At 38.6% G+C, this 288,358-nt stretch overlaps 2 protein-coding genes across 10 annotated transcripts in view; one reads left to right on the forward strand and one right to left on the reverse strand.

Moving 5' to 3' along the window:
- The first annotated feature begins 11,402 nt into the window (after positions 1-11,402).
- On the forward strand, positions 11,403-181,911 carry PHF14 (PHD finger protein 14). Of its 9 annotated transcripts, XR_011556934.1 has the most exons (21): positions 11,489-11,620; positions 12,052-12,162; positions 20,634-21,322; positions 38,534-38,678; positions 41,578-41,737; positions 50,583-50,694; positions 53,331-53,468; positions 59,466-59,606; positions 60,924-61,194; positions 66,835-66,941; positions 68,019-68,114; positions 69,893-69,996; positions 71,287-71,418; positions 74,918-75,086; positions 104,811-104,861; positions 104,971-105,092; positions 116,044-116,161; positions 121,153-121,185; positions 130,074-130,163; positions 136,952-137,058; positions 181,167-181,911. XR_011556934.1 is itself a non-coding variant. In XM_070729343.1 (20 exons), coding segments are annotated over exons 1-19 (2,802 nt in total). In that variant the 5' UTR covers positions 11,483-11,615; the 3' UTR covers positions 137,054-137,058; positions 181,167-181,911. The 9 variants fall into 9 exon arrangements, 6 of the variants coding, with proteins under 6 accessions (XP_070585445.1, XP_070585444.1, XP_070585446.1 ...); XM_070729343.1 differs by lacking the exon at positions 130,074-130,163 and having other exon boundaries at positions 11,483-11,616; XR_011556935.1 differs by lacking the exons at positions 130,074-130,163; positions 136,952-137,058 and adding an exon at positions 173,996-174,210.
- An 87,042-nt stretch (positions 181,912-268,953) lies between these two features.
- Positions 268,954-288,358, reverse strand: part of THSD7A (thrombospondin type 1 domain containing 7A) — a 367,936-nt gene continuing 348,531 nt past the window's right edge. The window contains exons 26-33 of the mRNA XM_070730018.1: positions 288,141-288,286; positions 287,176-287,350; positions 283,403-283,576; positions 281,708-281,803; positions 277,265-277,347; positions 275,867-276,074; positions 272,918-273,005; positions 268,954-270,716 (exon numbers count right to left, since the gene is read on the reverse strand). Of these exons, the coding sequence (XP_070586119.1) occupies positions 270,632-270,716; positions 272,918-273,005; positions 275,867-276,074; positions 277,265-277,347; positions 281,708-281,803; positions 283,403-283,576; positions 287,176-287,350; positions 288,141-288,286 (1,055 nt within the window). The 3' untranslated portion in view covers positions 268,954-270,631. The remainder of the gene's footprint in view (positions 270,717-272,917; positions 273,006-275,866; positions 276,075-277,264; positions 277,348-281,707; positions 281,804-283,402; positions 283,577-287,175; positions 287,351-288,140; positions 288,287-288,358) is intronic.

Raw genomic sequence — 288,358 nt, forward strand, 5'->3', positions numbered from 1 at the left:
GCCCTCTGGAACCAACTCCCCACAGAGATTAGAACAGCCCCCACCCTCCTTGTCTTTCGCAAATTACTTAAGACCCACCTTTGTCACCAGGCATGGGGGAGTTAAGTTATCCTTTCCCCCTAGGCTATTACAAGTTATGCATGGTATGTTTGTGTGTATGTTTGGTTTTTTATAAGGGTATTCTAGTTGTTTTTATTAATTGGATTGTTCATGTTGTTTTACCACTGTTGTTAGCCGCCCCGAGTCTGCGGAGAGGGGCGGCATACAATTTTTTTTTAAAAAAATGACTAAATATGTCTGTTTGCAGACTTATGACAGTTTTTTGTGAAGATCTGCTGTATCCAATTCTGTATCCAGTGAACCATTTGGCCCCATTCATTTCTATCTTTTTTTTAAAAATCTCTTTATTAATTTTTCTTATGTCATTCCCATCACATATTATTTTGAATTACAGATTATACATATTCTCAGTTAACATTCTGACAGTAAGTTTTGACCGGTTTCCTTTCATTATACAGTATACATTGTATTTTATATTTTTAAATTCTAAAATCTATTACGTTCATTAATTATACACGGTAACTGTAGGTCGTTTCAATTGTACTGTTGTTTCATATTATGTTGCTTTTATGTTCTCTTTTGAACCCATTCGTGCCATTTTTGCCATGTTCTTTTTGATTCTATTAATTTATTTCCCTTAATTGAGTTCGTGAATTCGTCCATCTCTACACATGCATATATCTTATCTATAATTAAATCTTCCGTTGGTATCTGATCACTTTTCCAGAGTTGTGCTATCGCAATTCTCGTGGCGGTGTTTATATGTGTTGTGAGGAGCATTGTTTGTTTTGAATAATGTTTTCTCCAAACTCCTAAAAGCATAGCTTCCGGTGTGAGTTCTATTTCCTCTTTCGTAATCTCTGTGAGCCAAGTATGAGTTATTGTCCAAATTTTTTGTATCAAGGGGCAGGACCACCACATATGGAAAAACGTACCTCTTTCCTTTTTACACTTCCAACACGAGTCTGATAATGTTGGGTGGATCTTTGCTAATCTCGCCGGTGGGAGGTACCATCTGTAGAATAATTTGTAATAGTTTTCCTTATATGCTGCCGAAAGGGTTATTTTGGATATTGTGGTCCATGTTCTTTCCCAGTCGGCAATATGGATGGCGTGTTGCAGATTTTTTTCCCACGCTATCATTGGTGTTTTGGTCGTATCTTTTATTCTTTCCTGTTCTAAAAGTATTTGGTATATTCTGCTTATTTGTTTGTTTTCATTTCCTATCAGAATCTTATCTAATGGGTTCATAGATTTTTGAATACCGGGTGTTTGATTGTCTTTTTTAAATCTGGATTCTATTTGGGCGTATGTCCACCAATCCATTTTATGATTTAATCTTTCCAGTTCTTGTCTAGATTTGAGTTCCCCGTTTGGGTGTAATATGTCTCTGTACTGGATGGTTTTGGCTATGTCGATCAAATTTGGGTAGATGATGGCTTCCATAGTGGAAAGCCATCTTGGAATTTTGTCGTAGTGTTTATTTTTAATTTCGTACCAGGTTTTTAGTAGTGATTTACGGATCAAGTGCCTGTCAAATATAGTTTGTTTTTGCAATTTATCTTTCCATAAATGCGCATGCCAGCCTATTTGTAAGTCATGACCTTCTAATACAAGTATTCTCTTATTTTTTAAGTTAATCCACTCTTTTATCCAAATTAGGCTTGCCGCTTTGTAGTATAATTTTAGATCCGGGAGCCCCAGGCCTCCTCTAATTCTATTATCTTGGAGATACACATATTTTATTCTTGGCCTTTTGTTTTGCCAGATGAATTTGGAGATGATTTTATTGATTTCTTTAAAAAAATTTGGTTCCAAGTTAATCGGAGCTGTCTGAAAAAGATATAAAAATTTGGGAAGAATATCCATTTTTATTACAGATATTCTGCCTAACATTGATATTTGTAGGTCTTTCCATTTCTCTAATTTTTTTTTTGGTATCTTGCAATAATTTGTCATAATTGTCTTTTTTAAGTGTAATTGTTTTGTTTGTTAATATTAATCCTAAGTACTTCATTTTTTTTGTAGTTTGGAGTTTAGTAGTTGTTAGCCGCCCCGAGTCTGCGGAGAGGGGTGGCATACAATTTTTTTTTAAAAATGACTAAATATGTCTGTTTGCAGACTTATGAAAGTTTTTTGTGAAGATCTGCTGTATCCAATTCTGTATCCAGTGAACCATTTGGCCCCATTCATTTCTATTTCTACTAGTGAGTTATATGCACACAACCCATCATCATAATCTTTGCTGCGCTATTTAGCAAAGAGATCTGGTAATATATAATTAAAGAGATAACTATTTGGGGTTACGAAGAGCTTTTATTAGTTCCAGAATTCAAAAGGCGCCACTGCTTCTTTTGTCAACTATCTTATTTTAAACTTTAGATTGCACATGAAAAGGGACCCTAAAATAACTAGCATCAAAGTATAAGTATCAGTGAGTTTCAGCTCATTTGTTCCAGCTCCACAGTAAAATGTGAAAAAATAGTTATGTGATCCGAGAAATAAAGTATTGTCATTAAAAAAAACAGTACTAACCATAATGGCATTTTTGTACCAAAGATAATAAAGACATACAGGATATTTTCTTAAAATGGAATGGATCATTCAACAATTTCTTTTTATGTTTTCAGATGTATAAGGAAAAATGACCCCAAAATTAGGTGTGCAAATAGTAATGCAAGATAGGTGAAAGATGCTGCTTCCTGGTAAGAGAAATGACTTCAGAAAGAGCAATAAAAATAAAATAGCACATTAATATGGTAACAGCATCCTGCAGAATGCAATGATGCTTCTGTTCTCTACATATAAATATTTCAAAATAAAGTTGCCTAATATGCCCTCCTCTGATATTTTTAATTCTAATTGGCTACAACCTTAACACCAAACAATAAAAAACAGTATTATCAATAAATTGCCAAAAACCCTGACAATTTGTGCAAGCAGTGCAGATAATTCCCTAATTAGAATAAAAGCTCAGTCAATTTTTTCTTTTGCAAGACCTACAAAAGAAATGAAAAGCAGTACAAAAAAAACCCCTCAACAGGGGCAGCTTAGGGTTATATAGCCGCAGTATCACATTCCTTCATGTTCCTATTGTCTTCAACAGACATGTTCAATCAAAACCTATTGGGCTTCATTTAAGTGGAATTTGTGCTGAATAGGAGAAGGGAAAGGAGAGTCTGGCTGTGTCCACATAATACATTTAACCAGATAAAGATATAATATACACTTGCACTACGTGAATTTCGTTTAGGTTTCAGATGTGTGTTACTGTGCTGTGAGAAGCTGGTCTGTTTGATTAGTTTTTATGATTCAAATATTGTAAAAAGAACTGAAACAAATTAGATCCACAAAATCTATATACTGTATTTTTTTGACGAGAGTTCCATTTCCTTTCCACAATGTTCTTTTCGAACATTGCCAAATTATCTCATTTTTCCCCTCAACAGACCTGCTAGAATTAGGTAAAGAGAACACTTCTTTGCACAAATGAATTTCTTAAATATGGCCTCCTGTAATCTTACTATCAATAAACCCATCATGCCTTGATCAATGTCCTCAAAGGAAAAAAAAAACATTAGTAGGATAAGCCTGACAAAGTTCTGATTCATGCGTAGTTAAAACTAAAAAAAAATAGAATGTCATGCAAAGTTCATTTATTGCAGTAATGCAACTTGAAAGTTATATGAGAGAGACTCATTACATGCAAGGAAAGATAGTTGAAGCCATAATTTGTCATAATTGTAATGATTATGAGGTACAACTCATGAAAATCCCAAACCCACAATCTCAGAAAATTAGAATATTACATGCAATAAATAAAACAAGGATTGTACATAGAACAATATTGGATCTCTGAAAAATATAAGCATGCATATGTACTAAGTACTTGGTTTAGGCCCCTTTTGCAGAAATTACTACCTCAATACAGTGTGGCATGGAAATTATCAGCCTATGGCACTGCTGAGGTATTATGGAAGACCAGGATGCTTCAATAGCGGCCTTCAGCTCTTCTGCATTGTTCAGTCCCATGTCTCTCATCTTTCTCTTGACAACGCCCCATAGATTCTCCATGGGGTTTAAGTCAGGCAATCAAGCACAGTAATCCCACAGTTATTGAACTAGGTATTGGTATTTTTGGCAGTGTGGGCAGGTGTCATGTCCTGCTGGAAAATGAAGTCAGCTCAAACAATCGGCATGCACCAGGGAGCCTTTAAATGTACTAGACTCCAATATGGAGTGAGCGTAGCCACCAGAATATTCCAAAGTCTCAAGGAAAGACTTCTACACGGACTTCCAGGTGTGGTACCATATTTTGACGATGTCCTTATTTCGGGGAAAACATGAACTCAGCTAAATTATAGAATTAGAGAAGTCCTAAAATGATTCCAAGAAAAAGGGCTAAAATTAAGAGCTGATAAATGTTCATGGGGAGTCCCTAGTGTTGAATTCCTCTGATTTAAAATAGACGAGAAAGGAATTCACCCCAATGAAGACAAAGTCAGGGCAATTCAAGACACCCCGGAACCCCAAAACAAAATGGAAATGCAGGCTTTCTTGGGACTATTAAATTTTTATTGTTTTTTTAAAACGGAAAGCCATGGCAGTGGAGCCCCTACATAGATTCAAAAGGGAACCAGCTGGACGTGGGCGGCTCGCATTCAGAAAAATAATTTTTGTCCTCTGATAGCATTGTTGTCCAATACAATGCAACATTGCCCCTAAGGCTAACGTGCGACACTATATAATTTCAGATGGAAAGAGGCTCTTTAGCCTTCTTTTTTAGAACATTATCATCTACAGAGAGAAATTACAGTCAAATTGACAAGGAAGCATTAACAGCAATAGCAGGGATTAAGAAATTTCACGATTACCTTTATGGGCAACCATTTGAGTTAATCACCGACCATAAGCCCCTTTTGGTCCTCTTTGCAGAAAACAAACCCACACCTACCTTTATGTCCCCAAGAATGACCCAGTGGACAATCTTCCTACAACTATACTTTAAACACCGGGGGGAGGGGAGGAAATTACCCATGTCAACACTTTGAGCCGCTGACCAGAGTTTGATGTACTTGAAGACCCAGTATGAGCAGCAGATGTCTTATTAATAGAGCTAGAAAATTTCCCAAAAGTAACAACAGAAGAAATAGCGAGGGAAAAATAAAAAGACCTAGGTTCGTCCACATCTCTCCAACACTCAGTGGCTTGCATTGGCTGCTGATCAGTTTCCAGTCACAATTCAAAGTGTTGGTAATGACCTTTAAAGCCCTACATGGCATCGGACCAGAATACCTCTGGAACCATCTTCTGCCGCACGAATCCTAGCGGCCACTGAGATCCCAGAGTTGGCCTTCTCTGGCTCCCGTTGACTAAATAATGGCGTCTGGCGGGCCCCAGAGGAAAAGCCTTCTCTGTGGCGGCCCCGGCTGTCTGGAATCAACTCCGCTCAGAGATCAGAACTTCCCCCACCCTCCTTGTCTTTTGAAAACTACTTAAGACCCACCTATACTGCCAGGCATGGGGGAATTGAGACATCTCCCCCAAGGTTTTATAGTTTTATGTATGGTATGCATATGTTGCATGGTTTTTAAATGATGGGTTTTTAGATGCTTTTTTTACATTGTCACACTGTTTTATTGTTGTTGTGAGCCGCCTCAAGTCTTCGGAGAGGGGCGGCATACAAATCTAATAAATAATAATAATAATAATAATAATAATAATAATAATAATAATAATAATTTATTCAGGAACTGCCAGTTATTTTTGGCTCCCCTTTTTCAAAATTATCCAGACATAGAAAAGTAAGTAGGCAGAGAGGATCATCTAAGAAATCATAATCTCTTCCTCTAATGGTCTATAATGATAAAACATTATAGATAGGGGAAAATGGAGATATACAACCATAATTTCCCAAATTATTCCAAGAAAGGAAATAGCTGACTACTTTGTTACAAATTTTCAGAATGTCACTTGAGTCTTAATGAATAAAAAGTGAGATGATGTTCCATTCAAGCTTCCCAAAATTTGCCTTCCATGGCAAAGATGGGGAAAGCATCACATTAAAAAAACAAATAATAGTTGTCACTACAAAGAAAATTACCTTTATTGGAAGAACAATATTAGGTCATACTCTTGGATAGCATGGCCTTCATAATGCTCCAGGCTATTTCTAAGATTCATAAAGAAGCAACTCTGCGATAAAGGCAAATGATCCATTACTCCCTCTTATTCTCCTTTGTGTAGTGTTTTAATTTATGAAAAAAATCTGTCACAATCCTCTAAGTCATGAATAACATCCGTCATAATGGTCTTATTTGAAACTAAACACAAGATAATCTGCCACATACTTGCAGACCCAGACATTTATGAATAACTGCCTCTGAGCAGTTAACAAAAAAAGTTTTTAGTACAGCTAAAGAAATTTACATATGAATGGAAGTTCCTTTTCAAATCATTCATTGGTGTGCCAAATCCATTCATCAAGGCAGCTGTATTTAATAATGTCTTTAAAAACAGGTGGCAGGTTGGCATAATCTGATACCTTTATGGTTTAGTTGATAAAGAACTTATGGCAGGCCTGGAAGTTGGACAACCTGAAAAGAATTACTAGGGTCGCAACCTTCATGATGGATTACAGCCTTAGGAATTCTCCATTCTCTGTGTTCTGCCAGTTACTGTGGAAAATATTTCCTTTTAGTTAGCAAAACATTGTTGTTCTTAGACTCATTTCCATTTAAGTGTGGAAGGATATATTAGAATATTTCTGAGGGGTGGATAATGAAATGTTTTGATGTGAGCACCGAGGCCTGTCTTTCTTCTTTGAAGCATATATAGAATATGCCTGAAAGAATCACATTGTATGATTGCATGTAATATATAGCTGTGATAAGACTTCAGAGATAGAAATTTTGATCATCCCCTGTTTGATCAGAAGAGCTTAGATTAAGGTGTAAATTATGTGATAAGGAAAAAAACAGAATAATTTGATTCTTCATCTTTGTACATGGAAGCGGAGACATCAAAAACTTCTTTTGAGCATGGATCATCATCACATGCCAGCATACAAAATGAAAAATAAGGTCCATAAATGACCTAAGTGTTATTGTGTGAAATAGTAGGTTTATATTTTACAACAAAGCAAGAATCAAAGGGGGGGGGGGGGAGGAGGTTGTTTACTTGTTTCAAAGAGGTTTATTTTCCAATACTGAAGCGGATGCAAGGGAACTCCTGCCTTACAAAATTTACTTATCTAAATAACTCACTGTTCTGTATGATGCTCCATTAAAGCCATTTTCCCAACCTGCTTTGCTTCTCTGGGACTTGCTTCTTAAGAAACATGTCCTAGAGGCTTCCAGGCTCTATTCACTGAGATGTCCCTTTTCCATTCACTGAACATCTTCTTTAATAAACATCAATTAAATTTCTTTTTTTTTTTTACCATTTTTCTATATGAAAAGTACAGTAAACATTGGAATTCTGTTGAATGTTAATGTTTTATAGATTATCTTACACAATGGTTTCTTATTCCACAAATATAGACCAAATTAAGACCTATAAAGGGGGAGCACACATTTTTGTTGTCGTTCTATATAAAAATAACAAAAATGCAACACAATACAAATGCAATGCAGTAAAATACAATAACAAAGATAATTCTCATCAATTGAGGCACAATGTTTGTTTTCACATTATAGATTTATAAATCTGTCTGAAAATTTAAAAAGACTTATACAGTACAGCAAAATATTATTTCCTTAGGTCAAATAAACATTCTGGATGACTTAAAAAGCAGCATTGTGCAGTAGATACTCCTGAATTCTGATTTGTAACTAATGCAATTTGTTAAAGCTGTGCATACTTAAAAAAATAATTTGGACAAAATGCATTAGAGTTTGTATAAGTGTAAGAGAAGGACTGGCAGAGCCAGAGAGCTGAGCCTAGAGTCTACATTACCACAAGCAGATTAAGCCCAACTCCTTCTAGAATTCAGTTAACCTAGCACCAAAATATTGTTAAGTATTAGTTGATTAGATTCTTGTGGATAACAATAAATCAGTTGAACTGGAACTTATTATATGGCCCTGCTCTTTGCACCTGACATTAGTCTAGTCAATTCATATCTCAAAACATTTCAACAGACTGCAATGAAAATACAAGAATGGCATCTGAGCCTCAGGCTGGAGTAGCGCATCTGACCCAACCACATTGGATGATGTTCTGTGCCATAAGGATGGTTTGGAAATCAAGGTGTGAACATTATTTTGGAACTAGTTTTTCTAACTCAGAAAAATATGCTTTTTATTTGAAACAGCTGGGTTTATTATGTTACTGCATTTCCATAAGAGTTTCAAATGGTTCCCAGGAAGATTCAAGTGATGTTTGAGTGGCACACTCCCACAACAGCTAAAGAGTTAAGCATGTTCAAAGCTTCTTAGGCTTTGCAAACTTTTGTTTGTCCTATGTGCCATCCATAAAGTTAAATCCTTACACAGTTGTTAAAAAAAGGAGTCAAATTTGTTTCGATAGAAACCAAGCAAGCAGCACATAAGTAAAATATATTTCTCCATGCTAGCACTTTTTTCAATAATCAGGGAAAAACTATTATTTCTTTGTTTGTTTGTTTTCACATTTCTAAGCCTCCCATTTTCTAGAAGGCATGCTTTGGTTCATAGAAACTGACACAGATTAAAAAACTAGAAATGTTGCACTAACAAACGAAGCCATTCTTTCCCAAGCAAGTGAGTTGAAGCAATTTTTTTCTCCCAATTCAATTTATATATACTGTATGTCCCTGGCTTAAAGAAACTGATGCCAGTTGTGCTATCCTGTAAACCAAAATTCTCTCAAATACACCATCTGTTAATAATGGCAAGCATAATAGCAAACAAGTGCCTGCTCAAGAGAAATCTGGGATATTAGGAGCAACTGAATCACACCAGGATTTAACCACCAGGATAAAGGCACAGCAACCTCTACATCAATTCTCATTACTCCTGAATGACTTCCAAGAAGCACACCAAGTTTCATTTCCCCATTTGCCCTGGAGGGAGGGCCTTTTTACCATTGAGAGAAAGGTTTTGTAGCTTTATACTACAATGCCCATACAGTGGAGGAAGGGGTGTGTTCAAAATGCTGCATAGAACATTAAGAGACTTCTGGAGTCCTAAAATGTTAGCAGACATCAAGCGCTACATGGCATCTTGCAACATTTGCAGAAAGGCTAGATCCCATCATCAGAAACTAGTAGGGCCCTTACAAATCCATCCCCATCCCATCTTACTCATGGCACAGTCTCTCCCAATTTTATTACTGATTTATCCTCACTTAACTACTATACTTCTATACAGTATTAGTTTTTATCAATATGGCTGACTTCATTTCATGCAATAGACTGGTCAACTTATAGTTTTCACTATAGAGGCATGGTATCTAGACTAATTTTGATAGGGGTAAATTTGCTTCCAGATTTTGAATTGCACTGTTCCAATTTTTGAATGTTCAAGTAAGCTTTTCTTCAACCCACCATAACCCAATAATGAGATGGAGGAGACTAACCAAACACCCTAACAACCTTTAAGACGTTTCTATATCTGCTGCAAAGATAACTGTTCATTATTGTTGCCCTTGGCAGAATTTCCATGCAGTAACTACATTGATTGCTTTATATGTCACAAAATCCAAAAGTTTTATCCGAGAATCCTTGATTAGATTCCTATCTACTGGCATGAACAATGAATCAGTTTAACTGCAACTTTATACATGATCTTGGCCTTTCAGGCCTAGATATTTATTTTGATATTTTGATCAAAATTTGATATTTTTTAAATAAGTTATTTCCCCCCACTAGCTTTGTATTTTTAGTAACTCTTTTAAAGTTTGTATTAATGCTTGATCTAGAGTTAGTATAATCTTGATGTTGTAAGATTCAAACAATTGCCTATTATAAAATGTTACACTATTACTCCAATTGCAATCTATAACCAGTGAAGGGCTACCAAAATTTTTACTACCACATTGTGGGCGTGGCTTATGCAGGACGCCCTGCATTTTCTTTCAACATCTTTCAGTGCAAATTGGGTGCTCTGGGGTGGAGCTCCATTTTCTCTACCCCATTGTGTCCCCCCCATCTAGGCAGCAGCCCACCCCTGTCTATAACTAATGTCCAAAGGCAGTCTATCTAGATGTTCGACAAATGAATCCCATTCTTGGTATTTTTTATAGTGGTCCAAAACTGAAATTCAAATATTAGAAAATAAATCCAATTCAAAGTATCCCTACTGCTACTTCCAAATTTATTGGCTGAAATTCCCAGTATTTCCAGGCCAACATTAGGAAATAAAATATTGAACTGCATATTTATGTATAATATTTATGTATAATTTTTGATTTTGGTCAGATTATGAAAGATTTCATGAAGCCTGAGGTTTCATAAATAATGAATAAGACATTGTTTAGTCAGTGATCTGATTTCAGTTGAATTGGAGCTTAATTTGCATTTTTTTAAATTATTTTTTAAAAGGAAAAGCCAAATGATGCTCTGTATTCTTTCTTTTAATTAATTAGCTATTGAATTCTCATGGGTGCTTTATGTTTAAAAATATAACTATTCAAACCAAATCTGATGTAATCAACTGATCATGTTGTAAGTCTACATCCTGGGACCACACCTTAGAAGAAAAAATGTAAGTAATAATAATAATAATAATAATAATAATAATAATAATATAATTATTAATTGCATTTATATGCCGCTCACTCCGAAATGGACTCTGAGTGGCTAACAAGAGTTATAAATACTGTACAATACATGTAAAAAAGAGTAAAAACATCACTAAAATCAATATTTTTATAAAAGTGAAATCAAAACAGTCAGGGTGGTAGAACTTCGTTTTGGAGGTGTATACTACAATTGAAACTTTAAACTTACATAAAATTTAATGAGAGAATGATAGATTACCATAAAATAATGTGTTGAATAATAGGATGGCTGAAAAATTAAATAGTATAAGATGCCAATACGGTAAACTAAATTTTCCTTGCCAACGTTTGTTCTCAAATCACGAGTTCTTGCACTACATGTCTTTCCTCGATTATAAGGGTGAAAAAAACTCAAATAGGCTGATACAGAAGCAGGACTGCGCACGCGGAGAAAGAAAAAGATTAGAAACAGATGGCCACACCTACATGAGACTTCTCCAGCTTCCGCGGATGCTGAATAGGAAAGCGCATTTTCACTCAAAGAGCGCATGCTACTCTGAGCCAAAGACGGGCAAAACTTCGCATTAGTCCACAGCGCCTGCGTAAATCTTCTGCACACGCGCTCAGCGAAATCACCTAGCGGAAGCGGCGGATCTCTGGCGCCTGAACGGAGTTTGGAGAGATGTGAACTGCATCCGGGGCACGATTTCGCCTATTGTCTGGGTTACGGAATTGGCTTGGGGGAATCGCGCAGCCTCCCATTCAGCCCTAGCGTGGTTGTGGTCTGAAGGGAGCGAAGCTCCCTGACGGGTACAGGCGGTTTTCTGTATGCCCGGCAGCAGCTGCTCGGATACAGTGAGTAAGTCCAGCAGCAACCCTGTAGTGACTCCTCCTCGTTCGTTTCCCCTCGCCCGAAAAAACCTCTATCCCTCTGGGGCTCTTGTACCGCAGCCTTGCCATAACCGACAGCAAAAGAGTTTGTCCGGCCGTTGATACCCGCATCTGCTTAGTATTTTCCTCCCCTATCGCGTTAACTCCGGTAGTAGATTGCGGGCATTCCTTCTCCTTGTGCCTTTCATATGGGGGCACTTTTATTGCGGTTCCCAGCCACCCCCTCTCCCCTCGCCTTAACACGCTTTCCCCAAGGGGACGCAGCCTTTTTCCCCACTGCCCATTATTTCCAGAGCATAAATTGCATTGTTTTAATGGGTCTAGGCGTTTTTTTCCCCCCATGATGATTGATCTTCTTCCCCAGAACAATTTTAAAAAATTGTCTCTTTTTTTCTGCAGTGGATCGTAGCTCGAAGAGGCGGCAGGTGAAGCCTTTGGCAGCTTCCCTGCTGGAAGCTTTAGATTATGACAGTTCAGATGACAGTGACTTTAAGGTTGGAGATGCTTCAGGTAAATAAATGCTTCTCCTTCTTGTGTTTTAAAATAGTTTTAAATTGATTTTTTTTTTAAAAAAACATGTGTCTATAACTATTCGTGTGGGGGGGAGGGAATCATGATGTCTATATAATCCATAAAACAGCTTAGAAATATGGGTTCACACAAGGCACTGACATATAACACGCTTGTTTGGTTTGGGTTTAGCAAACTATGGCAACCAAGCCCTATTACAATGTATTCAGTAAATCATAGCTGAATCCTGACTAATTTACACATTGCACTGAATCAGTACATTCAATAATGATTTGTTGAATATGGCCCTATAGGTTCATATATGCACATATTACAAGCCAAAGTGACTGAGTTTATGCAATATATTGAACCAAACCAAATAGGCCACAGTGAATGAATGCAGAATAATTACCGAGTACAAGGAGAATAACAATTGAAATAGGAAAGCAGCGTTCTGACACTATGAAAGTTTGAGAATTGAGGCAAGTCAGTAAGACATAAGATAAATACTTTTATCTGTCTTCTTTGTATATTAAAAAGTGAGGCCTAGGAATCCTATTTTTCTTGCCACCAGCCTTATTACAGTATTTTTTCTAAAACTCCACCTTTTTCTTTTTGTCTTCTCTGGTTTCTTCTGCGTTTGTGAGTAATCAGTTTCCATGATTACTCACACATTATCAGAGTATGCCTAATATGTTCAAAGCATGAGCAGTCTGGTTAATTTTCTCCTCTTAGTCATACAGCTTTCAAAATATTGGTTCCCTACTTCATTTGTATACAGGTAGTCCTTGACTTAACAACCACAATTGGCCCCAAAGTTTCTATTATAAATAAAATATTTAAGTGAATTTTACTCCATTTTATTATCTTTCTTGCCCCATTTGTTAAGTGAATCACTAGTTATTAAGTTATTAACACTAATACATTTAACTAATATTAAGTTAAATGCACCTAGTTTTACCATTAACCTTTCTTGTCAGAAGGTTACAAAAGATGATCACATAACCCTTGAGACACTGAAGTTGTCATAAATATGAATCAGTTTCCAAGCATCTGAATTTTGATCATGTGGCTATAGGGATGCTGTTTTGGTTGTAAGCATGAAAAATATAATAAGTCACTTTTTTCAGTAATGTAACTTTGAATGATCACTAAATAAAGTGTTTTAAGTCAAGGATTACATGTATAGTACAGGAAGAAAGTTAGAACTGTTATCCAACTTCTCCCTATTGCATAATACTGTAATAATGAAAATAACCTTTATCAGACATTTTCTTCCTTGAGTAATTGATGTTAACCAGTTTCTATTATATCCTCTAGAATTCCAGTAAAAGATTATATAATTTGATGTTAAACTATTTTTATTTAGAGACTTCAGAACTTTCTAGCCATTATTTTAAATGATTTTAAAAATCTTTAGTTCTTTCTTTAAAATCTTTTAAAAAAATCAAGAATGCAAGAAAAAATGCTGGCGAGAATATAGAAATGAAGCAGAGCACAAGAGTGTATCTTGGAGTAAAGGCACAGAAACTTGTTTATTGTGCATTTCAAAATGTGATACAAAGCGAATACAATGTATAGACTTCCATCTGAAAAATTACAAAGTTGAAGTTGAATTAAGCATGAGAAATGAAATTTGGAGTCCTGGTATAATACTGTACTTGTTTTGCCGTAATGCATCTTATAAGTGCAGAGTTGAATATACGCTATGAATCAGTTATGAATTATTCACTGCACTTTATGTATAAATGTATACAAAGAAATATTCCCAACCTTTTTTATAGTAATGGAACAACAAATTGCTTGAAATAATAATGTTGAACCCAATAAGCTTTTTATTGATCATTGGGCAATTATGAAATCACTATAGTATGACAAATACAGGTAGTTTAAGAGACATGGTAACTTTAGAAAATATAGTCTATTAATCAGTGAATATAAATTTGTATTAGTTCTGCGTAAAGTAGATCTTTTGCTTATGTTTTATATTAGGGGCTTATACCTTTTTTGTTTCTAAGATGAGTAGGAGACACTATGATCATGTTACATTAAATAGGTTCAATTTATTATTTCTGCTAACATGACAAACTACATGACATTATTAGTCAGCAGTTGTTGAAGTACAATGAAGGTAAGTAGGGTGAAAGAGAGTAGGGGAGTTACAGTACTGAATTAAATTTTTAGATTCCATTTATTAAGCATATTAATTTGGATGCTGTGTATTCTATTTCTCTGACATTTATAGGGATAGTTTTTTTTCATCTGATATGTAACATAACTGTAAAATGTATTAAGGTATATAACATTAAGCTAATTTAAATCTGATCAGTATCTTGGTAAATAGTGTTTTTTCATGTGGACATAAAGAAATAATTTCTAATTTCCTAATTTGAAACAGTTGGTGAATGCATTCAAAGTGATCAATTAGTACCATGAGTAATTAATATTCAAAATATAATTGAAAGTATAATTACATTTTCATTTATGAAATATTAATTTGATATTAATTTGGTTCATTTTTGTTGGGGTGAATCAAAGTTCATCTAGGCCCATGATGGCGAACATATGTCACATGTGCCACGGATGCATACAGAGCTCTCTCTGTGGGCACGAGAACTGTCTCGCAGCTCACCTCTATCACACATGCTTGTGTCTCCTGCCAGCCAGCTGATTTTTGGGTTGATGCACTTGTGCACTGGCCGATGTGAATACGAGTGGGGGGTTGTGTGCACATGAATGGGGTGGGGGTAGCAAGTGGGGCTGCAGCACGCCTCTGGGTCCTGTTTTTCATCCCAGGAGGCTGCAGGGAGACCTGATAGACCTAAAATGGAGCATGTCGGGGAATGCAGTGAAACACACACACACACACCCCATGTAGGTTTGCTGCATTTTTGGTCTCAGGCTACAGAGAAACCAGGGCTCAAAACAGGATTTGGGAGATTGCACATGCATGTGTGGGTGTGGGTGTGCTAGGAGGTCCTGTGCACATGTAAGGGGGCATGGTGTGTGGTGTGTGTGCTACACACATTGCATTATGGCATTATGCAAGCACACCTGCGACAAGAAGAAGGTTAGCCATCACTGATCTAGGCTATTACAAATCTAAGCAGTGACTGTGTACCTTATGTAAAGTTTGGTTTATGGAATCTAGATGATCATTTACATCAGATTTCTCCAAGTTGACATCCTCTGTATGTATTGTGATTGTGACTCTCAGAATTCATAGTGTTAGTAATATAATAACTGCTCTAGGAAGTCTATATCGAATGTAATCTGATTGGGCATTCTGAGAGTTATAATGACACTACTTTAGGGGATCAAAGCATTTTTATTGCCTAAAATATAAATATTATTTTAATAAACACCAGAAAAATTGGAATATTGTCTGTCTGACAGTCAGATTGTTTAGTGCATTATTAATTTCACAAAAGTCATACTAGGTAAGAAGATGGATTAGGGAACTACTTAAATAGCTATTTGTACATTTGGATATCTCTACATGATAAGCTATTGATTTTAAGGAAAATGACTTGGGAGAAATCTATCCCATCTGAATATACATTTTTACTTAAGCAAACCCATTTGAAGTTTATTATGTAATCATATCAGAATTCATACAAGATAGACAGAATCATCCTATATATCTTCACCTGTAAAACAGTGTAGCACTATAACAATTTTATATTTTAATCTATTTTTTCAGTGCAACAGTAAAAAAAATACCTATAGTAATATTGTATGACATCTTTCCTATTCAGATGTATTCTTAAGGCAAAATGTTCATGCTATTATGATAAGGTTCAGCTGGAAGTCAGAAAGGTAGAAAAGGCAGTTATATTTTCATATATTCATCAACAAATATGAAGTCTCAAATTCTTAATCCTGAAACTTGTTTCATGACTTTGTAAAAATCATTATTAATTTAATTTGACATTTTTGTGAGAAAAATTGCTAAATAATGCAACATTTAAATGTAAATTCTTGAAACATGATGAGGACCTTTCTAACCTTGTGAACGCCAAATATCTTGGATTACAGCTCCTAAAAGTCATAGTCTTAGAGATATATGAGATAACAGGTTACAGAATATTTTTTTTTAAACTTACACTTCTCTTTATTTATTTATTTTAATTGACTAATCTACATTAGGTTGATTAAATGCTGTTATTTGAGTATGCCTTTGTATTTTTTATAAAATGACTGAAATGCAGCATTTCTTTTTTCTCAAATGTAGTTTGGTTTGTCACTTTAATATGAACAAATAATGGTTATTGCAGATTGCCAGTGTTGATACATAAGAATGTTAAAACTCATTCATCATTTTCAATTCTTCAAAATTCTGAAGTTTATAATATTGCATCAGTCTTTTCTGCAGTTCATGATGTGAATCCTTGAATTACTGTATATTTACTGGCGACTTGACAGAGATTAATTACAATATCAGTATTCCAGACTTATGCAATTTTACACTGGCTTAGACAATCTAAATTAGAGATTTGCAGTGAATGAAAATTGTTTCTTATCATTTTTATATAGGAAACAGTGTACTTTATTACCTTTTTAACATTAAAAATATAATTTTGGTGCTGCTATTTGTTTAATATTTGCTATTTGCCCAGTCTCCAAAATTTACAGGCAACTTACAACCAAAAATATTTCCAAAGTTTTAAAAATGAATTTTAAAAAGTTTAAAATAGGTTATTGGCATTTTCCTTTTGAAAGAGATAGAAATACATTTTCTTTAAATTTTTGAAACTCCTTTTCCCCAGCTACAGTGATCTGAAAGAGCAATCCACTCAGTTTTCTGCATGTGTTAAGAGAACCCCTTGCAAATTCACTTTTTGATTCACTGGAGAAAGTGGTATGTGGTAGGAGAAGATAGGTGACAAGAAGCAAAATGTGTACCATTCTATACATAGCACATTTACAATTAACTATTATACTGAGAATTGGTAATTAAATTATCCTGGTGAACATATGAATATTATAGACATTACTTATCCCTGACTCACTATTAATACATGTTCCATGTTTTTAAGAGTATAAGATGCACCCTTTTCCTCCCTAAAAGCTGAAAAGTTGGGTGCTTCTTATACTCTGAATGTAGCTTTTTTTGAATATTTTTTTCAGCCTTAATTAGGTGCTAATGAACTTTCCAGCTCTTACCTTGCAGGGTCTTACATTGTTACTCCCTGCAAAGAAAGTTTCTCAAGCCCTAAGTCTTTGCAGGTTTTTTTCTTTGTTCTACTCCTCTGAATGTTTCATTCCAGCCCTAACCAGGTGGTAATGATGTTCCCAGCTCTTACTGGCTTGCAAGGGGTAAAATAATGTGCTAAAGCTGACCAGACTAAGGACGCTAGCCAGATGAATCTGGTAGGCAGATTCCCCCCCCCATTTTCCTCCCCAAAAAGTAAGGTGTGTCTTATACTCTGAAAAATACGGTAACCCCAAAAAAAATTGCATATTGTAATTACATTTCTTTTTACAGAAATATTTTGAGAGCCAATATATAAATATATTACATAAATAATAGTACTGCACTTTTCATTTAGTATACTAACATTATATGGTATAATACAGACTATAGGTTTGTAAAGTTCCTTCACATGCTCCAATTTTTTTAAAAAAAATTGCAAAGGCAAGAACATTTGGCAATAATAAAATGAGTAATAGGGACTGACTTTAGCAAAAGGAAGCAGCAGCAGCAACAGCTTACCATTAGAAAGTTGATTTTTAATCAACTTTATCAGTACTAAAATATCCTTTTAATTGTGTGCCATTACTCTGATTCTATCAACATATTGCATCACTTCTTTGGCAGCAGTACTGTATGAAAGAGATTTCCCACTAGATCCTACAATATTTTTTTTAAAAATAGGAGTTGAGTTAGGAATACAGCTCTAATATTTTCTAATCCAAACACTAACCAAGTCTGCTACCCGTTGAGACTTTTTCAACTATTGTGATACATTAAAAGTGTCTGTATAAATGCAAGCATCTGTGAGTATGCATATAGATATATATTCCCATACATTGTGTGTGTATACTTTCCATCTACATTTTAATAAGAATATTATCTTAGAAAATATATTTATACTTCTTATCGAATGTTGTAGTTTTAGCTCCTCAGTTTATACTCAGATTAAAGGAAAACAAGACATCTAATATTTCTAGTAACTTTCAAATTGCCTATCTATTTGTCCTGTCTCAATTTGCCTTTTTGGTTAATTGGTGCTTATGATGGCTTTCTCTTCCCAGCTTCTGTTCCCCAGCTTTCTCCTCTGATGCTAAGAAACCAGGGAGAAGAATCCTCTATATTGCCTTGAACCTTTGGAACATTTAGAAGCTCTTTTACTGTTTCTTAGTTAAGAATGACATGTAGCTCCATTTTTCTCCCAGATATTGCTAGCCTTTGCCATGTGGGACAAGAATTGAGTATGAGGTTTTTATTCTGTAAGGCGCCCTGAGTCCCCTGGAGAAGGGTGGCCTAGAAATTCGAATAAATAAATAAAATAAATCATACTAATAATTATTTATTTATTTATTTATTTATTACTTAGATTTGTATGCCGCCCCTCTTAATATCCCAATTAAATATGGAACACTGGTAATTATCAAAATATTTAATTGAATCTGTATTATGTTCTGCTTTGCCTACTGATTAGCTAAAATTCTTTTTTCCAAAGAACAATGGCTTTTGCATATTAGAATTAGTAAAAAATAAATAAATTAGATGTATAGGAAGTTATTCAGAAAAAAGATGGAGCATAGATGTGGACCACCTTCTTGTAGTTCCATGCTGTCTTTCAAGTGAGTGTTTCTGAAGCTGTTTAACTTTTATGCTGTCATCTCTGGCCTTTACAAAAAGCTCATTCAGATGACTCTCAATGTTGCTTTTTTGTTACATGTGTAAGAATCTTTTGAGAGCATTATAATTTTATCCATTCTATATCTACATAAAAGATATGCATTTATAGTTACATTTATAACCTTAGTATATCTTATTAATATAGTTATTATTGTTATGTTTTTCAATAAAAATATTCCTGAGTTAGCTAAGACATATAAGCAGTGGTGGGCTGCTGCCAGAATAGCTAATTGTGTGCTGCTCCGCAGCTCTAGAACGCGAGTGTGGGATTGAATGCAATTATGCTTCCTACACATGTGCAGGTAGCAAAATCGTGCACAGGAACGCACATGCGAGGAAGCAAAAAATCTTGCCAAAACTCATATGCATGGGCATCCCTTTGTGCGATTTTGCTACCTGCACAGGTGCAGGAAGCATACTTGTGCTCAATTCTGCACTCGTGTTCCAGAGTTGCGGTGCTGCGTGCAATTAGCTATTCTGGCAGCAGCCCCCCAGGGAATATAAGATGCGTTCATGAATTATGTTCTTTATATAAATTATATAGCATGATTACACAGTTGTGTCCTGTTTGTTCTAAAACAGGGTGTCAGGCCGGCAAGGGGCTAGACAGTTCCTGCAGCACTTTGCTGGACAAAATAGCATGGCTGCATGTAGCCCCTCCCAGGCCCTGTTTTGTCCAGCAAAGTGCTGCAAGAAGTTGTCCAGGCTGAAAACGTGTTCAGTGTAGCCATGCACGACCTTTCTACACTGCGTTTTGGCCTGCAAAATGCTGAAGGAGGCTGACGCGGTTGAACGGGGGGATGGGGCACATGCAGCTTCTCCCCACACCCTGTTTTGACTGCCAGAGGCACTGCAGGCCAGTCCTTTGCTATTTCCAAGCTGGCTCCGCAGGCCCAATTTGGCCCGGGGCCTTGAGTTTGACACCCCTGTTCCAAAACAACCAATTAAAGATACAAAGGCTAGAGCAGAGGCTTAAATATACCCTAATAAAACCTAATATTTTGCTTTATATGTTATTCTTTGTCTTCATCCAAAAATTTCCTGGTGGTATGGCATCTTTACAGAAAATAGAAAATAAAACACAATGTACATGTTGAATAAATTAGATGTATTTTACAATTAAATGCAGTTGCATTATATATTTTTAAAGTAAAATGACGCTGTACAAAAAGTTCGATATGATTGTTTTAATCATTTCAATAATTGTAATTGTTTTAGAAAAAATTGTGTGAAATGTTTTAATTACTTATTGTTTAAATTACTTACTCATTTAGTCAGTTAATCTAGCAGAATTAAGTGAAATACATTAGATGCTGAGCTGTACAACTAAACTATGGTTTCTAGCTCATGTTATAAAATGAGACAGAAACACAGCTTCTTACTATTCTAACAGGGGGCAAAAGCAATTTTCATAGGTTTTTTTATTATAAAAATGCTATTTCAAAGTGGGAGGGGAATTATCTAGATAAAAATAGCTGGCTAGTAAGGCAATAATATTTAATTTGACTAAGCAGATTGCCTCAATCTTTCTTTTAAAAAATCTTTTTCTTTTTGGTACATTTTATTTTGGAATTCTTTTTTTAAATTCTCATATGCTCAACAGATTCTGAAGGCAGTGGACATGGCAGTGAAGATGGATCAAAGGATAGCGGAGAAGGTTCCTGTAGTGAATCAGAAGAAAAAATCTTGGAGGAAGAGCTGGCAGAAGAAGATGAAGAAGGGAAAAAAGCAGAGGAAAAACCTAAAAATTCAGGTGGAGAAGAACTGCCAGTAACAATAAAAGGGACTATTAAAACTGAGAAAAAAGAACAGGAGGAGGAAGAAGATAGAGAAGCAGAAGAGAAGGCAAAAAGGAAAAAGGAGAAAGAAAAAGAGGGAGGGAAGCCCAGTGAAGGAGATATTGGTGTTGATGAGCACACAAATGAACCAAAAAAGTGGAATCTGAGAAGAAATCGCCCTCTTTTAGATTTCGTGTCTATGGAAGAATTAAATGATATAGATGACTATGACAGTGAAGATGACAATGATTGGCGTCCAACTGCAGGGAAAAAGAAGGGGAAAAATACATTACGAAGAGAAGGAAGTGATGGTGACAATGAGGATGATGAGGATGATGGGAGTGGAAGTGATGAGGATGACAATGAAGAGGAAGGCAATGATGATGAAGATAGCAGTGCTGCTAGTGATGGGGAATCCAAGAAGAAAAAAACCAAAGCTCTTAGCAGAAATAGTGTTGATGAGGAGGAGCTGACAAATGATAGCCTGGCTCTTTCACAAAGCAAGAGCAATGAGGTAGAATAGCCAACTTTATATAATCTGATGAAAAGTGGAACCTACTCCTGCAGTGTGATTCCTTTGAAATTATTCTTTAAAGCTTTGCAAAGTTATTGAATAGTGATTGTATTGAAAGGATCTGAGTGGTCATTAAGATACCTTTGCTTTAGCTTTATTGAAATCCCATTAGAATTTTGTATTTAGATTTTTGGTGTTTACAATATATTTATTGTATTTAGATTTTTGGTGTTTACAATATGAATTCTGGATTCAGATATAAGGGTATTTCACATTTAACTTCTAGTAAGAAAGAATTTGTTACCCTTTTGCAGCAAATGCACAAAAACCCATGAAAAGTAAGCATACACAGTTTCCTAAACAAGATGACTTGTGCTGAAAACCAGTACATTCCTTGTTATACCAGGACTTGCGTTCAATAGAAACACAAGTCTGTCTTGTGTATGTTGAAACACAAGAGTGTATCGTGTAATTTTTAAAAATCACAAACTTTCACAAGAAAAAAGAGACTTGATAGCAAGGTTACATTTATTTTCTTCAGATGGTTTGCTTTACCATCATTTTCTGGTCTTTAATGATCCTGTGTACAATTATTTTGAGTAAGGTTGTGTCAGCCTTTAAAAATGTTACGATTCATTTTTTTGACTGAATTTTTTGAGATTGGGCTTGGTTTTATTTTTTTATTAAAGAAATTCTTCATTATTGTTTCTGAAATTTTAAAATCAACCCATTTATTTAACCAAAGGATTTTAAATTAATCCCATAACTGAATATAAGTGCATATATTAATTTATAAATCCACATTATTAAGCACTAAATTATCATTTGAAAGTTTTAAACTTTAAGATAACATATAAATCTTTTCAAAATTTAAAATATAATATGTTGTTAAAACATCATGGAAACATTCTTTGCTATGTGAAAGTCCTAGCCCAATTTTTAATATCTGTTGTGTTCATAAAGAAATTAACAGAGTAGCTCTTGTTAACTTGGCTTGCAAATAATAGGACATCCCCTATTCTTATGTAGAATTGTTATTTTAGTGTATCAGTGTAGCATAAGATTTTCAATAGATTATGATTATCTGCTGATAATAAAAAAGACAGCAGGCTTATCCTCCCAGTCATGTTCATGAGATGAATAGCCAAATTAATTAAACAAGCAAGCAAGCAAACAAATAATTCTATCTAAGCAACTTTTAGAAATTACCTGCAGCTAATGAAAGCTACTAGGATCTTGCTTAGGGTAAGTGGAACTTATTTTTTCAAATATGTCACATCTGTACCAAGCACTTTTGTTTCTAGTTATGTTTGCATGCACCAGGGCATTGCTATTGTACTTTATAGCCTGACTAGAAGTGATATTAGAGATACTCGAAAAATTAGATTTTTTTTATCAGTATAGCTTTTCATAGGAGTAGGAATATGCTTTTAGGCCAGTTTCCCAGTTAAGTTGCACTATACATTTTACAGTATTAATATTCTGAATATTTTAAAGTTTTAAAGTTTTTATTAATATTATGCCTACAATATCAAAAAGCAAAAGGAGGAAAAACCATACTCAGTAATATTGACTTTGAAGTTTTTATTGCAGCAGCATCCTTGGAAACTGTTTTAAGAAACAAAAATGCATCTTCACAGTTTTACATTATTGGAAGTTATTGCAATGAAATCTTCAAAGATTTTGTGGCTGAGTATAAAAGTTTCTTTGTCTCTCTTTCCCTCCCTCCCACTTTCTTCCTCTCTCTCTCTGTCACTCACACTCACAAACTCACATACACATCCAGATTCCTTTTTTTAGACTGAAAGCTGCATCTGTGTTCTATTTTAATAAATGAAAAAAACTGAGGGTCAGAGAGATTAATTGCTCTGAATCACATTGCTAAATGCTTTGTGCAGTTTTGCTAATGGTAACCACTGCTGTAGTTTGAAATTTCTTAGTAAAATATGTATTACAATTAATATTTCAATCTGGTTTTCTGAATTCTCAGGATTGGTCATTAATTATGTATCAACTTCCTTTGCTCCTGAAAACAAAAAGAGAGAAAAAAATTGAAAAAATTAATAATTTTGATATTTTAGTCAAAAATATATTAATCTTTTATTTATATAATCTAGAGTTCCCTTACCAAAGTTTAGTACAGTAATCTTTTGTCTGGTTAGGATATGAAAAAGCATCTACCTGTCAAGGCCATGCTTTAATTAATACTAACATAACTTCTTTTGTAACATTTTATATTTTGTGACAGAAGTGTCATTTAAAGTAACTACCGTATTTTTTGCAGTATAAGATGTTTTGAAATAAGATGCATCTAGCTTTTGAGGAGGGAAACAAAAAAAATCTGTCTCTGCCTCCTAGCAATTTGCTCCTTGCAACAAATAGCAAACTCTTTCAGTTTCAGCAAAACCTCATTAGCTGAACAGCTGATTGTCAGTTGGATCAGCCTCCCAACCATCAGCTGTTTCAGACTGCAAGGATTGCCATAGCCTATTGCAACCTCTGTACACCCCATTTTTGGTCTCTGTATCCCGTTTACAGCCTCCTTATGTCCCATTTTCCACCTATTCTGAGTGGCAGAGATCAGAATAGATGGAAAATAGGTCACATAGAGGCCAAAAATGAGGTACATGAAGGTGGCAATAGGCAATGGCAATCCCTGCAGCCTGAAAAATCTGGTGGTTGGGAGGCTGATCTAACTGGCAATCAGCTGCTTGTGATAATTAGATTGTTCTGAAACTGAAACAAGCTGTTTGCTGCAAGAGGCAAATTTCTGGGAGGCAGAGGCCAAGGGGTGGAGGCCAATGGGTGGGTGGGGCTACATTCAGTGTATTAGATGCACACAAATTTTCATCCTCTTCTGGGGTTGGGGAGAGTGTGTCTTATACACTGAAAAAATGTAGTACTTTAAGTTGTCATTTAAAGTAATTTAAGCATTACTTACTCCACTATTCATATTCATATGAATCACTATTCATATTCACTGTTCATTTCTATGAAATGTCCTGATAACACTATTTATGTTATTAGGACGTTTCATAGAAATGTCCTAATGACAACCATGTTAATTTGTTAAATTTTCTGATGAGTAGAAATTTATTGGGATTCAGGTGCAGTTAATTTTCCCAGATTAGGGTCTATTTTTCTTCTGTCTTTTATGAAATTTTACCTAATTAACAATTTTCATAGTACTTTCTGCATCTATGATTATAAAAGGTTTATTAATTTTCCCTGATGTATAAAATTCGTTAAACATAGTATAAAGAAAATAGGATGTGCAAAAGATTGGATGTGAACTGTTTTATGCACAAAATATATATTTTGGATGCAGTGAGAAATGAGTTGATGAGTATTTTAAGTCTCTTAAGGTTGCAGTTGAGCAGTTCCCACTCCAAATACAGCTGTTGTGAACTTGGAATGCTTCAAAGAAGTATTCAGAGCAACATGTTTCATATTTAAACAGTTGTACAGTGCTGATAACAAGAATTATTTCATATGTGGATCATCATATTTGGACACAGAAACATAAGGCTGGAGGGGGCCTTGGAAATCTTCTAATCAAACTTCCTGTTAATTTGAATAGAATTAAATATGAATCCTAAAACAATATTGAAAAATGCATATTGCTTTTTCAAAACTTTTGAGATCTAAAATATAAATATATATTTAAAATAGACACATTAGAAAGATAATGACCTTAATTTAGCAACAAAAAAATTATATTACCATAAAAGTCACTTTAAATTCTGTGAGACTTATTTGAAAGAAGATATTTATAAAACTAGGACCCTGATTATAGTTTAATTTGCATAGTGCATATGACAAAAATGAAACAATTGTTTTAAGGGGAGAAAAACAAGTTTTCACATTTTGTAAATATATTTGCATATAACAGCAGCATTTTAGAAATTATTTTTTCTCGATGATATTACTCTAATATTTGGGCTAATGAGTAAACATAAATTAGTTCATGTACTCAGAAATATTTTACATTTAAGTTTTATAAATAAATGGAAATTCTTCATAATATTATAGTAGATCTGTTTTTTGCTATGTGCTAAATATCAGTCAATCAGAATAGAACAGGAAGGAACTTTTGAGGTCTTCTAATCCAAGCCCCTGTTCAAGCATGAGATCCTGAACCATTTCAGAAATGTGACTGTCCAGAAGGCCAAAATTATCTTTGACTTTTGTTTCAAGCTTTTGTGCATTCTAAGCCTTTGTTTTTTGATCAACTTTACAGAGTTGGACTTCTGATATCCTGCCTTAATTATGAGTCCCTGTTTTCATTTTTTGTATTTTTGTGTTTTAGTTTATTAGAGAGATTGTTGTGCAATCATGCTGGTTTCTTCTTGGACTTCTTGTTTTGTTTTTTTAATGATATTGTTTGGATTATGTGGTATAGCTTATACAGTGATCCCTCGAGTTTCGCGATCTCGATCTTCGCGAAACGCTATATCACGATTTTTTCCACCCGATGACGTCACTCTCTTCCTTCCTTTCTCATCTTTCTTTCTCTCTTTCTCTATCTTGCTTCTTCCTCTCTCACACTCTCTTCCTCCCTCTCATCTCTTTCTTTCCTTCTCTCTCTTTCTCTGTCTCTCCCCCTCTTGCTGGCGGGCGGGCGAGCGGGGGCATCAGCGAGGAGCCGGGGTTTCCCCTTTGCGTGGGCGGCGGGGAAACCCCGATCTTCGTCTGCTCGCTGCTGCTGCAGCAGCAACGAGCAGACGAAGATCGGGGTTTCCCCGCCGCCCACGCAAAGGGGAAACCCCGATTCGGCTCCTCACTGCTGCCGCGGCCGCCCAGCATCTGATCTGCTTGGTGGCAGCAGCGAGGAGCCGAATCGGGGTTTCCCCGCCGCCCACGCAAAGGGGAAAGCCCGATTCGGCTCCTCGCTGCTGCCGCCAAGCAGATCAGCTGCTGGGCGGCTGCAGCAGCAGCGAGCAGACGAAGATCCGGGTTTCCCCGCCGCCCACGCAAACTCCACCATCTGCACATGCGCGGCCATGGAAAAAGGGTGCACATGCGCAGATGGTGTTTTTACTTCCGCAACCCTACATCGCGAAAAATCGATTATCGCGAGGGGTCTTGGAACGGAACCCTCGCGATAATCGAGGGATCACTGTATTTGCCTTATATTGAATTCCAATATGACATTGTCACTCTCACCCCAGGTTTCAGAGACTTCAACTTCTCTATCACTTCAACTGTATTATTAAGTACTGTATTAAATCCAATATAACTTTTCCTCTAGTTCCTTCCTTTACCCTTTGTCAGCTAAGGGTTAGGAATCTGTTCAATCTCCCACTTGCTGCAGAGGTGTCTCCCAGTTAATATCAGGGTAGTTAAAGTGTCCCATTATTACTTTGATATGTTTCCTACAAACATTTGTTAACTGATTAGCAAAGAATTTATTTCTTCTGCATGATTGGATGGTCTATAGCAGTGTTTCCCAACTTTGGCAACTTGAAGATATTTGGACTTCAACTCCCAGAATTCCCCAGCAAATGCTGGCTGGGGAATTCTGGGAGTTGAAGTCCAAATATCTTCAAGTTGCCAAGGTTGGGAAACACTGGTCTATAGTATACACCTATACCAGTGATGGCGAACCTATGCCATGCCTGCTACAGGTGGCACACAGAACCATATCTGCTGGCATGCGAACCATTCCTCTAATTCAGCTCTAGTGCACATGTGCATGCCAGTCAGCTGATTTTTGGCTTGCATGGAAGTTCTCTGAAGTTTCTCCAGGAGGGGGAATCATTTCCCCACTCCCCATGTTGCAAATAAACCAGCCTACCAGGCTTACCCGAAGTGAGTTTTTCTTTTTTTTCTTCATTCTCTTTACTCCCTATCTCTTCATTTGATTGGTTTCTAGTCATTTTTTCCCTTGGAATTGGGTTCTAAAGATCATGAATATTGCCTACCTCACATCTCTTTTGATATGATGAGCCAGTCATTTTCCGATTACATTCTTTCTAGTTTTTGTGAGGTGCAGCCCATCCTTTTCCAATAGCCCTTCGTGTAGGTGATGCAGACTATAGACTAGGAAGCCAAAATTATGTTGAAGATACCAGTTTTAAGTCAGTTGTTCATTTCTAAAATCCTTTGCTCCTTATTGAATGTTGGCCTTTTGTTGGAGTTGAAAACACCAGTTGTTCCCCTAATTCTTTAACTTTTTTCACTAGCTATTGGTAATGTCTTGTTATTGTTTCCAGATTTATTGTTGCATGATTGGTCCCCACATGTAAGAGAACAAAGGGGTAGTAATATGTGGGGTTGGTTATTTTAGTAAGCTACTCAGTTACATCTTTGATTTTTACTAGGTACAGAGTAAACTTTGTATCTCTATAGATCAGGGGTCCCCAAACTTTTTACACAGGGGGCTAGTTCACTGTCCCTCGCACTGTTGGAGGGCCGGACTGTAAAAAAACCATATGAACAAATCCCTATGCACACTGCACATACCTTATTTTAAAGTAAAAAACAAAATGGGAACATACCATTTCGAGGGGGGGAAGAAGTCTGAAAACCATATATGTTTATGTTTTGTTTTTAATTTTTTTTTGTTAACATCTGATTGATTCTACAAGGTTTTCTTGGTTTATAGAAAAATGTATAACGAAAAAAGGAAGCACTTTGTCATAATGGTTAATAAGTGAGAAATATAATTATTGGTGTACTTTTTGAGGGAACATTAAGGAGGGAATTTAATTAAAAGAAAAGTATGTAACTGGATGACAACATTAGAAAAAAAACTTTCGCAACTTTTTTGATGATTGATATTAGTTACTAATAAAATACCACATTTTATTCATGGAAAATTAGATGGTACGCTGTATTGTTTGAATGTATGCTGAGAGAAAAATTTAAAAAAATTTACACCCTCCCCAAAAAAGTCCCTCCATTCATTTCATTCTTCCTTCCTTCCTTTTTTCCTCCATTTCTTCTTCCTTCCTTCTTGCCTTCCTTCCCTTTTCCTCCATTTCTCCTTCCTTACTTCCCTCCCTCCCTCCTTCCTTTCTCTTTTCTCTCTCTCTAGCTTTCTTTCTCTCTCCCTCACTTTTTCTCTCTCCCTCTTTTTCTCCCCCTTCCTTTCCTCCCTCCCTTCCCTCCCTCCTTCCTTCCTCTCCACTTTTCTTTCCCTCCCTCTTTTCTCCTTCTCTTTCCCTTCTCTTTCTTTTTCTCCACTTCTGTCTCTCTCTCTTTTCCCTCTTTCACCCTCCCTCTTCTCCCCCCGCGTAGGACTCACCTGACAAGCCTCCCATTCTATCCCCATTCAGAAAACGGGAGCCAGCAATTCAAAGAGGAGGAGGAGGAGGAAGAGGAGGCGTGTATGTGTGTGTGTTGTGCCCGGCTTGGCTTTCGACAGGCCTTCCTTTACCTCGGGTGAGATGAGATCGAGGGGGACTTTCTCGCCGCTATCGCTCTGGCTTCAGATACAGAGGTGCCTCAGCGAGCAGGCACAGAGACTCACCGCCTCCTCCGGGTGTAATCCTCGCCATGCAGGGTGGCGTCAGCAATAGACACAGGCAGTGGGGAAGGAGAGGGAGCTTCTGCCGGCCCCGGCACTGCCTGCCATGGATAGGCCAGTGTTGAGTCTCTTTGAAGTTTGCGGCGGAGTGCTCAGCCTCCCCCCCCAAGGCACATGGCAGGCTAGCAGTGGAACGGGGAGTGGAACCTTCGCTGGTGCAAGACTTCCCCACACTTTCCTTGCTGCTCCCTGCCCCAACTCTGATGCCCAGCTCCCCAGCTCCCCTAGCTGAACAGTGGTCAGGAGGACACATCCTGTGCTCCTGTCACTCACCTGCCGACCGGATAAATGGCCTCAGCAGGCCGCAGTTTAGGGACCGCTGCTCTAGATAGTCTGCCCCTTCTGCAGACTATAGTTTCTGTTTCCCTAAAAATTGAATCTCCTATCACCAACATTCACCTTTTTCTTGAGGAAGTCTATAATACTTTTTTCCTTTTGCAGAAATTCTGTCTTGTACTTATTTTTTAGAAACTATTGATGACTGTTCTTTTATAAGTATCTACATATTTTCTTCCAGGGGGAGGCTATAAAAGCTATTGTTAGTTATAGAGAGGCTTCATTGGAATAGACTAGGGTAGGGAGCTGTATCCTTAAACACTCAAAGAGCCACTTGGACCTGGATGGCCATGGCCAACTCGATATCACTCCCTCCCTCCCAAAACCTTTTATCCTCCCATCCCTTTTCCCCACTCCCACCTCTCTCCCACTCGCTCTCTCCCCTCTCTTTATATCTGTGTTTTTGTCTATATCTATCCCCACCTCTCTCTGTATATATCTCTCTCTCTGGTCTGAGCCACAGGTTGAGACCCCTGGACTAGGGTAGATAATAGGGGCCTTGCTCTTGGTTGTTGTTTTCTTCTAAAAGTGACATGTTTCCATCACCCTTCCTTTTTAGATTCATATATATGGTCATTTTTAATGGAATCTCTATGTTCCCTATTGTGTTCAATTGTCAGTTTTATTATTGTTTATATATAGGACCATATTTTAAAGAAGCTGCTTGCTCCCTATGTTTTATTTTGGAATACTTTTCTTGTTTGGATTGGGATTTCTCACTTTGCTCATTGGTAGAAACCAGTATTTAGGAAGCCAGAATTCCTAAAAGTATTGTTTAGGAATTATTTATTTATTTAAGCAGATGCCAGTACAATTGCTATAGATAATAGAGTAAACTATGTAAAAGTCAGTAGTGGTTACGTAACAATCACTTTCTGTAGCACAGTGCATTGAATTTCTTAACTTTAATTTTGAATCTCAGCAAAGAACATTTAATCATTAGAATTTTAATTTGATAGAATATGGCAGTTCAAAGTCTAAACTGAAAAAAATGTGAATGTTGGTTTGGGAATGGCTTTCTCATGATCTTAACAGAATCATTTCAAAGCAAATTGTCAATTCGTTGTCTATTTAGAGGACATTATTTATTGGAAACCTGTAAAGTTAATAATGGCTTTTGAAATAATAACAGATCCTAAGGGCTTCTCTCTAGCGTATTCAGCTACTTTTTCCTTAACGGAGAAAAAACAATCATAGCAAGAAATGCTCTGATAGTTAACCCACTGAAATCTACTGGCTCTCTGTGATTAATATAGGTTTTTCCATAAAAAACAAAATATTTGTAAAATCTGTAGCCACATATAGGTAAAGCTGATTATGATGTTTTCATCCTAACAGTAATTTAAAGGTTTTCTTATGAAAATCCTTAATAATTTCAATCCCAAACATTAACAGGTGATTTGGATTGAAATAGGTCTGATTAATAACAGTTTGTACTTCTGTTCAGGTATTAGCCTTTTCAGCCATTATATTCATTTGGATTTGATGGAGCTCCAGTAGTAGTGGAATGCTTATGCTCATTTCCTGTACAGTGGAACCCCGACATAAGAGCTGCTCTACTTAAGAGCAACTCGAGATAAGAGCTGGGAGGGGAGAGATATTTTTGTTCTACTTACAAGCCCAAATTCGAGATACAAGCACCAAGGAGCTGTCTCCTGAAGCCAAACGCTAACTTCCGCGTTCGGCTTCAGGAGACAGCTGCGAAGCGGCGCGCGTGTTTTAAAAGGTTGCAGCCGGCCTGGGGGGCTCGGGGGGGGGGGGGCTTGCAGCTTTCTTTCTTGCTCTTTTTCTTTCTCTCTTTTACCTTCCCTTCCTCTATTTCTTCTTTTCTTTCTCCTTCCCACCTTCTTCCCTCCCTCCCTCCCTTCACTCATTCCTCTCTTACTCTCCCCTTTCATAAGTTTCCTTGCTTCCTTCCTCTGTTCCTGTCCCTTCCCTCTTTCCTTCCTTCCTTCCCACCCTCCGTCCATTCATTCACCCATTCCTCTCTTGATCGCTTAAAGCCGGTCCCTGGTGCAAAAAGGGTTGGGGACCTCTGTCCTACAGGATTGGGTGGCAGAGAAGTTGAACATATGTAAATTTAAAAGTTTAAGAAAGTTTACAAGTTAAGTGAAAGAAACTTCATTATTCATTTATATGTACATGTACATTTCTTCATTAAAAACATGTCTTTCTGCATAATTTAGACTAACTTTGTGAGTTTTTTGAGGGCTGGAACCAATTAAAATTATTTACATTAATTCCTATGGGGAAAAGTCGTTCGAGATAAGAGCTGCTCGACTTAAGAGCCCAGGTCCGGAACGAATTAAACTCGTATCTCGAGGTACCACTGTAGTGTTGAAATCTTGATGGATTCCTTATATTTGATTAATATGACCAACAAATGACTTACTGAAAAATAGATATTTCTCATCTGTATTCATCCTCCATTCAATTATTGGGTCTTTTCATTTCTTCTGCCATTACTTTCTTGATTAGTTTGCAAATATTCTGCACCATTATATTTCTGCAATTCTTTTTTTGTTACGGTCTATTTGGATGTGTTTGTGATTTTACTTAAATTTACAATGTAAGAGTTGATAAAGATTTTAAGGAGTATTTAATTAAAAGTAATCTGACTTTTGTTTTAGTTTCTAGATAAATCAGTATTACTTCATTGTCTTTTGAAAGTAAGAAATGTCAGTATATCATAGAAGAATAATTATCCCTGATGTAATTAAATGATATGCTCTCAAAAATTTGTGAAAGAAAAAATAGGTAGAAATTCTATTATAATAGGCCACTCCTAAATAATGTAGTAAGAAGTTAACTATGGCCAGAATTGATAATAGAGTAAGAGTCACTGAAATTATGGGGTTTTCTTGGAGTAAGTTTTATGTAGAGTGACTTAGATTGCTTAAAAATTTCTAGGAATTATGTGCTTCAAATGTAAAAGCTGGGCTTGCTATAGTTTTAACATTATCATATTTTTCGGTGTATAAGATGCACTTCCCTCCCATCAAAGTGAGTGAAAATGTCTGTGCTTTCTCTAAATTCTCCCATCTCATTACTTTTGACTAATACTGCCATTTCCTTAGTGATTATCCATCTTATATTTAACATCCTATTAATATCCTCTTACACAAAATAAATGGGTGCCAAAAATTCTGCACTCCTGGGCATTCCCAAAACATATGCATAAACACTCTTTTATCTTGTCACCCATGCCAGCAAATACCTTTAACATTCTGCTGAAAGTATGCGAGTTGAATGGGTGTGTAATACCACTTATGTAATATTTTCCTTCTCATTTCCCTAACTCTTGTATTCTTAATTTTCCTTATATTCCCTACTATATTTTTCATCTCTTGAGCCCCTACTTTTATCTCATTTTGCCACCATTTAGTCAATCCTTGGATCACATCCCCATCTGACTTCACTAATATCTTATATATATTACTTGCTTGCACCTTGGTACCCTCACTTTTTTCTCTTATTATTTTCTCTAACTCTATCTCCTTCCTTAATAGTGCTTCTTTATTCTCTCTTTCATTCAGATATTTACATATTGCATTTGTTTGTAGCCATCTTCCCTTACCCAACCACCATTCTATACGATTTCTACTTGGCCTCTCATCCTTCTCATATAACTGTTCTATCTTAATTATCTCTCTTCCCTTCAACTCTCCTATAACCCTATTTAAATTTGTTTCGTTATCTCTATTTATTACATATACCAATGACAGTTTTGATTTATGTAATCCTATTTTCCCCTGCCATTTTTTCCAATTTTCCATAGTCCCTTTCATGGGACCTATTAATTTATCTAAGTCGCTCCTATTTCACCTTATAAAAATTAATTCTCTATTCTTTATCCTGTTTATCTGTTTTTCTAATTTCACCCATTTATTTTTGAATAATTGCAGCTCCATTAATCTTTCAATTTGAAATGCTTCCCTATACAACTATTTTCTTCAACCCAATAATTAAATTTTTTATCCCACTCTCTAAACCTAGATGCTAATAACCCCCCTGGCAATACCTGAAATAGGTACATCATTTTGGGAAGTATCATCATTTTTAATGCTCTTATTTTAGCCATTATCCTTAGCTTTTTTTCTTTCCAGCTCCTCATCTGTTTCAACATTTTCCTCCATATTAGTCTATAATTCACCTCCTCGACTTTTGTTGGATTTCTCAATAACCAAATTGCCAAATATTTAATTTTCTTTAATCCTAACTTCAACCCTGATTCTTTGCTAATTTCTATCTGCTCTCTCGGACCTGTATTTAAACACATAATCTCTGATTTTTCCATATTGACTGACAATCCCGATTCCTGTTTAAACTCTTACAATCAACCTTGGCATCATTAAGACTTGTGGACATCAACTCCCATCAACTCCTTTAATCACCTCCATCAGAGTATGGGTCAATATAATTGCATCATCTGCAAATAGGTTTAGTTTCATTTCTACTTCCCCTATTTTATATCCTATTCAAGTATTATCTTGTCTTATCTTGTTACCTAATGTCTCTATTGAAGATCCATGCTTGGTGTCATTTTGTATTTTTGTATTTTAATTTTGTATTTTTGTATTTTAATTCTCTGCGTTCTTTGTCCATCCACCCTTATATACGCTTCATTCCCTTTATAAATCTCTTTTATAATTCCACAAAATTTGTCCCCCATATTTAATTCCTTACATAGTTTGTATAAATAGCTATGGTTAACTTTATCAAAAGCTTTATAAACGTCTAATTTCAAAATTCCCAATTTCCTTTTAGTAACGGTAGCATGGTGCATCATATTTATTACATTTCTAATTGGTTCACTTATCTTCCTACCCTTCACAACTCCATATTGATCCTCTTCAATTATTATTGGTAAAATATTTTTGAGTCTGTTTGCAAATATCTTCATAAATATTTTATAATCTTGATTTGCCAAACTAATAGGACGGTAGGACCCAGGTTCTCTCAAATCTCGATCAATCTTCGGGATGGTAATAATCTCTGAAAGCTTCCATGTCTGCGGGATATCATAAGTTAACAATATAGTCATTCATTCATTCATTCATTCATTCATTCATTCAATTTTTATGCCGCCCTTCTCCTTAGCCTCAGGGCGGCTTACAACATGTTAGCAATAGCACTTTTTTAACAGAGCTAAGCTATTGCCCCCACAATCCGGGTCCTCATTTTACCCACCTTGGAAGGATGGAAGGCTGAGTCAACCTTGAGCCGGTGATGAGATTTGAACCGCTGACCTTCAGATCTACAAGTCAGCTTCAATGGCCTGCAGTACAGCACTCTACCTGCTGCGCCACCCCAGCTCATTATTATTAAACAATTTCCCCAAATGCGGCAACAGTTCATTCAAAATTCTCCTGTAAATCCATCTGGGCCCGGTGCTTTGGCTTGTTTTAACCCTTTAATTACTCTAACAATTTCATCTTGTGTAATTTCTGCATTGAATATTTGTTTATCTTCTTCATGTACTATTTGGTCACCCCACAAGGGAGAAACCTAGAGGTCGACCTCTGACCCCCCACTAACACCAACTGTGACCGACCGGAGAGGCAGGAGAACCACTGAAGAACAGTGCCACCCACTCCCAACCCCTCCAGCCGGTGCAGAAGGATACCATGGTCGATGGTATCGAAAGCCGCTGAGAGGTCAAGAAACACTAGGACAGATGACAAGCCCCTGTCCCGGGCCCACCAGAGATCATCCATCAACACGACCAAAGCAGTTTCCGTGCTATAGCCGGGCCTGAAGCCAGACTGCTGAGGGCCTAGATAATTGGCTTCTTCCAAGGACCACTGGAGTTGGAGCGCCACCACCTTCTCAACAACCTTCCCCATAAAGGGAAGGTTGGAGACTGGACAATAGTTATTAAGCACGGCTGAGTCCAGGGAAGGCTTCTTGAGGGGGGAACGCACAAGTGCCTCCTTATAAGGATCCGGAAAGGACCCCCTCTTCAAGGAGGTGTTGACAATCTCCTGGACCCAGCTCCGTGTCACCTCTTGGCCAGCTGAAACCAACCAAGAGGGACACGGATCCAGTAAACAGGTGGCGGAACTCACAGCTCCAATGGCCTTATCCACTTCATCAGGTGTCACCAAGTCAAACTCCTCCCAGACGGATGGACAAAGACGTTTAACCCCAGTCACCTCAACTGACTCGTTGTCAGTCGATACTGCTATACAATTGGAGTCAAGATCCGCCCGGATCCGAGCGACTTTATCAGCGAAAAACGAGTGAAATTCCTCGGCACTGCCCTGCAAGGGCTCCCCAACTTCCCTCTGATTTAGAAGGGAGCAGGTCACCCTAAAAGAGTGGCTGGGCGGGATTCCGCTAATGCAATCAAGGCGGCATGATACGCGCATCTTGCCGCCTTGAGCGCCACTTTGTAGGTCTTAATAAAAGCTCTTACAAGTGTTTGATCGGATTCAGACTTACTCTTCCTCCATCGCTTCTCTAGACGTCTCTTCTGGCGTTTCAACTCCCGGAGCTCCTCGTTGAACCATGGAGCTCTATGGGGTCTAGTGCCACAGAGAGGTTGCAGTGGCGTAATTTGGTCAAAAGCCTCCGCTGCAGCCTTGTTCCAGGCCTCAGCCAGAGACTCCGCCGAGCTGTGGATAAGTGAACCTGGTAGAACCCCAAGCACCCTCTGAAAACCCTCTGGATCCATCAGGCGTCTGGGGCGGAACAACCTAATTTGTTCGGCCTCCCTGCGGGGGAGGATTGGAGACAGGAAATCAAGCTGTAGTAGAAAATGGTCTGACCATGACAAAGGCAATGTTTCTAATCCCCTTAGTCTCAGACTCAATTGCTCCGAGTGGAATACCATGTCGGGGGGGGGGTGTCCCCTCGTGAGTCGGACCCTGAACTACTTGGGTCAGGTCCATGGTTGTGATGGTGGCCATGAACTCCTGTGCCAGTCCAGAGGACCCGCCGAGAAACGGCAAATTGAAGTCCCCCAGGACAATAAGTCTGGGGAACTCCACCGCCAGCCCAGCCACCTCCTCGTGCAGCACAGGCAGGGCTGTTGACACGCAGCTGGGATGCAGGCACGTGAGTAACAAGCCCACCTGAACCCCTAAGTCCAACTTCACAAGAAGGGACACACAACCCACAATCTCAAGGGCAACGAGTCCACGCAGGCAAAGGTTTTCCTTGGCTACAATAGCCACTCCCCCCCCTTCCCTGGGGTCGAGGCTGATGCCATACCTGAAACCCAGCTGGGCATATTTCTGAGAGAGGAACTCCTCCCTCTGGGCCCAGCCAGGTTTCGGTCACACATGCCAGATCGGCCTCCTCATCCAGGATCAAATCCCGGATGAGGAGAGCTTTGTTTACAACTGATCTGGCATTGAGTAGCAGCAGCCTGAGCCCACGGCCCAGATTACACTTGTCACGAGTACCCTGGGTTGAGCTCATGGGACCGGAACAGGGGATCGCTTTTAAGCAGCGATCCCTTCTTCCTCCAGAACGGCTAGCCCCATGACTCCCGCCATATCTACCTCTCCCCAGCAAGACCGGAATATTCTGGCCCTCTGTCACCCCAGAGATAGATATCTCCATCCCTCCTGTCTGTCTATCGCTAGGTAGGCTAAAATCTACATTCATACTGCTCTCATTATTCAAATGCATATTATCCCATCCACCCCATTCATTTGATTCATACAAATCAGTCCTCCTGCCCCAGTCATCCAACCTAAACCCTCCCCTCCATTCATTCATCTCATATGTATCATTCCCACCACTCCACCTTTCCCAGTCATCCATCATTAAAACTCACAATAAATTAATTAAAAGTTAATTAAAATTAATTTAAAATTACTATAATTACTATAATTAATATAAGTTAAAAGCTAAAATTCTAAAATTTATCCTAATTAATAGAGATATGGATAATAAAAGTAGCTCTAATTTCAACCAATCTGTCAATAGTCAATAGTCAGTAATCAATAGTCAGTTCAGCCAAGTTCATGTAAGTAACATCAGATCTAAAAGGTGTTAAAATATATACATTAATTATTAAAATTAAAATTAGAGATATTTTAAAAGTGTCAAGAATACAGGAGCTAGTCCAGTTCAGTAATCTATCAGTCAAGTAGCACCTAAGTTTAAAGGGTCTTTTCTGGAAATATCCAGGTTCAGTGGGAAATGTCTGAGTCTTGGTTTACTAGTTCTATTTCCCAGGCTCTTTTGTGCTGACCACTGCCACCCGCAGCCCTCCCGGTCTTTTCCTCTGTCTTCAGCTCCTCCATTTCTACAGAACTCCCCACTTTCCGTCGCCATCCAATACCTCTGTCGTTGTAGGAGGGAGCTTCCAATTCACGAGCCCCTCCACAATATCACGCAGTCTGCATACGGATTCCATGGGCTTTAGTAGAGTCCTCCAGGTTCATTGGCGTTTTTTCGCAGTCTTTGCCTTCCTCTCTCTGTCTCTCTCGGCCCTCTCTCACATCAGCAGCTGGTGTGAGTAGGCCCTCCACCTGATAGACTTTCCGACGCCGAGCGCTCCCACCATATAGTTCTCGGCGTCTTAGGTCTAAATTGGGGGCCAGGACTTGTGGTGGTGATGTTTCTTTCCTCTCTCGCCTCTCCCTCACTCCTCTCAATCTCTTTATTTCTTGGACACCGCACAGCATGTTATTGCATCAAAGAGCGTCCTAAATCTGTTTTTTTTGGGGGGGAGAACTGCTGTGGCGTCGATTCCTCTGATTCCTCTCTCGCCCCTCTCTCTCTCGCCCCACTCTTTCTTTCAGCAAACAGCATCCCGGATCTGCTGGGGGGGTGGAGGAGAGCTGCTGTAGCATCGATTCCTCCAATTCCTCTCTCAGCCCTCTCTTTCTCTCTCTCACTTCTCGGGGTCGGTTTTTGGCTGGATTCTTAGTCCCTCGGTCTTTTCTCGAAGGATGACTTTGCAGGAAACAGAGTCAGATTCGCAGACGCCATTCCCGCAGCTCCGCGTGTCAACTGATCAGACTCCAACGCGTCCACGGGTCAGAAATGGATCTCCCCCACTTATTTACTATATTCCCATATAACATTAAACAACAGTGAAATAAAAGGATTGAACAATAAAATTGGTCAACTACAGTATGAATATAAAGATAATTTACTGTATTTTGGGGGATGTGCAGAGGGTTTGGAAGGCCTGCAAAATGCTCCTGGAGGCTGGGAAGGACAAAACCTTTTTCCTTTATTTACCATTTTGAAATCTTGGAGCGTCTTATACACTGGTGCGTCTTATAGTCTGAAAAATACAGTAAATGCAAACACAAGTCAAGTATGAGTTTCCTTAATTCCTTTCCTAATGTAACTAAAACATTTACATTTTTTATTAATAGGACTCTCTGATTCTTGAAAAATCTCAAAATTGGAGCTCTCAGAAAATGGATCATATTATGATTTGTTGTGTTTGCCTTGGAGATAATAGTGAAGATGCTGATGAAATAATTCAGTGTGACAATTGTGGAATAACAGTACACGAAGGTAATTCTATCATGTTTTCAACTTACTTTGAGTAATGAAGCATTACTATTCTTTTTAATAGCATTGAGCGAGTTTGTTTATGACTGATTAAATAAATGTAATTAACAAAATTCATAGGTATGTATATCTTTATTAATAGTGTATGATTAAATTGATATTTCTAAAGGTTTATGGTATTATAAGATTAATATCTTGAGGTTTGAAAATAAGTGTTATTTTTTTCCAAATGACAAATGTTTCTTTAACTGATTGTTTCCTGCATTTTTATATATGAAGGACTAATCAGAATTTCATGCTTTTCCAACTGATTATTGGTCATATTGATTGGTGTGTAATACAGGTTGTCTTAGCTTAATGCCAATTTAGCAATCTTTTGATGTTTCAGTGCATCAGAATAAAATGTTTCATGATTGCTCCTTATGGTTACATCCTTCACATTATCCCCACAGCTATGAGATTACAATTCTGGCATTTGACAACCAGTTCACAATTATGGTCACAATGTTTCATGATCATATGATCACTATTTGTAACCTTCAATTCTGACTTCCAACAAGCAAAATCAATGGAGAGGTCATAAATGTGATCATAAAATTTTGTGCTTAATGACTATGTGAAATTCACTGGAACTGGTGCCAATGCCAACATAAGTTGGCATAGTCCTGTAACATTGCATATTACAACCACGTTGCTTAGTGATAGCATTGCCAGTCTCAGTTACTGTTGTTAAACACGTGTACTTGTATTCTGTATGTTTTTTTTCCACCCTAACTTTTTGAGTTTCAAATAGAAATTTAAAAATTGAGCAGGAGCCTTTCCGAAGAACAACGAGTTTTATTGAGGTTAAATGTTATTAAATAAGTATTAAGTGATGATGTAAAATGGGATGAATTCCATCAGAAAGATTGGTTGAAAAGAAACACAATCAATACTTCTGTTGAAATTAATATTTAACTATTCATACAATCAATCTCAATATTGCTTTGTCCCAAATCATAAACTATGCTTCAAATAGCTCAAATAAGATTCATTTAAGTAGATTAGGAGGGATTTCTTTAGAACCATAAATAGGCATGATAATAAAGTGGCAACCAAGCTATAGTTTAAGAGTCCTGGTTTCTCCTTTATGCAAACTATAATTAGTCCAACATTCCACCCTTTCATGTAATCCCAGCTAAATAATAATTCCTAACTTTTGGAGTTAGCAGTAGACTAAATACTGATTTATGATGCTGGTTTATTCTCCAATATTCATTTATAGGTACCATTTACTCCAACGGTTATATATTACTGTTAATAATAGAAAAATAAGCATGGAAGATGGAAAGCATGCCCTATATTAAAAGCCTCTTCCTACAATAGGCTGGGCATAGTTTCTGCAATATATGGATTCTTGTTTTGTTCATAATAGAGCTTTTTTCTTATTAGATCTCAGTGTGAAAGTGTTTGACTAGCAATATATTAATAGTGCTTTTAGAAAGTATTGCTCAGTCCTATAGAAGAAATGTAATCATTTTAAAGTGCTTTTTTATAAATGTTCTTTTGTAAAATTCCATTTTTAAAAGTGAAATTTCATAAATGTTTTTATTGCTGTCTTTACACAAAACTCCACCAAGCTAAATTGTGATATTGGAACACAGCATCTCTACCTGCATCCATTTTCCTGATCACAAAAAGTCTAAAGAAAAATATCTGGTACCTGTTACATTTTGATCTAGAGATGTAACTGATTCATTTATCTGCAATTTAATAGTTACTGTCTTTTTTTCTCTGAACCCTGAAATAAATGTTTGGCTTTATAGCCATGCACTCAAAATCCCAATTGGGCTTATTATCATGGGATGTCTTATTTTAAGGAAAGCAGGGTATATGTGTATATAAGGGGTGGAGATTCTGGATCATTTTGCTGCCGGCTCACTCAGGGTTGCACAGGGTTGCGTTCCCCATAGAAATTTTTAAAAAATGGTTCTGCGCATGCACAGAAGCAAAATCAAAGATGGTGACACCTACGGACTGGCACCAAAAGAAACGTCATCGCTGGTTTACTAACAGTCCTAAAGGATCAGTTAGAATCGTTGGGAATCCACCTCTAAGAATAGGAATAATATAATATTCCTATTCTTGTAAAACTTCTTTTGCGTTTTATTTAGGATTCTCTATTTACTGTTACATTGTTCTTAAGTGGTGCTTCTTTTAAAATATCGTTTATCCTTGTTTTAAAATATCGTTTATCCTTATTTCTTCTCTGTTGATAGGTAATTATACAACACAACCAAATATACAAGTCAACAAAAGGTTTTTTTTTCTTTTTTGGGGGGAAATCAGCATAATTATAGAAAATGTAAAAGTGTGCAGGGGTTTCTGCAGATATTACTATATATATAGTGACGACTAGTATGTATATATTAATATATATATATAGTTATGACTTAGTGACGACTAAGGAACAATTTCCTGACAGTCAGAACGGTTATCAGTGGAACAGCTTGCCTCTAGAAGTTGTGAATACCCCAACAGTGGAAGTTTTTAAGTAGATGTTAGATAACCATTTGCCTGAAGTAGTGTAGGGTTTCCTGCCTAAGCAGGGGGTTGGACTAGAAGACATCCAAGGTCCCTTCCAACTCTGTTATCTGTGTGTGTGTGTGTGTATGTGTGTGTATGTATGTATGTGTATACACACGCATATGTCAAAACATATATACATATACACACACACACACATATGTACACTGTGTGTGTGTGTGTGTGTGTGTGTGTGTGTGTGTATATATATATATACATATATATATTTATTTATTTATTATATATAAAATCAGTATAATCAGAATCCATAGTAAACATGTCCTTGACCACTTGATATTATTTTTCTTTAATATCTGTATGTTTCTGTTGTTTTCAGGTTGTTATGGCGTTGATGGTGAAAGTGATTCCATTATGAGCTCTGCTTCAGAAAACTCCACTGAACCATGGTTTTGTGATGCTTGCAAATGCGGTGTTTCTCCAAGTTGTGAACTTTGCCCCAATCAAGATGGAATCTTCAAGGAAACAGATGCTGGCAGGTTAGTTGCAATAAAATATAAGTAGTTCTCTAAAAATTAATCTTTGGGTTTTGTACTTTTATTAATACGTTGATTTGATATATGCAAACTAATGAAAAAAGGTACAAATAAGACAATAAATATAAACAAAAACAAATTTTTAAAGGTTAGTTTATTTGAGTACATAAATATTGATTCATCTTTTCATTGCATTAGTATTTTGCCAGTTCATTGGGACTGGCAGAATATTAATACTATTAGAGTAAATAGATTCCAGTCCAGAATTGCAAATATTTTTAAATGAGGAATACTAGGTTTTTTTGCTGTGCTTCACGCCTGGTAAATCTATAGGTGTTCAAATACTTGAATTGTTGTTGTTCTACTAATTCAAAAGCAGATTGAAATCTTTAAATCATATTACTGTTCTCAAAACCAAACAAATGTGCATATTAAGCCAAAAGCAATTGAGTTACAACCAGCCCTATAAAGTTTTTTTCCCTTAATTCTTGCACTATACTATTAAATTTTGGTATAAAACATTCAAAATTATAAATAAGGCAAGACAACTATTCACTATTATGCCTAATTTGGAAAATGCTATTAACTTTTTTATTTCTAATATTTAAGCTACAGCTTAGAAAATGCCCAGATTCTTTTAGCAGGTCTTCAGAACCAAGGGCTTCCCCAAATAACATTTATTTATTTATTTATTTATTTACTTACTTACTTACTTACTTACTTACTTACTTACTAACTTACTAATTAATTAATTAATTAATTAATTAATTATATCGACAGAATCCCTCTGGTCCACTAATTTTGTCACTTTGTCAAAGAATGGTGCTTTTTTTGATAGTCTGGACTGTTTTTTCCCTTTGTGTAAAGACATATGCAAAAAATGAGTTAAGTAGCTCTGCTTTCTCCCTGTTGCTTGTCACCTTCTTGCCACTTTCTCCTTGCAATGGACTTTGTTTCTTTATTTTTTTTTCTTGTTAACATGTTGGAATACAGTTTTCTTTGTTACTTTTTACTTTTATCGCAAGCATTTTTTCATTGTGAACCTTAGCTTTCCCCACTTCATCTTTACAGACTCGGACTATTTGCTGGTATTCTGTCTTAGTTATTTCCCCCTCTTTCCACTTTTTATACTTGTTCTTTTTGTCTTTCAATTTGTCAGAGTGTTCTTTTTGCAGCCATACTGGTTTCTTTTGAGACCTATTATTTTTCTTCTTCACTGGTATTGTGCTAGACTGGGCTTTTATAATCTCACTTTTCAAAAATTTCCCAAGCTTCTTGAGTTGCTTTCCCTTTCTCATCCATGGAATCCTTCTCAAATTCTCTCTAAGTTTATTGAAATTAACTTTCTTAAAGTCCAAGACTCTAGTTTGACTTTATTCTACTTGTGTTTGCATTATGGGGAATTCCAATATTGCATGATCACTTGCTCTCAAGATTTCTGTAGCTTCAACACCTTCTATTATTTCATCTCTGTTAGTGAAAATTAAGTCCAAAATGGCTGATCCCCTTGTTGGATCTTCCACTTGGTTCAGAGTTTGTTTCCCAGTTGATATCAATCTAATTAAAATACCCCTTTACTATTGTGATGTGCTTCCTACATATCTTAGTTACCTGACTAACAAAAAGTTCATCTACTTTCTCTATTTGATTGAGTACCCTACAGTATAAACCTATGGCAATATCATTTTGCTCCACTCTTTAATATTGACCCAAATGTATTCAAGATAATTTCCATTATTGTTGTCCTCTATTTCTGTAGAGATGTAGTTATTTCTTATATATAGTGCAACTCCACCTCCTCTTTTATTGGGTCTATTTCTTTTAAATAATTGAAATCCCTGCAGCTATATATTCCATTTGTCAGTTTCATCCCACCAAGTTTCCGTAATGGCGACTATATCATATCTTTCCTCATTTACTTGAATTTCTAATTTATTCTGTTTATTCCTCATATTCTGTCCATTGGTGTATAGATATTTGAGTCCATTTTGATTGACACTATGTTTATTGACTACATAACCTGTGTTGTCCCTGACTACTCCTATTTTCTTTCTTTCTTTCTTTCTTTTTCTTTTGTCTTTTCTTTTTTTTTACAGATGTTTCATTAGCAAAGTAGATAACACCAATGCTAGAAGGGAGAGGGCTTTATTCTGTTTATATACTACTGCTAGCCTTGTCAATGTTGCTGGGCGTGGTCTTGGTAAAACATTTAAATTTATTATTTTATCTCAATGAACACTTTACCTTAATGCAGCATGGAAAAATATTTTAACATTGGATACCTTGAAGGGTATTTTTGAACAATGAACACAGAGGTTAATTTTAAGATTGTCTGCCATTGTAGACAGACTATCTTAAAAAGGGGAAGTGGATCTATCTTTACCAGTCAAAACTGAGACTTATCTAAAAGTGGGTTTAAAAATTACAAGCAGTGTGAATGACATGTTTAGGACATTATTTGAAGGCAGATTAAAATTATTAAAATTAAAAGGAAAACATTTAAAATGGGTTTATTTTATCAAGGTTAGAATATAGTAATACCTCGTCTTACGAACCTAATTGGTTCCCGGGGGAGGTTCGTAAGGCGAAAAGTTCGTAAATGAATTAATCTGTGCAGGGGGGAAAAAAACCCGCCAAAAAACGCTGCCGCCCGGCTGTCACCTTTTCAAACAGCCGGGGGGCTTCTCAGCGGTCTCCCGAACGCCGAACCTGGAAGTTCGGGTTTGGCGTTTGGGTTCAGGAGGATGCTGAGAAGCCCCCCGGCTGTTTCAAAAGGTGACAGCCGGGCGGTGGGGCTTCTTGGCGGCCTCCCAAACGCCGAACTCGGAAGTTCGGGTTTGGTGTTCGGGTTCAGGAGGACACAGAGAAGCCCCCCGGCTGTTTCAAAAGGTGACAGCTGGGCGGCGGGGCTTCTTGGCGGCCTCCCGAACCTGAACTTTTCCCAAATATCTGGGTTCGGCGTTCGGGAGGCCGCCGAGAAGCCCCGCTGCCTGGCTGTCACCTTTTGAAACAGCCGGGGGGCTTCTCAGCGGGCTCCCGAATGCCGAACCCAGAAGTTTGGGTTTGGCGTTCGCGTTCAGGAGGACGCTGAGAAGCCCCCCGGCTGTTTCAAAAAGCGACAGCCGGGCGGCGGGGCTTCACGGCGGCGACGGGTTCGTAAGACCGAAAACGTTTGTAAGAAGAGGCAAAAAATTTTTGAACCCCGGGTTCGCATTTCGGGTTGTTCGTATGTCGAGGGGTTCGTATCATGAGGTACCACTGTATGTTGTTATATCTAGTAACCTTTAGTGGGACTTTTGTGGATCAGGCCTGAGTGACAAGATTTTGAAAATCAATTTTTGATAAGAAGTGAAATAAGAGATGAAGAAACAAATAGTTATATTTTAAGAGAAGGTGATAAATTGTTCAGATTGTTTTTATTTGTGACAAAGGAGTCACTTCTTTAAATATTTTTTTCTTTGCTATACTATTATTTTTTCTTTAACTTTTCTTTCTATACTATTTTTTTTACCTTAACTTTCTACTTTGTTCGTTTTATTTTTTGTAGTTTGTATTTTTATCCATTCAACTATAATGTTTGATAAAAGCATTGTTAAAAATCTCTCCGCAAAAGTTGGGGTCTTAGAAAAAGTTGGGGAATCAAATCGATGCTCGGTATCAAATCAGTCTTTCACAGTTTTTATCCTTAAAATAAATAAAAATACTACTTCAGTATTAAAAGCCACTGAATAAACTATAGATTGCCATCCATCTATTCAAGGTACAAGAACATTTGGCTGGACTGGGCATTAACAACTTGCCAAATACCATTTTGTTGCTTTCAGTCTTAATCAGTTTTATTACTTCTGCAACAAAGAAACCCTCTGAAACTCAGCTACATTTTCTAACAATGAAATAACACATAGTTCCATTTCTCCATTTGAATTCAGAGACACCTAAATATATTGAATCAAGAGTCTCCAAAATACAAAGTAATTCATAAATTTACTATGATGTTGTTTTAAAGTGACCTTTTTGGTCACTTTTTAATATTTAATTTGATGAACCGCAATTGAAAATGGTTAACACTGGAACCAGTCTCTAGGCTACAATTTCAATGATAGGGTTGAAAAGCTAATTTTACAATTTTGACATATGGAGCTTTAATTATCAAATTTTTTTGGAGTAGCACAGAGCTAGCATTTTAGGAATGCTAAGACATAGATCTGGTTGTCTGCATTGTAGGTCTGTGGAGAAAAGCTATGTTGACACAAAATCCCCCAAATGTTAAACAAGGAAACAAGTTGCAATAAATGATGTAAACATCTAGAATATTAGAAGAGCAGATACAAATTAAGATCTTGTTGCTTATCAATTTATAATCCAGGCAGAGGTACCACAAGTAAAATACCTTTTTTGTATGCTAGTACAGAAGAAAATCAACTCCCCTATATGTAAAACATATTAATTTATAAATTAAACACGGTTTTTTTAAAGTGGCCTTAATTCGATTGTAGAAAGAATTTTCAGTTGAGTGAATAAATGGAAAGGTTATGCTGGATTGATGCCCCATAATAAAGGTTTGGCTTGATTTGATTGGATATGAGCGGGATGTGAGATTGAAATTCTTTCCTTTGGGTATATAAATGAAGGTTTCAGCATGGGGGCAAGGAAAAATAATATTTTCTTTTTAAAAAATAATCTGTCAACAGCCATTAAGTAGTGATGAAACGTGTAGGTTCTGATCTGGAGCAGTGGAGAAGATCTCAGGAAGATGGGAAAAAAGAAATCTCTTCCCCCCCACACACACTATTGATCATTGAATAGTTTATAAAAGCATGCTCTTCAAGGTTGAAAAGGGTGCCTACAACAGGCAGTGCTATTACATAATGGGGAGTCAAGGTTGCTCACTTAAAATGTACTTCAGCCTATGACCTCAAAGGGTGATTGTACAATAAATTATACAGGTTTTCTGATTTAAACTTGTCTGATTATTAAACTATTTGTTTTACAATTCTCTTTTTAATATGAAATGATATTCCATTAAATAGTTAATATTAAACACATATCTTTTTAAATGTATTTCTTAATTTTATGAATTAAGGATGGACTCTTCTGTTTTGCTATAACCAAAATAAGACTACAGTGATCCCTCGATTTTCGCGATCTCGATCTTCGCGAAACGCTATATCGCGATTTTTCCCACCCGATGACTTCACTCTCTTCCTTTCTCATCTTTCTTTCTCTCTCTCTTTCTCTATCTTGCTTCTTCCTCTCTCACACTCTCTTCCTCCCTCTCTCATCTCTTTCTTTCCTTCTCTCTCTTTCTCTATCTCTCCCCCTCTTGCTCTCAAGCGGCGGGCGGCGGGCGAGCGGCGGGTGGGCAGCAGCGAGGAGCCGAAGATCGGGGTTTCCCCTTTGCGTGGGCGGTGGGGAAGACCCAGGGAAGGTTTCTTCGGCCGCCCAGCAGCTGATCTGCTCGGCAGCGCCGCAGCAGCCAGGAGCCGAAGATCGGGGTTTCCCCTTTGCGTGGGCGGCGGGGAAACCCCGATCTTCGTCTCCTCGCTGCTGCGGCGCTGCCGAGCAGATCAGCTGCTGGGCGGCCGAAGAAACCTTCCCTGGGTCTTCCCCGCCGCCCACGCAAAGGGGAAAGCCAGATCTTCGTCTCCTCGCTGCTGCGGCGCTGCCGAGCAGATCAGCTGCTGGGCGGCCGAAGAAACCTTCCCTGGGTCTTCCCCGCCGCCCACGCAAAGGGGAAACCCCGATCTTCATCTCCTCGCTGCTGCGGCGCTGCCGAGCAGATCAGCTGCTGGGCGGCCGAAGAAACCTTCCCTGGGTCTTCCCCGCCGCCCACGCAAACTCCACCATCTGCGCATGCGCGGCCATGGAAAAAAGGGTGCGCATGCGCAGATGGTGTTTTTACTTCCGCACCACTATATCGCGAAAAATCGAGTATCGCGAGGGGTCTTGGAACGTAACCCTCGCGATACTCGAGGGATCACTGTATTGCTTTTATTTTGTTTGTTTGTTTCTTTTTTCTTTCCAATCACCAACATATGTCATCTTTGCTCTGAGCAAAATATATGGGGAAGTAACATGAAAGATTCTTCTTCTTTGATTACCCAATTTGTCTTAATTACAAGGTTCTCAAACATGTGCAGCTAAATAAATGAGCAGGAAAACATTTAGGCAATACCATTAAAAGCAGCTGAAGCTGCCTCAGCTGTGAACTTGACTGACTTCTGTGTATTTTAATAAAGATTCGGGATGGAGTTCACACATAGGTGGTTGAGGAAATGAGACACTTGTGTGCCAATCATTCTGAAATGGCAGTTTAAATCTGTAATACTACAGTACTTGTGTGACATGTACTAAAACATTTTGAGAAGGTCACTATGAAGCAAGCAGCCAGCTGTTGGGTTTATCATAGATAAACTCCTACAAAGTGCAGCAGCATTTAATACACCAGTGGAGCATGAAAAAACTGTGCAAATTAAATTGAGAAGCAGCTGTGGTTGAAGATGTGTATCTTTATATTGAACTCCTCAGGGTGCAATGGTGAGGTTGCATTAAAACATTCTATCAAAAATCTCCAGCCCAAACCTTTGCCTTTTAAACTAAAATAATTGAAGATAATGCAAAGATGGCCTTTTATTTCCCTTTATTTTCCTACCACTGGTTTTCTTTGTAATACTTAAGTGGGAATTTTAAAAAATTGAAAACTCCTCAAAAAATATCTATTTAGTGAATTAACATTTTGTTTTTGCACGAATGTTTTCTGTAAATCATTGCTCTATATATCCACGTTTTCTCCTTTATTTCCTTTTTTTATAGAAAACATATTAAAATGGCAAGTTGCCACATGGCAAAAATAGTTACCGATATAAGAAATTTTGCACAGGTTAAAATTATTTTCAATTCTGCTTGACACAGAATTTAAAAAGTCATTTAAAATATACATAAAAATATACATAGAGTCTTCGGAGTCTTCGGAGAGGGGCGGCATACAAATCCAAATAATAATAATAATAATAATAATAATAATAATAATAATAATAATAATAATAATAATAATATAATTGCTTCGTGATTTTACAATATGTATCTATTTTTTAGATGCTGCTAACAAATCACACTTATTAGACACAAAGGATAATCTTCTTGATAGGTTGCAGTCCTTGGGCATATGTATACAAGAAAAAGCAAAACAATGCAGATGAAGCCTCTGGGATTCTACAGACATTAGAACAAGCCTACATTTCTGCTGATCATGTAGTGTACATAGTTGAGAAAAGAATAAATTCTAACTTGCCAAACAGCCAAGCTCCAGTGAATTTATTTTTAAGATTGCATCAAAAATATTTATTTTCAAGCTTGAAGAGCCCAATCAAATATGATACAGCAAAAAGGTTAGAAGATTGTGATATAAATTTCAGTAACTTAATTGTGTCCTTTTGCTTTTAATGTTTATCTGAAGTCATAAGGTCTCCTATTTAGTAGTGGCTTCTAAGCAGAAAGAACCCAGTCAGAACTATTGTATTTTGACAATTGCCAGTACAGATTATCACAATAAAATCTTCATAGGGCTGTTCTCAAAAGCAATTTGGAAGTTGCAACTTAGGGAGATGTTAAAGAAGATTTCAGTATTTGAGGGACAGCCTTTTCTAATATATACTTGCCCTAGCACGGTCGGAATCATGGCTCTGGAGCCACATACAGCTCTTTGGGCTCTCTGCCGTGGCTCTCTTCCCCGTAACAAGTTGCTCAGCCCCTCATCCCTCTTATTTCTTTTTGGGACTCCAGCCCAAAGGCTGCCTTACAAGCAAATGTGGCACGAAGGCAGGTACAGGGTTGCTTCGTTCCTGCACTCTCCTCCGCTCTGACTGGCCGTGGCTGAGCCAGGAGCGTATGCATGCGTGGGGAGACTTCAAACGAGGGCCAAAGCTCAGGAAAGGCATGTGTGGGATGGCCGGCCAGTCTCTTAAGGAGGGTATCAGGAAGTGAAGGTTACAGCCTTTCAAGAGGAGAGGAACGGCATACAAATTTAATAAATAAATAATAATAATAATAATAATAATAATAATAATTATTATTATTATTATTATTATTATTATTATTATGTCAATACAACACAGCAAACGAGATCACTATGCTGGATTTCATATTTCATCATCAGTTGGACACTTCCCAAGCACCTAGGACTGCGTGATGTATTATTATTATTATTATTATTATTATTATTATTATTATTATTATTATTATTATCCTTTGCATCTCAGCAATGTAATCCGTGCATATTAAAGAAATGGAATATAGGGCCTTCTTAGCCAGAATGATTCATTGATGAAATATTTTCTTTTAGAGATTCAACAGCAATGCCATTGAAATGAAACCATTATTTACACCGATTATACTAAATTATGGTTTATTTTGCTTATTAGATTATTAATGTAATTCTATATTTCTTTTATGCTAAATTCTGGTTTTGTAGGATGAGAGAAATATTTTATTTAATAAATAGAAATTCAGTGAATTTTTATCTACACATATTCCAATTATCTATATAGAAGCTTGCAATATAGGATATTTTCAAAGGCATGTGTAAAATATAACTTTTTATTTTAACCTAAGAAATTAAAGAAGTATCTAAAATGCTTCAACTTCATTAACTGTAATTTAAAACATATTCTTGTGCTAATACTCCAGATTTATAGAAGATACAATAATCAATGCAATATTTATTTTCTGTCTTTTATTGTTAAGAGGTAAAGAAACTGATATTTCAATATATAGTACAATTGTCTCATTCCTTTAACTATTTTTTAGTTGAAAACAAATGTAATATGTGCAGTATCATTTCTTGTTATAGATGGGTCCATATTGTTTGTGCACTATATGTTCCCGGAGTGGCTTTTGGAGATATTGATAAATTGCGACCAGTAACACTTACAGAAATGAACTATTCCAAATATGGGGCAAAGGTAACATCAAAGGAGATATATTTTACTAACATGTAGACTGCTATTATATACCGTATATACTCGAGTATAAGCCGACCCGAGTATAAGCCGAGGCACCAATTTTTGCCACAAAAACTGGGAAAACGTATTGACCCGAGTATAAGCCGAGGTTAGAAAATGCAGTGGCTACTGGTAACTTATAAAAATGGAAAACAATAAAATTACATTAATTGAGACATGTTTTAGAATATTTATTTTAAAGAAAACCAGTAAACTAGCTCTGTAAATTTAAAAGAGGGTAAACAAATTAACAATATTAACAATAAATTAAAAAGTAAAAAAAGTAGCTCGATCAGGAAGCTAAAACCTAAGAGTTAAAATCCTTCAAAACTGGATTCCTTCTCATCATTAATTGGATTTACATTATTGTTCTGTTTTTATATATGCTGTGAGCCACCCTGAGTCCTTGGAGAGGGATTGCATACAAATCCAATTAAATAAACAAACAAACAAACAAACAAACAAACAAACAAACAAATAAATAAGTGTATCCAAAGAAGAGCTTCAGCATTAGCTGCTGTGAGGTTATCAGCATAGAAAACCAAATAGATAGATAGATAGATAGATAGATAGATAGATAGATAGATAGATAGATAGATAGAAATAGATAGATAGATAGATAGATAGATAGATAGATAGATAGATATAGATAGAAAGATAGATAGACAGACAGACAGATAGAAAAATAGATAGATAGATAGATAGATAGAAATAGATACAGATAGATAGATAGATAGATAGATAGAAAGAAAAATAGTTAGATAGAAAAATAGATAGATAGAAATAGATACAGATAGATGATAGATAGATAGATATAGATAGAAAGATAGACAGACAGATAGAAAAATAGATAGATAGATAGATAGATAGATAGATAGAAAAATAGTTAGATAGAAAAATAGATAGATAGAAATAGATACAGATAGATGATAGATAGATAGATAGATAGATAGATATAGATAGATAGATAGATAGATAGATAGATAGAAAGAAAGAAATAGATACAGATAGATAGATAGATAGATAGATAGAAAGAAAAATAGATAGATAGAAAAATAGATAGATAGAAAGATAGACAGATAGAAAAAGAATTCCTGTCTAGCTCTGCCTCATAACACATTATTAGATCCTATCCAAGCAAGGACAGCAACTACCACAAAATACCATTTTTTAAACAGTTTAAATCCTTTCAAAGGAGGGGGAGGAGAATCTGACAGCAGGGGGCCTTTTTAATCCGACTCACCATTGCAAATGGCTGCCTTCTTTGCTTGAGCTAGGGAGAGGAACTACGGCGTGCAAGAGGGGACAAAAGCTGGTGCCTCCTCGCTCTGGCTCAAGCAATGGCGCCCTCGTGTGGTGACTTTGTCAATGACCCGAGTATAAGCCGAGGCTGTGTTTTTCAGCCCATTTTTGGGGCTAAAAAACTCGGCTTATACTCGAGTATATACGGTACTTATTTTGTTTGTTTCTATTCAGTTTTCAAAATATATTGTAGATCAATATAATTGAGGATGAGGATGAGGAATATAAACCATATTTATTTATGGACAAAAGAAACAATTTAATCATTATTCATTGTTATTATGATCTCATATATTATTATATAGAATAGAGCAGAGCAGTGGGACTTTGGAGGTCTTTTAATCCATCCTCCTCAAGTAGGAGAACCTACTATTTTAGATAAGTAGCTGTCTTGTCTCTTCTTAAAGACTTCCAGTGATTACATGCCCATGATTTCTGAAGGCAAACAATGAGGGTAGAAAGTTTTCCTCAATTCACTCTCTTTGGTTAGTTTCCAACCATTGTTTTTTGTCTTGGCCTCTGGTGCTTTATAGAATAATGAGTCATTCCGTGTGAAATGGACCAATTCTAAAGATCATCCCCACCTTACCATCTCAGATTTTGATGAAATTTGGCACATAGTTTCTTTATGATATAAAACTATGCTGTGCAAAATTTTAGTTCAAAAGATTAAAAATTGGGAGTTCTAGGAGACCTCAAATAAAGTTTGCAAAATGCTGAGTCGGCAAAAATGACATTTTGGGCCAACTTCTAGAAGCTACAGCTTCTAGAAGTTGGCCCAAAATGTCATTTTTGCCGATTCAGCATTTTGCAAACTTTATTTGGTTGGAGATATTTGGAGAACCTGCACACCTTGTAAGGCTTTATAAACTGGCAAAAACCCCTGCACCTAGGCCTCTTACTTTTTCTATGGGTCATGCTCAAACTTTGCAAAAAACCCCTGAAAAATGAATTTACAGCAATCTTCAGACTGCTGTAGTTACAAAACTACTTGGCCTTTCAGGTTTGTTTTGGGTAGGTGTACTAAGTACACAGCTGCAATGAGGACTTCCAATTTGCAGCACTTTCCTTCAAGTTGTTGAAAAAATATAAGAGTTCAAAGTTGGTACTTAACGGGTTTTTGCCAAATTTTGGCTATCTTTGATGCCCTGTTTGATCCTGTGGGATAGCTTCAATCCTCTTCAATTTAGCACCATTAGAAAGAGTAGATTCTATTCTTTAAGAATATATTATTTTCATTTTGGTGTCTCTTTCTAGCATTTATTCCATTGCTTTCTCTCACTAATCTGTGCCAGGAATGTAGCTTCTGTGAAGATCCTCGTTTTGCAAGAACTGGTGTTTGCATTAGCTGTGATGCTGGAATGTGTAGAGCTTATTTCCATGTGACTTGTGCTCAGAAAGAAGGCCTATTATCAGAAGCGGCAGCAGAGGAGGTAAGTAAGTTTGAGTATTCTAATAATTAAGTCTGAAGTGGAATTTGTTACCATTAAAAATCCAGATGAACATATTCAAATATCATACATACATGTTTTAATATGCTGAAGCCCTCCTTAGATTTAAGTGCAAATAGTTTTGATGAAAAAATATACTTTACTAAAGTTAATTGGGTTTTAGTCTTACATCATGATACAGGCATTTGTCTGCCTTCCTCTTTTCCTTCTGTTTTCTTTAGAGAGATGATTGTCTTTGATAGAAAGAATTTCTCCTGCAATTGTTTTATACTAAAAACAACTGTAAATAGGTTGATTATGACTTTCAGCTCTATTACGGTTGAATGCTTCTCTAATCAAATAACGAAGTGTTCAGCTTCCTTATGCCATCTATCATTTTTTTCTCTGATTTTTTGTCAGATTATAATCTCTTGGTTGTTGTTATATCTATTTAAAACTAAAAAACTGCTTTTGGTTGCAAAATACTTATTAACAATTGTGTTATCTGTGTACTGACAGAAATCAACTATGCTTGTTTATGGGTACATAAACTCCATAATTCTTTAAGCTTATAATTTTTCAAAAGTTGAAAAAATTTTCAATTTGATTTGCCTTCATTAAAAAAATGAACATGAGTTGTGAATGAAGGGAAATATATGCGTTTAGAATAATGTTGCAGGATCCAATCTTAATCAATCACCGGGATCAGAGGTTTATTTTTCCAAGCCTTCTGATTCATCCTGTAGTCCATTCTCAGGGAACTTCTCACTCTCCAGAATGTTGGGATATTCTGAGCTGTGCTGTGGATTTAGTTTCACAGCCAGTAAGATGATTGGTCGAGCAGGAACTAAAATAACCAAAAGACAAAAAAAAGGATTGAAGCCTGGTGGCCAGATTGAAGCCCCTTGTCGGTCAACAGGAGTCCTAATTTACCAGGTACTTAATGTTCTGTCTTGCACGGCAGCCGGCCAGTAATTAGACCCAAATTAAAACTCAGACACAAATGTTTTGAAATGAACAAGAGTCTATTTACAATGGCATTTGTTGAACTGCACAAACAAAGATTGTCTTTAAACTGTCTTTAAACAATGTCTTTAAACTGCTAATCCAGGCATGAGGCCAAATTGATAAGAGAAATTCTCAAACAATTTCAACTCGAGCCAAAGACTACTTACAAGAATATTAACCCTATAAATGTCCAATACTGCAGCAAGATTTGTCAGGCAAAAACAACTCTTCACATGCTCTTCTCCTTCAGAGGCACGAACATTGGCTTTTTGAAAAAAGAGCACCTTCCAACTCCTCCCCCTTATATACTTCTGGGAGTGCAGACTATGCACAGCTGTGCTCATTTCCTCTTTCTGAGCTCCGTAACTGCTCTTGATTTCCCCACATCCTTCTTACCCGTACATTCAGGATCGGATTCCTTATCTCCTCTTCCTCCTCCTCAGACTCTGGCAAATCCCCAGTTGGGGCCTGCAAATGCCCAGTTGGAGGTTCTATAGCCTCTGCAGATTCCTCACACCTAGTTTCTCCCTCCACTTCCTCCTCACTGTCCAACTCCTCCGATAGCCACACAGGCCAACTGTTTCCAGATGGCCCCAGTTCATCAGGCTCTGAGGACCTGACTGCGAGACAACCACAACACTTAGGAGCTGACGGCATGGCAGCAGAAGGAAAAAACAATCAATGATTTAATAGCTAGCTATCAACAGCCTGATTAATAATTAAAAGCCACATGCAATCAGGCACCACATAAAAACTATGCATAAACAGCCCAGTGCACACATTCTACATCCTGGAACATGAGTTGTTTGTACTATGATTAGTGTTAGGCAAACTGAACTTGCATAGTTTGGGTCCGTGCAGAACTTTGCGGTGTTTGGCATACCGAACCCAAACCCAGACATTTTAAAAAGTCTGTGTTCAGGTTCGGCGTTTGCTCGAACACTGTGGTGGGCGGGAGGGAGATGCGGGGAGGGCTCTGAGGCTCAAGCCGCCAATTCCGCTAGGGGGGCAGGAGGGGCGACTCCAGACCCGGAGTCTGACCTCCCCCCCAGTGCTTCACCTCATGCTGGGCCAGAGGAGTGGGGAGGCAGGTTCTGCTGGCTGGCTATTCAGGATCCCGGCCAGTAGCTTCAAGTGAGCGGTGGGTGGGAGGGTGAGGCGGGGAGGGCTCTGATTCAGAATATTTTAAGAGCGATTTAGTCAGCTGCTGCTGCGACAGCCTCAGGACTGCAGGACCCGGTGCTGGGCAGCTATGCTGCTTACGGGAGGAGGGCGAAAGATGGAACCAAGCTGTGGGCAACACGAGCTTCAGCAAATGAATCCAGAAGATCAGCTCGCAGAAGACAGTGAAGATCGAGCTGGACAAAAGTGTAAGTATCTGAAATCTGTGGGGAGCTCCTGGATTTGGGATTAGCCCTCAAAGCTGCCACCACCAGCCACAGATAACCTCAGCGGTGGTGGCTTTGAGGGCTAATCCCAAATCCACGGTAAAAGAAGTCAAAAGCGAACCAATCACAGGGAATGAATTGGGCGCCCCCAGCTCGATCTCCACCTTCTTCTACGAGCTGGATCAAGCTAGAGGCGCCCCATTCATTCCCCGAGATCGGTTCACTTTTGTCTTCTTTTACCGTAGCCACCACCGCTGAGGTTATCTGGGGCTGGCGGTGGAGGCTTTGAGTTCTAATCCCAAATCCAGGAGCTCCCCACAGATTTCAGACACTTACATTTTTGTCCAGCTCGATCTTCACCAGCTGGGTTAAATCTCTCGCCCTCCAACTGCGCTGGGCAGTTATGCTGCTTATGGGAAGGTCAAAAAGTATAAGTGTCTGAAATCAGCAGGGAGCTCCTGGATTTGGAATTAACCCTCAAAGTCGCCACTGCCAGCCCCAGCTAACCTCAGTGGTGGTGGCTACAGTAAAAGAAGACAAAAGTGAACCGATCACGGGGAATAAATGAGGCGCCCCCAGCTCGATCTCCACCTTCTTCTGCAAGCTGGATTGAGCTGGATGCGCCCTATTCATTCCCTGTGATCGGTTCGCTTTTGCCTTCTTTTACGATAGCCACCACCGCTGAGGTTATCTGGGGCTGGCGGTGGTGGCTTTGAGGACTAATCCCAAATCCAGGATCTCCCCACAGATTTCAGACACCAGCTCGATCTGGACAAAAGCTCGATCTGACTCAGAGCCCTCCCCACCTCCTCTTCCCGCCCACTGCCAGCTTGAAGCTGCTGGCCGGGATCCTGAATAGCCGGCCGGCAGAACCTGCTTCCTGAACCCTCTTGCCCAACGGGAGGCAGGTTCTGTGGGAGGTGTGTGTCAGGCTCCATCAAGCGGACGATGGCCGGAAATGAGAGAGAACAAGGGGCAGGGATTTTCGGCGGCTCCTGGCCATCGTCCGTTTGATCGAGCCTGACACACACACCTCCAGCGCTTCACCTCCTGCCGGGCCAGAGGTGTTATGGTTTGGGTTTGGTGAACCTACCTGAACTCCGCCGTCAAATTCGTCTGAACCCGCCGGGCCCGAACTCCAATGGATTCGCCCAACACTAACTTTATTATTATTATTATTATTATTATTATTATTATTATTATTATTATTATTATTTATTAGACTTGTATACCGCTCATCTCCGGAGACCCGGGGCAGCTCACAACAACAATATAAACAATATAAGTGAGCCAGGGTGGCACAGCAGGTAGAGTGCTGTACTGCAGGCCACTGAAGCTGACTGTAGATCTGTAGGTCAGCAGTTCAAATCTCATCATGGCTCAAGGTTGACTCAGCCTTCCATCTTTCCGAGGTGGGTAAAATGAGGACCCGGATTGTGGGGGCAATATGCTAGCTCTGTTAAAAAGTGCTATTGCTAACATGAGTCTATGGAGAAGGGCGGCATAAAAATCAATCAATCAAACAAACAAACAAACAAATACAAATCTAATAATTAAAGCTACAACTAAAAACCCATCACCTTAAAAAACAATCAATATATCGCAATCATACACACACATAACTTTTAATGGTCAGAAATGGGGGGGGAATGTACTACAGTGGTACCTCGAGATACGAGTTTAATTCGTTCCGGACCTGGGCTCTTAAGTCGAGCAGCTCTTATCTCGAACGACTTTTCCCCATAGGAATTAATGTAAATAATTTTAATTGGTTCCAGCCCTCAAAAAACTCACAAAGTTAGTCTAAATTATGCAGAAAGACATGTTTTTAATGAAGAAATGTACATGTACATATAAATGAATAATGAAGTTTCTTTCACTTAACTTGTAAACTTTCTTAAACTTTTAAATTTACATATGTTCAACTTCTCTGCCACCCAATCCTGTAGGACAGAGGTCCCCAACCCTTTTTGCACCAGGGACCGGCTTTAAGCGATCAAGAGAGGAATGGGTGAATGAATGGACGGAGGGTGGGAAGGAAGGAAGGAAAGAGGGAAGGGACAGGAACAGAGGAAGGAAGCAAAGAAACTTATGAAAGGGGAGAGTAAGAGAGGAATGAGTGAAGGGAGGGAGGGAGGGAAGAAGGTGGGAAGGAGAAAGAAAAGAAGAAATAGAGGAAGGGAAGGTAAAAGAGAGAAAGAAAAAGAGCAAGAAAGAAAGAAAGAAAGAAAGAAAGAAAGAAAGAAAGGGGGAAGGGACAGGAACAGAGGAAGGAAGCAAGGAAACTTATGAAAGGGGAGAGTAAGAGAGGAATGAGTGAAGGGAGGGAGGGAGGGAAGAAGGTGGGAAGGAGAAAGAAAAGAAGAAATAGAGGAAGGGAAGGTAAAAGAGAGAAAGAAAAAGAGCAAGAAAGAAAGCTGCAAGCACCCCCCCGAGCCCCCCAGGCCGGCTGCAACTTTTTAAAACACGTGCGCCGCTTCGCAGCTGTCTCCTGAAGCCGAACGCGGAAGTTAGCGTTTGGCTTCAGGAGACAGCTCCTTGGCGCTTGTATCTCGAATTTGGGCTTGTAAGTAGAACAAAAATATCTCTCCCCTCCCAGCTCTTATCTCGAGTTGCTCTTAAGTAGAGCAGCTCTTATGTCGGGGTTCCACTGTAGTTGCCCCATGCCTGGCGACATAGATAGCTCTTAAAGCTCTTGTATAAGGCGAGGATGGTGGGGGCAGTTCGAATCTCTGGAGGGAGCTAATTCCAGAGGGCCGGGGCCTCCACAAAGAAGACTCTTCCCCCAGGCCCCACCAGACGACATTGTTTGGTCGACGGGACCTGGAGAAGGCCAACTCTGTGGGACCTGATCGGCCGCTGGAATTTATACAGCAGAAGGCAGTCCCATAATGTTATTTTCTGGATTGTGATGCCCTGCACTCAATCTAATTTCCCACTTTCTCCATACCGAGCTACCCTTGAAGAGTGTTCAGAAGCTAACATTGGTACAGAATGCAGCAATGTGGATAGTTTTGGATGCCTCTAGAATAGCACAGGTAACAGTCTGCGATCTATTCCCAGATGCAGTTCAAGATGTTGATTACCTTTAAAGCTCTTATAGAATGAGTTCAGGGTATATGCAGAATACTAATTTTTCCACAAGGGAATCAGCCTGACCTAATTGTGCCAGCAGAAAGAACTTACTGTGGATGCTCTCAGCCAAGGAATTCCAGAATTTCGTGACAGAAATATGTGCAGAATGCCTAGACAGAAATCCAGGCATTTCTGCCATGACTCCCCTCCTTTCGAAAATTTTGCCACAGAAAGTAAGATCTGTCCCTCTCTTTTAGCCTTCAGGAAAAAGTCTTAAATCTGGGTAGGCCAACTGGCTTGGTGTCCCGATGGAAAAGCTGTCCCCTCCAAACTCAGGTTTATTAGTCTGTTTTAATATTATAATTTATAATGTTAGAATTTTTAATGTGTTGTCATATTTATAATTGTTTTGATATTTGTATATTGTTTGGATATAATATATTTTCTCTTATTGTAAGCCATTCAGAGTCACTTTAAACCATAATATGAAGAGGAAATAAAATTGATAGAAAATATTATTTGTTTGTAGGATATTGCAGATCCTTTCTTTGCTTATTGTAAACAACATGCTGACAGAATGGATAGAAAATGGAAGCGTAAGAATTATTTGGCATTACAATCCTACTGTAAAATGTCTTTGCAAGAAAAACAACTTTCACCTGAAGCTCAGGTATTATTATAATTTGTTTGTATTTGATACAAGCTTCTGAATAAGAATGGTACAGCAACATTAAATGTAGCAAGCACCAATTCTCAAATACTTTGTTTACCTGTTTGCATATAGTGTAATATTTTTGTTGACTTAAATTTACATCTTGTTGCTCAGTTATTTCATTGTCCATGAATCAACATTTTTATTCTATTGAAGTTGAGATAATGGAGACCATGATATGGTCAAATTAATGAAATCATAGCATTTAAGATTATGTTTAAAAGATGAAATAGCAAAGAAATCCCAATAAATGACTTTCCCTTTTGCAGAAATTGATAAAAATAAGAATTACAATTTAGATAAATAACTGATTTACATTGTCATATGTGCTCTAATTTTGCATACATGCTGATAATATCTAACTTGGTTATGATTGGTGAGGGACACATCTCGTCATTATACAGGCAATTCTTGACTTATGATTTGTTAAGTCGCCTTGAAGTTACAACATTGAAAAATGTACCTTATGATTTGCATTTTTGCCTGCCATAGTTTCTCTATGGTCACATGATCAAAATTAAGGTCTTTGGCAATTGACTTATCTTATGTACTTAGTTGAAGCATTTCAATGTCATATGATCAATATTTGTGACCTTCCCATTTGTCTTCTCACAAAGTCAGTGGGGTAGACAGCAGGAAAGGTCGCAAGTTACAATGATGTGATATCTTGCTTAATAATAAACTACTTAACAACAAATTGATAAAAATTATGGTCTTAAGTCAAAGACTATATGTAATGATTAGCTTGATTACCCTAATCAATGCATGGCCACAAGATTTAATTATGCTGTCAATTTGGATGCAATAAAAATAACGTAGAGATTAGAAGATTTGTCCATGGCAACTGATTCTAATGATTGTATTTTATTTTCATAATCAAAAGCAATATTTCCCTGAAAGGTAGTTGCTGAGTAAAACATATAGAGGAAAATCAATACTTTCATGTTCTTCTGGGGAATTTCCTTTATGGATCAAATTGACCAGCAGAGCTTTCTTGCGTGCTATGAATTGGAAAATTCAAAATTGCTTTAGAAGAAAAGCAAATTATGAAGAAAATAGATTCCATAATCAGACTTTTTAAGTTTCTGGATTGCCCCATGGGATAACATGCTCTTGAATAATGCAGGATCACTCTATACAGAGTAGAGTCCATTATAATTCATATAGCATGTAATTAAGTGCAATTTGTCATAAATGTATAATTTTTAAAATTAGATGAAGTTTCTTTTTTTTCACTTGATTTTATATGCTTCAATGTTTGATTTTGTGACATAGGCTCGAATTAATGCCAGACTTCAGCAGTACCGTGCTAAAGCAGAATTAGCACGCACCACAAGACCACAAGCATGGGTTCCAAGAGAAAAACTGCCACGGCCACTCACTAGCAGTGCTTCAGCAATACGTAAGCTCATGCGCAAAGCTGAATTAATGGGCATTAGTACAGACATCTTTCCTGTTGATACTTCAGATACCAGTTCCAGTGTGGATGGAAGACGAAAGCATAAACAACCAGCATTGACTGCTGATTTTGTGAATTATTATCTTGGTAAGTCTGAAATACTCAAATTCAATTTTTGAAGCTACATTTCGCTTCAAATAATTCTTGGTTAGAGATAAAGCAGATTGCAATGGCAGGACTGATAAGTGATGTCTTGTGTTGCAATTCACTTGGTTTAATTTTGTTTTCAGAAAGTTTTAGATTTCTATATGACTCCTGTCTCTCTGAAGCAACTCTGAAAAAAACTTTGATTGGAATAAATATCTTTTCCCTTCACTTTCTCCTTCCTAATATTTTTCAAATTGAATTTTCTTTTCTTTGTGATTAGAAGGACTGAGATCTTTCAAAGTTTATCTCCCCTTCCCCCTCCCTCCCCTCTAGTGCAGTTATTAGTTAGGAACAGTTTTTATCATTCTAGAACCGTGATGTCAAACCTATGGCACATGTGTCATAGGTGGAGAGTGGAGCTATGTCACTGGGAATGTTAGGAGGCGGCCATGGAACTTCCTGACGTGCATGCTCAGTGACCAGAATGCACTGTAGCAGGTTTGCAAAGCAAATCCTTGCTGTTTCTTCCCTCTCGTCACCGGCTTAATTGTAAGTGAGCTGGTGTGGAGAGTGGGTGGAGAAATTCTCGTTGTCTCCCATCTCCACCGCTTCAGTCCCTCACTGCCCTATCTGCATGTGCTGCCTGGCCCTGGAGCCAAAGAGCCAGCGGGGGTGCCAGGCACTTTCTTCTCTCTTTGCTGAGAAGAATAGTAGAGAAAGGAAAAAAAGAAGGGAGACAGAGATAAGAAAGGAATAAATAAAAGTAAAGGAGGAAAGGAAAGAAGGGGAGGAGGGGAAAGAAGAAGAAAGAAAAGGAAAGAGAAGGAAGGGAAAGGAAAGGAGGCCACCAATGCATCAATTAATATATTTCCATAAATTATACTTTTCTATAATTTCATTCAATATTTCGAAGCTCAATTAATTTTCAGGCACTTAGCATTTACTATTATTAACTTTCATCAATCTTCTACATTTCCAAGTATATTATAAATTCATAATGCAAACTCATAAAATCATACAGTACATATCATAAACCCCTTATTTATCATATGTATCTTCCATTCACCTATGTAATTCTATATACAGTGGTCCCTCGATTTTCGCGGATTCGAACTTTGCGAAACAGCTATACCACGGTTTTTCAAAAATATTAATTAAAAAATACTTTGCGGGTTTTTTCCCTATACCACGGTTTTTCCCGCCCGATGATGTCATACGTCATCGCCAAACTTTCGTCCACCTTTAATAAATATTTTTTTTAATAAACTTTAATAAATAAACATGGTGAGTAATAATCTAAATGGTTGCTAAGGGAATGAGAAATTGCAGTTTAGGGGTTTAAAGTGTTAAGGGAAGGCTTGTGATACTGCTCATAGCCAAAAATAGTGTATTTACTTCCGCATCTCTACTTCGTGGAAATTCGACTTTCGCGGTCAGTCTTGAAACGCATCCCCCGCGAAAATCGAGGGAACACTGTAGTTCTAAAATTCTAATCCAATTTTTTAAATTAATACATCCTAATATTAAACAACACCTAAATATATCTTTAACCAATATTCCATAGTCAATCCATATTTAATAATCAATCACCCCTCCTCAAATTTCTACCACTGTTCTCATTTCTGGGTACCCCTCCTGTCCCTCCCCCTTTTCTGTCTCATTTGTTTCTCATTTCTCCCTCTTCCTCCCTTTTTCTCCCATTCTCACTTCTACTCTCTTTTTCCATCCCTGCCTCGTCCCCCATCCTCTCTCTCTCTCTTTCTGTGTGTGTGTGTGTATGTATGTGTGAACTCTTAAACCATTTCCAAAAAATAGGTGAGGGCGGGTTTTTTTTCTCTGTTATTATTTGGGTGCTTTTTACCATATCAAGAGTCACTTCTCTCTCTGTTTCTCTTTCCTATCATTCTCTGCTTCAATCATTTTCTCATTTCTCTTTTTTTCTCCCCTTTTTTCTATCATTTCTCTCTCTCTCTCGTTCTCTCTTTCTCTTTCTTCCTTTCTTCTCTGCAGAGGCCGTCAAAGGTTTTTCTTATTTTGAATGTTCCTGGCAGAGGAATGGGGAGTGCACACGCATGTGCGCCCGACATTCAAAATAACCTTCGCCGACCTCTGCTCTGAGCGCTTTGGGAACGCCTGCCCCACCTCTCCTGCAGCCCCTTCGCTGACAGCCCGGGACGAAAGCACTCTCAGCAAAGGGACTGCGAGAGGGGCGGGGTGGGCGTTCCCAAAGCGTTCGGAGAAAGCCCACTCGCAGTTCCTTTGCTAGCGGCCGGATGAGGAGGATGAGAAGCCACAGCCGCCGCTGCAGCCACCACTGCAGGAGGAGTCATGCCCCAAGGCGGGAGGTGGAGGAGGAGAAAGCCGGATAGAAGGGGGGGCGGGGGGCAGCGGCGAGAAGCCAGGAGTGGCGAAGGCAGCCGCGGCCAACATTCAAAATAACCTTCGCCGGCCTCCACACTTTCGTCACTCCCCACCCCCAATTCCAACGCCCGGCTCCTTGCACGGCCTTGGAAAAGGGTGTGCGGGGGGTTGTTTTGGGGCCACGCACCTTAGAGGGAACATTGGTGGTGGTGGCCGATTTAAAAAGCTTTGACATGAAACTTCTTCCCCTGTGCCTCCTTTGTCCCTGGGTGCCTGCAAACAGGCTGCCTCCCTTTCCTCAGCTAGTTTTCGCATCCCCTCTCCTGACAGATTTAGTAGATAAATTATAGCCCGTGTGGACTACACTTAATCAAATCTGAGAGTCGATGGATTAAAGTAGAGAAACAGCTTTCAAACGAAGTTACTTTTATTAAGAAAAATAAGAAAATATACCTAATGCCTTTCAGAGGCAATTTCTATGCATGCTACATCTTTGAAGACAAAAGAAGGAAGATGGATTCTTCTGGAGAAGAAAGGAAATGATGCATGTATGACAGGCAGGATTTTTACATGGGTGGAGCTAACTAACATACACAGTGTTAACTATCTAATTACTGAATGTCTCTGAATGTCTCTAGGGCTGGCAATACACAGCGTGACACCCAAATGTTGTAACTATTTCTCGTAAATCTCCAACCCTCATACCTCCAAACAGTAGTTAAGTGTCTGGTGTGCCTGCATCTCCCTCTCAGAGATTCACCAAAAATAGAAGGGGGGGGGGGGAAGAAGAGGAGGAGAAAGGAAGAAGAAGGGGAGGAAGAATATGGCAACTACTGCATGGCTGCCTGCACCAGAGCCCTATGCTCCCAACCGTTACCAACAGGCAACAGGTTGTAAATTATGCAGACAGAAATTCTTGCCTATTGCCAGGTCACGGTGCTTTCTTTCTATTGAAGTCTGGGAGGCCACTCCCCTCCTTCCCCTTCCCCTTAAAGGTATGAGGGTTGGAGAAAGGAAAGGGGAGGAGAAGAAAGAAGTAAATCAAAGAAAAAGAAAGGAAGAAAAGGAAAGAAAAGAAGGAAAGGAAATAGGAGAGGAAAGAGGGAAAGAAGAAGAAATAGAAGGAAAGGAAAGGAAGAGAGATTTGTAGAGACTTTTGTCTTAATCTGTCATATAACAAACTCCTCCAATTATCTTCTGATATACTGAAAACTCCAGTATCAACAGATAGATCTGGTAACAATGCAACCATATTGTGTGCCAATTTCCTTCAGTCTTCGTTACTTAAAAATAATGGAATTAGAGTCCATCTTAATTGGATGACACTAAACAAAATTGCTCTATTTCTATAAATCTTAAGAATTTAAATGGCTGGGAAAATTCAGACCCACTCCCAGAGCCCCTTGGGATCAACCAGGACACCTGCAAGCCCTCCCCTGCCTCCTCAGGAGTTGAAACATGGGGGTGGAGGTGTTACTTTTGAAGGAAATACAAGGGTGGGTGATAGCTGGTTTATGTCCCACAATAAAGATTTGGTCCAGAACCAATCCCAACATGAAGGTCTTGTACTCCTTATCTTTGCATTTTTACCATATAAGGTTTAATTTCTGATGATGTAAAATAGCTCATAACTCACCTTGCTAGACTTGTCTAAAAGCAAGATACTATTCTCATCGTTTGTCTGGGGTACCATTTAATCCAGAAACTGACATCTGGAAATAAAAGGCTGATAAAAATGCAGGAGTACAAGGAACAAATAAAAACCTTCCATGTTGGTATTAGTTCTGTACCAGATCTTACTTGTGGGATATAGACCAGCTCTGAGACCCCCTATCTCCTTCAAAAGCATCCCTACCCCACATGTTTCAATGGCAGGTGGCAGGGAAGGGCTGCAGGTGTCTGGTTGATCCAAAGGGGTATGGGAGTGGATGTGAATTTTCCCAGGCAAAACATCCTACAGCCCTCTTCATCCCCTCTTCTGTGATATTGCTTTCTTCCACTTGCTGGTGGTCAGCAAATTCAAAAAATGAGCCAAGGTTAGACAAATTATCAATGGGCATACAACAGCAAAAATCACATTAATAAAAAGCATACCAAATGCAAAGTTTTACATTTCAATAAAATGTTGTTTAATTGAAAGCACTGTTCTTGTGTGGTTTTTTCCAAGAGAAAAAAACATTAATCACGGTGGTTTTTTTAAAGCTATGAAAGTGGGCTTCAGGAGGTCCTAGTTTAGTTTAGATCCATGATTTTAAGTTTCTCAAAATATCTTCACTAAAAATGAAGTGAAAATAGTATGTTAAGGTTTATTTTTTCAATAAAGGATAGAAAAGTTTATCCCTTAAAGAAGGATTTTGATGCCATTGACTATTGAATAAAATTGACTACCCTTCTGAAATGACTCCATGGATTGACGTCATCGGGCAGGAAAAACCGTGGCATAGGAAAAAAAACCCGCGAAGTATTTTTTAATTGATATTTTTGAAAAACCGTGGTATAGACTTTTCGCGAAGTTAGTAGTTTTTGTTAGAAAGAATACAGTTTGGATTGTTCCTTTTCTATAACCATCAACTTCGATTGATGCATTTATTGATTGCAAAATATAGGTTGCCTTTGTTTAAGTTCTACACATTCAGCGATCATTCATATTCACAATGGCACTGAAGGAGGGACAGTTGTGACTAGTCCTTGTACTTAAGAGTCATTTCAGTTTTCCACAGTCACATGATCATAATTCTGATCTTCCCTATGCAGTGCAAAAAGCACTGAAAAATAATAATAATTTTAAAAAAGGTGCTGCCCACAGACCGGGAAAGACAGCACCAGAGCTGTTACGTGCAAATTACAAAATCAGCAGGCTACTACTGGACTACCACACCAGGGTGCCCCAGTAGGAACCCACCGGGTATGGTTATTGCCATAATGTAGAAATTTCTACTCATGGAAAGTACGGTATATAGAATATATATTATCACTTTGCTGTCAGATCAAGTTCACTGGAATTTTATTTTGAATACTTCAGTATATTAATATAAGAGTAAGATTGTCATTGAATTGTCTTATGCTTTACTAAATAAAAACTGCATATAAGCATAGTTATTTATTTATTTATTTATTTATGGGATTTGTATGCTGTCCCTCTCTGAGGACTCGGTGTGGCATACAAATATTCTTTTGCTTTGATTTAAGTATACAGTATGAGAAATTCAATTATTTGATTCTAACTACAGTCTCTTATTTCATATGAACATACAAAAGTAATGCTGACTTTTATTTTAGAGAGGAATATGCGCATGATCCAAATTCAGGAGAATATGGCAGAACAGAAGACAATAAAAGATAAGCTGGAGAATGAACAAGAAAAACTTCATGTAGAATACAACAAGGTAAGAAATATTCTTAAAGCAATGTCAAATTTATATAAGGTTAATTCTTTAAGAAATTAATTCTTAAAACATAGCAGAAATTAAATTCAGTATTTTGACCCATCAATGTATCCTCCTCCTCATACATAAAAATCTGAAGTTAAGCTCAGTTTTTCAATGGTCTTCATTCACAACTCAGTTACTTATCGAAAAGCATTTCTCATATATTGGATTCTTTTACTTATCTTTCATTATTTCAATGACTACAGCTGAGATTGGTCATTGGGATAGGCACTATCAAAGAACACAAGGTAATTGTAGGGGCATTTTTGTTCCTTATTTGTAACTACTGGACTACAGTAGAGTCCTAGACCCGTAGACTCAGTACTATCTGTCAAACTCTTTGTTGGCAGTAGCTACCTATGCTTAGTGAATAATACTGACTCAACAGTTTATGGGACTTATATTTGCATTATAATCTCGAAGCCTCTGCTACAGTGCTGAAAGCATGTAACATAAAATTTAAATAAATAATTGTTTAAATATAAGATTGTTTAAATATATGTTCATATACAAAATTTAGCCATAATAGATAAGATTTAGTGTTTACTCTGGCTTTTATGTTTGAATATGTTTCTATTTGTTAGAATTGTCTAAAAATAGGAAATAGTCAGGAGTGGAAAATGTTGCTTCAAGTTAAACCTAAAGAACTTAATGTGATTTTATATTTTCTTACTTCAAGTGTGCAGATTTGTTGCACTGAAGTTTTCATTCCCAGTATAGAAATACTTACCATAGTTTTTTTTACAGATGGAAATAACAGAGTGGAACTGTTTTGAGGTTTCTTACTGCCATTATAATTTTATTGTCAGATAAAATTATTTATGTTCTTTTTTTACTAAGCAGATGGATTCCTGTGTTTTCTTTCTGGAGTTATGAATGGTTGATTAACTTTACTGCTTTCACTTGCATTGACATAAAAGAACAATTTTATTATTTAAATATTTATGTAGAAAAGGTATTGTAAGTAAAGAATGCCTCCTCCTGGAGAAGAGATGCTAAATAATTTCTGCATTTTTTGTGTGACTTTATTTTCAGTTATGTGAATCTTTAGAAGACCTTCAGAATATGAATTCAAAGCTCCGAAATGAAGGGCAAGGAATGTGGGCTCTCCTAGGAAGAATTATTGGACAGGTTGGTCTCCACTCTTTCCCCCCTTTTTACTGTTTTTTAGATCACGCGATTCATAAGAATACGTTTTTCTGGTGGGTTTTTTTTACTGTCACTTTTGGTGGGTGAAAAGATACATTTGGTAAAGTCCTGGCCTTTCTCCTGGAGGTAATGATTTCTGATTGAAATATATCTCAGGCTCCACAAGGTACTTACTAGGAACCTGTACTTTAATTTTGTTTTTGTTTTAGCTATCTTGTTTGCAAAATTCTTTCATTTGCTATAACTGATTGACCTGTCATTTGTGATGAAGTTAAACTTGAAGCATGAGTTAATCTAACTGCTCTTGCTGTCTTTTGTTTTTGTTTTTGATTCAGCAATTGAAGCTTCCAGACAAGCAGTTTTTGTTGGAGTAGATTGTTTTCTAGAGCTGCTTTTTGTGAATATATTGCACCAACAATATTTTTAAATTATATATATATAAAGATTCCTTTTCTTTTTAAGGAAACAGTATTCTAAAGCACAAGTGGGTTTTTATAGTAGCAATAGCTGATTATCTCACTTCATCATATCTATGCTAACTTTTGATGTAACACATTTTTAACTAGGGGGTTTCAGTATTTAATGTTATTGTATATTTAGCAAAATTTAAAGAGACAAAAAACTTCTTCCCAGTTATCTATCTATTCTCCTTCTCATTTCCACATTTTTATTTCTAAATGTTAGAATTTATACTTCAATATAATTGGCTACATTTTACAAATACTAATTTCTGTGGCTTACTATTTAGTATTTTTCATCTTAGCATTCATAAAATTAAAATTATTGAATCAATTAACAGGTCTTAAGAAAATAGATAAAAATACAATTGTGTAATTTTCAACATGAAAATATCTTGGTCATATTATAAATATATAATGTTATATTTTTTTATAAAATAGATGAGTTAAAAAATAGACTACTGTCCAGGAATATTATAGGTAGTATAATATTAGGTATTATAGATATTATAAATGGCCTAAGGATTTAACACTGTTCACTTAAATGCTTATATTAATCTGCTAAACTGGCTGGTGTATTTACTCTAATATGGCTTACTGGAAATCTATTACCATAAGCATAAGTTTTTGCCACTTTAAAAATAAAATAAAAATTATAAATCTGTTTCCTAGTGCAATTATTTAATAATGATAATAAAAAGTAGTAGCTTCATTTGCATAGCTTGCATGACACCTTTTTCCAGTTGGTTGAACAGATGCAGCCCCTCAGGGCCCCTGAGAAATGACTTTGATAGATGGTTGCTGTCTGTGAAGCTAGCATGCTGCAGATTAGTAGAAACCCGAAGAGAATCTCTGCTGCTTTGTGGAGAGTTTTGTCCAATAAGATAATTTTTCTAATTAACCTATGGAGCACCATAGTAGCAGAGATGCTGAGGAAAATAAACTGCTTTAGTATTCTTTTGTGAAGTATAGTAGATTTTTCTTTTTCCTTTTTCCTTTTAACCTTCTAAACTAGCTTGTCCTTGCCTATTCCTTTTAAAGCTTTCTCTGCTAAAGAGGGGAAAAGTTAAAAAGGCAGAACTTTAATGTCTGGCTTCTTTTTTCTATTGCATTGAGAAATATGTGAATTCAGTTTCAATTCTCAGAAGAACTTTGGAGATGGAAAATAAAACCTAGTCACATTTGTGACTTGACAGTTTTTCAGACATCTTTTCCAGTCAAACCCACTGACAGGGAAATACAAGGATACGTTCATTAAATATTTGTCTTACCAATATTCCTATATTTCCTCAAACCCCACAGAAACTAAATATACCAGCAATTTTGCGAGCACCCAAGGAGAGAAAACCCAGTAAAAAGGAAGGTGGAACTCATAAGACTACAACCCTTCCAGCAGTACTATATAGGCAAGTAGCAGCAATACTCTCTTGTGCTCATTAGAAGAGCAAACTGCATAACTGAAAAATCATAAATTTGAGGTTGAAAAAAGAAAATCTTTTCTATTCTCTCTCCCCTTCACTTCCTTCCTAACAACTTGGGACTTAGTAAATAAAAGAATTACAAATATTAGTGCCTTGGGTTAATAATTCTTCTCAGGCTGATAATGGCCAATATTGCTTTTAACAAATTTCAATTTCAGTCAACTGAATATATTTTTTCTTCCATTGCTTTCCATTTCTAGATGCTACAATTTGCTATTTAACTTGACTGTTTCTTTTTGTATTTTTATTTATAGTTAAAGCTTGGCTACAAACTACTGATTGACTCCACTTTGAAAGCAAATGTATTTTATACCTGAATTATTCAAATTCATTTTTATTAAAATTTTCAGAACAAACTGTCATAGAAAAGACTGAACAGAATTGGTATGGACTTTTATATCTAATCTTTTTATATTATATATATAATTGACCTAGATATTTATGGTTACACACATATAAAGTTCATTTTATTATCTCGTTCCCTAATTTGTATTTAAGTAGCACTCCTTAGGGAAGCTAAAGACTAAAGATGAGAAATGGAAGAAAACAATCTTTTTGTATTGTTACTAAGAAAATGATGAAAAAACCACTATGAATTAAGCTTTACATAAATATCTTATTTTATATGTATATATTTTAACTATACAAGAATAGATGTTGAACACTTACAAACAAGTATTAAGAATATAAAACATGTTTCATAGATTCCTGTCCACAAACTGGGGTCTGTCAGTAGTTTGCTTGATATTTTCAGAAAGTAGTCACCATCTGCTTCTGGCTGTTTTCAACATTTTATAATAAAATGATTTAACTACTAAATCTCTAAATAGTTAATTTTTATGGCTAATAGCTATTAATATAGTTATCCTCCTAAATTATGTATTTATTAATGTACTCGCTCATTGACTTATTTTCTTAGAAATGTGTCTTAGTGAATCTATATTGATTCACTTATTTCCTGGCAATATGACTAAAATTAAAAGCAGTCCAAAGTTAGCTTGGATTTGAAATTAGTCTTATATTTTTAAAATTTCAAGAATTTCAAGATAGTAAATAACCTTTAAAATGCCCTGGTAAATAAGAATATTTTAATTATCTGCTTAAGATCTTCTGCTTATGCATAAGGATCTCTGGATTCTACCCCATATTAATTTTGAGACAGCTTAGCAAAGTATTTGCATTTTCTCAAATGAAACCTTTTCCTGCATTTCCAAGTTGTGGGATTTGCAAGAAGAACCATGATCAGCACCTCCTTTTGCTGTGTGATACTTGTAAACTCCATTATCACCTTGGATGTCTGGACCCTCCACTTTCAAGGATGCCAAGGAAGACTAAAAACAGTTACTGGTAAGAATATTATAAATATATCCTCCTATTTCCTTTGGGATTAAGAAATAAGATCATGCACCTACTATATAGGAGTCTGAAGGTTTTTCATGCAAGTTTTTAATTTAGGAGAGTTTTTCAAATGTTCTTATATGCTTTTTGTTCCCATAGCGGTGCTGATGCTTGAAATTTTGCAAAACAAGTCCCTTCTTTTATAAACTTTATTGTGGCTTAGGAGGGTTTAAAAAAAAAATATGATGACCTAATGTAAAAAAGTCACTGATTTCTTTTCATAGAAGTTAATTTTTAAATGATGAGGTTTATTGTAGTTTACATATACAAAAAATAAAAAGTGATACTAATTAAAAATATGATAAAAACAATAGAAAAGTAGAATGTAAAAAGTAAAAAAAGAACAGAAAAAATAAATAAAAGTTGTAAAGATATTTAAAGAAATTATTTTTCTTTCATCAAATCAAGTACAAACAACTTAAATAACTTATTTACTTCCATGTAAAGACAAGATCATCTCATATCTCATTTCCTATTTATAAACATATATACAATATGTATGAATCCTCGATAAGGATGTGTTACCTGAGGATTGGCCCCTATTGCCCTATAAAAAGTTGCCATTACTAACTTTTACTACAGAGGGAAATATTAAATATATAAAGATTTTGTAATAAATCTACTTACGTTTTGAAGCATAAAGACTAGCATATCAAATGCAGCTTTCAATGCAGAGAGCTGAGCAAAAACAGAGTTATTTTATAGGCGATAATGATAACTTTCATTCTAAATATTTAATAATGTATATTTTTCAGCAACGGCTTTCATTAGTGTTGCTTTTACCTGTCACTGAAAAACTATAGGAAAGATCAAAATAACAAACAAATAAATAAAACTATGTCTAATCTTAGTATTCAATCAGCTAACTGGAATTTTGAGGTCCTTAGTTGTAATTTTTAAAAGCATTTTTAAAATTCACATACATTTAATGGTATTTTGATTTCTATTGATCTGGCTTTTATTCTAATGTTCTGGCTAATCTATTTCCAGAAGAAATCTTGGCTCAACGCGGCATCTTGCTGTATTTTAGCAGAAGGCAGTGTTTGAAGGGTAGGTCTGCGTTGCAGTTTCCTGATATTATGGAAAAGTCAAGCAGGCCATTCAGTGATGTGGTATTGTCATCACATGTGGCAGGGATGTTTATATAGGTCTGACTATCCCCCCCCTCCTGCCCCCCTCCCCTGTGAAGATTTTGTGGATGGAGATAGTGACAGAAAATCTTTTGGAAATAAACCCTGAAAAATAGGCTGAAATAATGAAGTAGAGAGTTGCATAAAGTTCCAGATGTGGCATCCATTTTAAAGTTATTCATCTTCCAATGCAGAGGTTATAACCACTGATTTGAAGATCATACTCATTTAGACTAACTCCATTAATTGTACTATTTTTTACTGTGATTGAATTTTTAAGACTCCACCATATATTAGTTTATTGAGAGATAGGTGGATAGTGACATAAAATTAGTAGTAAATGATAAATAAATAATTACTTGATGGATATATTGAATTATTCTTAATATATTATAGAATTGAATGTATACATATGTATGCCATCTAGAATTTTTCTTTAATGTTTTGGTTCAGGCATAATGAATATTAAAGTCAACTTTCAGTGACCAGATTAGATTGAATAATAATTCACTGATTTTATTCTGTCTTTTAGTCATACTGAAAAAAATATATTTTAAAAGCCATACTAGCAAGAAGAAATAAACTAGTATCCTATTGGTAAAAAGTCAAAGTTGTGGAAGGCTTTTATTTCCAAAATCTATGTAGTTGCTACAATTTCATGCTTCAACTACATTTGTGATCACAAGCTTGGCTTTCACTTTTAATTTAACTAAGGTATATTCAGTGTGATGGGATTATAACAGAGAAATTGAGACTTATTGATTGCATCTGTTTCATCTTTAAATGTGTCTTTGTCAATCCTTTTCAAAATCAAAAGAAATAGTATAGAAAGTTATGTTAAAGTTTTCATTAGAATTGTGAAGTTCCATAAAACACTATCCCTGCTACTTACAATGCTGTTTCTATTTCATATTATTTTATGTATTCTTGGAAGGTCATATTTCTATGAGAAAGAAGAAAGAAAACCATAAATTCTTATTTATTTTATTTTTATTGCTGGAATTGTATTAACAGTGTACAATAATAATATTTATTGGATAATAATACTACTTCTATTGGAAAGGCGCATTTATTATCTGTTGTAAAACATTCACTTTGGAAAGATAATGGTTTTCTAATGGATTTTTTTCTAGAATATTTTTGCAGCTCAAAGAATTATGGAGCTTATGCATGGGAAGGATATAGCCAACAACTCATATATGTTTGGACTTCAAGTGGCAAAATTTTTCAGCCTACATTCTATTTCCAGTCAGGTCTTGATATTAAAATCCACCAGTCCATGTTCGGAATCTAGGTTACTTTACTTGTTCAAAAACTGAACTTAGTTAAATTTGTCTAAGAATTTGCATGGGCTATTGCTAAGGAATGCTAATGAAATAGGTTAGACTGGGAAGTTGAAAAACAACTTGAAAGAAGAGTAGTACTAGTACTTTAGTATTGCTGCCAAGAAAACTGCATTAATATGTTCATGAAACCACCAAAATTGAATTTAACTTGAAAAATTTTACCTTATCATAATCCTTAAGATATTTGATGTGAAGTTGTTGTTACAAAAGTAATGACTATTGGTTGCATTTGTGTCTCTGTTTTAGGTTTGTCTGTCCTGGGCTTTTAAAACACTTGATATAGAAAAGAAAATTACAGGCATGCTATTGGAATTACGATTTTTTTATCCTAAGATTCTGCATTTGAAAAAAAATTAAATAGTATGTTAAAATAAAGTTTCCATCTAAACAAAGACTTTTTCTATGGGCAGCCATCTTAATGTCAGAACCTATTAGCTTTGTAGCTATACTTGCACTATAACAGAAATGCATTCCAATTAATAACATCCAAATAATTTAAGTTATGTAAGTACACAAGAAATGTCTATGTTAACTTTCTATTAATTGCTATCTCTCAGCTTTCTTTCAGGAGATTCTAGATTTATAGTAAACCTCCTTTCCTCCTTTTCAAAAATGTGTGTTTTACATTTGGGATTCTTGCCATCTTTAATTTGAAGTGATTAATTGACACCTTAAAGACACCTAAAGTGATTCAGCTTAGGAGATATTATTTGTAAGAACCTTTAGTACTGAAAAAAGAGATCATAATAAAGAAAACCTGATGGGGATGAAACATTTGGCCCATGTGTTTTTGTTCATGTGGACTAAAATCTGTACATGGGAAAAACAAATCACTGTTCCCTTTCTGTCTGTATGAGGGTTCTTTTGTTTTCTAAACATAATCTTCTTAAGCAACTTTTCCCCCCAGCCTGTATGCTTTTGCTTTGTAAGCTGCTGAATTCAGTTGAATTTTTATATATGTTGTCTTTTCAGGCAATGTTCAGAATGCGATCAAGCAGGTAGCAGTGACATGGAAGCAGATATTGCCATGGAAACTTTACCTGATGGAACTAAGCGATCAAGGAGGCAGATTAAGGAGCCAGTAAAATTTGTTCCACAGGATGTACCCCCAGAACCAAAGAAGATTCCTGTTAGAAATACGGTAAATTATAGCCTAGAAAAGAATACACATATATAAGCCGTTTTGTTTTAATGCAAAACTTTTAAGTGCCAAGTATCTCACTGTGATAAATCATAACTGCTTAAAAATAATAACTTATTCTAGATTTATAAAATACGAAACATTTTGGGATCAAAAACTGGTTTAACCATGAGAAGTAGAATAAATTTTGATTTTTTTCCTTACATTTATTTCAAATTATTATATATTCTGTGTATTGTTTTGTTTTTTGAACTTATAAACATATTGGAATTTAAAACATTAAGTAGACAAAAATGATCCCTATGAATTTATGCAGTAGAGTAACAAATGATCTTATTTTATGTTTGAATACGTCACTTTCACTTTTCATGTGAAGATAGGTTTTGATGTGAAGTGCTGTAGAACAAAAATTTCTTATTGTGCATTTCTCATTGTGCTTTCTGAAATGTCATATATTCGAACTATGCCATGTGAATACCGTACCTACAATTCAAATATAGTGAATAGTCCCTTTTGCTGACAGAATATTTCTGGGTTTTTCACTTAGATGTGTCATTAGTTGTTATATACCGTATTTTCCGGCGTATAAGACGACTTTAACCCCTGAAAATCTTTTCCAAAGTGGGGGGTTGTCTTATACCCGGATATAGGACAGTGGCGCCGATATTTGCGATGGCTGGGAGGGGCGAGAACACCGCCTCCCAGCTGGGCGAGCCTGAGCGGAGCGCAGGCTCGCCCACACGCTGCCTTTGGCAGCACAAGCGTGCCTGTCCGGCTGGGGAAGAATCGCCCCGGCTGGACGTCAGTTTCAGCTGGGGGGGGGGGGCGAGAACACCGCCTCCCAGCTGGGCAAGCCTGAGCGGAGAGCAGGCTCGCCCACACGCGACATGTCTAGCCGCCGCCGTCTGTGCCTCGGTTCCGTAGCTCCGCCTCACAGCTGATCATCCTGCTGCCGCTGCTGAGAGAAAAAGAGAGGGGGAGAGGGGGGGAGAGAAAGAGATAGCAAGAGAGGGAGAGAGAGGGGGGGATAGCAACAGAGGGAGACAGAGAAGGAGAGAGGGAGAGGGGGGGCAGAAAGAGAAAGAAAGAGATAGCAAGAGAGGGAGAGAGAGAAAGAGAGATGGAGAGAGGGGGAGAGAAAGAGATAGCAAGAGAGGGAGAGGGGGGGAGAGAAAGAGATAGCAAGAGAGGGAGACAGGGGTTTAGCAAGAGAGGGACAGAGAGAAAGAGAGGGGGGATAGCAACAGAGGGAGAGAGAGAAAGAGAGAGGGAGAGAGGGGGGAAAGAAAGAGAGAAAGAGATAGCAAGAGAGGGAGAGAGAGAAAGAGAGAGGGGGGATAGCAACAGAGGGAGAGAGAGAGAAAGAGAGAGGGAGAGAGAGGGGAAAGAAAGAGAGAAAGAGATAGCAAGAGAGGGAGAGAGAAAGAGAGGGAGAGGGGGGAGAGAAAGAGATAGCAAGAGAGGGAGACGGGGTTAGCAAGAGAGGGACAGAGAGAAAGAGAGGGGGGATAGTAACAGAGGGAGGGAGAGAAAGAGAGAGGGAGAGAGGGGGGAAAGAAAGAGAGAAAGAGAGAGAAAGAGAGAGGGAGAGAAAGAGATGGCAAGAGAGGGAGAGAAAGAGATGGCAAGAGAGGGAGAGAGAGAGAGAGAGAGGGGAGACAGAAAGAGAGAGAAAGAGATGGTAAGAGAAGGAGAGAGAGGGGGAGAGAAAGCAAAAAAAAAGAGAGAGAAAGAGAGATAGCAAGAGAGAAAGAGAGGGAGAGAGAGGGGCAGAGAGAAAGACTTTGATCATTTCCCCAGGTATTTTTGTACCTACTTGACCAACATTATTAGTGGTTGCAAAATTGAATGTATGAACTTGTTCATTTTAATAAAAAAGAGCCAGGGAAATGATTGAATGTTAAACTGGATGCATTTATCTCTGCCTGTTTGTATTTGTTCTTATGTTTAACCATTGAAAATGTACTTTTCCTCCAAAAAGAATCATCTTTCCATATTTCTTAGGCAACATTTTAAAATAACTTTAAAAGCTGAGGTCATATTATTCACCCTGCTCTGTATCATAGCACACTGCACAGTACTGAAAATTGGCAGGGTCACTAATTAAACCCGACAAGTTAAAATCTGTTTAAGTGACATTGCAAGAGGATAAAGACAGAAAGTGCGGAAAGAGGAAAAAATGGATGGGCTGTTTGGATTGCCATATCATGATATCACATACAGATTCTCATTCCATAATAGATTCTCACATAGGTGTCAGCATGCTGCATGTTAGACTGAAAGATACCTACAGAATAGATGGTAGGAGAAAGAAAAATAGCCAGGTTCACCTTTTTGTGTTGACAAATTATGATGAGTTATAATAATAAACTTAATTGTGGTGAGGAGAAATATGAGATGCAGACAAGACAGATAGACAGAGACATATGGAGAGATAGACAGAAGAGTGCTCCCACTTGGCTCTCTCTCTCTAAATAATTCATTCATAATTTTAACAATAAGATCTTCATCATTAGTAATTAAAATATTGTGTTATCATGTTCAGAAATGATTTTTTTCTCAATGCAAGTACATCATAGACCTAGACTCAGTTTTTGACAGTCAGAAGAGGGGTAGTCTTATACGGCGAGTATATCTCAAATTCTATATTTTAACTGGAAAAGTTAGGGGATCGTCTTATACACCCAGTCGTCTTATACGCCGGAAAATACGGTACCTTTGCTAGTGAGTGAAATCATGTCAGAATGATTCAGTGAATGTGTTTACGAGATGGTTCTTCCTCATCTATTTACTAATATGAATATATTTTCCTTGACCTATGTAATTTGTGGCGCTAACAGTTGTCTTTCTTTATCAATGATGCTGAATTGCTTGATACTACACTATTACTACAGATAAACAACATTTAGTGATTGTTATTTTTCTTATTTTAAATAAACTTTAAATGAAATATAATATATAATAAAATATACTAATATAGAAGGAATTTTATATTAATCCAGTAATTTTGTTTCATAGCAACATATTTTATATGCTGTAACCTATTTTTAATGAGGTCTTGCCTTATTTGCTTGTCAAAATTAGACAATAAACTCAAGTCACTTAAATCCCTCATTCTAGAATATTTCTATGGTTTGCTGTCTTGACAAGATTAACTTTCTTTGTATAGTCTGTGGCCTGCTATGGGTGATTAAGTGCTGTTTTATACAAAATGTTCTCTGTACAGTACTATTTTATATTGCTTTCATTAATGTATAGTAACCTTCTGTGTTATAGTTTAAAATAGGGAATATTGTTCAAGAAATAAGCACGTTGTATTCTATTTTTAACTCCTTTTTAAAAAGCCAAATAATTAATTTTATCCAGGTTTAATAATTATTATCCCAAATACAGTTACTGCACAGAGATATGGTTCAATTGCAGTTTTTCTATAATTATTGCACTCTGATTTTGCCAAAATGTGGAATATGTATACCTTATTTGAGTCCATACAGTATTATAACATACAGTATTTTTCAGAGTATAAGACATACCTTTTTAGCCCCCAAAAGAGTGTCAAAAACTTTTTACAAAGACTTAATCTATAGCAGTAATGGCGAACCTTTTTTGGTTTGCGTGCCAAAAAGGGGAGTGGGGGGTGTTAGCATGAGTGAGATGCGCACACCCCTTCCCTCCCCAATGCATACACACGCCCCCCCATGCTGCTCCCCAGGCATGCGCACAAGCCATTATGAAACCTGATATGTGAAAAAAACTGCCCAATGGACAAACCAGAAGTTTGTGAAAATGCAGTTCTGGTTTGCTGTTGTGCTATTTTTTGCACAGGGTAGGAACAGGCAGGAGCTGCTGGGTAAAGAGCAGACAGAATCAAGGGAATCATCTTCCACAATAGCAGAAGAGCTGGAGTTGGAGTTTTTCTTTGGCAGCCAAAGCCACTCTTTCTGCAACAGCCAAAGGAATCGGCAGTTTCTGTGAAAACAGTGCTAAGCTAGGTAAAGCTTGTCGGAGCCAACAGGGCAGCTTCACACTTTCTTGTCCTTAGCTTCTCTGCATTCAACGGCAGTCCCTTTGTGGAATCCCTTCAGAATGGGGAGGGGGGGAGGTTGGAGACCGAATAAAAGATTTGGAACAGGACAGGCGGACCACAAAAGTGTGAATCTGCCTTCTTGGCTCCGACGAGCTTTGCCTTGCTTAGTGTTGCTCTTGCAGAAGCTGCTGATTGCAACCCGGGGAGCATTCTTTACTTGGTAGCTCCTTCTTATCCCAATTATCAACAAAGCCAATCCTGCAGAGGGTGTGTGTGGGATGGGGAGAGGGGAACCAAAGATATTTTCAAAGATTACCCTTCTATATGTGGCTTCTATATGGGAGTGGAAAAATAATGTTTCATTTGAAATCACAGTATAGAAAACAAATAATTTGTTTCTTATCTTAGAAATTTTATTTCCCACTTCAGTACTAGGTCTTTTCGCTGTAGAAGTAAATGTGAATAGAAATAAGTCTCTGAAAGAGAGATGGCTATGTTTCCTTTACTCGGTACCTACCACCCTTCGCTTTAGAATGCATTCCTGCTCTTTCTGAGCCATCCAGACTCAGCTCCGGGACCTTCATGGGCTGGGAAGCGTCAGGGTGAAAACCTATGGAGCTGTGCCGGCCTCCTGGATGGTGGGGGCCGTGGGTGGAGGGAGAAAATGCCACTACCTAGAGAGCCAATGGATGGGTATGCCTTCTGGTCGCCCAGCACCGGCTAGAGCACTTTCTTCCTTCTCCTGCTGCCGAGAAGAAAGAGAAAGAAGATTGGACTGCTTCCTGAAGCCAGCAGCTCCGCAGCAAGCCGCTTTGCTTCTTTCCAATTTTCTTTTTCTCTCCCTCTCCCCCACCCATGGCCCCCAACATCCCATAGACCGGTGCAGCTCCATAGGTTCTTGCCGTGATGTTTTCCAGCCTCGAAGTCCCAGAGCTGACCCGGGAAGATGCAGAAAGAGTTGCTTCCTGCCTCCGGGAGAGAAGCAAAGGGGTGGTGAGAGCTGAGCGAAGGTGGCAGAGCCAAAGAGGCTTCCTCTTGCTCTCCTGGCAAGGAGCTGGTCTTTCTGCAGTGGGCACTGTTTTGGCCAGGAAAGAAAGAGTAAGTGAGAGGTGGCTACGTGCAGCCCACCTTCACCCCCCGCCCATGAGATTGGGTCATTCCTCTTGGCTGCCTGTGCCAGCGTTTTAAAACGTGCTCCTGACTGTACAGGGTCTGTGAGCTGCTCTTTCTGCAGCAGCCAATGGAGGGAGGGACGCCGAGGTGACAGGCACAGCTGAAGAGATAGTGGTAGAGCGAAGGAGGTAGCGGTGACAGAGCTCTTGTATCCAGGAAGCCCATTCTAAAATAAAGCATGTAGCTTTTTCTTTTATAATGGGCTTCTCTGGACACAACACCAAGGAATGCGACAGAACTACCGTGTTTCCCCGATAGTAAGGCAGTGTCTTACTATCTTTTTACCCCCAAAAGCCCCACTGTGTCTTACTTTGGGGGTATGTCTAACATCTCCCCGCGCGCCTTCGCCTTCCAAGCTCCCCCGCGCGCATTGCTTCCAAGCTCCCCGCGCGCCTTCGCATTCTCCCCGCGCGCCTTCGCCTTCCAAGCTCCCCGGGCGCATTGCTTCCAAGCTCCCCGCGCGCCTTCGCTCGCCTTCGCTCGACACCCGCCTCTTCCCCTGCCGAAGCTCAGCTGCAAGCGGCCAGCGAGGCCGATCGGATCCGAGGCGAGCGGCCGGAGCTGCGCCCTCCTTCGCCCGCCTCCTTTCCGCTCGCCTCGGAGCCGAGCGGCCTCGCTGGCCGCTTGCAGCTGAGCCTCGGCAGGGGAAGAGGCGGTCGCGCCGTGGCGAGCGAAGGCGAGGGGCGCGCAGGGAGCTGCCGGAAAGGAGGGCGCAGCTCCCTGCGCGCCCCTCGCCTTCGCTCGCCGCGGCGCGACCGCCTCTTCCCCTGCCGAGGCTCAGCTGCAAGCGGCCAGCGAGGCCGCTCGGCTCCGAGGCGAGCGGAAAGGAGGCGGGCGAAGGAGGGCGCAGCTCCGGCCGCTCGCCTCGGATCCGATCGGCCTCGCTGGCCGCTTGCAGCTGAGCTTCGGCAGGGGAAGAGGCGGTGGCGAGCGAAGGCGAGCGAAGGCGCGCGGGGAGCTTGGAAGCAATGCGCGCGGGGAGCTTGGAAGGCGAAGGTGCGCGGGGAGAATGCGAAGGCGCGCGGGGAGCTTGGAAGCAATGCGCGCGGGGAGCTTGGAAGGCGAAGGCGCGCGGGGAGAATGCGAAGGCGCGCGGGGAGCTTGGAAGGCGAGCGAAGCTGCAAGCGGCCTCGCTGGCCGATGGCAGCTGAGCTTCGGCAGGGGAAGAGGCGGTGGAAGAGGCCGCGGCGAGCGAAGGCGAGGGGCGCGCGGGGAGCTTGGAAGCAATGTCATCGCCCCCCCCCCGCAATACCGTTTATACCGTGTTTCCCCGAAAGTAAGACATATGTCTTACTTTCGGGGTATGGCTTATATAAGCCGACCCCCCTGAAACCCCCCATATGTCTTACAATCAGGGGGGTCTTACTATCGGGGAAACACGGTAAGTGCTAGAGAAATTGCCTGTCTTGTGGCCTGCAGAGCCTCCACCCAGTCTCCGCCCCGTCCCACCTGACTTGTCATCCAGTAAAGCTTGCTGCACATCCGCAGCTTCTCTAGCAGCTTAGGAAAGAAGAGAACTGATGACAGAAGCTATCTCTGTTCCCTAGGCTGCTAGGGGTTGGGGACAAAGATAGCTCCTGCCATTTGTTGGCCAATTCTTTTGCCTCTGGGGCTTCAGGGAACCTTCCCTGAAGCATCCAGAGTACAAAAACCAGGATAACAGCAAACTGGAAGTGCGTTTTTCCAAACTTCCGGTTTGTCCGTTGGGGAAAATTTTTTTGTGTGTCCAGGGTTTCACAGAAGCTTCCCTGAAGCATCTAGAGGGAGAAACGGCCTTTCCCAATGGCCGAAAATCAGTGTGCTGGAGCTGACAGGGCAACGCTTCGTGTTGCATGTCACCTGTGGCATGCGTGCCATAGGTTCACCATAATGGATATAGAGGTTGTATGACCCATGTGTTGCTTTATTACTACTTTGTTCATTTTGATATATACCTGTTATATAAAACATGTTATAAATCATGATGAGATATACAGATACATTAAAATTAGCTACATTCACATATTATTTATGCTTGGCTGCTTTTAACCATGGGCTACTAAGCCAAGAACAAGCCAAAACCAGTTATACAGTTTATTTTCTTTTAATTTTAACTGAGTCTAGTTCTTTCTGTGGTCTCTCATCAGAGATCTGACATAATATATAAAACATAAAAACACAAGTATAAACCAAATAACTCTGCTTCTCATTTGTTCAAAAACTAGGGCATAAGCACAATCAGGGCATCAACAAGAAATCATGGTTTCAAACTCTTGTATTATTCTATCCTATTTGCAGACCATATAAAATTGCAAACAAACACAATGTTTTATGAATTTATCATATCCATCTCTCTTTCAGAGACTTATTTCTATTTACATTTACTTCTATAGCAAAAACAACCTTCTCCCTCACCTAGTATTGGAGAGGAAATAAAATTTCTAAGATAAGAAACAAATTATTTTTTTTCTACTGTGATTTCAAATGGAACATTATTTTTCACTCCCACATAGAAGCAACTACAGATACAACACAGATAAGGCAGAGAAAAGATATGCAAAATATTGCTGCAGAGATTTAAAAACATAGGTGTGGTTTGTAGTTTGTCTGTATAAATGCTTTTGTATTGATAGCATGGCAGGAGATATGTATTTGGAGAACTAAATCCAAGATTAGTTCTTCAGATTTGTAGCTGCTTCTTGGTTTTGCGTTTATAATGTCTTACATATATTTTAGAAAAGTGAATAATGTGGATGAGTACCTGTACTATAACATTCAGTAATCCAACTCAAAATATTGAGATCCAAGTTATCCTTCTCATCCTTTCTTCTGAGACCCTGTGCTTGCAATAAAAAACAATATTAAACAAATTTATATATAATTTAAACGTACAGAGTTGGTCTGCAATGAATCACTTATTTACATCATTGCTAAATAATGTTTTTGAATTATTTACTACTTTTAACAATAATTGCTTATGTCTGGAGAATCTGCCTACATTGGTTTTGTATGTTTTATTAGATACTATATTTCATTTAAAGTTTATTTAAAATAGGAAAAAAGTACAACCATTAAATGTTTATCTGTAATTATAGTAAAGCTCAATGACAGATATAATCACAGATTCAGAAAAAAATTAAAATTTGAAATAATTTTTACAGAATTGGTTATTGACTAATTTACGTGCTGATGAAGGTTGTGGTCGGAGACAATATATTTTAATTTACTTTCAAGTCATTTTAATTTACTTTCAGGTCATTTTTTCAAAAAAATACTTTGTCCTCTTATATCTTATATTTAGGTACTAATTCTAAATACGGGATATTTCTACCTCCTCTGTGGTTAGACTTAGTTTGTCAAAGCTGTTCCAATCAATCACGCCCCTGTTGCTATGCTTAACAGCTTTTTCACTTAATTGCTTATTGAGGACAGTGGTGCTTCAGGTTTCTCCTTTAGAAATTGAGCTGTGACTGGAAACTATAACACCTGTGCAATTTTACATTTCTTTAAACTACATTACAGTCTACAGACTATGAACTGTAAGTTTTGGAGTTTTATTTAAAGGAAAAGTGATGGCTCTTGCCCTCCTCAGACAGCTGTCAATGCTGCGAGTCTTTGAAAGCCGTGACTTGGATTCAAGACTTTAAACATTATTATTATTATTTATTAGATTTGTATGCTGCCCCTCTCCGAAGACAGCTTGCAGTTTGAAGTACTGATTAACATTGCTTCATTAATATCACAGCTTTCTTTATCGCTTTGGGCAGCCTGTTTGTCATTGCGAATTGCTCTATTGCTTCAGATTGACTACTTAAAAGCTTTTCAATAACTGGAAGGATTTGGCCATTTGATTGATAGCTGTTTGAAATATTGTAGGCTGGAATTCAAACCTCTATTGAAATTGGCATTTGCGGTGGCCATTTTAAAATTGCCATTAAAGGTGTTCCATAGATTTGAAGTTTTCCATTCTGGCCGAAAGGGTCCTGCTAGATTCTGGGACTAATATTCCTCCCTGTAAAATATGTGAACACTGGTGTGCTTAAGTGAGTGATTGTTTCCTCCTATACAAGTTAAAGCTACTACAGCTGCCAATTTACATAAAGGATTAATAGAGCTATTACACCCCAAAATTGGCAACTTGCCGTACCCCACCAGGGCATGGCAATTGAGTACAGGCTCTGCCAAGTTCCTGGACAGGACAAGGTGAAATAGAAATAGAAGGGCCATGCCCCATCAGAGCACGGCTACAAGGTCAGTAGCATATAAAATTATATTTACATGCTTCTGATAGGAGCATGGCAACAATTATTGGCAAAGCCATGCTCCAAAAGGGCAAGACAAGACAACAATTGGCCATACTCCAACAAAGTATGGCCAAACTAATCCAACACATAATAAGGCCATGCCCCACAAGGCATGGCATTTATCTGTCAGGATATTAATGTCCTAATTATTATAGATAGTTCATCTATCAGGATAGTGACAGTCACTAAGTGAATACTTTGACCAATTAAATCTCATCCTTAATTAATTTCTGCTGCAACTGACCCTACAGTGTGTCAGTGGTCATGGAATTCAGGGATACTACATCACTCTCCTTGGACCACCGTAAGGATTGCAAAGGCCGGCATAGATGAGATGAGCAAGAATGCCCCTTAAATCATCAAAAGGGGAGACTTCTTTAGCTAAGGCTGCAAAGGTACTGAGTGCTGACAAGCAATGCTATCACAAGGCGCTAAGCAAAACATTTGATAAGTCAGTCACCAGGGACCAGGCCCAAACAACAGCATCATTGGTACTGCAAGACCGAGCACTAGTACAGATGCCTGGTCCACCATGTGGCATCAATTCTGTCCTGGATTCTATTGGGTGTGATTATGATTGCCACTACAGGGCTCATAGGCAAAATTGTTATCTCTGAGGTTACTATTATTACTATTACTATTATCAGCAGGACAAATCGCATTACACAGCTAGAAACCACCTTCACCCCAATGGCTGTGGCTCTTAGAACCATGGAAAACTCTAGATCATTGATGGCAAACCTTTTTTGGCTCAGGTACATGCGTGAACAGTTCGTGAATATGTGACCACACCCATAATGCAATGCTGTCCCCAGTGCATGGACACAACCCCACAGAAGCTCTGGACATACAGCTGTTTTTTGCTCTTCCCAGAGTTCAGGAAAGTTTCCTGAAGCCTGGGAATGGTGAAAAATAGGTCAACCGGATGTTTGGAAATGAACTTCCGATTGGGCCATTGGGCTGTTTTTTGCCGTTTTTTGCCATCCCCAGGGCTCAGAGCAATAAAAATATTGACTTATTTTTATAGTTGAATTTGACTTGGTAATGCCTGGTGAAGTGGACAAGGCCATGGGAGCTGTGAGTTCCTCTACCTGCTTACTGGACCTGTGTCCCTCCTGGCTGATTTCATCAAGTAGAGAAGTGACATGTGGTTGCATTCAGGTGTTGATTAATGCTTTCTTGACCAAGGGGTTCTTTCTTCAATCACTAAAAGAAGCAGTTGTGCGATCCTTCCTCAAGAAACCGTCCCTGGTTCCAGCCATGTTGAAAAACTTTAGACCAGTCCCAATTTACCCTTCTTGGATAAGGTTGTAGAGAAGGTGGTGGCACTTCAACTCCGGTAGTCCTTGGATTATCTTGACCCTTTGTTTTCTTGAGGGGTTGGGAGTGGGGAGCACCATTCTACGGTGCTTCTCATCCTATGGTGCTTCTCTAGTCATTCTCAGTCAGTGTTAGTGGAGGGACAGAAGTCCACCCCTAGGCCCCTACTTTGTGGGGTGTCCCAGGGGTCTCTCCTCTCCCCTCTACTTTTTAACATTTATGCTGCCCAATCCCGAAGGATCCAGGACGGCTTACAATAATATAAAAAAGTAGTTTTTTTTTTTTTTTTAGTATGTATGTATGTATGTATGTATGTATGTATGTATGTATGTATGTATTTATTATACCGCCCTACTCCTTAGACTCCAGGTGGCTTACAACATTTTAGCAATAGCATTTTTTAACAGAGCCAGCATATTGCCCCCACAATCCGGGTCCTCATTTTATCCCACCTTGGAAGAATGGAAGGCTGAGTCAACCTTGAGCCAGTGATGAGATTTGAACTGCTGACCTTCAGATCTACAGTCAGCTTCAGTGGCTGCAGTACTGCACTCTACCTCCTGCGCCACCCCGGCTCAAGTTAATAATAAAAAGAAGTCAAGTACAAATTAAAACAATAACCACAGTTAAAACCTACTACTCAGCAATCCAATCAAAACATACATATCATTCAATACAATTTGGCCATGAAAGATATACAATTCATGGCTCCCAGGCCTGCTGGCAAAGCCAGGTCTTCATAGCTTTTCGGAAGGCCAGCAGAGTGGTAACGATACGGACATCAGGAGGGGGGGGGAGTTGGTTCCACAGATCCAGGTGGCCACAGAGAAGGCCCTCCTCCGCGGCCCCGCCAGTCTACATTGCATAGTTGACGGGACCCAAAGAAGGCCAACCCTGTGCGATCTGATTGGTCTCTAGGAGGTATATGGCAGGAGACGGTCCTGTAAATAGTCTGGCCGTAAGCCATATAGGTCTTTATAGATAATGACCAACACCTTGAATTGTGACCGGAGACCAATCGGTAGCCAGTGCAGCTCATGGAGCATAGGTGTATTGAGGTACACCCATAACAGTTTGCATGGCAGCATTCGAGGGTAATTGTGGAGGCCATCCAAATTGTGGACCTTATCTGAGGGGATCAAAGTCCCCCTCCTCAGAATGATGGGTGGACAATGAATTGGCATTGTTATCAGTCAGATTGGACATGTGCTTATTCCATTCAGACAGTGATTCTAAGATTGGATCTGGCATTTTTGCCGAATCCCATTAATATGCTGGAGACATGTCTTACAGATTTATATAAAACAAATAGTGGTATTTCAAAAGTCTGAGTCACTCTTTTTTTGTTTCATCCGTCTTTGATGGGATATAAAGTTATGCTTTCAACTGTGTGGTGCTGAATTCAATCTACAATAACCAAACTCTATGCACTTCAATCAAGGCAGGCTCCTAACAAAGTCATGGCACATTGAACGTGAAGTGCTGCAACTTCTGCGGTATGGGCGACACAAGTGTCCATTGAAGAAGTTTGTCACACTGCAATATGGTCATTGCCATTTCCATTTGTGCAACACTATGAACTAGATGTGTATGCTTCTCCCGAAGCATCCTTTCTTAAGAGAGTGCTGCAACAACAGGTGATTCAGGACTAAAACCTCAGCTCCAGTCTACGTAAAATTGTCATCCGCCCAGTTGGACAGCCAACTTTGTTATGTACCATGCCTGGATGCTAACTTCACCATGAGGGAGAAGGGGCGTTGGTCTTACCCGATATGCCTCTTCTCTGAGATATGGATATAGCTTCCAGCCCACCCATTACAGTCAAAGTAGACTCTGGGATTCAATCAGGAGGAACATGTTTAGATTAAGGATATGTAGCACAATGGAGTCTGTCACTTTGCATATTCCTTTCAAGCTGTCAAGCATAGCAATAGGGGTATGACCTGAACAACTTTGACAGACTCAGTCCAATCAGAGAGCAGACGGAAATATTCCATGCCTGGATGCTATATCCACATCTGGGAGAAAAGGTGTATCATGTAAGATCAATGCCCCCTTTTCCACCCAATGGAAAGAGCAATAAGAACTTTTTTCCTTTGAATTTGAGCCACCTGTCAGTTCTTTTAAGAATGTGTATAAATCAGAAACTTTTCTACCTTGAAGTATCCCATTCTTACCTCTTTCAATCCACAAAATGGCCATTTTTAGTGCCTATTTGATAGCTGAAGTGAGCTGTTTCTAAACTGATAATAAAATAGAAAGAACCTTCTGAACAGCTTTTCCAAGTTACAGTAGAATGAGATGTTTCTGGGCCAGAGTGCTTTGACCTTGAAATGTGTTCCAGACTTCCAGTTCAAATATTGAGATGATATTAAAGCAGCTATCCATATTGCATTAAACTGGGGAGTTTCAGGTATATAGTTGTATATCTATCGTTCTCTAGCTTTATCTTATTATGCAGTATAGAGTAACAGTATAAATACACTAGGGACCCCAGGTTCAACTTTTGATTCTGTCACTGAGCATGCTCAAAGACAACCTGACTTATCTTACTAGGCTATTTTTGTAGCAAAATTGGGGATTGAAATCCAATAAATAAATCTTTTTATTTTCATTCCTCTCATGACTTGTGATCAAATGGCTATTTTGGGAGCTTAATTTTAATTATAATGGGAATAGTATAAATCTTCAGTTGCATTAGACCTAATGTTTATATACCGGATATAAACATCCTTGGGATATCTTCCCAAGGGTAGTAGCAGATGAAATACCATCTACAGATGGTTAAGGTTTTCATGATATTTGAATTAATTACATCTGGCTTTAATTAAAAATAAATATAGAAGTACCAGGTGCTGAAACTATGGCTCTTTGGATAAAATGTAAATAGTAGGAAACATTCAGGCAAATGTCTTTTAGCAAGATAAGTCATTTCCATTTGAATGCAATCAGTGATATAAATTAGAAGTAAATAGGTACAGCTATTGCATATGTGTGTTATACAGAAAATATAACAAAACTTGACAAATACTTAATAGAGCTATTGATGTGCATGTGTCAGAAATAATTTGTACTGTACTTTCTATTGCATGTATTTTGGAGTATATTCTTTAAAGCATTTGTCCACTTCTGCATGACATGCCTGCATTAAAAATTATCTGGTGTGGTCATATTCCTGTGCAATGTGAAACAAACAAAAAGTTAAAAAGTTATGATATTTATGTAGTTACTTATCAAGCACATTTAAATTATATTAAAGTAATCAAATATACTGTATTTTTCAGAGTATAAGATGCACCGAAATATAAGACGCACCTTAGTTTTTGGGGAGGAAAATAGGGAAAAGAATCTGCTTACCAGGTATTCATCTGGCTAGCATCCTTAGTCTGGTCAGCTTCAGCACATTATTTTATCCCCTGATTAAGGACTTAAAAAACTTTATTCTGGGAGAATAACAATGAAAGAGCTTGCAAGCCAGTAAGAGCTGGGAACATCATTAGCACCTGGAACGAAACAGTCTGAGCAAGTAAAGCAATGGAAAAAACCCTGCAAAGACTTAGGGCTTGAAAAACATTCTTCTTTGCAGAGAGTAACAATGAAAGAGCTTGCAAGTGGGTAAGAGCTGGGAACATTGTTAGCACCTGCTTAGGGCTGGAAAGAAACTTATTCAGAGCAAAAGTTAGAGTAATAAAACAAAACCTTGCAAAGACTTAGAGCTTGGAAAACATTCTTCACAGAGAAACAATGAAAGAGCTTGGGTACATTAATAGCACCTGGTTAGAGCTAGAAAGAAACATTTGGAGCAAATAGAAAATGAAAAAAAAATCAAAGACAGGGTTTAGAATACATTCTTGGCAGAGAGTAACAATGAAAGAGCTTGCAAGCTGCTAAGAACTGGGAACATCGTTAGCCCCTGATTAGGGCTGGAAAGAAACTTACTCAGAGCAAGTTAGAGTAATGAAACAAACCCTGCAAAGACATAGGGCTTGGAAAACATTCTTCACAGAGAGAAACAATGAAAGATCCTGCAATTATGAGGATGTGTCTTATACACCGAAACTGAATTTAAACGGTATTTACAATCCCAAAGGCATCTCACAACTTTTGAGCACTCCTAATGTTTAGAAATTGAAAGTTGAAAAATTTAGCATGCCCTACAAGTATGCATTCCAAAGTATTGCTTCAAATCATTTTTAAATATTGCAGTCTTGATATTTCACTGGATTATAAAACTTTTTCAGTTGTTTTAAAATGTTGCATTGTAAGACACAGTTTTTAAATAGTTGCAGACTGAGGCTATATTCAAGCTTCTCTGTGCAGTTTGATCACTTTCTCTTACAAAATATCTTCCTTGAAGTAATTGCACATCTCTATTTAAATACTTTAGGTAAAAAAATAAAAATTTTACCTGGAAAGAAGAAAGGATTGGTTGATTCTACTAGATTTCTTAGTATATTATACAATACTTTTCCAGATACGTTATAACCAGTCTTTTTTCTGTTCAAAGGAAGATTTTATAAAGTGATTGTTGGGGACTGTTATTGTACGATATTCATTTTTTTCAGTCATGGTTTTTAAATATTTCTTCATGATATTACTGGGAGAAATTATTCAAAGTTGAAAATATAATAGCCTAATGTTATATTTCAAATAATAAATCTTAGGTATTTTGTAATACATTAAGCATAAAATTATAATTCTTAAAAAGTAACAATATAAAGTCTGAGTAAAATATGTTTTATTCATGTGTAACTTGTATTAGTGCATCTTTATATTTGAAAAGGTTTTAGAATGTGATCAATAGTTTGAATATATTACATGTATACCCCACTTCTATGTAGGTTCTAACATAACAATAAACAACAAATCAAATTATAGCAAAAAACCAACACAAAAACAGTTAGTCCTCAGTTGGAATCTGCAGTACAGTCCTTAAGCAACTCAGTCGCTAATTGGAAATCATATGACCGCAACTATGCTTTTCTCTTCTGCGTTGCCCCATCCTTTAGAATGTTGACCCTGGTTCTGGGGTAGCAGACTCCAAAGGGCTGCCTGTAACTAACAAGGCTCAAACTTTTGGCTTTTGTTAGGTTCCTAATGATTTTTCTTCAGCTTTCTTTCCCCCTAGTCCTTCACCTTTTTGAATACCCACTCAGGCACTGGGATATTTTGAAAATAGGAATATAGTGTTTGTAGTAACATTCTTTGGAGAGGAATGAATTGCAAGAGAATAACAGGCACATAATGGGAAATATAAATCAAAAGGATTTTTTTTATCACCATCATAAGTTCAGATGGCTGCTAAATAAGGCCCGGAGAGGGTCAGTATACAAATCCAATGAATTAATGAATTAATGAATGAATTAATGAATGAGGCAATTGGTAAGTGAAGTCTATCTGTAATACCACAACATTTTGAAAACAATTATAATTACACAGTTTTATATTAACTGAATTATCTTACTTCATTAAAATACAAATATTTAATTTAAAAATACCCATTTGATTATAATTTTTTAGATTCACTAGAATTAATAGTAATGTTATATAATGATAATAATAATAATAATAATAATAAATATTGTGGGATTTCATAATGCAAACTGATAAAATATTGGTCCATAATATATGGTATTGAAAAGAAGAAAATGTAGGTAATTAATATGACAATACCAAGGGATAGTCAAATAGAAGAGAGAGAATTGAGAAGGTCACAAAGTATGAAGATATGAAAATCCGTTTCGAAAGGTTATGGCATAAATTTGCCAGCGCAATCCCAGTGGTTATTGGTAGACAGCACTTAGAAAATGTATACATTGACAACATTTCCATCTGTCAGTTACTTGGATCTTTACATGTATTGTGCTGATAGATTATGACATTCTAGATTCTTGGGAAGAACTCAGTATGTATGAAGACCTTCACATGCTAAAGAACTAGCAATTGTGATTTCACATTTTTCTCTATACGCATACAGTTGTGCTATCAATAGATTCCGGGCCAGTTTAAATCATACAATCTGGTTAATATTCAACTGTTCACAAGTTATCTTTTAGAAAATTCCAATATATTCTCCAGTATAATAATCCAGGAATAGGTTGCTACAGTCTGATCTACTCAGTCACTGTTTCTAGATTTTTCAGCCACTCCTCCATTCCTCTCTTTGCATGTCCCAGTTTCTGACTCAATCAGATCTGAAACAGTCATCTTTGTAAGTCCATCTCTTGCAAACTATTCGTAGACAAATGAACTCCTGGATTCAGGTTTATCCCTTTCGATTCATCCACTCCTAGTTTTATCTTAATGAAAATAATAATTTTTTAAAAGCCGCAAAAGTCCTTCAGACATTTTTCGGCAGCAGTTGGCTTGCCACAAACAGGTCTCACCGATTCCAGCATTTGGGACTGTCAGTATCCATTTCAACATTCTTCTAGGATCCAATACTGAAGTCTCTGTGGCCAAAGCGGCCATTCTTTTAGCTGCTTGATTGCTTTGAGCCTTGGTGGCCATTTTGGAAGCCTCCGAAAGTCCGAAGTTTTTCTCAGCATGCAGCCCTATTTGTCTCAGGCTAGCTGGCGACTCCACTGGTACTCCTTTACTGTTTCACGGTGTGCCTGATGGACATTTAGGTTTTTTTACCCCAGGCTACTCCTTCTCGGTTTGGAGTCGGGTGCATGGAAGCATTACACAAGGCATCGTTTTACTTAGTGACAGTTGCTTTTCTTCTGGCACCTCCTTCCATCGGAGGTTCATATTTACACAACCAGCGAAGTAGCTTGTTCAGGATTCTTTGAGAGTCCCTCTGAAGCGCCTTTTTACCTTGGCCCTATGTCTTGTGTCAAGGTTGCGGCAGGCATTTTGAGAGCCTCAAATGGCCATTTTGTATGCATCTTAATGTATCACCCTTTTACCTCTGCCAGCCTTCGGAGGCCTACTCCACCAGAGTCTTATGTAGTCATTCTCAGCTCTCCATCTCTCCATTTCTCTGGCCTCTTACATGTCCTTCCCCTTACGCATGTGTGTTTCAAACACCTGGACATGCACATGTGACCCCCCTGGTTTCCCCACACTCCATGCACGTGTGACCCTCGCATAAGTGTGTGACCCAGTATGTGCCGCACCTCCCCCATGCATGCACACATGACACTGCACATGTGCTGTCCTCCGTATATGTGTCTCCTGCGTGCGCCCCATCCACTACACATGCACAGCAGAGACCCAAAATCTAGCTGGCCAGTGGGAAGCGTGCACTTATGTGTAGTGGAGGTTGACTTCCTACAGAGATGACTCTGCCTGCCACCTGTGGCATGTGTACCATAGGTTAACCATCACAGTTGTAGTACATAGAAAGTAGGCAATTTGCTGAGTCGATGACGTCAAATCCAATAAAGTTATATTTTTAAAATAGTTTGGGATCACTCTTTTAATATGATTCTAAGAGTCATAATATGCTCATTGTAGTTAACTTTTTCTTCCTAAGTATTTCAACTTTAATTTGCAATTCCCAATATATTTCATTAATCTAGACTTAATTAATCCTGAAATGCAGCAATAGACCCAAAATACGAATTGTAGAATAATCAACAAAGTTCCTGCTATGGTAATACCAGTTGCTGCCTTTATTATTCTTTATGTTATAAAAGAGAAATATAAATAAAGAGTAATAACAAAGATAGAATAAATAAGAACCATAGAGATTGATAGTGTATTTTTTATTTAAAAATAGTTAGATTTGTATCTAGCTAGGTAGCATTCAGAGATTCCTATCTTCATTTTCTCCTCTTTGACTCTATCCCTGCAAAGTAAAGAGAATTGAATTAGAATAATTGTCCAATATTATGTAATAGGTTTCCATGGCTGAGTCCTAAATCTTTGCAGTCCAGATTCAATACCTTAACTATATCAGCACACAAAAAGATTGTAGATTTTTTTTAAAAAATACCCTGAAACATATTATTTATAGTATTTTTTATTTCTTAAAAAATATAAATGAAAATATAATTTAAGTTTCCAATTAAAGGAATTATTGTGTTTCAGGTAGACCTCCTGGTGGCTGCATGTTGTTGTTGAGCCTTCTCATATTATCCTCTTCCATTTTTAGAGCTAGTGCACTTGGAAATAGATAGCTTTGATCATATTAATTTTATATAGAAAGCATTTTACTGCTTGAGAGCACATTTATAGCTCATATGTTTTAACTGATTTGGAATATGTACTGAACAGTGGTTAATGATTTGGATCATATTAATATTAGAAACCCCCTAATGGATAATGATGTGCAAATAAGTTTCAGAAAGGCTAGCTAAGCCAGCCTAATCAAAACACTTGTAACTGAAATGACAAAAGCTTTGAATAGGAGAATATTCCTAAATTATCATAATGAACATCCAATGTTGTTGTATTGCCTTTATAATATATATTAGAGTAAACACATTTATTGCAACATTATAACATTATAAAATTATAAAAGAGCTCCAACTCTTGAAACTTTCAAGAGGAAATTGAACTTCCATTTCCATTTCCAATGGTGTAGGAACTCCTGCTTGAGTGGGGAGTTAGACTAGATGACTTACATGATCCCTTCCAACTCTGTTACTCTATATTATTTATTCATGCTTTTTAAAATGAAAATATTTACCCATATAATTTTGTTTACAATTACTATATAACACTTATCTAAAAAAGAAAAGATCTAAATGTGACATTACTTAATCTATAGACTTAAATGATGCTGTGGTTCACTGAGCCTTTTTTTGTTTTATTTAGTTTCTTTTCCTGGAATACCTAATTGTAAATGTAAAGTACCTAATTAGATGGTAGCATCAGCTGGCAGTATAGAAAGAGTTGCCATTTCTGGTGTGACAATAATTCCATCTGCTTTATGATATTAGCCAATGGAAACATATGGTACTGCCCTTTGAAGAAGATTTTCACAATGGAGTATTTGAGTCTATAATTTGTTTTTCATGCCTGCTTGTTTCATAGAAACAAACAAAAAATGCAATATTTCCATATGTCTGTAAATGTTGTTATATCATTAGTACTTTAGCTTCAGGACTGTCTGCCAGTAGCTGTTGGCACCAGTATGTTCAGACATTTCATCTCATATTAATTTAGCACTTTATAATTTGACAAAAGGGGATGATTTAATTGCCCTACTGTACTGAACAATTGAAATTCCCCAAGTCCATTGCCTCTTTTTGCACTTAATTCTAATCACATTTTCAAGGGTCAAGTCAACAACCAATTTCCCCTTTGTGTATTTCAGTGTTAGTTAGAATATGAATTATATTCAACAAAGAGCAGTTAATAATTTCTTTTTTCAAATATTTGAAACATCTCATAAGCAAATTATATGTGAAACAACACACTATTTTGATACAACTCCAAAGATATATCGTATTTTTGTAGTATAAGACGCACCTTAGGTTTTGGGGAGGAAAATAGGGAAAAGAATCTGCTTATCAGGTATTCATCTGGCTAGCATCCTTAGCCAGCACATTATTTTATCCCCTGGTTAAGGGCTTAAAAAAAACTTTATTCTGAGAGAGTAACAATGAAAGAGTTTGCAAATCACTAAGAGCTGGGAATATCATTAGCACCTGGAAAGAAACAGTCGAAGCAAGTAGAGCAATGGAAAAAACCCTGCAAAGACTTAGGGGTTGGAAAATATTCTTCACAGAGAGTAACAGTGAAAGAGCTTGCAAGCCGGTAAGAGCTGGGAACATTGTTAGCACCTGGAAAAAAACATTGGGAGAAAGTAAAGCAATGGGGGAAAAAACCCTATAAAGACAGGGTTTGGAAAACATTCCTCACAGAGAGTAACAATGAAAGAGCTTGCAAGCGGGTAAGAGCTGGGAACATCATTAGCACCTGGTTAGGGCTGGGAAGAAACTTATTCAGAGCAAGTTAGAGCAGTTAATAAAATTTTGCAAAGACTTAGGGCTTGGCAAACATTTTTCGCAGAGAGAAACAATGAAACCCTGTTAGTTAAGAGCTGGGAAGATCGTTAGCAGTTAGGGCTGGGAGGGGGGGACTACACTCAAAATATAAGACGCACCCAAAATATCAGCCTCTTTTAGGGAGGAAAAAGGTGTGTCTTATAGAGTGAAAAATGCGGTGTACAGTGGTACCTCTTCTTATGAACGCCTCTAATAAACTTTTCGAGACACAAACCCGGTGTTTAAGATTTTTTTGCCTCTTCTTCCGAACTATTTTCACCTTATGAACGCAAGCCACCGCCGCTTCGATGCCCTGCCTCCGGACTTCCGTTGCCAGCCGAAGCACCCATTCTTGTGTTGCTGGGATTGCCCTGAGGCTCTCCTCACTGAGATTCCCTTAATTTTTGCTGGCGTGAAGTGGGGTTTCCCTGCAAGGGGAGGCTCAGGGGAATTCCAGCAATGCAAGACTTCGGACTTCTGTTGCCAGCCGAAGCGCCCGTTCTTGCGTTGCTGGGATTTCCCTGAGCCTCCCCTCGCTGGAATTCAAAGCAGCGCCGGCAAAAATGAAGGGAATCCCAGTGAGGGGAGCCTCAGGGGAATCCCAGCAATGCAAGAACGGGCGCTTCGGCTGGCAATGGAAGTCCAGAGGCGGGGATTCCCAGCGGTGCAAAGCAAAAGGGGTGACTTTTGGGATGGGGTTGCATGTATTATTTGCTTTTACATTGATTCCTATGAGGAAAATTGCTTCTTCTTACAAACTTTTCTACTTATGAATCTGGTCACAGAACGAATTAAGTTCGTAAGAAGAGGTACCACTGTACTTTCTTTAGAAATACTATAGTTTGTATGTTTGTATATATACTTACATACATGCATATATACAAACATACTTTTCCATATATAATGTGTTTGAATTATTTTTTCTTAAATAGAGAAGGTAAAATTCACTTGCTAATACATTTTATTAAAACAAAGTAGCTCTATACAAGCATTTCATCTACTTACAATTATAGTTCTATACAAGCGCCAGTAAAGTGTGATTGTGATTATTGTTTTGAAAGAGGATCATTGTAGTATTAGTTTGGAGGGTCTGTGTATATTAAACTGAATATTTTGGCTGTGCTTTTAAAAAATCATTATTACATGTTGATGGAAATTGAATTCTTGATTAGAATGTATGTATATAGATTGCCACCAACTGGCCTTTTCAGTGCTTGCATTTTTTTTTGTATTGTATTAGGAAAAATTGTGGGATCACTGTTGAAAAATCTGGCATATATCTCTTGTTGGACAGCTGCTGTTGAGGGAAGTCCTACAGTATGCTGTTTATTTTTAAAGACATGGTTTTTGTGCCCTTTGTTCATAAGGGCAGGAATATTCTGAAAAATGATTGACGTCATTAGGAAGAATTGTATTTGATGCATAAAGTGTGTTTCTTGAGTATTCATCAATACAACCACTCTATATGCAAGTTGGTATCCTAGAGCTGATAATGTCTAAATATGTTTATTATTGTCTAAGGTTTATTATTAGAAATCCAAATATGGCACAGGATAATGTCCATGGGTGGGTTCTACTTCCCTACCTGTTTGCATTGTGTCAGAAGTGCACGTTTTCCACATGCACACTTTGCTTGTGTGCATGCCCCTATCGCATAGTGCAAATGACCTCTCTGCGTGTGTATCACTGATAATTATCACTGATAATTTCCCAAACAACTCTTGGACTATTATAATGAAATATAAATATAAGAAACACTTCAGAAGGATTTTGCACTGTGTGATCAACTCAGTTTAAAATACAGTGGAACCCCGACATAAGAGCTGCTCTACTTAAGAGCAACTCGAGATAAGAGCTGGGAGGGGAGAGATATTTTTGTTCTACTTACAAGCCCAAATTCGAGATACAAGCGCCAAGGAGCTGTCTCCTGAAGCCAAACGCTAACTTCCGCGTTCGGCTTCAGGAGACAGCTGCGAAGCGGCGCGCGTGTTTTAAAAGGTTGCAGCCGGCCTGGGGGGCTTGGGGGGGGGCTTGCAGCTTTCTTTCTTGCTCTTTTCTTTCTCTTTTTTACCTTCCCTTCCTCTATTTCTTCTTTTCTTTCTCCTTCCCACCTTCTTCCCTCCCTCCCTCCCTTCACTCATTCCTCTCTTACTCTTCCCTTTCATAAGTTTCCTTGCTTCCTTCCTCTGTTCCTGTCCCTTCCCCCTTTCTTTCTTTCTTTCTTTCTTTCTTTCTTGCTCTTTTTCTTTCTCTCTTTTACCTTCCCTTCCTCTATTTCTTCTTTTCTTTCTCCTTCCCACCTTCTTCCCTCCCTCCCTCCCTTCACTCATTCCTCTCTTACTCTCCCCTTTCATAAGTTTCCTTGCTTCCTTCCTCTGTTCCTGTCCCTTCCCTCTTTCCTTCCTTCCTTCCCACCCTCCGTCCATTCATTCACCCATTCCTCTCTTGATCGCTTAAAGCCGGTCCCTGGTGCAAAAAGGGTTGGGGACCTCTGTCCTACAGGATTGGGTGGCAGAGAAGTTGAACATATGTAAATTTAAAAGTTTAAGAAAGTTTACAAATTAAGTGAAAGAAACTTCATTATTCATTTATATGTACATGTACATTTCTTCATTAAAAACATGTCTTTCTGCATAATTTAGACTAACTTTGTGAGTTTTTTGAGGGCTGGAACCAATTAAAATTATTTACATTAATTCCTATGGGGAAAAGTCATTCGAGATAAGAGCTGCTCGACTTAAGAGCCCAGGTCCGGAACGAATTAAACTCGTATCTCGAGGTACCACTGTATAGAGATAAAAAACTTACTAGCAATGCTTTGGCCCATGTGATTTCTAAATTATGATCCTGATTGATGACATTCGGGGAGGCTCTCAGGATTTCCAATTTGCACTTTTTAAAGTGTGGAAGCAGCTCTTTTGCCTTAATAGGTACATTTATAGTGTTTTTACAAAAGAACTAAAATCAGAGTGAGAAATAACAAGGACTTTTAGTTTCAACTTTGTGTGAAGAATTGGTCATTATCAGTATCAAGAGCTGCAGTGGCACAGTGATTAGAATGCAGTACTGCAGGTTACTTTTTTTGACTGCCGACTGCCTGCAATTTGGCAGTTCAGATCACATGAGGTTCAAGGTTGACTTAACCTTCCAACCTTCCAAGGTTGGTAAAATGAGGACCCAAATTTGGGGAGCGATATGCTGATTCTGTAAACTGCTTGGAGAGGACTATAAAGCACTATATATACTTTAAGTCTAAATGCTATTGCTAAGTTTTATTGCTATCAGAGAAAAAAAAATTACATTATTAGAATGAGATAAGAAAATGATACCTTCACAAAAATGCCTTTGCTTTGATACAAGTTGTGTTATATATTTCAGAGGAACCAATTCAGTGTACATTGTTGACAGTGGTATTCCTTCCATGGGCTTCAGTTGAGAAACATGGGGGTGGAGTTCTGATTATCCTCTGAAATCTGTGCTGGTCTTGTTGGATTGCAGAACGAAACCAGACAGTTAGAGAGGTTCTGATGAAGACTCAATGATGCCTCCATAGAACTATATCAGCAGCTCCTTAGGCAGTTTGAGCTTCCTGAGTTGGCGCAGAAAGAATATTCCTTGTGCTTTTTTAATGACATTTTTGATGTTAGGTAACCATTTTATATCTTGAGATATGATATAACCTAGAAATTTGAAGACCTGTACTGTTGATACTGTGTTGTCTAGTATTGTGAGAGGTGATAGGATGGTAGGGTTTCTCCTAAAGTCTATCACCATTTCTACGGTTTTGAGTGTGTTCAGTCCTAGATTGTTCCAGTTGCACCACAAGACTAATTGTTCAACCTGCCGTCTGTATGCAATTTCATCGTTATCTCGAATGACACCAATCACTGTTGTATCGTCTGCAGACTTCAGTAGTTTCTTCAGTAATTTCAATAATTTTTCAGTAATTTCAGTTTCAAACTTCAGTTAACATGGAATTGCTTTGCTGACCTATCTGCTTCTCCTTGCCAGCTTTTTACCTAAAGTCTCAGACAAAAGGTATTCCTTCCAATGAACGAAGTATTGCAATCTGCCTCTAAACACCCTAGAGTCTAGTATTCTTTTCTCTTCATAATGGGTTTCCCCTTGCACTACTATAGGCTTTAAAGCGGGACAGGTCTGTGGTCTTAGCCTTGACCTGAATGCTGGTTTCAGCAAGCTGAAATGAAAGACAGACCTGGCGAGGAGGGCGTTCGCCTGGTCCACCAGTTGCGGCCCTATTTGGACAGGGAGTCATTGCTCACAGTCACTCATGCCCTCATCACCTCAAGATTCAATTACTGCAACGCTCTCTACATGGGGCTACCTTTGAAAAGTGTTCTTCAGATCATGCAGAACGCGGCCGCGAGAGCCATCGTGGGGCTTCCCAGATTTGCCCACGTTTCTACAACACTCCGTGGCCTGCATTGGCTGCCGATCAGTTTCCGGTCACAATTCAAAGTGTTGGTTATGACCTTTAAAGCCCTACGTGGCATTGGACCAGAGTACCTCTGGAACTGCCTGCTACTGCACGAATCCCAGCAACCGATAAGGTCCCACAGAGTCGGCCTTCTTCTGGTCCCGTCAACTAAACAATGTCGTCTGGCGGGCCCCAGGGAAAGAGCCTTCTCTGTGGCGGCCCTGACCCTCTGGAATCAACTGCCCCCACCCTCCTTGTCTTTCGTAAACTACTCAAGACCCACCTATACTGCCAGGCATGGGGGATTTGAGACATCTTTCCCCCCGGCTCTTTATATTTTATGTTTGGTATGTATGTATTAATATGATAGGGTTTTATATATTTCTTTTTAATATTAGATTTGTTTCACTATAATATTGTTTTTATCATTGTTGTGAGCCGGCCCGAGTCTTTGGAGAGGGGCGGCAGACAAATCTAATTAATAATAATAATAATAATTATTATTATTATTATTATTACTATTATTATTATTATTATTATTATTATTATTATTATTATTATTATAAAATCCTTGGCACTACTCTGCAAGGGCTCCCCAACTCCCCTCTGATTAAGAAGGGAGCGGGTCACCCTAAACAGAGCGGCCGGGTGAGATTCCGCTGATGCAATCAAAGCGGCATGATATGCACATCTTGCCGCCTTGAGTGCCACTTTGTAAGTCTTTTTTTAAAAAAAATAATTTTTATTAATTTACAAAGAAAATTATATACAAAGGGAGAAAGATACATCTTGATTAACAACATTATGATAACATATACCTGCGGTTATGCAATGGTTACTCCATTCAATTATTTTGATAAACCAATCCATATCATGACCTATTGTGGTTAACGTAGTACATCTCTATAGTTCGTTATCTTTTGAGTCTTTTGAATCTTCCTCCCAACCCCTTCCCCCCACTGAACTATAATAGTTCTAAAAGGTCTAGATTATTTGTTTGGGTTTTTTGATAAGGGGGCATGTCCACCATAAATGAAAAAATGTTCCGATTTTGCTATTGCACCTCCAACAGTTTGGTTTTATGGTAGGGTAGATCTTGGCCAGTCTCGTTGGTGATAGATGCCATCTATAAAACATTTTTTGTAGGTTTTCTTTATACGGAACTGATTTAGTAATTTTCAGGTTTTTCCACATTTGTTCCCATTGTTCAATGTAAATGCAATGCCCTATGTTTTTGGCCCAGATAATCATATTTTCTTTTACTAATTCAGTTTCCATAGTGTACCCCATTATATAATTATACATGGTTATAAATTTTTTCGGATATCCTAATAGTATTTTATCGATTATACTTTCTTTTTCTTGGATCCCTTCTTTCGTAAACTACTCAAGACCCACCTATACTGCCAGGCATGGGGGATTTGAGACATCTTTCCCCCCGGCTCTTTATATTTTATGTTTGGTATGTATGTGTTGTCTGGTTTTAATATGATAGGGTTTTATATATTTCTTTTTAATATTAGATTTGTTTCACTATAATATTGTTTTTATCATTGTTGTGAGCCGGCCCGAGTCTTTGGAGAGGGGCGGCAGACAAATCTAATTAATAATAATAATTATTATTATTATTATTACTATTATTATTATTATTATTATTATTATTATTATTATTATTATAATAAAATCCTTGGCACTACTCTGCAAGGGCTCCCCAACTCCCCTCTGATTAAGAAGGGAGCGGGTCACCCTAAACAGAGCGGCCGGGTGAGATTCCGCTGATGCAATCAAAGCGGCATGATATGCACATCTTGCCCCCTTGAGTGCCACTTTGTAAGTCTTAATATGAGCTCTTACAAGTGTTTGATCAGATTCGGACTTATTCTTCCTCCATCGCTTCTCTAGACGTCTCTTCTGGCGTTTCAACTCCCAGAGCTTGCCACATCTCTGTTGCTTCTTCTCTGGGATCTTGTGTCTTCTTGCCTCATTCATATTTAACCTCAATATTTAATCTATCTCTGTCACTTCTTCCTACTTTTGAATCTTCAAAAAACATTTCCTTGGTTCTTTCCTCATTTCATGAGACTATTTCTGAATGCCTCTTTTATATTTTGGTCTCTTGAAGTAATAAAAGATATCTAAAGTATAATTTATTTTTTCTGTTTCATAAGTTTTTATTATCTGCCCTTTTTATCTTTTTGCATCATTTGTTGTTTTTCCCATTTGTTGTTTATCTTTTCATTTTTCGTTGGTTTTCTTCTCTATTTCGTAGAGTTCCTGTTCTTTATTCAGCATCATTAGTTCACAGCTCTCTCACAATTGTATCTCTAATCAGTTGTTTGATCTCCCCATGGCTTCTTATCATCTCTTCCTGCATGTTTTGGGAGATCAATGATATTCATTTTAATAATAAATTTCTCTTTATTGTGACATTTTGCCATTTAATAATTTTAAACTCTAGTTTACATTAAAACTTTAGCTAGTAGTTTTTCAGAATCCAAATTTCTTAATTGTCTATCGTACCAAGAATAAAAAAACCCAAACAATGTCTATATTCCAGCAGTTCATAAATCACTCTGTTAAATAGTCCACTAGCCATCTCTTCTTAGCTTCAAAGCCAGTCTGTTTCATGTTCACACACTGTCCACCAGATTTGTAAACTTGTAATTCTCAAGTTATCTAGCAAATACAGGTTCTCAAGGACTGTCTCCAAACCACAAGTTTAATAAGTTACAGATATCTTCAGCTTCTCTTTTTATGAAGGAGATCTTCACTTATCACTTGCTCGTGTTTGTAATATCTTCCCTGACCAAATCATTTTGGGGGCGATAACGAACCGGATAATCTCATTATGCCAGCCCATTTCTAGTTTGACAAATTCTGTCACTATGGTGGCTGGGGCTCCACCTATCAAAGTCCCATCGACCTGTTCAAAGCCAATGGGGCACACTAGGGGTCTTGTTTTTATATCTAGCTGTTCAACTATGGGGAGGCTGACATCTCCATTAGACATCTGGAGCAGCTAGTGTCTATGACTCCCCTTGGGCTCCCGTTTCTGGCACCACTATCTGGGTCTTGATAGTGAAAGGGCAAATGACTATGCTTATCATCAGGTCGTCACCACCACTACTTCCTTCAGAGAAAATTGAGATTTACTCATTGCCTGGAGTTCCCTCGACTTCATTGGGAAGGAGGGGAATCTCAATAGCCTGCCTGGCAATTTTTCCGTTCTCTGGGGTTTTCTTTGCCAGTGTTGTGGCTGGTATCCGGGCTTGGGAAACTGGAGCCAGGCATTGTGAAGCCCTGTGGCAATGCCCTCCACACTGGTAGCATTTAATAGTTCTAAAGAGTGAAGGCAGCGGCATCTTAGGTGTTTTTATTGTGGCTTAGTGGCCCAGAGGTCTTCTTGTAGGCTTTTTGGTAGCTTGCTTCCTATGGGGATTGATTTCTAAATCCCCCCCCCCCCCTGGCTTTATTCTTTCATCTTCACTGAGTCTTCACTCTGCCCAGTTTTGGGTCAACATTTGGGGCTCAGGACACCGGACACTACCCTGGAATTCAAAGGAGCTGGTTATGAAATTTCAAAGCGATTCGGGTTAAATATCGACCCCCAACGAATGAAAACTCCAAAGCTTAAGTTTACTCAAAGTTCCACTTTATTAGAGATATCATATTGGCATATCAGGGAAAACCCGAATCTGAAAGCTTCTGGTTTTTCACACCCAAAAGAAAATTCCAAGTCCTTGCCCCAACACCCACATGTCCATCACAACGTCCAATTAATGTGCCTTCCCAACTAGGGATGCCTCCCAACAACATCCCTCCAAGTGCAGGACAGAGTGACCTTGACTCTCAGAGAAAGGAATGTTATTTTGACTATATTTCTCCATTCACACAATCTCTCTCTCCATCAGTTTCCCACAGCACTAAATGTAGGAGGCCTAAGATCCAAGGTCCAAGATAGTTTCCATATTGATTGTCTATTTGCATATTATGTAGATGTTGTTTACATCTGTGTGTCTATTGATGAATGATTTGTCACAGTGCCAAGTCCACCAAGGATCATCATTTCAACCTGAGTTACAAACATTCTCCTTTGTCAGTTTCTCATTTATGTGAGATGTATACTTGTATCAGATGCCGGGATACTAACATAAAAAAATGGGTTTTCTTTAAGGCATTATACATGCTGGTGTTCTTGTATCAGGTTACTAGAGGCATGGGTGATATTTCTTTTTCTTTGTTCCCCACTTCTAGTTTAAGCTAACTCCTTTTACCACATGGTCAATTTTAGACCCAAATAATCTATTCCATAGACTTTGTGTAGCTACCTGTGTTTTATTTTCCTCCCTATTTTTCTGGAGGTAATCTGAATCCTCAATGGATCCTCATTACTATTGAATGGGAGGGGTTCATTAAAGGCTTTAAAGCAAATACTTTTTTAATACGGAACCTACAAAAATAAGTTACATATTCAAAGAAAAACTTTAGATTTGTTTCAGCTGGAAAAACATTACCGTAATTTTATATTTTATTTATTTTTAGAGAACTAGAGGACGAAAACGAAGCTATCTTCCAGAAGAAGAAAAACCTGAGGTTGGAATCTTGTAATTGTATTCATTTTTATTGACTAGATGAAAATGTCAAGAAGTAATGTTTCTAAAACCTTTCTTTTGTTTTGATTTGTTGTTTCTCCTTCTAATAGGAACGGATTCCAAGAGAAAGAAGACAAAGACAATCTGTAGTACAAAAGAAGCCAAAGTCTGAAGACTTAAGAACAGAATGTGCTACATGTAAGGGAACTGGAGACAATGAAAATCTAGTCAGGTAGGGCTAATGTTATAATCTTTTCCAAAGGAAATTAAAGTTCCATCTTCATCACTTTCTCATCAAGGTTGTAATGAATGAAATCTTATAAGTACTGAATAAGGCCAGCTGATTTAAGGGAAATACATACTTCAGAAACAATTATATCTACTAATCAACTTTTCTCTGTGGATTTAAATGTAATGTATCTCTATGTTTATCTGTCAATTTCATATATAGAATTAATACTCTGTCAAGATGAATTGCTTTGTCTTTTAAAAAGACATAACAAATAAAAATACAGTCACTTCAGATAGAAGGCTTGTTTTTTTATTTTCTGTCACAAGGTTATACGTAAAGTTAGTTTTTACTTGTGTAAAATTTATATTGATGTCCACAACTGAAGTATTTTTTATTTCAAGGCTAGAAAACAGAAGTCTCTTAGTTCTAGTCCTACTTTTGCTGTGAAAAAGTTGGCTGGATTCTTTTGTCATAGGTTTGTTGTTGTGGGGAAAATTGGAAGAGAAAGGGATTAGGTATGTTAGACAGATAAGTAAATAAAAATTCATCCAATTTCTTCAACCCCCAGTTTTATAGAAATGTAAAAACTATTTGCATTAATCTATAAATAGATTTCATGATTCAGATTTCAAATTAAAAATATGTTGATCAACTAATGATTTATAGTTGATACTTCTTAATTCCAACTTTAGTTACATAATTTATTGTCAGCTTCAAAAATGGAAAGAATTAGGTCATGGCTTAGTTGAGAATCAAAATAAATTAAACTCAATTTTTAACTTCATTTGATGTACAATGTTTTAAAAACCCTAGGGTGAGATCATTATATAAATAAATAGTCTTAATTTAATCCAGACTTTTAAAATAAAACATTTAATAATATTCTAGCTACTGGTAAATGAATTTTATATATGTATGTATGTGTGAATGTGTGAAAACTAAAGCTACTGAGGTCTAACAAAAAAAGTGTGAGGAGAATAAAGAGCAAATTAATTCCTGAGCTACACAAAGCCAAATAGCATTATAGAATTGTTGTCTGTGATAATTCAGTATTTCAAATAATTCAGAATGACATTTTGTGATATTTTTAGCACCTCACATCTACCTCAATATAATGAATGTTTAATTTCATTGTTTGGATCATACTCATGTTGAATATTGATGGTTTGGGGGGAGAAACTAGGAAAAACGAAACATTATATTCGGAGGCAAAATTTCTCATACATACCTGAGTATTTGTTGAAAACAAAATATATTCTGAATTTCATTTTCTTTTGAGCCCTTTAGAAAGTGACACAAGGTCCAACTAAATGGAGTTTAGAAGCTGATATAATGAGTGTCCTTTTGCACTGTGCTTGTTGTGGAATAATTTACTGTAGTTGCCTTGATAATAGTAATGTGGTTCTAGAAAAAGAAGAAAACTCCATTCTTGTTTTCTGCAGTGTCTGCAAGATTCTTAGTATGGTTTACTAGAAAATAGCATTTTTACAAACCTGTAAGCTTTGATAACTCTAAATTGTCTTCAACGTGTTACTATTTTTCTATACACATTTTAGATATTATAGCTGCCTGTCAATGTTTTATATTGCATCTTGTTTTATATTGATAAGTTTGATACAACGTATAAATTTAGCTGTTTGACTTTTTATTTGAGAGAAAGCTCTTTACTCCAGGTTATTTAAAATGTATGCATGGTTTTATTTTATTTGTGGATAATTTCATTCACATATTTTAATTTCCAGCGCCCTTTGAATATCATTGCTTAGTAAAGGCAAAAGAAAAAGACTAGAATAGAATAGAATAGAACAGAACAGAATAGAATTGTATTGGTCAAGTGTGATTGGACACACAAGGAATTTGTCTTGGTGCATATGCTCTCAGTGGACATAAAAGAAAATCTACATTTGTCAAGAAAAGATAAGTTTGTCAAGACAACAACACTTAATGATAGTCTGGGTACAATAAGCAATCAAAACATTAGGAACCAGTCTATATAAATTGCACGGATACAAGCAATGAAGTTACAAGTCATACAATCATTTGTGGGAGGAGATGGGTGATGGTAGCGATGAGAAAATTGATAGTAGTACAGACTTAGTAAATAGTTTGACAGTGTCCAGGGAATTATTTGTTTATCAGAGTGATGGTGTTTGGGGGGGAAATGTTCTTATGAGTTGACCTCGTATGCAATGCTCTATCGGGTAGTTTTGAGGACAGGAGTTGAAACAATTTAGGTTCAGGGATCTGTAAATATTTTCACAGCCCTCTTTTTCATTTGTGCAGTATACAAATCCTCAATGAAAGGCAGGTTGGTAGCAATTGCTTTTTCTGCAGTTCCAATTATTTATTTATTTATTTATTTATTCATTCATTCATTCATTCATTCAATTTTTATGCCGCCCTTCTCCTTAGACTCAGGGCGGCTTACAACATGTTAGCAATAGCACTTCTTAACAGAGCCAGCATATTGCCCCCACAATCTGGGTCCTCATTTTGCCCACCTTGGAAGGATGGAAGGCTGAGTCAACCTTGAGCCAGTGATGAGATTTGAACCGCTGACCTTCAGAACTACAGTCAGCTTCAGTGGCCTACAATTATCCTCTGATAGTTACAGTGTTGCAGATAAAACACTCAGTAATTCCTCTGCAGAACTGTATCAGCAGCTCCTTGAGCAGAAAGAACATTCTTTATTGTGCTTTTTTAATGATGTTTTTGATGTTAGGTGTCCATTTTAGATCTTGCGTTATGGTTGAACTTAGAAATTTGAAGGTCTCTACTGTTAATACTTTTGTTAAAGAAATGCTGCTAGTTTTTTTTAGGAGTCATGGGAACAGCTTCCCTCCATTTTTGAAAAGTGACTAGAAATATTATAAAATAATCTCCTGTTTCAGGGGAAGGGTTTAATGCTCCCTATTTTTCGGAGTATAAGATACACCGGAATATAAGATGCATCTAAATTTTGGGTGAGGAAAACAAGAAAACAAGAATTCTATCTCTGCCTACCAGCATCAGGATTAGCGGGATCCTAACTTCCACTGGGATTCTGCTAACAAGCAGCACAGTTCTTTTTATCTGTTATAACAATAAAAATGAATTTTGCTTTCTAAGATTACAGAAATGTGAAGTGAATAAGAAACTATAAGTAGTCATATATGATTGTATAATCTTCTGTAGATTTTTGTATCTACATGTTTTTGTATTATTAATAAAACATATTTGTAGCAGATATTCCTTGATTTTTCAGAATCCACTTTTGTTGCATAAGGTAAATCTCAGATTTCTGCTATGGAAGTGGTCAGTTTACTTGTATAAGATGACTAAATTTCTCAAGAAAATCTTCCTCAGGTAATACTTAAAAAACTTAGAAGACTAAGGAGATTTCTTTAAGCACATATTCTTGAAATCTTTAATCAGACTTTCTGTTTTATTATGCATATGTTGACCCCCCCCCCCCAAAATAGGATGGAATTTAACTGAAATGGGTGGGGTGGGGTATGATTTTCATGGGAGCAGAAGATAGACTTGACTCCACTCCCAAATGTCCCATTCTTCTTACCTATAGCCGTAGGCATTGAAAGCCGGGCTTTCTCACAGCAAGGATCGATAAAGAGGCAGCATATCAGTCCTCCTGGACCTGCCATTTTGTAAACATGCTACCGGGCTTCCCAACCTTTGCTGCCTCGGTCGGAGCCTGATTCCGCAGCCCAGAAAACTGCGTTGAGAGCCTTTTAAACAAAAATGTTTTCAGGTGCAAGATCCCTCTCCCTGATTGCAAAAAAAGATGTCTGAAACGCAAGGATCTTAAAGAAAGAGATACCAGGTAGTAGATTCTTCTCCATTTTTAACACTTAGAGCCATGCCCTGTGTCCCACTTCTTTTGCTTGATTATTTTATTTTGCTATGCTTATTAACTTAAAAAAAAAACCCAGGAATTTTCCTCTTTAGAAGAAAAAACTTTATTTTGAGTTTATGACTGCTACAATTCAGAAATTAAATGATAATAATTTCTTTTTGCAAATAGATATTTGCAAATAAACGAACAAAATAACATTATTTGCATGTTTTAACTTAAAAAATATTTTAGGGATATTTTAATCTTCATACGTGAGGAAAGAACATGACATTTGAATCATGTTAATAGTTAGGACAAATTATATTTTTATTAGTTGTATGGGTCCATTTATTTATTATGTGTCCATTTAGTATAATTACACCTTTAATTAGAAATAAGTCATCATGTAAGAATGAATTATTTTGCTTATCATAAAAACTAACAAATGTAATTAAAATTATATACTATTTAAACATCCATAATAGGAAATAAATAATAAATTATAGCAGCTAAAAATCAATATAGTAGGTAATAGAAAGAGGCAGATTTAACTGTCATCTTGATATGGTCAACCTTAGTTTGTATGATTTAAAACAGAGAGGGTATGGTGTTCAGTTTAAATATAACTTAAACAAAATGTAATAGATGAATTCTTAGGGTAAAGCATACAAGGATTGAATTTTAAAAATGAAATCTCCAAGTACTACTATTTGCCATGATTTATAAAATGTTGTATAATTTTAATACTAAACTATAGTATAATAGTAATACACAATTATGACTATTTCAACTAGAACTGCTCCTCTTGTGAAGCATTTATTTTTGATGTCTTGTCCCAAATTTATAAATATTTTTTTCTCCAGAGCTGGAAAGCATAGTAGGCAATTTCTTTAATTTCCACTGAAAGTTTTGTCTGCAATGAAGCTGCTAAAGGAATATATAATGGAAGCAATGAATTGACGTTGCAAGACTGTGTAGTAAGTGACTTTTACCACTGCACATAAACAGAGCAGTTATTCTAAATCATAGCATCAGTTTCACTCAGATAACCACTAAAATCACTACACTGTGGTCCGCTGGAAATGCCATCATCCTTCATCTGCCACATTAAGCCTGCAGATAGTAACAGCGGTTGAGTCTATATTGTGGTGGAAAGGAATGAGCCCTGAACCAAGCGAAAAGATGTTCGGAAGAACAGTAACCTTTTCTATGATGTGTGCTTTTTCCATTACATTTTTGACAGAAAATGATGCCAAATGATTTAATGGTGACATTTTGTTTGCTGACTTTCCTTATTCCTTATTTTTTTAAAAATAAACATAACTTGCCTAGAGGGGGAATGAGTGACCAGACATTTTGAATCTGCCTACAGAATTTCTAATTCATATAATCATTTAATTACCCTTCAATTGTTTTAGGGGTTTGTTTTTTAATTGTCTTATCATATTTTTAAAAGGCATCATTTTTTTTCTGTTATGGCATTTTTTAATAAAAAAACAACCTACAGAATAATGTGATAGATAAGAAACATTTAAAAAAAATAATCTAGTTGTAGATACCATGGCTACATTACTCTGTAATAATGATATAAATTCAGTTTGTGATACAAATTACTCTAGCATGGCTAATTATGAGAGTACACATATTATCCTAATCATTAATTCTCTGCAGAAAATATTTCTAAATATTTATGCATGAGAAAGTGAGCAAGATAAATCTGTGTTTTGTAAAATATAAAAGTATGTACGCATATTTTCAAAATCTTGTAAATATATACGGTAGAAAAGAAATAAAGCCAAGGCATAACTTATCATTATTAAAGGTCTCATACTACTATAACACATAGTTTTTCTTTCAGAACTAATAGCACATTCCCAGTTTAGTTTGCATAATAGAAGCTTTATTTGAGAGGCTGAGTAGTGTTTGATGATTAGATATTCACCTTCATCCAGCTAAAAAATGCCAGGGAAAAGTTGGGAAGAGTATTATTGTACCTCATTTTATTCATGACCTTACATATGGTTTCTCATACTTTGGGGTTTTGAATGTCTAATGAGCACCAATCTGTATTTATGCAAACTTCCTATTTTTAAAAAAATTAGAATACTATTGTCTCTTTGCCACCAATTAAATAAATACAACAAATAGCAGCAGTAAATCACTTTTTTGCTTCTAAAAATATATTTTGCTTCTAAAAAATATATATATTTTTCTCCAGAGCTGGAAAGCATAGTAGGCAATTTCTTTAATTTCCACTGAAAGTTTTGTCTGCAATGAAGCTGCTAAAGGAATATATAATGGAAGCAATGAATTGACGTTGCAAATCTTTTGAAAATCTTTCCCCACTGTAGCTCTATTTCTTCTTTAGGGGAAGAAAAGCCTTGTCAGCAAAATGATTTCTGTCACAGCCATTTTTTAAAGCATGCTATAGAGGAGTGATGGCAACCCTATGGCACACGTGCCACAGGTGGCGGGCTGAGCCATAGCTTTGTTCTATGTCAGCTCCAGCATGCATGAGAGTGCTGGCCAGCTGATTTTTGGGCTTCTTTTTGGCTGTTTTCGCTCTCCACAGCCTTCAGAAAAGTCTCCTGAATCCTGGGGACAGCGAAAAACATCCCTATGGTCAAACAGAAGTCCGGAGATTTCAGTGAGGTCTATGCGCATACACAGCGAGGGGTTATGCACATGCGCAAGGGTGGGCATTGCAATATGGGTATAGGCACATGCATGCTATCTTGCGCACACATACTCTTTTGGCACCCAAGCCAAAACAGGTTCACCATCACTGCTAAATGTGCTTGACTGCAATACAGTAAGTCTTTGTTCATCCTTCTTTGAGAACACAAGATATTGTCTTTATCCTGTGCTGTGTTTGAACTTAAAGCTAACTTCCATCTAATGGGTAATAGAATAAAAGTCTACAGTAAGGATTGAGATAAAGGACTCTCTTGAATACTTTATTATTCAGACTATGGAAGACTTATGTTGAGCATTGCTTCCAATTGAACTTTCAATGATTCCTGGAGAAGGACATAATTCAAGGAGTTGTATCCGCATACAACTGTTTTTTTGTGGAGGTCTTCTGTCTTGCACAAATTCTGTAGGTCAATAAAGCAAAATATCTTCCTTCTATTCTTATAAACTATAAACTAAATATAGAAATATACAAAAATGCTTGCTCAGAACATAAAGCTATGATTAGATTAAATATGATTCCATGTATCTCCTTTCTTCCTGTCTAGGTTTAATTTTAATATATGTATAATATATATATTGATATATGAAAGGAATTAGGTTAATGTAAACTTAAATTTATGTAACAGAAATAGAATTTATTAACACATTCCATATATATCTATGTGAAACTTGGAGTGAAATCATTCTTAGCTTCAAATATTTTGCAAAAGCAGTCCATTGTGTACTAAAGTTTAAAAAATAAGTCTCAATTTGAACCCAAGAGACTATTAATGAAAGTAGTCACTGGATGTGCTAATTCTATCTGGGGAGGAGGGGGGAGGGAAATCTATTGGCTCAGATGGGCCATAGGTCAAAACTGGAATATGACCGTTTCTTGTAAGAACTAGCCAAAAACCTCTTAATTCAATGGATTTTTACTCAGAATTATGATATTCTAAGATAAATCCATTTACCTAATTAAACAGAACATTGATTCTTCATAATATGGTCTGCACAACAAGGCTGATTCTATGTTTTTATTTAATTGCTCTCTAGCTTAGTTTTAAAATGCCTCCGAGTATTCCTAATTTGCCTGGTTGCTTCATTATTTGAAGTTTTATTCCTTTTCCCCTCCAGTGATAAGTGAAACTCTGAATTAATTCTACCCCATGACCTTTTCCATTTTTTTTGCCCAATTACAGTGATACCTCGTCTTACAAACGCCTCATCATACAAACTTTTCGAGATACAAACCCGGGGTTTAAGATTTTTTTGCCTCTTCTTACAAACTATTTTCACCTTACAAACCCACCAGTGCCACTGGGATGCCCCGCCTCCGGACTTCCATTGCCAGTGAAGCACCCACTTTTGCGCTGCTAGGATTCCTCTGAGGCTCCCCTCCATGGGAAACCCCACCTCTGGAATTCCATGTTTTTGTGATGCTGCAGGGGGATCCCAGCAGGGGAGTCCCAGCAGCACAAAAACGGGTGCTTTGCTGGCAATGGAAGTCCAGAGGTGGGGTTTCCCAGCAAGGGGAGTCTCAGTGAAATTGCAGCATCGCAAAAACACAGAGGTCTGGAGTTGGGGTTTTGAGGACTTCGGTGTTTTTTGCAATGCTGCGATTTCACTGATGCTCCCTTCACTGGGAAACCCCACCTCCAGACTTCCGTTGCCAGTGAAGCACTCATTTTTGCGATGCTGGGATTCCCCTGCTGGGATTCCCCTGCAGCATCACAAAAACACAGAAGTCCGGAGGTGGGGTTTCCCATGGAGGGGAGCCTCAGGAGAATCCTAGCAGCGCAAAAATGGGCGCTTCGGCTGGCAAAAGGGGTAAATTTTGGGCTTGCACGCATTAATTGCTTTTCCATTGATTCCTATGGGAAACATTGTTTCGTCTTACAAACTTTTCACCTTAAGAACCTCGTCCCGGAACCAATTAAGTTTGTAAGACAAGGTATCACTGTATATTACTTTTTCATTGTTTGACTTCCTTTGAACTAAAACAGCACTACAGAAAAGTTATGTATAAATATTCTGTTTATATAAAAGAGGAAATCAATGTGGTTCAAAATTTAATTACACATTTGGTACATAATTAACAAAATAAGGTATTGGTTTCAATAAATATTTCATTACTGTACAATATTTTTGGATAAAATAATCACAAACATATAACATATAACCTTATTCTACTTTATTATAAAGCTATATTGACAGAATCTTGCAAATCTGAAAGTACAGCTCTTCTCATGTCTCATTTACAAAATAAGAAAGGAAGGAAGATCTCTCTTAATTAATCATTCCCTTAGGAGCATCTTTTCACCCAGTCTTCCCATATACCATTGTACCCAGTGCTAAAAAGCATATCCAAAGGTTTCTAATAGTTGTAAAGTTAATAAGCAATTTCTGAAAGTACAGAAATCTTAAATATAGATGATTAAATGCTATTTGTCACAGTCAAATCAAGGGGTTCAATACTATATATACACATATATCTTATTTTAAAAAATCAAAAAGTACATACATACACACAGATATATGTGTATATATAGTATTGAAACCCTTGATTTGACTGTGACAAATAGCATTTAATGGTATAATTGGCCTGGCATGGAAAATAAAACATTCTAATTTTTCATTCAAAAAGCAATATTGTTTAACATTAATATTTCTCATCTTAAATATAGATGAATTTATCTTCTGTTTTTAGTGACAAGATAGGAAGGGTTTAAATCTTTTGGCCCAGTTTTTAGAAATTGCTGCATCATGTGATAGCAAGTTGCTAACCTAGCTCCACATAGGATCAAAAATACTAAACCATTTATGAGACTGATAAATACTTGATTATTCTTCACTATGTAAGTCAACATGTAGCAGTAAATTTGTGTATTAGTTTGTTAAAATGTTCATTTAATATACCATATTAATGGCTAAAATTTTAATGGGATCAGAAGAGAAAAAATAAGGAATCCATTAAAGAAATTCTTCATCTAAAGTTCTGTTCCCCGGAATCTGACCACTATTAGTTGCAATTCTTCTTATACATTATGCATACATTTCTCAGCAATACAGAGTTTGCAGACAAACAAATGTAGTTTATGGATTAATTCTTCAATAATAAATTCAGCCTAATATTGGTTGTTTCTTATTATATTTAAAATAGGAATTGGACAAATTACTTACAAAAAATTACAATACATGTAGGTGATATATAATAATAATTTAATAATTTATTAGATTTGTATGCCGCCCCTCTCCACAGACTTGGGGCGGCTCACAACAGCAATAGTAACAATATAACAATGTAACAAATCTAATATTTAAAAAACATCTAAAAAACCCGTCATTAAAACCATACAACACAAGCATACCATACATAAAACTATATAAGCCTGGGGGAGATATCTCAATTCCCCCATACCTGGTGACACAGGTGGGTCTTAAGCAATTTACGGAAGACAAGGAGGGTAGGGGCAGTTCTAATCTCTGGGGGGAGTTGATTCCAGAGGGCCGGGGCCACCACAGAGAAGGCTCTTTCCTTGGGGTCCGCCAGACAACATTGTTTAGTCGACGGGACCCGGAAAAGGCCAACTCTGTGGGACCATATCAGCCGTTGGGATTTGTGCGGCAGAAGGCGGTTCCGGAGGTATGCACTTGTTATGAAACTGATTTTTAATGTTTCACAAATATATGTTAATGAAGCAGAAAAAAATTCATATGATGAGCAAGCATGATGCTGTCATAATCCTCTATCAAAATATCTCCAAAACTATTTTATACCATGTAAAAAATTGTTACTTATTGAAAATATATTATTTATGCAGAATTCTGTGTGCATTCATTTTCATTCACTGAAGAGATGTTTATACAGATTTTGATATTATGAAACCTGCATATTTCTTTGTTTTAATTTGTTTATTCAAGCTTTAAATGGAATATAAATGGAATATAAAATTGCATGAGCAGAAACATCCGTGCATGACTGGATTTTTACATTTTCTCCTTTTTCCTTGCATTTCCTCTGAGTTCAATGTACCGTACAGAATGGGTATTGCAGGTATAAAGGGTGTATAAGGAGAGGTATGAATCACTCCCATTCCCAGGTTCCTGAACAAATAAAGCTCTATTAAAAGGGGAGTTCTATTGAAACCTGCTCTTTATTTGTACAACGTAGTTGAGAAATTAACAAAAATTGTTATTGTAATTCTACTTAGTTGAACATTCTCTGATAAGTTAACTATCATTTTAGAAGGCACCAGGGGTGCTAGTGTCCATATGAAGCTTCATCATTGTTTGGATTTATTGTCAACATATAATAGTATGTAATTATATATATATTACATTCTAAGATTTCTTCAGATTTTATTATTTATTTCTGTTGATTCTCTATTTTTATCTAAATTTTACATTCAGCATGAAATAAGCATTTCGTTTCTAATGCAGATGTGATGAATGCAGATTATGCTATCATTTTGGTTGCTTGGATCCTCCCTTGAAAAAATCTCCAAAGCAAACTGGCTATGGATGGATTTGTCAAGAATGTGATTCTTCTTCATCTAAAGTAAGTTAATGAGTCTTAGGAAAATGCGATTGATTAAAATCTTAACATATTTTTCAAGATTTTGAAAAGTATTTTACAAAAACCACATTCAGTTCCTACTAAAACAGTGAAAATCAAAATTCATGATGCTGTATTGTATAATTATACAGTAATTATTTTTGGCAAAGCATTCAATGATATTTATAATTTTTCAAGTCATTATGTTGTGTTCTTAGTAATGTCGAATGGTCTATATGTCTTAAGAGTTTAATGGTGAATGTCAAGGAGTGGGTTCTAACTTATCTCACTGCTGGTTCTTTTCCTCCAGCGCCCCATGGCCCCACATGCGCATGCACAGTACCAATTTTTTTAAAAGCCAAAAACGAGATGGCAATGCATGCACAGTGCCAGAAACCCGGCTTCTGCACATGCTCAAAAGAAAAGGAAAAATGAATTTTTTTAAAAAAAGAAAAAGAACCAGCACCGGTGGGTCGCTATCAGTTTGGCTGAACCAGTCCAAATCGAGAGGAACCCACCTCTGTGAATTGACAATTTATTAAATCATACTATATTGCTAAATTGTTTACTGTAAAAAGCTTATATTCTGTGTGTGTTGGTTTAATAGATGCATGTAAAATGAAATTGGAAATATAATAGAAAATATATAAAAATAGAGTGCATTATTGCTGACTGCTTAATTCTTTTAATAGATGCATTTTGATAGATTCAGTCTGTGTATAATTTATATGAATTTTGAAATAGACTATTTTAAGCTGTGAAACAAAACAAGATTATAATTTTCCTTTTCAAATGGAACAGTGTGTTATGTTATTAGTCAATTTTTTTGATAAATATATAATTTTGGCATAGGAATCCTTATAACAATTCACTGGTTTTGAACATGTATATTTGCAGAAGGTCAAAAAGATCAAGATGGCATCTGCAGTCACAAATCTCCAACACTTTTTTTATATAAGAGGGATATAGCTTCAAAAAGCATCAGGATGACTCTTTTGACCTATTCTTTGACAAATACCCAGATTCTGGACTTTGAAAAACATTTAAATGATCTGGTTTCTGAGTGAATTAAAATGACTACAGTATTAATCTAGGCAACATTTCAAACTAAAACTCCTTGGAAATAAATAACTGAAAGCAGCATGAATAGGAATAATTTATTAATAATATTTTCTTGCAGCAATGATAACTTTCAAAGCAGAGCTTTGATACCTAGCAATCTTACCTCTTGTTTGTGATAATCTTAGTTAATTTTTATCTGTTTCAGCTTGGGAAAACTTAATGGCATTTGAATGAGCAAATAATATTAGAAATAAATGCTTTATAAATATTTCTTGTTAATAATAGTTTGTCATAAAGCAGTATCTTATCAGTTTTAAAATAATTGTTCTGTTTTGTAATATAATCCATTTTGCTGAATAATACTTCATTTTAAGTAAAACAGTGCAATGACTTTCATTTTAAAAGTCTTGGCATGTTTGTACACTGCAAGTGTTAATTTTCAAATGAGTGCTTCCATGTTTTATAAGTTTTTGAGCTCAGTCCAGAAAATACCTTTATCAGTTGCAAACAGTTTTTTATTACCTGCATAAAATTCAGCTGTAGAATGAGATCATGTGTAGCAGTCCATCTCATGACTACATTTCCCCATCTAACTTTTAATTAGTGCACGATTTCTCTTTTTCTAACCCACATTTGTCTGTGTGAGAGAAAAGCTAGAACCTTTCAGCATATTGGAATTCTTAGTTCGGCCTTAATATTAATTTATATATATATAGCTCATACAAACACAGACATTCCAATGGACATGCATGAGAGAAATCCATTGGAAATGGAAAAGTAAGTAAATCTTGCCTGATTGATATTCTTTATTTATGACAATGAATTTCAGACAGCAGAGTTAACTTGTCAACACAACTTTTTCTTTCTACCATTAAATCTTATTTCCTATACACATCAGCAGTTTTGTATGCAAGTTCAAATAGTTAAAGAGCAGCGCTTTCTTTTAACCTTTTAGTTTTTGCATACAGTGTTCCTGTACCAGTGAAATCAGAGTCAGAAAGGATTGTTCCAAATGAAAATTATAAGAGAATATAAGTGTTTACTCACCTGAGCAGTGTGGTGGCCTAGAGATGAAGATGCTCACCTCTCAGGTGGTTGAAAGTTCAATCCTTGGCAGCGACATATGTTTTTCTACCAAGGCACAAAAAGAAAATATATCTCTGTAGGCATTAGAAAGTGTATTCAGCCAATAAATACTCAGCTCCATTCAGTTGCCCCAGCACAATGATAAAAGGGGTTACAGGTTTGTGTGTGTATGTGTGTGTGTATATATATATATATATATATATATATATATATATATATATATATATATCCCTTAATTTTAAAAATTCAGCAAAAGAGAGAGAAAGAGAGAAATGTGTGTGTTTATGTATGCATGTATATGTGTGTGGATGTGTGTATATATATGTGTGGATGTATATATATGTGTCTGTATATATATATACAATATATATATATACACACACAACATATACAATATATATATTGTTCTGAGTTCGGGTTTTACTTTACCCCGTGTAATATTTTGAGTGTCATGCAACGTTTCTGCGAAATCACATTTGTCATCATTAGGCTGAAGTTATTGGCTTCATGCTGCTTTGAATATAGTTTGTTTGCAACTCCCATTTGTTCCTTATAAATAGTCGTGGGGGTGGAGATTTGGTTTAAATGTTGCAAGTAGATTGGGTGGCTGTGTTTTAATTATTTGATTGGTTGGTGGAATCGCATGTGCTGGACATTAAAAAAAACAGGACATAAAATTGACTTCAAAAAACTAAATTACTCTCCAAAACAGAACATCTATACAAAAGAATAATCATGGAAGCCATAGAAATAGAAAAACACCTCCTCAATATGAATAAACATGATGATACATCCCGCTGACCAGAAATTTGGATGCCAGCCCTAACCAAAAAAACATATCACAATCATCACCCTGTTAGTCATTTAACTAAATGTGATTCCACCAACCAATCAAATCATTAAAACACAGCCACCCAATCTACTTGCAACATTTAAACCAAATCTCCACCTAAGGAACAAATGGCAGTTGCAAAAAAACTGTGTGTGTGTGTGTGGTTATGCTGAGGCGACTGAATGGAGCTGTTTATTGGCTGCAAAACATTTTGAACGTAAATGTGTAATGCTTTTAGTTCCAAATCTAATTCTTGCACAGGTATAAATACAAAAGTGCAGAAGGAAATCTTTGAACTATTGAGAAGGAAACAGCTATTTCACCCAAACACCCTAATTCTCAATTTTAAGTAGTCCTGAAAATTGACTAATCATTCTATGCTGTGCCAGTTGTTTGCACAGCTGAGGATCTCCTGATTTCTTTTGTTGCTTGACTTGGATATAGTGAACCATACTACTGATGTCTTTGTATGATTTGAGAGAGGATAGCTTGAGAAATATATGAAAAAGACCTGGGGATCTGTAATAAAGCCTGCTATGAAAAGTACCATCATTCCTCTTTGCAAGTCAATTAACACTTGTTAATTTGGAGCACTAGTGATTTTTGCCTTTTCTGTCATTAAATGTGGATGTTGAAGAAGCATCACATTCATTGTGCTGATTTATTTAAAACATTCCCTCATTTATAGGAAAGTTTAAAAATGGAAAATGCTTTACAAATTGTGCATATATAAACATCAACAGCAATAATATGAATTAAAAAGCCAATATTGCTTCTGAAATACTTTCTTAATATTAAAAATATATTATTTGAACATCTACTTTTGAAGACTGTTATCAAATAGGTTATTATAGAAGGCAACAGTCTGGGGGGTTAAAGAAAATGGAATATAAACTTTAATTGTCTTTCACATTTTAGTTTCACTAATATAGAATAACTCAATTACGGTGATGATGGGTACACAATTTGAGGACCTGAAGGGACAGATTTGGAGAAGATCTGTCTATTAGGTCACTAAGAATTGTAGTGGTGCAATGCAAAATAAAATTTCAGTTTCTCGATATATTTTAAAGTATAAAAAAAGCCTCTAAGAAGATGCTCTGCTAAATTAGAATGTTTATTTTAAAGCAGCAATAGGACAAATTGTCACATGTAAATCCAGGATTTTGAGTATGATTACTGTCAAGAATATTACCTAGCTATATTGTACCTAGCTATAACTTAATTTTGCTCAGCTTTTTTAAAAAAAACAGTGTTCAGTAATTATTTAATTAGTTTTGCATTATAGTTTTGAGTTGCCATGGCGAATAGGTGGTAATATAAATTCAATAAATAAATAAATAAATAATGCATAATTTAGAACAGGTGATATTGTTTTCCTAGACATATCCAGATTTTACTGGATGTTGTGCAAACATTACCTAACCAATCAGTATTAGTCAATAATGATATCATAATCTCTTGGTGAAAAAATGTGTCATACCTTGTACAAAGGCTTTTGCAAGCGAAATAAAGTTATATACTACTTGTATAAAGATAAAAATGGGTTTCTTAGGAGGTAGGCTAATTAAAGAAGAAAAAGGAAGAAAGATTTCTTTAGACCTTTTCTTTAGATTTCCTTACGCTTCACATTCTTTACTAAAAGCAATTTGCTTTTTCCACAGAGGACAACCAACTACTATAGTAGAATATAATTTTAATTTAGGTTAAGAGATTATATTTGAGACTAATATGCAAATTCCCCTTGGATTCTTTTTTTTTTTTCAAATTGGTTTCCAAAGCAGCATACTCTGTCTTTAGTGAATAAGAATAAAATTGCTACAGAATATAAAGGCAATGTATTCATTTTATTCCTAATATTTCTCAAGGAGTTTTCAGTTTTAAGATCTTGGATTTGCCTGCCATCTGTGAATTGTGGGCTTGCCTCTCTCCCCTTGAAACTAATGCTTAACTGGATCTTACCCTGTACTTTTCATTTCTACTAACTGCAAAATACCTTATGTGTTAAATATAGGGTGAAGTGGATGGAATGAAAAACAAGTATCAGGTAATTGTTAAACATGTAAAATTAGATATTTATTTTCTAATTTAAGTAATAGTGATTGTTGGCATATATACATTGATTTTAATATGAATATTTAACTGTTCAAATACTGCAAATGCTTTTGCATTATAGTAGCATTTATATCTTATGGAATACAGACGCACAAAATAATTGTATGTGTATTGCATTGTAAACCATAGATTGTGTTAAGTACAGCAATAATTTTGGCCAAAAAGAAACCTGTTGCAAAGAACTGAAAAAAAGAAGAGCTAATTCAAGGCAAAGATGAACACAGGTTTATGTTGGCTACATTTAAGTAAATCCATAAATGTGTGTATAAAAACCCTTTTGGCTTTAAGATAAAAAAGGGACCTTAACCTTTCAATAAATCCTTTGAAATTCATGGGTAAACTAATGTATATATGTACCAACAATGGCTGAATATCTCCCTTTTGACAAACCGCTTACATCTCATTAGCTTGTCAGATTCCACCATTGAACCAGATTTAAATCCCTAAGTATGATTGGAAGAATGGTCCTAACTTTTTCAAGTGGACATAATTCCCTTCACTCAAAAGGTGCATGTTTTCATGTTTTGAACGGCCATGTTACTTGTGCGCTAATTCACAATGCTGCTTTCATCAAGGTTCATGTGAATGTTTTGGCAGCATTGTTTTACCATTCATCATGCTTTGTCAACTTTGTGCTCCTCCATACCATATATTGTAAGAAGATTGCTGTAAAGATGCTTGCATTTGAAGAGGAAGATTTCTTTTACATCACATAACTAAAGAATTGAAAAGACATTAGAGGGCATTACTAAATACATGATTTGCAATGTAAAACATGCATTAAGATGATATCTAATCTTTCTTACAGAAGGCATTCCTATCCCATCCAAGTAAATCTGCTCTATAGTTGCACAGTTCTTACTTTTACAATTTCCAGAAATTAATTCTGTTTCTTTATTAAATTAATTTCTGTACATTCCTTTGGAACAATAGTCAAGTCTAGTCCATTTTTTCATAATTGCTCTTAAAATGTTTAAGAATATTACCTTCCCCTATTCCTGCTTTCTAGATTAAACAGCTACAGTGATCCCTCGATTTTCGCGATCTCAATCTTCGCGAAACGCTATATCGCGATTTTTCCACCCGATGATGTCACTCCTTTCCTTTCTCATCTTTCTTTCTCTCTCTCTTTCTCTATCTTGCTTCTTCCTCTCTCACACTCTCTTCCTCCCTCTCTCATCTCTTTCTTTCCTTCTCTCTCTTTCTCTATCTCTCCCCCTCTTGCTCTCGAGCGGCAAGCGAGCAGCCGGGCGGGCGGGTGAACGGGCAAGCGGCAAGCGAGCGGCTGGGTGGGCGGGTGACGGGCAAGCGGCAAGCGAGCAGCCGGGCGGGCGGGTGAACGGGCAAGCGGCAAGCGAGCGGCTGGGTGGGCGGGTGACGGGCAAGCGGCAAGCGAACAGCCGGGCGGGCGGGTGAACGGGCAAGCGGCAAGCGAGCAGCCGGGCGGGCGGGTGAACAGGCAAGCGGCAAGCGAGCAGCTGGGCGGGCAGGTGAATGGGCAAGCGGCAAGCGAGCGGCCGGGCGGGCGGGTGACGGGCAAGCGGCAAGCGATCTTGGGGTTTCCCCTTTGCCTGGGCGGCGGGAAGACCCAGGGAAGGTTCCTTCGGCCGCCCAGCAGCTGATCTGCTCCGCAGCGCGGCAGCAGCGAGGAGCCGAAGATGGGGTTTCCCCTTTGCCTGGGCAACGGGGAAACCCCATCTTCGGCTCCTTGCTGCTGCCGCGCTGCGGAGCAGATCAGCTGCTGGGCGGCCGAAGGAACCTTCCCTGGGTGCCGCCCGCCGCCCACGCAAACTCCACCATCTGCACATGTGCAGCCATTAAAAAAAGGGCGCGCATGCGCAGATGGTGTTTTTACTTCCGCAACCCTACATCGCGAAAAATCGATTATCGCGAGGGGTCTTGGAACGGAACCCTCGCGATACTCGAGGGATCACTGTATTACTATATAACTTATTCTTGTAAGCTATCCAGTGAGTAAATGGCTAAATAAATTTACTTAACTAAATAAAAATTTAAATCCATTCCTTTGAAAAAAACATGAAAACAGCCATTAGCAGTTTGATACTTTTATATACTTTGACTATAATTCCTAGTTATTCAATCAGAATATTTTAAAAATGCAAGACTGGAAATGGAGCAACTTGGAAAAAAGGGTTCTTAAATATTCAATATTCAAAATATCTAATCAAACTTAGTAACTTGCTGCCTATTTCACCAAATGTCAATTTATATTGATGATGCTTGGAACATATTATGCAGACACATCAATAGTCACTTTAAGTATTGTTCTCAAAAAATGTTATTGTAATTTACATTCTAGTACAAACAGGTACCCCTATTATAATATCTATTTTTATTTATTTAGATCTTGTCTTTATATTTGTATAAATAATTCAAGGAGGCAAACATAGCTAATACTCTTTCCTCCTCTTATTTTCCCACAACAACCTTGTGTGGTAAGTTGGCTGAAAGAAAGTTACTCACCCAAGGTCACCCGACTGGCTTTTATGCCTAAGGCGAGGCTAAATTTCCAACTCCTGGTTTCTAGCCTGGAGTCTTGGATTTAATATCAGTAGTGCTAGACACTGTCTTGAAAAATGGACCATAGTGATTCTCAGTCTTATAGTTTCAAACTGGATGTGCACATTTTTACTGGAAAATTGTCAGGTTATCATTGTTAGAATATGAAAGAATTCATATATAATATTATAAACTATATTTAGCAAAGAACTAAGGTTGAATTTCCCAATTTTTCCTATTCAGAAAAATCATTTAGATAATGAATTCTTCAGGAGACTTAGGATGTTTTTAATTTCCCTAAAAGATGCTAAATTGCTTAAACATCTCACTATAGTGCAGACCTGGGCAAGATGCAGCCTGAGGGCCGGATGCAGCCCACCTGCTGTCTGTGACTGGCCTGCGGAGGTTGGTCAAACCTGTGCCTGCGCGCATGTGTGCGCAGACAAAAACCAAAAGCCGTGCAGCATTTCCAAAAGTTGTGCGATGTAGTCGGATGGCCTCGCCACCTGTGCGCAGAAGCCAAAAGCAAAAAAGTGACAGTCGCGTTGTGCCTGTTGATGGCGCTGCCTACACCAGAGCTCTCGCCTTGCCCTCTCCACCTTTCCCATAAGTTGACTTAACCTTCTTTGGAAATTCGTGGCAGAGTCTCTTTCACCCCCAGTGGGGGTGAAATTAGGTTAGGGAGCAGGGAGAAAATGAAATGTATCAGACTGATCAGTATCTATATCAAGTAAGTTTATGTTTGAGTGAAGTCCTGAGAATTAGAACCTGAATAGCTTGAATGGGTAAACTGCTGAGAGCACATTCATTACAAAATTTGTATTACTGTGTTGGAAACATATTCCATGCTATGCAATGATATTTGCTATCTAGTTGATAAAGTCATATATGCCAGTAGGAATAGTAATGAAAATAAATGGACAGCATTCCAGTACTAAGAGCCATATAATTTAATTAAAAATTTATGGTGTACAGTGAATACTAAATAAAACAAATTTTAGAATAATTCTTCATAATTCATAATTTTGATTATGTGCTGCCTTTTGCACAAAAAAAGATTCAAAAATATTATATAGGCTTGAAGCAAAGAATTGCCATATTTGCTTTAAAAGGAAACTCAGAAGCATTTCGATGTGTATAACAATTAATTAATTTTCCATATGTGTCTTTTTAAGCCACCGGCATCATGGAAAGCTACTTCCTGTGCTGAAGATAGAGCTTTCAAATTTAAGGCAATTGAATTAAAATAAAATGTGCCTCAAGCAGATTGGTGTCAGGTGTTACAGCTTTGATGCTAAAGTCTTCAAATCTAAGCACTGAGCATCTTAGAACTATTTTAGGTATTATATTATTTTTCTAATAGTATGTCCTACTTTTTCCCCAAGAAATTTCAGGAATGTTATATAATCCTCCCTACCACTATTATTACAACCATAGTTTTGTGAACTAAGTAACTGAAAAGAGATAGTGTTAAGACCACCATCATCAGAGAATAATATGGCTGTGTGGAAATTTTGATTTAAATTTCTTATCTAGTTTAATTTCACAATTGTGTTAGAAGAGTAAAACAGTTATATAGAATAAATGACATATTCTTAAATGCCACTATATCTGCACTGCTGCCTGCTACCAGTTTACACTGTTGCAAGTCCTTTTGAATTTTAATAGTTTGAACAGAGAGTTCACTAGTCATTATGACCATTTTCATTCTAGAGTTGCTAATTTGTTCAGATCAAAATGTATTTTAAAAATGCCCTTTATGTACATTTCTGATTAACAAGACCTAATTTTCTCATTTTGTCATAAAGATAGACCACAGTTCTAATCATCTTCCCATATGAGTTGCTTTGTCTGTACTTTTTGTCTTGTACACAAATTAGCAATTGCTCTCTTGCTCTTAATTTTCCAATTTATCAATTATTTCTACATTACTGTTCCACATATTCATTGTAAGCATTTCTGTAGGGCGCAAGCATTCTTATCGTGGATTGGTTCATGGGAGATAGCTATATATAATCCTCTGTAGCCAATAGTCTTCTATAGTTAGAAAAGCCAAAGCACTTTTATCACAGTTGCAGCATCTTTATAGCCACTCACATGTTAGGTTTGATAGCTAAAAAGTAATATTTAGTTAAAAAAAAAAATGTATACAGTGGTACCTTTATACAGTGATAACTCTAGCTAAGAACACCTCTACTTAAGAACTTTTCTAGATAAGAACTAGGTGTTCAAGATTTCCTCCCCCTCTTCTTAAGAACCATTTTCTACTTAAGAACCCGAGCCCGGAAAAATTTCCCAGAAAATTTGAGAGCGGCACGAAGACCCGGCCAGTTTCCTGCCATTCCCCCTTTAATCCCGGCCATCTCGGGCTTTTCTGGGCTGCCAGAGGAGCCTTTCGGTGACGTTTAAGGAGGCTTTGGCAGTCCAGAGCAAACAGAGCGTTTGCTTGGAGTGCTTGGAGAAGGAATAAACCACTTCACTGTGGGGACTCCCTTGCGCTGCCTCCCATACACCCGGCACAAGGTTGCTTCCCAGAACGTATAGGCACAGAAAGACAGAAGGAGGCACTTCGCCCCAGCTGGATCAATTCGGTTTCAGCCAAACTGAGGAATCACCACAGTGAAGGAAAGGCTCCAGCTACAAAGCGAGCGAGCTAGACAAGAGGGGAGCCCTTCAGCATGGGAAGGAAAAGGAAGCAGGTAGCAGCAGCAGCACCACCCACCTTTTGGTCAAAGGAGCAGGAGGTTTCCCCCCTCTCGCCCACCTGGGTTTCTCTCTCTGGTGCAGTGAATAGGAGGCAGCTTTGTGCCGGGTGTATGGGAGGTGCGTGCTCCTCCTCGCTGCCTCAGAGTCCCCCTTTTTTTTAAGCCTTAAAGTTTTGGATTTTTTAAAATTCACCTCACCTCACCTTCTTCCTTTGGCAGCGACTGTCCTCCTCTCCTTCTTCTTCCTCCTCCTCCCACCAAAATTCTGAGCTTTTATTTCCTTCCTAATGGGTTTACATGTATTATTTGCTTTTACATGGATTCCTATAGCAAAAATTGTACTAGAATGTGTTTATTGGAGCATGCTAGTAAAATTCTTATTTATTTAAAAATTTTCTTTGTACAGTGCTAAACATAAGTTCTATTTTTTTTATTTTTGAGAGAAAAATAAAATATTAATGAAATTTGAACAATGCTTTTATGAATAAAAACCACAGAAAATAAAACTTGTCTGATTTGAACAATCGGGTACTATTTATATGCAGAAAGAAAAAATAATTACTTGATTTTTATTTTACTTGCTGTTAAAAATGTTTTCTTTCCCTAGGAAGTTAACACAAATATAATTTTTCTCCCAAATTACACAAATATTTTGTGACTTTGTATCTGATTAAAAAAAATACTTTTCTTTATTTTAGCTTATCCATAAATGTATGTTTCATAATGGATGAAAATGATTATGTGGTTCAAAGGTTTACAAACCCCATTGAATGTATGTGGAGTTTTGTTTACTTTGAATATTTTTGCCTTGAAGACTGGACAAAAATAGGACAAAGATTCCTATTGCTAACCAATGTAGTAATAGCACATCACCACAACACTTAGTGACAATAATCAAGGTCATAACTTGGAGAAGCACAGGTTTTATAAAACAGAAATATATGTAGATAGTTTCTGACTTACAGCTATTGATTTAGTTACCATTCAATGTTACAGTGGTATTGCATTGACTGTTCTTCACACTTATGACTGTTGTTGCAACAAAATCCAGATGTTTGGTAACTGACACGTATTACACTTTCCCAGGGTCATGTAATCACAGTTTGCAACCTTCTGATAAGAGGAGTCAGTGAGGAGGCTAGATTCCCTTAACCAGCTTGTTACCAATTTAACAACTGTGGCAAGAAAGGTGGTCAATGTGGCAAAATTCACTTGACAATTGTTTTGCTTAACAACAGAAATTTTGGGATCAACTGTGGTTATAAGTGAAGGACTACCTGCAGTTAAACAAAACGCAGGTGAGGATTTTTGGGTTGCCACCACTGTTCCCTCTTTCTCCTTGGCGGGGGCCCCCACATGGCCCTGGAGCTGAGTCGGGAAGAGAGAGAGCGAACGGTGGCGGGAGTGACTGTGTTTGTGTCTCCCCTCTCTGCCTGGTGCATACCTGGTGTTGAATTGGGGCTTGTTCTCTCCTCGCCTCTTCTTGGAGAAGAAAACTCCTCAGATAGGGGATGTGCCACTGCCATGCCATACTGCCTGTCCTCGCCCCCCCTCCTGAAAAGCACAATGTGCTCTGCCTCCGCTGCTGGCTCTCCCAAGCAAATTTTCTGCCGTCCCGAAATTGCACCATGCTAGAAAACTCCCCCATGTACGGCGCAGAGCATCCAGGCAAACTCTGCCCCCCCCCCCCCCCGCTGCTTGCCTTCTTGATTTGCAAGCTGTAGAGGTATGGCACAATGCAGCCTCCGTGTTTACAAAAGCGTTTTTCCAGGCTGTTTAATACTGCATGCTGTATTTGGTGGGGGCCTTTGGGGTGGGTGATGGAAAAACAGCGATCAGTGTCTGAACCTATATGTATTGCAATAAAACTCTGGAAGAGAGAGACAGACAGATACAGACAGACAAACAGACAAAGAAAGAAAGTGGAAGGGAGAAAGAAAGCAAAAGAGGAAGGAAGGAAAGAAGGAAGGAAGGAGAAATGGAGGGAACGAGGAAGGAAAAAAGGAAAGAAAGAGAAAGAAAGAAAGAAAGAAAGAAGGAGAAATGGAGAGAACAAGGAAGGAAGGAAAGAAGAAAGGAAAGAGAAATGGGGAGAACAAGGAAGGAAGGAAAGAAGGAAGGAAGGAGAAATGGAGGGAACAAGGAAGGAAGGAGGAAGAATGAAATGAATGGAGGGATGAATGTTCCCTCCATTTCTCCTTCCTTCTTTCCTGTTAGAAAAATAAAGGAGTTATTGGATCAAACTTTGAACACTTGACAACTGGTCCGTAGTTAAGATGGTGGCAATGTCCCAAAGTTATGTGAACATGTTTTGGGATCTTCTGACACGCAAGTTCTTCGGGATTGGGTGGCATAGAAGTCTAATAAATAATAAATAAAGCAACTGCATGGATTCACTTAACGATTGTAGCAAGAAAGGTGGTAAAGTGAGGCAGAACTCACTTAATAACCATCTTACCCAGGAGATAGAAATGTTGGCCTCCATTGGGGTCAGAAGTCGAGGATTATCTGTTTGACTAGTACATTCTTTTAGAAGCAGATCAGGAATCCATTTTGAAGCTCCACAGAAAACATCTAGGGGGGAAGCCAGGTTGTCCTCGATTTACAACGGTTCATTTACTGACCGTTCAAAGTCGCAAAGGCCCCTTTTCACACTTACGACTTTTGCAGCAGCGCTGTTTCATATTTATGACTGTTGCTGTGTCCTGAGGCCATGTGATGCCCTTTTGTGACCGTCTCACAAACAGAGACAATGGGGTAGAGGGGGAGAAATCAGATTCGCTTAACGACCGGGTTTCTAACTGATCCACGCCCAGGCATGAAAATGTGCCGCTCAGACATTATACTTTTCCGCCCACACCGTAAAAAAATTAGAGGGAACTTTGGTTGTCACAGGGAGGGAGGTCTTGAAAGGACCAGTGCAGGACTCCACACAATTGGAGAAGGGGTGCTGTGGAGTAAGTCACGCAAAGGAAAGTCAAGGAAATGAGAGTGCTCTCTCGGTCTCTCTCTCTCTTTCGAGAGAGAGCGCAAAGGGTGGGAGAGAACCCAGTGCAAGCATGGATATGAGTAAACAGGACAGGTAAATACAGTGCATTGAAGCATATAACAGCCATGTGGTTTTCCCTGCCACCTCCCCATTGGCTTTACTTGTTGGAAGCTGTCACGAAAGTTTGAAAATAGCAAACTTGTGACCAAATTTTTATGCCTATTTATGACTGCAGGTGCTATAATAGCTAGAATTTCAAGTTCCTTTCATTCAGCAGCATTATAGCTTTGAATGGTTTCTGAATTTATAGATGTTGAGGATTACATGTATTTGCTGTGGATGTCATATTATTAGATCCTACTAATTTACTGACAGTAGCATCTGTTAGGTATTATTAATTTTAAGCAATTGTTAAAAACAAAGCTTCAGTATCATATTAACTTAACAAGTGCTTTTAACAAGGAAATGCTTACAAATATATATAGTTGAAATACTAGAATAAGTACCTTTGCTAAACTTCAACTATATTCTTTCAATCAAATTTCAAATGTTTTAATTAAATTTGGACTGTAAATGTTGAACATTCATTATTTATACCTTGAACAGATAATGAAAAGCAGAGGAGATCTACAAAGAAGCAAATTATGACAAAAATCTTGTAGAGATAACATACAAGTATATCCACTTTTCATCCAGGTATTACTTTCATTGATAAGAGGAATATATGAATTATCTAACGATCTCAGAGTAGAAGAATTATTTTAAAACCCTGCTGTTCTGTTTAAGAAAAGTAACAAATCTTCTGTTCCCGGGTCACCCTGACCCGGACCGAAAACTCTTCATTTGCAGTGCTTATGTTTGGTCAATTTGAATACTTTTTTCACTTGGAAAGTAGTCTGAACATTTCTGCACACAATGATATGAAAATTGAACTGAAGAAATTAATCCTTATTGGTTTATTTTGCACATAAATATGCCCCCCCCCCCGTTTTTGTGAATTTTCTTTAGGTTTATTGATAATTATGCCTGCAAAATACATTCTATTTTACTAAAGTTGGTATGGGATTGGTAGCTTGAACATTTCTGAACATAATGATATGAAAATTGAACTGGAAAAATTGATGCATATTGGTTTATTTTGTTGATGAAATGCACGCCCCCCCCCCCCCCCCGTTTTTTAAAAATAGTCTTCACTTTATGGATAGTTTTGCTAGCAAAATACATTCTATTTTACTAAAGTTGGTGTGGGATTGGTAGCTTGAACATTTCTGAACATAATGATATGACAATTGAACTGGAAAAATTGATGCATATTGGTTTATTTTGCACATAAATGTATGCCTCCCCCCGTGTTCAATTATTTCAATTTATATAAAATTTATGCTGTTAATTTCAAACTTACATACTTTTTTTTTGTAAAATGGATTTGTTTCATAAAATTAGTTCTCTGGCTACAATGTGGTTGATTTTCAAAAGGATATTCCAAATATTTCTAGACAAATATGTATAAACAGTGACAATAATGGCACATAGCAAGGCCAAGGGGTGGGGGTGGCCCTTTTGTGGCAAAAATAAACCAATAAAAACCATTTTTTTCAGTTCATTTATATTTTTCTTATATTCAGAAATGTTCAATTTAGTATATCAAACCTTTTGGGGGAAAATTCCTTAGGGATTTGTAGCCTTAAAAAATAGAAATTGACACGAAATTAAAAAAGGATGGGGGGAGGGGCTTTTTGATCAAAATAAAAATATAAGTCTAAATTTTTCCAGTTCAATTTTCATATCATTATGTTCATAAATGTTCAAACTAGTTTTCCAGTTGAAAAAGTTTTCAAAAAGATCAAATTCAAGTACCTAAAAAAATTATTTTTGGTCCGGTCATATACGAACAGAAACAGACTCGAAGTTATGATTTTTTTTCCCCCAAAAACAATTAGCCACCACCCCAAAAATATTTTTTGATGATCAGCATTGTTAAATTGAGTAAATGAATGCCTAAGATTTTAAAGAATATTTCGGATTTGGAGCATAAAAAAATAAAAAGTGAAAATGGTTGCAAGCAGCCGAGGGGGGGGGGCTTATTTCTGATATTAAAAAACCAATAAGAATCATTTTTTTCAGTTCCTTTATATTTTTCTTATATTCAGAAATGTTCAAGCTACCAATCCCACACCAACTTTAGTAAAATAGAATGCATTTTGCAAGCAAAACTATCCATAAATTGAAAAAAATTTCACAAAAAGGGGGGGGGCGTGCATTATATCCGCAAAATAAACCAATAAGATTTACTTTTTTCATTTCAATTTTCATATCATTGTGTGCAGAAATGTTCAGACTACTTTCCAAGTGAAAAAAGCTTTCAAAAAGACCAAACATAAGCACTGCAAATGAAGAGTTTTCGGTCCGGGTCAGGGTGACCCGGGAACAGAAGATTTGTAACTTTTTTTGCCCAGCAAAAACTAAGCCCCCCACCCCCCCAAAAAAATTCTCATAGAGAGAACCCCTGAAATGATGAAAAGCCATGAAATTTCAAGTTTCAGATATGCAGGGAAAACTTTTTACAGGGACTCAAACTTGGCTTCGGGTCGCATACGACCCGAACAGAACAGCAGGGTTTTAAAGGGGTTTTGTTGAGGGGGAGAGAGATCAATCTTAAAATAATCTGCTTCCCATCCCTTCCCAAAATACCAGGTGTGTGTATCCTGAAAAATTATAGGATGCTTGGGAAAATTAGAAAAGGAGAGGTAAGAAGAAATAGATATTTTAGAAGGAATATTTGCCTTGTTAGAATGCCGAAAAGCTGTCAACACATGTAGGTACCACAGGAAGGTATATTAGAGTTTAAAAGTTTAGCTATTTCTCTGTAACAGTTTTAACCCAGTTTTCACCAAAATATTGTATAATAGAAATGGAGATTGTAGACTGTTTTTAAACATTCTTAGTACTGATATATGAAAAATATTCTAAGAGGTCCTAAGAGTAGCAGAAGAAATGGATGAAAATAATTTACATTTGCAAAAAAAGAGGCAAATAAATAATATGTTAAGTGTACTCATATACATACAAATAGCTCTCATCTAACAACATTTTATTTTATTGATTTTATTGATTTGTCAAACATGTATAAGATAGTAGTAGTTTGTATAAACATAAGTAAAAAGTAACGATAAAAGAGGACAGTAGGATAGGGACAATAGGCACAATGGTGCCTATGCACGCCCCTTACAGACCTCTTAGAAACAGTAAAAGGTAAACTGTAGACAATCTAAAGTAAAAGTTTTTGGTGTATTGGGAAGAAACCACAGTGTCAGGTAGTGCATTCCAGGCATTGATCACTCTATTGCTGAAATCGGATTTTCTACTGTCAATTTTAGAGAGGTTTACATTTAATTTGAATCTATTACGTGCTCGTGTATTGCTGCGGTTGAAATTGAAATAGTCATTAACAGGAAGGACATTTTGGTATATAATTTTATGAACTATATTTACATCAGTTCAGAAGCGATGTAGTTGTAAATTGTTTAATTCCAGTGTTTCATGTATGGTGGAATAAGATATTTTGTTGCAAATGGAGGAGTGAAGGACTTTTCTTGTGAAATATTTCTGGACTCTTTTGATTGTATTAATGTCTGATATGCAATGCGGGTTCTATAAAGGTGAGCCGTACTCTAGAATTGGCCTAACAATTGTTTTGTATGCTCTGGTTAGCAGTGCACTGTTGCCAGAGAAGAAGCTATGTAGGATTAGATTAACAACTTTTAGTGCTTTTTTGGCAATGTTGTTACAGTGGGCTTTAGCACTTAGGTCATTGGATATGAGTACTCCAAGGTCTTTGATAGAGTGAGGGTCATCTATAAGTTCTCTTCCTCCAAGTTTGTATTTTGTATTCTGATTCTTTTTGCCAATATTAAGACAGAGCATTTGTTATTTGAGATTTGAAGTTGCCAGTTGTTTGACCATTCTGCTACATGGTCAAGGTCCTTTTGAAGGGTAGCAGCGTTATTGGTGGTATTAAATAGCTTAACATCAGCAGCAAAGAGAACACAGTTGCTTATAATATGATCACAAAGGTTATTTATGTAAAGTGTAAAGAGTGTTGGTTCTAAAACACTACCTTGAGGGACACCACTACTGACAGGAACAGGATTAGATATGGAATTTCCTATTTTGACCACTTGTTGTCTGTTAGACAGGAACGCTGTTATCCAATCATGTAGTAGTCCCGAGATACCAAGGCTAATAACCAAAGTTATAGCGGTGCTAAAAAAAGAACATATAGACTCACAGTTATGACTGTCACAGCATCCTAATGTTTATGTGATCAACATTTGGGTCCTTTGACCATCATATATTACAATAGTTGCAGCATCCCACAGTCACAGGATCATCATTTATGACTTTTCCATTTGGCTTAAAACTAGCAAAGTGAGGACATCATAGAAAGTCACAAATCACCTTCATGTGAGGTCTCACTTAATGACCATGGATTGTTTTTTTAAAAACAACCGCAACTGGGACTAATAATAAATGTGAAATAGTTATAGGAAGCATAGAAGCTAGCAATGATTTATTTGGTGATAGAAATAAAAAGAAAGTTTGGAATTCTTTGTAAATTAGTAAGCTGTCTATAACTCTTAAACGCTTTGCCATTTCTTTGTGATCGCCATGCCATCCTGCATGCAAAAAAATTTTTTAGGATATTTTGATCTGCTTCTTTAATTAGAACATTTAACTTGAACATTTTTCTCTAGTTGCAGAGTCCAGAGCATCCAGTTATGGTTGTTAGATGTACTTTTATAGTATTTTAGATGGCTCGTATGAAATATATGCATGCTGAGATGAATTGCAATGTTTGGCATTATAGGATTAGATCAGGCTGTAAGATTTACGGAATTGGCCATTATCAGAGTATAGTTTCTATTTTGTGTTTCGAATATAAAAGTACCCTTGTAGAGCCAAAGTATGTGAAATAATAGTCTAATTTCAGTCTCCCTCCCTCTCCCCCTTCCTCCCTCCCTCACACACACATATACATACGACAAATCCATCTTTAAAAATTTCCAGTGAATTTAGCAGAGTAATACATAATTTTCAGTGCCTTTAATTTATGAAGACTGAAGAATTTTCAGCTTTCAAACCAGCACTAGTTTTGACCTTTCAGTTACTGTGAGCTCAGCAAAAGATTGCTGATTAATTTTGCTACTAAAATGGTAGCTGGAGTGTTCATTCCTTTTTTAATAAATAGATCCATTTTAATACTGCTGCTGACTTAGATATAATAAAATGTTCTTTGCATTTAGCTTCCACTGTATTAATAATTGCATCTGTATTAGCAGCTTGCAACAAATGATTTTGAAACACTCAGCTAATTTACATTACATCAAATACACAGCATCATCTGTTTTATCTCATTCCTGGCACTTTTCAATCTCATAGGGCAAACCTCCTTATTCACAAGCCTGAACACATTTGTATATACAACATGTTTTGTAGGATATTTTCACAAGGACAGCATTTATTAGTAATCTTTATTCTTAACAGTACAAATACAAATGTGACAACTGAAGAATATTGCTGAATGAAGAGATTTAGAATTTGTACTGTTTTCTCCTCAGATAAAGTTCTGTATGATGTTATAAAAGTTTACAAAATATTATTTTACATTATTGCCAGCTATTTGTACTTGAGAAATCATATGGGATAATGAAACATTCTTATCTGAGACTGGATGAAGAAATGAGTCTTTGAAAACAAGTAATACTTCAAATCCTAAATGATTGGTAGAAAAGTATGAAAAAATCAATACATGTTATAAACAATCCTTGCTATGCTTGATTATTTATTTAAATCTATAACACCTTTATTATTTTTGTAAGTAACTCAAGGCAGTAATCATACCTAATATTCCTTCCTCTTCCTTTTTACCTCACAAAAATTACTTGTTAGGCAGGTTGAACCTGAGTGATTGATCCAAAGGCAGCTAGTTATTATCTTGTTTCAGAATCACACCTAATATATGAGGGGGGGTACGTATATGTTAAATCCTCTAGTAAGCTTCCATATACGTAGTGTGTAGTGGACATTATCTTGCAGCATCTGTTTAATAATGCCTTTAAAATCCTGTTGGAGATACTGAAAATTAAACTAGGCACTTTTTGCACTTTCCTGTAACTTGTGTGAACAGCATTCACACACCCTACAGTATTAGCATGATTAGTAAATGTTTGATCACTTAATCTTTTAATGCTACAGTACAAAATATGTCTTGAGATAATGGGTGTTTTTCTGATGAATATGTAACATATATGTTACTGCAATTGACATATATCATAATCATTTTTTTTTTACAAACTTTGAAGCCATTCTAATTAAACTACCATTTAAAATCCAGATTAGAAAGAAATCAAAGGAGACAAATCCTTATTTGATCAGAATGATTTTGTGATAATGTATAGTACTCACAAGGTTTTTAAGGTACATCTTTCAGATTCATACAATTACAAGCAATAGAGTAAACTATAAAATTGTACTGGAATATTTAAAGGAATTTTAAATTAAATTCAACAAAAAAATAAAACATTAGTACTCTATTTTCCCCAAAACTTTTTCATAGCTTTTCTTCCAAGTATATTTTGCAGTTCTAAACTAGCCACTGTCTTTGGCTTTTCTGTTTATAAAAGTCTTTGTTTGTAACTTGGATTTCAAATTCATTACTGCAGTCAAGTAGTTCAGAGCCTGGTGCAGGAGATAAAACCTTTGCAAATGAAGAGAGAATCCATTTTCCGTATACCTCAGGCCACATAAAATTGATTGCAGTAATAAAATGACAGCACCTTGTAATATACTGACAGCTTTTTAATTTGAAAACTAGCTTGTCTGATTCAAAGCTTGTTTAAAGCTAATTTATGGCTTGTGTAATTTTCAGTTGAATCCTGAGTAGAGGATGATATATGAAAACTGATATAGTTAACATAATATATTCAAATGTATTGTTACAGAAAGATATTTTCTTTATTTTTTCAAGTAGCAAGTTTTTCAATGTGTGTTTAATGTTTAAATTAAACATTAGCATCTGTATAGAATACTAGAGCCACCATTCTTTAAAAGAATTATAGCAAATATCAAGAATTATTAAAGGTACAGAAGACTGGAAATTGATTTGTTGAATCTTCATGCATAAAAATTTGAGGTAAGGGAGAGGAAGCAAAGGGGAAGGGCAAAATTGCCCCAATCCTTTCCTGTTCAATCTATATCTGTGCAGTTCATGTCCCAAATCTGCACTTCTTTCAGCCCTGTTTTTATAAAAAAATGCTATTTTTTCTTCCACTGGAAGAAAAAATTATTTAAAAAACTTTTGTAAATCTTAAATATGGTCATCAGGATTTGAAACTTCCCCTTCTCCATCATGGGTGGAGCTAGCATTCAGGATGGGGTGTTCTCGTTCACTCAGAATGATGACCGAGTCTGTCTTTTTTTGCCAGGATCCGCCCTGCTACGACCCAGCTTCAACTCGGTCCTTCAGCTTGGCAAACTCAGCTCCCATCCTGAATGCTGGATTCTACTTCCAAAGCATACAACCTTAGTCACAGTGAGTTGGGCTCTTGATTTCCGTCTCAAGAGGACAAATATTTGGTGGAGTTTTGGCTCTGGCCGCTTTTCAGCTGGGCCTCACGAATTTTATCCAGAGAGGCCGAAGATAGACAGAGCTTTGCCTCTGGCTGTTTTGGGTGGTTGGTCAGCCATGTGCTGTGGCATAGACCACCTTGCTCTGCCACAGCATCATAAGATGATTTATCTCTCACAGCAGTAAAAACGTGCTTCGGTTCCATTTGCAAACGGCAGTGGTCATTTTTCTTCTCAATTATTCCACAACCTTTCTGTGGATGGGATACTAGGATGACTTTCTTCCCCCCCCCCCAATGGAGGTTACCTTTCCAGTGCTCCGATCATGAGGGCTCGCCACCCACCAGATGCTTATTCTACCACCAGGCTCAGGAGAGTGAAGCTGCATGAGCTACCAGCTCGCGTCTGTCCTATCAGCCATTTTTAAAGTCACGATTTACACCAACGGACAGCTTTTCTGTCTCCAACTTCCCACTTAAAGTTTGCTTGCAAGGGCCAAAGCTGCATATCTATCTGCCCATTTCTCTCTGAACTTGCTTGGGCAAGACAGGAAATTCCTAAAGCCAGTTGAGTGCCAAATATTGGGCCTTTCACTGGAGCGACCTTTTTAGAAGTTGATTATATTGTGTCTCTGAAAATGGCAGATAAGGCCCCAGTTAATGACAAGCCTGGCAAGAAATGTCTCAGGAAGTCCCACTGACCCATTCCAGATAAGAAACAGTCCCATGACTTGGAACTCCATCCACCCAAATTCCATTGGGTCTATCTTGCCACCTATAAAGCAACTGAAATGGCAGAAAGACAGAGGAATAAAGCCTGCAGAAGATTATAATATATCTACCAGGGGGGCCATGGCCCAGGATAGGTATCAGGCTCCCCTAGGCCCAGACAACTTATTAGCAGGGAAGACAACTGATGATTCCCTGGCATTGGATGCACCAGGGCTGCCAAGACTTAAGCCCAGACCTCTGTGGCCCCGCTGGTCTCACTTCTCCAGGCTAACCCGCCACTTTGGCGGTCCCAGCTCAAACGAAGCCCACATCCAGGCCACCGAATAGCCCTAAGCCATTGGGTCTTGGGCTATTTTTGACCCTACCAACCTTTTGATTGTGATGACGGTGCAGCAGGACCTTACAGCCAGCCTTCAGTTGCTAGGTGCTCTGGCCCCACAGAATTCCAATCAGCTGTCCAAAGTCCAGTGACCTTCAGCTCCAGCAGGCCTAGCCAGGCGAACAGTCAGTCCCGATCACCTCTACGATGTTTCAGATGCTGACAGCCAGGACACTAGGTGGAGGATGAAGACAGTGCTGCATATGAGCTTTTAGAGAATAAGGGAATGACTCCAGCTCAACTTACGCCATCCAGTCTCTTTCCACTCAGCCTTTTAAAAATTATTCTTTTATAAGGCCTGAGTTTCAGCAGTCTCAATGTAATCCCTCCAGAGATGGCCATGCCCCCTGGGAGTGTCACCCTGATCCATTATTTTCATAAACTATGCTGGAAATGGACTTCATCCCTGCTCCTCAACTGTTCCTGGGTACCCCTTCAGAGACAGTGATCGGCTCCAGCTTCCGGCCCTTGTACATCTTCCTTGGACACACAATTTTTAAATGTGGCTACACACCTTTCTGACTGACTATCTGTGCCATCTATCGACACTCCAGATCAGTTTGGATATAGACAGGGCCAACCTATGGATAGATCCAGGAGGGTGAGGCAGTTCAGGCATCAATACAGGGGTACCTCTGAATCCCATTCCTTCCATGGCCAAATTTTATTCAGTTTGGGAAGAGATCACCCAAGACTCCTTGGTCCTAGGGATTCCTTGTGGTCTCTCTCTAATGTTTCTCTTCCTTCCCCTGAGGTTTATTGTCTGTTGCCCAACTTCCAGACTGCCCTCCAAAAAGAGTCTCCTGGATGAGGCAGTACAACATCTTTTGGATATTTGAGCCATCCAGCAGGTTTCCCTGGAACAACAAGGACAAGGGTTCTATTCTATCCTTTTGATGTACTCAAACCCTTGGTGGAGGGGGATTAGAGGGCGATTCTAGACTTAAAGCATCTCAATGAATACATAAAATATCGTAAGTTCAAGATGCATTCTCTTTCCTCCATATTGGCCTGCATCCATCAGGGCGACTTCATGGCCTCCCTAGACCTCACTGAAGCCTATCTGCATATCCTGATATGCAAAGAATATCAGAAATTCCTCCAGTTTTTCTATGCAGGTAGGTAGGTTGTATCTGATAAGACAAGACTCCTTATACTATCCTGTCTGTCCTGGGAAAGGGAGCCTTTGCACTCTAGGGAATTGATAATGTTTCCCAAGTGGAGAAGAGATGGCTTTTGTCCAAATTGATAGAGAACCCGTGCTTTCTCAGGGATAGAATAGTTATCTGGAGATGATGGTGTGCAAGAGTTTTAGAAGGTGCATACACCAATATATCATCCAGTAATACTGAACACGCATGGTTAAGAACCTAAGGTGAGCCGCCAAGGCCGCCTTTCTCCAAACACACTTAGTGGACAGATTGTGGCCCTCTCCTTGGTTCTGTCTTGCGATCAGGTCCACTCCCTTGCAGAGTTTCCTACGATTTGTCACTTTCTACAAGGGGAGTCCAACTTATGTCCTCTGGTGATTCACCTTTATCTAACATGGGATCTCCCAAGGGTGCTATAATCCCTACGAATCACTGAGGGAAGCATTGCTCTGTTATCTATCTTGCAAGGTTGCCTTCCTATTTGCCATAACAGAGCTATATGCGCTCTCACTTCAGAAGGATCTCTATATGTTCCACCTGGATCGGGTTGTTCTCTGTTTAGACCCATCATTTATCCCAAAAGTCATCTCCATGGCCTGGCCTGGGCTACTTAGGCATTCTTGCAGGAAATGTGTCAAGCAGCAACTTCGGCTCAGCCCTCTCAATTTATACGCCATTACAAGATTGACACGCATCTGCAGATGTGGCCTTCAGCTGAAGGGTGTTACAGAGAGAAGTGGAAGACATCTTCTAGATGGCATCAGACCGTTCCCATCCAAGAGGACCCAAGGCTTTGGTATGTCCTATCTGAATGCTGATTCCACCCATGATGGAGAAGGGGCATTGGTCTTATCTGAGAGGCCTCTTCTCTTAGGGTGAAACCAGCATTCACTCACGCCCTATAACAGTCTGCCTGGATTATATTTTACTTTTATGCGTCATTGTGGACCCGGATCTAGTTGATCTGACTTTAGGATGCCGGTGGGAGCTTACAATTTCTGAAGCTTCCTGAATTTGCCACGTCGACTCTAGTCTTCGGATTTGTCAAAGCGGGCGGATCCTAGCAAAAAAGACAAACTCCACATTTGGAGTGGACGAGGGCAATCTATCCTGAATACTGTGCCCACCCTATGACAAGATGTGTATCAGATAAGACCAATGCCCCTTCCCTTTTCTTTTCCCTTTCCATTTTCTTTCTTGTGACAATTGAGCTGAGCTATTCCCTTTTGCACTTTTAATTATTGAAGTTATGGATTAAAGATTGAATTGTTTAAAATATTTGAGCATATATTCAGAAAGAGTTTACAATCAAGGAGATGAATTAACAGTAGCATTTCTAATCATTCCAAGGAAATTTCAACCGACCACCATGTAGTCTTTGTGCTGATTTGTAATTTTTAGCTTTTTAATTGCCAGAGCAGTGCTGTAAGATAGGATCAGTTGCCAGTTGACTCAACAAAATAATAGTAATTTCTTTCAGGAATTATTGCTTTGTCCTCAGAATAGCTGGAGGGATATATCCTTTAGATAGAAAGAAAACATATTAATAAAGACTTTAAGCTGAATTTGTGTAGGTTTATTTCACATATGAGATTTTGTTTCATTAGCTCGGAACAGAATTATTCTCCCAATGAGACATATGCCATGAGGAACAGGAAAATCTTACATTTTTCAGTGATTTGCATGTCCTTAAATTCATGCTGCTATATGTTAGCAAGAAATATGAACATCAATTCCTGGAGATCCCCAAGCAACGGAAAATAGAAATGTGAAAGGGCTAATGTATAGAAATGTGGAAGGGCTGTTGTGCATGATTTATTATGTTTGCAAATTAATTGGTCGAGCAAACTATTGTCTTAGAACTTACATTTAAGGATTTTTTAAAGGAAATATTGTAATTAATTTTTCTATATAGAAGAAATTTTAAACATTAGAAGCACATAATTTGCATTCTTTGCAGGGGTACCTAATATAACTTGATAATGATCATTGCAACCGGCAAGAGTAGCTTAGGCAAAGATTAATATATTTGTTCAATTTTTTAATATAGATTAATAAATTCCATTTTAAAGCTTCTAGAGGAAACAGAGTTGTTTTGAATTCTTATCAAAAGTACAATGGAAGTTTAAACACAGAGGTTAATTGGTTACAAAATAAAATTCAAAATATGCTGAGCTATTCCTTATTATTTAAATATTCTGGTACACCTATCTCTGTCTAATTTTCTTTTCCTAAAACATAACCTAAGCTTGAATGTAGATTACCATATGAAAGAAAAAATATGTTGAAACCAGCATTGAGTTATTTTAGTCAGATTCCTTCCAAAATAATAGATGAAGTCTGATACCTGAAGTTAAGTTATGAATAAAATGGAAAAACTAGTTTTGGTTTTGGAGCAATGTTCCTTACCAAAAAGATTCTTTGGAATAATTCTGGAATATTGTAATCCAAAGGAATAAAAATGAATCACAAAACGTAGTCATAGGAAATATTTGGAAATTAGGTATGAGCTCATTACTCCTTTGTTTTTTTCTTTCAACATTGCATAAGTAGATAATGTAGCAATCCAAGTTGCCTGCTACTCTCCAACAATTTATAGAAAGATTGAGACAAACCCTTTTCATCTTCATATTAGAAACATAGAAGATTGACGGCAGAAAAATACTTCATGATCCATCTAGTCTGCCCTTATACTATTTCCTGTATTTAATCTTAGGGTGGATATATGTTTATCCCAGGCACACATTGCAAGATTCTTGAGTTCTAATGTAACACAGTCTGTGTTGATTTGGGGAGCCATGTCATCTCCTAGCATTTGTCCACTGTGCTCCATTAAGTCCAGGTATCTACCGGGAAATTTTGGAATGCTCCATGCTTCCATCCATATACAAGCTTTATGGAGATGGTGACTTAAATTTTCCATCAGGACTTGTCACCTGCCCACACTGCCCAAAGCACCAAAACCTGCTTCAATGACCATGGGATTACTGTCCTTGATTGGCCAGCAAACTTGCTTGACCTGAATTCCATAGAGAATTTATGGGGCATAGCCAATAGAAAGATAAGAGACCTGACATGGAACAATGCAGAAGAGCTGAAGGCCGCTATTGAAGCATCCTGGTCTTCCATGATACTTCAGCATTGCAACAGGCTAATAGCATACGCCGGTAATATAAAATATCTTATAAGACAGAAATAAAAGTAAAAACAGGCTTGTTTTTATTTATTCTATATAGATCATTCTGTATTCTTGACCATAAATAACTATATCCAGTTCTAGCATCACACTTTGAGAAAGGTTCAGAAAAATAGGAACAGATTCAAAGAAGAGCAGCAATCATGATCATGTGATTAAAAACTAACTCTTATGAAGAGAGGTTGAAGAAACTGGAAAGATTTAGTCTTCTGAAAAGGGGACAGAGGGAGATATGATAGTAGTTTTCAAATTCTTACAAAGTGATCAGAGAGAAGATCAAGGCTTCTTAATATCACTGACTATAGAACCCCAAATTTTGTGTATTACAAAATATAAAACTCTGTAAACTTAGAAAATTTCCCAACATCAAGGGTAGTGAAAAATAGAACCAGATGTGCTTCACTTCCTTTCACTGAGTATCTGCAAATAGAAGTTGGAAACCAATCAGGAACTGTAATTTGGATTATGGAACTGAGCAGAGAGTTTGGACTCAGTGTCATACATGTTTTTAATGTCATTAAAAACAAATTAATAGAAAAACAAAAGCATTTATCATAAAATAATGTACACAGTAAGAATAGAGTTATTCTTTTACAGTGTTATACAGTGTTCATTTAAATAGGCAGTCTCCTAGGTGCTGTTCACCAGATGAACAAAAATGCCTTTTGTTAGGTTACCAATTCTTTTTTCAGGAAGATTAATCGTGTATTTCTTTCACAAAATAAATTTCCCTTCTGTTCCATTCATAATGTTACTATTTTAAAAAAAGCAAATCAGATTTGTTTTATAACAACCATTTAATAGCAATTTATAAGAACACAATTTTATCCTGCAAATTAATTTATGATTATATATGTTAAAACGGAGGTAGCTGAATGAGAAGGATGTTCATTTTAATACAAATTGCTTTAACCTGGATTTTCATAAATTCAAAACATTTTTCTTTATTTAACCTTTTCATAATTCTTACTTTTCATTAAAGTACACTTAGACCTCTATTTTATTTCTTGAGAAGGCATTTAATACACAACTTAGTGTCAGTTGTATTAGACCAGAAGATTAACTTTACAAGCTGTGCTATTAATCTGAACAGCTCTACATATTGACCTATGAAGGAACATAATTGTTAGCTTTTAATTAAGTCAATTAATTATCATAGTTTGATGAATTTATTATTACAAGAAAATTAAATGCAAAGAGGAATCAGCATTTACTGGTCAAAAATAATATTTTATGGAATTTTATACTGTGCTATATTTAAATAATGTAAGCACCTATTGTAGAGCAACTAAAATAGAATAATAAAAACTAAATGAATTATTTATTCTGATTGATAATTTTACAATTGATTATTTTAGTTTGCAATGACAACAATTACTCATCTCATATTTGGTAATAGCAATAGAAGTAGCCATTTGAGGACAACAAAGACGATTCTAGAAAAGTAATTCACTTTCGGATAGATAAAGGCTTTGTTTTTGACCATGGCCACAACTCCTATGCTGTCAAATTCCATGTAATCTCAGCACCAAAATACTCCTGAAATAAATTTTGATAAAATTAAATATGAAAAAGCGAAGCATTGTGAATTGTCCCCACCCACCCATGTTCTTTCTTGAGAATTGGAATTCAAGGCTATCTAATAAAATTGAAGGTAGAAAAAGTCCATATTGATTATTATATTCTCTTTTAGAGAATAGTGAAAGCATGTCCTGCTCATAGATTTTATTGAAAAGTATTTAGTTACTTTTGGTAAAGAATGCTAAAGAAAATATTATTTACATTGCATTGCTTTGATCTACTTGTGGACTACTACTGTGACCTAACTTCAGTAGTGCCATTGGCTTAATAAGATACAAGCAAAATTCTGGAATGTTCATCTTCAATTAACCAGGCTCAAAGCTAACAAAATAAGGCTTCTACTGCAATGTGGAGCAGAATGATCAAACTTCCTATTTTGATTTCACTTTGCCACTTTTTCCATTCAGGTGTAAATAAGGAAAGAATCTGTAGAAAGACATCCATTTTAATTTACAATGAATTCATAGGCAGTATTTAATGTGCATTATGAAGCTCATGATTCTTTTCATTTTATTTTACTGGAATATTTCTTTATATTATAAAATTACTGTCATTTTGTTGCTTAATAACCTTTATATTCTCAATTAAAAACTGGCAATTGTTCCATGCCCCTTATTATTCAGAAAATGGCTTAGGTAAGAATTATTCATTATCCTGCAATAAATCATTTTTATCGAAGTCATTATCCAAGTATGTATATGTGACTATATACTCTCACACACATATATAATCTAAGTATAGTGTGCCTTGTGTGTGTGTGTCTATGTTCTCTCTGTGTCTCTCCATATGTGTGTGTGTGTGTGTGTGTTTTCTGTTGAAAATTTAGCAAAAACACACACACACAAATATATATATATATATATATATATATATATATATATATATATATATATATATATATATGTTTTTTCTTATGTCGGATAGATCTATCCTGGTCTCCCTTAATTTTAAAAAATTCCAGCTATAAACATTTAACATATATATATATATATATATATATATATTCCATTCATTCTATTATACACACACACACACACAAAATTTATGTTTTCCCATTTTTCTGAAGTACAAGATAGAGACAAAATAGATTTAAAGTGTCAGTTATAATTCATTGCTTGCAAAGGACTGCTTTATTCTGATACTGCATGGAAAAGGGAAAAAACTATCTAAATCATTTTGGTGGCAAGCTTATAACCAAGATAGCATCAGCATTTTTCTCCTTGGAAAATATATCTGCCATAAATTAAATGAAATCTCCAGTATTAAAATGTCTCTGACAAGTTTAACCCAACCATTGCTGTATGGGGTGTTTTTTTTAGCAGCAAAGTATTTCTATATAGATTTAAAAGAAAGGATAAATGAAAGTTAAAATAGATTTGTCTTGGGACTTCCACGTGCATGGATACAATAATGTAGCAAATACAACTAAAATCTGAATTTAAGGAAGGAAGTACAATAGATGAAGCACAGATTCCTTTTTTAATCTGCTGTGCACTATGATAACTTCTTTTTTTACTTACTGTACATGAACTTTCTTAGACCTTGGGTTATCTTTTATATATTGTTGGTTTTTTAAATGAAATACATCAGTCTTACAGTCTAGCTCAAACTGTACTCTTGGTCATAGAAACTTTGTCTCCTAATCCAATGTTATAAAAACAGACTCTTATTTTAAGAGATGACAGAATAACAGAATTGGAATCCCTTCCTTGCAGGCCTTCTAGGCCAGGGGTAGGAAAAGTTGGCACTTCCATGACATGTGGACTTCAACTCCCAGAATTCCTGAGCTAGCATGATTGTCTCAAGAATTCTGGGAGTTGAAGTCCACAAGTCTAAGAAGAGCCTATTTTGCCTAGGCCAAACCCTGCTCAAACAGGAGACTCTATACTATGTCAAACAAATGGTTATCCAGTCTCTTAAAAACCTGCAATGTTGGCGCACCCACAACTTTTGAAGGCAAATATTTCCATTGATTAATTGTTCTCACTGGCACGCAATTTCTCCTTAGTTCTTGGTTGCTTCTCCTTGATTACTTTCCATCCATTGCTTCTTATCTTCCCTTCAGGTGCTTTGGAGAATAGTTTGACAATCACTTTCTGTGGCACACAATAGATATTGGAACATTGCTATCATAACACCTCAATTCTTCTTTTCATTAAACTAGACATTCCCAATTCCAGTAACTGTCTTTATAACTGTTCTTTATATGTTTTAGCCATCTTTGTTGTTTTTGTCTGTTCTTCTAAACATTTGTATATTGTGGGGAACCAAAATAGATGCAATATTCTAAGTGTGATCATACCAAGGCATTGCTATTATTTAACCTTTCAAGTGATCTTGATTATCTCTTTGCTAATGCAGTCTAGATTACATACTGTTGGCTCAAATTTAAGTGATTATCCACTAGGACTTCAAGATCCCTCTCACAGTTACTACTATTAAGCAGGTACCAATTATATTATACATGTGCCTTGAGTCCAGTTTTTCCTCCTCCTATTTTACCCATAACAACAATCCTGTGAGATGAGTTGAACCAAGAGAGAGAGAGTAACTGGCCCAAAGCCACAAATCTGGCTTTCATGGCTTAAAGGTCATAATTGGGACCATCCGAACTTGGTTGATAAGTGATAAAATTGCTAAGTGAAGAATCACGATTTTACTTACAGCAGATAAGCAAGTACACACGGGAATATTGGAGATATTGAAGATGAGATATCCATTTAAAGGTAAAAAGTAAAGGATTCTCTGCCAATTGTGTCTAATTCTAGGGCACAATGTTAATTTCTGTTTCTTGGCTGAACATCGTTGCAGTGACACAATGGTTAGAATGCATTATTGTAGGCTAATTCTGCTGACTGCCAACTGCTTGCAATTGGCAGTTCGAATCTCACCAGGCTCAAGGTTGACTCATCCTTCCATCCTTCCAAGGTCAGTAAAATGAGGAGCCCAGATTGTTGGGGGCAATGTGCTGACTCTGTAAACCACTTAGAGAGGGCTGTAAACCACTATGAGACATTATATAAGTCTAAGTACTATTGCCGAATAGTTGTGACAATAGCATGTTCCGTTGTCATATGGTCAACATGGTTATATGCCAAAGACACATGGAACATTACTACCTCCCCATCAAAGTTGTAGCTATTAATCTACTTGCATTTGCATGCTTTTGAACTGCTAAGTGGCAAGAGCTGGGGCAGAAATGGGATTTCACCCCATTGTGAAAGGTCAAGTCTTGAACCCAGGTTGTCAGCTTTCCTGCTGAGAAGCTCAGCATGTTTAATCAGTGAACCATCATGCCCATGTACAAATTTCCTAGCCTGACTTTTATGTGAAGAAAAAAAAAAACACCAGAGAGAAAAATGTCCATCTAGAAACAAAATAAATTTACATTGATGGTATTTTCTGATCTTGGTATTCAGTTTGCAGAAATTATATTACCCTACTAGGTAACACGATCAGTGCCATATTAGAGGAGGGAAGTTTGTTGGTTAGTAGTTTATTTCCTTTGTTCTTCAGTTCATTAATTTCTTGTTGATAATTTTTTTTGCTTGACTGATAGAATGCAGATCCTATTTTATCCCTCTGTTGGTTGCTTCCTCTGTTACTATTTTCTTGTCATTGTCAGTTTGTATAGATGTTTAATTGATTGCTAGAGAAAAATGTTAGGTATTGAATTGATGTTGCATCATTTGGCTGAATTTTTTTTAAGGTTCAACTATGTTTGTGCATATATGTGTATATTTTTCAATCCAGCTTAATCTAAAACTTTGACTATCAGGTATTTGTAATTGAAAATAACATCTGTCCTTATAACCATCCCATTAATTGTAACAATCCTGATCTACACATATTTGCTATTTGACTTGATGTGCTCAAAACTTATGTCAGCTTTAAGCTTCCAGGCATGAACTGTGTCTTAATTTAGTGGCACTACAGTACATATATCTATATAATGAACAGTAAAAATCCATCAAGATCTACATAGAATAATTATGAACTTCAAATAAAATATGACTCAAGTTGCAATATGTACTGAACTTTTTGTGATTTTTTTTGGTAGTGTCAAGTTAAGTAAACACCCTTTTGTTACATTGGTATTTCACAACAGTCCATATATATAGGAGACTATTTTGCATGCTTATAATATTGGGTAGATGATAAAGGTATGTGAGAAAAGCTGGCTGCAGCTAAGCAAGTCACTAAACACTTCTGCAGTAAAACAGCATTAGCAAATGAGCATATCTTTATCAGAATTCTGTTTCATTTTTTTTCTTTCTATTCAGTTTCATTCCTTTGCAACAAAGTGTTCTCTTTCGATTTCTTAAAATTCTTTTTTGCATGTTTATATGCAAGTGAGATACACAAAATTTATTTAAAAACGTATGAGTAAAATTATACAGACATAATAGTTTGTTATATTAATAAGGTAGATTATGAAACAATAACAAGATTGCTGTTAGCCGCCACAAGTTTTCGGAGAGGGACGGCATATAAATAATAATAATAATTGTTATATAATAACAAGGTCCAAATACTTTGGCCACTTAATGAGAAAGAAGGACTCATTGGAGAAGAGTCTACAGAGAGGGGCGGCATACAAATCCAATAAATAAATAAATAAATAAGAGCCTAATGCTGGGAATGATTGAAGGCAAAAGAAGAAGGGGATGACAGAGAATGAAGTGGCTGAATGGACTCACTGAAGCAGTCGGCGTGAAATTAAATGGACTCTGAGGGATGGTAGAGCACAGGAAGATCAGTAGAAACTTTTTGTTTGTTTGTTTGTTTGTCACGTATGTATTAGTGGTTTACAAAGATATAATATTTATATACAAGATACTAATAAAAGAGAAATTTTAGGACGGGACAGAAGGCACTCTGGTGCACTTATGCACTTATCCAAATGTGGCCGCTAGATTCTTAGTAGGATGGGGAAGACAGTGGTGCTGGTTCTAGGGAAATAATATTTATCAAAATTCGGTAATATGATAGATGATGGTAAACAACATGAAATTGTAAACAGAGGCGCTGCTGGACAATAATACCAGATCTGAGAATCAGGGGACTTGAATCTGAGCAGTGTGTCTATGTATATCTAGGATACTGCTTGTTGATGTATCACAAACTGACAAATTTCGGATTTGTTTGCTTGTTTGTTCATTTGTTTTAAAGATTTTATGCTAACTAGACAGCTATCTTTTGGGCTGTACATGATTATTGTGCTAAAGTTTGATTTTTAAAAATAATAATTGTAAAACGTGAATAGTTGCTTGAGCTGGGTAGCGTATGCATTTCAATAAACAAATGTCAAGGTGTTGGTTTTAATCTTTAAAAATGTAAACTGATTCGTGCTTGACTTTCTGAAAGAGTTGCTTTTTCCACTTTAACCTTATCTGCTGTCTAGATGCTCCTAATTAATGACAACTTATATTCCTATGAAAAAAGGCTTTCTCCTGCCTTGTTCCTGAACTAAAGAATTTGATCCCTCAAGAATAGTGTTTTCCTATAATCACCACTTTTGAGAAAGGAGTCTTCTTCTGTGAGACCTTCTAAATTAATTTGATGGTGATGTTATAATATGTATTTTACAAATGTTTTGAAGAACAATATTTAAGTTGCACTTAAATGCTTGACAAAAAAGCCTCCTTTTTTAATGCTGTACACAACTGTCCTTCACAGTTATGTCTTTCTATTAGTCACACATGTTTAAAGTACCTAGAATACTTGCAATATTGAAATATATTTCATTATTGGAACTTTGAATAATATGAATATTAATGCAACTCTTCTACTATATCCAACTTTAATTATTTAATTATATGAAAATAGCATTATCTTCTGAAACATCATTTATACTTTAGTCTCTCTCTTATAATAAATAACTTGGTTAAGTTTCTTTCCTCTATCTACATATATGTATCCCAAACTACTCAAAGCATCAATAAATAACTATGTACAGCATAATGGCTGCAAACTAGAAACCACATAGACATCAAGATTTTACTGTCTTCTATTGAAAGTTTAAAAACACAAACAAAAGCCATTCAATTTCTAATAATGGGAAAGGATCAGTCAGAAACAACAAAATAAATTAAAATAAAGTAGCTATTCTTGGCAGTGCTCATTGACTGGGTTGCTAGAGGGTCTGGACTAAACCTGTTTTAGAGTATTTCAATAAAAAGCTTTGTCTTCCAAATTAATCAAAGGTAGGGCCGGAATTGCCTTTTCTGAAAATATACAATAGCATGTACAGAATACTTTAAATTCTCTGGTGTTAAGGATTATACTGCCTCAAAATAGTGCAAATTTTTACACAACCAGCTGTTTTTCTTCTGATAAGCAGTTTTGCTAGGGAATTCCAATTAATTCAGTGCCTTGCTTATGAATGTAGCTACTGTCAGTTTTTAGGGGCATGACCTCAAGCAGTTCTTAAAGTGACGTGCTGTTTATGTCTTTCTTTTTGTGCCTTTCATTCCTTTGAGAAGTAGGCACATTTGTACTTGGTTTATACAGTGTTGTGCATGCTTGTTTTTTGTATAAGAAACCAATACCAATGTTAAACTTTTTGCAAGTCTTTCTTCTATAGAAACCCTTGGGAAGTTCACGTTCTTGATATTTCTATTGTATGATTTTCTGAAAAGCTTTGATAATGAGGCAGGGCAGAAGATAAAACATAAGTACCTGATTAAAATAAGGTATACATTACTTTTTATATTACAGGGTCATTGTGTCAACCTAAATCTTAAGTCTATTAATCACATAATTTGAAATCACCTTTTTCAAAAAGACAAGCACTAAGGTTGGTTGAGAAAGTTTGCATTTTACCCAAATAGAGTTTCTTTTGTGAACAGGATGGAAGTAAAATTCTGACTTATTATTATTATTATTATTATTATTATTATTATTATTATTATTTATTAGATTTGTATACCGCCTCTCTCCGGAGACTTGGAGCGGCTCACAACAAGAAACAGTACAAATCCAATACTGTACATTAAAACAATTTAAATCCCTTAATATAAAAAAAAATCATACATCTCATACAGACCATACATAAAGCGGAAATAGCCTAGAGGAATCAGAGCGGTGTGGGAATGGAGATTTTACCATATCCTTCCCCCAGGAGTGGAGAGAGAATGGAGATTTTGCAGTATTTTTCCACTGCCACACCCACCAAGTCACGCCACAGAACCGGGAGTAAAAAAAATTAGGGTTCACCATTGTTGTGGCTGTATTGCCTATATTGCTGAGCAAATGAGTATTTTCTTACCTAAGATGGATAGCAACCGACTAATCTAAATTATAATGGCTTGTAATGTTGCATAGGGACAGTGAGCAGTAAGCAGGTAGCCAAGTGAGATAACCAGCAAGTGAGCACGATGTTAGATTGCTTCAGCCTTTACATGGGTATTTTTTAATGCAAGGTTATGATTGGGTAGAGGCTTGGGTATTTTTAATGTATTTTAATGTTAGTATCTTTTATAGTTGAGATATTCTTCTTAGACTACCCTTTGAATTGGTATATATTTAAATAAATGTAGTTGTATATATGCCTTTTTAATAAAGAAGGCAAATTTGAATCTATGTGTATACTTAATTCTCCCATGTCTCTGGAAGGAGAGTCCATCATGGGTTTAGCTCGAGTCTTATTGGTAGGGACTGAGTTATAAATTAATATAATTATCATATTAATTAGGTACCGCCCCCTTGCTGCCCCTGTACCTCAGTTTTAAAAAACTCAGTCAAGGAAGGGACTCTGAGTTTTTTACTCCTGAGGGAGTGTAATTAATTAATGAAATAATAAACTGTTAATTTCTGTATTAATCTTGTTGTTTTTATCTTTGCACAGGTATCATATGGCTGGGGTTTTCTGCCCTCCGCGGGCAGCACCCCCTTCGGTCTCCTTATGGGGCCTCTTCTCCCCGCGAGTACTGCCCTGAAGAGGAGAGGATGGGCTACAGGTCCCTGGCCCCCGAGGCCAGACCTAGCCCTACACCTCGGGTGGGGGGGGTCCGCCCCCCCCCCACTGACGAGGGCGGCATGACGCCGGCCCGGCAGAGAGGAATAAATAAATAAATAAATAAAAAGAAAAAAATAAATAAAAAAGCCGACAACATCGCCCGGCCGCTTCTCAGCTGTTTTCCGGCGGGCCGATTACAGGCACCATGCTGAGGCGAGCCGAAGGGAAACCGAAGGCAGCGGCGCTACAGGGAGAGGTTCCCTGCCGTTTTTCTCCTCACCGGCCGTATGGAAGGCTGCAGAGCCGCTGGGGAAGTCGCGCCCGCCATTTTGGGGGCGAAAAGAGCGCGAAAAGCCGGTATTGCTTCAAGAAGCCTGGCTGAGCGCCAGGAACTGGGGAAGCCTGGTCTGCCTAGCAACTCTCTTGATTGGCGGTGGGCTGGTCACGTGACGTGACGTCATTGCCCATGTCATGGCCAAGAAGCTGTACTGCAGCCTACAGCTTTGGTATTGTGAGGAGAGTGGCTGCATTTACCGTTACGTGCTGTATCTGGTTAATATTAGCTGTGAGTACGCTGCCCCATTACTGCATTAAGAAGGATGGCTGAGCAATCCAACAATCGTGGGGGGGAACAGCCTCAATCCACTGTTGTGCCTGCTAAAAATAAGGACAAGGTGTCTGGCAAGGCCAAATCGAAGTCTTCTCAATCTACAGCTTCGATTAAGGAGGCTGAGAGGAAAATCAAGGCCTTAGAACAAAGGCTGGAGGCGGCCTTAGCTTCTCCTGCTTCAGGACTTTTGGCCATACCCCCATTCCAGCCTCTTCCACCTTCAAGAACATCATCCCCTGGATTGCCCTTGGGGGCCATGGGTACTGCTAGTGAAAGGGATTGGTCTCCTGACCGTCAGGCCTTGTCAGGCCCTCCTCCACCTTCACCTCTCACTAGGCCGGATAGGCCTACTTCAGCCAGTCATCATGCTTATGGAGTCTCTGCAGGGACACAGGCTTGTGCTCCAACAGCAACGTTCACACCAACAGCTGCAGGGCTTAGATCCCAAGCTGATGTCTGGCAGGCCTTCCCACCATCCCTGCAGGACATGATTGCCAACGTTTATGCGCAGGGAATGGCGGTTGGGGCCCAAGGTGTGACACCTCCATTACCGCAGTCATACCATCCCAGGGACCTTTGGTCAGCACCACCGCCCCCCCCTGGGCTGGATTCACTTGCAGGAGACACCGGGCTGCTGGAAGAAGACAGTGAGCATGGGAACAATGAGCTGTCTGATGATGAGTATGCCTTTCCAGAACAACCCGCTCCCGCGGGACTATTCAAACCAGCTTTATTTAGGCTACTCCTGCACAAGGTGAAACAAACCTTGGATGTGCCTGGTGCGACGGCACCTCCGGAGGCAGGAGATGGACTAAGAACTTCTGCTTCCCTGTGTAAGGAGCAGCCCAGGGAGTCCGAGACAGTTCCTGCTATGGAGATATTCTTGGAGAACATCAAGCGCACCTGGCAACACCCGGCAGCGGCCCAAGGCCCCTCTAATGTAGAGCGTCGTTTCTACACATTTGATACTGAGATGGAGAATCTCTTACAGTTTCCGCCTGTGGACAAGCCGGTAGCCACACTGGTGTCCAACGCCGCCTTTCCTTCCGAAACGGCGGATAGTCTTAAGCCAGATGAGCGACGGGCCGAAACCCTCCTGAAGAAGGCTCATCAGATGGCAGCATGGGCCCTACGGGCTGCATCAACGGCATCCATCTTTAATAGGGCATCCATCATGTGGCTCCAGGAGGTTCAGGCTCGGATGGGACCTGAAGATCCTCGTCTCAAACAAGATCTTAACAAGCTCCTGGCAGCGGCCGAATTCTCGGCGGACGCTACTTTGCACGCGGCGAAATTTGCCGCAAGGGGCATGGCCTCTACAATCTCTTCTCGGCGTCTGCTTTGGCTTCGACACTGGCAAGCAGATACCAAGTCGAAGTGGCGCTTGTCATCTGCCCCTTTCGAAGGCACGAAGCTGTTCGGGGAGGTGTTGGAGGCTGTCCTGGTGGAGGACAAGGATAAGAGGAAGGTCCTCACCAGATCCTCTAGACGCCAGGATCGCAGTAGCACCCCGTACCGACGCCGGCAGCCATTTCGATGGGACCCAGCTTCCGGAGTTACCCAGGCTTCCAGGCCTTATTCACAAGGCCAGTATGGTCAGTGCTATTCGTACCGAAGCGATAGGACCTACTTCCAGGGCCGGGGCAGAGGATATCAACCGTCGAAACGGCCCTTTCGAGGTTCCAACCAGCGAGGTTTCCGTGGAGCCAAGTGACTCCACAGGGCAGGTCCCTTTGGGGGGAAGACTCCAAAGGTTTTGTACCGCCTGGATGGCCACAACCTCCGACGCTTGGATTTTGGACACAGTGACTCGAGGGCTTCGCCTCGAATTTTTATGCCTCCCACCTACCCATTTTGTGCCCTGCCCAGTGCCCGCCGATGCTACCAAGTGGGCATTGCTGGAACAGGAGATCGCTCATCTCCTGGAGATCCACGCTATCGAGAAGGTGCCAACCCACATGGAGGGCATGGGGTTCTACTCCAAGGTCTTCATAGTACCCAAGACATCGGGAGGTTGCAGGCTAATTTTGAACCTGAAGCACCTAAACAGGTACGTGTTATACCGCAGGTTCAAAATGGCCTCCCTTCGCACCATAATCGCGTCAATCAGAACCAGAGACCTCATGTCATCCATCGACCTGAAGGAGGCGTATTTGCATGTCCCCATCCATCCGGGGCACCGGAGATACCTCCGGTTTTATGTCCAGGGGAAGCACTACCAGTACCGGGCGATGCCATTTGGCCTATCGTCCGCGCCCCGTACCTTCACGAAATTACTGGACTCGCTGATCGCCTTTTTAAGGTCCCGATCGATCAGACTAATCGCTTATTTGGACGATATCCTCTTACTGGCCAGGGATCTGGCGACTGCGCAACGAGACCTACGGGCCACGTTAACACTGTTGCAGGAACATGGCTTTACAATAAACGTGGGAAAGAGTCACCTTTCACCCACCTACACTATTACTCATCTCGGCGCGGTGATAGACACCACCACCATGGAGGTTTACCTGTCATTGGAACGACGACACAACGTTCAGACCTTAGTAAACAAGTTGCAGCACCAACGAATGGTAACGTTAGCCCTTTTGTCCAAGGTGCTTGGGACACTAGTGTCATGTGTGGACATTGTTCCTTGGGCACGGTATCATTTTCGCACGCTGCAATGGACATTACTCCCATACCAGAAACGGCGTGTGAGTCATACACACAGACTAGTCACGGTGGGAAGCCGCCTGCGAGACTCTTTGAAATGGTGGCAGTCCCAGGCAATACATCGCGGGTCTCCCCTTGGCCACTTAAACCACGTCATTGTGACCACGGATGCAAGCCTCCTTGGTTGGGGGGCACATGTGGACCGCCACGTAACTCAGGGGTTGTGGCTTCCCCAGGACTTGAACCCAACGAATATAAATTTCCTGGAGCTGAAAGCGGTCCGTCTCGCCCTATTAACCTTCACTCCGTTTCTTCAGGGAAAGCATGTGTTGGTTCGTACGGACAATGTCGCGACCAGAGCGCACCTCAACCACCAGGGTGGGACCAGATCTCTCAGACTGATGGAGGAAACTCGACTCCTCTTCGACTGGGCGGAGATCCACCTGGCATCCCTCCATGCGGAGCACATTGCGGGGGAGACCAATACTCAGGCAGATTGGCTCAGTCGGCAAACAGTGGACCCAGGGGAGTGGAGTCTGACCCCACTGTTGTTCCAGCAGGTGACCAAAAGGTTTGGCAACCCGACGGTGGATCTGTTTGCGACTCCATACAATACTCAGCTTCCCCGGTTTTATTCCAGGTTTCCCACGCCGGGAGCCGAGGGGACCAATGCCTTACACTCCCCGTGGCCCAAAGAACTGCTATACGCTTTCCCGCCAACACCACTTATTCCCAAGGTGATAGAGAAGATCATAGTGGAACAGGCGGAGATCATCCTGATGGCACCCCATTGGCCGCGGAGGGCTTGGTTCGCCGACCTAATGGGACTCTCGATCGTTCCACCCTGGCGGATCCCGGACGACCAAATCATCCTCATTCAGGGAGCAATCTCTCATCCGGAGCCACAGTGGTTCCATCTGACCGCTTGGCGCTTGAAGGGGACAGATTGAGAGCCTGGCATATTCCTGAGAATGTCATTACTACGATCCAGTCGGCCAGGAGGCCTTCAACGACTAGGATTTACCAGGCCACTTGGACCGCATTCACCACCTTTTGTAGGGATAGACATCAGCGACCGCAGGACGCTAGTGTAGTACTGGTGTTGGAATTCTTACAATCCGGCCTAGAGAAAGGGCTGGCGCCCAACACCTTAAAAAGACAGGTGGCAGCTTTGGCAACGATTGTTCGACCTGAAAATGGTGGTTCGTTGGCTCACCATGCCTTGATCAGGGACTTTCTGAAAGGGGCTGCCAATCGGCATCCCCCACCAATACGACGTTTTCCTACTTGGGATCTTACCATAGTATTACAAGCGCTCACAGCGCCACCATTCGAGCCGCTGAGGACGGTTTCTTTAAGGATGTTATCCCTTAAGACTGCGTTCTTGGTGGCCATTACATCGGCACGACGAGTGTCGGAACTGTCTGCCTTGTCAGTAAGGCCGGACCTCTGTACGTTTCATCCTAATAAGGTTGTTCTCCGTTTGGACCCAACGTTCATACCAAAGGTCAACACCCATTTTCATCGGACACAGGAACTTGTCCTGCCAGATTTCTGCGTGCATGGGTCACATCCGCTGGAGCTTAAGTGGCATAAGGTAGACGTGCGCAGAGCTGTGAAACTCTATATTAGGCGCACTGCTCCTTTCCGCAAGTCGGAGGCTCTGTTTGTCTCGTTTAGTCAACATCGATTGGGCCTCAGGGTGTCTTCGCAGACCATTAGCCAGTGGTTGAAGCTTTGTATCACAGAGGCATACAAAGCAGATTCCCGGACATTGCCTAGTGGAATCACGGCTCATTCGACTCGCAGTGCCGCTACTTCAGCGGCATGGGCTACACAGGCATCGATAGAGGACATCTGTAGGGCGGCCACGTGGGCCTCCCCTACCACCTTTATACGGCACTATAAACTGGACACATTTGCTTCAGCCGAGGCGTCCTTTGGGAGGAGAGTTTTACAGCAAGTGTGTGATCCTACTAGGACATGATTCAATGATTCCCTCCCTGGAACTCTGGAACTTGGGTATATCCCATGATGGACTCTCCTTCCAGAGACATGGGAGAAGAACCGTTGTACTCACCTGAACGGTCTTCTCCAGGTCCTGGAAGGAGAGTCCATACCCTCCCATTGAACCATGGTTATTGTGACATTCAGTTACTGGTTGTGGTTGGTTGTTCAATAAATTTCTGTTACTACTTGAATTCGTTTTTTAAAACTGAGGTACAGGGGCAGCAAGGGGGCGGTACCTAATTAATATGATAATTATATTAATTTATAACTCAGTCCCTACCAATAAGACTCGAGCTAAACCCATGATGGACTCTCCTTCCAGGACCTGGAGAAGACCGTTCAGGTGAGTACAACGGTTCTTCTGAGTTTCAGTATTAGCATTCAGTCTTTGCAATTCCTTTGTATGCTTCCAGATTCATGGATCTGCTGAGAATCCCCTAGTTGTTATAAATTTATTGTACAGCTTTAACCTTTATCTCATTATATATGAGGTTTCTTGCTGGCACCACCATCCACCTTTTCATTTCTTTTTACTGTAAATTTAATGAAGCATTTATGGTAAGTTCATTTCAGTAGCAATCATTGCCTTCCAAAGTGGGAATTCAGTGTAGAATTGTACATTAACTTCTTTTTATAGTAAATGAAATAAAAATTCCAAATATGCAACTCCAGGAAATTGAATTGTGTTTCTCTATTGCTTATTCAATGCATTGGAAAAACAGAATTAAAAAAGACAAAATAGAATGGGTAGAGAAATTACTAAGTGTAGCAAGTAACTATGATTTTAAATTTTACTTAATGAACTGAACATTTATTGCTATAAAATAAAGTTACCACTTGAAGATTATAGTAGAAATGTAAAACATTAACATTTTAATTTAGGGTAGAAACATTCATTTTGCATATTTTACCCGTTTTTCAATATAGCCAAGATTTTTAATAGCTGATATGAATTCTCTTTCCATTTCTTTTGTGATTTGCATTTGCTGATTCATTACAATGCTGTTTTTAATTGATGCTGAAGGTATACAAATCTGACAATATCTTATAAAATTCTGGCATCTAGTATCAAAATGATACATCAGGCATATACATATCTATATTAACATTGATATCAGTATCAGTGTATAGATAGTTATATAAATCTGTCATTCAAAGCAATTAAATATGGGTATGTGCAAATGTAAAATGTATCTGAATTCAGTGTAATTAAAGCAGTGATGTCTGTCATGAACCACTTTTTTTAATTTCCCAAACTTCCTATAGCTAATGCCATTTCAGGGCATTCCAGAAGCACTAGTGACCCTAGGTTGGTTTCTTCATTGCTGCCAGGGAAATTGTCAGTTTAGCTTTTCCAAGGTAGGCTCATGGAAATCTTTCTGAGAAAAAAAATAGGTGATCATCACAGTTTGATTCCAGCTTCATATGGGAGGGGATGCAACCACCACCATAAAAATACAGTACAGTGTTCCCTCGATTTTCGCTAGAGATGTGTTCCGAGACCGCCCGCGAAAGTTGAATTTCCGCGAAGTAGAGATGCGGAAGTAAATACACTATTTTTGGCTATGAACAGTATCACAAGCCTTCCCTTAACACTTTAAACCACTAAACTGCAATTTCTCATTCCCTTAGCAACCATTTAGATTATTACTCACCATGTTTATTTATTAAAGTTTATTAAAAAAAATATTTCTTAAAAGCGGACGAAATTTTGGCGATGACATCTGATGTCATCAGGCGGTAAAAACCATGGTATAGGGGGAAAAACAGCAAAGTATTTTTTTATTAATATTTTTGAAAAACCGTGGTATAGCCGTTTCGCGAAGTTCGAACCCGTGAAAATCGAGGGACCACTGTAGTTGTTTTTTGTGTCCCCAGCTTAATTCACAGACAGTGAATGAATTAACAAATGATTAACGATGCATGCTTCAATAGGAAATCATAACTAGGACAATAATAGAAAGTATCAAAAATGTGAATTCACTGTAAATAATATGGAAAACAAGATATTAATCCACCATATCTCAGAATTCCAAGCCACCCGCCTTCCCTTCTCCTATTTCATGTGCCCACATTATGTGAAGATTTGTGGTCATTTCATCTCCAAGGCTTGAAGGTTAATTCAAAGTTACTCCAGTTTAATTTAGGAATAACAAATAGCAAATGTGATTCCCGCATACCTCTGTGTTTCTGCATACTTTTGAAAGACCTCAATTTACAACCACAATTGAACGCAAAATTTGTATTGTTCGAATGAAACATTTGTTAAGTGAGTTTTGCCCCATTTTACAATCGTTCTTGCCTCAGTTGTTAAGTGAATCTCTGCAGTTGATAAATTAGTATCCTGTTTATTAACTGAATCTGGTTTCCCTATTGACTTTGCTTGTCACAAAATGTAATCACATAAGTAGTGGTCATAAATATGAACTAGTTGTTAGACATCTGAATTTTGATCACATGATCATGGAGATGCTTCAAAGGTCATACCTGAAAAATAGTTATAAGTCACTGTTGTAACTTTGAACAGTCACTAGATGAAGTAAGTCAAGACATACATGTATGTCACTATATCTACCCCATTTTATTATACTGAATGGACAAGGCTGCTTGCTATAACACAGGCCAGAAAACCAACAGTCTTGTCCTGAACAAAAGAGAGAGTATATAGATCACATTTTGCAGATTACAAAGATGCCCCTCTAATATTTGCATGTCCAGTGAATTACTTTCATAAAAGATGGAATAGAAAATTATTCCAAAGTATCTCATTATCTTAGCAGCAATTCAATACAATTTATAGCTTTTTATATAGAATAGAAGAATAGAATTTTTATTGGCCAAGTGTGATTGGACACACAAGGAATTTGTCTTGGTGCATATGCTCTCAACGTACATAAAATAAAATATACATTTGTCAAGAATCATGTGATACAACACTTAATGATTGTCATAGGGGTCAAATAAGCAATGAAGAAGCAATATTAATAAAAATCTTAGGATATAAGCAACAAGTTACAGTCATACAGTCAACATGGGAGGAAAAGGGTGATAGGAATGATGAGAAAAACTAGTAGAATAGAAGTGCAGATTTAGTAGAAAGTCTGACAGTTTTGAGGGAATTATTTGTTTAGTAGAGTGATGGCGTTCGGGAAAAAACTGTTCTTGTGTCTAGTTGTCTTGGTGTGCAGTACTCTGTAGCGACGTTTTGAGGGTAGGAGTTGAAACAATTTGTGTCCAGGATGCGAGGGGTCAGTAAATATTTTACCCGCCCTCTTTTTGACTCGTGCAGTATACAGGTCCTCAATGGAAGGCAGATTGGCAGCAATTGTTTTTTCTGCAATTCTGATTATCCTCTGAAGTCTGTGTCGGTCCTGTTGGGTTGCAGCACCAAACCAGACAGTTATAGAGGTGCAGATGACAGACTCAATGATTCCTCTGTAGAACTGAATCAGCAGCTCCTTGGGCAGTTTGAGCTTCCTGAGCTGGCGCAGAAAGAACATTCTTTGTTGTGCTTTTTTGATGATGTTTTTGATGTTAGGTGACCATTTTAGGTCTTGAGATATGATAGAACCTAGAAATTTGAAGGTCTCTACTGTTGATACTGTGTTGTCTAGTATTGTGAGAGGTGGAAGGGTGGAAGGGTTTCTCTTAAAGTCTACCACCATTTCTACAGTTTTGAGTGTGTTCAGTTCTAGATTGTTCTGGTCACACCACAAGGATAGTTGTTCAACTTCCCGTCTGTATGCGGATTCATCATTGTCTTGAATGAGTCCGATCACTGTTGTATCATCTGCAAACTTCAGTAGTTTAACAGATGGATCGTATGAGATGCAGTCATTAGTGTATAGAGAGAAGAGAAGTGGTGAGAGTACACAGCCTTGGGGGGCACCGGTGCTAATTGTACATATATCTGATGTGATTTTTCCTAGCTTCACCTGCTGCTTCCTGTCTGTTAGGAAGCTTGTGATCCACTTACAAGTGTGTTCAGGTACCGCTAGCTGATTTAGTTTGGTTAAGAGAATGTCCGGTACAATGGTATTGAATGCTGAACTGAAGTCCACAAAGAGGACCCTGGCGTAGGTCATTGGAGATTCAAGATGTTGAAGGATGTAGTGTAGAGCCATATTAACAGCATCATCTGTTGATCTATTTGCTCGGTATGCAAATTGCAGGGGGTCTAACAGTGGATCCGTGATGGCTCTCAAATGGAACATCACTAGCCTTTCAAAGGTTTTCATAACTACAGATGTTAGAGCAACTGGTCTGTAGTTATTCAGTTCCTTGATGGAGGGCTTCTTTGGCACTGGGATGATAGTCGAGCGTTTGAAGCAGGAAGGAACATAGCACAACTCTAGTGATATTATTATTATTACAAGATTTTCCCTTGTTATTCAGCCGCAAACACTTTCAAATAATAACAAAAATATATATTAAATGACAGTGACAATAATAGAACACAAAAAAAATGTTAAAATCAACAGCTCGGAAAAAGCCAGTCGTTAGACAGACACCTTTCTGTGGTCTAAGAGGCCTGTGGTTTATTTTCTTACTGTGAAAAAGCATGTTGCTTTTTATCTGTCTCTTCTTATTTCAATTTTCCTAATTATTTTCTTTATTCTAGATTTTAAAGTGTAAGTCTTGTAAGCCTTAGTCAGAAAGATCCAGCAGTTTTAAACCATAAGAAAAGCTCTGCTGGATTCAGTTTTAATTTCTGTTGGATCTCACATACTAAAGTGCCAGTTTTTACATTGTAAAGTTTTTGAAGTATATTTTATTGCAAACTTCTAATATAGTTAAATAATAATAATAATAATAATAATAATTATTATTATTATTATTATTATTTAGATTTGTATGCTGCCCCTCTCCGCAGATTCGGTGCGAATGCATTTTCAGTGATTGGATCTGTGATTAGGAGTATAGGCATAATCTGATAGATTCATGTCTTAATCTTTGTTTAGCAAAGAAAAAGCTTTTTTATTTTTATTAGCATACAGACATTTTTACCTACTTATCATTTCATTTCTCATTTCATTCTTTACAAAATCTTTACACATATATTCTGTATTTATGTTATTGCTTTGTTAGTTCAAGGTTGCTTTTTTACCATCTTCCGTTCTTATTTCATAATGCCCTTCCTTCTCCTCCTTCTTCCCTTCCCTTCCCCTTTCTCTTTCTAAACCTATTTTCCTTCTCTCTCCTCCTCCTCTTCCCTACTTCCCATCCGGCCCTCTCTCCTAACTTTCTTCTCTCTTCTTTCCTCCTCCTCTTTTTTTCTTCTTACTTTTCTCTTCCTTTCCTTTGCTGTACTTTCTCCATTTTTCTGGGATGGTATTCCAGCAGTAGTGAATTCTTTTACACAGTCTTACATTTTTTCATATTTTATTCCAAATATTCCCTTAATCTATTTATTTTATCTTTATGTATTTGTCTATTAATACCCTTAAAATTTAAGATTTCCCGCTCCCCCAGTCCCTCTCATGTTGTGAGCATTTGCTTTAATACATTTAATACGTATATGTTCTTAACAAGATTTTTGTTTTTAAGATATAGTGATACCTCGTCTTATGAACTTAATTGGTTCCAGGAGGAGGTTCCTAAGGTGAAAAGTTCGTAAGATGAAACAATGTTTCCCATAGGAAACAATGTAAAATGGATTAATGCATGCAAGGGGGAAAAAATGACAAAAACGGCACTCTGCTGGGCGCTGCCACCCAGCTGTCACCTTTTGAAACAGCCGGGCACTTCTCAGCGTTCTCCCGAAGGCCGAACCATTCAGTAAAAGTTCAGGTTCAGGAAGCACCGAGAAGCGCCGCTGCCCAGTTGTCACCTTTTGAAAGAGCCAGAGGGCTTCTCGGCATTCCCTCAAACGCTGAACCTGGAAGTTCGGCAAAAGTTTGGATTCGCTGTTTGGGTTCGGGAGGCTGCCGAGAAGCACTGCTGTCCGGCTGTCACCTTTTCAGAAAAGCCGCGGAGCTGTTGGCCGGTCGGGAGGCTCAAACGGAGGTGGGGAATCCCAATAGGGAATTCCATGGGTGGAGCTTTGACATCACGAAGACGTCCTTCCTGGAGTCCACGTTTCGGCCAGCCAGGAAGGACGTCTCCATGACGTCAAAGCTCCGCCCATGGAATTCCCTATTGGGATTCCCCACCTCCGGATTCCCCACCTCCGTTTGAGCCTCCTGACCGGCCGACAGCTCACGGCTTTTCTGAAAAGTTGACTGCCGTGCGGTGGCGCTTCTTGGCAGCCTCCCGAATGCCAAACCCGAACTTTTGCCGAACTTCCGGGTTCAGTGTTCGGGGGAATGCCGAGAAGCCCCCTGGCTGTTCCAAAAGGTGACAGCCGGGCGGCGGCGATTCTCAGCGGCCTCCTGAACCTGAACTTTTGCCAAACTTCCGGGTTCAGCGTTCACGGCGGTGGGTTCGTAAGGTGAAAAAAGTTTGTAAGAAGAGGCACAAAAATCCCGAACCCCAGGTTCATAACTCGAAAAGTTCATAAGATGAGGGGTTCATATCACGAGGTACTACTGTAATTCCAATCCACTATCTTTTCATTTTCAATACATCTTTCACATTTCTTTTCTTTTTAATATCTATTTTAGTCATTTTCTCCTCGAGTTTTATCACTATTTTAATTCCAGCAATCATTTCCCAATTTATATATTTCTAATATACTGTATATTACTTCACTTATTGTATTTCCTACATGTTAATAAAAATATCTTATAATTTCTTTATCCTCTTTTCCACTTCATCATTTTTCCCATACAAAATATATTTCAAAATTACATATTTCAATCTTCATCTTTTCTTATATTATTTTATAACTTCATTTCTAAACATTATTCATACAATTATTTAATCCTTATTACAATAGGCTTTCCATACATAACCTATTTCAAAATTACATATTTTCAATCTTCATCTTTTCTATCATCAGACCTCAAGAGTAAATTATACATTTTAATCTTTCTATTTTCTTATATTTTTCTTTTCTTGTATTATTTTATAACTTCATTTCTACATGTTATTCATACATACATTTTATCCTTATTACAGCAAACAAATTATTTATATCCTATTCATTTCTACGTGGTTCTGTCATCAAAATTATATTCAAAGATATTGCTTTTCTTTTTAAATTTCAATCTGAAATTTGGAGAGAAATACACCAGAATGATTAAGAAATATATACCAAACAATGGGCAAAAATCATATTAAATGGGAATATAGCAGAAAATTTGCAAATTTTTAAAGGAGTGTGTCAGGGATGTCCATTATCCCCCCCTGCTTTTCATCTTTTCTATCGAAGTATTATTAAGACAATTTCGAGAAAATAAGGAAGTGACAGGATTAAAGACCAAAGGACAAGAATTTAAATTACAAGCTTTCGCTGATGATTTAGTTTTTATCACTGAAGATCCATTAGAGTCAGTTCAAAAATTATTAGAGAAAATAAATAGATTTGGACAATTAGTAGGATTCAAAATTAATAAACAAAAAACTAAAATTATTACGAAAAATATGACAGACAAACAAAATGAATATTTAGCAGAGAAATTAGGAATACAAATATTTAGGAGTCAAAATGCACCATGATTAAAGAAGATAACTCTACGGTATTATTAAACAAGATAGAGACACAATTGGAGAAATGGACCAAATTACATATCTCACTAATTGGGAGAATAGCGACTATTAAAAAGTCAATTCCACCTAAATTGTTATATTATTTTCAGACAATACCGATTAAATTGAAAATTTTTCAAGAAATTAGATAAAATAGTTTTCAAATTTATATGGAAAGAAAAGAAGCCCAGAATCAAAGTGAAATGGTTACAAGATAGTAGAAAACAGGGGGGATCTGGACTTCTAGACCTTGAGTTATGTTATCAAGCCTCAGTATTAGTTTGGGTTAAAGAATGGATCCAACTAAAGAATATCAGACTTTTGGCACTTGAAGGGCATGATCTACAGGCGGGATGGCTAGCTTTCTCTGGGATGGGAAACACAAAATACACTCATATTTCAGAAATCATAAAATTAAAGAATCGCTATTGGAAACATGGAATAAAATTAAAAGACAACACTATACAGAAGTCTCAACTTGGTTCTCAGGAATGGAGGCGGTAATACATCCAAATACCATAGGCTTAGATAAAATGGTCAGATATTCACAGATATTAGATAAAGAAGGGAATTTGAAAACAATATCACAATTAGAGAAGAAGGAATAAAAATAGACTGGTGGCCATATACACAAATTAAATCAAGGTTATACTATGATAAGAGAAACAATGGAATACAGAATCAAATCTCAATATTTAATAACATTCTTTTGGGTCAAGAAAAAAAATCAATCACAAAGATATATAAAGTATTATTAGAATATAAGAGCAAGCAGCGGCCAAAACAAGTGCTTTTAAATTTGCAGGCTTTGATGATCACAAGGGAACTGGAGCCTGGCTTTGCCGTGCAGGGTCTCTACCCAACCCCCATCCCTTCTGCTAGAATATGGCACATCCAAGGAGTTCTCCACAGCCGCCCCGGGATGGCGGGTGGATAAAGCAAGGTTAGCGAAGTGCTTAAAGAGGCAGCGAAAGGGTGTGTGTGAAGGAAGAAAAGTGAACGGAGTGCTTGGAGAAGCAGTGAAAGGGTGCGTGTGAAGTAAGAAAGGGGAGTGGCGGCTTGGGGAAGCAGTGAAAGGGTGTATGTGAAGGAAGAAAGTAGAGACAGCGAAAGGGTGCGTTGGGAAGGAAGAAAGGCAAGGAGAGGCCCTGTCCAAGGCCCCCCCCCCTCGCCTTTCTTCCTTCACAAGCACCCTTTCGCTGCCTCTCCAAGCATTCTGCTAGTCTTGCTCCCTCCTCCCGCCCCCTTTCGCTGCTCCTCCCCGCCCTCTATTCGCCTCGCTTCTTAAGTTTGGGATTTTCCTAATGGATTTGCATGCATTATTTGCTTTTACATTGATTCCTATGGGGAAAAATGCTTCTTCTTATGAACTTTTCTACTTACAAACCTGGTCACGGAACAAATTAAGTTCGTAAGTAGACGTACTACTGTATATCTATCATTGCTGTGGTGAGACAGCATCACACACAGTATTTTTAGCATTTTTATATATTCCAATACATTAAAATGCATAATACTGAGAATGCATTTTGTAGTGAGAGAAAGAACATTTTGTGTCTCTAAAATATTTGTATATATAAATAGGACAATGTATTTTCTTTTACTACATATTGATGGATTTATAAGCCACTATAGACATTGACAATTCATTGTTTTAGCTGGATGTAACTCAGATTACATGGATGTTCTATTCTCCAAAACTGATACATTTAACTTGCTGCAACTTCCTTCTCTTCAAATACACTGAATAAAAATTCAGCTGGAAAGGCCTCTTAAAAACTATTCAGCTGCTACCATTACATCTTCTCAAATTTTCCTATCTAGTACCTGCAGAAGTGAGCAATTCCCCACAGATCCCCACTCAAAAAAGTCAGCTTTATTTCCATAGCAAAGATTTGGCTGAGGTCCTAAGGCAGAACTGCTGACCAGCTGAAAGTCACAACTGTTGTGGCGGTCAGCCAGAAGGGCCACTCTGTGGAGAGGCTGCTTCCTAATCAAAAGATAGAAGCAGAGAAGCAGATGGGAGACTTGGGGAATCTGGCATAAACTCATAACAATATAGTGAGCATAAATGAAAAGTGGCTGTGAAGAGTCTGCAGTGGTACACATATCTGTTTGATCAGAATTAGAACAAGTAAATGAAATATGCAGAAACTGGCAGATCTGGGGTTTTTTAATCCTTGAAGTTATCGTATCAATACAAATTAAAGGAGTTTGTTTTGAGATAAACATGCAGGTGTTTATAAACCCTAAAAGATTTTTGATGTTTTTAATGTGGCTGAAATCCTAATGAGGTCCTGCATTGCCATCTAGAGCAATGTGCCTGCATTGCGTGATTGCAATGCTTCCTTTTGCAATTTTAGGCTGGTACTTTTCTTCTTGAACAAAACGAAGCTGTGTGGCCGTAATCCATTAATTAAGGTCAGTAGTTAGTGACATTAAAAGGTTATTTCACTCGTAGTTTCAACTTTCAAAATTGTCAGACATGAAAAGAGAATTGTCATTAAAAAATTGGTTGGTTTTATTTGACAGTGAGAAATAACAGATGCATGTTAAAAGGCAAAATTGTCAGTTTTTCCGTGGCCCCAGAGGGTGCATTCTCTTGATGGCTGGTTCGGAATATTTCATGAAGTAAATGTCAAACTTGTCAAGTCTGTCACTATGAAAATGATCCATGTTGCAAGGGTCTCCTTTCCTTGGGAAACAAACAGCTGCTTTATCACTAAATAGATGCAATGACAGGAGCCTGCCATGTATCATAGAAAATTGATATTTGCTTGTAATATTCAGTACTTAAGAAGTGTTTCAGTCCTATCTGCATTCTCATTCTGGGCTTCATTATAGGGTTAGTCCATAACGCATTCCAAAAGGAGGGAGACAGGAAGAAGGTCCCGTATACTTTCCATGCTGATTTAACTGGTGGATCTGATTTAGCTCAAAGGTTGAAAAATGCAATTTTTCTTCAAGGTTGGCACCTTATGGTAGACAGGTAGAAAATCCTCCATCAGGAAAAGGGAATGGCAAAAAAGCAAGAGTTGATATTCTTTCTTTTCTGGATAATAAATTCATTTAAGTTGTTCAATAAGAGTTGACCATCATATCTATGGTTTCATAGTTATAGAAATACATTGCAACATTCAGCAGTGGTGCTGTTAAATGTAGCTTGTGCAACAGTGTACATAGCAGTTGACAATGGGGTGCCTATAAGCATCCATTTCTTTTGTGGTTTTTTGGAGTTATAAAAGTGAAGGAAGTCTTGGTTTTTTAAATTGTTATTCTTATTTTCATGTCTGAAAAAGTTTCCAGAAAAAGTCCATATCTCCTCCCTTTTCACTTCACCCACACATTTTTTGTATTTAATGTTGCATTTTACATTTTCATTTAAAATTAGAAACACATTTTAAAATATTTCAACATTTTTTGGTTTTTATTCCTTCAATGCACCCAAAACATTGGTACCTGTTCTTTTAGTTTAATATTTCATATCTCCCTTTTACATTGCCAGCAGCTCTTCCTCAAGATGTTTCTTTGTTGTTGTTGCTGTTGTTGTTATTGCAAGGGCAGCACATTTTCTAAATCTCTAAAGCAGAATGTTTTTTGTATGACATTTTGGAAAATTGCAACATAGCATTGAATTCATGCACTGTTTTATTTATTTTATTATTTTGTTTTATTTTAATGTGAGAAATGTTTGCTGAAGAAAGAACTATGACAGGTACCAACTGGGTATTTCTTCTGACATGATTGATGACAAATGATAGAAATATCCCTCCCAGGTTTTCAGCTATGCTGTGACTCTCTTAAATTACATTTGGGACTTCTTTATAAAATGATCCTTGGAGCCTGATTGTTCCCTGATGTCTAGTTGTAGCATGACAGAAACCATATTGCCATGTACTTTTTAAAGCACCAGCAGCCGTGCTATTATCCTGCACAATATTGCTTGCTTTTTATAATGACTTTATTTTAATAATTATAATTTTGCTTTTGCTTTTTAAAATCCTGGGAGACTTACTCTTTGAGTTTTTAAATTCGTTTTAAAAAATTATAGAAGCTTGCCTTTGAATATATGCCTCTTATGTAGAGTAGAAAACTTCTTGTGAAAGAAGTCTTACTTTTAACTAGTGGAATTAAACTGCCACTTTTTCTTGTTAATAGGGTTATTAGGGTTAGGAGGGCTTTTTACATGTCCACTATATTTAATTATCTTTCATTTCCAGCTTCACATACTCATAAAATCAGTTATTGAGTTCTATCAGAGTATATTGACGTACTTGATGAAAAGAAAAAAGTAGGAAAAATTACATATCAAATTTTAAAAGCCAGTGTCAAAAGAAATCAGGATTCTGGTAGCATCTTTTCTGACAAATCAATTTTATTAAAAGACATAAGTCATTGTGAGCTGAAGTTGAGTTTATCAGAAACATAAGAACCACATTATAAATGAAGACATGGTATTTTCAGACATTTAAGAATACAGTAATTGATTTGCTGACTCCCCTAGCTACATATGTGATTTCTTGTTATTGAGTTTCATAGAAAGATTCTGGAAGCATTTGGTTGTTTCCTTTCAGTTTTCAAACCTTTATTTTCCTTTTAAGGCCTGATACATACATCTCTACCCCTATCAATGTAGCTAAAATTACTTGATTTTACTGCTTACCTAGCATAGTAACATTTATTATTCTTGAGCTAGGACAGCCTGTGACATATCTCTTATGCTGATTTACACAAAAAGGCAAATTATAGGTATGCTTTATTACACATATTTTTACAATTGGATTCTTACTAGCTTTAGGAATTGATTGATGATGTATGATCTATTTATAGAATTCTCTTTTAGTTCCTGGAGAGATAATTGTCTGACATTTCGTTCTTCAAAACTACATCTTGTCACCTCCTATAAAGAATGGAATTTGTCTTCTATAAAATGGAAAATTGAAAGCAAATGTTTACATCCATTTTTTTGATTCAGGTTGATCTCCCTTTTTTCTTTTTCCTTTTTTGTTTTTCCCATTGCTCTCTTCAACCTCAGGGATACAAGCAATGTCACTTTAGAAACATTCCATGTCATTTTGTTTTATTTTTGTAGATTTAGTGTTAAAATGTGTATGTGAAATTCTACATATTTTTTGTCTGAAGGAAATGTAAAGTGATATACACAGTATTTTGATTCTGTAATCAAGGAGTTTTCATCACATTTGTGGAACATATTTAAATTCATTAACATAGTTGGTCATAGTGTTTCTTTTAATTCTTTTAAAGATTAGCTACATATTGGTTCTGTTTTGAGTACTTAGATGATTTACAGAGAATACTTTTAATTATTTCAGAAGTAACATGTAGTTTTTTTCTCCTGCAGGCTCTTTTGTTTGTGTTTTCTTTTATATTAAACATGTATTTCCATTACAGCACTGGCATAGTTATTTTTAAATGTTGGAATTTCAGTATTTGGTATTTTTGTTTTAATGGCATATTAATGGTTTTTATGGATTTTATGTCTGAGTCCTTTGTAAATGTAGTAATATAAAAACTGTGTATGGGATTTGTATGGGTATGAGTACATGTGTGCATTTTGCGTGTATTTTACAGGCCTATCCAAGGCTTTATGTGTGTTCATATGTTTTGTGTTTGTGTATTTGTGTGCTTATTCTAAATAAATAAATGAATACAAGTTTAAAGGCAAGAAATCTTGATTAATTTTTGATATGTGCTAAATCATCATTTTATATCTATCTCACATAAAGGCTATCTCTTTTCTGTAAACCTGCAGTTTGCCTGGAATTTGTTCAAGTTCTGAAAGGATTTATTACGTATACACTTTTATGTTAATGCAGCCAGTTAGTATCAGAAATAGATAAGATAAAATGGAAAAACTAAAAAATTACTTTTTCCATCCAATCTACCAGGATGGGTAGATTGTCTATTAATCCAGCTAATCACATTAGAAAAGCCTATTTTCATAAATAGGAGGAAAGCACATTGTAATATTTTAAAAAGTGAGAATAGCACTCCGTATGAATAGATAAGAGAAAAAATCAAATAATAACAGGTTGTCTATTTATGCATTCCATTTCTAAATATAGAAATAGAAATCTAATGTAGTGAATTAGTTAACCAGGCAAAGTAAACTAGAACTGCTGAAAATCTGGACAAAAATTTGGGAAATCCCCCCAAAAGTTGTGAAATTCCAATAAATTCTGTATGTTTTATACCAGTTCTGTGATGCAGGCTATTATTGATTAAACTTTAAAGTGGAGATGCAATCCATAAAAATAATGTACTTAATTCAATTCATAATGGACTTTGGAAATTTGTTTCTATTATCATGTAGGTAATAAGAAAAATCTCTTTTCCAAAGAAGATGATAAAATTAATTATCTTTCCAGAGGAAGTGCTCATTTTAAATGTTTCAAATATTATCTGTAATATTATATTGAATCCTTTAAATATTATAGTAAAAGCTTGATTTAACGTTTTGTGGAAAATGTGACTATTATTGTGACTATTATTGCCAAATACATTATTAGCATGTATTTGCATCTTTTCCCTAATGAAAAGTGATATTTGTGTGGTTTGTGTTATTATATCATAATACAAATAATGTATAAATTGATGCAAATGTCATTCATAGTGTCATGTAGAAACTGATAGAAATCATCTCAGATTGTTTCAAACACAAAAGACTAAAAATCCAGATAACTTTTGTATGTTGAATCTATACTGATGTCTAATAAATAGATGAATAAATGGACTTAATAATATTTAATGTAATACCATTTCTTGAACTTGCATATTCTGTGATTTTTTTTAATGGCATATTATCTAGGTGTCCCATGTTAACAAACATTTTTAAATCACTTGTAGTTCATCACATTTTCCCTTAAATAAAGATCTTTTAATTTACCATTTAATCAAATCATATAAAACAAGAATACATTGGAACAACTACAGCAGTTAATGAGCATCTGGCATTTCTGCCTACTTGTTAAAGCATTTTGCTTTACAAAAATAAAGACATACTGTATATAGAGATACCAATGATCAGGCATCCTTACTTTCAAAGAAGTCCTCAAGATCTTGATTCTTTTAAATTGAATCTATGTCCGAAAGCATCAAGAAAAACATGACTAGAACCAGTTAGCACTTTTTTTGAGAAAATGCCTTTGAATTAACATAACTATGTATTCAAATGTAAAAACTAGAAGATAAGAGAAAAAATAAGATCTATAGCAATCATTGCCAGTATTAAAATTAGATTTATGGATATCAGAGAGAAATTAAATCTCATTCCAAGTCTTTGACAGAAAAATACATTTTTAAAAAAAAAATCAGGATCATCTGAATCAATGCTTTTCCTGAAAGATTTTCCACATGATTTTAAATAAACATTCATAAATATGTCTCTAATTGTATGATTAGTTTGGCAGTAAATACAATACTTAAAGTGAACTGATCCTACACATTACATTTTGTTAATGTAGGTTCCTTTAGGATAGGAAGTTTTGTTGAATGTAATATAAGGCAAATGCATTACTGTAAACACATTAAAATACTGTACATTAATGCAAATACATTAAATATGTCTAAACTTCATTCTGTTCAGCATCATTCCTTTATAATTAGCTTGAATAGTCCATTTAGCTGAAAGTTCAAACATTGCTAATGTCTTTACAAGAACATTAAATATTGTTAAATATTTTATATACAGAATAACAAATGCTTCTAAAAATACCATTGAAAAGTTATCTAGAGTTTATTTCCTAAAACTCTTAAGCTATTTGTTATGTAGTTTTTAGATGCATATCACTCATTTATTTATTGGTACAGGAGAAATGTATATACAGTGTTCCCTCGATTTTCACAGGTTCGAACTTCATGAAACGTCTATACCACGATTTTTCAAAAATATTAATTAAAAAATACTTCCCGTTTTTTCCCCTATGCCACATTTTTCCCGCCCGATGATGTCATATGTCATTGCCAAACTTTCATCTGCCTTTAAAAACATTTTTTAATAAACTTTAATAAATAAACATGGCGGGTAATAATCTAAATGGTTGCTAAGGGAATGGGAAATTGTAATTTAGAGGTTTAAAGTGTTAAGGGAAGGCTTGGGATACTGTTCATAGCGAAAATAGTGTATTTACTTCCGCATCTCTACTTCGCGGAAATTCGACTTTTGCAAGCGGTCTCGGAACGCATCCCCCGGGAAAATCGAGGGAACACTGTATTATTTTTGTACGCCTTTGCGTAGAATGGTGGCATAGAAATCCAACCAACCAACCACATTAATAAAAAATAAATAAATATTTTATTCAGATTAATAAGCATTGAATTAAAATTTATTGACTTTATTAGTTTTTGGCATTCATTTGAAAAATATTGAATCCATTATTATTTCTTTTATTCAATAAACATGAAACTCAGTCAATTGAACAATTAAAATGTGTTATAATAATTTTATTAATAATTATATAATTATATATTAATAATAATGAATTAATGAATTTTGTAATACTTTTTAGCATCATGTGATTAGATTATTACTTTGATTTAATAACTAGTCCATTTATTTATTTATTTATTTATTTATTTATTTATTTATTTATTTATTTATTTATTTATTTATTTATTTATTTATTAGATTTGTATGCCCATACTGTTTTATCATAAGCATTTCAGATTTAGTTATATTCTCATTGTTTGAAATGGTATTTTAAAACTATAGAACTGTGTTCACAAATACCCAATCAAGATCTCTTTAGTCTGCAGTTGGCCTGTGAGAATGTCTTTTATGTATTAGTTTCACAATTAATTCTTTGGAGGCCGCCATTTAGCATTGAATACAAGGTGTTATACATTTTTATGAATGTTGGCATTGTGATGTCACTTCATTTATTTGGGATGTTCTAGAGAAACTTGGCATGAATTATGATCTTAACTCCTAGAATATTGTAAGCATGCCATTGCCTGACATGCTCATGTTTCCTATTTTAGACCTGACTGATCTTCAGATAACATATGGAGGTAGAAGTAATTGGAAAATTGGCAGACCTGTCATGAAACCTTACTAGATGGCACAAAAATACGATGCTGTACACATAAGTGTCTTTGAAGTTAAATTTATTGTCCTTTATCAATGGCGAAGAAAACATAACTGATCTTCAAAGAAAAATGATACGGTTCTCTCTCTAGTGACATGCTGTTGAAAAGTAAATTTTATATATAATGGTATTTCTTGCATTTTAAAAATGATTTCCTAACAAGTTGACTAGAATATATACATATACAGTACATATATAATTATCTGATTTCTTTTGATTTTGTTACTGCATTTTATTATTTTATCTGGAAGCATGTTTATTTTAAATGTTACCATTTTTATTTGTTTAAATGCAAAAGTACAAATATATTGTACATGTTGGTTTTTAACAATTATACCTTTTGTATACTGTACCTCAATTAATAGCAGCTTGAATGAATGAATGGTAACCAAGTTTTAGATTTTAAGTAATCCTCCTTTGTTAAAAGAAAAAAAATCCATCTAATTTAAAGCACCTATTGTTCTATTTTTATCTTCATCCGGATTCTTCCTGTTTAAGTAATCTTAGATTACTTTTAATTTAATGGATTTTCAAAAATACATTTTATTCTGGTTATCAAGCATGTTTGAAAGTGAGCATCTTGATTACTTGATGAATAATGGTCACTAGAGCAAAGATGAGGTAGTTAAACTTACTGTTTCTTGCTTTATGCTAATAGTTTTCTTTTTCATCAACTTTATGGATATTAGGCAACACAATATTTCTCTGAAAATTCCAAGGGCAGATGTTGTAGAATTATTGTCTAATACTATGTCAATTTTATCTCTGAATTGAAAAGATTCAAGCTTGTTGCTTGTTCCTCCGAAAATCCACAAAAAATCATAGATGTCATGCAGTGAAGGGTTCCTCGGCTCCACTACTAACAGTCCACCTGGGGACCACCACAGGTGCATGCGGGCTGTTGCACATGTGCCAGAAGCTAAATGAGAGGAGGCTTGTGCACAAGAGATTTTTTGGTGATTTCTTTGCTTCTCTGCATGCGTGGAAGGAGAAAAATCCCCCCCCCCCAATGCAGTGGGCCAGAAGGCAGCCCAGCCCCGTGGCCCTCCAGTTCCTTCTTCTCCTCAGTGCATCTACTTCTCCTCACCAATGCCAGGCCTGGACTTGCAATGATGGCAGCCTGCTAAGCTGGCTCAGTCAGCACCCTTGCCTGCCGCCATGCCGGAAAGCAGAAGGACAGAGGCACATTTGCAGGCCCGGGCTGCACTTGCTGGGAAGCCTCCCAGCCCGTCAGCTCCCTGTTCCACATCCTTACTGAGGCCGGTAGCCTAAAGGGCAAAGCAAGCCCCGCTTTGCCCCTTTGCAGCTCCTCCGGGTTTGATGGGAGGAAAGTGACGGTCCTGGCTTGACCGGGAGGCACCTCCACAGCCAGGAAAACCGCCTCACCCAGCCCATCGACACTACAGATGCAAGCCTCTTCCACTCTGCCCGTCAAACGCAGCACTTCTGCAGGCCCTCGGGGCGGTGGCAGAAGTGTGGGTGTGCAGTGGCGGAGATCTCACAGCACTGGTGGCTGCTCCGGGCTGGCTTGAGATGCCTCCTCTTTTTTGTTTTGGGATCAGGACTGCGCAGTGGAAGGGACGGGGAGGTGCGCAGGTGGCAGCAGCAACAACAGACAAGGAGGTAGAACTGGAGTGGCCGCTGCATTCAGGCAGGTTTTTTCGGCATTTTTTTTTGTTTCTGTGCATGCGCGAATGCTAAGAAATCACCAAAAACTGCAAAATCTCACACATGTGAGTGTCCTTGTGTGTGATTTTGCTTCTGGTGCATGCTCATAAGCATGCATCTCTATTTCCACTATCAGAACTGAGATCCTGTCTATTCCGGCTGCAACCCATTACTGGAATATATGTTAGCAATACTTCTTTTTTTATTTTATAGAGTTGGTTTTTCAATACTTTCCCCATAATAATTACATTGTGGATGAAAATGAATAAACTGTAATTCCCTTGTGTGCTGCTAAATAAAGTCTAAGCAATGGGATAAACTTTGGTCAGTTGTCAAGGGACAAGGAGGTTTTTTTAGGTTGAAGCGCACACTCTCTATTCCACTGGTTCTTAACTTGCCAATTTTAAAACTCAGTCAGTAAGAGGGACATGTTTTTCTTAGTTCAGCTACTTCACAATCCACTAAATTTCTGCTTGGACTCTCACTTTCATGTATTGGGTTTTTTTACACTAATTACCTGAAGTGATTTCTGCACTTCTGGGGAGCGATATTTGCCATGTGTGAATTGTGTTCATTGCAGCTCAGATTCTGAAGTCCGTTTCTACCAAATTTCCTTACTTGCTATGTGCTGGTGGCCATTTTGGATTCCCTGTCACAGCCTATTCAGTTCCAGTGGCCATTTTGTTTGGCCACAGATTCGGTCTACTGATACAGTTTGTACCGGTAGCCATTTTTAACAGACACAAACCTCCTGTTCACCATTCTGCCTGCTAATTTGCTATCTCATGGCTCTTTCTTTGATTGCTGAGGTTCTACTCTGCCTTTTTCCTCCAGTCTCACCTTAATCCACTGTCTACATCGATTCCTCAGATTTTGACCTTCTCGCATATGGGACTTTAAAAAGTCCTGGCTCCCAACCTTCTCTGGTGACAGGTTGTGGCGTTGTCCATGGTAATCAGACTTTTAAAAATTTAAAATTTATGAAAAATAAAGAATAGTATTGGGTGAACCCTGGCGGGTTCAGCCGAACTTGACATCAGAGTTCGGGTTCAGGCTCCCAAACTCAGGCTGAACTCGAACCCCAACAACTCTGGCCCGGCATGAGGCGGAGTGCTGGGGGGGAGGTCAGGCTCTGATCCCCAGGAGCTCAGCGTGGAGAAAGTCCTGATGCTGTGCCTCCCTGTCTTTGCAGAGAGGCTCCTAAGCGGGCTCCAGGGTCAGGTGTGGCTCTGGAGGGGGACCAAGCAAATGGAAAATGGGATTCCCCGCCTCTTTTTGCTTGCACCCCCCTGGTCTGGGAAATCCACACCTCCCCTCCCTCTTTGTGCTCCAAAGGTCCAGATTTCCTCCTCCCTTTTAAAGCCCTTCAGGGCAGAGCCCTCCCCGTCTCTCCCTCCCACCCACCACCCGCTTGAAGCTGCCACCTGGGATCCTGAATAGCCGGCATGTGCAGAGCACCTCACACACACACACACACACATTGCTGCAATAGTATTGCGGTGTTCGATCGAACGCCGAATCTGAACACGGACTTCTGGAAAAGTCCAGGATCGGGTTTGGTATACCAAACCCGGCCAAGTTCAGCACGGACCTGAACTATGCAAGTTTGGTTTGCCCAACACTAATAAAGAACAAATACAAATGAGATCATTCTTGGCCCTTGGCTGGTTAGGTAGTAAAATGTCAGCTCTTTCTGGAAAACTATCCAACAATCTTCTTAATAGTTGTTCTTTGTCTTACATATATAGTAAGTGAGAAGAGCTTTCCCTGAGTAATTGAAATTTTGAATACAATATCATTTATAGTATATTCTCTTGAAGTTAGAATTGAAGTTTGTCTAGGCAGAATCTTTTGAGGTAAGAATTCTGGGATTTTGTGATGTCATTTGGGATTTTTTAGTACCTATCTCTTCTGTGGAATAGGTAGGGTTATCTGTGAGATTTGTTCTGCCATTTGAAGGATATTACTTGCCTCCCCTGACTGATCTCAGCTTCCAGGGGGGAAGGAGGCTATTTAAAGTGTTTAGTAAATGCATCTTTGAGATAGGCAGTAGTGGGTTGTTACCGGTGCAGTAGGGAACTGCCCACCGATAGCAATATTTCAGCTATTTTTTGCTTCCACACATGCGCACAAGCAAAAAATTGCCAGAATCTCTCGGACACACATCTCCTCACAAGATTTCAGTAGGTTTTTATTCCTGCACATGCGCAAAAGTAAAAACATGCTGGGGATGTGCATGCATGTGTGTAAGACAACCGAAGCTGTACGTGCAGCGCACCGGTAACAGCAGTAATAGCAATCCCCCCTGGAAATAGGGACTAATGCTACCATCTCTGAAAAAAACAGTAGTTCACCTTCTCCTTAAAAAGGCGATTATTCAATCCATTTACTGTAAACAATTCACATTTATGTGACAGCAATCGCAAAAAACTTTAGATGAAGCACAATATCCTTTCCTGTCTGGGTTCAGGTTTGGTCCTGAGACCAAAAGAAAAAAAAATGTTGGTTCTTGTGATGGATTGGCGGCAGATTTTAGATAGCAAATGCTCCTTTCCTAGTAGTATTTAATGTGTTAGCTATACTCAATACCACCAACCATGAAAATATTTTTAGATGATCTGGTACAGATTAAAGTTCCAGTACTGCAGAGTAGTTTTACTTCATTCTGAATACTCAATCCCCATTCACATTAGTAGGAAAGAAGACTTGAGTCTGTCTCCTATCTTCTTTAATATCTATATAAAACAACTGGCATAGACAACCCAGAGCTCAGTTCAGAATAAAGTATCAACAACTGAAGGTAACTCAGCTTTAAATCTGCCGGCGGAGTTTTAAAATAATTGTGGCGGAGGTGCCTTGAAATTGTGAAGGAAGTGTCAGAAAGCCATGGAGATAACTTGAAGGGAATATTCAGGAGCTCTCATAGATAACAAGAAGGAAAGCATCCATTAGGAGAAAAAGGAGGTAATGTTAAAAAACTAGTGAACCTGGAGCATCCCAGATAAGAAGGAGGGAAATGCTAGCAGATTTGCAAGATTTATTTTCTACAGCTAATCTCAAATATGTTATAGTTCTAGTCTTCCTGTTGAGTCAATTTTCAAATTTGATCAGTTTTGTGCAGCTGGAAAGAAGGGATGGAACCATTTTAGGATGAATCCCAACAGGACAAAAATCTTCTGAAATCAGATAGCCCTGCCTTTAGTGGTAAATTATGTGCTGTTGCTCCTGAAGAAATTGGTGCATAATTTGAGGGTCCTATTAGATTCATAATTCCTGCTAGGTTGTTGGAAACCATATCCAGGAAGGATTTGTTCAGTTATACCATTATGCTGTTTTTCTTAGTTCAATAGTATAATAATATAAATGTTTGCATGAATTATGGCAATTCAATCTATTGTAGAGCTGACTTGTTTTCCAATAGGAATTTCAGTTCAATAAATGGGTTGATTATTGCCTATAATCTGTATATTAATAAAAAAATCTCTTTGTTACAATATTTCACTGGGGAAAATGTTGAATTATGGAGCAACAATTTTTGAACCAAGGTACCTCAGATGAGGTAACTTATAGAATGTGGCCAAAATCCAGGATTTGTGACTGCAAAGAAAGTAAAATTTGCTCCGGTGCTGCTGTGTTCATATTAACTTCATTTTCAACATTTCATAATAATTTCCCATCCAGTTTCACAATCCTCCCTTCTTCTGCCACCCAGCAGCAAGGAAATGGATCATGTGGCTTTTAAGGAAGCAACAACTTTAAGGGACATAAATAATATTTTTAATTGTATTTTGTGACCCTTCTCTGGCACACAAACATGCACCTGTATCTATATTCCATCTTTTTAGGAATTGTACTCCATCCTCCTATATTTCTTCACAACAACCCGATGAGGTAGGACTGAAAGTTATCACCACTGAGCTACATTGACCGCTATATATTTGCCCTTGCTCATTCTATTTTACTCTTCAACTACTTTCTTACTCTGAAACTTCAGCCATCAGAGATCCAGATACATTGGTCTTACTCTCATCCGCAAGTTGTTGAGATCTATTTTTAAACTATTTCTGTCAGCTTTCTACAACTTAATAGAGAAGCTGAGAAGGTTTCTAAATTATTCTGAGGTAAGGGCAACAATGTATAACAGTGTGGTAAAAACAAAGACAAAACAAATCATTAGCATAATTATGCTGTATGGAAAGAAATAGGGGACATGTCAAGAGATGACATCAAAAGTCCCCAGGATGATTCAACTATTTCTCTCATTCTAGTTCCACAGCAATTCAATTCAATATAATTGGCATATAGTAAGTAAGAACATTTGGGAAGTACGTCAGTGGTCGGGGGAGGCCTAAATGGGTTAGATGTGATGTGGAGCATTCTATAAAAAATCATTTAAATAATTTATTTAGTTTCATTGATTCATTTTATAAATTTATATTAACGAGACAAGGGTAAGAATGAACAATCTTGGAATAGCCTGGAGCAGATTTCAATCAACTTTGAGAGCCAAACGCCACCCAAGGCAAAGTACTTAACTCAAAGTGTTAATACCTGAGAAGGCCTGAAGCTTTTCTAGATTTGCTGTTCATGTATGTCTGTGTGTTTTATTTTTACCCTATAATTTAGGCCAATGTTATAGTCTTCATATATTTCTTGAATCAAAAAAAGATAGAAAAAAGAAATTTACTGGCTTCCAAGCATGGCAGAAAAGGTATCTTAAGCTTAAGTAGGTAGAGTTAAAAGGAAACTTACTGAAGTTATTCTGTAAAATAATATTCATTGTTGTTGCATAAAGTGTTAATTTTAAAAAGTATGCAACTTGCTGTTCCTGGATTTAGAGCTATTATTAGACATAAATAGAATAAGAATTATTACATGTGTTATGATCTGTAGACACACAAATTGGAAAAGCACCTTTGGTATAACCATGACCTGGATGACTGAGAATCTCTACAGACTTTCATGCTCTTTCTGTAGTGAACATCTGAGAATTGAATGGTGTTGCTTTACAGACCCTGGTAAATTGTTAAATAATTCAGTGCATTCAAATTTACTCTGAGTAGTAACATCCTATTGCAAGTTTCCTGGTAGTGTAATATTTTTCATGAAGCTCATTTCCAAGAGAAACATCCAAACTATGTTATCTTCATTCCTTTAAGATATTTAGTAAGATTTTGTTACTTTTTTTCTGCAATTATTTTTTTATGTTGGTTTTGTCTTTTTTATTGATGTTGCTATATTATTTTAAGGAAATTTTATTATTACAGGTAGCTTTGGGAATACAAAGATGAAAAATATATAGTTGTTCAATGATAGTATACTGCATGTTCAAGGACTAGGAGACAGGCTCTCTTGTCTTAAAATCACATTAAATATCCCAATATTTTGTTTTACAGGAGGATGAAAATGAAGCTGAAGGCAAACATCTCTCTCAAGAGATAAACATGGAACAGAAAAATTCCAAAAAATAGAAATATCATTCCTCTCTGAATTATGTTTCCAAAAAAAATTAAATGTCATTCCTCTTTGAAATGTGTTAAGTAGTATCAAAGTGATTAATGTGTCTCATTGTAAAATTATAGAACATTCCCAATAAAAGACATTGGAAATTAAAATGTATCTTACTCTGAGGAATTGTTTAAATGGCTCTTGGTAATATTTATGATTAAGAAATCATGAATTTTTTATTACTCACAAAAACATACACAAACACAAAATATAAAAGCATTAGAATTATGTTCAGTATAATCTGTCACTTTTTTTGTGATGCAAATTTATTGAAATTCTTCATTATATTGTTTAACGTAAATGCTGAAAGACTCAGTAGCGTTCAGAATGTATTCCATATCCCACAGCATTTCTATGTAGTTAATAATTTTGGTAGTTACAAATTTAAATAGATAACTATACAAAAGAAATATGACTTTTTTATGAATTGAAATAATTGTAGACATCACGTTATTTCAGTAATAAAATAGAATTCTTTGTAAAGTTGCATCTTACTTGAATAATGTATTTAGCATAGCATGGCAAACCATGTTGACTTAGTTCCAAATAAAAATTCAGTTGTTGTTTGTTAAATGATAGTTTTTAACTTTACATTTGTTTAATAAAACATAACTCAAACTAACCAAAGGTAAAGATAATGTGTAAATCTAAATTATTTTCTCAGCTTGAATTGAATTCTCATTGTGGATGTTCATGTTACGTTTCCACTCTCTTCCTTTCAGATCATATTATATATACCTAGCATCTGTTTTCACTTCTAGATAGAAAATGTATCTTTTAATCCATATTATTATTACTGACATCAGAAATCTGCAAACAGTTGAAGGCTTTCTTGTATAACTTTTACATTTTGATTGTTCAGTTTGATGATTAAGATAAAATAGACATTTAAGAGCTATAAATATAAAAAATGAATTAAAACTGCAAAAATTAAAACAAGCTAAAATGATTGGCAGTAGAGAGGTAGAGTGCTTTCTCTGTTAGTGCACCAACCACTTCCAGCCAGCAACTTTTCTTTCAGAATTCCATGACAGACAGCATAGCTAGGTTTCAAGCCTTTTCCTGAAAGCTAAAAAGAGAGAGGCAGATTTTACTTCTTGTGATAAGATATCCAAAGGGAAGGAGCAATGGCAGAAAAGGCTCTTCTCTTGGATCTCACTAGCCAAAATTCCTTGGCTGATGGGATCCACAATAGGCACCTTCTGCAAGTACAGTGGTACCTCTACCTAAGAACGCCTTTTTTTTTTTTAATAAAAAGTTTTTATTAGTTTTACTTACAATATAAGACTCACACAACATAAAACAAGTGTTTTGTGAATTGTGCCCATCACCAGACAAACATTCATACCCCACCACAAATCGGTGGTGTTTCTTGTATAAACCATTTTAACCCAAGAACAAAATATCTATTTACATATTATAAAGTGATTCCAATTTGTTTCTTATAGCTTGGTCTTGGATTCTACTCGCCATGTATCATCTTGTCCCATCGTCCCATCAGTTGTCGCAAGTCAGTTTCATTAACCAAATTCATCCTTTTGTCCATAATTTAAAATTGAATGTGGTCCACCACGTACCGGTACCAATTTTGCATTGTCCATTTTGTTGCATCCTTCCTACCCAAAACTATTACTGCCTGAATGCTTTCTATCGCTGCTTGTTTTATTTCTCTAAATTCTCCCATCTCATTACTTTTGACTAATACTGCCATTTCCTTAGTAATTATCCATCTTATATTTAACATCCTATTAATATCCTCTTGCACCTTTTGCCAAAAATTCTGCACTACCGGGCATTCCCAAAACATATGCATAAACACTCCTTTGTCTTGGCACCCATGCCAACAAATACCCTTAACATTCTGCGGAAAGTATGCGAGTTGAACAGGTGTATAATACCACTTATGTAATATTTTCCTTCTCGTTTCCCTACCTCTTGTATTCTTAGTTTTCCTTATGTTCTCTACTATATTTTTCATCTCTTGCGCCTCTCCTTGTATCTCATTAAGAATGAGATACAAGAACGCCTCTACTTGAGAACTTTTCTAGATAAGAACTGGGCATTCAAGATTTTTTTGCCTCTTAAGAACCATTTTCTACATAAGAACCTGAGCCCGGAGAAATTTCCCAGGAAATTTGAGAGTGGCACAAAGGCTCAGCTGGTTTCCTGCCATTCCCCCTTTAATCCCGGCCATCTCAGGCTTTTCTGAGCTGCCAGAGGAGCCTTTCGGTGGCGCTTAAGGAGGCTTTAGCATTCCAGAGCGAATGAAGCATTTTCCTTTCTCTGGGCGCTTGGAATGGAAATAACCACTTCGCTGTGGTAACTCCCTCGTGCTCCCTTCCATACACCCGGCACGAGGTTGCCTCCCGGAGCATCTGGGTGCGGCAAGGCAAAAGGGGGCACTTCGCCTCGGCCAGATCAAGCCGAACCAAGGAGTCACCACAGTGAAGGAAAGGTGCTGGCTAAAAGGAAAAGGAGAGGGGAGCCTTCAGCATGGGAAGGAAGAGGCAGCAGGTAGCAGCAACCGCCTTTCGATCAAAGGAGCAGGAGGTTCCCCCCCCCTCACCTGCCTGGGTTTCTCTCTCTGGTGCAGTGTATGGGAGGCAGTCTTGCACTGGGTGTGTGGGAGGCGCGTGCTCCTCAATGCCTCAGAGTCCCTCTTTTTTTAAGCCTTAAAATTTTGGATTTTTTTTATTCCTCTCACCTCACCTTCTTCCTTCAGCGGCGATTGTCTTCCTCTTCCTCCCAACCAAATTCTGAACTTTTATTTCTTTCCTAATGGGTTTGCACGCTTTATTTGCTTTTACATTGATTCCTATGGGGAAAATTGCTTCTACAGTGTTCCCTCAATTTCTGCAGGGGATGCGTTCCAAGACTGCCAGCAAAAGTTGAATTTCCACGAAGTAGAGATGCGGAAGTAAATACACTATTTTTGGCTATGAACAGTATCACAAGCCTTCCCTTAACACTTTAAACCCCTAAATTGCAATTTCCCATTCACTTAGCAACTATTTCTCACCATGTTTATTTATTAAAGTTTATTTTAAAAAATATTTATTAAAGGCAGATGAAAGTTTGGCGATGACGTATGACGTCATCGGGCGGGGAAAACCATGGTATAGGGGGGAAAACCACGAAGTATGTTTAATTAATATTTTTGAAAAACCGTGATATAGACTTTTCATGAAGTTCGAACCCGCGGAAATCGAGGGACACACTGTACTTACAAACTTTTCTACTTAAGAACCTGGTCAGGGAATGAATTAAGTTCTTAAGTAGAGATACCACTGTATAAGTGAAGAGGGACAATCCCATTGAGAAAGATGGTTCTGCAAATGTCCTGAACATATGCTATAAATTGTTTTAAAGATAATTATCATGTCTTGAATTGTACCTGGAAGCAAATCAATAATCATGCAGCTCCTATAACAGTGATGTTTCATGTGCCATCCTAGGGGCTGCTACAACTGTCTTATGTTGCTTCATTCTGGGCCAAATGTAGCTTCTGAACACTCTTCAGGGGTGGCCCCATGTAGAAGGTGTTGTAATAATCCAAGTGGGAGATGAGTAGGAGGTGAATGATTGAGTACAGTGGCTCATGATCAGATAAGGGTGCAATCACATAAAGTGGTGTGAAGACCCTTCTAGCCATGACTTCAACTTGGACTTCAATTGAGTCTAGAAGAAATTCCAAGTTGCACAACAAGTCTGTCCTCAGTAATACCATGCCATCTAGAACAAGATGATAAGCCTCCAGATCCTGAGACTCTGCAGAGCCAAGCATTCCCTCTTTCCAAGCTTGTCCCCCATCCAGATACCCCTCAGCCACCAGGCAACACAAAAGAAAAGCGACAGCATTACTTGAGTCAACAGAGGTGGAGATTTAAAGCTGAGTTTCATCAGCATATTGATGGTATTTTCAGTCCATGGGGTGATGGGAGATAATATATATAATTATATAATATCTACATAAAACACCCAGTAGTTTTATGTAGATATTATAAAGGAAAAAGCTCTGAGCCCTGTGGCATCCCACAAAGTCGCAGCTGTGGGTTTAGACTAGTCCATGCCAGCATTGATTGGAACCAGCCACTGAGAAAGGACTGAACCAATTCAAAACTCTATTACCCATTCCACAACCAATCCAAAAGAATGCCATGGACCAAAGCTACCAAGAGGTCAAGGATGGTTGCATTACCTCCATCCTGGTTTTGCCAGAGATCATTGACAGTTCAATCAGTTTCATTTATATCCCATAACCAAGTCTGAAACATGATTGAAAAGAGGACCCATAGCATTCAGGAATTCTGGAACTGTGATGCAACCACTTTTTCCACCACCTTCTTAGAAAAGAAAGGTGAGAAATTGGACAAAAATTGTCCAGTGCCGTTAGGTCTAATGAAGGCTAATCTTATGATTAAATTGTCTAAGCTATAGCATTTTCTTTTTTAAAATAAATGTAATAATGATCAAGCACCTATCATCTCACTGTGGGTGACCTTTATAATTTACTGTCTTTATTCGTGGAAGTTCTATGTCTATTCCATTTGCCTTCTCTGTTTGCACCCAGCTGTATTTGGAACATAGTCAACTAGGATTTGTGAGAAGTCCAGAAGTTTGATTCTTCTTAATCATGATTGCATATAAAAAAAACAAGTTTTATTCATGCCTAGAGTGATTTCACAGATATGTGGTCTCCTAAACTTTGCACTGAATATTTTATTCCACGTCATAGTTGTTCTTTTGCTGTGAGATAAATCTATTATCTCCACTTCTCCATTCTTCAGAACTAACACAAATAGGGCTATGCAGTGACAATCATTCTTTCCTTTAACAATTACAAGGCATGTACATATTGTGCACCAGTATAGGAGAACACTGTATCATCCCTATCTTTCTGGGAAAGCAGCATTTTTAACTGTTGCTACAAGGCCAGATGAAAGGTTGTAACTTAACTCTAATCTTAAGGGAAATTGTTAAGAAAGATTTCAAGCTCCAAGCGGTTAACACTAAATTAAGGGACCAGAGTTAGCCCCGAAGACACAGATTCCTTTGTCCTGTCATTCAACACCATATGGATGATCCTTTTGCACCTAAACTTGCCTCTTACTCTACAAATTGCCATCCATATATACATAACTACTACTAAAAATGGAGTTTGGGGGTGGAAAGATGAGATGCTTTTTGCACACACACACACACATCCTATCTTTTGAATGCCCCTCTTATCAAAGAGACATTTTTATTCTCTCCAGCTCAAGAAAAGAAATAAATTACTTAAGAGAATTTGGGATACCATCTGTCCCTCAGCAGGATAACTCACTGAAACCAAAACAGAATGAAACTGGACCAAATATAAGATGGTGGGAGAGGCAAAATAAGTGTCAAGGTAAAAAACAACAACCAACCTAATTGTGATTTGGGCCTGCAAAGGAAGAAAATTCTCCAGTGGAAGTGGCATGGGGCTAGTGGTTTACAACACTAGCCACTTCCATTCTACATCCTCTTTTCTTTTGACATGACCTGGACTGATGCTGTTATGAATGTGTTGCAAAGAAATCCAGAAATACCCTATGGGGTTTTTTTCACCATATGTATAAAGAGATCTGGGATATAATCCACTTTCAACCAGGTGACTTTTGACATTCACTCTTAGTCCAGTCTATTTTATATGGTGGTGGTTGTAAAGAAAAATAGGAATAGCACTATAAGTACAGCCTAAAGTTTCTTTCATAAGACATGATGGCATTTAAATTATAAGTGAACAGTCTTTCATGACTTGAATTAAAGAATAAACAAATGTTGCTATATGTTTGGCCTGATTACTGTAATATTTATTAATTTGCATGAATTTTCATATATTTTTCCTTGCAGTAATTACATTTTAATGTCTACTTTCCTACAATAAGAGTGTGTGTGTGTGTATTCTGTTTTGTGTTATGAAGTGTGTTGTTTTTGGCATGCAAGTGCATTTTAGATATATGTTTGAGAATAAAAATCCAATTTCCTATAAAACTTCAAATTAACTTTTCTTTCTTTGCATCAACTGGATGGAAAATTGAACTGGAAATTCCACTGACTACTTAATGTTCTTTTTCTTACAGCTTTCATCCTTCTAGTTTCATTACATTACACATAGAGATAATCATTAGATTATATACATAAACAGTGGGCACGGAAAGTATTCAGACCCCTTTAAATTTTTCATTCTATTTCATTTCAGCCATTTGGTAAAAGCAAATGGTCACAGATGTTCCAAAGCAACTCCTTTGTTATTTTAGCTGGGAGGGGCAGATCAGCTGTCGGGCAGGGTGCGGGCTCCTGTGTGCGGGCTTTGAAACGGCTGCGCCACATTTGGAATTTGCATGTGCCACAGCGCACTGCACAGGTTAGAGGGAACAGTGATCTCAAGTAGGATCAGAAGGAAATGGACAGCATGTGAGTTAAATATGAGTGTCACAGCAAAGGATCTGAATACTTATGGCCATGTGATATTTCAGTTTTTCTTTTTTAATAAATTAGCAAAAATATCTACATTTCAGTTTTTGGTTTTTATTTTTTTTTCCTGTCAAGATGGAGTGCTGAGTGTACATTAATGAGAAATGAAATGAACTATAAAATAGCTGCAATTAATAACAATAATAATAATAATAATAATAATAATAATAATAATAATGTATTAGATTTGTATGCCGTCCCTCTCCGAAGACTTGGGGCGGCTTACAACAATAATAAAACAGTGTGACAATGTAAACAAATCTAATATTAAAAAAGCATCTAAAAAACTTATCATTTAAAACCATGCAACACACGCATACCATACATAAAACTATAAAAGCCTGGGGGAGATGTCTCAGTTCCCCCATGCCTGGTGATATAGGTGGATCTTAAGTAATTTGCGAAAGCAAGGAGGGTGGGGGCAGTTCTGATCTCTGGGGGGAGTTGATTCCAGAGGGCCGGGGCCGCCACAGAGATAAAGAATCCTTTCCATGGGAAAATGTTATTGTTCTGAATTTTAAAAAAAACCAACAACCTTAAGAGTGTAAAAATTGGACACTGGAGGAAACTAAACATAATTAAAAGAGAAGGACATATAAACTCAACCTACAATTAAAATAAAACAAAATATTCTAAGAGACATATTGAAGGATATTGTTGAAAAATTGATTCAGAAATTAATTTTAATAATAATATTTTTTTCCTTTAATAAAATTGTTATCTAAAGAAATAACGGAAAGATTGAGCATTCAGAAAAAAACTTGGACAAAATTAGATAGATAGATAGATAGATAGATAGATAGATAGATAGACAGACAGACAGACAGACAGACAGACAGACAGACAGACAGACAGACAGACAGACGAGGGAGGGAGGGAGGGATGCCTTTTCTTTAGAAAAATTAAACAAAGAGTGAAAATTTAAAGGGATCTCAATACTTTGTGATTTTTTTTGTTGAGTCACCCTGGTATATGGAAGGAGCAAACAGCTTCCTTTTTGCCTCTCGGCCACACTAGGGGCCATATTCCAAGGCAGATAAGCTTTTTTATAGCTGCTACTATAATCTATAAGTGTAACATATTTTTACTATTAATGAAAAGGAAGGGACTATAGGTCTATTTTGGGCTTATTTGCCCTCATCAGGTAGCCACACCCTTACTTGGATTTGAACCTGGGGATCTGCCTTGTAAGGCTGTGGCCTTAGTCTCTAGGCTACAGGCTCGCCTCCTGTATCAGCTTGTAGCAGGAAAGGATTATGTGTGATTATTTTGCTGGGTCTGCATTGGAATATAGCCCCTGGTGGGACCGAGAGGCAAAATGGAAGCTGTATGCTCCTTTCATATACCACGGTGACTTGACAAAAAAAATCATACATAACCCTTCCTTGGTACAAGCTGATACAAGAGGCAAGCCTGTAGCCTAGAAACTAAGGCCATTGCCGTCCAAGTCAGAGCCCCAGGTTCAAATCCCAGTAAGGGCGTGACCATCTGATGAGGACAAATAAGCCCAACATAGATCTATAGTAGTCTCCCTTACTTTTCATTATCAGCAAAAAGATGTTACACACATACACACACACACACATGTATGTAACATCTTTTTGCTGATAATGAAAGTAAAGGGAGACTTCATACCCTTCCTGGGATTTGAATCTGGGCAATCTGCCTGAAAGGCATTAGCTTTAACGTCTAGACCACAGGATCTCTTCCTTGTCTCAGCTTGTACCAGGGAACAGTTATATATTTATTTCCCTGTCAAATCACCCCTGGTATACCCAAATAGGGGAGGGAGCATACTGCTTTCTTTTTGCCTCTTGGCCCCTGATGGCTACTTGATGAGAGCAAAATAGTTTGAAATAGATCTATATATATAGAGAGAGAGAGAGGATAATAGAGGATATATATATATAGAGAGAGAGGATAATTCTCTGCCTTACAAGGCAAAGATTGCAGGTTCAAGTCCCAGTGGGTATGGCTAGCTGATGAGGCCAAAATAAGGCCGAAATAGATCTATCCTAGTCTCCCTTAATTTTCAAATTCAGCTTAAACATGTGACACATACAGATAGAATTGTCGGCTATCAATAAAATTAACTGCCTTGGAAATGGCCCTGGGTTGGGCCGAGAGGCAAAACAGGAGCTGTGATGTTCCTTCAATATACCAGGGTGATTCGACACAAAATGTAACCCTTCCCTGGTACAGAGCTGAAGGGATTGGATACTGTAGCCTAGAGGATAATTCTCTGCCTTACAAGGCAAAGGTTGCAGGTTCAAGTCCCAGTGGGTATGGCTAGCTGATGAGGCCAAAATAAGGCCGAAATAGATCTATCCTAGTCTCCCTTAATTTTCAAATTCAGCTTAAACATGTGACATATATATATATATATATATATATATATACAGTGATCCCTCGATTTTCGCGATCTCGATCTTCGCGAAACGCTATATCGCGATTTTTCAGAAAATATTAATTAAAAAATACTCCACTCTTCTCTCTCTCTCTTTCTTCCTCTCTCTCACTCTCTTCCTTCCTTTCTCATCTCTTTCTTTCTTTCCTTCTCTCTCTTTCTCTATCTCTCCCCCTCTTGCTCTCCCTCTTTTTCTCACTTTCCCTCTCTCGTGCACCGAGCGGCGGGCAGGCGGGCAGGCAGGCGGCGGACAAGCGGCAGGCGGACAAGCGGCGGACAAGCGGCAGGCGGACAAGCAGCGGACGGGCAGGCAGGCGGCGGACAAGCTGCGGGCGGACAAGCGGTGGGCAGGCGGGCAGGCAGGCAACGGACAAGCGGCGGGCGGACAAGCGGCGGACAAGCGGTGGGTGGACAAGCGGCAGGCGGACAAGCGGCGGGCGCCGCAGCAGCGAGGAGCCGAAGATCGGGGTTTCCCCTTTGCGTGGGCGGTGGGGAAACCCCGATCTTCGGCTCCTCGCTGCTGCGGCGCTGCCGAGCAGATCAGCTGCTGGGCGGCGGAAGGAACCTTCCCTGGGTCTTCCCAGGTGCGGAAGTAAAAACACCATCTGCACATGTGCTGCCATGGAAAAAGGGCGCGCATGCGCAGATGGTGTTTTTACTTCCGCACCACTATATTGCGAAAAATCGAGATCGCGAGGGGTCTTGGAACGTAACCCTCGCGATACTCGAGGGATCACTGTATATATATATATATATATATATATATATATATATATATATATATATATATATGTGTTTTCGTAAATTTTCACGGGTATATGTATGTAGATTGTTCTGAGTTCGGGTTTTGCCCTGTGTAATATTTTGCATGTTTATGCGACGTTTCGGTGAAATCACATTCACCATCATCAGGCTGAAGTTTCCAAGCTTCGTGCTGTTGTAAAATGGAATGTTTGCAACTGTCATTTCTTCCTAGTATATAGTGTGGGGGTGGAGATTTGGTTTGAATGTAGCAAATAGATTGGGTGATTATGTTTCAGTGATCTGATTGGTTGGTGTAATCATAATTATTAGAAGGATTGACATGGTGATTTTTATGAAGTGACTTTGAAAAAACTAAATTACTTCACAAAACAGAGAATTTATATAGAAGAATTGCTCTAGAAGCCATAGAAATTGAGAGGAGCCCCCTTTGCATAAATAAAAGAGATGACACGTCCCGCCTACCAGAAATTTGGAAACCAGCCTTAAACAAAAAAAACACTTCATAAAAATCACCATGTCAATCCTTCTAATAATTATGAATTTGGAATTTTGAAATTTGGAAACCAGCCTTAAACAAAAAACACTTCATAAAAATCACCATGTCAATCCTTCTAATAATTATGATTACACCAACCAATCAGATCACTGAAACATAATCACCCAATCTATTTGTTACATTCAAACCAAATCTCCACCCCCACACTATATACTAGGAAGAAATGACAGTTGCAAACATTCCATTTTACAACAGCACGAAGCTTGGAAACTTCAGCCTGATGATGGTGAATGTGATTTCACCGAAACGTCACATAAACATGCAAAATATTACACAGGGCAAAACCCGAACTCAGAACAATCTACATATATATTAGTATATATATACACTAAATATACAAAAGAACATAAATCTCCCAGATATTTATTACCAATCATTCATCAGAACAATTAAAACTTCCTTTCCTTTAAAAAAAACTGCCTTTCATTTTAAAAATGTCAAATTACAGACATGTTGAAGAAATAATATTAATGAAAGAAAACTATCATAGTTAACAGCAGCTGAATCAGTTACAACGCTAGCAAAACAATTCATTTTAAAGTTTTGGCAAGGATGACCTTTTAAAAGTTTTAGTATCAATATATTGCTTCTAATTTAAGAATATAAAAATACAATTCTTGATTTAAATGATCCTGTTTATAATAAATGAAAAGTGTAGAAAGAATACATCCAAAATAGATCTTAGAATGAAGTAACTGCTACTCGTGAAATAGAAAGAAAGCATGAAATATTTGACAAAATGAAGATATTTTTAATTTGAGTTATGGTTTAACAATCAAATGTAAATCTTATTAATCATAGGAGAGTACACTAAAGAAATAACTTCCCAAGTTGTTTTCTGATCATCGCCTGCCTGCTTGCCTTTTAATATAGTGACATTACCGTTAAGTTTGATCTTAATAATCAGGCAGAGTTATATGGGAGGAAATATTTTGAATATCCTGTTGCTCTGACTTGAGAGCTTTAAATGTCAAAAGCAATCTCTTGGAAGTCTATCTGGAATTAATAGTCAGTGGCATCCTGAACAAATTTTAAAAGCATCTGATTGTGATATCCCTTATTGTCATAAAATAGCATGTACCGCTAATAAATGCCATAAACAAGAAAAACAATCTACCCATCTCAATAAGAAAACTATAAACAAGCAAACAAAAATTTCCCTGGCGGAAAAACAAAAGAAAAGTCATGTAGCCAACTTCAAAAGCCACTACAAAACTTTATGCCTTCAACAGCAAATGAGGGAAACCTCCTCCATACCAAATCCAACCATGCCTTCTACAACTTTGTAAATAACATACTCAAGGACACAAGATCCATCCCACCATTAAAAGGACCCAACAACAAAGAATGTTATGATGAATCAACCAAAGCTAACCTCTTCAACACATTCTTTGGCTCTGACTTTGTAAACAGCAGCGACTCATCCCCAAAATTCAATGAGATCCCCAAAAAGACAACGTTGAAAAAGCACTATGTGACCTTAATCCTTCTTTATCAATTGGACCTGATGGTCTATGTGCATACTTCCTAAAAAAAAGCTCTCCACAGCCATAGCTGAACCACTAAGCATAATCTTTGAAAAATCATTCAGGACCAGTTCACTACCAAAACTATGGTCTCAAGCAATAGTCATCCCCATCTTCAAAAAAGGAGATCCCAGTCTAGTTGAAAACTACAGACCAATCTCACTATGTGCATCACATGCAAAGTCATAGAACCAATCATAAACCAATCAATTACCCTCCACCTAGAAACTAACAACCTAATTTCTAATAAACAATTTGGTTTCAGAAAAAAATTATCTTGCAACCTGCAACTCCTTCACTGCAAAAACATATGGACTACACATCTCAACCATAGCAAATCAATAGATGCAATTTACATTGATTTCTGTAAACCCTTCGACTCAGTGGTTCATGACAAACTACTGTATTTTTCGGTGTATAAAATGCACTGGTGTATAAGACACAACTAGATTTTAGAGGAGGAAAACAAGGAAAAAAGTATTCTGAACCAAATGGTGTAGTATTATATTGTTTAATAAAATACCAGTTTAGCAGAATACGTTTTACAACCATGTACACTTTTAAAAACCATGTACACTTTTTACAAACTTCAAACTTGACAGCTTCAAGACATGTGGACTTAAACTCCCAGTATTTCTCAATATGTCATGCTAGCTCAGAAATGGGAGTCGAAGTCCACAAGCCTTAAACTTGCCAGTTTTGAAGACCCTGGCACCCCTAAACCAGAGGTCTTCAAACTTGACAGCTTTAAGACTTGTGGACTTCAACTCCCAGAATTCCTCTGCTGCTGGGATCCACCTCCGAGAGAGACTCACTGCATTGCCAGATCACAAAGGCCTGGCTCCATGTCTCCAAAGGGCCAAGGAGCTCATTTTTATCCCTTCTCCCGGTTCCAGCCAAAAACCTGATTGTTGCTTCTCTGTTACTCGTCACGCTGCATATGTTTCACTCTAAACGACCCTCAATTCCTCCCCCCTCCACCACCTCTGTTGCACATCCTTGCCTGCTGGAGGTACCCTGTTCTCCTTCCCCCCACCACACACACACTTTCCTTGGCTGCCATCCCCACCCTGATCAGGATCTTCTCCAAAGTCCATGTCAGGAACATATTCTTTGTTTTTCCCCTACATACATGAGGGAGCACTGGAAGTGAGGTGAAAGGGTGGGGAAGGGAAGAGGATGAGCCAGGGTGACTCTTAGGACTGGGACTCAAAGAGACTTCAGCCCAGGAGAGGAGGACTCTCTAACCAACTCGGCTCTTCCTCCTCTGTAAACCAACTTCTGTAGCAACCTCTAATGCCGCTGTCGCTTCCTCCTCTGTAAAACCAACTTATTTCATTCCAGCAAGGGGAGGATGGGAGGCTGCCGCTTTCACAGCTGCCCGGGTTTTGGTTCCATCCAAAGACGGGCGGCTGAGGAGGAAGGCTGAAGCGGGTGTGACAAGAATGCAGCGCTGCCCATTTGCCTCAGCCTCTATTAGAAGTGGCAATGGCGGCGAAAGCAGCAGCCTCCCATTCTCACCTTGTTGGAACGAAACAAGTTGGTTTACAGAGGAGGAAGCAGCAGCAACATTAGAGGTTGCTACAGAAGTTGGTTTACAGAGGAGTAACAGCCGAGTTGGTTTACAGAGGAGGAAATGAAATGAACCTACCATACCATCAGCAGCAGCGGCAGCAGACTTACTGTTGTCTGGTGATAGTAGCGTCTCATGTAGTTTGGTAGTGGTGGCCGGTGCCAGCCACGAAACCATGTGAAAAGCCACCACTGCAGGACTACGGGAAGACTGCTGCCACCACCGCTGACCATCACCCAACAGCATTTGGTGTATAAGACACACCCAGTTTTGGCACACATTTTTGAAGTAAAAAGGTGTGTCTTATACACTGAAAAATATGGTACTTCTAAAACTCAAATCCTACGGCATCTTAGGATCCCTACATAGTTGAAAAATTGTGTTCCTATCCAACAGACAAGTTGTCAAAATAGGGAGCACCATATCTAATCCTATTTCGGTTAAGAGCAGTGTACCCCAAGGTAGCGTACTTGTACCAACACTCTTCATACCTTTGCAATCACATTACAAGAACTACTTTCTCTTAGCTGATGATGTAAAACTCTTCAACACCACCGATAACAGAATGGTCAAACATCTGGCAATTCTGAATCCCTTTTTTAAAAAAATATTGAAACAAAACACCAACAAACATACAATATATATGTTCTGTCGGGCTGGGCCAGAGCTAACCACAACAATATATAGGGGCTCCTGATGCCCCGCCCTTATCAGAAGTTTCTGGAGTGAAATTTATACATAAATTTCATACAAAGATACATATTCTTATATTTCTTATATTTCTTCCTAGATCTTTCTCTTTAATTCTTATATACTTAGCATTCTAATATTATTTGCTATTAACACATTTATGACTATTTACTATTTTCTTGTTTGTAATATAATTAATTATTCATTATTCCTTGATCTTTTGTCTAACCAATCATAGAACTTATCCCAGACTTTATAATATTTGGTTTCTTCTTGTCCTTTCAACTCCAAATCTAAACTCCCAAATGCTCTATCCTACACATTGGCAAAAAGAATCAGAACACCAAATACAAGCTGAATAAACAAGAACTTACAGACAACCCTCACTCTGTAAAAGTCTTTGCAATACTCATATAAAATGGCCTAAGTGCCAAAGCCCACTACAACAACATCGCCAAAAAGGCTTCAAGAGTTGTTAACCTAATCCTACATAGCTTCTGCTCCGGTAATTTCACACTACTAACCAGAGCATTCTAAACTTTCACCAGATTAATCCTTGAATACATCTCATCTGTCTGGAACCCACACTGAATTTTGGACAACACTCTAGAAAATGTCCAGAGATACTTTACTAGAAGAGCCCTCCACTCCTCCACTCATAACAGAATACCCTATGCAACTAGACTTACAATCCTAGGCTTAGGAATCCCTCTCCATGAGAACAACTGGCATTGTGAATTTGGGGGTGACTTCCCTTCTCTGTCACTTGGAGATTGAAGGAAAAAACTTGTCTTTCTGTTGCTTCCGCCTTTTTTGTAACACTTTATGGTAATACGACATCACATTATCACTGAACATGTTTAGGTTCCTGTTGCCTACTGCACTGTTAGGGAAAGATTTTTCTACAGACAATTGCAATTCCCCCCACTTTGCACACAAGAAGGAAGCAGCATAATAAAGATAACAACTGACTGAATGAATGTAACTGTGTCTTGAGCGTGAATGATGCTTGGTTTGAGATGCAGGGACGCGTGGGAGTGATGTCAGCTGTTCACAATCTGAAATTTTGTTCACTACGTACTTGGCAAAACAAAATGAATGAATGAATGAATGAATGAATGAACAAACAAACAAATAGCAAGTCATTATAACAGGTCTTGAACGGCAGTGTGAATTCATTGATTTGGACCCATCAGGGCAAGCAGGAAATCTATAAGCTTCAAACCAACTCAGATTTCTTGAGATACTGAAATGCAAGATTATAAGGAAAGCCTTCATGCAGAGTAAGTTATATTCATGCCAGAAGGTGAAGGCCTAAAACCTTCTATGTAAATTTCTCCACAAGAGAATAATCTTGCTTTCTAAAATGCTATGACATACCTATGACATATGACATTGCTTTGGAATTGTCTCAGTTTATATTTTGAATTTGTCCTTTCTTGCACTACAATATTTTTTGCTCTGCTGATCTTTTAAAAAACTTGGCAATATAAAGTTGATCATTCTGTTGTATTTTTTATTAATTTGATGAGTATTAAACTCAGTATGTTTTACTTGGAAGAGCTTTAGATCTGCGTTCTGTTGTTGGTTTAGGGTTTTTTTTTAATCAATAAAATAAAAGAGTAGCCTCAATACAGTGATACCTTGTCTTACAAACGCCTCATCATACAAACTTTTTGAGATACAAACCCGGGGTTTAAGATTTTTTTGCCTCGTCTTACAAACTATTTTCACCTTACAAACCCACCACCGCCGCTGGGATGCCCCGTCTCCGGACTTCCATTGCCAGCGAAGCACCCTTTTTTGCACTGCTGGGATTCCTCTGAGGCTCCCCTCCATGGGAAACCCCACCTCCGGATGTCTGTGTTTTTGTGATGCTGCAGGGGAATCCCAGTAGGAAAATCCCAGCAGTGCAAAAATGGGCGCTTCGCTGGCAAATTCCAGAGGTGGGTTTCCCAGGGAGGGGAGCCTCAGTGAAATCGCAGCATTGCAAAAACACAGAGGTCTGGAGGTGAGGTTTCAAGGACTTCGGTGTTTTTGCAATGCTGCGATTTCACTGATGCTCTCTTCGCTGGGAAATCCCACCTCCAGACTTCCGTTGCCAGTGAAGCGCTCGTTTTTGCGATGCTGGGATTCCCCTGCAGCATCGCAAAAGCACAGAAGTCCGGAGGTGGGGTTTCCCATGGAGGGGAGCCTCAAGAGAATCCCAGCAGCGTAAAAACAGGCGCTTCAGCTGGCAAAAGGGGTGAATTTTGGGCTTGCACACATTAATCGCTTTTCCATTGATTCCTATAGGAAACATTGTTTCGACTTACAAACTTTTCACCTTAAGAACCTCATCCCGGAACCAATTAAGTTCGTAAGACAAGGTATCACTGTATATATTATTGACAAATTTGTGGCTCCTCATAAATTGACTTGGAAAACAGTTTACCTAGCATAAAAGGTTAATCCTGAATTGTTTATTCTGACATCTGTCTTAATTCTGGGTCCTTGCCAAGATCCTATATTCTCACTGCATTAGCTTGCTTCTGCATCAGACTCAAAAGACTAACACTCATTGACACAAAACTAAGTACGGTAAGTTTCACCCTATGAAAAAGTGAAGGTTTATTAGAAAGCAACTTAGAAAGATTGTGTGACTTAAAGCAGTGCTTTATCAACTTTGGCAACTTTAAGATGTATGGAGTTCAACTGCCACCTTTCCCCAACAAGCATGCTGGCTTGGAGTTGAGGGAGTTGAAGTTTACACATCTTAAAGCTGGAAAGGTTTAGAAACACTAACTTAAAACAACAGACTTTTGGCACACCACCAAATGAGAAAGTTCTGCCCACCCAAATTACTCTGGTATTTTGTCCTTGATGAGAAATGCCTGGTGGTTCATGGTGGACTCTATGGTAAGGTATCTGGCAAAAAGAAGCAGAATGAAAGTAAACATGATTCTGTTGTTTTGGAACAATTAAATTCCTTGTTATAAAGCCAAGTATGAGCAACCTTTTAAAACCATTGAACCATAAAAGCCATTTTCTTAAGGGTTTTAAATTTGGAAACAGACTCATGAAATTTATAGCTCTGATGAGATTCTGTTTGCCTGCAGTCAAAATGAGAACCAGATCATTGGTTTCTCAGCATGATACTATGTATTCTTGTATGCAGTAGATATCATTAAGCTCATAATAACATAGCTATCATCACAATGTCAGAAAAGGTTCATGCTTGATACTTAGTTTAAAACTCCAATTTATACTTCCAGAATGCTAAATAGCTGGATTTTTTTTAAAGTATGGAATATTTCATAATAAGGCTAAGATATCTAAGTCCAAAAATGGTTAAATGCATTGTCTACGTTTTATCTTCTTTGATCTTGTCTTTTCACAAAAATACTTCACTAAATATGTCATTAATGAAAGTGACACTTTTAAAAAGATCCCTTCATTTTTCAGTGTGATATTTTAACCTGATGTCTGCAGCAGAAAAAAACTTTCTGTCTTTTTCCACATCCTGTCAGCTATCTGTTGTTGAAGGGGCATTGCAACATCCGTCAAATCACCTCTTAACCTCGATGTTGCAAATAGGACTTTCATTGAGAAAAAAAAGACATGATTATCACTTAGACAATAACTGATAGCAGCAAAAGGAAAGCAAGTTTTGAAGCAAAAGGTATGCAAAGGCACATACAAAGAATTCCAAAACCCTCCCTCAGAACTTCACCTGAGCAATTCACCCAATCCCCATGTGCCAAGATCGTCGCATGCTTGAGCCTCCAGTCCCCTCATCATCCTGGTTGCTCTTCATATTAAGGACTACTAGAGTTGGAAGGGACCTTGTGGACATTTTATCATATTTACTTCGTACCCTTAGAACAATGTCACAGTAAATCTTCCCTGTGTAGGAAGGAGTGAGTATGGTAGCATGAACTAATGCAAGTAATTTATCATCTCAAATAAGGAATAATTTATTCTTAGTAAGTGCATAAATAAAATGAGGCTGTTGGGGTCTGGATGGGTGTCAACAGACTCAAACTCAACCCTGATAAGATGGAGTGGCTGTGGGTTTTGCCTCCCAGGGACAATTCCATCTGTCCATCCATCACCCGGGGGGGGGAAATCATTGACTCCCCTCAGAGAGGGTCCACAACTTGGGCATCCTCCTTGATCCACAGCTCACATTAGAGAAACATCTTTCAGCTGTGGCGAGGGGGGTGTTTGCCCAGGTTCGCCTGGTGCACCAGTTACAGCCCTATTTGGATCGAGAGTCACTGCTCACAGTCACTTATGCCCTTATCACCTTGAGGCTCGACTACTGTAATGCTCTCAACATGGGGCTGACTTTGAAGAGTGTTCAGAAACTTCAGATCGTGCAGAATGCAGTTGCGAGAGCAATCAAGTATGCCCATTTTACACCAACACTCCGCAGTCTGCACTGGTCAGTTTCTGGTCACAATTCAAAGTGTTGGTTATGACCTATAAAGCCCTTCATGGCATTGGACCAGAATATCTCTGGGACCGCCTTCTGTTGCATGAATCACAGCGACCAGTTAGGTCCGATAGAGTTGGTCTTCTCCAGGTCCTGTCGACTAAACAATGTCATTTGGTGGGACCCAGGGCAAGAGCCTTCTCTCTGGTGGCCCCGACCCTCGGGAACCAGCTCCCCCAGAGATCAGAATTGCCCCACCCTCCTCGCCTTTCGTAAGCTCCTTAAAACCCACCTCTGTCATCAGGCATGGGGGAATTGAGATATTCCTTTCCCCCCAGGCCTATACAATTTATGCATGGTATGTTTGTGTGTATGTTTCATTTTTAATAAGGGTTTTTTAGTTATTTTAATATTAGATTTGTCATATGCTGTTTTTTTATTATTGTTAGCCGCCCCGAATCTTCGGAGAGGGGTGGCATACAAATCTATCAAATAAATAAATAAAATACATTTTAAATACTTTAGAATACTATGAACAGCACCCTGAAAAACAGATGGCATTAATGTTTTTGGATGCACAAAAGGCTTTTGACAATTTAAACTGGCAATTTCTAAATAGGCAATTACAATATATGAATTTTGCGGCGAGGTTCATTGAAAAAGATGGGAAGTTGGGAACAGAGCAAGGAAGAAAAAAATAAGAAAAAGGGGAAGGGAAGAGAAAGAATGAGGAGAAAGAGAAGGAGGGAGGGAGATTATAATGAGACTGAGTGAGGGTCTCAGGGAAGTCATGCCCTACCACTTAATCACAACAGGTGCTCCTGACACAAGTCCCAGGTCACCCCACCATAGCCCTCTAAGGTCAAACACAACTGTGATGTGGCCTTCAATGAAATTGAGTTTGATACCCCTGCTGTACTGTGTAGATTTTTTTTTAAATGCTAACAGTGCCAATTAAATAATTACAGTGCATCTATAACATAAACTATACTAAATTGAGATTAAATGATTTCGATAAAAAAAACTTCCCATCCTTGTCTGATTTTACTTATTGTAAAATTAATCTGGCTACAATTGATATCTTGCTAAAGAGTAGTTTAGTTCTAACTCTTTTAGGTTGAAACTTAACTGAGTTCACCAATTGTTTTGTGAGGACAAAATATCACGTATTGAAATCATGGTTCAAATATGGCTTTGAATCCTGGCTTCCACTGGGGTTCACCATCATATTCAAAATCAGAATTTAAGTTTAATTCTAATTGACATGTTTTTTTATGAAGAATGAATGTCTTAAAAAGGAAATCATGTATGCTGATGACTTCAGACTCTTTTCCATTCATGCTCGTTAAACAGGTCCTTTCCTCCTCCTCCTAACTAAGGGAGAAAACAAGTATTCAAAGGAGCCATTTACTTTTAATGAGGGATATATGATAACATTAAGCTAGACTAATAATTGAAGAGAGATAATTGCATATGTTCACCCAAGCCATCACTGTTCCTATACACTCATTCTTCCTCAAAACTGTTTATCCAAATATCCTCTTGTTCTAATTATTCTAATTGTTAACTGCAAAAGGCTTCTCTAAAGAGAAATTACCACTTGAAAAGACTACACTAGGACTTCTTTGTTTGGGAACCATGAGTATTCCACAACAATCAAACTGAATTATGGAACTAACCCAATGTCTTCACTTGTTTTTCTCAAAGGGATGTGGGAGAAGGGGGAAACTTTCCCACACTTTGCTGCTAAGACCCTTTTCCAAAAATCAAATGGATTTTCTTGTTGTTTTTCCCTTGAAAACATTGCTCATCCAAGAAACTTCTTCGGTTCTGAGTTAATGGTGGGATTGGAAGGATTTATATTATTTACAGTCATCTGGTCATTTGCACTGAGAGTTATTGAAGCCACTAGGAGATTTATCTGTATTCAAATGTGCAAATATCTGTGGAATCTTTTGGGGACTGCTTGATTGGGATTGACAGATAGGACAAAGGTGGTATGATATCTCTCCCCCTTTGTTGAAAGAAGGATGAAATCTCAAATTGAGCGAGAAAGCAACTGGCCAATAGTTAGAAGTAGACTTTCATGGCTAAGGCAGGGCTAGAACTCACTGTGTCCTGGTTTCCAGTCTGCGGCCTTAATCTCTAGCCAACTGGCTGTCTAGGGAAAGAGGTTTTGAAATGTAGTTGCAAATATAAATTATTCAAAGATACTGTACACAAAGCACACAACAAATAATCTTATTAATGATCATTTATAATGAACACATAATTCTCAACCAATGGAAACAGTATTGTTTTTTCTGGATTTATTCTTAGCCTTAATTACTAGGTTTTATACTGTGCATATGTACTATTGTATCCATTCTTTTTGTCCACTGCCTGGAATGATAGTATCACAATTAGACACTTAGAATCTGTAATGCTTTGTCTGTTACTGTGTCTTCTCACAGCAGTGGGTTTGTCTCATTAAGAACCAGAGTGGTTAATAGACAGAAGAGAAATGGAAGAGATATTAAAACTGAAGCCATTTGTATCTTTAGTCTCAAATCAGCAGTGAGGGGGAAATGGCATAACATTATTTTTATGTTGTTGTTGTTTTTTATATTCTAGCTTTCTCATAAAAATCCTTCTAGATTTTTTAAGATTATAGGTTCTGTTATTTAAAAGTTGAATTCTGACTGACAGGCAATCATAGAAACAAAATTGAGGTGTTTCAGACTTTTCTTCCGACTGTAATTTACCCCAGATTTTGTTAACACCCAAGATAATTTAGGGCTGGTGTCAGATGATCCAGATCATAAGTTCTACAGAGTTTTTGGTGCCTTTTGAAAATCATTTTATTTATGCACTTACTAAGAAGAAATTATTCCTTATTTGAGATGATAAATTACTTGCATTAGTTCATGCTACCATACTCACTCCTTCCTACAGAGGGAAGATTTACTGTGACATTGTTCTAAGGGTACGAAGTAAATATGATAAAATGTCCAGTCCTGCCAGTTAAATGCACAAAAATACAAATGTACTCTTTGCATCCCCAAAGACAGCTTCTAGTAATTACTTCCTCTTTTATTTTATTTTTATAATGCCATGTCTGCATTTAACATTAATCACAAGCGGTGGTAAGCAGGATTCACTGCACAAATTGCTGACAGAGAAACTCTGCCTTGAGAATAATTTGTCTTTTTACCTTCATTTGCACAATAGCCATTTAGAGAAAGTAGGAAAACAGGAAGTACGTGGGACCCCACTGCAGAAAAGTTTTTATTTTCATGTTTTACTAAGCGGTGTGTGTGTGTGTGTGTGAAATGTGAGTAAAACCCTTGCAAGTTTTTAAAATATAAGTATGTCTATGCACGTATGGATGGATTTGAATAATAGCATGAACAGATAAGGGAAGAAAAAGAGAGGTAAAATACTACCGTATTTTTCGCTCTATAAGACGCACCTGCTGATAAGACGCACCTAGATTTTAGAGGAGGAAAATAGAAAAAAAAATATTTTGAGCCAAAAAGTGGGCTAAAATATTTATTACAATAACAGAATAACTTAACATGAACAATAGCCAACAGCAGCATTAAGAACCATCATTACTATAAAAGATAAGGTCTCTAGTCATTGGGAAATCCCAAAAATTCCTCACAACTGTCCGAACTTGTCATGCTCAGTGGCTCACTATCTCCCTCTCTTGCTATCTCTCCCCCCTCTCCCTCTCTCTTTCTCTCTCTCCCTCTCTCTCTCTTTCTCCCCCTCTCTCCCTCTCTCTTTCTCCCTCTCCCTCTCTTTCTCTCTCCCCCCCTCTCTCCATCTCTCTTTCTCCCTCTCCCTCTCTTTCTCTCTCTCTCCCTCTCTCTTTCTCTCTCTCCCTCTCTTGCTATCTCTTTCTCTCCCCCCTCTCTCCCTCTCTCTTTCTCCCTCTCCCTCTCTTTCTCTCTCTCCCCCCTCTCTCCATCTCTCTTTCTCCCTCTCCCTCTCTTTCTCTCTCTCTCCCCCCTCTCTCCCTCTCTCTTTTTCTCTCTCCCTCTCTTGCTATCTCTTGCTCTCTCTTTCTCCCCCCTCTCTCTTTCTCCCTCTCCCTCTCTTGCTATCTCTTTCTCTCCCCCCTCTCTCCCTCTCTCTTTCTCTCTCTCCCTCTCTTGCTATCTCTTTCTCTCCCCCCTCTCTCCCTATCTCTTTCTCTCTCTCCCTCTCTTGCTATCTCTTTCTCTCTCTTTCTCCCCCCTCTCTCCCTCTCTCTTTCTCCCTCTCCCTCCACTCACCCATCCCGGGGGTCTTTTTCGGACTTCCCAATCCAATTCACGCAGCCTTGCGGAACTCCTGGTGGTCTCTCATCCCCGAATCAGCCAGGTAAACACAGCCCCCTCTTCCCTGGCCCGAAACCAGCGAAGGTCGGGGGAATTTCTGCGCAACCCCGGCCACTTTCGGGGTTAAATTCCTCTCCCCGCCCTCTCCGCACCTCCGAAGGGAGCAGGGCAGCGTTGCTGGGCTGGCCAATTCTGGGCGGGGGGCAAATTCCTCCGGGGGTGTGTGGAGGTGTGGATGTGTGTGTGCGCCCGGAAGGCGTCCGAACTTTGCCCAGCGGAGCTCTGCAAACACGAGGCAGGGAGGGAGGGAGGCCGTTGCCCGGCCAGCGGGCACCAAACAGGGTAGGGCTCCATGGGAGGGGAGGGGGCGCCCCACGTGGGACCCCCCGGCCGGCTCCGGCGGGAAAAAGGGGGGCAGGGGTCTCTCGGCTGGGGCGGCGCTGGGGGCGCTCTGCACACGCTCAGGGGGCCCGAAGCTGCGTGTGAAAGGGAAGGGGAGGGGGCACCTCACGTGGGACCCCCGACGGGCTCACCTGCCTGCCCTGCCTGCTAGCCCCCGGGATTGGGCCGTTCTCAGGCGGCATATTCGGCTGTGGCTACGTGGCCGGCTTTGTCCCGCGGGCTGGCGCTGGCAGAGGCGACAGTGACGGATTTAGGGGGGAACGGGGGCGGATAGACAGGCTTGGCTACCTCCCCCCCTCGCCTTTCTTTTCCTCAGCCAGTTCCGCGGCACCGCTGAGCAGCCCCCGGGATCGGGTTGTTCCCGGGTGTGCCTTTTTTTTTTGGTAACCAGCGCCTCCCCCCCCCTCCCTGCCTGCATCTTCGCTCCATAAGACGAGGCTGATTTTTCATCCTACTTTGGGAGGGAAAAAACTGCGTCTTATGGAGCGAAAAATATGGTAAATGTTAAGCTAAATCTAGCAACTACAATGAGATTTTAAAATTATGTTTAATTTTTCATACATAAATACCTACACTAGAAATATCATTTCTAATCTAAAAAAGCCTTTTATTCCCAAACCTCTGATTATGAATACAGGCCTATGTATATTTGAAAAGAAAGTGCTGCTTTAGAACTTGGTAAATCGAGGTAAAATCAGGCTGTATTTCAAAGAGTTATTATTTAATAGAATAAAATACGAAGGAAAAAAACATCTGAAAGAGAACTTAAATTATTGCTTTCTGATGACAGATACCTTCTTTCAAAACTATAACTTTCTCTTTTGCCATTTAAACAAATGTGGGAACATAAAGATAATACTGAATTTTAAGTGTCCTTCACATATAATTTTAGAACCATTGAGGGTTATAAGCTTGTCAAGTTCATTGCCCTATCTAGTTTTCTGCTCTGCAAGAGGTAAAAGTCTGTCTTGTTATATTTATTTATTTGCTTGTTTAGTAATCAAATGTATATGGCTGTCCATCTCACAGAAAATAATTAACGGTGCTTCTTTTATTTACTTAGATAATTTATATTCATTTGAAATGAAGGGGTAGGCTACAGTTTAAAACAATCATACAAATTCAGAGTCTACATTTAAAAACCCCACACACAAACATAGTTAAAACAAGAAATTAGAAATCATTCTCACAACCTCCCTTGATTTTGCTTGTCCCATGCTCCCTATGTTTTACATGCTGTTGTGTGTGTCTATGTGCCTGGGAGGTGTTAATTCTGTTTGTATGTAAATACTGTGACCAGCTTCGCCCATCACTTTGTACAAAAGCAGTCAGAATGATAGTTTTTTAAAAAAGGGGCACTCTGTCGATCATCATCGCCCCGAGTCTATGGAGAGGGGCGGCATACAAATATACCGTATTTTCCGGCGTATAAGACGACTGGGTGTATAAGACGACCCCCTAACCTTTCCAGTTAAAATATAGAATTTGAGATATACTCGCCGTATAAGACTACCCCTCTTCTGACGCACACCAAATAAAAATGAGGAAAAAAAACATCAGATTTGAAACTGGCTTCATATTTCTTTCTTCTTGCTGGTGTAGCCATGGTGGGGTTTTGACTACTGTAGAATGTGTGATCAGTATCCCATTACTACCGGCGTGGATAAGAAGGACTCCTCGGCCGGCGGAGGAAGCGCGGCGGCGGCAGGCTCCGGAGGGAGCTCGGCGGTGGTGAGAAGACGGGATTCCGGGTGCCGAGCGCCACCTGCCCGCAGTTCCAGCGCCTCGGCCTGCTCGCCCGGCCTCTTGCCCGGCGGGGAGAGCAAAGGCGGCGGCAGGAGTAGTGGAGGCGAGGCCGAGAAGAAAGAAGCGGCGGATAGCTGGCGAGGCACCGGCTAGAGGGCTGGACCCCGCCGCTTTGCCGCCGCTCCCGCCGCCGGCTTTGCTGGGGTCGAGCGCCACGTCCGGCGGCAGGAACTGCGGGGGGTAGCCGGCGTACTCTCTGGCTAACGAGCCCTTGCCGCAGCTATCCGCCGCTTCTTTCTTCTCCGCCTCGCCTCTGCTACTCCCGCCGCCACCTTTGCTCTCCCCGCCGGGCAAGAGGCAAAGGCGGCGGCGGGAGTAGCGGAGGCGAGGCGGAGAAGAAAGAAGCAGCGGATAGCTGGCGAGGCACCGGCTAGAGGGTTGGACCCCGCCGCTTTGCCGCTGCTCCCGCCGCCGGCTTTGCTGGGGTCGAGCGCCACGTCCGGCGGCAGGAACTGCGGGGGGTAGCCGGCATACTCTCTGGCTAACGAGCCCTTGCCGCAGCTATCCGCCACTTCTTTCTTCTCCGCCTCGCCTCCGCTACTCCCGCCGCCGCCTTTGCTCTCCCTACCGGGCAAGAGGCCGGGCGAGCAGGCCGAGGCGCTGGAACGGCGGGCAGGTGGTGCTCGGCACCCGGAATCCCGTCTTCTCACCACCGCCCTATACTGTGGAATCAGTATCCGGCGTATAAGACGACCCCCCACTTTGGAAAAGATTTTCAGGGGTTAAAAAGTTGTCTTATACGCCGGAAAATACGGTAATAATAATAATAATAATAATAATAATAATAATAATAATAATCTATAGTTAAAAACTATAGGCTGTCATCTTCTTCTCTGATGTGGCAGTTATTTTATTTGTGGAAATACAGATAATTCATCCTGTTGGGGTCTTAAGATTTGTTAGGCTTACCCACTACTAAATTTGCATAAAGTAACTTGTTAATATTTTTTGGTTGTGTCGAAAAATCCTTATTTCAGCAATATCATTTGCTTAGCTGTAAGTTTTTCAGTAAATCATTACTATACCAGAACAGCTCAGCAAGTCTTGAATATCAGAGTAACAATTAGAAATGTCACTGCACTTCATGCTTATTAGTCCTAAAAATTAAATGGTTAACTTGGTGTGTTTAAAAAGGTTGATAATGAAGAGTTGCGTAGAATACCTTAATTAGCCCTTTTGGTTGCCATGCACTGTTGCCCACCTCAACCACCAGGAAGAGAAACGTGAAATGCAATTGCCTTCAGGTTATCTGGATTTTCAAATTTTATTTTCTCTTTGTTAATGCAAAACTGTTGGAAGGATATATTAATTTAACTATCATGACTTAGGGTTCCCTTATGAGTTACGTCACAAGGTTGGGTTTCTTTTTCTTTTTAACCGTATCATTTTATCTACACACTATAGAAACAATTACAGTGATCCCCCAAGTTTCGCGATCCCGATCATTGCGAATCGCTATATCGCGATTTTTCCACCCGATGACGTCACTCCCTTCCGTTCTCATCTTTCTTTCTCTCTCTCTTTCTCTATCTTGCTTCTTCCTCTCTCACACTCTCTTCCTCACTCTCTCATCTCTTTCTTTCCTTCTCTCTCTTTCTCTATCTCTCTCCCTCTTGCTCTCCAGCGATGGGGAAACCCCATCTTTGGCTCCTCGCTGCTGCGGCGCTGCAAGCGAGGAGCTGGGCGGGTGGGCGAACGGGCAAGCGGCAAGCGATCTTGGGGTTTCCCCGTTGCCTGGGCAACGGGGAAACCCCATCTTCGGCTCCTCGCTGCTGCCACGCTGCGGAGCAGATCAGCTGTTGGGCGGCCAAAGGGGTCTTCCCCGCCGCCCACACGCAAACTCCACCATCTGCGCATGTGCGGCCATGGAAAACAGGATGCGCATGCGCAGATGGTGTTTTTACTTCCGTGCCGCTACATCGCGAGTTTACGATTATCGCGAGGGGTCTTGGAACGGAACCCTCACGATAATCGGGGGATCACTGTACTTCTAATTTTAGTCAGAGTTTTCAACTGGGAGCTTTGTCTCTTCATACTTTTAATTCAATTTCATCAGTATTCACACTGATATTTCCCAAATGGTATTTATCAATTAATTAACACTATAGATGCGGTGACTTGTCTAATAAACTGTGAAAAGGGGGGGGGAATCTATACATTTCACACACTCATTCACTCACACACACACACATTTCTCCCTCTCCCTCCTTCTCTCCCTCCCTCTCCCTCTCCCTCACATACACATATTACAGACAAATATACAGCCATAGTTATGAGCAGCAGAGGGTAGATCTATCATGAATTGCAGTTGATGAATAACGTTTTCAAAAAAGTGGAAATGTCTTCCCACTAGATAATTTCAGATGAAAGACCAGCATGCTTTAATCAGAGGCAGACATTTCTTTGTCCTGTAAGAAGTCCATAATCAGTCCACAAGAATGATACTCACATGCCCAAGCAACTAGTATTATTAAGAGAAGAGCAGGAGTGAAGAGATGATATTTCATCATGATTTGTTGGTTAATTTTTCATGAATGAATGCTAAGACAGTATGAAAACAACATATTGTTACTAAACGGGCCTTTGATCTGTTCCAATATGGTTTATTGGGCAACTCATTATACAGCATTACACAGAGTTCAAAGTACAGAGGGAAATATTGCTCAGATATTGAATGGGATATGTGGAGAAGAACTGGATAGGAAAAGAAAGCTACTTTTTTCCTGCACCTCCAAGATTTTACCTGGAATATATATTACCCATAGAGTTTGTAGAATGCTCTGACCAATTGCATCCAACTCTCTTTAGCAGATTGACATCAGTTATCCACCCTTACAAATGATGAGAGAGACTTTTAAAAAAAAAACGTCAGCTCTAACATTGGCTAATGGAATAATACTTTATTTTGCTGTCAGTGAAGGCAATTATCCTCAAATGTGTCTCTCCAATTATTTTGACAAAGCTTAAAGCAAGGCATTGGCTACACTAAAGTTGATAAAAGCTTAAAATAGAGTATAGCACTTTTTGAAATTCAGGTAGGGAAGAAGATAATTTTTGAATGACCATTGACCCAACAAAATTTCTGGGGAAAAGGCTGAAGCTTAACCTAAACTGGGCATAGGAAAAATATATTGTTTCATAGAATGACATTCATCAGAGTGATATTTGCACTTGTGGTATGATTATCTTTTTTACCACTTCTGGATTTTGTGCTGTCACCCATGCTTCATTCCTATGTATACAAATGTCCTTGCAATAATCTCCTTCACCAGTAGTGGGCTACTATCCAGAACACTAAATTGTGCTTGCCACCGCGGCTCATAAGTGCTTGTGGGGCCAGCGCGATTTTGCTTCTGCACCTGCGGAGGTAGCAAAACGTGCATGGAGCTGCAAGTGCACCTGTGTTTCGGTGAGGGTTTTTTGCTTCCATGCATGCCAAAACATGGGTGCACTTGGGGCTCCGTGCTCAATTTTGCTACCCCCACAGGTGCAGAAGCGAAATCGTGCTGGCCCGCAAGCATTTACAGCCGTGGTGGCAGGGGTGGGCAGCAGACAGGACAGGGTGGAACGCGGTTCCACCAGTGGAAATGAAGCTCCATGCCCAGCTCCAGCTGACCGGCAGCAGTCACTTCTGGGATTACCAGTTTTAGCTGGGCTCTCCTTTTTTTCCTCTGCTGGTGCTGCTGCATCTGTGCTCCTCATTTTTTCCTCTTTCCTCCTTCCTGGCCTCAGACAAGCTTCCATCTCTCCTGCCCAGCTCCTCTCCAGCATCACGCGGTCACCTCCCGAGGCCAGGAAGGAGGAAAGACAAAAAAAGCGACAAGGGCGCAGCAGCAGCAGGGGAAAAAAGGAGAGCTGAGCCGAGCCGCACCAAAATGGTCTGGGCTGTGGTCTTTTTTCCTCTTGCAAAGCCCTCATTCCGCCCACAGCTGAGATGAAAAGACATTGTGCAGCAATAATAGCCATGTAACTCTCCCTCGGCTTTCCAATATTTTTAAATCTCCCCTCCCCTCCTCCTCTTCTTGCTTGGAAAGCGGCAGGGAGACCAGCACTGGCAGGCGTTGCAGGGGGGCCTTATCTCCCCCCCCTCTTTTCTCAACAGCTGATCAGCACCCATTCACCTAGCTACACAGCCTGAGGCAGGGGGCAACTCAGGAAGGAGAGCAGGGGAAACACAACGCAAATTGTCACCCCAGCGAACGACACTGGTAAGGTTGTAAGTCAAGGACTTAACAGTTCACTTGAATGATGATGATCATTCAAGCCACTCCCACCTGATCACATGGCCAGCAAGCCACTCCTACCCAGTCACATGACCATCAAGACACACCCACAAAATAAGCCACACTCACAGTGTGGCAGTAAAAATTTTGGCAGCCCATTACTGTGTGGCGGTGGGTGCAATTTAGTGTTCTGGCTAGTAGCCTACCACTGCCCCTCACTCTCTGTCAGATATGGTGCATTTCAGAAAAGGAAAAGTCATCTGGAGCATGCATGCATATAGATAAGAAACAAAGTGCTTTAAAGCAGCTGTGCCTTTTCCCAGAATTGCATAGCTTCCCACACACTGGGGGTGGGGGGAATGGCTCTGGGAAAAGATGGACCTGCTCAAAAAGTTGCAAACAGATACTGATTTGGAAGTGAATAAAAAGCACCACATCACTTTCCTGTCTAGAAACAAACGTTTTAGGACTCCTCATCACTGTGCTCTGGGGGCAAATTTTTGGAAGCATGTAAAAAGCAACTCTTAACTTAAACCTAATGTGTCCCCCATCCCCAGACCATGGTACTATTAAGAAGACAATTAGGTGAGTCCGCAGATGAAAAATGCTGACATTCCAAGGAAGTGCCAATAGGTGCTATGTGAGCACTCCTGTGTATTCTTAATTCATTTTTGCATCCAAGCCCCACACAGCTTATAATGTCTAGTCTCTTTTCACTGACTTTAGTGGTACTTTTCCTGAATAACTGTCATGGCTGTCCTGTAAAATAAACAATAGATGATGTAGCTAATAAACAAGTTGCTTTGTTGTACATGTCAGCCTTTACATGTTCTTTTTCTGGGGAAGGACACAAAGATGGATGGTATTTTTGTAGGTGGGATTTGGCAGAAATCAGTGGAGAGCTGGAAGGGAAGAGATTAACTGATTTGTTACAGTAAGAGATTTTTCCCATCAAAGTTTGGAGTCATAGGCACACAAAATACCCAGAAACACCCATATGAAAACGTAAGACAGATAGTAATTTATTAGTGGAGAGAAGTTTTCTCTTAACTTGTAACCTTTTGAACTCTGTTCCAGAAGTAGGATTCATTGCTTCTTCTCCCTAGATTAGAGAAATTGGAAAGACGACTTCTATTGCAGCCATCTCTCTAGAGTTCCTGAAGTGAGAGCAAATGGTTGCCACGTTTAGATGTGTAGCTTATCTCTGGGGTGTATTGATTACCTCATGAGGTGGATACCTCTATATTCCTAAGCCCTGAGTCCAGAGCCTGGTGATTTATATTAGCCCAGGTAATAGAAGTGAACATTAAGAGTGCAGAAGAGAAGCCACAACTGTGATAACTTATAAGACACACTATAAATGCCCTGAGAAACCGGAAAGAAAAGAACCCCCCTCCCCCACTCAAAATCAGAACAATCGACCACTCTTCACAGGATGACCTGCTGCAGTGTGGCAAACATTAGAGCCATTCTAGTGACAGATGATGATACAACCATCTTGTTTTGCCTTTCTAAATGAGTTTGTGTCTTGTGAGCCAACTGATTGATGGCGACACTGCAAGCACATTGCCAAGGCAGAGCAATTCTGAGGAATTTTGAGGTCATGTTTCTTTGGGCCAGCCCCAGCTAGTAAGCGCCTTCTTTAATCTCAATGGAAAGCCATCCCCAGAGACTGGAACTTTGTTTAAATTAAATTGAAACATAAATTCCCTTGTTTTTCAGAACTGAATTGGAGGCATAACCCCTGCAAATTTACTGCTACCTTCTTGAAAACTGAAGCTTAGAAAATGAAAGGTATGTTTTGCAGTTGCTAACACCTACTAGCAATGCACATTCTGAGAATGATGGACTGGGATCATGGAGATTTGGATCTGCCCTTGCTATGTCCAAACCTCTTAATTTTGGATGATATTTTTGGATGTGGGATTTGGCATAAATCAGTGGAAAGCTGGAAGGGAAGGAGATTTCTCTTCCATTCTTAATTTGAGCCCTGTTGCACACACATATACACAAATATATCTACACATATATTTCACCCACAGACCAGCATAAAACATGAAAATGTTTATATTCTAACGGTTACAATTTAACTATGACTGTTGCAAAGTTCAAATTAAGCACTATCAATAGTGAATTGTCATTGTATACCTAATGGTGTTTCATATTAAGTTCATGATGAAATGATGGAATTTGTCTTAGAAGATGTTAAATGGGCAGTAGAGATAAAGCAGAACTGCTTAATTCATACTTTACATCTGTCTATATGCAAAAAGAAAACACAATGGAACTTACCCAAAACAGAACCATAAATGATAAGTTAAGAATGCAAATTAAAATATGTAAAAATAATGTAAGAAAACACCTATCAGTTTTAGATGGGTTCAAATCACTAGGTCCTGATGTACTACATCCGAGACTTCTGATGATGCTGGGAGACATGACTGCAGAACAATTGGAATATATCTTTAAAATTCTTGAATCATCAGGGAACTGCCCAAGAACTGGAAAAGAGATAATAATAATAATAATAATAATAATAATAATAATAATAATAATAATAATAATTTATTAGATTTGTATGCTGCCCCTCTCCGAAGACTTGGGGTGGCTCACAACAGTAATAAAAAACAGTATATAATATACTATACAATGTATACTATATCATCTTCAAGTTCAAAAAAGGAAAAATAAAAAAATCCATAAAATTACAGACCAGTCAGCTTGACATCAATACATGGAAAGGTCTTGGAAAATATAATCAAGCAACAAATCTGGGAACATATAGAAGCAAACAAGATTCTAACCAGAAGCCAACATGGATTCATAAAAAACCAGACTATGCCAAACAAATCTTACTTCAATCTTTAAGAAAGTGACCCAATTAATAGTTAAATCCTGCGGACATAATATACTTAGATTTCAGTAAACCATATTTAGATTTCAATAAAGCATTTATTAAAGTAGACCACAACCTACTTCTTGACAAGGTAGTAAAATGTAGGACAGACCACCACCTGGTGGGTTTTTAACTGGTTGACCAATCATAAAAGATCTTGACAGACTTGAATACTGGATCCTACCCGGGGGGGGGGGCAGCCAGTGGGCTCAGGTGCTCTGCTCCGTCCTGGTAAGAAATTCTGGGATGCATGCGCAGCTGCATGCCCCAACATGCCCCTGCATGATATTTGGCTTCTGCAAATGAAATCTTGTGTGAGGATGCTTGCTCGAGTGAGATTTTGGTGATTTTCATTGACTTTTTGTTTCTGCGCATACGCAGGGAAAAAAGCAATGCATTACTAGGCTGCATTAACAGAAAGATTGAATCAAGATCACATGAAGTTCTGTTATTGCTTTAAAAAAGTCTTACTAAGGCCACACTAGGAATGCTGTATCAAGTTCTGGTCTCTATAATATAAAAAAAGTTTTGAGGCTTTGGAAAGAATGCAGACAAGAGCAAAAAATAATAATAATGAGGCTGGAGGCTAAAATACACGAGGAATGGTTACAGTAGTTGTGTATATTTTGTCTAATGAAAAGGTCTAGAGATAACATGATAGCATTGTTCTAATACAGGGAGTTTCTATTTGTTTGTTTGTTTGTTTATTGCAATAGTTTGAGAACTCCTCTTCTACAGAATAGAGTTTAATCGTAGTACTGATTACGTTGACAGATAAAAAATAGAAACAGGCAGACAGATAGAAAATATCTCAATTTCAATATAAGATGGTTTCCTTAAGTAAATTGCATAAAACATACATTTCAGCAGAGAATTTGATGAAATAACCCTGTGATCTTTTGATCAGCAAATTGGCTACAGTGACCATTATATTCCTATTTTCTGGGGAATAATTACTAAAACTATCAAGTTCTCTTAGTACTAGTCTAAGATGATCAGATTTTCACATTGATAAAGTGGACACCATTGATGGGGGCGGGGGCATGGGGATGTTGGGTTCCTTAATTAAAATTTAGTCTATGAAATAAATAAATAAATTAGTTACCAAAAGGATCTGAGACAAGTTATTCCCAAAAGTACCTGAGAGTAAGACAAGAAACAATGTGTGGAAACTAAACAAGTAAAGAAGCAACTAAGAACTAAGGAGAAAATTCCAGACAGTTAGAACAATGAATGAATCTGTGAAACAGCCTGCCACCAGAAGTTGTGAATGCTCCAACACTGCAGGTTTTAAAGAAGATGTTGTATACCCATTTGTCTGAAGTAGTGTAGGGTTTCCTGCCTAAGCAGGGGGTTGGACTAAAAGACTTCCAAGGTCTCTTCCAACTCTGATGTTATTATTATACAGGGTAGTTAGAAAATGTTTCACATTTTAAAATATCTGTACAAGCCACAAGAGACATCTCTTTAGAAGAACGTCTTCCCACCTTGTAGACAGTACTTCCAGAAACCCAGAATAACTACTGTATAAACAACGTCTCCATCTAATATCCAGGTGCTCCAGTTCAGGAAACTGACTCAAATTATACTGTTCCAACACAGATCCGTTTGACATGCCTTGATTGTTAATGAATTGTCTACTTTCAATCTCTCTAGGACTTTCAGCTGACTTGCACATTAAGGAGGTTGTTTTGTTTTGTTTTGTTTTTGTTTTTTTGCAAAAGCAAAAGCAACATAATTTAGCAGCAATTAAAAGTGCCTACAATGAGATTTTAAAAAAATACAATATCCAGTTAGAAAAAGACATACTTTTAAACATTTGTACAGAAATAAGCTGCTGATTTTTTTAAAACTGAAAATATGATATATGTACAATACATTTACAGTAAAACTAGAAGGGAATTTGTCATTATGCTGCATAGAAACATTAAACATGACCAATTTGCTTTTGGTTACATACACAGCCTTGTAAATCCTCCATAAAAAGCCTGGATAGCAGATAATCAGATGACAACTCTGCTAAGTATCAAAATGCCACTTAAGTAGTTGAGCTAGTTTCAAACTAGATTTTGTTCTCTCTTCCTCCTTCCTTCCCTCTCTCTCTCTCCCTCCGTCCCTCCCTTTTTCTCCCTTTTTCTCCCCTTCTCTCTATTTCTCCCTCCCTTTTCTCTCTCTCTCTTTCTCTTCCTTTCTTCCTCTCTTTTTCTCCCTTTCTTTCTCTCTCTTCTTTCCTCTCTCTCTCTTTCCCTCTCTTTTTCTCTCTCTCTCTTTCTTCCTTCCTCTCTCTTTCTCTCTCCCTCCTTCCCTCCCTCTTGCTTTGTTTTTCTATCTCTCTCTCTTTCTCTCTCCCTCCATTTTTCTCTCTCCCTCTCTCCCTCCCTCCCTCTTTCTTTTTTTTCTTTCTTTTTTCTTTTTCTCTCTCTCTCTTTCTCTCTCTCTCTCCCCCTACCTTGCTTCCTTTCTCTTTTTCTCTTTCTGTGGAGCCTGTCAGAATGCAGCCGAGCCCCTGGATGGGCTTCTTCCATGGGGGGCTATGGGGATGGTGGGTGGGGCTCTCTGTGCCTTTTCCTTTCCGGACCACATGGGGGTTGCAACTCCAGAGGCTGCAGTGCCCCCACCAAGGAGAGATAGCTGCTACAGGGGTAGCCTCTCCTTGCAACTCCCCACCGCAGACTCTTCAAGGTGGGTGGGTGGGCAGGCACTGTGGTGGGGAAGCTGTTCTTGGGAGGGGCGGATCGGGTACCATTGGTTGCAGCCATCAGGCGGGGATAAACAGCACCCGGCTCCACTCCTGGGGCAGGAGAGGTGAGAAGCAGCAGTAGCTGCGAAGTTGGAGACTTTTGCAAGGGGGCGGGAGGGAAGAGAACCTTTCTGTGGCCATGAATGTGTGTGTGTGTGTGTGTGTGTGTGTGTGAGAGAGAGAGAGAGAGAGAGAGAGAATCCTCAGTTTATTTAACAGTCTCTCTTTCAAAGCCCCTTCAGCCACCTCCGCACAAGTTTTGCCTTCCTTTGCTCAGAAGAAAGGCTTCACCAGATAGCCCCTAGAATAGGGTGACCCGATCTTTTCAAATTATTAAAAAACGGGACATCAGGTCACCTTATACTAGTCCATATGTTTTAGAATACTTTATGGGCAATACAAGGACATTTTGAGAAAACTGGGTATGGAATAACAGAACAAAATCTAAGGAGCAAATGCTAAGAACTTAATTTAAGAAAAATCAAGACAGCTACAAAATGGGACAGACCGATCTTAGCCATAGCATGCTTATAGAGTATGTTGGAATTGTAGTAGTTAAAAGACTAATATGAATCAGCATTTGGCTGCCAAAGGGATCGGGGGAGAAAAATATATTCTATCCAGGTTTCCTTATTTACATTTTAAGAAAAAAAATGAAATAAATTGGAACTCCAACACAATCAGCAGACTAGAATATAGGCCTTTGACAAGATTGAAAGAACTGTTCATGTCAACTTTGCAAACAGAAGGTTGAACAGCATGATAGCACTTTAAAAGTATCTGACAGGTTGTCAAATAGAATAAGGCTGATATCTATTCTTTTTAGTCCCTAAGCTTAGAAGGTTATAATGCACTGAAGTTTTAAGAAGGCAGATTTCAGGTGAACATCAAGGAAAAATTCCTAACACTAACTGTGATTTGACAGTATAACCAGTTGTCCAGGGAAGAACTGAGTTCTTTGTCACCAGATATGTCACACGAAGGCCAGGCATCCACCTAAACTGTCAGGAATGTTTTAAACTACATGGATTCTTAAAACAAGTGGTAGATTGTTATCAACAGCTTATATGGTTCTTCCAGCGCTATAACTTCATGAAATAGAACAGCTTGCACTCCATCAGCCATAAATTTTCCTTTTCATTCTGGAATTTTATAAGCCTTTCTTAAGTTTGGGGGATCAGAACTATCTAGGTTTATGTACACAATTTGCAGGCAGATTTACCACTTTTAAAGTAGTGAATTAATTAAAGTATCTTTGATGCAGAGTCCTCTGTGTGTGTGTGTGTGTATACTCTCCCTTAATTTTCTCCCTTAATTTTCAAATTCAGCAAAAACATGTGACATGTATATGTATATGTATGTATGTATGTATGTATGTATGTATGTATGTATGTACGTACGTACGTACGTACGTACGTACACACACACATATTTAAAAAGTAGTAATGGTATTCAGGTCAGAAACAGCTATTATTTCCTAACAAGCTTAAATCTCAGCATTATTATTATTTTTTTGCTAGAAATCACATACCATAGGTTCATGGAACTTAAATCACATCTGGCATTAATGCTGACCTGTCCAATGATTTTGAATATGATGCTGTTTCTGAAACATAATATGGTGGCTCCCTAACATTTTTTAATTTGTCCTTTCTTTATGAATCTTGTATACCATCAGCAAATTATACTTCGCCCCTGCACTGATTTCATTTTAAGAAATACCACAATTAATTCAATTTAGCACAGCAGAAAACCTCCAAAGCCTTATTGTGCAGTTATTTATGTTTGCTAAAACCATGTGCATGCAAGGGAGGGCTATCTGCCCTGTATTCTTTACTAAGAATAAAGAGCATTTCCATATTGTCAGCTAATTTATAAAGAAGTATTTACAAAGTGAAATTTTAACAGCTATCAAAGGACAGGAACAAAAGAGGGAGAGAGTAATTCTGTTGTACAAAAGGCCACCAGTTTCAATTTTCTCTTGGCAGAAGCTGATTTATTCAGTATTCGTTGATTGAATTTATTTATAATTACCCTATGCTGAATAAATCAAACATAACAGAAAAGCAGTTTATCTCTATGTACTAATTACACATGCAGAGGCAAAGAGATGCTGAAAGATTAAAGGGAGAATGGATTGGCATGCATTAATGATTGGGGGTGACTCTTTTATTACCTCTGCACCATATTCATATAATCGAATAATAGGGTCACTGCCATGAAAGAGGAGAGCAAGCTGTACTTAAACGGTTCCCAAAATGATGGCAAGAAAATGGTACAGTGTTCTTAGTTGCCAGATAAAGACAAGAACAATAAAAATACACAGAATGTTATCTAGAATTCCTTGTTTGCCACTGTTAGTCCAGAGTACACATTAAGGACACTACTTAAGAAATTAACGTATGAGAGGGTGAAGGAGAGATTTTATTTTTAAAACTTGCCAGTTCCAATTTGTTTAGGCAATTGGGAAAACAGCAGGCCCTTCTTTTGTGGTAAGATTTTGCATTTTTCAAAAGGATTTATCTTTGGTGTTAGAGGCAAGTGTTTTGACATGAGACATTTCTTTATTATACAAACCACTGAACAAGGCCCATTGCAATTTGCTGGAGAGCTTTTGTGGTTCTATCAGGTGGTACCAAAACATTTTGATTTTCACTTTACCAGTATTTATCTCTGTGGGGGAAAAAGTCATTATTTCAAATCCCCAAGGAATGTGGGCTTGTATGTGCTAATTATTGTTACCACTTTTCTGAAGCTTAGCAGAATGCACGTCTTGAAAGTTTTTTGGGGGGGGGATATGACTATAAAGAAAAGCGCCATAAGAAATAAATGGGAGAGGAAAACATTTATAGAGAGGAAATTAAAAAAATACTGAGGGCCCTCAGAACTTACTACAATGATGTCACATCAGAAATTTCATGTATTTTTCTTAGTAAGAAAGGTCAGAATAAAAATCAATAGGCAGGGCCCACCAAGAAAGTGGTATTTGGGATTCAATTCAATTCAATTCAATTTATTGGATTTATATGCCGCCCCTCTCCGAAAACTCGGGGCGGCTAACAACAGTCATGAACAATATACATGAATAATATACAGTAAAAAAAATCCAATACTAAAAACTAACTTAAGACCCCTTAATGTATAAAACCAGCATACGTACACACATACCATACATACAGTTGTATCAGCCTAGGGGGAGAAGAAGTCTTAATTCCCCCATGCCTGGCGGCATAGGTGGGTTTTGAGTAGCTTACGAAAGGCAAGGAGGGTAGGGGCAGTTCTAATCTCTGGGGGGAGTTGGTTCCAGAGGGCCGGGGACGCCACAGAGAAGGCTCTTCTCCTGGGTCCCGCCAAGTGGCATTGTTTCGTTGACGGGACCCGGAGAAGACCCACTCTGTGGGACCTAACTGGCCGCTGGGATTCGTGCGGCAGAAGGCGGTCTCAGAGATATTCTGGTCCGATGCCATGAAGGGCTTTAAAGGTCATAACCAACACTTTGAATTGTGACCGGAAACTGATCGGCAACCAATGCAGACTGCGGAGTGTTGGTGTGACATGGGCATATTTAGGAAAGCCCATGATTGCTCTCGCAGCTGCTAAGAGTGGAAAAGGAAAACTGAATGGAGGTGGATGGCTCTCACACACAAAAACCTTATTCATTTTTATTGTAGCCATTAGAATTTATAGTATGGTTCTCATAAAAGCAATCTTAACTCTTCACAGGTCTCAGCTCTGGTTTCATTAAATTACATACATGTAATTTTGGAGTCCAGCATCATAGACAAAAATAGTCCATGCTCTAGGGCAGTGATGGTGAACCTATGGCATGAGTAGCGTGTGGAGACATATCTGAGGGTACACAAGGTGTTGTCCTGTGTCAGCTCCAGCACACATGCACATGCTGGCCAATTATTTCCGACCTTCTTTTTGGCTGTTTTCACTCTTCCCAGGCTTCAGGGGACGGCAAAAAATGACTTAACAAGTCTATCAGAAGTCCCAAGGCTTCAGTGAGGCCTGTGTGCATGCGTGGGAGGGAGCAGCACAGGAGTTGTGCACATAAGTGGAGGGAGGGCATTGCATTATGGGTGTGGGCACGTGAGTGCATGCTATTGTGTGCATGTGCACACACCCTTTGGTACCCATGGGGGAATTGAAACATCTCCCCCTGCCCATGTTGTTTTGGTATTTGATGGATTGTGTGCTTGTTTTTTATATATATTGGGGTTGCTTTTATGAATTTTAAAATCTAAAACTGTAATTAGATTGGTAAATATTAAATTTGTCACTATGTACTGTTTTTGCCATTGTTGTGAGCCGCCTCGAGTCTGCGGAGAGGGGCGGCATATAAATCCAATAAATCTAATCTAATCTAATCTAATCTAATCTACCTGAGCCAAAAAAAGTTTACCATCACTGCTCTAGGGTCTTGGGAAATCCAATACACAAGTATCTCTATGCATTTGAACTGCCCACATGCAATCCTTTTTTGCTCCATGAGTTAGGATTCAACACATCTGAAGAGCTTGAGGGTTGGGAAAGAGGACTTAAAAGTACATGATTTTTTGGGGCATGTGTGTGTGTGTGATTTTTTAATCTATGTTTGCTCCATAGTACCAAATGAAATGAATGCATTTCAATTTTATTCATTTATGTAGAAAATATCCTTAAAATTTCTCAGTAAAGCAGTTCTAATGTAATTGGCAGTATAATATGACCCAAGTATTGTATGTTGTTCAATATCCTTGTTCTCTACTAACCATTGGATCCATTCACAATCAATAATATGTACAATTGATGCATCTTTTAATATAAGGTGAGTATAAAGAGTATGTGAGAACCTTTGAGAAATATATTCCCCTACAGAAATAAACTTTACCCCCGGACGCTGAGTAACGACACTGAGACATGTTGTGGATTAAATATGGGTCATTTATTGAATTAACATAAATTTAAATAAATTTAAATACGTCAATTTAAATATTTAAATTCAGAACGAACTAAGGACCTGCAGAGGCCAAAACTAACGGGGCGGAAATTCCTACCAGAAAATTCCTTGGCAACATTGGGCAAAAACTCCTGCTGAACCAGGTGAAGGTAACCACCTTCACCTGGATCCAAGCCACGCCCCTTCGCGTGTGGGAGGAGTTCACCCTCCAATCCCCGTGGGAAATTGGATCCGGTGATTCCCATGGACATCCTCTCTCCATTCTCCGACGTTGCTCCAACCTCTAGTTCCTAGAGAGAGGCGGTCCATCACCCTTTGAAGGATGCCCAAAGGAGCATGCGCTGTCGCTTCTAAATGCCCATTTCCGCCCCTAACCTGCCCAAGCCCAATGACCAAAGGGAGGCCTATACTGATATCTAAGTGCGCCGCACCCCCTAACCAATCCAATCCGTGCCGTCAGTGTGGAATAGGCGAAAAAACGGCCGCCTCTAAAGGGGAGGCCGCAAAAAATTCCTATTCAGCCCCGAGGCGACCTCCTCAGGACACACTATTGATAGCGGAGGGTGGGCGGGTGTTCGCTTTCATTAAGCCGAGGGCAAGGGGGAGGTACTGCCTGAATCGCCCTTAAATAGGGCAACTCAGGACCTCCCCCGTCCAGCAGGCAGCGCGCTACCCTGGCACGCTGCCAAATCCGAACTTCCGGGTTCCTGAGGAACCCGGAAGTCTGGAGCTCGAAAGAGCTGCTGCCAGCGTCTCCCAGCCCCGGAGGTAATTTCAGCCAGCGGTTTTAATCCGTCGGCTGTGTATTTACCCCCGGACACTGAGTAACGACGCTGAGACATGTTGTGGATTAAATATGGGTCATTTATTGAATTAACATAAATTTAAATAAATTTAAATACGTCAATTTAAATATTTAAATTCAGAACGAACTAAGGACCTGCAGAGGCCAAAACTAACGGGGCGGAAATTCCTACCAGAAAATTCCTTGGCAACATTGGGCAAAAACTCCTGCTGAACCAGGTGAAGGTAACCACCTTCACCTGGATCCAAGCCACACCCCTTCGCGTGTGGGAGGAGTTTACCCTCCAATCCCCGTGGGAAATTGGATCCGGTGATTCCCATGGACATCCTCTCTCCAATCCCCGACGTTGCTCCAACCTCTAGTTCCTAGAGAGAGGCGGTCCATCACCCTTTGAAGGATGCCCAAAGGAGCATGCGCTGTCGCTTCTAAATGCCCATTTCCACCCCAACCTGCCACGGAGGGGGGTCAGATCTCAATCTTGGCCCCCCGACCCCCACCCAGCCTCCTAAAACTTTCCTGGAGGCACCTCTGCAGGTCCGACAGGGAAATGGCGTTCCCCTCATCTGAGAGGTGAACGCCGACGGCCCGGTAGAGCCAGGGCTTTCTAAATTTTATCCAGGGATGCTCTACTATACACCCCACCAACTCCCTAACAACCTTCCCAATGGCCTGGTTGACCCTTAACCTGGCCCTGTTAACGGTTTTAGGGGATACAGCATTTCGCCAGACAAATCTGGGAAATCCCAGACCACACCTAATGTGTCTGGACACACAGCGGCGATGGCCCAAAGGTCATCGCGGGCTTGGAGCTCACCGCCAAGCCAGCCAGAAATCCGAGGTCATTGCCCCCGAGGTGGACACCACCACTCGGGGGCTCTCTCGGACCAGCACCAGCCAAAACCAGGGGGAGGAGCCCCTCCCAGCGTAGTCCCTTGCGGCCCCAGGCGACCTCGCAGCAAAACACCCGGCCCAGAAACAAAACTGTGGCCCAAAGAGCCACCCTCGGGCTGAAAACCACAAGTGGCTGAAAGACAAAACAGACAATTAAAACAGCCGATAATGGGGACCCTATTGGGGGGGGCTCACCTGAGAGCGAAAGGCCGCAGACCTCCCGCGGCCGATGCCTGTTCCTTGAAAATGCGCGTTGCTCCACTGGAGCACGCGCACGCTAGCTACCCTAAAGGAGGTGGCCACAACCTCGCGTATTCTAATGCCCCAAGGGAAAGCTCATAGCTGTTGCCTGGGAAAGGCAGGCTTCGTAGCGAAGTACCCAGCCTGCCCACGTGTGGCTGAAGGCCGACAGCTGCGCTATGGACAAAGCCGCTGGGGCGGCTGTCCCCGTGACCATCCCTCTATCACCTTTCCCATTCGAAAGTCGCTACAAGGTCTGAGAACCCATGCACCTTGGCGATGAATGCCAGACCCGCTAACCAATCCTACCACTAGGGGAAAACATTCCAAAAAAGGTAAAATCCCTACATATGCCAGCCGCCTCCCAGACGGCTGGCAGTGATAGTGGTACCACCTATCTCCTAGCATCACCCCGAAGCCAAGGGAACCCGAGGCGTCAGAGTGCAAGTGCAAGTCTGCTTGAAAAAGCAAATCTTGCCGTCAGAAACCCCGTAAAAAGAAGTTCTGGAGAATGGCCCTTCCGTTTCCCTGACGCTAGGGGCACCCCCAGGTAAAAGCACGGCCCCACAAATGCTGCTATTTAAAGCTTGGCATTAGGCACTGTGGGGGAAGGAAAGTGGGGGGGGGGCTACCGCCCTTCCTTCAACAACCCCCTCTGAATGTTAGCCCTAGCTAGTTCCTCAGTTCCCCCCACCGATCGAAGGTCTCAAGAAGGAAAAAACTCTACACGGACCCTGGTAAGGAATCCAAAAACCTTCCCTAAAACCCCTAAGGATCGCGGCTACCCACTCGGGCGGGCAATATCCCCGCAAGAGTTTGGCTAAACTTTAAGCTTTACCGGGATGGGGCCCTTTGGTCGCCATAATGGCCTGTTCGGTCCTATCCCTGTTATTCCCATCCCTGTTGTGGCACGAACGTGTGTGTGTGGCGTGGGAGCCCCCCCACTTGGCACGTGCCAGAATTTACGGGAGGAGCGTCCGCATGAGCCCTTTTCACTGAACTCAAAACAGATTTGGGTGTCCGAACACCCTGCCCCACAACTGTGTGGGACATGGCGGCTCCTCCTCCTCCATCAGATGACTGCAATCAGTCCGTTGCCCTGTCCCACCCTTCCACGTTGCCTGGAACCAGAGGTCGGGCACCTCCCGGTCCCAGGACAGGGTAGGATCATGAGCCACCCTAATACAAAAAGCCTCGTCGTACCTCTGCCAGGCATCCCCTTTGACCTCAAAGTACGCCATGGCAATGAGGTCGATATATTTAAAATGCCGGGGCCCTGCCCGGTTCTGTTTGTATTATTAGGATGGCATAGGTCAGGAAGGCGTAAAGCCGAGACCTGAAACACCTTGGCACCTTAACCTTCTTGGCCCGGTCAGAAATACAGAAAATACAGAAAAAACACCCTCAGGGGAAACCAGAGGGGCCCTGCTTTACTCCAGATCAAAAGCCCGATCCCTTTAAGGGGATGGCTTTATAGGCCACAAGGCCTCGCTCCCCCCACCCCCGAATGGGGGGGAAGGAGAGGCAATGCCCCCTGCCCTTGTCCCCCCTTACCAAACCCCCTGAAATGCCTAAATTGGGGGGGGGGGTGTAAAAGCTCCCCTCCTCTCCTAGGAAAAGGAAAATAAACAAAAACCCCCAAAACATCAAAAACTAATTAAATTTAACAACTCAGAGGCGGAGGGCCCTGAGTCCACAGAAAATTGCCCGGGACCCAGAAAAAGAAAATTTAAAAGGATGGAAAAATTAACAGAAGGCCTAAAAATTAGGCCCAAAACACCCCATCCCCCGGATGGGAGGGCCTGGGGACCCTGAAGGGGGAAAAACCTGATTAACCCAGGCAAAACCCAATTAATAAAAAACAAAATACAGAAAAAACACCCTCAGGGGAAACCACAGGGGCCCTGCATTACTCCTGATCCAGAGCCTGATCCCCTAAAGGGATGGCTTTATAAGGCCACAAGGCCTTGCCACCCCTCCCCCGAATAGGGGGGGAGGAGAGGCAAGGCCCACCAGCCCTTGTCCCCCACCACCAACCACCTGAAATGCCTAAATTGGGGGGGTGCAACGGCTCCCCTCCTGTCCCAGAAAAAGGAAACTAAACAAAAACCCCAACAACTTTGAAAACTAATTAAATTGAACGACTCAGAGGCCGAGGCCTCTGAGTCCGCCCCGCCACATACACTGAAAAAATTTCTTATCCCACCCCCTAAATGGAGAGTAAGCAATCCTACTCTCCAAGCCAAACCAAATTAACTGGGGTGTGTGTGGGGGGGTGAGGTCACGCGGGGGGGGGAACACGCCGCGGGGTGTGTGTCGAACTCCCACCCCTCCCAATGAAGGAAAACCCGAAACCCCTAAAAATCCCTTGTCTGTAAAAACATAAAGAATCAGAGCTCAAGGCTCTGATTCCACCAGTTTGAAATGAAAAAATCCGAGGCCAGCAGCCTCAGACTCACGACCTGGGCGAGACCCGGTAGGCCTCGCCACGTGCAGGATCCAGCGAGCGAACAACCAACGCTGGGTTGTTCGCTTTCATTAAGCCGAGGGCAAGGGGGAGGTACTGCCTGAATCGCCCTTAAATAGGGCGACTCAGGACCTCCCCCGTCCAGCAGGCAGCGCGCTACCCTGGTGCGCTGCCAAATCCAAACTTCCGGGTTCCTGAGGAACCCAGGGGAGGTCCTGCCTGAATCGCCCCTAAATAGGGCGATTCATGACCTCCCCCATCCAGCAGGCAGCGCGCTACCCTGGCGCGCTGCCAAAAGCCGAACTTCCGGGTTCCAGAGGAACCCGGAAGTCCGGAGCTCGAAAGAGCTGCTGCCAGCGTCTCCCAGCCCCGGAGGTAATTTCAGCCGGCGGTCTTAATCCGTCGGCTGTGTATTTCTTTTAAAACTATTTGTGATTTCCAAGGAGGTTGTAGAAGTTGATATCGTTCCAAACTGAACTGTAAAAAATTCGGACACCATTTTTTTCTCCCTGTAATTGGCAATAAGGAGCTGATTAAGTAAAACTTACTTTGGAGATTAATCATTTCAAAAAGACGAAAGGTCAAATGAAATAAGCTTTCCTTTAATCATAGGGAATGAAGCAAACTTCATTGTATTTATGCCAAGTTCATGTAATCCTGTATTAAACTATGCATCTTTTCACAATGTTCTCCATGCTTTCTAGAATAAAAGCCACGGTGACGCAGAGATTAGAATGCAGTATTGCAGGCTAACTCACTGCTCATTGCCAGGAGTTTGATTCTAGCCACCTCAAAGTTGACTGAGTTTTCTATCCTTCCAAGGTAGGTAAAATGAGGAATGGATAGTTGGAGGCAATATGCTGACTCTGTAAATAGCTTAGAGAATCCTGTAAACAGTGATGGGCTCCTACGGGTACGGTCAGGTACATAGTACCGGTAGCAAATTTTTTATTTTTTTTATTTTTTTCCCTTCTCGGCTCTGGTTATGTTTTCCCTATTGTAGTAAATGAGGTTGAATGTGTATAATTTTATAAGAGATGTGCATGCGTGTGTGTACATACACTTTATATAGTAGATAATCAGGGGTGGGCTACTGCCTGGACGGGGGAGAACACAGTGGGGTAGTGAAAATGGAGCTCCACCCTAGAGCACTCAATTTGCACTGAAAGATGTTGAAACAAAATGCATAAGCTACGCCCACAGTGTGGTAGTAAAAATTTTGGTAGCCCATCATTGCCTGCAAAGCACTGTGATGTGGCATATAAGTCTATGTGTGCTATTGCTATAAGTGTCTTGTAAATTGGTGTGCTGCTGAAGACAATACATTTCTGGTAAGGAGTAGGTTGGACTGAAATAATTTGAGTCTTTGCTCTTAAACAAGAATAACATGATTGTTCTGAATTTTTAAATGACTCTGTTAAAAATCATAAAGCAAATAAAACAACCCCTCCTTTCCCCTTTTCCCTCCCCTGTTGTGGTTAGCTCTGGCCCTGCTCCTGCCCCAAGGACTGTGGATGTGGGGGAGACATCCACATGCTGCAGGCCTGTTTTGCCTGCTGATGAAGGCTCCTCTGACCAAGAAGACATGAGTGACAGGGAGGAGGAGAGTGTGGCAGACAGCTCAGAAGGAGATCAATTATCTAGCTCCTCCTTGGATTCAGAACAAGAGTTAATGATACAGCCACGCATGCGGAGAGCGATGCATAGGCAACAACAACTGAGATATTATTATCAAAGAAAATGAGGCTACCTGTGGTTGGGTGGGGCTGTGATAATTAGTGAGCCTGCTATAAATAGCAGCCTGTGGGTTTGACCATTGTGGAAGATTATCTGATCCTTGTGTTTCGTGACTGCTTTACTGACTTTGACTTTTTGGGTGCTGATTTTTCCCCGCTTTGAAACTAAACCAGAGCAAAGTGTGTTTCACTTTGTGAAAGAAGGACTGTGAATTACCTCACAGCTGCAAGCTAAGTATCACAGAACTGATAAGGGACTTGTACAAATTACCAGTTTGTTTGGAGACGAGTGCTCTTTGCTATACCAAAAGAGGGCTTGGTTTAAGTGAATTTTCATTATAAAGAGTATTGTTTTGAATTTTCAAAAGTGTGTGTGTCTGAAATTTGTACCTGTGAATTTTTGGGAGGATTCTACCAGAGAGACCGACAGAACATCCCCCAACAGAAAACTAGAGAAATAAAGAGGTATATACTTTAATAAACAAGAACTGCTTGCTCAAGATCTAGATCAGCATTTTCAATCTTGGCAATCTTAATATTGATAATTCTTACCTATGGAACCAACTGTGCCCAGAGACTCGTATTGCTCTCACCCTTCGGGCCTTCCAAAAACATGATTCTGCCAACAGGCCTGGGGGCCACTGAACAATGAGAGAAATGAATGTTGTTGAACGAATGTTGATTGGAATGAATGTTGGTTTACATTTGATTGTTTGTTATGTTATTTATTTCCTCTTATTTGTATTGTGTTACTTATGATTGTACAACTCCCAGTGTCCTCAAGGAGTTGGGCGGCTTAAAAGTGAATTAAATTAAATTAAGTTAAATATATATTGATTTCAATTCCCAGAATTCCTCAACCAGTGTGCTGGTTGGAGAATTCTGGGAATTGAAATCCATATATTTTAAAGTTGCCAAGATCGAAAACAACATATAGAGCAGAATGGCTACTCAAAATAAAACAATTTATTTTTAAATAGCATGCCAAAAGCCAAACTTTTAAAAATAGTGGGGCAAGACAGAGTTGATTCCAGAACAAAAACTATATTTGATTTCCTTTTATTTATATTTATTATCTAGTAACAACAAATAAAAATAAAAATACACTTAATATGATTATTTGCAGATATAAACATTCTCTCTACATGCTGCCAAGAGATATCAAATTACTACCTCTATCACATGCCTGGATTAACACATCATATTAAGACAAAACTAAGCACCGAATATTATGATACTGGACTTTTTGTAACTATAGATTTAAATACTACCCATCTATCCTTGAATTGACATAAACATTGCCCACATGCAATCTTGCTATCAAGATGTCTATCCTTATCTATTTATTATAAACTCCTGCTGAATTGTGCTATCCTATTTTGTGAATATGCCTTTTATTACAAATAGGGAGATTAATTTTATTCTCTACCATCCTCTTTTTAGCCTGTCAACATCTATTGGAGAAATATACTGTTTAAAGCACCTGATGCAAGTAATTGGAAGGATCTGACTTCTGGACTAGCAATTTCTATAAGGGTTTGTTCGTCCCTCCTCCCATAATACATTTGGTCATCTCCCTGGTTAAAATCCTATGAAATAAATATTAGAAGGGAAGACATCAAATAGCTCTTAAGTGCATGGAGACGGATCCCATCATGGCAGAAGGACTGACGCGGAGTAGCCAACCAGAAAACTGTATTCCTTGCTTCCTGGAGAAAATGATTGAAACAGAAAAAGAAACTGATAAATAACCATGAAAAACCCAATTCAACTTTTTTTTTCTTTATTCTGAATATTGCACTGAATTAAAACAAGATTGCTGCATCTGTAGATAAAGATACATTTCTGAATACTACCACAGGGAACAGTGAAAAATAGCCTGTTCTTCCACAAATAGAATGGTAGAAGCCTGAACTCTTTCAAATGCTGTTAAAGCAGAACAGCACAAATATGCTCGTTTGTCTTTCTAAATAAAATAGTGGACCTCTCCTCTCTACTCCTTTCCCCTCCACTCCTCAAAACTTGAAATGAGATGAATGTCAGAAACAGGGGGTTAAGAAGGTATCAGCAAATGGGCTGTTGTAAGGGTATCTTGCTGGAGGAGTAGAAAACTGGTAGCTATGATTATCATTCAAAGTCTGCCCCTTCTATTTATGTGCCAAATATCCTCTCTCTTGACCTTTTTAATTTCTTTTTTATTTTTATTTTATTTTTTATTTGTCTCTTACTTACTCACACAGATGTGCTCATCAAAGATGCCTCTAAGATGATAGGGAAGTCAAAGGTCTGTAGGAAAAGCTGGCTAAGAACAAGAGTTGTGAAGGTGTATCAATACCACCCAACACTTCCAATATATATATCTCACCATATCCACAAGATATCTGCTGATTTCCCCCAAGATAATTGGTGACAAAAAGATTTTACATATTTCAAGCTGTGTTGGGGAAATATTGGCCAAAGAGGTGAAAACTGATATAAAACAATAGACTTAAGATCAACCTAAAGTTCGAAACAAGATGTGGGCATTGTGGTGAAACCAAGAGAGAAGATTGCTATATTCAGGGCATGTTTTTTTCACGATAAAGTGCAAATGGGGACAGGCTGTTTGTCCAATATGCTTAAATAGCTACTGAAGAGAAAGAATTAGTATATGGTTTTGCTCTGGTTGGACAAGTGCGTAGATCAGTCTAATTGTCTGATCTAATTGCCTTTCTCAATAAACAACAACTCTATTTTACTAAGCTTCATTTGGATGTGATTCTACATGATTTTTTTATTGGAAACTTTAAGATAGAGATAATAATTAAGTAGATATCAAGCATCTCCCTTTTTATGCTTCACTTCCCCTCCCCCTCTTTTAATTCAAAAGGCAATTTTGTTGGGCCACCTATTGAGTCTCATCAACATTATGGTATTTAGCACAGACTCTATAGTGGGCAAACTTAGTTTATGGATTCATTTTCATAACAGATTTCTACCTCGTGGCTTTATGACTAGCAATTGAGGATTCTTCAAAACTAAAATAAAATACATGGATTCATTAAAACCCAGCAGGGATAATCTCACAAAACTACATTTTTATGCAAGAAGAAGCAGAGCTGTTTGGCCACTGTAATCAAATTATAGGGTTTTATCTGCCAATTTTTGTGGTGTTTCTCAGTGTATTTGTCCAAAAGATCTATCAGCCCTTGATATGCCATTTGTTTAATATTTTAAAAATTAAGCAAGCTATGTTCAGTGTTGTGGTTAGCTCTGCCCCAGCTCCTGCCCCAAGGACTGTGGATGTGGGGGAGACATCCACATGCTGCAGGCCTGTTTTGCCCCCGGTGGAATCTGCTGATGAAGGCTCCTCTGACCAAGAAGACATGAGTGACAGGGAGGAGGAGAGTGTGGCAGACAGCTCAGAAGGAGATCAATTATCTAGCTCCTCCTTGGATTCAGAACAAGAGTTAATGATACAGCCACGCATGCGGAGAGCGATGCATAGGCAACAACAACTGAGAGATTATTATCAAAGAAAATGAGGCCACCTGTGGTTGGGTGGGGCTGTGGTAATTAGTGAGGCTGCTATAAATAGCAGCCTGTGGGTTTGGCCATTGTGGAGGATTATCTGATCGTTGTGTTTCGCGACTGCTTTACTGACTTTGACCTTTTGTGTGCTGCTTTTTCCCCGCTTTGAAACTAAACCAGAGCAAAGTGTGTTTCACTTTGTGAAAGAAGAAGGACTGTGAATTGCCTCACAGCTGCAAGCTAAGTATCACAGAACTGATAAGGGACTTGTACAAATTACCAGTTTGTTTGGAGACAAGTGCTCTTTGCTATACCAAAAGAGGGCTTGGTTTAAGTGAATTTTCATTATAAAGAACATTGTTTTGAATTTTCAAACGTGTGTGTGTCTGAAATTTGTACCTGTGAATTTTTGGGAGGAGTCTACCAGAGAGCCCGACAGAACAGTTCAGCATGAAAAAATGTCTCAAATCATGTCCAGCAACATATTAGAAATATTCTTTCTAATTTCTTCCACAGTTCATTTCCAAATTGGTGGTTGAATATTTTTTTTCTCACTAAAAACAACGAGGTTTGATCCTTATTATAACTACATTTGGTCAGCCAAGGGTCAAAAGAAAAGAATGAGCAGATTTATAGGACCTGTAATAAAAGTGTAGTTGAAATTCTTGCTTTTCCCCCCCTCCAAAACTCTGTGGGGCTCAGCTAAGCAATGGGGTAGAGCACACAGAAAAACTGAAGTAGGTTTTTCTCTATGTAGAATTAGAAATATCTGCATAGGAAGATATACATGATGCAGGTGTCCATTGGTTGCAATACACATAAAATATGCAAAGGAGCTTCAATTGCACAGTTGTTGTAGCTGTTTTCCTGCATATAAGATGAGTTAAGCATACGGCAAAAGCCAAAATTATGGATGTAGAAGTTCAGGAGCTGAAATCTTTAGATTCTAAATTCAGGAAAATATGGACATTGAAAAAATTGTGGTCCATCTAATCCACTTTCCTGTCTCTTCAGAAGTATTTTGGAAAAGCAAAGAAACAGTGATACCTTGTTCTACAAACTTAATTGGTTCTGGCACAAGGTGAAAAGTTTGTAAGATGAAACAATGTTTCCCATAGGAATTAATGGAAAAGCAATTAATGTGTGCAAGCCCAAAATTCACCTCTTTTACCAGCCGAAGTGCCCGTTTTTGCACTGCTGGGATCCCCTGAGGCTCCCCTCCATGGGAAACCCCACCTCTGGACTTCTGTGTTTTTGCAATACTGTAGGGGAATTCCAGCAGGTGAATTGCAGCATCGCAAAAACAAGCACTTCGCTGGCAACGGAAGACCGGAGGTGGGGTTTCCCAGTGAAGGGAGCATCAGTGAAATCGCAGCATCACAAAAACACTGAAGTCCTTGAAACCCCACCTCTGGACCTCTGTGTTTTTGCGATGCTGCGATTTCACTGAGGCTCCCCTCACCGGGAAACCCCATCTCCGGACTTCTCTTGTCAGCAAAGCGCACGTTTTTGCACTGCTGGGATTCCCCTGCTGGGATTCCCCTGCAGCATCACAAAAACAGGGAAGTCTGGAGGTGGGGTTTCCCATGGAGGGGAGCCTCAGGGGAATCCCAGTAGTGCAAAAACGGGTGCATCGCTGGCAACGGAAGTCCGGAGGTGGGGCATCCCAGCGGCGGTGGTGGGTTTGTAAGGTGAAAATAGTTTGTAAGAAGAGGCAAAAAAATCTTAAACCCCGGGTTTGTATCTCAAAAAGTTTGTATGACGAGGTGTTTGTAAGATGAGGTATCATTGTACTTGGTTCGCAAGGGACTTCAAAATGGACACATAAGAGTTTTGGAACATTTGACCATGTTTACAAATGTCTATAAATGAAGATCTAGCCAATAAAACTTCAACAAACCTCAGAAGACAAATAGGCATAGTCTTGCAAAATTCCCTCATTAAATAAATCAGTGTAGATAGAGTATGGACCTTATGGTTCCCATGTGACCAAGGACTTAATGGGATAATACAAGTATTTTGTATAACAGTTCCAGATATGGAATCATTGTTGAACACATCTTGTGATAAAAGGTTAGGAAATCTTATGTTGACATATTCCTAAGGATCTTTCTCTTAGGACAAAACAAAGCATCCTAAAACACAATAGGGCTGTCTCAAATTTGAAGAATTGTGTATTGTTGTTTCCTAGAAAATTTGTTATCCTTGTTCTCAACATCTTGCCTTTGATGGAAATAGAAACATAGAAACATAGAAGACTGACGGCAGGAAAAGACCTCATGGTCCATCTAGTCTGCCCTTATACTGTTTCCTGTATTTTATCTTACAATGGATATATGTTTATCCCAGGCATGTTTAAATTCAGTTCCTGTGGATTTACCAACCACGTCTGCTGGAAGTTTGTTCCAAGCATCTACTACTCTTTCAGTAAAATAATATTTTCTCATGTTGCCTTTGATCATTCCCCCAACTAACTTCAGATTGTGTCCCCTTGTTCTTGTGTTCACTTTCCTATTAAAACACTTCCCTCCTGAACCTTATTTAACCCTTTAACATATTTAAATGTTTCGATCATGTCCCCCCTTTTCCTTCTGTCCTCCAGACTATACAGATTGAGTTCATTAAGTCTTTCCTGATACGTTTTATGCTTAAGACCTTCCACCATTCTTGTAGCCCGTCTTTGGACCCGTTCAATTTTGTCAATATCTTTTTGTAGGTGAGGTCTCCAGAACTGAACACAGTACTCCAAATGTGGTCTCACCAGCGCTCTATATAAGGGGATCACAATCTCCCTCTTCCTGCTTGTTATACCTCTAGCTATGCAGCCAAGCATCCTACTTGCTTTTCCTACCGCCCGACCACACTGCTCACCCATTTTGAGACTATCAGAAATCACTACCCCTAAATCCTTCTCTTCTGAAGTTTTTGCTAACACAGCAAAATAAATAAAATAAATAATCTGCTAAATTGTATCTGAAGGAAGCATGCACAAAAAGAGCTTATGTACCTAAATGTGTCCCCCCCCCAATTTTTAATATTTAGAAATATTTACTGTTACAAAAGACTCATTACAAATATTTTCCCCAAACCACCCATAATTTAATATCTGTTATCCATAAAGGAAAGTGACATCTCTGGAGAGTTTATCATATTATCTCTAAGATTTAAACTTAATTCTGGAAAAGTGTCATCATACTCAGTGTTCCCTTTTTCTTCCTTTCTACTTATAATATCTATTTATCAGCTACCTATCATCCATCTATGCTGAGGAAAATTCTTGAGAACTCAAATCTTGTCATTGACAAGATGACAAATTATGTATGTATAAAACATCACTTAATTTAATAATGGTATAATCTCTGTAGATTTATTATTTGTTGTTTTTAATTGAAGTTTGTATTTAGTAGTTATACTTTGTAGAAATTTTTATTCCAAATTATAGAAATTTGTACAAGTAGAACTATCACTATATTTTTGAACTATAAGACACATCTAGATTTAAAGAAAACAAAAAAATAGTTTTTGGTCTTCATGTGTTCTTTTTTTGCCCTCCCCTGTCCTCCAAAAGCACTTTGCATATTCACATGTCCCATTTCCATCGAAAATATATCTATTTTTGTCAAAAATGGGCCTATATTTGGCCTTCCACCTGTCACATTTTCATCAAAAATGCATCTATTCTGGTGATTCTGCTTCATCAATAAACTTAATTTCCAATCAGCCTTCATGCTATTTCCGGTGTTTTTCTCCCAGCTTGGAACTGAACCAGATAGATATTCCTCCCAACACCATTAAGATAATTATTTATTGTAGATAGGGCTTTGTATAATACCAAAAGTTGTTAGTTTGGTGCGTAATCAGAGCCTCCATAGGAAGGAATGAAAAAAGTCAAGTAGCTGGGTATGTCCCACGACTGAAGCCCATCTCTTTTTAATATGTGGCTAAAAGACTAAGCAACGTGTACAAAGTGATGGAATTTTGATTGCACAGTTGCCTTAAATTTATTTATTCATTCATTTATTTATTGGCACGGTTTGTAGTTTCTGAACAATCTTCAAATGTAGCCCCATGCAGCGAGTTTTGCAGTAGTCGAATCTTGAGGTGATAAGGACATGAGTGACTGTGAGTAGAGATTCTGTGTCCAAATAGAATGCAACTGGTGCACCAGGCAAACCTGGGCAAATGCCCCCCTCACCACAGCTGAAAGATAATGGTCCAAAGTCAGCTGTGCATCAAGGAAGACGCTCAAGTTGCGGACCCTGTCTGAGGAGGTCCAAAGCTCCTCCCCCCAGAGTAATGGAAGGACAGATGGAATTGTCTTTGGGAGGTAGTACCCACAGCCACTCTGTCTTGTCAGGGTTGAGTCTGAGTCTGTTAACATCCATCCAGACCCTAACAGCCTCCAAACACTGGCACATCACTTCCACTGCTTCACTGAGTGGAGACAAGATGGAAATGTATAGCTGAGTATCATCAGCATACTGATGGTAACTCACCCCATGCCCTCGGATGATTTCACCAAGAGGTTTCATGTAGATATTAAACAGCAGGGAGGAGACAGCAGGAGGGAGATAGCAGGAGGAACGCCACAAGGTAGGGACCTAGAAGTTAACCTCTGACCCCCTGCTAACACTGACTGTGACCAACCAGAGAAGTAGGAGAACCACCATAAAATGGTGCCTCCCACTCCCAACCCCTCCAGCTGGTGTAGGAGGATACCATGGTCAATGGTATTGGAAGCCGCTGAGGTCCAAGAAGCAAAAGGGTGGAGGATGAACCAGGTCCACCAGAGATCATCCATCAGTGTGACCAAAGCAGTTTAAATGTTGCATCTTGATTATTTTGACATCTCTCTTACATATGCATGCACACAAAATTCTGCCACAGCAGAAATAAATAAACAAATAGAATAGCAGACTTCATTATCTGATAGCAAGGCTACCTGTGAAGCACCTCTCCAAAGATATTTTAAGAGTGCTAAAATATCCTGCCTAATGGTATTTAAGGACCCTCTTTGTCAGAGGAAGTAAACATTCCAGAAATTGGTAGAGAAATATTTTCATCGTGACTCTGAGATTTATAGGATCTGTAATAATGGCTTAGATTACTGTAATTTTTAAAGTACTTTAGATATGGTTATATCTTACATGATTTTACTGATGATGTGGTGATATTAAAAGTGGATTGTTCTGCACTGTTTAAGCAATTCAATGATATCATAAGGATAATTGTCTTGTTCAAGACAGATAAATTTAATGAAGCCCAAGATTTTTTTTTTAAAGTCATGTGTTTCAAGTGCAGATAGTCTGAAATACTGTAATATGAGTGAAAGTTGAACTTGACTATGTGCAATGACTCAGTTACAGTAGTGAGGGTTGCATCACTGAAAGTCCCGAAGAACCTTGTTAATCTCCCAATTCTACCATATTGTCATGGAGGAAATCTACTTTGTGTTCATTAAAAACCAACAAGATTCAGTACTGGCATAATGACATATAATATACCGATAGATAATAAAGCACAGGACCAAAGTAACTTTGGAATGAGCAGAAGATGTTTGTTTGTTTATGTTTATGTTTATGTTTATTTAGATTTGTATGCCGCCCCTCTCTGCAGACTCGGGGCGGCTCACAACAAAGTGAAAAAACAGTTTACAACAAATCTAAATTTCTACTAAAAACATTTTAAAAACCCCATTTTCTAAACACACATACATACACACATACCATTCATAAATTGTATATGCCCGGGGGAGATGTCTCAGTTCCCCCATGCCTGACGACACAGGTGGGTCTTAAGGAGCTTACGAAAGGCAAGGAGAGTAGGGGCAGTTCTAATCTCCGGGGGGAGTTGGTTCCAGAGGGCCGGGGCCGCCACAGAGAAGGCTCTTCCCCTGGGGCCCGCCAACCGACATTGTTTAGTTGACGCGACCCGGAGAAGGCCCACTCTGTGGGACCTAATCGGTCGCTGGGATTCGATATAACCCACTGCATCTCAAATTTCTAGTTGTTTCCTTAAAGATCGATTAAGTGTATAAAACTCATCATCCAAACTTTGCTCTCCAACTGGGAAACATCTGGTTGAGAGATTTTAGAGATCACAGTTCTCTTACTTCAAGGGATGACTTTCCAGAAAGCTAAGTGTATTTATTTCTCTTATGAAAGTATTTTGGATGTGATGAATTAATTAAAAGGGAGAAATAATTGCAATGTATATTAGGAGCAAAGGAATCAGAAAGAAGTGAGATTTTAAATATTAAATATATGTTATCTAATTATTTGAAAAAGGACAAGGAAGTACTTGGACATATAAATATTAATTTTAGGAAAAGCAGGAAGCACCATGCTGTCCTTTTCTGAAGCAATCTGGACCCTGTCATTCTTCAGTAGACAGATTAAAGAAATATTTGTGAAGTGACTAGAACTGAGATCAAACAAAAATGCCTATCATGTGTTCTGTCTGGGTCACTCCAGAAGCCAATACCAACCCAAAAAGAGAAGCCAGACACACTGGTAAAAGGCAAAGGCAGTTTTATAAAAGTCAAGAAAAACACAGGTAACAGAAAATGTCCTTACAAACAGGAAAATGCTGTATCTTCAGATATATCCATGCAGGCAAAAGTCCATGCAGCAATACAGAATTCTTGCTGCCAAGGCGAGGCAGTAGATAGCAGACCTACACCTCCCACGGGTCTTCCAAAGCTGCTGGGCCACAAGCCAGGAACAGAGACGCCAAGAAACAAGACAGGACACCGTAACTCCAAACTGATAACACTCCACATGGCTTCAAGGGCTTGCCTGCCTTTTAACAACTGCTAAGGAGGATCACACCCAAGCCCAACTGTTCCTAATTCAGTGCTGATAATACCTCTTTAATTGCTCCTTTCTTTGATCTGAACGTCTCCTGCGCATGTCAATGATGGCTTGTGCTTCATCACTTAATGACTCTAAGCTACTGGCTGGGAAGAGCCCCCCCCCGGGGCTCTCATGCTGTTCTCCTTCATCCCATTCCTGATTTTCCTCTCCCCCGTCCGACTGTTCAGCCCCCTCCTCTTCGCTGTCATCCTCCTCCCGGCATGGAGCCATCAGAGACAAAGCCGGTCCCTGAGCAGCCTCAGGCTGAACCACAACATCATGTAAGCTCAATTTTGATTTATTTCCCCTTGTAGCAATGAAGGGCTACCAAAACCTTTACTACCATCCTGTGGGCGTGGCTTATGCAGGCTGCCCTGCATTTTCTTTCAACATCTTTCAGTGCAAATTGGGTGCTCTGGGGTGGCGCTCCATTTTCGCTACCCCACTGTGTCCCCCCCCCGTCCGGGGCAGCAACCCACCCTTGCCTTGTAGACACTAAACGGCATTATCTGCTCTTGCAACAGAGGTGTTTGCAGGATATGGCCAACAATTTTCAAGATAATGTTCATAAAAACCAGATCGAGCTTTGATTTGCACTTTTGTGACCATCCTTTTAGGACTACTGTTCTGTCTGGGTGCCCCCAGACTTCAACACCAACTGGAAAAAGCAGCCAGACACGCTGGTAAAAGCAAAAGCACTTTATAGTTTGAAAAATAAACACAGAGAAAAACCTGTTCTTCCCAACAGGCAGGCTATGAGACTTCACAGCAGAGTCCTGATGGCCAGACAATACAGCAGACTTCTTGCTGGCACACCCACCACTGTAGAGAAGAAGACCCACACCTTTTCCCCCCAAGGTTTCAGTATTCAAAGTCACAAACCGGAATTCCAAGACGCCAAAGATCACAGCCAGGTCCCAGGACTCCCAAAGATAATACTCCACAAGCCAGGAAGGGTGGGTCTGCCTTTTCAGTCTTTCCAGAGAGCACCACACCCAAACCCAGCTGTTGCCTCTTTAGTGCTGAAAGTACCTGGCTAATTGTCCCCTTCGTTGTGTTGCTCTTCTCTGCCAGAGATCTATGATTGCTTGTGCATTTTCATCTAAGGAATCCAGGCTGCTTGCTGGGGAGAGCTCCCCCGAGGGGGACTCTGACTGTCCTCCCTCTCCCTCAGCCTGAGATTCCTCCTCCCCGTCTGCCTGAACCTCCTGTTCCTCATCCTCCCCCTCTGAGCAGGAAGCCGGCAGAGGATCAGCCGTTCCCTGAGGGGCCTCAGACGGAATCACAACAACTACATCCTGCAGACTCTCTTGTTTTGTAAAAGAAGTTTGAGAAGCAAATTTTCAACAGCAATATTGGAAACGTTCCTTGTACGCCAGGAGTCTGCACTGAACAGGTTGCTTGAAGCTTCACAAAGTTTAAGAAAATTAACACCCAGCATGTATTGCAGTGGCTATGTGGCTGAATGCTTAGAACTGCAGGCGCAGAGATGAGAAATCTAAACCTTCCCAGCACTTTTAATTGCAATTAGGAGGAAGGAAGGCATAACATTTCTTAATTCTGGTTGTGGTACAGAACTAAGCAGCTTTTGCTCAAAAGGAAACTGGGATCTGGAATCAATATTTTTCTTGTTTAAGAAAAATGATGTCTCTACTTGCATAGTATTTTATATGATTCTAATTCTATGGCAAAAACTGATTTGAATAGCAATAAATAAGCTGCAGTTACCTTGGGCTACTTCTTCAAAAGCTCATCTGGATGTGATGCTTAGAAGTAAAATAAGGAAAAAGTAAAGCTATTTCATTTTTATTAGGGAAAACTTTTTCATTGAGTCACCTCCAAGAAATAGTGCTTATTCTTCCTACTTCAGCTTTTCTCTTTAAAAAGTTTTTTTTCTTCCTCCCGTTCTTCCTCTTCTTCCTCCTCCTCCTCCTCCTCCTCATCATCACCATCACATCATCATCATGATTATGATCATCATAATCACCAATAGTAACATGCCTACTTGGGCGTCCTCCTCGATCCACAGCTCACATTACAAAAACACCTTTCAGCTGTGGCGAGGGGGGCGTTTGCCCAGGTTCGCCTGGTGCGCCAGTTGTGGCCCTATTTGGACCGGGAGTCATTGCTCACAGTCACTCATGCCCTCATCACCTCGAGGCTCGACTACTGTAACGCTCTCTGCATGGGGCTACCTTTGAAAAGTGTTCAGAAACTTCAGATCGTGCAGAATGCAGCTGCGAGAGCAATTATGGGCTTCTCCAAGTATGCTCATATCACTCCAACAGTCCGCAGTCTGCATTGGTTGCCAATCAGTTTCCGGTCACAATTCAAAGTGTTGGTTATGACCTATAAAGCCCTTCATGGCACCGGACCAGAATATCTTCGGGACCGCCTCCTGCCGCACGAATCCCAGCGACCGGTTAGGTCCCACAGAGTTGGCCTTCTCCGGGTCCCGTCGACTAAACAATGTCGTCTGGCGGGACCCAGGGGAAGAGCCTTCTCTGTGGGGGCCCCGACCCTCTGGAACCAGCTCCCCCCTGAGATTAGGATTGCCCCCACCCTCCCTGCCTTTCGTAAACTCCTTAAGACCCACCTTTGCCGTCAGGCATGGGGGAACTAAAACACCTACCCCTTGCCCATGTTGTTTTGTTGATTGATTGACTGTGTGCCTGTTTTTTATATATACTGTTTTTTATGAGATTATTAATTTAAATTGGAACTGGATGGGTGGGCATTGGATTTGGTATTGTGTACTGTACTGTTTTTTATTATTGTTGTGAGCCACCCCGAGTTTGCGGAGAGGGGCGGCATATAAATCCAATAAACCTAAACCTAAACCTACCATTATTACAAATTAACCTTGTTTTATTAACAGAATGACCAATACTACCTGATTATCCATTTTTTGGTTCTTTTCTCTAACATTCTCCATTTTGGTTCTCTCCATGACCCATCAAGATAACTAATTTGTTTACTGGGAGCTGCATATCACTTTGCAAGTCCTGCCATCTGCTACATCAACATCCAGATTCTTTAGGTTTTCTTATTATAGCACTTCTATCTTAACTAAAGGAGAGGGACATGAGCATTATAGGTAGTTCTTAGGCTTATGATACATGTTTTCATAGAATCACATTTCTTATAAATTGTTTTGTAGATAGCCTGGGATTATTGGGTTTATGAGTGAAAAGGGTTTATTTGTAAAATGCAGAGATGTACTCCTAATCTAGTCTTAAAGTCATAACATTATTATATGTACACCACACTTACATCATTTAAGTGACCACATCTTCCCAGCCCTTTCAATAGCCAGGAATTGACTTGTTTTCCCAAGTTGAAATCATTTTTAATATCATAAGTGGGAAGAAAATCTCACGCATTACCAAGAAAAATAGGTAACTTCTCCATTTGCCTACAACATTGACACTACCTTCTTGATGAATTGTCCTTCCAATATCTCTGTATGTAACTTAGCATTATAACATGGCCTTAAAGTTCTGAAGTCACCTCCCTCTTGCTATAGTCATAACTGCATTTTGGACATTTGGCAATTGGCCTGGATTTATGGCCTTTGCGATAGGCACTTGACCATGATTTTTAAATATTAAAAAAAATTTTTTTAAAACCTTCTGCTAGAAACTAGCATTTATATCCAGCTTCTGGTGGCGGCGGCGGCGGCGGGGGGGGACACGACCAATATGACTTATGATTGACTTAATGCTCATTGTGTTTGCCTAATTCTTACAGTGTTTGCTTAACAACACTGGCATTTAATAACACTGGTGCAACAAGGGTCATAAAATCAGACACAGCTATATGATGACCCATTTAAAACCAGAATAATTCACAGCCATAATTCTGGGTTCATTAGGGTTATAATTTATTTCTTTTTTTGTACTTTCTTTGTAAAAAGTTAACTTTTTTTCCTAAGCAGATAACTTTCCCTGTGTCTTTTTCCTACTATTACTACTACTACTACTACTACTACTCATGCAGAGATACAACCATTTCCCAAATGATAATTCTATTCCAAATCTAAATTGATTTTAAACTTGGAAATTAAGTTGTTAGCTTGTGCTCTGAGGAAATCTGTTGAGAAATGAAGTATCTACAAACAGTTCTGCATATTTCTACAAGACATATCAGCAATTTATGTTTCATTTAATTTGTTGTCATGGAGAAAAATGAGATTTGTCTCTCTTCTTTCCCATTGTGAATATTCTGTACAGCTCTTTTTAAAGAAGTGTGATTTTGTTATGTTATGCATTTGATTTGGGATTCACAAAGAACCCCTGAGCAGAAACTGGCTGATATGAAAGCTGACAGACTAGGTTTAAAGAGATGGTTTTGGCCATAACCAAAGCACAGAACAATGGAGAAAACCTGATGTCTTTATAAGTGATCAAGGAAGGCAATCTAAAAGCATATGCCTTATAATGAAAAAAGTACTTCCGGTCAAGAAAAAGAAAAAAAAATTGGCCCCTTGCCATATAACATAAATTTTCATGTTCTGCCAGCTTCATTTTTTTAAATTGACATTGCTGAACAAGTTTAGGATGACATTGTGCTACACATTTAGATTTCTTTTCAAATCATTCAGCATCTCATATTTTAGAATTTTATTTCTACAACCTAATGTGTCTTCCACATGTCACAAGGACATAAAAATGACACTAGGCATTGTTGCATTATCATGCAAACAACAGAATTATATTTGAATCATGATCCTCTGATGCAAGTACAGTGGTACCTCATCTTACGAACGCCTCTTCTAACAAATTTTTCGAGATACGAACCCGGTGTTTACGATTTGTTTGCCTCTTCTTCCGAACTATTTTCACCTTACGAACCCAAGCCACTGCTGCTGGGATGAAGGGGTTTCTTTTTTCCCCCTTTTTTGAAGAAAGAAAAGGGAAGGGCGGCTTGGAGGGGGAAAGAGTTTGCATTTAAAAAAGTAGGAGAACAGCATGCTTGCAGAGGCACTGAAAGGGTGTCTTTTGAAGAAAGAAAAGGGAGGGGCGCCCCCCTTGCCTTTCTTCCTTACCACTCACCCTTTAGCCTAGCCTTGCTTCTTCCACCTGCTCGCTTTAGCTGCTCCTCCCTGCCCTCTGTTCACCTCTCTTCTAAAGTTTGGGATTTTCCTGAAGGATTTGCATGCATTATTTGCTTTTACATTGATTCCTATGGGAAACATTGTTTCGTCTTACGAACTTTTCACCTTACGAACCTCCTCCTGGAACCAATTACGTTCGTATCATGAGGTACTACTGTATATATAACGTGTCATAAATGGATGACCTCTTGATGCATGGGTTTATCATTTTATTCCCATGCTTCGTCACCATAGAGGCTCATATCCAAATAACCTTGGGACCTTCGTAACTTGTGAGAAGGCATTTTGTGAATCCCACTGAACAATATAGGCCTCACTGCTACGATGTGCTTATGTTTTTCCATGAAAAGGAGCATATTCTTATAGCAAAAAATGACACATTAGAATGTAGCCAGTTCCACAAACTACTATATTTTAATTCATATGGAAATGGAATGTTGTACTGTTTATTGATATATTAAAAGACCTTTAGCTGCCCTGGTATTTTAAAGATTGCAGGATGGATTTCAATCCATTAACTATTCTTGGTTGGTGTCTTCTTTTGAAGGGAAGGGAAAGAAGGAGAGAGATTCATTTCTTTTACTAATTTGAAACAAAATTTCATTTCCCCCCTGCTTTCTTACAATGCTCAGATTTCAACCATAACATAGATGTTGCAGGAATGGGAAAAAGAGACCCTTCATGGAAAAAAAAGACAATTAGCTCCCAATCCAGGGTTGCAATCCCCCTCCCTTCCCCAATTGTTCAAAACACTGTTTTCTGTAAAAGAGGTGTTAAAAATATTTCTCCTACAGTGGGAGGTAATTTAAGTGATAAATTTAAGTATTTTTACTAGTGTCTTAATAAACCTGCACTAGGTGAAACGGATTATTAACGTGATTGCACAGGTCATAGTTTCATTTGGCATTCAGATTAAGGGAAAACAAGGTGCCTATTTTTAGGAGTTATATATAGTTTATAATGAATTTGACATATTCAGAGCTTTAATCATTTGAAAAGAAATTGAATATTGGGAACCAACATGAAATGCTATTATAGTTGCAATGGAAGAAGCCAGCAGATAACATACATTTCAAGGAACATGAATCAAAGTTAGATACTAATCTATTCTTTTCATTTTGTCCCATGCAATACCTTTATGCTACATGTGCTTGAAAAATACACCTTGTTGATCTTTTAACATCTGTTTGTTTCTATTTATTTCCTATTTCTAGTGAAAGCTAAGGAAGAAGATCATAATTAAAAAAAGAGTGCCTTGTTTGATGTATTTCCTTCCAAATGTGGGTATCTGATGCCTTCTTGTGGAAATGATTGGTATTTCTTTTTTAAAAAAAATCAGAAAAACACCTTTGCAGTTTAAACTATCCTGTTTAATGCCTTCTAAATCTGAGGAATCAGCCTTCAGACTTTTTAAAAATTGTCTTTGAGATTTTATGGGCATATGAGAAGGGGTTGCTCAGAAATTTATAGCAAGCAGATAACAAAGGACTCTGTATAATGACCATATCCCACAATCATTGTGCCTTATCCATTGTTCATTGTTCAAAGCCTAAACAAGCTTGTTCTGTATCTCTTTAATTTACTCTGGATCTATTGAGCTCTATATTTTATTGATGCTTTACTGTGGAAATGAGAGATTCTGCCAATCTCACATTAGATATACTGTTAGTTCTCATCGCTGTGCATCTTATCTGTCCTACCATGAAGGACTAATATCAATCCTGAAAGGCTAAACATTTTTCTTCCCCTCCTTTCCCCTTTACTTTTCAGAGAACTAAGAAAGTTCCCTTCTGTAACATTTTCCATTTGATATGAGCCGTGGTGACGCAGTGGTTAGAGTGCAGTACTACAGGCTATTTCTGCCGGTTGCTGGCTGAAATTCAATCCTCACCAGCTCAAGATTGACTCAGCCTTTCCTCCCTCCGAGGTGTTCTGTCTGGGTCACTCCGGAGGCTATGATCAACCCAAAAAGATAAGCCAGACGCACCGGTTGAATCCAAACACAGTTTTATAATGGTAAAGAGAAAAGAAGCCAACAGAAAATGTCCTTACAGATCAGGAAAACACTGGAACTCCAAATAGATACACGAAGGCAATTGTTCATACAGAAACACAGGATCCTTAATGCCAGACGAGGCTGTTGAGCTAACAGACACAAACCTCCCACCGGTTCTCAAGACTGCTGGGCCACGAGCCCGGAACAAAAACGCTGAGAGAAAATGCAGATAACAGCAACTCCACTTTGATAACACTCCACGCTGCTGAAAGGGTTTGCATGCCTTATAAACCCTTCCCTGCTAATGAGGACCACACCCAACCCCCTCATTCAATGCTGATAATATCTATGCAGTTGATTTCTCCTTTGAGCTATGCGTCTCTGCCGCATACTAATGATAGCTTGTGCGTCTTCATCCAGGGAATCACAGCTACTTGCTTGAGATAGCCCTTCCCCAGGGCTCCCAGGCCCTGCATCACCTTCACTTTCGTGACTGCTGTCTGCACTGTCTGACTGCAAAGAACTCTCCTCTCCGCTCTCAGCCTCCCCCGGGCATGGAGCCAGCAGAGACGCAGCTGGTCTTTGATCTGGCTCAGGCTGAACTGAAGTGGCTTTGTACAGATTCGGACACGTAATTGCGGCTTTGCTTGAATTGCTTTATTCCAACATAAACATAACGTTAATACAACAGTCAGTATTCAACTGTCAAACCTCCTCGGGGTTTCCCTATTTAACTACCAGCTGGCTGAGGAACGAACCAATGATTGTCCCTTATTTTCCCCGGTTGCTAGGTTACCGCCCCTCTCCCGGTGCCCTTTCCTGTTCTCATAGCACTTCCTGTATGGAGCCTCTCTAGGCATCTCCTGTCGTTGGTACTCCCGGACATAACATGAACCACAACACGAGGTGGGTAAAATGAAGATCCAGATTATTGGGGGCAATATGCTGATTCCGTAAACCACTTAGAGAAGGCTATAAAGCATTGTGAAGCTGTACCGTGTTTCCCCGAAAATAAAACCATATCTTAAAAAACTCTAAAATGTGTGCTTGGCCTTATTTTGGGGGAGGTCTTATTATTTTGGGGTGCATGTAGCTAGATGGGGCTCCTGTTGCCATGTTACCTGATTTCTAGCTCTGTCTCCCTAATCCTAACCAGAGAAAATGGCAGGGACCAGCTGCACACTTCTTTAAATATTTCCAGGGAGGGCTTATTTTTTGGGTGGGGTGGGGGTTATTTTTGGGAAAGGGTTGATTTTTGGAGGGTGTCTTGTTTTTGTTCCCTCCATTTCTTATAAAACACTGTATATAAATCTACGTCCTATTGCTATACACATGCAAGTTCTGAAGTTTGTGATTCTTTCTCCTGTCTCCCAATTAATTTGCACATACCATTACAGTCCCCCGCCACAATCATATTTTAACCAACGCTGTGAGGTTGACTGCCTTAAAGATGGGATAAAACAAGCCTCTCTGTTTCATCAAAGCAGCTCAAATGTAGTAAACACACTGACAGTGAGACCAATCAACCAATGCAATCAATGACTTCCCTTTGTAGGAGCTTTTATCACTGGAGGCTTTCAAGAAGAGACTGGGCTGCCATTTGTCAGAAATGATGTAGAGCAGTGGCTCTCAGCCTTTCTAGTGCCACGGCTCCTTAATACAGTTCCTCATGTTGTGGTGACCCCCAACCATAAGCCTAGCACCAGTTCTCCCAACAGAGCTTTAAGCTGATTGGCAGGAAGGTCAGAGGGATACCCCCACTGAAAACACCTGATTGGTCAGATTGTAAAAATATGTTCCAAGGTGACAGAATAGAAGCTTTAGTTCCTAACACCAGGGGAAATTTGTCTTTTCCCATGGTCTTACGCGACCCCGGTGAAACTGTTGTTCGACCCCCAAAGGGGTCCCGACTCCCAGGTTGAGAACCACTAATGTAGAGTCTCCTGTTTAGGTGGGCTGGTTGGATTAGATGGCCTACAAGGTTACTTCCAACTCTGTTTATTTAATCTTACATCCAAAATTTGACCACAAGAAGTTTCCAATTGGTTTGAGGAAGACCATCAACCTACATGATTTGCCAAGGCTCCAACATTAGCATAAGCATCACATCCATTTCCTTCAGTGAATTTACCTTTCAAGAGCTTTTTTTTTACACATACAGTGATCCCCCGCTCGTTGCGAGGGTTCCGTTCCAGGACCCCCCGCAACAAGCGGGTTTTCGCGAAGTAGCGCTGCGGAAGTAAAAACACCATCTGCGCATGTGCAGATGGTGTTTTTACTCCCACAGCGCTAGCGAGGAACCGAAGATTGGGGGCGGCGCGGCTATTTGCCGCCGGCATGGGGGGCTTCCTAGCAGCCCCCCAAACCCGGGTTGGGGGTCCGGGGGGTGCTGGCAAGCCCCCCATGCCGGCGGCGACATTTTAAAATAGCCGCGCCGCCCCCAATCTTCGGCTCCTCCGCGCTGGCTCTCGGCGCTTTCGAGCTGAGTCCGGGAGCGAATTCTCTCCAGGACTCAGCTCAAAAGCGCCGATAGCCAGCACTAGCGAACGGCTTGTCCACGCTGGCTATCGGCGCTTTCGAGCTGAGTCCGGGAGCGAATTCGCTCCAGGACTCAGCTCAAAAGCGCCGATAGCCAGCGCTAGCGAACGGCTTGTCCACGCTGGCTATCGGCACTTTCGAGCTGAGTCCAGGAGCGAATTCTCTTCCGGACTCAGCTCAAAAGCGCCGATAGCCAGCGCTAGCGAACGGCTTGTCCACGCTGGCTATCGGCGCTTTCGAGCTGAGTCCGGGAGCGAATTCGCTCCAGGACTCAGCTCAAAAGCGCCGATAGCCAGCGCTAGCGAACGGCTTGTCCACACTGGCTCTCGGCGCTTTCGAGCTGAGTCCTGGAGCGAATTCGCTTCAGGACTCAGCTCGAAAGCGGCGAGAATGAACCGCGTGGGCGGGCGAAGGGCGGGCGGCAGCGAGGAGTTTGCGTGGGCGGTGGGGAAACTCCTCGCTGACGCCAGCAAGAGGGGGAAGACCCAGGGAAGCCGCCAGCAGCTGATCTCCCGGTTGCCATCTACACATGTGTGCCCATAGAAAAAACGGGCACGCATGCGTAGATGGTATTTTGACTTCCGGGTTGAAAAATCGCGAAGTACCCTGTTCGCAATGGTTGGGGACGCAATAAACGGGGGATCACTGTATATCTTTTCACAGAAAAATATGGTGCATATTTCAACTTGTCAACTCACACTAGCCCAGAGTTTTCATCCATTTCTCTGAGCTGTATAGAATACAATCAGAACCTTAAAAAATAAGCAAACATTGAAAGTAAAGATAGGAAATTGGAAGCATTAATCTTTTAATCTTCTGTTTAAACAACACGTGAACCTCTCCAGATGTTCAATATTCTGAGTGATCATGCTTTTAAAGTAAAGAAGTGTGTGTGTGTGTGTGTGTGTGTGTGTGTGTGTGTGAGATGTGCTTAGAAACTCTCATTATAGGAATTTCAAGTATAGGTATGGGATGTGATTGGTACAATTGGTTTTAATCCTTGGCTGAATAGATATCTGCGCATGGCTGGGTTTATAGACATTGTGGAGATAAAAGAGAGGATAGGTATCCTTTTAAATGTGCTGTTTGAGAGGGCGGGGAACCCGAATTATGCATTGCACAATACATTTGCTGTTTAGGTAAAAGCACACTTTAAACACATATTTAGATTCAAAGCACAGCAAAGGCTAATTTTAAAATGTTAGGAACGTGAATGTAATCTGCATGTGTAAACATATTTATATTATATCCTGAATAATGATTTTATTATGATGATCAGCCAGGTGTTCAGATTGGATTTGATATTTTATTTATCTATCAAGTCGTTCCAAGGACTTATTGTTAGCAACTGTTCTTTAAGCGTGTTAAAGATATTGTAGTAGTAGTAGTTGTTGTTGTTGTGGTGGTGGTGGTGGTGTGGATTCACAGATTGAGACTGGTAGAAATTTAATTTTTCAGATTCTATTGAAGGGCTTAAACATTTAAGGGCTTAAGATTGCATTTAAGAATACAGGCAGGATATTTGTTGGTAAAATTAGGATATTCAGTTCTGATAAATCCAATACTTCCAAATATTGAGGAAGTTCTTAAGGTATCACTTTGAAAGTGTTGTGGCCCACCAGTTTCCAGTGGAACTGGTGAAAGACTCAAACAATGAGGAAGTTGGGGAAGAATGTGGGCCAATTCTGAAGTCTGAGAAATGCTCTAATGGATGCTCTGCATTGGAAGCAGAGATAGATACAGGGCCGCCTGACATTTTTCAACTGCCTTCAGAATCAGAGATAAGTGGAAAAGAAGAACAGATGGACCTGTTCCAGATGCGTGTATGTTGATCTGTTGTCAGGAGAGGAGAACAACTGAGTACCAGGAGCTGACTCAGGAAGAAAGGCACACATGGATACAGAATGGTCCCCCCTCTGGCTGGGGAATAAATAGAAGCAAAAGGAGAGTGGCTTTGTAGGAGACAACTATTCAGATTTCAGTAGAAAGATTTGCTCATCTTGGTTCGTGTTTCAGAGACTGCTTGAGAGAGTAAAATATACAGCTTAATGCCTGGCAATTATCCATGGAACTGATAAGGTCTATACTTTGGTTAATCCTTAGATTCATTATTGCCTGTACTTTTCCATGTGTGAATGCTATGAATTCACAGTAGCTAAATAAAGAGGGGGGTTTTCAGGATAAGGAGTCTTTTTCTTGGTTCTGCTAAGGTTGGGTCAGAACAGAAGTGAAGTGGCTTTGTACAGATTCGGACACGTAATTGCGGCTTTGCTTGAATTGCTTTATTCCAACATAAACATAACGTTAATACAACAGTCAGTATTCAACTGTCAAACCTCCTCGGGGTTTCCCTATTTAACTACCAGCTGGCTGAGGAACGAACCAATGATTGTCCCTTATTTTCCCCGGTCGCTAGGTTACCGCCCCTCTCCCGGTGCCCTTTCCTGTTTTCATAACACTTCCTGTATGGAGCCTCTCTAGGCATCTCCTGTCGTTGGTACTCCCGGACATAACAAGAAGGCTCCTATTATAATTGCAATTCAACAGATTTCTCTTTCTATAAGCTTCAGTTTGCCAGTCCTGATATTGTGTAATTCACACAAACACACACACACACCAATTGCTTTTCTCCACTCCTAGAATCATCCAGAATAGATGATTCAGTCTTCCTTCTTTCCAATAACTTTTATAACAAGTATGTTATGAATGAGTTGCCTGTCCATTTGGATCTTAAAGTCCATCATATCTTAATCTGCTCTTTTTCTGAAATGCTTATCATTGTGATAGTCCAATAGTTTTTAACCACACTCAGATCCAAACCTCTGGCCAAATTTCCAATGAATAATTCTAGCAACTCATGAGTTATGAGGCTGTTTGTAGGCAGTTTGTCATGTTTAAATACATTGTCAGTAGGCCTTTTGATAATATAAAGAATAATGGTGATTACTTTGGAAGATTCCACATTCGATTCCAACTTCCCCTAAATCCTCTTCATTAACTTCCAGCTTCATTTGCCAAAATTTCATTGAAGCATTCATAAATTGTCAAATCATTCCATTGATAACAAAAATCTGAATACATTTCTCAATCCAGCTATGTAAAACAAGATCAAATTTCTTTTTTATAGTGTATCCAAGCAGTAAAACAATTCTGTTCTTTTAAAGAATTATTTAAATTATATTGTTCAATTAGTCCTTTGTTCCTTTTGAATTTTTGCAGCATCTTTTTAGTTGTTGTTGTTATTATTGTTGTTGTTAATTATATTAATATAAATATTACTTATACAAACTATATTTTTATTATTATATACCAAATATGTAAAATCACAGTTGTCTGTTCTTTAATTGACTTTCATATGTACATATGACTTTCATAGCCCTTTGGGATTTTCTGTAATTGACAGATGGAAAAGTTGCAAATGTAGATATTTTGAAAGTGTCATCCAAGATTTTTCAATATTGCAACTAGTGCTGATAACCACTGTGATCACTACTGCTTCGTTTTTTTCAACTTTGATTTTCAGATCTTGATTCTTTATGGTCTTTCTCTAATTGTCTATTATATTATCCTCTGGTATTGCCACAATAATTACCTACACTTTTTCTTTCTAATCACTGTTAAATATGGTATGTTAAGAGCCAAGACTTTATCATCCTTGTGTTAAAAAACAATATTGCCAGGAAATATAGACAAGTCTGCCACCTCGTGGAACAAAATATAAACATTTTTTTAAAAAATCTTTCTAAGTTTCAAACAATTTATTTAGAACAGTTCTGATATTTGCAGACCATTTACAAAAGCCAGGGTGTGGGTACCCTTTGGGATCAAGGCATCTAATTATTAACATCAATAGACAGATCACAGATCAGTAACCAAAGTCCGTAAATATAGAAGTTTATGTATTTGAATCCTAATTTGCTTAGATATCTGGCCATATCATCAGGTTACTTTGATTCAAGGAATAATATCGTAGGGTCACTTTTTAATAATAATTGCAGCAGGCTATGGGGATTTTCATAAAATGGCTAATTTTGAGGAGGTCCGGCAATGTATTAAAAACAGTTTACTCATTAGAAAACTGATGGGGTGGGTTCTAACTTACCTCCTGCCAGTTCTGTATGTGGCATGCATGCACAGTAGCAAAAAATCCCAAAAAATTCTTTTCCTAAAAGGTGGAAACAAGATGGTGAAGCATGCACAGTGCCTGAAACTTGGCCTCTGTATATGCACAGAAGAAAAAAAATCTGAAAAAATATTTTTTTAAAAAACCTGATTTTTTTTAAAAAGATGATGGTGCCCATGGACCAGCATTGACTGAAACGGTTCTGTAATGTTCATTGTGATGTCACCAGCAGTTTGCTAGCAGTTTGGGTGAACTGGTCTGAACCAGGAGGAAACCACCTCTGCCCTTCCCTCTGCTCCCGGTACATGATCATATTTTCTACCCAAAGTGGCTTTTGTCCCAAACTACCGATCTCTAAAAGCAGTATTTTAAAAATGAAATATTGGAAAATTATCACTAGAGGATAATTTTTGTTCTTTAAGGTCCCACAGAGTTGGCCTTCTCTGGGTCCCGTTGACTAAACAATGTTGTCTGGCGGGCCCCAGGGGAAGAGCCTTCTCTGTGGCGGCCCCGGCCCTCTGGAATCAACTCCCCCCGGAGATTAGAACTGCTCCCACCCTCCTTGTCTTCCGTAAACTACTTAAGATCCACCTATACCGCCAGGCATGGGAGATTTGAGACACCTTTCCCCAGGCTTATTATAATTTATGTTTGGTATGTATGTGCTGTTTGGTTTTTAATTATGATACGGTTTTTAGGGTTTTTTTTAATATTAGATTTGTGCCAGTATAATATTGTTTTTATTGTTGTGAGCCGCCCCGAGTCTTCGGAGAGGGGCGACATACAAATCTAATAAATTATTATTATTAAATTATTATTATTGTTATATTGTTCTGGCCTTGTCATAAGTGAATAACTTTACCTACAAAGGCAAGGTGAAGGGAGAAAAGAGTTTCCATTAACCCCTTGCAGCATTGTTGCAACATTTATCAAAACCTCCCTAATTAATATCAGCAGTGGTTGTCTCCACTGACCTGGGGAATTCAGCTGGAAATCAATTCACTAGCTGTCGGTCAAAATCAGATCTTCATTCCCAGTTGCAAGATTTGTAGCCACTCCCCTCCTTCTGGGACACATATTTCTTTCTTTTTTTTTCTGTAGAGACAGGATGTACCACTGTATCTTCTCCAGAACTCATCTGTAGGGCAATAACTTAAAAGCACTGTTGTCATTAGAACTGGCATTCTTTTGCTATCACTGACAGGGCTGGAGGAATCTGCAATAAAGAAATGGTTGACAAAACTCTAGTTTCATCAGATACACACATTCCTTTTGCTTTCTATTTTTTCATAGAATAATGGCTGATATCCCCTTCACAAAGGAAAGGACATTTAGATGTCTAGGAACTCCTCAAATCTGTTACTTTTTTCTCATGTTTTAGTCTCATCTACATTGAACTTTCAACTGCAAAGGGCTTCTTAACTCAAAGTTCTCAAAGTAGAGATTCACTCTCAGCACCTCTGACACTATTTTAATTTTAAACATTATTTTTAAAATTGTGAAATATATAACAAAATGAATCTAGTATGTGTAATTTGGGAAACTAAGTAAATCAAGCTAAAATTATATTGACTGTTCCTAATTTGATAGTTTATTTGTAACTATCATTAAGTGTTATACCTTATGATTCTTGATGAATTTATCTTTTCTTTTATGTACACTGAGGGCATATGCACCAAGAAAAAAATTCTTGGGTGTCCAATTACATTTGCACAATGAAAAATTCAATTCAATTCAACTCTGCTCTTCTCTGCTCTATTCTATTATTCTACCAGTTTCCCCCACAAATAAGACATCCTAATAATAAGCCCAATTGGGCTTTTGAGTGTATGGCAATAAGGCCAAGCACTTATTTCAGAGCTCAAAAAAAAAAGAAAAAAAGACAGGATCTTATTTTGGGGAGAATATTCTATTCTATTCTATTCTATTCATTTTATCAAGGATGCTCAAGAATTTCATCATTAATTTTCTTGATGACATTTGGGGCTTACATTATGATATGTTTGTCTTTAGTTGCATACTTTCCTAATAACTCTGAAACTTTTCATGTTCTCCATTTGTAACAGTCTCATTTGAGGAGTTCACATGTGAGACTTGTCCTTTGGAATGAATGGGAACTAAAATTTCTGAGAGAGAGAGAGAGAGAGAGAGAGAGAGAGAGAGAGAGAGAGGCAGGCAGGCGTGCGGCAGAAATGACAGTTGCCCATAGTCTCCCTCCAGTACAAGTGCCTCTTTGGGGAACTCCTATCTGAATAGTTATAACCTAACAGGCAAAGGAGGACAACTGCAGGAAAAAGAGGACACATTAACTATTTAACTTTTCAATACAAATTACAGCAAAATGCCAAAATTGTATTAGGGTCCATGTTAGTTATTCCACCATCAGAAAATATTGTTTTTGATTTGCAATATAAACATTATTTTCAGAAACATTTGCTAGCGGTAATGTATCTACTAATGATCTACTATTCACATTTTTCCATAGAAACAAATGACAAATCATGTGAACTACAGATTACATGAAACATTTGAATGGTTTTATATTGAAGCCAATTGCTAGAATCAGGAAATAAATTATGTAAATCTAGGCTGGATGATGAAAACAGAAGCAATTTTTTTAAAAAATGACCATTTTGATACGGCGGCTACTTGATGTGTGTTGATGATTCTGTGAAACGGAACATAAACAGGTGAGATGTCTTCCATTCGCAGAATTTGGCCCAGGTGTGACCGTAGATGTGATTGGTTGATGGTCTCCTGGAGGCCTACATTATGACTATGGCATCTGAATTGTAGCCTTGCGACTCTAAGTCCTTCCTTATAACCTCCAGATAGTTAGATGAAACCATCCGGGATCCAAATAAAAGGATGTGCCTTGTTGCAGCATGTCCTCAGAAATGGGGAGCCGCCATGGGGGCATGATGGAAAGTGCTTGAAGATCTGTGAACCAAGGTTGCCTGGGCCAATGGGGAGAAATTACAATAACCTGTGCTTATTAGAGGAGAATGTTGCGGATTAGGTCGGCCAAGATTGGGATTGGAGGAAAGGCATAGAGGAATCTCTGAGGCGACGGGCTCCTGAGAGCATTGATTGCCTCCATTTCCATCTCTGGGTAGTGAGAGAAAATCCTGGGAAGTTGAGCATTGTGAGCAGTCACGAACACGTCAACTACAGGAGGACTGTATTGGCTGCAAATCTGGTTGAATAGAGTCAGAAGGAGTTACCACTCGCCTGGATCTAGTGTTTGGCCTGAAAACCAATTTGCTTAGAGATTGAACTTTTCTTATATGTAGTCTGCCGAGAGAGATTGTAGATGACTCTCTACCCATAGGCCAGCTTGAGGGATTCAAGCATTAGGGCCTTGGATCGGGTTCTGCCCTGGTGACAAACGTGGCTCTTGGTGACAATGTTGTCTATCAAAACCAATACTTGTTTGTTGTGAAGTAGGTGGCAAAAGTGTTTCAGAGCTAGATGCACCATTCCAGCCAATTGATGGGTTGTTGGGCCTCTGATTGGACCCAAGTCTCCTGGACTACCATACCTGAGGTATGGGCTCCCCAGCCTGACAGACGGGTGTCCATTGTAACTGTTATCTGGTTGTTGACCTTGAAGTTGAGCATGCTGAAGAGTGTCACCAGGAAAGAGAGCTAATCACATGGTGCAGGATTGGTATGGAGCGTTGCGACATTGTTCGACTGAACTTCTGAAATGGTAATAGGAAACCCTGAAGCTCCCTAGCATGTAGTCTACCCCAGGGGGTGATCACAATGCAAGAGACCATCTTTCCTAACAGGGAAGAGAAGGGCAATGGAGGCCCTTCTTGAAGCTTTAATCTGAGTAATTAGTTTCTTGATGATAGCTTGTTTGTCTTGGGACAGGGAAACTACTGTCTGAACTGAGTCAATGATGGTTCCTAGGTGTTGAATTGTAGTAGCAGGAATTAGGGAGCTTTTAGCTCAATTTATGGAAAAACCATGGTTTTGGAGGATTTCCATGGTGGGAAGAAGGTCTCTAAGGGTCAGTGATGGGCGACCAAAATTTTAACTACCACACTGTGGGCGTCGCTTATGCATTTTGTTTCAACATCTTTCGGTGCAAATTGGGTGCTCTTGGGTGGAGTTCCAAATTTTGCTACCAGAACTGCATTCCTGACTGTTCCCGTAGGAGCCCATCACTGCAAAGGGTGCATTGTCTGGAGGGAGCGTGCACCCGAATATCATCCAAACAAAAAGTAAAAACCCAAGCCTTGTTAGTGTTTTGGAACTCTTTGGATGGTTCTGATAGAAATAAGGTGAGTAATTACCTCTTCCATAAGAAGAAGGGATTTCCGGTTCCAGAGAACCAAGAGGAAATGAAAAAATGGGAGGGGACATGTTTTTTGGGACAGTTTTAAAAGGAAGAATTGAATTCGAACTAGTTATTTGGTATGAAAAAATGCTGCTTGTAAAAGGGCCCTGCCACCCACCTCCATGTCTATAATGTCATTTATTCCATCATCCCAAGCACAGCGGTCCAGCTCCTTGGATGCATTTTGGGCTGATTGGAAGAGGGAGCATGCATGGATGCAAGAATTAATACAAGAGGACTCCCGTGTGAGCAGAGCTCACACACGTCACACATTAGGACACTCATTCTAAGAGTGCCTTTTCAAAAGGTGAACTTTGTTTTTCCTTGAAGATGTTTCACTTCTCATCCAAGTAACTTCTTCAGTTCAGCTTCTTGGATGAGAAATGAAAGGTCTTCAAGGAAAAACAAAGGCCAGGTGTCTTTTGAAAAAGCATTTGAGGGACAACCATGACTGAAATTTCCATATACAGTGATCCCTCGATTATCGCGAGGGTTCTGTTAAGACCCCTCGCGATAATCGATTTTTCGCGATATAGTGGTGCGGAAGTAAAAACACCATCTGCACATGCACGCCCTTTTTTTCCATGGCCGCGCATGCGCAGATGGTGTTTTTACTTCCACACCTGGGAAGACCCAGGGAAGGTTCCTTCCGCTGCCCAGCAGCTGATCTGCTCGGCAGCGCCGCAGCAGCGAGGAGCCGAAGATTGGGGTTTCCCCTTTGCATGGGCGGTGGGGAAGACCCAGGGAAGGTTCCTTCGGCCGCCCAGCAGCTGATCTGCTCGGCAGCGCCGCAGCAGCAAGGAGCCGAAGATCGGGGTTTCCCCGCCGCCCACGCAAAGGGGAAACCCGGATCTTCGGCTCCTCGCTGCTGCGGCGCTGCCGAGCAGATCAGCTGCTGGGCGGCCGAAGGAACCTTCCCTGGGTCTTCCCTGCCGCCCATGCGCCGCTCGAGAGCAAGAGGGGGAGAGATAGAGAAAGAGAGAGAAGGAAAGAAAGAGATGAGAGAGGGAGGAAGAGAGTGTGAGAGAGGAAGAAGCAAGATAGAGAAAGAGAGAGAGAAAGAAAGATGAGAAAGGAAGAGAGTGACGTCATCGGGTGGGAAAATATTTTTAATTAATATTTTTTGAAAAATCGCGATATAGCGTTTCGCAAAGATCGAGATCGTGAAAATCGAGGGATCACTGTATAGTGTTGTGGTTAGCTCTGGCCCAGCTCCTGCCCCAAGGACTGTGGATCCACATGCTGCAGGCCTTTTTTGTCCCCGGTGGAATCTGATGATGAAGGCTCCTCTGACCAAGAAGACATGAGTGACAGGGAGGAGGAGAGTGTGGCAGACAGCTCAGAAGGAGATCAATTATCTATCTCCTCCTTGGATTCAGAACAAGAGTTAATGATACAGCCACGCATGCGGAGAGTGATGCATAGGCAACAACAACTGAGAGATTATTATCAAAGATAATGAGGCCACCTGTGGTTGGGTGGGGCTGTGGTAATTAGTGAGGTTACTATAAATAGCAGCCTGTGGGTTTGGCCATTGTGGAGGATTATCTGATCGTTGTGTTTCGTGACTGCTTTACTGAATTTGACCTTTTGTGTGCTGATTTTCCCCCGCTTTGAAACTAAACCAGAGCACAGTGTGTTTCACCTTGTGAAAGAAGGACTGTGAATTTCCTCACAGCTGCAAGCTAAGTATCACAGAACTGATAAGGGACTTGTACAAATTACCAGTTTGTTTGCAGACGAGTGCTCTTTGCTATACCAAAAGAGGGCTTAGGTTAAGTGAATTTTCATTATAAAGAACATTGTTTTGAATTTTCAAACGTGTGTGGGTCTGAAATTTGTACCTGTGAATTTTTGGGAGGAGTCTACCAGAGAGCCCGACAGAACATATACTTGGGACATTCACTTTCTCTCAGCCAGGGGTGGGTTCCTCCGGTTTGGACCGAACTGGTAATGACCCACCGGTGATGTCAATCTTGAAGGATTAAAATAAAATCTGTGAAGAGTTAAAAGCAAGCACAATTGGCTTCTTCAGGATTCTGATTAGAACAAAGATGCCATTCCTCTATTTTTCCCTTCCCCTTGCACATGTATATTCAACAAGTTTTGTCCTATAATAATCCATTGGAATCTTACTTCAATTTGATATATTTCTGCCACAGTGAATGACTTCATGATTGAAATCAAAGGATGTTGCCATCTGCTACATCGTCTTCCTAGCCAATCTTAATCTATTTTTAACAGGCTATCATTTGGGGGCCAAGGACATTTTACTGATTCCAGAAAGTTAAATTGAATAGGTTCTCTACATCTGCATTATGATGCCAGAGCCTATCACTATAGCCATATCACAGATTCTATCATTTTCATAAAAGTCATTGATGTGTTACTCTAAAACTGCCTTAAGAGTTCATTTAATCGGGACTATTGTGCTTTGTGAGTTTTCAGCTGGTGCCTTATCCAATATATACACAAACTCCATTCTGGCAACATTAAAACCAATTAGCGCTGCATTGCCACTTCAGAAGTGAATTAAAGTTGACAGCCCAATCAATAAAGATGAGGTAAATATCCAGCTGAGGGGGAAAAGGGCCATCTGTTCATCTCTCAGTGAGAGGACAGGAAGGAAAGGGGGTTGGATGGGGAAAAGAACTAGTGTACAACATGACAGGCATAATCTTCTCTTCGTTGTTTTGTCACAGTGCCAGCAAGTCTTACCATACCTAATAGCCATACCCATTTTTTCCAATACTTCATTTTCTTTCCCAAGTATGTAGAAATTGGGAAGCAACTACGAAGCCGTAACCTTTTAGAAGTTTCTGAAAATCACTTTCAGCATCCCTCATCATTTTCCACATCAGCTGATCCTATGGGACATTGTAGCTTAGCTACAGTCGTATACACAGTATCCTAAATCTAGGGATTATGAAGCCTGTCAATTCTGTAGTAGACAAAGTGACGCTTCAAGCAAAAATAAGCAGGAGGGAGGAGATTCATTATTTTGAAATAATTTGATGAAATAATTTGCAGGCCTATTTTACATACCGTGTTTCCCCGAAAGTAAGACAGTGTCTTACTTTCTTTTTATACCCAAAAGCCCCACTATGTCTTACTTTCGGGGTATGTCTTATATTGGAAAAAAATTGTCGAATCTTTTGTTTTAACCATAAAATTAACATTTAGACGCGGTGACGTATGGAGGGGGGGGGCGGCGCGGAAGTGGGCAGGAGGCGGCGCTCATTAAGATCAGAGGGAGGTGGCAGACGCGGCGACGTATGGAGAGGGGGACGGCGTAGGCGTGGGCAGGAGGTGGCGCTCATTTGGATCAGACGGAGGCGGCAGACGCGGTGACGTATGGAGGGGGGACGGCGTGGAAGTGGGCAGGAGGCAGCGCTCATTTGGATCAGACAGAGGCGGCAGACGCGGTGACGTATGGAGGGGGCGGCGCGGAAGTGGGCAGGAGGCGGCGCTCATTAAGATCAGAGGGAGGTGGCAGACGTGGCGACGTATGGAGAGGGGGACGGTGCGGACGTGGGCAGGAGGCGGTGCGCAGCTAGATGAGAGGGAGGCGGCAATACCCCCCGTGTTTCCCCGAAAGTAAGACATATGTCTTACTTTCGGGGTACGGCTTATATTAGCCGACCCCCCTGAAACCCCTGATACGTCTTACAATCGGGGGTGTCTTACTATCAGGGAAACAGGGTAGGTGCTGTGGCTAAGGTTTTTGGCTCTTTCCTTAAAAACATTGGTTAGTCTAGTTCTTATGGTTTTTACTATGTGTTGCCCAAAATCCCATTTGTGAGATGGCCAGGTGTATTAATTGGTAATGTTATCAGCCTGAGCAGCTGATAGGGGATCCCACCTGAGAAGAGGCTGATGTGGTGATGCACCAGCGCCCTGCACAGTTAGCATCTGAGTCCAACAGTGAAAAGGCTGGTGAGGACCTGGTGCCTGAGACAAAGATTTAGCCAGGGCCTCCAGAAACTCCCATCAGTGACGAGGAAGAAGGGGAGGAGCCTATTCTTAATACACGGGCATGGAGAGCTACCAAAAGGCAGGAATGGTTCCTTAGGAGGATGTCTCCTCAGGAGTAAGCTTGGGGCAAATTGGCCACTCCCCTAACCTATCTAAGGAATGACACAAGCAACACTTTGTAGAAAACAACGTTTGTTTATATGCCTTCATGTCTGGACTTCTGAAACGTCTGCTCGACTTTGGTTCTTGTTCTTGGCATTTTTCCTTCAAAGTGCTTATAGGCATTTTTATAATCATTGTAAGCTTCCTGATATCTCCAAAACTTTGCTTAGACTTGATTTATTATTTCATGGTCCCATGCTGGCTGTTAATGAATTTGAATTAACAGCCGGTGTTCAACAAAGACTAATTTAAACTGTATTTTTGTTTGAAGACTATTAAGAAAGCTCATTAGTAATTTTTAATTTAGTAAACAAAATTTTGACAGAGTTTGTGTGTACTGTATTCTTTGTGGGCCGTAGCTGGGGTAGAACAGATAAACAGATTAACAAATAAAAAGCAAAATGGGTTTGGGTTTTTTGTTTATTCAATTTACATATGGTAGGTGTCCATCTTGTAATTACATCCGTGAACAACAAACATTTAAAAACCAACAGAATTAGCACAGAATAAAGCAATGTAAAGTGATGCATTATTGGTGTCCTTGGAAAGGAATTGGGGGCATATTTTTTTTTTACACATGGGCCATAATTAATTTTTTTGGATATCGTGTGGTTGTAATAAATATGGGGATAAGGGAAATGGGCATGGTTCAGAAAGTTCAAAGAGTAATGATTTGGAAGAAATAGAATATTTTAAGAAAATGCGTAACATTTTATGAAGCAGCATCTAACCTTGGTGATCTCAAAAATTTAAACAAGATCAGATCCGGTGCTAGAATGAAAGATGATCAGGAAACGGCATCCCTTAAGCTTGATTGAGATGTTGAAACTACATTCCCAGGGGGCATGAATAAAACCTTTCTCCAGCAAAGGATAACTGCAGATAGCTATTAGGAGTTCAATTTATAGAAATCTTTGCCTGAAGCCTTTTTTAGAGCAGGGGCTTAAGAGCCCTAAGAAAACCTTTTGGATGAGATCTCCATCATTACATTTGTTATCAGTTAAACAGATAGTGGAATCATTTGAGGGAGCAAACTGTTTTGCTATCTGTAACTTGTCACTGGGAGGAACGAATGCCAGCAGAGGCAGTGAAGACTTGGGAAACTCTATAGGGTGGATGGCAAAAATACAGCTTTGGCATTTGTATCAATATATATCAGGACACACAAAATCTGTGCTACCACTTGACAAGAATTTTCTAGAGCGTGTGGCTGCCACTTATTGTTTGCCCTTATGTATTGTGGTTAGCTCTGGCCCAGCTCCTGCCCCAAGGACTGTGGATGTGGGGAAGACATCCACATGCTGCAGGCCTGTTTTTCCCCAGGTGGAATCTGATGATGAAGGCTCCTCTGACCAAGAAGACATGAGTGACAGGGAAGAGGAGAGTGGGGCAAACAGCTCAGCAGGAGATCAATTATCTAGCTCCTCCTTGGATTCAGAACAACAGTTAATGATACAGCCACGCATGCGGAGAGCGATGCATAGGCAACAACAACTGAGAGATTATTATCAAAGAAAATGAGGCCACCTGTGGTTGGGTGGGGCTGTGGTAATTAGTGAGGCTGCTATAAAGAGCAGCCTGTGGGTTTGGCCATTGTGGAGGATTATCTGATCGTTGTGTTTCGTGACTGCTTTACTGACTTTGACCTTTTGTGTGCTGATTTTTCCTTGCTTTGAAACTAAACCAGGGCAAAGTGTGTTTCACTTTGTGAAAGAAGAAGGACTATGAATTGCCTCACAGCTGCAAGCTAAGTATCACAGAACTGATAAGGGACTTGTACAAATTACCAGTTTGTTTGGAGACGAGTGCTCTTTGCTATACCAAAAGAGGGCTTGGTTTAAGTGAATTTTCATTATAAAGAACATTGTTTTGAATTTTCAAACGTGTGTGTGTCTGCAATTTGTAGCTGTGAATTTTTGGGAGGATTCTACCAGAGAACCCGAAAAAACATTATGAATATGTGTTAGACATACAGTATTGTTTCATTTCAATATGTTGCCCTTGTGTTGGTTCTTTTATGGTGACGAGCTGATTATTTAACAGAACAGAGCCAAATTTTGGGTGGTTTTTTTAAAAGTGAGGGATTGGTCATAGGTCTGTGCTTTTGGGCACCAAAACTGCTGCTACTCTTACCCATTTTGTATTGGCTTCATTTTTTTAGGACTTACACTGTAATTCAGGTGTGATTCTCATTACATATCAGTGCAACCCTTGGCTTCTTCCCAATTTTCAGTAAAAAATATTTTTTATTGAAGTTTAAAAATTAAAAAGAAAATAAACACACATACAAACAATAAAAAAGAAAAATAAAATAAAAAAGAAACACATACAAATCACAATGTAAATACATTTACAGAACAAAAGAAAAGAGAAATATATACACATAAAAGGGAAAAAAATGTCTTTCATAGAAACATAGAAGACTGACGGCAGAAAAAGACCTCATGGTCCATCTAGTCTGCCCTTATACTATTTCCTGTATTTTATCTTACAATGGATATATGTTTATCCCATGCATGTTTAAATTCAGTTACTGTGGATTTACCAACCACGTCTGCTGGAAGTTTGTTCCAAGGATCTACTACTCTTTCAGTAAAATAATATTTTCTCACGTTGCTTTTGATCTTTCCAACTAACTTCAGATTGTGTCCCCTTGTTCTTGTGTTCACTTTCCTATTAAAAACACTTCCCTCCTGAACCTTATTTAACCCTTTAACATATTTAAATGTTTCGATCATGTCCCCCCTTTTCCTTCTGTCCTCCAGACTATACAGATTGAGTTCATTAAGTCTTTCCTGATACGTTTTATACTTAAGACCTTCCACCATTGTAGCCCGTCTTTGGACCCGTTCAATTTTGTCAATATCTTTTTGTTGGTGAGGTCTCCAGAACTGAACATCAAACACTTCCTTTTGTTCACTTATTTTCTTGGCAGAATTGGAAGAAGAAATAGTGGATAGTTCCCAATTTCCATTGGTGTACTTGTTTCAGAAGAGCTCTTGCAAAGGATGGAGAGGGAAAAGAGGGCATGCAATCCCTCCCCGTTTGCAAAAAGGGTGCCTAAAACGCGAGGAACTGGAGGGGGATCTGACACCTGAAAACTTTGTATTAAACCCTTTGCTTGCTTTCTGCAGGCGACTTGGAATCTAAACCAAGGCTGGAACTCCCAAGCACTGGCTTAGTTAGGCATTCAGAGGAATGGCAGCAACATTTTTTGCCTCTATTTAAAAAGATCTTATTGGAAAGCTCCTAATCTCTGAAACTCCCGCACCGCTTGAATCCAGACTTGCCACAGTTACAAGGGAAGCAAGCTTCCTTGCAATTCTCCCAGGGACCTGAATTACCCCCAACATCTGCATCCCACTTTCAATCCTCTCGGCTCCTGCTACCTCCTTCCGCCGCTCCCTCCCTCCCTCCTGCAATCTTTACTCCGTTAGGACTTTGCTCCATGTTTTGGCAGCTGGGATGATCCCAGTGCAGTGTCTCCTTTTCCTTCCTCCTGAACTTTCGCCCCTTTCCCCTCCGAGTTAGGGATGCTCTCCACAGTTCCCTGGGCTCCAAGTAGAAGTGAGGATGAGGATCCCCACCAACCATCTGGGATTACATTTGAAGTATAAGACTCACCCTCTTTTTGGGGTGGGGGTAAAAAGATGCGTTTTATACTCACAATAAAAATACGGTAATAAAAACCAATTAGTTTTTAGTTTTGAATATATATTTGTAACCTGTAGAATTTATGCACCATATACACTGAGAGCATATGCACCAAGACAAATTCCTTGTGTGTCCAATCACACTTGGCCAATAAAATTCTATTCTATTCTATTCTATTACATGCTGTTGATGGGAAAATAGGTTAGCCATGGCTATAGCCTTTTATTATGTATACTATGTTGAAATTTGTGCTACATGTTGTCTTTCCTTCTCTTTTTAATGAAATCTGTGTCAGTGTCCCACAATATAGTGTGCCTGAGTGGTTTTAAATAATTTTCAGTTGACTTTTAGTGATGAGAACTTTCAAAATATGTGTTAGTGGAGTGGGAAAAAACAGCAACTTGGGACAAATAAAAAAATACTTAGTGGGTGTTGTGATTCAGCCTGAGGCTCCTCAGGGAACGGCTGGAACTCTGCCGGATCCATGCTCAGAGGGGGAGGACGATGAACAGGAGGGGGAGGACCAGGCAGAAGAGGAAGAGGAGGAGGGAGAGCAGCCTGAGACCCCCGGGGGGAGGCTCTCCCCAGCGAGTAGCCTGGCTATCATAGATATGAGGCAGAGACGGGCAGCCCAAAGAAGGGGCCAATTAGCAAGGTATTTCCATCCCTGAATTGGTAACAGCTGGGTTTGGGTGTGGTTCTCCTCAGCAGGGTTGAAAAGGCAGGCCCGCCCTTACTGTATTGTGGAGAGTTATCAATTGGGAGTCCTGTGACCTTGCTTCGATTCTTGGCATCTCTGATCCTGGCTTGTGGCTTCGAAGGCTGAAGACTTGGGGGAGGCGTGGGTTTTATTACCTCCAGTGTTGTTTTTGTCAGCAAGAATCCTGTTTTATTGCCTGGCCATCGTGAAACCTCTGTGAAGCTTCATAACGTTCCTGTCTGTAAGAAATTTTTGTTACCTGTGTTTGCTTTGAAATATATAAACTGCCTTTGCTTTTTACCAGTGTGTCTGGCTACTCTTTTTAGTTGGTGTTGGCGTCTGGGGGGACCCAGACAGAACAGTGGTGTTGTGGTTGGCTCTGGCCCAGCTCCTGCCCCAAGGAATGTGGAGGTGGATGCAGGGGAAACATCAACATATCATAGGCCTGTTTTATTGCCGACAGAGTAGGTAGTGAAGTTTCCTCGGAAGAAGAAGAAGGTGGGGGTGACTTGGAAGAGGCAGGCTTGGCAGACAGCCCAGGAAGCCAATCTCTATTATCTTCGGTAGATACGTATGAGGAATTGCATGCACAGAGTTATGCATAGAAGAGATCAATTGAAGAAATATTACAGGCAGTAGAGAATCCACCTGTGGTTGGGTGGGGCTCATGTAATTATAGCAGCTGTTAAATTGGCAGCGTGCGGGCTGAGCAGTGTGGAGATTATCTGATCGTAGTTGTTGGGAGTCACGGAGTTTGAGAAAAGAAATCCTTGTAAGTTTTTGCCACGTCTGGAACAAACAGTATTTGTGTCAAACTGCAGAATACTGGTTTATTGCTGATTTATTGCTTTCCTTGTTATCGGACTGTAATCCATTACTGCCTTGTTTATACAAGAAATCCCTTTGAATTCTAAAAGGGAGTTTTGCTTCTCTTTTGTTGAGATAAAAAACATTTACTGGACTTCTACTGCGTTTGTGTGTCTGTTTTGAGCCAATTTCCTTTTCATTGGAGGCTTGTACTAGAAGCCGGCAGAACAAGTTGACTATTACTTTACTACCATGGAAATGGAGAATACTCAGTATCAATCAGACATTCATGTATTATATACAGCCTGAAATCCCAGCCAAAGAAAATAAACAATGAAAAACCACCAATAATTCTGGTGACATGTTTAACAGCTAGAAGCAATTAGGAAATCATTTAAAATTTGGGCTTCTGAGAGTACAGGAAGTTCGATGCTTAGTTTCCACTGTATAATAATCTTTTCCTTGGCCAGTCTCCTTCCTGGTGTCAGTCATATTGTATGAATAGATCTGAGAAGGAAGATTTCCCATGGGATATTTTATAGAGTTATAGAGTAAAGAGAAATCTTGCCATTGAAATATTTTTGAAAATGTTCTTATTCTGGAAGGGTCTTAAGAATTACCACCTACTGTGTCTTCTTATATGTACAGTAGAGAAGATGTTTATGTCCAGCTGTGGCAATAATTTGGACATTTAAAGTACCAAAAGGCAGTCTAACTTTTAGTTTAAATGAAAAGAATGATAATGAATTCCTGGACTTTAACACTAACAGTATTATTACAGTGTTTCTTTCCTAAAGTGTGAAAGTTGCACCTAGTTACTTCAATACAGCAACACAACAAAGCAGTTAAGTCACTTATCTATTTTGTATTAATATTTATTGTTGGCATCATCTCAGCTATGTACAAATATCCCATTTGAAAATGTAAGTATGTCTACATTTTCACATGTTCCACATTAACAGAATAAAATTTGATGACAATATACACACATTTGCAGCTGTATATAAATGTTTTGTCCATTAAAAAAGAAAAAAAATACATAATTAAAAATGAAAATGCATTACACTGCTTACAAATTAACAAAAAGTAAACATTTCCCCAGTCATTCATGTTCATAATCTAAGGAAAACAAAGCAGAAAATTCAAGTCAATTGTGGCTGCAATCCTGTGCAAACTTAGGTGAATATAAACCCTATTGAAAGCAACAGAGTTAATTTCTTAGTAAACACTCAGGATTACATTGAATATTATGCAAAATAATTATTTTTACTTTGGATAAGCACAATTTACAAAAAGTTAAAATGTATTTTTTATTTCCAAAACTTTCCTTTACAATATTGTTTATATGATTTAAAATTAATCATTTTAAAACTGAAAATGTTGGAAGAACTAGCAAATGTAACCATATTTTAAAACTACCATTTATAAATTGAAATTACAAACAGAACAGAATTTAAAAAAATGCACACTCAGGATTTCCAGGATGGATTAAAGATATAGAATCACTTAAAATATTATTTTTTACAAGTTAACAATTTACTGCTGTGGCTGATTTAGGCACTGGATTTGTAGAAACAGATTTTAAAAACAACTTCGTCTTATACAGATAAGATATTTGCAATCACAGATTCAATACTACTTTTTGTTTGCTAAATTTAACACAATCCAGGCTATGTTTCTGACTTTCTTGTTGGTCCAATGACGATTTAAAACAATTTTATTTCTTTACATCAAAAGAAAACTCTAAGTATTTTGCACATCTTACCTTTCCGGGTTGCACTCCTTACTTGAGACTTAATTATACTGAACACATTTGACCATGTTAAGATTACACTGTGAATATAATCAAGTTTGGTGATTTTATCTGGATGGTATCTTTGAGAGTTAATGTTAGTAAACTGGTTGAATGGCTTATTTATTTTCCAAACAGCTGTTGCTCAAGGATGCTTAGGACATTCCTCCTTCATGATGATAACTGCAGATTCACCTCATATAGGAGCACCTTTTTAAATAGCATAAACAGTATTAGAGTAGAAAGATTCTGAACCTGTAGCAATGTTGAAAATGTTATGGCTAGATTGTGTCACAGAATTCTCATGAACAGAATGTGAATCAAGATTAAGACTGGGCTAAACCATCCCATAAATAAATTGTAGAGGGAAGGCTTTACAGGAGATATAGGTGCCTAATTCCCACAAAAAGAGTTGGCCCCATAGACCATAAATAATGTCTATAGTCTTACCTCCAGTACCAGTGAAGTTTTTCCCAGATGCTGGACTGAAAAAAGGAATGCCAGAGTAGATTAGGAGTGTGATGCAAAATATATCCAAAATCCAAAACTTTCTGGATACCAAAATATTCTGCTTCAGCTTAGATACAGTATAATTTATATACGTCTTCATGGAGAATGGAAAGCTTCCCATTATACAATAATTGCACAAGTCTGAAGAATTTACCTTCACTGATGAGTTAAGAATATTGTTTAATATTTATAGTTGAGTAAAGGAGGGCTGGACGAATGATGGGGCTGTTCAAAATGTTAATCAGACATGCAAGTGTAAAACAGCCCTCCTTGAAGGGTGATAAGGGCATGTGGGAATGATCTTGAGACTTAGAAGATTCTGTTAATGTAAACTTACAATAAAGTGCAATTATTGCAAGAATGATAAGTTTGCAAGTCTGAAAGTACGTTTCTCTCTCTTCTTGCCTTTGCAGCCCAAGAAACTAGAAAGGTGAGATGTTTGCCACACCCACATTCCTTCTACAGGCTCAGGTGCCTTACATACAATTGTTGCCTGGCTGTAGCTCCCCCCCCCCCCCAATCTTCAAGATCATTCCCATTATGAGATGTTGGGGCCATTTCAATCTATAAGGCTAAGAGCCGCTGCTTTGGAGACCTTTTCACATCATGTTGTGTGCAGTGCCACAATCAATCATTCACTTATGGCCACAATTGGAACTGGAATATCAGTTGCTAAGCAATGCCGTTATTAAGCAAGTCGACACCGGACCGGACCAAATTTTACAACTATTTCCAACATAGTTAAGCAAATCACCATGGCTGTTAAGTACATTTCTCATGGTTATTAGATGAACATACAGTTGTTAAGTGAATTCAGATTTCTCAATGTCTTGGAAGCTGGATAGGAATTCTGTTGGGGTGAGAAGCAGCAGTGGGTTGCTCCCAGTACAGCCTGGTTCTAATAACAGGTAGCACTAGTGGCAGGAAGCTCGGGTTGCTTCTGTGCATGTGCAGAAGCTCCTGTGCATGCGCAGTAGCATCATGGGCACATGTAAGCGCGAGTGCGAGAACCGGTACCAAACAGTTTTAGAACCCAATATTGGTGGGAAGGCAGTCAAATGACCACAAAACACCGCAACTATGGTATAAGTGGGCTGGTTGACAAATGGCCAAATTGTGATCATATAACTACAGGACTGGTGTGTCTATCTAAATTAGAAGAGAGGTCATACTTTTTCAGAGGCCATTGTAATTTCAAACTGTTGTTAAATGAATGACTGTAAATCAAATATTACTTATAAAAGAATAGGGATTTAATCAGAAAACCACATCTAACATCCTGCAGATTTTGATATGCTACCAGAGATAACCCCAGGTGCCTCACACAATTCAGGGGCCAGTTTCCCATGTACTTTTTTTCATTTCTTTTCTTACAAAAAAAGTGTTTTTAAAAAGCTTGCTGAGTCAGCAAGCCTGGCAAGGATCTGAAGTGGGAGCTATAGGCAACATATTGCCTGATTTAATTAACCACTACATGGTGCTCCAGGCATAATACTCATATTAAGAATATTTAGCTTATTGACAAAGACCTGAGATGTCAGAACTAATAATATCGTGTGTAGCAGGAGTCTGATAAAGTTGATGAGCTATTGCTTATTTATCTGTTCATAGCTAGAGATATATAGGCATACACATGATCTTAAACGGACATTATTTGAAAGGCATTATTTTTTGGAAATGTTAAATGGTTCTGAATAGCAATAAAATTGAATTCATATTTTAATACAAACCTCGGGATGGAAGCAGATAAAAGAAATGAAGCAGCTATTACCAGAATGATTACATAAAAAGTTACACATTGGAGGAAAAGCTTGTACGTTGTTTTGCACCATGATAGTTCAATTCAAAAGAATCGTGAAAATACCATTTCTATCTCTTAAAGTGACTACAGAGGCGTTTCAAGTGAGAAAATTCTGTGAACACATTACAGTTTCCATCTTAGACTAGGTATCTGACAAAGATGAATCAGAATATATTTTAAAATATAACCTGTAGTAGGCATTGTCCTGAAAAAAAAGTCCCCACCAAAAAAATAGATTAAAAAAAAATCAGACAAACTCAAGATTATATCAGATTATCCGAAATAGAAAGAACAAGACTATCAATCATTCATTAATGAAATACTTTCCATTAGCAGGAGAAAAATAAGTAGTAAATTCTTATTTCTTCCACTGAGCATATTGAGACACTGTTTTGTTAAGTATTTCCCCCCAAGATTAGCGCACAACCACTTTTTTTCTTTTTTTCTTTTTTATAAAGTTAGCAATATAAAAATCTAGTCATTTACAACCTTCAAAGAAATAAGAAATCAACTTGAAAATCTACTAACTGTAGAAGTTGGTCAGAGTCTGAAAGTAGACGCTTACATTACTGCCAGGATTTTGACTAAAAAACAGCTGCTTTTACAAGACTAGTATATAAACAGTAGTTGTGTTAGCTTGTCTTTTCAGTAACATTTTGGAAACTGATCTCTACTTTTATTAGGAATCAAAAATTTACTGACAAATGTCTGTCTGATGTAGGATTTTCACCATTACCCTTACTGAAAAGAGACAGTTTCTATGGCAATACTCATTAATAAGTGCATAACATGCGGCACTAATATAGTGCAAAAAAATTGCCTTATCTGTAGCAAAAAAGTTCCAGGCAACAGTTTGAGAGTTAGAGAAAGTAAAAAGTATTACACATCGATATTAAATGTTCAGACAACTTGTATAAAATTTGAACCTGAAGATTCTTAACTCCTTGATAAATATGTGTGGTAGTAGTGCATTAGTACCTGGGACTGCTAACAAGACAAGAATTTTGCAAGTCTTTACCTCTTTGAAAAGCTAGTTCAGAAATCTGCCTCCTGTCGTCCAAAAATGCCAAAACTTGTTCAATAGTTTGTTATTCTCAGTTAAAGTTTACAAGATGCTAAACACTAAGTTTTTTTAAACCAGTATATCATTTGAGATATTTTTTTAACCTATGATGCAACTGAGTATACATATATATATATGTTGGATATAAAGCATTATAGACAACCTGGTATGATCTTCCCATGCTAACTGAGTAAAGTTAGATTAATGCAGCAGACTGTTCTGGTATCAACACTCCCAAATCTCAACATAATATGCAAGTGGTTTTATAGTTCGTATGTTTCAAAGAGCGCTGCATAAAGATGCTCAGCTGATGTGCTTACAACTGAAAATGGCCACTGGAATTTGCTGTACCAATTGGTGGTCACGGACAAAGATTCCTTCTTAGAACATCCATAGCCATCCATCTTATCTTTTTTTCTTTGTCTTGTGTAACATCTGTTTGGTAAGGTCCACAATGTGCATGCTGTTTTTCAATACTACTGTTTCAAAAGTTTAAAGAATGAGAAGCAATTATTTTACATGTCCGCATCTCCATCATAAGCCAGGGTTAAAGGTTTCAGACGGTTATTCTGTCTTCTCTGTGGTTTCTTTGGCTTTTTACTGCAATAAGCAAAAGCAAACAGTTAGCAATCTAACAGATTAAGCCAACAGACAAGATAGGTTTGCTAGTCATTTCATTCAGGATGAGAAGGCAACATGGATTTATAAGCAGTTCTCACTTTTCATAATTTGGTTTAAATTGCTTTATCTACAAGATTCTGAAGGAAAGAAACAGCAAAAACAACAACAACAACAACAACAACAACCCATGTAGATTACAAATGTATTGACATGTCATAGCCAAATATCTATCTATCTATCTATCTATCTATCTATCTATCTATCTATCTATCTATCTATCTATCTATCTATCTATCTATCTATCTATCTATCTATCTATCTATCTATCCACCCACCCACCCACCCACCCACCCACCCACCCACCCACCCACCTACCTACCTACCTACCTACCTATCTCTATATCTATATCTTCGGGACCGCCTTCTGCCGCACGAATCCCAGAGACCGATTAGATCCCACAGAGTTGGCCTTCTCTGGGTCCCGTTGACGAAACAATGTTGTCTGGTGGGACCCAGGGGAAGAGCCTTCTCTGTGGCGGCCCCTACCCTCTGGAATCAACTCCCCCAGGAGATTAGGATTGCCCCCACCCTCCTTGCCTTTTGTAAACTCCTTAAAACCCACCTCTGTCATCAGGCATGGGGAAATTGATTCCCCTGGGCTGTTTCCGTTTTATGTATGGTTTGTATGAGATGTATGATTGTTTTTTATATTAAGGGTTTTAAACTATTTTAATTATTGGATTTGTACTGTTTTTGCTGTTGTGAGCCACCCCAAGTCTTCGGAGAGGGGCGGCATACAAATCTAATAAATAATAATAATTATCTGTCTGTCTGTCTGTCTGTCTATCTACCTACCTACCTACCAACCTATCAAGAATTCTCCTAAAAATGCAAGTTCCAGGTATATTTATAAATGAAGAGGCAATAGCCATCATGATCACCGGAACTTAAAGTTTATCTAAAGCTACTAAAATTACTTAGCATACCTTAGCCTTCTACTAACTTCATCAGTATTAAAATCCCTATTGAAGACATAGATGATTTTATATAATGATGCTCAATCTGCTCATTGCCCGTGTCATAGGCCTATACCCTAACTAATAACTAATTAGTTACTAAGTAGTTATTAGTTACTAATCTACATAAATCAACTGCATCAATTACCCAAGGTATTACCCCACCAACTAATCAGGATGTTTCAACACAGCCAACCAATCCACTTGCAGCAGCTGAGCCAGTATCCACACCCACCCACCAGTATTTATAGAGGGACGATGTTCAAATCATGCTTTGTTCACCCAAGGCACCAGTTTGAAGATGATGAGTGGGACCTCATCAAAACATCGCTAGATTCTCTGCACCTTACACCCGAATATGCCAAGACCTACATACCTGTACCCGTGAAAATCTATGAAAACAAATACACACACACGTGTGGTGTGTGTGTGTGTATGTAAAATATTTTTGCTGAAAATGATGTGTGTGTGTGTCTGTGCCTGTGTGCATGTGTGTATGTATATGTATAGTTCGCTGGAGAAGGATAGCTTATGGATTTGAATGAATGAATGAATGAATGAATGAATAAACAAACCACTAAGCATCTCCACTGTAAGTACAAATATAGGTGTTGAATTCGGTTGTGGAGGTAGCAAATGAAGAACATATAAAACATTACAGCTCTTCTTTGGATTTGAATTTAGTGATTGTTCAAAGTTTTGACACTACTGAGTGAAGGGCACTTAGGATAAGCTCTAGCAGCCAGAATGATCACCTTTGTTTATGAGAAACCAAGTGATTACGATTTCCATCATTGCTTGCCCATTCCCCAAGGAAGTTGGAAGTCATGATTATATGAGGTTTTCACCATATGATCCTTGTTTCATCATAGTGACTGGGATGGTTGGAATTTCCATCACTATGCAGCATGGAATGACATGGTATTTTATGACCACATCATTTAGTGATGGAGTTCCTGGTTCCCATAGCTATTGTTAACACATATCGAGAAATTGAACATTAGCTTGAATAGGCAGAAGATAACAATATAGGAATCAAGTGAGGAACACTCACTAAACATTCAGTATTAAAATGGAAGGAATACATTGAAACAAATGTATGTCTATTTGTATATTTACTATATACTATTTTTGAGGAAAAATATAATTAACGATAAAACTCACCAGGCTAGATAGGTCATAGATATTACAAAGATGAGCAAAACAAATGCACCAGCAGCTACACCATAAACCCAGGTCTTCAGCTTCCCATCTAAAATAAATGTATGTTAGTCATTAGTAATCAGTTAGTGCCAATCAGATATTTTTAAAAAGTACAGTAGGTGTTATCAACAAATGATGCATTTTTGATGTTAGACATGCTTGCTTGGTTGGTAAGTAAGATTATATCTTTTCTTGAAGCATCTCAATAGAAAAAAATGGTGAAGAATGAAGAACAAAACTTTTATTCAGGTATCACTTTGAGGAATATGTTTTGTCTTGAATCAGATGTAGTATCTGAATGTGTCTAGAATTCATGTTTTTGGAAACTTGTAAGATCTTTTAATGGCTTGATTCTTTTGTATATTATTGATCAACTCAATATAACTTCAAACAAAGACATTACAAAGAGAATACAAAAAAGCTTTGGCTTTTTTCCTAAGAATATGTTGTAAGCAGCCCTGAGTCCGCGGAGAGGGGCGGCACACATAGAAACATAGAAACATAGAAGTCTGACAGCAGAAAAAGACCTCATGGTCTATCTAGTCTGCCCTTATACTATTTTCTGTATTTTATCTTAGGATGGATATATGTTTATCCCAGGCATGTTTAAATTCAGTTACTGTGGATTTATCTACCACATCTGCTGGAAGTTTGTTCCAAGGATCTACTACTCTTTCAGTAAAATAATATTTTCTCATGTTGCTTTTGATCTTTCCCCCAACTAACTTCAGATTTTGTCCCCTTGTTCTTGTGTTCACTTTCCTATTAAAAACACTTCCCTCCTGGACCTTATTTAACCCTTTGACATATTTAAATGTCCCCCTTTTCCTTCTGTCCTCCAGACCAGTGTTTTTCAACTAGTGTGCCGTGGCACACTAGTGTGCCGCGAGACATGGTCAGGTGTGCCGCGAAGCTCAGAGAGAGAAAGAAAGGAAGAGAGAAAGCAAGAAAGAAAGAAAGCAAGCAAGAGAGAATGAGAACAAGAAAAAGAAAGAAAGAGAGAAAGAAAGAAAGAAAGAAAGAGAGAGAGCAAGAGAGAGAGAGAAAGCAAGGGAGAGAGAGAAAGAGAGGGAGGGAAGGAGAGAGAGAGAAAGACATAGAGGGAGGTAGGGAGGGAGAAAGAGAGCAAAAAAGAGAGGAAAGAAGGAAAAGAAAGAGGGATGGATAGAGAGAGAAAGAGAGATGAAGGGAGAGAAAGAGGGAGGGAGAGAGAAATAGAGTGAAAGGGAGGAAGAGAGAGAGAGAGAATTTTTTTGTCCAAACTTTTTTTAGCCCCCCCGCCCCCCGCTCAATGTGCCCCAGGGTTTCGTAAATGTAAAAAATGTGCCACGGCTCAAGAAAGGTTGAAAATCACTGCTCCAGACTATACAGATTGAGTTCATTAAGTCTTTCCTGATACGTTTTATGCTTAAGACCTTCCACCATTCTTGTAGCCCGTCTTTGGACCCGTTCAATTTTGTCAATATCTTTTTGTAGGTGACGTCCTATAAATAAATAAATAAATAAATATAGGACACAAGTCCTATAAATAAATAAATATCAATAAAATGTTAAATGTGGGGGGTTTTTTCCCTGTTAGTCACTAAAACTGTTTGATGACTATGAATTTATACGTGCTTTATATAATGTTACTTAATTCTTCTCCCTCTTCCTTTCTTGGTCACAAAACCTTTATTTAGATCTAAGGGAAACACTTGAAGGCAGGGCAAGAAGCAATTAATGAATGCTAATCAAGGAGAGAACCAACCTACAACCAAGGAGAAATTTCCTGACCGGTAAAACGATCAGTAGAATGACTTGCCTCTAGAAGTTGTGCGTGCCCCAATACTGGAGATTTCTAAGAAGAGATTGGACAACTATTTGTCTGAAATAGGTTTGTGTTTCCTACTTGACAGGGAATTGGACTAGTAGACCTCCAAGGGCCTTCCCACTCTGTTGTTGTTCTGTTCTGCTCAAGCTAAACTTATTCCTATGCAGTGTTCCCTCTAATTTTTTTGGGGGGTGGGCGGAAAAGTATAGTGTCTGAGCGGCAGTCCCTTCGGGACTGGGCGGCACAGAAATGATAAATAAATAAATAAATAAATAAATAAATAAATAAATAAATAAATAAATAAATAGATAGATAGATAGATAAATAAATAAATAAATACACAAACAAACAAACAAACAAACAAAAAACCCACCCTGTTTTGCCTCAGAGAATTTCAAAATAAAATACTGTACTGTGTGTCTATAACAGTGAGCTCATAATAGGGCAACTCTATCAATATCAAAATGTCACTAAAATAGTTGAGCTAGTTTCAAACTAGATTTTGATTTTCTTTCTCTCTTCCTTACTCCCATTCTTTTTCTTTCTCTTTTCCTTCCTCTCTTTTTTCTATCTGTTTCTCTCTCTTCCTCTCTCTCTCCTTCCCTCTCACTCTTTCCCTCTCGGCTTCTGAGCAGGTTTGGAAAATTCTGAGTTGATGATGATTTTTAAGTGAGCGATTGCTCACTGCTCAGCTTAGAGGGAACTATGTTCCTATGTAATTCCTATAGATAGGGTTACATGTTAGGTAATTAAAAGAGTAATTATCTGTGCAAGAGAAAAAATTGTGAAGATTAAATCTTATCTAAGATAATGCCATATTTATTTTATGCAATGCTTTTGTGCAAAATCATTTTTTGGCACTCTGAATCGAAGTATCAATAATCCAATAAACTTCTATTGTATAACAAGAGCTCAGAAGAGACTGAAAATAATCATGTCTCCTTTGTATACTATTAATAACTGGAATGGCTTGAGGTAGTAAGATCAAGAATCATTGGTCTCTCTGCCTTCTATCATACAATATTATAAATGTCTACATTTTTTTTATTCCATTCAATTTATATGACCTAATATCACTAACTATCCATGTAAAATTTCACCTGGGGCAAAAGGTTGGAGGAACCAAGTTCTTCCTCGTCCTGATGTGGTGATAGGTGTCTGTGTGGGGTTTATAGCTCGACTAGTTTTCACATCTTCTTTATGATTCTCTGTGGGGATAACTACCACCGGGATGCGAGTGCACTGCTCAAGTGTGTCATTAGAAGACATTACTTCTGTAAATCCTTCTTCACAAACACACATTCTGGTCTGCAGAGGAACAAATGTTTTACACACTGTAGCAAAGTCATATCACTTCAAAAGCCACAGAATATAACACAACATTGATAAGCAATCGATAACCCCAGAGAAGCCCATGATTGTTCACTTTTTTGTTAATATTTCTGGGGTCACCATAAAACAATAATAAATACTGGACAAAAAGTCCATAGTGTATTTCCCAGCCATTTTGAATCAAGAAACAAGAACTATATTGTAAGCCATGTACTAGGCTTATAGTTGTGTGTGCACATGCAATTAAAAGTGATTCAGTATTGAGCATCCTTTACCCAGTTTTTAAATATAATGGTACTTGTTTTACCCATTGCAGCCTATAAATGTTGTACGTCATTTTGATCATATTTTTGTGTATAGGGTTTTTGTACCAAGGAAGTCAAGAATGCAGAACTTTATGTTTTATTATAATGTATGTCAACGCCTGATTCTCATACAAGTAGTAAGAATCCTTGGAAATGTCTCAGTCAAGAATGAAGAAAACATGCTGCTATGAAGTAACAGCAAGGGCTGAATATCTGAACTTGGGGCAGATACAGCAGGTCCAAGGTACAGAAGGGTTTTCAATTTCTATAATCCCCAGATCTACTGATTGAAAATGACAGGTTGGCTAGACAAGATGATACCCCTTTCCATGCCAGATTTGGAAAATGTAATATTAAGAATGGTAAAACTGCCTTCTAGGGCCGATTTGCAAGGGTGCAGGTCAAGCCCAAGAGCTCATATACTGTAATTCAGTTCCCAATAATTCAGATTTGCTTTCGGCTTACAGCCTTTCCTAACTAAAGTGGATTTTTCATTCTGACTAACAGCTCAACTTGAGTTTAGAGTGTCAGGGAGTCTTAAACAATGTATGTACTCTTTCTTCAAGAATAGTGTGGCCAATTTAACTCTGTTTTATTTGCCTGTCTTTCCTCTTGCCAAAGAAGACTAAAGAGAGGTAATGCTTGGAACTCTCACTAAACAATATGAAGCATAAGAATGGAGATATGTAAAATCTGCAAAATAATAGCCAAGAGAGTAAAATATCTTTCACCAGTCTTTAAGGTGGTGCTTGCAACAGGTTTTCCAATTAAACATTGTGGGCTTTCCTACTGTTCTAATATGATGCACGACCAATGACACTGTGGCCCTATGTCAAAAACCTGACCTGTAGTAGCACATACCTCACTACAGTAAGAATGGGACTGGCTGCATGCTGGCTTACATGACCTGTCCACATCTGGTTGGTGCATCATTAAGCAACCTCCTGCAGAACAAAACAAATGGCATTTTGGCACAATCATAATTTACTAACCGGGAAATACCTGCTTTATCTAGGAAAAGAAAACCAGCAGTCCATAATGGAAGAGAGGATGTTCTCACTTCTTGTGCATGCTATTGAGAAAAAGTATAGCAAAACTACTGAATTTGTTTCACTTAGTATCTCTTTGGGAATGTTAATACACTATATATTATCTTCCTATCTCTAGCTCAAATATGTAAACATCTTGGGGCGGGAAAATGTGGTGGTTTTCTTCTTTGTATTCCTTGTGGGAGGAGCCCTAATTATTCACAAATGTGAGCATGATACTGATTAAAGGTGATAACATGATACAAGACACTGCTGTCCTTTAAATCTCACCTCTCAACATACTGAGCAGACCTCACCAAATGAGCAGACCTCACCAAAAGAATGAAGTAAGTGATATTTAAGACTATAAGTTCACCTCCTTTGCAGTTTCATACTGTTAAATTAATGGCCCAGCTCCCATACCTATACTCCGAAAAAGTCCTTAGATGATGAAATACTTTATCGTTCCTTGGTAAATCGTTATATCACTAGCACCCCAAAAGGTATATAACTGTGAGATAAAATTATAATGAAGAAAATAAGTTATCATTTCCCAAGACATGAGTTTTCTTTGGGTTTTGGTCTTGATTCTCAGTAGATGGAGGTTATTAATTCAGCATGGTTACTTGGGATTTATTAAAGCCACATAGGTTTTCACCATTATTCTGAGCCAGAATTAACATTGCAGCCTTTGAAGATGCACAGTTCTCTACCTTTGCCTTTGTAATAAGAAAACCAAGTTATGTACTTTATATATTATTCACTCTGGCAATCTATTAGGTTTCAATGCTCAATGAGTAAAAAGAGATAATATAAATTGAATAAATAAATGTTGACTGCAGCACCAATTACTGTAAATAACCATGCCCATCCCACACAATGGTGAAAAACAATGTAGACATCTGAACAGCAGTAGATGCAGTTAGGGGCAATTAGGCAACTGTAGGTTAACCAAAGGAGTGACTGCCAAATCAATGTTGCTAGCTGACATGATAAAATGCGTGTACATCCGGGCATCAGTTGCACATGCCTGCAATTGCCTTTCTTAAAACATGTCAGCCATCTGAGGAACTACAGGAAGAAACTGCCTTCTCACCCATTTCATTGTGAATTAAGGTATCTGCAAAAATAAAATGTAGATATCAAAAGGCCACACAAAGCAATCATACTGTGATGGAAATCCAACAAATGAAAGCAACTGTGTTCTAAGCAATTACAAATGTAAATATAATCTTACCATGTATCTTCTAATAAACATTTTGAGTTGTTCAGAGCCATCAAATGAACATGTATAACCATTTCATAGCCAGCTAAATTATGTATGTCTGTTAAAAACCAGTGAAAATATTTGGCTACTTCTAGAAGACAATTTAGCTCTTTAATACATTGATTATAAAGCAATGTACATAGTGTTTGGAAATATTCTAGGAAGAATGACATAATTTTGAGGAATGCAACATAGTTTCTGTTTAACTAATTTTTATTTATTTACTTCTCAAATTTATCAGGCTGCACAGCTATAGAGTCCAGCAGTGTACCATGATAAAAAATAGATTTAAAAAAACCAATATTGTCAAATATGACAACAAAACTTATGATCTATCATAGGTGTTTCTATAAAAAGCCTGCCATCCATCCGAGCTCAAACTCTTGGCTAAATGCAATGTTTTTAAAGATGATTTCAACAAAGGCAGGATAGGACTCTTATGAATCTTGGAAGTGATAGCTCTGTGATAGAGAAAGCCAACTTCATGAATCTCATCATATAATATTATTTGATTTATAGAGCATGTCAACTTTATGTGTCTCAGATAACAGGGGCTAATGCTATTAAGAGCTTTATAGATGTGAAACAACACGAGTTGAACCCAGAACTTAATGGCGACAAATGCAATTCATAAATTGGAGGTTTTACTTGAGTGTACTGTGGTTATGTCCATCATTGGTCTTGCCATATATACTGTGGATAGGTTGAAGATTCTACGTGATCTTTAAGAACCATCTTATGAAAATGAATCACAATAGTCTATAGATGAGATGATCAAGGCTGGAATGACAGTCTGGACTGCCTATTGGTCTAGGATCTGATGCAATAGAAGTTGGACATTACTATTCAGGCCTGATATCCAATTTGAGGTTTTCCTAAACTTCCAGCCATCTTCTGCTCAAGGAGCAGTTGGCAATTTAGCCATGAAAACCATCAGCCAGGAATCAGCTTGCCTGTCAATTGTACACAAGATTGGACTCTTAATTTTTATCTTATCTTCTTGGCTCTGTAAAGAAAGTTCTGAGGATTATTAGATTCTCAAAAAAAGTATGGTGACCGAGGCTTCAATAGGAAGGAAATACAAACTATCCCATGATCAGAGAAGAATTTCATTTAATGCCAAATGACCACAGAATAGAAGAGGCAGACTATAAATTTCAATGGATAGATTTCACCCAAAATCTAACATAGTTATATCTTGCTTTTTCAGTGGTTTCATTGCTATGTAGGTAATTATCTCTTAAAGAGTAAGATGTAAAACTGCTTATGTTGATTAAGAATTTATTTATGCTTGGGTTAAGGTCAAAAAGTCAAAATGATGGCCACGGGAACTTGATTCAGAACTCCAATGTTTTGAATATGAGTCACTGTAATGAATAAGTGAATAAAGTAGATTGGAACTTGTTGAATGAATGTGCTGTTATGTATCAAATTTATTGTAGCTAAAGCAAAAGCTATTTGACTATGAATGACTTTCCTATTAACTAGATATTCTCACTGCTATAGAAATGATAGCTAATTAATATAGGTTTTGATAAGTAGTCATTAACATTTATCAAGAGACCTTAAAAGTTCTGACACACTTCTATTCCTATCAAGAATTTAAAAGCTTTCCATAGAAAAGTTATTTAATGGCTCCTAAATAGCTTCCTACTGTCTCATGGCAGCTATCCATAGATTAAAGGACTACAAGAATTCAGTAATCTTTTAATTAATCATAGACATTTAAACTGCTAATTTTTGGAAATTTATACTGGCACTGAAATCCATTATGAGTGGCATGCTATTATGAAAATTGTTTTTGATTAACATTCAAGGCTAAATTTTACATGCAGAAATGTCAATTGCTCCCCGATTTTTCATAAAGACTTTGTATGATTTCTCTAACATGGCAAGTTCTGAAATGAAGTTCATGTTTGAGTATTTATACTCAAAATTGTAAGGAGTCAGATCTAAATAGATGTAATTATTATAAGAGATCTACTCAAAAGCAAATCCATTCAGGTTCAAGGAAGCTGTTCTCAGATAATAGGATGGGAGCTCATTTATTTAGCCCTCTATCAGCCCTCTATCAGCCCTATCAACTTTATTGTTTTTTCTAAATTGGGAATAAGAATCATATACCTTTTCCAGCTATTGATAAACTCTAACTTCTGTTGGATTTTGTTGTGATTCTGTCTGAGGCCCCTCAGGGAACGGCTGATCCTCTGACGGCTTCCTGCTCAGAGGGGGAGGATGAGGAACAGGAGGTTCAGGCAGACGGGGAGGAGGAATCTCAGGCTGAGGGAGAGGGAGGACAGCCAGAGTCCCCCGAGGGGGAGCTCTCCCCAGCAAGCAGCCTGGATTCCTTAGATGAAAATGCACAAGCAATCATCGATCTCCGGCAGAGAAGAGCAACACAACGAAGGGGACAATTAGCCAGGCACTTTCAGCACTAAAGAGGCAACAGCTGGGTTTGGGTGTGGTGCTCTCCAGAAAGGCTGAAAAGGCAGACCCACCCTTCCTGGCTTGTGGAGTATTATCTTTGGGAGTCCTGGGACCTGGCTGTGATCTTTGGCGTCTTGGAATTCTGGTTTGTGACTTTGAATACTGAAACCTTGGGGGAAAAAGGTGTGGGTCTTATTCTCTACAGTGGTGGGTGTGCCAGCAAGAAGTCTGCTGTATTGTCTGGCCGTCAGGACTCTGCTGTGAAGTCTCATAGCCTGCCTGTTGGGAAGAACAGGTTTTTCTCTGTGTTTATTTTTCAAACTATAAAGTGCCTTTGTTTTTACCAGCGTGTCTGGCTGTTTTTTCCAGTTGGTGTTGAAGTCTGGGGGCACCCAGACAGAACAGATTTCAGCTGTGTTGAGGGTGTGACAGGAGGTCTCTTTCAATAAGAGATGAATAGCCATAGTCTTTCTATCTCTAATATAAATACTAGAAAATTCTTACAAGATATTATCTTCTATAATTTTACAACATAATTTAGTGTTTTCAAAAAAGTAGAAAAGAAAGTAAAATTAATATTACCTGTAACATTTAAACCATCTGATCTTTGGCACCATACAGTCCGAGATGATCCCTTCCATGCACTGGCCATCCAATTGTATTCATAACAATGGCCATCTGCATTGAAAAGATTGATAGATTCCATTATATTTTAGCCTTTGGCTTGGATTGGAAGGTTATGCCTGGTGGTTAGTTTTATTAATAAGATCAGTATATGAGCAGGAATTAGGATGACACATCAAATCTCACCTAGTTCATATGTATATTTATTTTAGACATATTTAGTTTTCAAAGAAAACATTTTATAGTTCAGGAATATTAAAAATTAATACAGATAATAAATGGATGCACAGTAAACAACAGTAGCATATGATCAATTGCCATTTAAAATATTTATAACTTTAAGAACAATAAAACTTGTTCAATTTAGAACAGCAAGTAACATTCTCTTAAGTGAGCATTCTGTGATTCTAATATCATCATTAAAAGGCCTTTTTCTTATCCTGGCATGTGATGATTGTCTAAAACTGAGAAGATCATATTGTCCAATACAAATGTTAGATTCATCTGGAAGGGACAATACAACAGGTATTTGACTCAAAGCTCCTACCAGTTGAAAAAAGCACCAGCACTTTCAATTGGACCAAAAGATGGGTTTAAAAAAAACTTAATAAAGCTGTTTTAAACTCAGCAACATCCTTTCCGATGCTCAGTTGGAGTAACATTCTCCACCAGATTTTGTTTTGTTTCAAAGGCAGCTCTTACTTGAATTAAGCCTAGATGTCATCAGCACATGAATTATCTTGTTAAGTCCATTCTGCCATAAATGGCAGCAATGTTGCAACTCTTTTGTTGAGATATTTGGTTGGAACTGGCTTTCTGCCAGAGATGAGATCCTACTGGTTCTAGCCAGTTCTTTAGAACCATTAGTAAAATGGTGGTGATGCCACAGAGCTGGTTCTGTTGGTGCTGGTCCGTGGGCACCGCCATCTTGTTTTGTGCTTTTGTGTATGCACCAATAGTAACAGCTTTACTAAGCTTTGAGTTTTCAGCACTGTGTATTCATATGTGCCCATGCATGCCTGTGCAATGAGCGTGCAGCTACTCAGCATGGGAGGAAGCGAACCAGTGGCAAGGTAAGTTAGAACACAACCCTGCCTTCTGACTAGAGCAATGCATGTATCAGTGCTCAACTATGGACTCTACCCTTTTTATAGACAGCACACAGAGAAAAAGTGTGTACAGTGTTCCCTCAATTTTTGCGGGGATGCATTCCGAGACCACCCGCGAAAGTCGAATTTCCGCGAAGTAGAGATGCAGAAGTAAATACACTATTTTTGGCTATGAACAGTATTACAAGCCTTCCCTTAACACTTTAAACCCCTGAATTACAATTTCCCATTCCCTTAGCAACCATTTAGATTATTACTCACCATGTTTATTTATTAAAGTTTATTAAAAAAATGTTTTTTAAAGGCAGACGAAAGTTTGTCAATGACATATGACGTCATCGGGTGGGAAAAACCGTGATATAGGGGAAAAAATATTTTTGAAAAACGGTGGTATAGACGTTCCGTGAAGTTCGAACCCGCGAAAATTGAGGGAACGCTATATTTGGTTTTTGTATCTGTAACAGGAGAGAGATGTCCCTCCCCCATTTTTTAAAGTGTTTATTAGCAGAATGGCACATACATTGTTGTAGTTTCTGGCACTTACCATTACATTGTCTTGTCTCCAAGGCTTGGTTTGGACAAAGGTGCTGATTTTCTACATCTTGAACAATCACTGCTCGTGATCGAACCTGTATTCCTCCAAAACCAAGATCTTCCCCATTGATGCAGGTAAGCTGACAAATGCTCCAGTGTGACCACTCCTTTAAGTAACAATCACCTACAAAGCAAGGGGAGGGGGCATATAAATAACCCAACATGTTAGCAAAGAAAAAGGGTTTGTAATTATTTCTTACCGCTAATTAGCATTCTACCCAAATTTGTTTTTTAAATTAAACTTCACTCCCAAACCTCTGTATGGAGCATGAATTTATATAACTACTATATATTTTAGTTTCCTTGATTTAACAGATTACAAAAGTATATTTCTACACAATATTATTTACAATGAGTAGCACGTAAATTTAATAAATAATAAAATAATAATCTAAATAAGAGGTAGTCCTCACCAACTGCCTCATTTAGTGATGGTTCAGAATTAAAGTGTATGGAAAAAAAGTTTGTAACCAAGAGTTGCATGTACAACAATCTCAACATCCCATACATATATATTTGTGTGTATATATGCTCAAATGCTCAAACCTACAAAACTTTATCCCATACATATTTAATTTGTTGTCACTGGCTTGCAACAAATTAAAGAAAAAAACTGAGGTAAAGTTTTAACTTTGGTCATATAACGATTTAATGACTAAAGAGGAAGTGAGATCATAAGCCTAGCGTGGTTATGTGATTTTTTACTTAGAAACTGTGATGCTTAGACGGTCCAAATTATGATTATTAGATTGAAATCATGTCATTTCACCACCACCAGGAGCTCAAGCCAGAGTATGTAAGCATAGCCCACTCTTAAGTTTTCCAAAATCCTGCAATGAAGGCTGAACCAATGGAAGAATTTGCCTGAAAGTCATGCAGTGACTTTCCATAAGAAGGATGAACTGAGCCTGCGTCTTCCAAGTTCTAGTTTAACTAACTCTTTAGCCATTGGAACTAAATAACTTTGGCAGCAGAATATTGGTAAGCAATAGGACCATGTGTCTAGGTATACACATGGGCATGAACCATCTGCAAGAAACCAACCCGACTCAGAAACCAACAACTGCAAAGCACAGCTGCTTCAATATGATCAAGGGAAAGGTTAGTCACATATGTGTAAGAGCTATTAATCGTATTTTTGCTCTTTGAATCACATAATTCTTATTCTTGACAATAAAAAGGAGGTCAATAACTCTTATTACTTCTCCTTCTGAGGTAGAATTGGACACTAGACTTCATCAGAGGGAAAAAGCTCACCTGTCTCATTTCAAGTACTGAAATTCTAGTCTTGTTTTGAAAGGATCTAAACTGAGCTCTTTCAGGAAAGGAAGGGGAAACTTTTAAAAGCCCAGTTTTGCTGACTACAATGTCCCAGAAGCTTTCGATAAGCGTAAGACAGATGCTGGGAGTTATAGTTTAACAATGTGGTTAAGAGAGATAGCAGATTTAAAATAATAAAACACAGCAAAAATCCATGCAAGGGTTTATTTTGGCATTTTAGATGCTGGCATGGGATTATTCATTGAAGAAAACAAAAGAGAACCTGGAACAATTGTGAATGAATAAGCTCTTCGGGGAATTTAGGATCATTGACAAATGCTCAAACCTACAAAACTTTAATCAGAAATGTAGGAAAAATTAGTTCCATCTCAAATTCCATGGAAATGTAAATAGTTTATATCCATATCTATTCCATACCTATGCAACCACCACCACCCCTGACACACAAATTGTACTTACCAATCCTCAGTGTGCTTGGGAATTTAAAGAAATGTACAAAACACCTATAGTAAGGACATTTCTACACAACGAAGAAACCAGGGCACAAAAAGGTATCACATTAGATTAAAAAAAACTTATACAAATCTGTATCTCAGGAAAATCTGTACAAAATGTATAAGTATTAGAAAAATGTGCCAGAAAACACATGTAGGTTTTCCTTCTTTTTAAATAAAAAAAATCAAATTATTTAATTGTAACAGAAATAATAATTTTCAGTTTCTATTAAGCAAACTCTATGCTTGTAAACATCATGAAAATTTCACTATAGATTGAGAGAACCAGGCAAAACATTTGCTGCTTAAAAAATGGGTCTGAAGTCATATTTGAAAATAATACTGTAAATGGAGGCCATAAAGCTAGAAAGGCATCCAAGCTTGCAAATGAGTACAGAAGTTTAATTATTTCAGTACATGGGCTATTAAAAATTCATGTTGGTTTACATTATGTTGACAAGTAAAATCAACTCAATGTTAACAATGCCTTAATAAAGAAGATTTGCAAACATTGTAACATTGTGTAAAGAAATGAATTATTGAATAAACAATATATGTATAATTGGGGCACTGTATCATGTTTTGATACATTAACATAAGTGCACTGTTAACCTATCCCCACAGGGATATTAATTTTTTTGGTCAAAGATAGGTTGGGGGTGGGGGTGGGAAAAGGGCTTCAAGTGAAAGATCATAAAACTCCAAGAATAAAAACAAAGCTTTTGTAGTGTTAAATATTACCTTTAAGAATATGTTTTTGTTGAATTAGCTAGCAAAAAAATTAAATCTACCCCAAAGTTGGTAAAATTGGTTTTATTTTATAATGGAAAAAAGGAGGCAATTTTATGCAACGCTCAATCAAAATGTGTTGATTGTCCCACTAGCTGTCTTCCCAATTCTTCCTAATTAGAGTTTCAGGAATCATTGCAAAAGATTTCAGTTCTTAAAGTGGTTTTAAGATGCTCAGAAATGAATAGAAGTGAATGATGAAACTTATAGAAATGAAAATGCTTATGCTTAAACCATTTATCCCAAAGAGAAAGAAAAGTGAATACTCATCTAATAATCATAATTATCATTTCTTTGGGGGGTCTGATTCAATATTATTATCATTCTTACTATTCTATTCATGCAATTAAAAAAAAATCCTCTCCCAACTTACTGCATTTATTGAGATTTTCATAACTGTTTCTCAAATTCATTTGGTTCTTTCTTAATTACTATTTAATGGATCGTAACGTGTGGCTATCACTAACCTATTGATTCCTACTTTCATATCCATTCATAGAAATCTAGATGACTCAATTCATACTTTGACATATCTTTTAGCTATTTCATGTTTCCATTACTTCCTCGCTTTCACAGATTTCTCTTACATTCCTAGTAGCCATTTTTCATATGTCAGTTGTCCCAAAGAGGGCCCATAGATTTCCATGATCGATCCTGGCTTTGATTTAATGAGTCTTTTGGAAAATACTGTTCAAGTAAGGATTTGTATAGACATAGATACCTGTCCAAGACCTACCTGTCCATCAGTTAGGACAAGTCTGGCTAGTTCTGTCAGATTTTATCAGCAGTACCACAAATGCAATTAAAGACAATTTTGTCATAAGTCTGCTCATGCTATTCTATGCAAATTTCTCTCTAAACCAGAGACTATCCTGCAATCCCCCATATTGTTTTTAAAATAAATATTATTGCACTCCAAATTATTAATGTATTAATAACTTTTACCCTGCTGTTGTAATAAAATAATGTAAGGGTAAAATTCCTTTTGTCTTATTTCAATCCACAACAATGCAATTATATGAAATAATCTATTTTCTTTGCCTTTCTTTCCACAACAATACAATATATGAAATAACCTATTTTCTTTGTTTTTCTTTCAAAATGTCAGTCAAAAGTGGATTTAACATCAGTTTTTCAAAATAGCAAACAAATGAAATACCTGGACAAGGCACAGTACAAGCTTCTTCAAGTACAATTTTCTTATTGCCATCAACCATAGGTTCAATTTCCCCACAATATTCTTCATCAACTTTTTTGCCAGGGTCATCACTAGATCCATCATAAACCACACAGAAAATATTTCTAGTTCTTGTCCCTTCTCCACACTGGGCATCCTAGAAAAGATATTCACAAGAAATCAGAATAGGGAAAAAAAACTGAATAAAATGCCACAAAAAGGCAATGGGATACTTTGAAATGGGATATGCTTTGAAAACACAACTAGTACCAAAGTACATACAATTAGTGGATTAACTTGTGATAGTTAAAGATTAATATGTACTGTATAAATCAAATGTCCTCTGAAAAGACGAAATTAATACAGTAGTATCCCTAGATACGAGCATAATTCGTTCCATAAGGGAGCTTGTATCTCGAGGCAACTCGTATCTGGAACAAGTTGTTTTTCCCTCCGAGATAACCAAAAGCAAGGATTCTTGCACCACCTAATGGACGCTCGGCTTGTATCCTGAATTTGAGCTCGGAAATAGAACAGAAATGTCTCTCCCCTCGTGGCTCGTATCTTGAAATACTCACATGTAGAGCAGCTCGTATCTAAAGGCACTACTGTATATACAACACTTTAGGCTTAACCATGTAAGAAAAATAAAGTCATGTCTATTTCCTAACCATAGAAAAAATCAAGTCATATATGTTTTCTATGTGCACATTTTATAAAAAGGTCTTATTTAATAAATGAGACAAGTGTAGATAAGATAGAACAGCTCACTAGTGAATTGTTCTATAGAATCTTGTTGTCTTGTTTAGGCCAAAGTGTAAGGCTGTCTATAGAAGTATATATAAATCTGCTTTCCCTAATTTGCCATTCTTCATATACTCCAGATGCCATAAATCAGAATGTATCACAATTGTCTAAGGATGAAAACCTCCAGGTATTAGTTTTACCTCAACTTTACATTCTTCCCATGAACTGTACTGCCATCGATAACAAGGTTTTACTGGGCAAGGCTTGAACTGCTCCATTTGTGAAGGGCAAGGTCTGCCATCACCTTGGAAAGGTTGAATGACTGTTCTCTTCCGTGTCATCCTTCCTTCAAAGCAAAGAAAAAGAGAGAGCATTAGTACTGATATTATACTTGTTTTAAGTCATGTCATTTCAGGTC

The sequence above is a fragment of the Erythrolamprus reginae genome, chromosome Z (genome assembly GCF_031021105.1).
Source record: "Erythrolamprus reginae isolate rEryReg1 chromosome Z, rEryReg1.hap1, whole genome shotgun sequence".
Taxonomy (NCBI): Eukaryota; Metazoa; Chordata; class Lepidosauria; order Squamata; family Dipsadidae; genus Erythrolamprus; species Erythrolamprus reginae.

What these genes read in the sequence shown, in the direction of transcription:
- PHF14 (XM_070729341.1), top strand. Translation starts at nt 11,590, where the DNA reads ATGCCCGGCAGCAGCTGCTCGGATACAGTGA. An exon ending in CAGAAGCGGCAGCAGAGGAG is followed by an intron (nt 53,469 to 59,465) that starts GTAAGTAAGTTT and finishes ATTTGTTTGTAG; the next exon opens with GATATTGCAGATCCTTTCTT. An exon ending in AACTTTCACCTGAAGCTCAG is followed by an intron (nt 59,607 to 60,923) that starts GTATTATTATAA and finishes TTTGTGACATAG; the next exon opens with GCTCGAATTAATGCCAGACT.